General features: G+C 39.1%; 3 protein-coding genes and 1 pseudogene across 5 annotated transcripts; all 4 read right to left on the reverse strand.

Moving 5' to 3' along the window:
- Window positions 1-23352: 23352 nt before the first annotated feature.
- Window positions 23353-26495, reverse strand: CFL2 (cofilin 2). The gene is made up of 4 exons (XM_066342003.1): window positions 26124-26495; window positions 24748-25055; window positions 24550-24626; window positions 23353-24461 (listed from the first exon to the last, which is right to left on the reverse strand). Exons 1-4 carry the CDS (start codon window positions 26124-26126, stop codon window positions 24349-24351), a joined length of 501 nt encoding a protein of 166 aa, XP_066198100.1. The 5' UTR covers window positions 26127-26495; the 3' UTR covers window positions 23353-24348.
- Window positions 26496-111557: 85062 nt separating this feature from the next.
- On the reverse strand, window positions 111558-224872 carry BAZ1A (bromodomain adjacent to zinc finger domain 1A). 3 transcript variants are annotated; one of them, XM_066342000.1, is made up of 27 exons: window positions 224062-224872; window positions 223400-223565; window positions 209650-209928; window positions 186764-186907; window positions 183109-183210; window positions 180939-181026; window positions 176157-176291; window positions 173946-174045; window positions 172365-172531; window positions 170430-170525; window positions 169159-169297; window positions 167492-167638; window positions 161731-161826; window positions 161389-161613; window positions 160123-160288; window positions 159754-159867; window positions 156980-157104; window positions 153512-154108; window positions 150912-151075; window positions 150057-150211; window positions 148250-148398; window positions 140984-141231; window positions 140666-140892; window positions 138246-138715; window positions 115544-115686; window positions 113421-113508; window positions 111558-112554 (listed from the first exon to the last, which is right to left on the reverse strand). In XM_066342000.1, the coding sequence occupies exons 2-27, from the start codon at window positions 223510-223512 to the stop codon at window positions 112358-112360; spliced, it is 4674 nt and encodes a 1557-aa protein (XP_066198097.1). In that variant the 5' UTR covers window positions 223513-223565; window positions 224062-224872; the 3' UTR covers window positions 111558-112357. The 3 variants fall into 3 exon arrangements, with proteins under 3 accessions (XP_066198097.1, XP_066198096.1, XP_066198095.1); XM_066341999.1 differs by having other exon boundaries at window positions 224032-224870; XM_066341998.1 differs by lacking the exons at window positions 161731-161826; window positions 224062-224872 and having other exon boundaries at window positions 223400-223531.
- On the reverse strand, window positions 164274-164738 carry LOC136376595 (cytochrome b-c1 complex subunit 7 pseudogene; annotated as a pseudogene).
- A 55450-nt stretch (window positions 224873-280322) lies between the features above and the next one.
- On the reverse strand, window positions 280323-281494 carry LOC136377145 (histone acetyltransferase type B catalytic subunit-like). Its single transcript, XM_066343662.1, is given in 3 exon segments — window positions 280323-280944; window positions 280946-281283; window positions 281285-281494. Coding segments are annotated over 3 exon segments (1170 nt in total).
- Between the last annotated feature and the right edge of the window lie 6864 nt (window positions 281495-288358).

A 288358-nucleotide genomic window follows, 5' to 3' on the forward strand; every position in this document is an offset into this window, starting at 1 on the left:
AATCCAATGTTCTTGCATCAGCGTTCCTGAACTATTCAACTTGTTCTTTGAATCAGTCATTTAATGATTCAGAATTCCAGCAAATAAGACATGATTATTAGGTTTCTTAATCCTGAACACTGTTGCCTGAATCTGTATAAAGGGTAAAAGTAGATTTACAGTTGTATGTGAAACAATGAGCTTATTCTTATATTCTTATTAATTAATTATTGTATTATTTGTATCACAACCGTAAGCCTACTTTTGTCCACCCTTGTACATTGCCTGAACCAAAATTCAATGCTGATCTATTTTCTAATCAGCCTTTAATTAACCTGTAAAACACTGATGTGTTCTGAGGAACTTGGCAAGAGAGCAAAGCATGCTCTTTTCTACTGTTGATAAAATGTACAAAGTAGAATTATAAATGTCCTTATAAACACACAAGCATAACTAGAACTTCACCAGAAACAAAACAAAGTGTGCTTTAAATACAACAGAGTTCTTCTGGAATTGGTAAGAAAACTAATATTTGTCAAAGACCTAGCATAAATCAGGCACTTGAGAGGTGTTTCATAGACATGATCTTTTCATGCTCCTGTTATCATGCCTACATTACAGCAGAGGAAACAAAAGTTGCCTAACGACAACCAACTAGCTAGTGGCAGGGTGGAAACAAACCCAGATATTTCTGACTCTGTGCCTTTTTTTTTCAGGAGAGCTACCGTGATCTGTGTTCAGTTAGTTTGTGATGCTTTTTTTCTGGCACTTTCTGGGACTGCACTCCACAGTGAGATCCATTTTCAGTGATTCCTGCTTGTCCATATTTTGGAATTTGCCTGTTGCTTGCAATATGCCATCTGTTATTATGAAACTGCCCCAGAATAGGGTAATAGAAATTTAAAACAAACAAACAATAAAACAGAACTTTTTTGTAGGGGCTGAATGGTGGGAGAAGAAGGTTGGGCAAGGGCAGTGAAGGAAGGCTTTTGTTTTGTACTCTGTATTCTTCTGTAATGTTTGAATATTTTATGATCAGAACATATTGATGCATTATTTTTTCTTTATAGAGAAGGAAAAAAGAACCTTTTCAGAAACGTGAAAAATACAATGTAGAAAGAGCTATAATGCCGTATATGTTCTATTTTTATATTTATAGTAATTTGAAGATAAAGATCTCTTTTGAGAGAGGAAAAAAATGGGACCAAGGTTTCATTATACAGCTATTTTCTTCTCTTAGTCCTTCATACCCTACACTCAGAAACACAAACAAAAGCCTCTTATTCTTTCTCCTGATGGAACAACGATGACTAAGTGAATAAATCATGCAGTCACCAAAACTTCATTCCCAGTCATTTGACACCATTTAGGGAATACTATGTTGGAAATGTGCAGCTGTTCAAATCCCCACCAGCCCCCCCCCCCCCCCCGCCCAAGGATTAGATGATCTGAGGAACAGGAAAGAAGTAGTCAATACTACAGGCTCTAAATCAAACTATAGATGCTTCACTTGTACAGTTATGCCACTAATCTGATGGGGGAAATATGCTTTCCCTTTTCTTCTTCATAACTCCTGCACAGACTATTTTATAATAAATCGAAGAAAAGAAAGTTTAAAAGTTTTAGAGTAAAATTTACAAACTAGAACTTGTGAAATCCATTCACGGTCCTGTAAACAACTCTAAAGTAAGGTTTGTAGTGGTAAACTGAAGTACTATGGGGTTAATTTCTTAGACACCAGAAGAGTTTACTAATCTCTCCCAATGATTCAGTACCTGCTGAGAAGAGTTTATGCAGAGAAGCACGACACTGGGAACAGTGTTACGACATTCCCCCTCTGTTATTACACTACTCTGAAACCTTATTAAAACTGATGCATTGTAAAAGTTCTATTAATACTAGTTACTCTGGCATCAATTCCATTGTTAGGTGGTAAGAGCACCTCAAACCTCTTTTCAGTCTTTAGTAATCCAGACCCTGCATTTTCTTGTTCTTCGTACCTGAGTAATAAGAAATGCTTATGTGTTCATTGGTGCTTCATGGGTGGGACAAATTTTGTCTCACATATAGTGTATGTATATAGTATGCACATGGATATATATACACATATATGTGTGTTGTGTATATATATGCATTCATATATGCAAATATATGTATATATACATATATAATATCAATGTATGTACTTATTGGTCTTAAGAAACTGAGGACCTATATAACAGATTTTCCTTTTCCCTGACTTTCTGAATTTTCTTTTTTTTCCTTTTTTTTTGGTGACAGACAGAGACAGACAGAGAGAAGGACAGATAGGGACAGACAGGAGGGAGAGAGATGAGAAGTATCAATTCTTCCTTGCAGCTCCTTAGTTGTTTGTTCATTGACTGTTTTCTCATATGTACCTTGACTGGGTGTTGGGCAAATAAATTTGTAAAATGTGATTTTTATGCTCACTTTGTTAAAAATGGTGCTGCCAGGTGAAATGGCTAATTACCTTCCTGCTTGGGAAGGGGTTTTGTTATGCTAATGTGTGCTGGAGGAGGGGTTTTCGTACTGAAAAGTTTTAAGAAGAAGGAGAAAGGAGAGTAAGGAAGCTATTTTTTTTTGCAGAGAAGGCAGCCAAGATGGTAGGGTGCTGAAGGAGAAGAGAATTTGTGCAGAGAAAAGGAGATGGGGAACCAGAGGTAACTGAGCTGGTGGGGGCCTTTGATTCTAGGAAAACCCAGATGTGTCAGTAGCTTTGTGAGCACTGAATGAGTGGGTTTTGGAGCCCTGTGTGTTTTTACTTGCCTGCTGGGTGCAAGGCTAGAATAAAGGTATGGCCCATCAGTTTTTGGCTCCACAGTTTCTTTACCATCTTTCCAAATCTAATGAGAACCTGCATGTGAATGGCCATGATGGCAGCGGCGGTCCCTGGCCTTATAGGGGAGTTACAGCAGAGCGAGTGACCCCTGCTCAAGCCAGTGACTTTGGGCTTCAAGCCAATGACCATGGGGTCATGTCTATGATCTCATGCTCAAGCTGGTGAGCTTGTGCTCAAGTTGGCGACCTTGGGGTTTCAAACCTGGGTCTTCCATGTCCCAGTCTGATGCTCTATCCACTGTGCCACTGGACAAGGGTCTCTCTGATCTTTTATAACCATTCAGTTACTGGCTGACAGGCTAAATCTCCATAAACTTCCAAATATAATTATTTGTATAAGATCTATTTAACTAGCTTAGTGAATTTGCTGTAGTCATTGCTACTATATTATGTTCACTTATTTTTATTTTTATTTTTTAGTGAGAGGCAGGGAGACAGAGTGAGACTCTCTCATGCTTCCCAACTGGTATCCATCTGGCAAACCCCCTACCTATGGGGTGATCTGAGGCCATGCTTGCAACTTGGCCAACTTACTCAAACCAATCGAGCCATGGCTGTGGGAGGAAAAGTGAGAGAGAAAGAAAGAGAAGGGGAGGGGCAGGGGTTGGAGAAGCAGATGTTCTCCTACTGTGTGCTCTGACCGGCAATCAAACCCAGGACATCCACATGCCCGGCTGACGCTCTACCACTGAGCCAACTGGCCAGGGCCTTATTTAATATTTTACTTTATTCTCTTGGCTCTTAAGACTTCTTGGTGCTCTGGCTGGGTGGCTCAGTGAATAAAGCATCGACCTGGCATGCCAGAGGTCCTGTGTTTTGCCCCTGGTCAGGGTATATAGGAGAAGCAAAGAATGAGTGCACAACTAAATAAAACAATGAGTTAATACCCCCTTTTTTTCTAAAAAAAAAAAGACTTCTTGGTAAATATGCATTTTAAGAGACTATCTTAATTCATCTATTTAAGTTGCCTCTTGTTTTAATAGCATGGAAATTTATTATTTTACATAACAAGAAGTCCAAAGGTGTGTGTGGGGGGGGAGTTTTGCGGTTGGTTAAGTCAATGGCTCAATGTTGTCAAGGACACAGATTCTTTCCACTTGTTCCCTGACCATCCCAACTGAATTGGCTTTTTTTTTTTGCCCCAGCTTGTCCATTCACCGTATCCTCAGAAATTTCTTTTACTGAGGACACTTCTTGGATTCTGTCTCCAGGTTTACCTGAAGGAATTTTGCCTCAGGAGATCTGAGTTACAGGGCTTTGAACCTGTAGCTTAGCCCCCACTCTGCTTCTGAGAAAGTCACTTGATTGGACTACAGCTGTCATAACTCTGGGCCCCAGGATCCCTTTCCTGGCCTGGTCCTGAAAATTAATTTGCATCTGGAATAAAAACCACAAGCAGCACAGGCGCGGGCTCACCAGCTTGAGCGTGGGATCATAGACATGAGTCCATGGTCACTGGTTTGAGTCCAAAGGTCGCTGGCTTGAAGCCCGAAGTCGCTGGCTTGAGCAAGGGATCACTCGCTCTGCTGTAGCCCCCCAGCCAAGGCACATATGAGAAAGCAATAAATGAACAACTGAAGTGTCACAACCACAATGCTTCACATCTCTCTCCTTTCCTGTCTGTCCCTGTCTGTCTCCCTCTCTCAATTAAAAAAAAAAAAAGGAAAAAAAGACATATTGGTCTGTCACCTGGATATTTTATTAGTTTGACTTGAATATGCCCCAAACTGAATGCCCTGTTCCTTCCCTGCCCAGAGCTGTCATTGTGCAGATGCTGTTAACATTTTTTATTCTATTTAAATATGGTTTAAAGCTATGAACTGAAAAAGAATGGAATTATATTCAGTACAACCCACTTTTTTTTAAGTGCATGAGTCAGAAATGAAGATGACGAATTGTAGGTTTTAATTTGAAGCCCATTTAATTTTGAGGCCCATTAGTGTAAAGAAAAATTAAGAGGAAAATAATTAGCTTTAGCTCCAAAGAGAGAAGGGCTGAATTTCAGAGTGATTGGGTAAGACATGACAATTAAATACCATGTGTGATTTTTTTCTTTTTGAAGTCTGTATTTTTATAAACAACCTACAAACGATATTTTGAGGACATTGGGAATATTTGATTATGGACTAAGACTAATGCATTAATGTTATATTTACTGAGTGAGATACTTATTTTATGGTTATGTAGGAGGAATGTCCTTGTTGTTAGGAAATACACGCTGAAGTATTTTGGGATGAAGTGTCACAGTGTCTGTAATTAAATCTTAAAAGGCTCAACAACAAATAAAAAATAAAAGAACAGAAAAGGAGAAAACCAATGCACTTAAATTCAGTCAATAAATCTAAGTGAACAGCACATAATATCTATTGTACTACTTGCAACAGTACTGTATGTTTGAAATTTTTTGAAATAAAAAGTTGGGGGAAGCCATCACTCTTCTGATTCAAGGACTCTGTGTGTGTGTGTGTGTGTGTGTGTGTGTGTGTAGAGGGTATCATGGGTTAAGTTTATATTTAGATATTTTGGAAGTACAATCATTCAAGAAAGCAAATGTGATCATTGTCTATTTAAAACCATTAACAGTTTGAACTGTTCCAATGTGTGGAAGGGCTGCTTAGGCATGCTGCTTCCTGAACATGAGGTTGTGTCAATCCCCTCCCTGAAGGCCTCCACCTCTTGGCAGAAAGCCCTGTTCACTGGACATATGTCTTGTGAAGGACATGGGCTGCATGTCTCACTGAAGTAGCCGTGCTCAGATATAGGCACGGCGTGCTTCATTCTGTCCTGCGGGCTGACTTGCCATGGGAGGTGGGAAGTAATGCATTGATCCTGCCAGTTGTAAGGCTCTGTTCTAGGCTTCCACACACATCATTTCTTTGCATTTACACCAGTTCCTGGTGAGACAGGAACCATCATTTCCAGCTACAACTGAGAAAATGGAGCTCATGAGTGGTTAAGTTTTAGCTCAAAATCTTCAGGCTGGGTAGGTGGTGGAGCTGAGATTCAGACCATCGTTTTTTCACTTGAGAAAACCAAATGATTATTACAAAGTTGGTCTCCCTGACTCCACCCTGCCTCGACTGGAACATGATGCCTAATTCTTGGATAGCTTACAAAATCTTAACCTGATTGTGGAGAAACTGAGGTGTAAGTCTGTGCCGATTGAGTAGAGGGTTATCCAGGTTTCAGAGATGGCCACTATGTTGTTGACACGAGCCCAATCAGGTTGGCTAAATTATTTCCTGCTCGCAATCATGGTATTAACAGCTCTGAGGGACTCTGCTGCAGCTGCATTCAGTATGTAACTCTATTCAATGCTTACTTTCTCATCTCTCTGTGAGCTAGCAATCTTAGGGTTTTATTTTTGCTATTTAGAAGTGACTCAGTGATTAATTTCCTAGCATTCAATTTATCTTACTTCCTACAGTTGATCCTCCAGATCCTGTAGTCCTCCACATTTGCAAAATTCTGATGACTTTGTGTGTGTGTGTGTGTGTGTGTGTGTGTGTGTGTGTATGACAGAGCCAGAGAGAGGGACTGATAGGGACAGAAAGGGAGAAAGATGAGAAGCATCAATTCTTCATTTCAGCACCTTAGCTGTTCATTGACTGCTTTCTCATACGTACCTTGAAGGCGGGGAGGGACTACAGCAGAGCGAGTGACCCCTTGCTCAAGCCAGCGACCATAGGATCATGTCTATGATCCCTAGCTCAAGCCAGCGACCCCATGCTCAAGCGGGATGAGCCCACGCTCAAGCTGGCAACCTTGGGGTTTTGAACCTGGGTCCCCTGCATCCTAGTCTGATGCTCTATCCATTGTGCCACTGCCTGGTCAGGCTCAAAGTTCTGGTGATTAAATTCATTTTCTTTTCTTTTTGACAATATCACTGAAACTAGATGTAGGTTTAATCTTTATTTCTTCTTTCCCAAGGAAAAGTATTTTTTAAAAATTTAAAAGTGACATCTTTATCAGATCAAAATCTGGAACAAGTGCTGTTTATTAAGATGGCAGAAATTATGCTAAGTGATTTATGTGCATTGTATCATTTGCTTCTTGCAACAACCTTGTTGGTGGGTATTCTTCTGAGCCTTAGGGAAGGTTAGGTAATGTGCCCAAGTCACTGAGCTCCTAGGTGGCAAAGGTAGAGCTAGAGTTGGAAATGAAACTTAGACCTAGCTAACACCAAGGTCCATGTTCTTAATTATAGCTGCCTCCTACTTATAAAAACATACATGATTATTGTAAAAATATTTGGAAAATACATAAAGTCTGAAAAATAAATTCCCTCAAAATCCTGTCTACCAAAATAAATCATCAGTAACATTAGCATCAACCTTTTTCTTTACTATATATTAGTCCCCCTTATTCATGGGGGATATTTCAAGACCCCTAGTGGATGCCTGAAAGAGATTAACAACTAATAATGAAGGACAATTATAAAAATATACTGTAGTCAAGTTATGTGGATGTGGTTCTACTCTCTCAAAATATCAAAATGTACTGTACTCACCTTCTTCTTCTTGTGATGATGTACAATGATAAAATACCTACCTGATGAGGTAAAGTACGATGAGTTACGCAGGCATTGTGATGGAGCCTTAGATTACTATTAGGGTTACTTGAACACAAGCACTGCGATACCAGGAACAGTCTTTTGTCTAGATCTAGTCTTATACCCAGATGGCTACTAAGTGAGTGACAGGCTGGTAATGTATGCAGCATATATAGTGTGGCTTCACTGGATGAAGGGATGATGCATATCTGGGGCAGATGTAGTAGATTTAAGAGATTTCAAAACAACAGCATGCAATTTAAAATTTATAAATTGCTTATTTCTGGGATTTTCCATTTAATATTTTTGGACCAAGGTTGACCTTGTGTAACTAAAACCAAGGAAAGCAAAATCTTGGATTAAGGGGAAATACTATGTATCTTTTTCATGTGTATACACTATACACATTTGCCAATAAAGTTAAGTGGAAATCAGAAAACAAAACTACCTTGAATAACCCCTTTTTAAAAATATGTGGAAATGATAAGACTTCTACCCCACATTCATCATGGTTTTTAAATTTAATATTACATAATGAATGTTTTTCAGTATCATCAAATATTACTCAGAAACATGATTTTTATTTATTTTAGTTTTTTATTACATGTTGGGTGACATTGGTTGATAACATTATATAAGTTCCAAGTGTACAATTCTATGGTATAGCGCCTGTATGATGCAATGTGTGCCCCCCACCCAGTCTCCCTACATCACTATATGTCTCCCTTTACCCTCTTCATCCTCCCCCCCAAAACGATTTTTAAGTGGCTACATATTTCATTATGTTAATTTCCTATAATTTAACCTCTGTATTGGTTCTTTTTCTTCCTATTACAATAGTATTAAAATTTTTGTTCTTATGAATAATCAAATATGTATTAAACGCCTACTATGTGCCAACTACTGTTCTAGGCACAGGAGAGACAAGGGTGAGCAAAAGAGGCATGGTGCCATCCTTCAGGGCATTAGCAATCTAATGATGGAAACTAACCCACATTAATCCACTGATCATAAAATAAAATTGTAAACACATACTATGATGGAAAGGGAAGGCCCATGTTGTTGACAGAATACATCACCAGAGACCTGCCCTAGTCTGGGGGTCATGGAAGATCTCTTGGGAGTGTATGAGGCTTGAGATCTTAGTGAAATGTTGGAGCCAGATGAGCAATGAGACTGTATCAGAGTATTCTAGGCAGTGGAAACAGTGAATGCAAATGCCCTGTGAGGGGAAGGAGCATGAGGCACTGGATTAGCTGTAGCCCAGAAAGCAAGAGGGTGTAGGAGCTAGAGAGGTGGGGCTGGTAGCAAGAGGGTAGGAGTTGGGCCCTGCAAGCCTCATTGTTGATCATTATACTAAGTTGAAAAGAGACGGAAGGACTGTAAACAGGATGAGCTCTGAACTTGGGCAAGATTCTTCTACCCAGAGTGTGGAGGACAGGCTGGAGATGGGCCAAGACTAAGGAAACTGAACAGTGATCCCAGTGAGAAGTGATGGCAGCCTGGGCCGAGGGGCATGGAAAGAAGTGAACAAATCTGGGAGATATTTTAGAAGATAAGATTTGGAGGACTGGTGATGGATTGGTTCAGGGATAAAGAATGAGGTATCAGGATGTTGCCTAGTTTTTGACTTGCGGAACTGGAGGCATATTCCCTACATCAGGGATACCAGCAAGGAAGCAAGTTTGGAGGAGGGGTTACAATCAAGAAGTTGAGTTAGATGATCTTTATTTTTCTTTTGTAAAGAACCAATTTGTACAGTCTTGGTTTATTGAAAAACAAGTAAGAGTTGTTTAATTTCCACATTAAACAACAAAGAATTTCCTAAAATTCCATTATTAATTTCTAACATCACTGTGATCAGAAAACATGCTTTGCTTCATTCAATCTGATTCAAAATAGAAAAGCAAAGACAATTCTTTGTTTCCCCTTTAATCTTCCAGAACTTGGAAGATTGCTGCACATGGTGATGATAAATAGAAGGACCACAGTATCATCCCACAGATTAGTAAATTGGTCAAAGGAGAAATCACAACTTTGTAATGGCAGGGGTCAATCTTGGCCTCATTATCAGTGGGGGCAACCAAGTATGTGTGCATCTTATGTGATCCAATATGAAGGACACAGCACCACCTATGAAGTATTCTTACCAAATGTTTAACCTGAATCTAACCAACCTTTCAGATATAACTGCCAGCTCACAGGAACTAGAGGAACAAGGGAAATGACATCACAAGGAAACCATCGAAAAATACACAAAGCGGGACATTCTACAGAGTATACTGACTGAATTTCTCTAACTCAATGGCATTAAAAAAAAAGTGTGTTGGAGACTATTCTATATTACAAGATGACTTATGAATAAAACCAAATGTAATGTGTGGACTTTGTTGGACCATGGTTTGAACACACCAGCTGTAAAAAGACATTTTGGGGACAACTGGAGAAATTTTAATGTACATCAGTAGGTTATATTAAGAAATTGTTGCCTGACCAGGCTGTGGTGCAGTGGATAGAGCATCGGACTGGGATACAGAGGACCTAGGTTCAAAACCCTGAGGTCGCCGGCTTGAGTGTTGAATCATAGATATGACCCATGGTTGCTGCCTTGAGCAAGGGGTCACTTGCTCTGCTGTAGCCCCCTGGTCAAAGCACATATGAGAAAGCAGTCAATGAACAACTAAGGTGCTGCAATGAAGAATTGACGCTTCTCACCTCTCCCCCTTCCTGTCTGTCCCTCTCTGTCAAAAAAAAAAAAAAAAAAGAAGTTGTTGATTTTGTTAGGTGTAGTAATAGACTCTGTCTGATGCACAGCCAGGACTTGGAATCTCAAGTCCAGGTCCAGCGAGATGAGGCAGTAGCCTGGGGGGCACAAGACCCTACTCTTCACCTGTTTTATGTCATGGTCCAGGGAGAAACTGACCATTCCTGTTGGCATTTCTGGTAAAACTTCAGCTTTGGTCAGTTCTCTTCCACAACTCTTTTGTCGTATCTCCACACAAAATGTGAGGATGTGAAAAGGGCTGAATTACTAATTAAGATTTTTCTTTTTTTTTTAAATTTGAACTATTTGAAAAGCACTAGTTGAGAAAGGTTCCATTTTATTTATTTATTTATTTATTTTCCTTCAGAGAGAGGGATAGATAGGGACAGACAGACAGGAATAGAGAGAGATGAGAAGCATCAATCATCAGTTTTTCATTGTGACACCTTAGTTGTTCATTGATTGCTTTCTCATATGTGCCTTGACCAGGGGGCCACAGCAGACCGAGTAACCCCTTGCTCGAGCCAGTGACCATGGGTCCAAGCTGGTGAGCTTTGCTCAAACCAGATGAGCCCGCACTCAAGCTGGCAACCTCGGAGTTTCGAACCTGGGTCCTCCACATCCCAGTCTGACGCTCTATCCAGTGCCACCGCCTGATCAAGCTCAATAAAGCTGTTTTTAAAAAAGAAAAAAAAAGAATAACAAGTCTGTTGGATACAGTTTGTACCACTTTATTTATTTATTTAATTTTTCTTAAGTGAGAGGTGGGGAGGCAGAGAGAGAGTCTCCCACATGCACCTGATGGGGATCCACCTGGCAAGTCCACTAGGGGGTGATGCTCTGCCCACCTGGGGCCATTGCTTTGTTGCAATTTCAGCACCTGAGTCAGGGCCATGGTGACATCCTCTGCACCCCATCAAACCTACTCCAGTAGAGCCTTTGCTGCGGGAGAAGACAGAGATAGAGAAAAGGGAAGGGGTGGGGTAAAGCAGACTGTCAATTCTCCTGTGTGCCCGGACCAGGAATCAAATCTGGGACATCCACATGCCGGGTCCACGCTCTACCACTGAACCTACCTACCATCCAGGGCCTTATTTATTTTTATTTAATTTTTTAAATTTTTTTTTTTTTTTTTTTACAGAGACAGAGAGAGAGTCAGAGAGAGAGACAGATGGGGACAGACAGACAGGAACAAAGAGAGACTAGAAGCATCAACCACTAGTTTTTTGTTGCAACACCTTAGTTCAGGGGTCGGAAACCTTTTTGGCTGAGAGAGCCATGAACGCCACATATTTTAAAATTTAATTCTGTGAGAGCCATACAACGACCCGTATACGTTACGCATTATCCAGTAAAAATTTGGTGTTGTCCCGGAGGACAGCTGGGATTGGCTCCAGCCATCTGCAACTATGAACATGAGTGGTAGGAAATGAATTGGTTGTAATACATGAGAATGTTTTATATTTTTAACATTATTTTTATTAAAGATTTGTCCGTGAGCCAGATGCAGCCATCAAAAGAGCCACATTTGGCTCATGAGCCATAGGTTCCCGAACCCTGTCTTAAATTGTTCATTGATTGCTTTCTCATATGTACCTTGACTGTGGGGCTACAGCAGACCAAGTGACCCCTTGCTTAAACCAGTGACCTTGGGTCTAAGCTGGTGAGCTTTGCTCAAACCAGATGAGCCCACATTCAAGCTGGTGACCTCGGGGTCTCGAACCTGGGTTCTCCGCATCCCAATCCGACTCTCTATCCACTGTGCCACCGCCTGGCCAGGAGGCCTTATTTATTTTTAAGTAAGAGAGAGAGAGTGACAGAGAGACAAATAGGAATAGGAAGATGAGAAGCATCAACTCTTCGTAGTGGCACCTTAGTTGTTCATTGATTGCTTCTCATATATGCCTTGAACTGGGGGGCTCCAGCAGAGCGATTGACCCCTTGCTCAAGCCAGCAAACTTGGCTCAAGCCAGTGACCATGGTGTTTGTTTTTTTTGACCATGGGGTTTTGAACCTGGGTCCTCAGTATCCCAGGTCGACGTTTTATCCACTGCGCCACCACTTAGTCAAGTCAGATAAGTCCTGTTGAACATAATATAGACCAGCTTGGTTGTCATCCAAATCTCAGGGTACCTTATACCTGGCACAAGTGGCATACTAGTCATATAGCAGGGCTGTCATCAGGCCATGACAGATTGGAAATTATAGGTACCGTGCTTCACCACAGACGTTTGAAAAGCACTAATCTATACCATATGGACTCCACTTCATCTCTTGTTCAGTTTTTAAACCTTTTCTGGCGTCTGCTCTCCCTGCTTTGCTAAAAATGCCAATGGTCTCTGACCTCATGGCCAAGTTTGGTGGATTCTTTTGTCCTCATCATAAGCGTCATCTCTGTACCAGGTCACACCCCTTGCTTCTGTAACATTACAGAAGTGTGTTCCCTGACCTGCCCGACAACTCCCTTCTTTCTGTCTTGTTTTCATGCTTCTCTCCTTCAACCTGCGCCTTGGCCTGCTTTTCCTCTCATGCTACACTCCCATGGATTATTGGTGTTTCATGGCTTTTTTTTGACTTTTTAAAAAAAGATTTTATTTATTGATTTGAGAGAAAGAGGGGGAAAGCTGGGGAGGAGTGGGAAGCATCAACTCATAGTAGTTAGTTGCCTCTCACATGTGCCTGGACCCAGGAAGCCTGGGTTTTGATCCAGCAACCTCAGCATTCTCGGTCAATGCTTTATCCACTGTGCCACCACAGACCAGGATTATTGTTAACTTCTAAATTTCTATTTCCAGAGTTATAAACTCAATGGTACACTGATGTGTTTAAGAAATCTGTTTTAAGTTATAAAAGCAAGATAAACAGAATCGTCCTTTTCATTTACAATTTTCAAAATTATACATTTAGCTCCAGAAACCACTTTTATTCCAAATGAAAGTGAGCCCTATCCATTCAGTCTTTTACTTACAGGGACTTCTCAGGTAATTGCTATACTAGTTATTTCTTAACCTGGGATCTCTGGATGCCCAAGGGATCCATAGAAAAAAATTCAGGGAACCCATGAAAACTTGTATCTTTATTTTATTTAATTTTTAGATTTTATTTATTCATTTTTAGAGAGAGAGTAGTGAAAAGAGGAGGAGCAGGAAACATGAATTCCCATATGTACCTTAACCAGGCAAGCCCAGGATTTCAAACTAGTAACCTCAGCATTCTAGGTTGACATTTTATCCACTGCATCACCAGGTCAGGCTGAAAACTTAAATCTTTATTCTAATAAACCACTTGAAACCTACCAGTTCCTTTAAATATAAATATAGGCCATAAACCACCCAGTAGTATCAGTAGTATGTATGGGTTCGTCAGAGACATCACAGCCACATTCAAATTATTGTTGCTATTCAAAGGATCACTTATGGTCATCACTAGGTATTATGATAGTTATTACTCTGCCACTAGATATTGTTATGCAATGTGCTAAGGATACATAAAGTATCACAATTTTGATTGATAGGTAACTTGTATATTATTTATATGAAAACATTATTCTGAGAAGTAATCCACAGGCTTTATTATACTGCCAAAGGAATCCATGGCATAATGAAAGGTTAAAAACCCCTGCCTGAAGCTCTGGGCTCCATGACCATTACCCATGTGGAGCACAGAGCTCCCACAGTTACTTTGGCCCTGGTCTTTCTCCTAAATGATTTTATGGAAGTGTTGACTGAAAGGCCATTTTTGCCCTGATGTTAAGGAGATATGCTCAGTGAAGAAAGAGCCTGTTGGAACCTCATTTCAAATAATAATTCTGTATTTGAAGAGAAAATGTCTTGATTTTCAAAAAACATTTTTCTCTAAGTTGTTTAAAACTCTCTTCTAGGAAACCTTTTCTTTTGATCCTTCCTATTTCTTGTATTCCCATAGTACTTATTCAATTACATATCACTGAATATTTATCAGTTCACAGGTCTATTTTGTCTCACCAAGTGGATTATACAAGTGCCCTTGAGAAATTTATTTCTCAGTATGGTCAGAATACTGTTCTACAAATAAACACTCACTAAATGCTTCCTGATGAATGTCTTTCCAGAATAGTACATTTATTTACCATAAAAGCAATATTAAAAATTTATAAGATTAAGTAATGTTATTATAAGGTGGTATAAAAAAAAGGAATCTTTGATTCTGGATATTATTTGTAAAAGGAATTAAGACATTATGTTTATAAATAGCTTTTATTTACTAGTAGGAATTAAAATTTTTAACAAAAAGTGATCTTTCAGATGACCTGAAAATTCCATTTTCTATCAACCAGCAGAATGGCCAGACTTTCTCTAATGAGCAGATTATATGATGAAAAACACTGCAAAACTCCTTCTAAAATCTTTTTTTTTTTCAGAGTTAGGACAATTTCTCTTTATTAACTCCATTGATTTCATTCATTCACACACACTATTTCAAGAAAGTATGTGACTAGTGTATTAACTATATTTTGTTTTTTTCTGTATTCTTTTTTTTCTTCTTCTAAAATCTTTGATCCAGGAACTTAGCTATGGCTTATAGGTGGACAGACAAGAATTTTACAATAAAAGCTAACACACAGAATATATAATACAACTGTGATTTTTAAAACTATAGGATATTCCATTTCAAAGATGCTATAACTATGGTAGTTTTAAATTTCTTTTATCTATTGAAACCAGTTTATGAAAGTTACTGCAAACCAGGTTTGTAAATCTAACTTTAAATAATATATAGAACTGTGACTTTTTAGTCAATGATTTCATTTCAAAATGTTACCTTTACTAAAAATGTGGGGTTTTTTTCCTATCACACTTACAGATTTCCTGTTGCTTTTTCTGGGCCAATCCGATGCTTATGACTTCAAATGTCAATACTAAAAATATAGCTAACATTTTCCAAATAATGATTAAAACCTTACACTCTCTCATTTAATTATGAAATCAATCAAGTCCTGTCTATTCTCCTATACACCTCTCAAACACATTTGCTCCAAATGTACTTGACACTGCCTTAATCCAGGCCTCCTCTCCTGTCTCCAATTTCCTCACCCTCCCATGCATTCAACATGGTAAGATTTGTGGTTCAGAAAGATCATGCTGCTTGACCAGGTGGTGGCGTAGTGGATAGAGCATCAGCCTGCAGTGCTGAGGATGCAGGCTTGAAACACCGAGGTCGCAGCTTGAGTGCGGGCTCACCAGCTTGAGCATGGTATCACAGATGTGACCCCATGGTTGCTGGCTTGAGCCCAAAGTAGCTAGCTTGACCAAGAGGTCAATGGCTTGGCTGAAACCCCAGGTCAAGGCACATATGAGAAAGCAATCAATGAACAACTAAGGAGCCACAACTATGAGTTGATGCTTCTCATCTCTCTCTCTTCCTGTCTGTCCCTCTATCTCTCGCTTAAAAAAAAAAAATCATGCCATTCCTCTGTTTAAAACTCTGCTTTGGCTCCTCATCATGCCGTTTCCATGGTCGTCAGCATGGTCTCCATGGCCCTCAATGATCTGGGTCATACCCACCTCTCTCACCACGGCACTTCACACTAGATGAATTAGTTGTCACCAACTATTTGCAGGCCTCTGCACAACTCTTTTTTCTTTAGGACCATCCTTTCATACTGAGTTCTAGTTCTATCCTTCACAACCCAGTTCAAATATTATTTCTATAAGGCCTTCCTGAAGCCCATCCAACTCCAAAATTAATCACATTATCACATTGTATGGTAACTATTGTTTATATGCTTGCTTTTCTTATAGCACTGTAAACTTTATGAGACCAGGAAAGGCGCTTCATGTTTGCTGAACTGAACTGAATTTGATTTAATGACCCGAGTAATTGGGAAACAGAGGTAAGTTTTCAGTGATTCAGAGGCCAGGATGATCCATGTTTCTCCACAGTAAACATAAATCTTGCACGTCTTTAATCACAGGATTACCAGACCCTCTTGGAATAGCACACAAAACACGAACTCTTCTAGACTGAACATTTCTGGCTTACTGCAATATACATTATGTTAAAGGATGGTTTATTTAGTTTACACTGTGCACTAGGAATTAGCATACATTAACCCAGGGGTCCCCAAACTACAGCCCCCTGAGGCCATTTATCCGGCCCCGCAGCACTTCCAGAAGGGGCACCTCTTTCATTGGTGGTCAGTGAGAGGAGCACAGGATGCATCTACATCCTGTGCTCATGAAGTACTTACTATATGTGGCGGCACGCAAAGCGCGGCGTCGCTCACGTACAGTACTAGTTCCGGTACTTCCGGTGATGTGGAACGCATGCATCACGGCTCCGGAAGCGCGTCATATCACTTGTTATGGCTAGCAGTGACAAATATGGAACCGGACATTGACCATCTCATTAGCCAAAAGCAGGCCCATAGTTCCTATTGAAATACTGGTCAGTTTGTTGATTTAAATTTACTTGTTCTTTATTTTAAATATTGTATTTGTTCCCGTTGTTTTTTTACTTTAAAATAAGATATGTGCAGTGTGCATAGGGATTTGTTCATAGTTTTTTTTATAGTCCGGCCCTCCAACGGTCTGAGGGACAGTGAACTGGCCCCCTGTGTAAAAAGTTTGGGGACCCCTGCATTAACCTTTATCATACCCATACCAAGAAAAGTAGGGTCTTGAAACATTGGAAACTATTTTGTGAAATAATTCCTTTTGGGAACAGTAAAAATTATACCAGAATTGCCTATTATGAAATCCCAATAGAACAAAAGTAGGTGGTGTAAGAAATACAGGAAAATTTTGTTAAATATTTATGGTAGATGGCGCCAAGTCATTCAGCAAGCATTCAGGTGTGTAATTTTTAAGATCCAAATCTACTCCTCTGTGACTAGGTCCACAATAAAGTTCTCTGAGATGAAAAATGCTAGGGGATGTGCACAAACAATACAGGGGTGGGCAAAAGTAGGTTTATATTTGAGTAACATTCTTTTGAGTCAATAAAGCTATTGTAATAATCATAATCTGCATGTTTTTTTCCATATGAACAACTATAAACCTACTTTTACCCACCCCTGTATTTAAGAATAAAGTCTCTCTCCTCTTATCTGGATACACAAATAACTTAAAACTAGTTTTAACTACAGGAATCTCCCTAATAGTCATGAGAGTTTAACACATGTAATTTGTCTGCAGTATTTAAAGTTAGCTAATGATCTAACTTTCTTACTTGTTATTTTCTGTATTTTGCAAAGGTTTTACACTGAACAAGTTACTTTAGAAATAAAAAGTCATTTTAAAGAGTTACCCAGAAGAATATCAATCATATTCGCTTAGCCCCTATTTTTAGGGTTTATCTATGAGAATGTCACTAGATTTTCTTTGTTTCACCTAAGGCTCATTTTCTAGAATTCTATTCATTTATTTTACATATTGCCAAGAGAAAATCTGAATTAAATAAAATATCCAGCTTAGAAGGAAACAACATTTTTGTTGCAGTGGCAATGACACTGAATGACACTTCAAGTAATTCCAAAATTTTTTTCTATAGCCAGGATACAAGATATTACAGTCACCTGGTATTTCTTAGAACTGCTGTACTACGATAACTATAAAGCACTTTTTCTTTAGAGGGCAGATAACAAAACCAAAATAAGGAGGGAAGTAATGCTAAATCAATTTTGTAACAAACAATTTTTAAAAGTGTACACATTACTCAATATGTAACAGTATTAAAAACTGTAAATCAACAATATTTTCACTTTAAAAAATTAATTAAACCTTAAAAAAGTCAGTTACATTTTAAAATCTAAATACATTTCAAATTAGAAAAATGGATGATACCAGTTTTGTTATCTCTTCATCCCCTTCATATAATAAGACTTTTTAAAATGACAACTATTTAAAATTTCTACATATTCCTTTATAACAAAATCATCAATAAGTAGCAATGAATAAAAAAAGTGTCACTCTTGCCTGACAGGTGGTGGCACAGTGGACAGAGCACTGACCTGGGATGCTGAGGTGCCAGGTTTGAAACCCTGAGGTCGCCAGCTTGAGCGTGGGATCATAGACATGATCACATGGTCACTGGCTTGAGCAAGGGGTCACTGGCTGGGCTTGAGCCCCCTGGTCAAGGCACATATGAGAAAGCAATCAATGAACTAAGGTGCCGCAACAAAGAATTGTTCTTATCTCTTTCCCTTCCTGTCTCTCTGTCACTCTCTCTGTAAAAAATAAAAAAATAAAAGAATGTTACTCTTTTATTTGATCCATAGGTATTTTACAAAAAATGTATAAACCATAATTTAATCCTTATGTACAAGTCTTTTCTACTTATTTCATAAAGTCTACATCTCTTTCATATCTTATTTCTTATGTGGTATAGCAAAGTTTTATGATATCTAGAACATAATAAATACTCTGCTGTCATTTTTAACCAAACTGTGTCTAATTATACTAATTTGGGAACTGCCTTTCTTTTTATTTGGTGATTTAGTTTGCAGCTAATTAAACAAAAAAGGCCCATCAGCTCACAGGAACACATAGAAGGCTTTGGGCTCTATGCCCAGGAATTTTCTGATTCATTCAGTAACTTCTCAAAGGCAATACTTAAAATTCCACTATTAAAAATATGTAAAACAAGGAAAAAAGTGCTACAAAATAGCATCATTTACATAAGCGCTTTTTCATTTCTGTGAGAAATTTCTATATCTGAACAAAAATCTGTTCCAAAATTTTATTCAAATACATTACCAAAATGTTCTGTATACATAAATTAGCTGTCAGAAGTCAAAAATAGAAAATATTTATTTAGATTTATAAATATTTATATATAGTATTTATATCTCTAGTCAGGACTACTTCCAAGTTAATGTGTCTAGGGTATATGTAAAAAAAATCTAATTGGCTAAAAAGAAGTCAATTGGAATTTTACATTTTTAAAGATTACTTTGCTTATCTTTCAACAATTTAAAAAAGTTGATCAAGTATACACCTTTAAAAAAAAAGAATATACCTTTTAAAAATAAAGCATAAACCTTCTTTCTCTGAATAATGGAAACAAACTTCCTTATGTACCTTTAATGATACAGGAACAGTCAAAGGCAAATATGACTTATTTACTCATGATATTTTAAACACCTTGCTGAGATACAGTAACAGATCCTTGATCTACAGCTCAGCTGTCTTACATACCTTACTTATAAAAAAAATAAAGGCAAAGCCCAGGAAGTACACCAAAGTTCTTTAAACAGCCAAAAAAAAAGTTAGAAGGTTCACATCCTCAGGCATTTTGCTCTCAAGGTAACTTAACTCTGAGTCTATTCTCTTTCTTATACACAATTCTAAAAACTTGTTTTTCCAAATTCATGAGATGAAAAGCAACAATTATGAGAAGTATAGGCAAAACATGCTGATAACTGCAAAATGCAGTATCTGAGAGTTTACAAGTATGAAAGTCAAAAGAAAAGCTACAGAAAAAAGAAAAAAGGAAACTAAAGTTGACCCTTCTAAGGTTACTTAAGAGTAATCACGTACAGATTTCAGGAGACTCAAGTCAGCATGCAATACATTATATAATTAAAATTAATGATGACCTGGAGTCTTTCCTACAGTTCCTTCTGTTTAAGTATTACATTTTAATTTTAGCCTACTTCTTGATAGGGTGACCACATCTGGTTTTGGATTTAGCTCAGTGTAAGCCTATTGTTCTGGCATAATGATTACCAGCTTTCCCTTGCACTCTCAAAGTATCCTGGGTTGGGCTATTACCTTTAGGGTCATCCTACTGATTGTTTACTATGTACCAGGAACTATTTATTCTAGGTGCTTTTATTATCCTCACAATCCTATGAAATGGGTATAATTATTATACCCTTTTTATAGATGAACTAAGATTCTGAGAGGTTAAATGATTTTCCTAAGATCAATTACTAAGTGTTAAAGGCATATATGTGAACAATCCAGACATCTGATACAAAAATCCTAGTACTTAAACACAATCACACACAGTACTATCTCTCTTTAGAAAGATGGGAATTAAATAAGGGGAGGGAAATATCCAAGTTTTTATAGAAGGATTAAGAAATATAGAAAAAAGAAACCTTAGCTTTCTGAAAGATGTCTATACAGTCCACACGGTTTCCAAAATTCCATAAATTTATAATACTTTATTTCCTCTTTATTTTCCACCTCAAACCTATTTTGGGGAAAAAAGGTATCTGATTGGTTACATGTGAAAAAGCAAACTACACTAAAAAAACTAAGAGAAGTTATGAATATCAACTCACAACTTCATTCTGAAAAAGATGCTACATATCAATCATTCTTTAAATGGTGAGATTACAGTTACAAAAATAAATATTCAAAAACTTACAATATTTATTTTTAACATGGTTTATAAAAACAATTTAACTGTACATACTTACCTATTTTCACTTGTGACTTTGGTGTTTCACCTTCTACCCCAATTACTTATTTTTCCAAACATAATTCTCTCCCTAAAAGAAATGACCTTGTCTGATATATCAAAAAATGTCATTTAGAATGAACAGTTTAGATAAATCACTACATTTACACAGCATTTTCCGGTTTTGCAAATAGCATTTCCATATTTGATCCTTAGCAACCAGAATATCTTTTTTAATATTTTTAAATCTCAGTCATTTATTTTTTATTTATTCATTTTAGAGGTGTGTGAGAGAGAGAGAGAAAGAGAAAGAGAAAAAGAGAAAGGGGGGAGGAGCAGGAAGCATCAATTCCCACATATGCCTTGACTAGGCAAGCCCAGGGTTTCGAATTGGTGACCTCAGTGTTCCAGGTTGACGTTTTATCCACTGCGGCACCACCAGTTGGACCTCATTCTCTTATTAGGAAGAAACTGAAGCTCAGTTTCTTTGAGTAGTATGAACGTTCCTGTACGTCCTCATGCCTCCTGACCATCTAGAGTATGATTGATTTATTTTAAAAATGTGTAAGGCAACATTAAAAAAAGGCAAATGTATGTTCTTATTTCCATAAATTGGTTATCAAACAAACATGATTTTAAGATAAAACTGGAATTGGAATTAATTTCATTTTTTGAAAAATAAACAAAAAACAAAGACTCACTTCCAGGGGTTGGCAAGCATGAAAAAAACTCACTACTCAAAGGGTTAATTTACCCAACTGCTTTATGACAAGAAATTAAAGTGGAGGGATGACTCCCAATTCTACCACGGAAAGAAAGCAATTACTTAAACGCTTTAGAGCAAAAGAAAAGCCTCATATTCCTTATTGCCTGAGATAGAACAGCTATAAATTTATGCTGTCTGAAAAGCAATATTCACTAGAGCCTAACTGTACTTCTCTAGTAGCTTTATAGAAAAACAAATATTCATGTTTATTTTGCATCTCAAACTATTAACATTTGCAAGCAAAAACAGAACCTATAACAAGCAGAACTAGATTATTTTTTCAGAATGGCAAAGATAATGAAAGGTGTTACTAACCCCCTCTATGATTTACCACTGCTGAGATTATTCCTTAACAAGTAAACACTTTTAAAACAATTTTCTCCCAAAGCTCATTTGCCAGATTCCATAAATTAGCTGCTACAAAAGGATCTATATATGAAAAACTCCAAATTACTAAGAGACTTTTTTCCCTTTCTACTAAAAAGCATATTAAATACACAATGCTGGCTACATTATTATACATAATGATGGAAAACAACAGCTGATAGCCAGTTTGGGACAAATGCCAACTGTTCCCATTTGTCTGACAATATTAAAATTAATTGCTACAACACTCAGTTTTCAAAGAATATTGTTATCTCTAAATGAGAAAGTACACTCAACTAAAATCCTAAAAAGGACTCAAGATAATGGTGCCTGATTTGCAATATTAGTTTTAAAAATTTTAATGTTCTCATGTATAAGTAAACACATCTCAACAGCTTTATATATTTTCATATATTTTATTTTTTAACACTTATAATTTTGCAAGCTAGCAGTAAAATATTGTCCTCAATATTTTACTAATTAGCACCGTATACCTTTTAAAGCTAACTGGAACATCATTTAATTGTAAATGATTGTAAAATAAAATGATCACTTCAAATGCCAGTTTAGTCTCAAGTAAGATGTGAACCATTAATTTTATCATTATTTTTGGCTTTATGCACAAAAATGTACTTCAAAGATGAAATTAATAATAAAAGCAGTTCTATTAATTTAACAAATCAAAGTACCACTGTTGAAAGCAATATTTAATCTCTGAAATTATGTAATTAAAGAGGCATATAAGAAAGTTGAGAAATCAACTAAAGAAACTATAACTTAAGAGTTCCTTACTTTTTAGAAGAATGAGGAAAATTCCATGGTACAAATACCAGTTACAAATACGGTTTAGTATATGTATCTTCGTGCTTACTTAGGAGTTTGGCCTTACCAAAAAGCCATCAGAATGTTCAGGGTACAGGCACAGCTGGAGGCCTGAAATAAAATTGCTCAGTGCAAAAGATCCCAAGCCATTCATGTACTTTAAAATGGAAGCCTAGACATTTAACTCCTTTTTCAACTAAAAAATCTTTTGAAAATGTGAAAAAATATCTAATTATATTAAAATTACTTCCACACATTAAAGAAGGGGGATTTTTCATTTTTTGTTTTGTGATTAGAGCATTCTTCAGAGCTATGGGGTTAAGTTCTAAGTCATGACTGACTGCATACTAGCATGCCTGTTTTGCATACCAGTAGAATCCAGTCCAGTTTTGCCATTTGTGGATAACTATGACAAGATACAAAAGCATGTGTTTGCCATAAATAGCTCTGGCTAACAGCAAACTGCTCTCACTGAGTAGATCAAATTCTCTATAAGGAGAACAGTCTGAACCACAGCCAAATCCCTAAAGTTTAAAACTGCTCTATCAATCATTTCTTTGCATTTTGCAAAATATATTAATAGCAGCTGAAATGAAAGTTTGTAAATATTAGTAAACTTGTGAAGGACATTTTAGAAATTATTTTCATTATGATCAAATACACAGTAAATATGAATTAAAATGTAACTACCCTAATTTAACCAGAGAACAAATCAGGTGTGAATATTTATGTCAAAGTGCAAAAAAATAATTTCTAATTTCCATATTAACACATAATAAACTAATGCTTATAAAATATTACTGCTATAACATTTTATATTAGTTGGCTTTAGAATAGTGTATTTTTAAAACCAAATAAACCCGACTGGAAAATATCATGTATGAATATTGTACAAAAAAATTCTTAAATGACCAGTGCAGAGATTAATTATAGCTGTTTACCCTAGAAGTTATTTCATGTAACTTTGCAAAATGTCCAAGGAAAACAAGGCAACATTCTGTAATATGCCACAATTTTTATTGCAACGTGGCTATTTTTGTGAGGGTAGGGAGTTTGATCTCAAAAACAACGTTCCATTTAAGGCTCTTTTATACAGAAATTGCCATCATGACTGATAAAATATCTTTAGTGTTGCAAGACTTACATGGTAAACAAAACTACACTTACTCAGTAGTGTACACTCAAAGGAAAACAAGAAGGCATTAGTAACAACTACTTCTTTTAAGAAGATAGGCAGGTAACAGGAATGAACACTGAGGTACTAGGATAAGTTGATGACACCATTAATACAACTTAATTGGCATTCCTTTTGGGGGTAGGGAGTTAAACTCAATACAAAAAAGTGCTTTCAATGCATAGTGTTATATTCGTGCTGCCATGTCACAAAAATAGGCTTGCCAAGGCAGGTGAGGTGTATGAATGCTGGAGCCTCACAGAACTGCAATCAAATGCAACCATAAATAATACTGAATAAAGTTTACCATCTGACCAGTGGATAATACTTTCAAGGCATTCAATTAGCTTACCCTTTGCGGTATTCTAAGCTATTCACACTGACAATCACATTTATTGTAGTGCTTGCTGCAAAGGAGGTATAACCAGTTTTTTTGGCTAAAATATCATGGGAAGGCATTCCTTGGGTTCTATATCAAGGTAACAGTATTAAATAGTCTAATGGCAATTACTGATAGGCTGCTTATATGAACGATAGTTCACTCATTCATTTGTGTTGGAAGGACCCAGTGGGAAAAGGGAAAAGAAACAAAACAACCCAAAACCTAATACTATTCCAATTGACTAAGTTGGAGAAATGGAAGCTCCTTAAGATCCAGATGGCACTTGGCTGTCATTTTACAAGGGTTTTCCTTCAAGTGAAACTACTACATTGCCTCCCAATTTCTCTCCAAGTGTCGAACGGTCCTTTATGTCATCCAAACCATTTACTTGCCACTCATGCTTAATACCTAAAAAGAAAAAGAAAAAAATTATCCCATTACCTTATTATAATTAAGAAAGTGTAATTCCTCTGCACAAAATAATCAATGTTTGTACCTGTAAATTTCTTTTTAATGGCATCTTTAGAGCTAGCATAAATCATCTTGCTTTTTAATGGTGCACTTTCAGGAGCCCTACAGAAGAAAAAAAAACCAATTGTTGAATCCCACTTAAAAGAAAAACAAAAGCAAAACTGACTATGTTAATAATAATCCTTGCATTTTAAAAGTACTTTTTTCTTTTGTTTTTACACACCAGAATATAAATACTAGGTCTTCTTTCTTAGACTCTTTTGTTTCGTATGTGGCATCGTACAAAGCATATCGGCAATCATTCAGAGGTAGCAACTTCACAAAGGATGTGTAGGGGTCCTCTACAGTATCACCAATGTCACCCACCAAGATCTGCTTTGCTTCCTCTACAATTATTTGTCTTTTGTCATCACTTAAACAGAAGAGAACTGCTTTCTTTCTTTTTTTGATCTCTTCTTGTGTAGAAGATTTTCTTACTTTCATATCATTAAAAACTTTGATGACTTCATCATTCACTGTAACTCCAGAAGCCTAAAAATAATAAAAAAAACAGTAATTCAGAACAAGTGTTTTGGTTTTAACCAAAATTACTATTTGCATAATGAGGATTCACTTTATAGTCTCATCAAAAACTGCACCTTCCCATGCAAGCAGTCCAATCTGTCACATTTTAATTATTAGTATATGATACCCCCTAAGGATTCTAACTCATCTGGCCCCATTCATCCTTTTTGCAAGTGGTTTGCTGGCTGAAGTAAATGGAACTTAGAGGGAAATGAACAAATACAGGTTGTCCCATCCTGAAATGTTTCCTCTTTTCACTGGGTGATGTCAGAGCTTCAGGAGCAGCAGCAAAAATACCTTCTGTATTGTGTCAACTCTGTAGGCCTTAAAAAAACACTTTTGGATTTCAGTTAATGCGTCTACTATTTTTTTTCTTTAAAGTCATCCTAGTCGGTGTCGTTTCCTCATAAGGAAAGAGAATCAAGTGTGAACTCCAAACCGCCCACAGCTGCAACATAACTGCCTCACAGCGCAAATGCAGGCACCAAAACTAAGGATCTATTGTAAAAGCTTTTTTTCTCACCGCGAGAAAATATCTTAAGAAGACTTTTCCCACCTCCCTAATCTTCCCCCAAAGGTTTCTATTACAGGCTATCCAGACCCTCACCAAAAGCCCTCTACAAGGGCTTTACAGCACGTACCAATTTTAGATCGCGCGTATTCAGAAAAAATAGGCAGCTAAGGGCAAGCGCGACACGCGCGGGGTGAGCTCCGCAGACTCTCCTGCGTCGCCGATCGCCGCTCCCTGGGTCGCGGCGCCTCCGGCCGCCTCCCACCCGGCTTCGGCCCCGGGCCCCGACCCCCGACCCGCGCCAGGGCCCTTTTCGCCCTCAGGAATCCGAAGAGCCGCAGGGCCCGGCCTGACGGCGGGAAGGCAGGCCGGCCACCCCGAGACAGAGCAGCGGGGCCGCGCAGAAGCGCCCACCCTTAAAGCCAAAATCAGGTTAAAATGGCGGCCTCAGTCCCAGGCCCTGTAGGGCCGTTAGCGCGCCGCGCCCGGGCCGCCCGACCACCCGGCCGGCGCGATCGCCTTACCATAGTGCTCGCGGTTGTGGCTGCGGCGGCGGCTCGGACTCCGGCTCGGTGGCACTGGGAGAAGGAGGAGGGGCGGGCAAGCGGGCGCGGCAAGTGCGGGGCACGCCGGGAGCTGCAGCCCGAGAGGCGGCTGCTGCACAGGCGGCGGCGGCGGCGGCGGCGGCGGCGGCAGCGGCTACGACGACGACTCGGGGGGCTGCAGGCGGCCGGCTGGCGGTCACGTGCGCGCCCCGGACTGGCCCTTCCGCCTCCCGGCCCCTCCGCCGCCAGGCCCCGCCCGCGTCCTCGACTTGACCCTCGGCGCGCGCCCCACAGGCCCAGTTGACTACGCGGCAGTGGCCGGAGACCAGGATCCTGGGCTGAGACGCCTCAAGCGCGCGGGCACCACCGTCGGCCTTCCGGGGAAGGCGCCAGGCCCGCGGAGGGGCGTCTCCACGCTGCCTTCCGGGGGCGCTGCTCTCGGGTTGGCTGTGTGTGAGGGGAGCGCGCACCGAAATGTCTCTTTTATTCACCCGTGGTTTACACCGAAACGGGCTGGATTCCAACGTTCTGAATCATTTTGGAAAGCCCCGGTAGAGATGGTGTGAATTGTCAGATCTGCTTATGCTTACAACAATTAAATGCGATAAACACACTAGGGGGTTACCCAGTTGATTGAATTACTCCGGAAAAAAGCAAAATGATAAAGAGGTGGAAAGTCACTTTCCAAAGTCTGTGGTTGCAATAACAACGGGAAAAAACTGGTAGTAACATCCCTTGGCAATATCTGTTTATATATCAGACCTCATAGGAAATGGACTGTACTCTGCCAGGTTTTTCTTGATGAAGCCCCAGCTATGACAGCTGACATCAAATAAGTGGACCTAAGAGCAGAGATTTCTCCCTCTTCTTGGCAATCATAACCTCTTGCAGCAAAACTTGTATAACTGAGACAAGGATCTTCACTAACGTTTTTCATACTTAACAAGTATGCCATTTGTCATAGAAAAAATTGTCACTTTCTACTTTGAGGAAAATTTTCATAAAGATTTAAATTAACTTTAACCTGACCTGTGGTGGCACAATGGATAGATCAGGGGTCGGGAACCCTTTTGGCTGAGAGAACTATGAATGCCACATATTTTAAAATGTAATTCCGTGAGAGCCATACAATATGTATAACACTAAATAGAAGTAAATGTGTGCATTTTATGTAAGACCCACACTTTTAAAGTACAAAAAGTCTCTGAATTCTTTTTAATAACGTTGTTATGCTGTTGCTAACCAATGATGAATAAAGTACTTCTTACCATTAATGCGACTTCTGGTGCTGCATGGTTTTGCTGATGGCTTTGTAGTCTGGTTGATACATGGTGAGGTAAAGCTTCATGCAGGCATTGAGACTTTCATCTGTTCAACGTGATTGTAGGTAGGTCTTAACGTTTTTTAGATGTGAGAAAGACTGCTCACATGCATACGTAGAGCCCAACATTGTCAGTACAGCAATACTCACACGCTGCAGTGTGTGGTATGTGACCGGAAGCGCATTTCAAGTTTTGACAATCAGCTGGTACGCGGGTTGTTTTTTCATTTCTCCCACTTGTGTTTGCTTGCCAACTCTGCTGCTGTCATGCAAGTCTTTCCAAATCTTCATTCAGTGACTTGAACTTACTCACCCACATGTCTGAGGTCTTCAGGTCAGCAGCTTATAGCTCAAAATCTCTGACGGAGACACCGAGGTTGTAACTCAGGTCGGTGCTGTCTACTGCACACTCGTATGGATGGGTGATGAACTTAAAAAGATGAGCGCGCTCATGAAATTCTCCAAAATACGCTTTGAATGACTGCAGGAGATTAGGTGTGAAGCCCGCTAGCTGCTGGAGATCAAGATGTTGAGCAGGGTCACTAGCTGTGCATGCATCTTTAAACTCTCCCAGTTTTTCAAAGTGTAGTAAACGACCTGTTTCAATGTCGGCAATGAAGAGTTTCAGCTTGTTTTCAAATGCAAACACTGTTTGTTGAAGGGATAAGACTGTATTTCCGACGCCTTGCATTTTCACTTTGAGCTGGTTCAGATATTCAGTCATGTCCACGAGACAATAGAACTTCAGGACCACTCAGTGTTAGCTAACTCAGGATGCTCGACGTTTTTCATTTCAAGAAAAGTCCAGATTTCGCTCAGACAAGCCGCAAAACAGCTGAGCACCTTCCCTCTTGACAATCAACGCACATTGCTGTGCAGAAACAGACTAGGATAATTATTCCCAACTTCATCCAGCAGTGTTTTAAACTGGCAACCATTTAAAGCTCAGGCAACAATAAAGTTGACCACCCGAATGACCAGTGACATCAACTCACCAAGCTGCTCGCCACAAAGCACCTCCTGATGTAGAATGCAGTGAAAACATAGGATGGGTCTCTTTTCATGTTCACGAAGAAGTGCTACGAATCCTCTCTTTTTCCCCACCATGCACGGAGCAGCATCAGTACACACCAAAATAAGTTTATCCATCAGTAGATTTTTTTTTCTTTAGCGAACTCAGTGAAAGACTTGAATAAATCCTCCCCTCTTGTTATCTCTTTCATAGGCAAAACAGCAAGACTTTCCTCACATAGTGTGTCACCGACAGCATACCTTGCAATCATGCTGAACTGGGATAAATGGCTTGCGTCTGTTGACTCATCCAAAGCGAGAGAAAAGAATGGTGCTGCATTTATTTCCTTCACTTGTGTTGCCTTGATTTGATTTGCCATCATGATGGTACAATCGTGAACAGTTCTTGCTGACAGAGGCATGTCTTTTATTCATTTGATTATCTTGTCTTTATCCGAAAAGTCGTCAAAAGGTTTATTGGCAACATCAAGCATGAATATTTTGGCATACTTCCCATCTGTGAATGGCTTTCCGTTTCTCACAATTGCTAAAGCACCAGCAAAGCTAGCCAAATTCCAGTCACCTTGTTGGGTCCAAACACGGAGTTGCTGCTGACTAGCTTGCACTCTGCACAGTAGCTCTTGACATGCTTTCTTCCTGCTGTCCCCCGCTGGATACTTCGATGCAAATGTAGTATGGCGTGTGTCGAAGTGTCGCTTTATATTTGACCGTTTCATCGATGCAATTTTGTCATTGCATATTAGACACACTGTAGAACCTGCTCTCTCCACAAAGGCAAATTTCTCTGTCTATTCCTGCTGAAAAGTACGATACTCCTCATCTTTTTTTCTTTTAGCCATCTTCTTCTTCAAAAGGGTTTCTGCAATTAGCTTGCTGACTACTTGATTAAAAGGAGGGAAGTTTACTTCCTGACCTCACAAGGACCTGTGTACCTTACGCATTATCCAATAAAAATTTGGTGTTGTCCCAGAGGACTGCTGTGATTGGCTCCAGCCACCCGCCACCATGAACATGGGCGGTAGGAAATGAATGGATTGTAATACATGAGAATGTTTTATATTTTTAACATTATTTTTTTTAATTTAAGATTTGTCTGCAAGCCAGATGCAGCCATCAAAAGAGCCACATCTGGCTCGCGAGCCATAGGTTCCAGACCCCTGGGAAAGATTGTTGACCTGGAACATAGAGGTCCCAGGATCCAAACCCTGAGGTTCCAGGTTTGAGTGCAGGCTCACCAGCTTGAGTGCAGGCATGGTTGTGGGCTTGAGCATGGGATCATCCACAGAATCCTGTGGTCGCTGGCTTGAGCTTCCCCCGCCACCCCCCCCCCCGTCCCCCCTGTATCCAGGCATCTATCAGAAGCAAGCAATGAAGGACTAAAGTGCTGCAACTAGGAGTGGATGCTTCTCATCTCTCTTGTCCTTTTTGTCTCCCTTGCTCACTAAAAAACAAAAACTAAATTCTTTTTTTTTAAAACTAAATTCTTAATGAGTTTATAATGAAAAGTTATAAATGAAACACTTTAGTGTTATCTGTAATGAAAAAGATTTAATTGTATTTACTTAGGGCTGATTTATGCTACCTTTTCTCCTAAATGTTTACGATTTCTACCTTACTCTCTTCATTTGGAAAATGGCTAAAATTAATTTAAAACTCTGATTAATAGTTAAAATTATTTTGTAAAAAATACTTGCTCTAAAAAGAGAGAATTGTTATTGCTAAACACTGTTGGGAACAAAATAGTAAGTCCAGCTAAACTTTGAAGCAAACTAAGAAGTGCAGTGTGCTGGCAGTTTGGGTATTAATCTTGGCACTGTCCCATCTCTAACCTCCAAGGGCTTTCAACGCTGACAGACCTCAGGGGCTTCATCTGTAAAACAAGTTCTGATTAAATTATCTTTAGTCCTTCCCAGCTTTAAAATTAAATTTTGTAGTATATCAGTGTTTCTTAAGAAATGGTTTGTGGGAGATGACGTCAGAGTAATGGCGGGGTAGGAAGCGATACCCATAAATCTCCCCCAAAACTCAACAAGATCTTCAACCAGAAACAGAAAAACCTATCCTTGGAGCCTCCAGATGTTTCACAATACACCCGAAGGTATGATCGAGCGAAAAATTGGCTAAATATATAACCAAACCCCGAAGGAAATAGGGAGTAAGAAATGCTCTGCCTTCCTCACTACCTAAATAGGGCTTCTTTCACTGGAAACTGAGAATATAGAAACTAAGGCGGGCAAAGGGGGTGAATAGATCCAGGCCGTGGCACTAACAGCCGAACCAGGCTGTGGCACGGAGATCCAAGCCGAGGAAAAACTGTTCCTGTGACAACCCGGGCAATACAGCTAACACTCGCGCCAATCCCAGACAAAGAAAGACAAGCGGGGCAGCCATTTTACCCGATCTCCTGGTCGGCACGTGCAGATAGTGGGCGAGAGAATCCTTCCAAAGCCCCAGGAGTGTGCGCCCGTGTTGTCCCACAGAGAGGCAGAGTCAGAGGCATTTGTGTGGGCCAAAAGTGGAATCTCTGGGCCGCCCCAGCGCCCTGGGGGAGCCGCGTACGGGAAGGGAGCGAGAACTAATTCCAACTCTAGAACTTTTCCGTGCGGGAGGAGTTTCACTCAGAGGGTGAGGAGGATGGCCTGATATCCTGGTCGGCGCGCACGGAGAGTGGGCAAGAGACTCCTCCCAGCACCTGAGGAGTGGGAGCCTGTGTTATCCCACAGAGGGGCAGAGTCAGGGGCCTTTGTATGGGCTGAAAGCGGAATCTCAGGCCGCCCCAGCGCCTTGAAAAAGCCGCACACGGGGACGGAGCAAGAGCCAATTCCAACGCTGGAACTTTTCAGGGGGGGCGGGGGATTTTACTCAGAGGGCGAGACTTCTGGCCTGACATCCTGGTCTGCGCACACAGATAGTGAGTGAGAGTTTCCTCCAAGCGCCCCGGGAGTGGGTGCCCGCCCGTGTTACCGGACAGAGTGGCAGAGCCAGAGGTCTTTGAGTGGGCGGAAGCCCTGGCTGATTATGCTAGCAGCTCTGACTGACTGAGCCTTACCCAGAGCCCTGCACTGAGTGGGAATAGAGTGGGGAGTGGCCAGCTCTTTGAGCCTCTTACTATCCAGGCAGAGGCAGCAGCAACCCCGTGGCTGGATTATCAGGCTACTAATTGAGGAAGGAAAGACTAGGAGAGAGGCTCCAGGAACACGGACTCTCTCACTGTCAGAGCCTATAAATGCTAATGAGCCTCGACTGCCAACGTGACTAAAGCACAATACATGACATCGCCATAGAGACTTACCGACTGCAAACCTCTACCTGAGCGTGCCAAAGGGGCAGAACCCGGGGTACAGAGTCACCGACCAGGAAGAGGGAGAGAAAAGAAAAAGCAAAAAGATAACCTCTCAAAATCAAGAATAATCCGCAGACTTTATAACCTATCCCATTTTATTATATTTGTTCGTTTGTTTCTCTTATCTTCATCCTTGATTTTTTTTTTTCCTCCTCCAATTTGGTCCTTTAACTCTCTACCGGTCTTACTCTCTCCTCTCCTTGAACTACACTACCCATAAGTATTACATCTCCCATTATCTTTTCTTTCCTCTTCCTTTCTCTCTATGAGGGTTGCACTCCAAAACCCTTAACTCTCTCTCTCTCTCCTCTTTTTTCTTCTTTTAGTGGTTCCCTCTTTTTTTTTTCTCTCTCTCTCTCTTTCTTTTCTCCCTCTATATTAGTTTCTTCCTTTCTCCTTTACGTCTCCTCTCATTCAAACCTCAATAACAAACAAATTATCTTATCTGGGACTCAAACTTATGTTTGTGGCATTTTGGGGGTTTTTTACTTCACCTTTTTAACTCACTAGCAGTGCTCCCATCCCTGGCTCTCCATTTTATCAAGCTCTTGTTCCACTAAATACAATAGTAATTTTTTAATTTGTCCCCCCATTTTCCTGTTTCCCTATTATTCTTCTCACCATAACTCTTAGTCAACCAACACCTAAATGCAAATCATTTTATTCTTGATCCAAATTTTTTCATTATTTCCTTTTTGTGGGTCCATACCCCCCCTTTTTTTAAATTTTATTTTTATTTATTTATTTATTTTGCCCCTTTATTACTTTTCCCCAATTCAGGCCCTCCATTACAGGCATTGTTTGTTCTATTTAATACAATATAATTCACAGTTCACCACAAGATTTTCTCAAGAAAGAGGGGAGAGGAGAGGAGAGGAAAAAAGGAGGGGGGAATAATTTCTTTTTTTTAAATTTTAATTTAATTTTATTTTTCTTTATTTCATTATTAATTAAAAAAACCACTCTTTTCGATTTTTTATTTTTTTAACTTTTTATTCTTTATTAAATCTCATTAATACTATCAACAAAACCACCCTCAGATGCCATTAAGGAAGACAAAATCGAGTATCATGGATTTTGTCTTCAAAAGAAAGAGAGGTAACACAGATAGATGAGGAAAAATCTATGGAGAAAAAATTTAATATATTGGAAACCTTGGAGCTAAATGACAGAGAATTCAAGATAGAAATCCTAAAAATCCTCCGAGATATACAAGAAAACTCAGAAAGGCAATTTAGGGAGCTCAGAAAACAACTCAATGAACACAAAGAATATATGTCCAAGGAAACTGAAACTATAAAAACAAATCAAACAGAGATGAAAAACTCAATTCACGAGCTGAAAAACGAGGTAACAAGCTTAGCTAATAGAACAGGCCAGATAGAAGAGAGGATTAGTGAAATAGAAGACAAGCAACTTGAGGCACAACAGAGAGAAGAAGAAAGAGACTCAAAAATTAAAAAAAATGAGATAGCCCTACAAGAATTATCTGACTCCATCAGAAAGAATAACATAAGAATAATAGGTATATCAGAGGGAGAAGAGAGAGAAAATGAAATGGAGAACATACTCAAACAAATAATAGATGAGAACTTCCCAAGCCTGTGGAAAGAACTAAAGCCTCAAATTCATGAAGCAAACAGAACTCCGAGTTTTCTTAACCCCAACAAACCTACTCCAAGGCACATCATAATGAAATTGGCACAAACCAATGGCAAAGAAAAAATTCTCAAGGCAGCCAGGGAAAAGAAGAATACAACATATAAAGGAAAGCCCATTAGATTATCATCAGATTTCTCAGCAGAAACTCTACAAGCTAGAAGAGAGTGGACCCCAATATTTAAAGTCCTGAAAAAGAGGAACTTTCAGCCATGAATACTATACCCATCAAAGCTATCCTTCAAATATGAAGGAGAAATAAAAACATTCACAGATACAGAAAAGATGAGGGAATTTATCATCAGAAAAACCCCACTCCAGGAATTACTAAAGGGGGTTCTCCAATCAGATACAAAGAACAACAAAAAAAATAAAGCCACAAGTAAAAGCTCCAAGAAGAACACAATAAAACCAAATTTAAACTGTGACAACAACAAAAAGAAAGGGGGGGAGAGGATGTAGATTAACAGTAGCCAAGGACGATGGAGTGCAAAAGTACTCACAAAATAGTGCGCTACAATGAACAGGGTAGGAACCCTTTTCATTACTTAAAGGCAACCACCATTGAAAAAACCACCACAGAAGCACATGAGATAAAAAAGATAGCAACAGAGGAAAGATGTATGGAATACAACCAAATAAAAATAAAAGATAGAAAAACAAAAAAGAAGGATCAAACAAGACACAAAACTAACAGAAAGCAATCTATAAAATGGCAATAGGGAACTCACAAGTGTTAATAATTACACTAAATGTAAATGGATTAAACTCACCAATAAAAAGACACAGAGTAGCAGAATGGATTAAAAAGGAAAATCCAACTGTATGCTGCCTACAGGAAACTCATCTAAGTAACAAGGATAAAAACAAATTCAAAGTGAAAGGCTGGAAAACAATACTCCAAGCCAATAACATCCAAAAAAAAGCAGGCTTAGCATTACTCATATCTGATAATGCTGACTACAAGACAGCAAAAGTACTTAGAGACAAAAATGGCCATTTCATAATGGCTAAGGGGACACTGAATCAAGAAGACATAACAATTCTTAATATATATGCACCAAACCAAGGAGCACCAAAATATATAAGACAGCTACTTATTTACCTTAAAATAAAAACTGACAAAAATACAATCATACTTGGAGACCTCAATACACCACTGACGGCTCTAGATCGGTCATCCAAACAGAGAATCAACAAAGATATAGTGGCCTTAAACAAAACACTAGAGCACCTGGATATGATAGACATCTACAGGACATTTCATCCCAAAGTGACTGAGTATACATTTTTCTCCAGTGCACATGGATCATTCTCAAGAATCGACCATATATTGGGCCACAAAAACAACATCAGCAAATTCAGAAAAATCGAAGTCGTACCAAGCATATTTTCTCATCATAAAGCCTTGAAACTAGAATTCAACTGCAAGAAAGAGGAAAAAAATCCCACAAAAATGTGGAAACTAAACAACATACTTTTAAAAAATGAATGGGTCAAAGAAGAAATAAGTGCAGAGATCAAAAGATATATACAGACTAATGAAAATGACAATACGACATATCAGAATCTATGGGATGCAGCAAAAGCAGTGATAAGAGGGAAGTTCATATCACTTCAGGCATATATGAACAAACAAGAGAGAGCCCAAGTGAACCACTTAACTTCACACCTTAAGGAACTAGAAAAAGAAGAACAAAGACAACCCAAAACCAGCCGAAGAAAGGAGATAATAAAAATCAGGCCCTGGCCGGTTGGCTCAGCGGTGTAGCGTCGGCCTGGCGTGCGGGGGACCCGGGTTTGATTCCCGGCCAGGGCACATAGGAGAAGCGCCCATTTGCTTCTCCACACCCCCTCCCTCCTTCCTCTCTGTCTCTCTCTTCCCCTCCCGCAGCCAGGGCTCCATTGGAGCAAAGATGGCCCAGGCGCTGGGGATGGATCCTTGGCCTCTGCCCCAGGTGCTAGAGTGGCTCTGGTCACGGCAGAGCGACCCCCCCCCCCGGAGGAGCAGAGCATCGCCCCCTGGTGGGCAGAGCATCGCCCCTGGTGGGCGTGCCGGGTGGATCCCGGTCGGGCGCATGCAGGAGTCTGTCTGACTGTCTCTCCCCGTTTCCAGCTTCAGAAAAATACAAAAAAAAAAAAAAAATTAGAGCAGAAATAAATGAAATAGAGAACAGTAAAACTATAGAAAAAATTAATAGAACAAAGAGCTAGTCCTTTGAAAAGATCAACAAAATTGACAAACCCTTGGCAAGACTTACCAAGGAAAAAAGAGAAAGAACTCATATAAACAAAATCCAAAATGAAGGAGGAGAAATCACCACGGACACTGTAGATATACAAAGAATTATTGTAGAATACTATGAAAAACTTTATGCCACTAAATTCAACAATCTAGAAGAAATGGATAAATTCCTAGAACAATACAACCTTCCTAGACTGAGTCAAGAAGAAGCAGAAAGCCTAAACAGACCTATTAGTAGAGAAGAAATAGAAAAAACCATTAAAAACCTCCCCAAAAATAAAAGTCCAGGCCCTGACGGCTATACCAGCGAATTTTATCAAACATTCAAAGAAGACTTGATTCCTATTCTACTCAAAGTCTTCCAAAAAATTGAAGAAGAAGCAATACTTCCAAACACATTTTATGAGGCCAACATAACCCTCATACCAAAACCAGGCAAGGATGGCACAAAAAAAGAAAACTACAGACCAATATCTCTAATGAATACAGATGCTAAAATACTAAACAAAATACTAGCAAATTGAATACAACAACATATTAAAAAAATAATACATCATGATCAAGTGGGATTCATCCCAGAATCTCAAGGATGGTTCAACATACGTAAAACGGTTAACGTAATACACCATATCAACAAAACAAAGAACAAAAACCACATGATCTTATCAATAGACGCAGAAAAGGCATTCGATAAAATACAACACAATTTTATGTTTAAGACTCTCAACAAAATGGGTATAGAAGGAAAATATCTCAACATGATAAAGGCCATATATGATAAACCATCAGCTAACATCATATTAAATGGCACAAAACTGAAGGCTTTCCCCCTTAAATCAGGAACAAGACAGGGTTGTCCACTCTCTCCACTCTTATTTAATGTGGTACTAGAGGTTCTCGCCAGAGTAATCAGACAAGACAAAGAAATAAAAGGCATCCATATTGGAAAAGAAGAAGTAAAGGTATCACTTTTTGCAGATGATATGATCCTATACATCGAAAACCCCAAAGAATCCACAAAAAGACTACTAGAAACAATAAGCCAATACAGTAAGGTCGCAGGATACAAAATTAACATACAGAAGTCAATAGCCTTTCTATATGCCAACAATGAAACAACTGAGAACAAACTTAAAAGAATAATCCCCTTCACAATTGCAACAAAAAAAATAAAATACTTAGGAATAAACATAACAAAGAATGTAAAGGACTTATATAATGAAAACTATAAACCATTGTTAAGAGAAATCGAAAAAGATATAATGAGATGGAAGAATATTCCTTGTTCTTGGTTAGGAAGAATAAATATAATCAAGATGTCCATATTACCCAAAGCAATATACAAATTTAATGCAATTCCCATCAAAATTCCAATGACATTTTTTAAAGAAATAGAGCAAAAAATCATCAGATTTATATGGAACTATAAAAAACCCCGAATAGCCAAAGCAATCCTAAAGAAAAAGAATGAAGCTCGGGGCACAATACCTGACTTCAAACTATATTATAGGGCCACGACAATCAAAACAGCATGGTATTGGCAGAAAAGTAGACCCTCAGACCAATGGAACAGAATAGAAAGTCCAGAAATAAAACCACATATATATAGTCAAATAATTTTTGTTAAAGGGGCCAAGAACACACAATGGAGAAAAGAAAGCCTCTTCAATAAATGGTGCTGGGAAAACTGGAAAGCCACATACAAAAGAATGAAACTGGACTACAGTTTGTCCTCCTGTACTAAAATTAACTCAAAATGGATCAAAGATCTAAACATAAGACCTGAAACAATTAAGTACATAGAAGAAGACATAGGTACTAAACTCATGGACCTGGGTTTTAAAGAGCATTTTATGAATTTGACTCCAATGGCAAGAGAAGTGAAGGCAAAAATTAATGAATGGGATTACATCAGACTAAGAAGTTTTTGCTCAGCAAGAGAAACTGATAACAAAATAAACAGAAAGCCAACTAAATGGGAAGTGATATTTTCAAACAACAGCTCAGATAAGGGCCTAATATCCAAAATATACAAAGAACTCATAAAACTCAACAACAAACAAACAAACAATCCAATAAAAAAATGGGAAGAGGACATGAACAGACACTTCTCCCAGGAGGAAGTACAAATGGCCAACAGATATATGAAAAGATGCTCATCTTCTTTAGTTATTAGAGAAATGCAAATCAAAACTGCAACTCACACCTGTTAGATTAGCTATTATTAACAAGACAGGTAATAGCAAATGTTGGAGAGGCTGTGGAGAAAAAGGAACCCTAATCCACTGTTGGTGGGAATGTAAAGTAGTACAACCATTATGGAAGAAAGTATGGTGGTTCCTCAAAAAACTGAAAATAGCCCTGGCCAGTTGGCTCAGTGGTAGAGCGTCGGCCTGGCGCGCGGGGGACCTTGGTTCGATTCCCAGCCACGGCACACAGGAGAAGTGCCCATTTGCTTCTCCTCCCCCCCTCCTTCCTCTTTGTCTCTCTCTTCCCCTCCCACAGCCAACGCTCCATTGGAGCAAAGATGGCCTGGGCGCTGGGGATGGCTCCTTGGCCTCTGCCCCAGGTGCTAGAGTGGCTCTGGTCATGGCAGAGCGATGCCCCCGAGGGGCAGAGCATCGCCCCCTGGTGGGCAGAGCATCGCCCCTGGTGGGTGTGCCGGGTGGATCCCGGTCGGGCGCATGCGGGAGTCTGTCTGACTGTCTCTCTCCGTTTTCAGCTTCAGAAAAATACAAAAACAAACAAACAAACAAACAAAAAAACTGAAAATAGAACTACCTTATGACCCAGCAATCCCTCTACTGGGTATATACCCCAAAAACTCAGAAACATTGATACGTAAAGACACGTGCAGCCCCATGTTCATTGCAGCATTGTTCACAGTGGCCAGGATATGGAAACAACCAAAAAGCCCGTCAATAGATGACTGGATAAAGAAGATGTGGCACATATACACTATGGAATACTACTCAGCCATAAGAAATGATGACATCGGATCATTTACAGCAAAATGGTGGGATCTTGATAACATTATATGAAGTGAAATAAGTAAATCAGAAAAAAACAGGAACTGCATTATTCCATATGTAGGTGGGACATAAAAGTGAAACTAAGAGACATTGATAAGAGTGTGGTGGTTACGGGGGGAGGGGGGAAAGGGAGAGGGAAAGGGGGAGGGGGAGGGGCACAAAGAAAACTAGATAGAAGATGACAGAGGACAATCTGACTTTGGGTGATGGGTATGCAACATAATTGAAAGACAAGATGACCTGGACTTGTTATCTTTGAATATATGTATCCTGATTTATTGATGTAGCCCCATTAAAAAAATAAAATTATTAAAAAAAGAAAAAAGAAAAAAAATGGTTTGTACATGTTTTCAGGATTAAGTAAATATAAGAATGGAAAATCCTAATGAGTAGGACTTGTGTCCTAGTTTGCATGATAAATTCTTGCATCCAAAATTTAATATGATTTAAATGGAAACATGTTAGGTATTGCCTATGAAACCATAGACCTAGTTTTTATGCCCATAGCTTGTGTTTAATTAATTAATTAATTAATTAGGGCCTTGATCAGAAGGACTTGGGTCTCCCATGCATGGTGCAAAGGAGTGGGTCTTCCATACTGTTCATTTTCTTAATGGGAAGATTGACGTAGTTTAGAGACAAAAATTGAGAAGAAATTTCCCAATGCCTAAGCATGAATCCCAAGCAAGCAGATAATAATACTTTAACATTTAGCTGGTATCATATAGTTTATGAAACCTTTTACTTTCTTAACTCTTTAGGAATTCCAAGGAAATCATGGAGAATGGCATTCCAGGACTCCAATATCTACCTTGTGTGGATATCAGCAACTCTTCTTCCTATACTTTTCCTCTCAGAGTCTCCCTTCCTTCTGAGCCTTGAAATTTCCAGCAAAGAGATTCCACAGAGGCCAAAATCCTGGCAGAGACAGGGACACCTAGACTAGGTGTCAGAACCTCTCCCACCAAAGCTGGGGATTCCAAAGATGTTAGGCACTCCCAGCTGTGACATCAACCCCTCTCCAAACTTCTCTGTCTCTTTCAGAGTTCATCCTCTCATGTTCTAGGATTCTCGTCCTGAAGATATTCTTGTCTTTGCATATACTGTATCTTGTTGCCTTGGAATAACTTGTTTATGTCTTTTGCCACCCCACTATACTGTAAACTCCTTAATAATCTGAGCCCTACTCATCTTTGAATTGCTGGAACCTGGCCATAATAGGTGCTCAATAGATGATGAAGTAATACATTTAAGATGCTTTAGTGCTATAAAGCAGTGGTCCCCAACCTTTTTTGGGCCACGGACTGGTTTAATGTCAGAAAATATTTTCACGGACTGGCCTTTAGGGTGGGACGGATAAATGTATCACGTGACCGAGACAAGCGTCAAGAGTGAGTCTTAGATGGATGTAACAGAGGGAATCTGGTCATTTTTTAAAAATAAAACATTGTTCAGACTTAAATATAAATAAAACAGAAATAATGTAAGTTATTTATTCTTTCTCTGCGGACTGGTACCAAATGGCCCACGGACTGGTACCGGTCCATGGCCCAGGGGTTGGTGACCAGTGCTATAAAGAGAATAAAAGAAATCTGAAGATTATGAGGTCTTTCTACATATCCTTGCTCTTAGAATCTCAGGGTCAGTAGCAACTCCTCTTCATAACTGTTATTTTTAACACCTACCACCACTGATGTGGTAAAGGGACAGCATTTTCAAGCATTGCTGAATGAATTTTGGCCCCTGTGTAGTGGAAGGATCTGAATGTCAGGCATCATATATGTTAGTTTCCACTGGCTGCTATAACAAATCACCACAAATTAGTGGTTTAAACACAACACAGATTTATTGGCTTACAATTCTGGAGGCCAGAAGTCAGAAATTCTCCTTCTTTTTTTTTGTGTGTGTGTTTTTTTCTGAAGTTGGAAATGGGGAGGCCCAGCATGGCCACCAGGGGGCGATGCTCTGCCCATCTGGGGCGTTGCTCTATTGCAACCAGGGCCATTCTAGCACCTGAGGCAGAGGCCATAAAGCCATCCTCAGCGCCCGGGCCAACTTTGCTCCAATGGAGCCTTGGCTGCGGGAGGGGAAGAGAGACAGAGAGGAAGGAGAGGGGGAGGGGTGGGGAAGTAGATGGGCGCTTCTCCTGTGTGCCCTGGCCGGGAATCGAACCCAGAACTTCCGCACGCCAGGCCGACACTCTACCACTGAGCCAACCGGCCAGGGCCAGAAATTATTCTTATGGGACTAAAATCAGCACTTCATTGCTTTGAGAGGCTGTAGAGAAGATTCCTTTTCCTTGCCTTTTCTAGCTTCTGGTGGCTGTCCTGTTTCTTGATTTGTGGCTCTCACACAGCAATTGCCCCGCTTCCACCCCTGCTTCAGTCATCAGATCTCTCACTCTCTCCCCTCTGCCTCCCTCTTCCACTTCTAAGGACCACTGTGATTACTTGGGACCCAATGGATAATTTAGAATAATCTCCCATCTCAAAGTTATGTTGATCATGTGCAGTCCTTTTTGCTATATTCTGGGTTCTGGGTTTAGGACAGGGATATATTTTGGGGGCCATTATTTTTCCTACCACACCACATCTGTTCTCTTTAGCATTATCAAGCCCAAACAAACGGTTAACAGGTGGGACCCTGTGCAATCCACTGCTAGAACACACATCTAAACTATAATTTTCCTTTTGCTGGAGACAGGAATAGCAGGAAAAAAGAATCATTAGGAACTAAATGGTAGTAGCTTCAAAGAGGATGGGTCTGAATGGAATCTCAGGTCTGGCACAGTAGTGTCATGTACTTAACTGCTCTAAGGTTGTTTCCTCAGCTCTGGCACAGTGATATCATTTACTTAACTGCTCTAAGGTTGTTTCCTTGTGTGTAAAATGGGGATCACATTACTTCTTTCCTCTTGGGATTATGGTGAGGATCATGTGAGATAATGTATATAAAGCTCCTTCCAGCATAGGAACCGGAACGCTGGGGCTGTTGTTACCACCAGTGCAGAAAGAATGAAGTTGAAAGGATGATTTTATCCTCATAGGCAAATCACAAGCATCCACAGCCTCATTGGTGTTGATTTGTAAGACTCAGCTAAAGTTTGTTTACTTAAGATTCTTCAGAAACTCGGAAAAGTGAACACCTCCTATTGCATATTCTCCCAAGAAATAGTCTAGATGGAGTTTCTGTGGCCATGTAAAAGTTTAACATCATTTTTCAAGTCCTATTTGAAACAATAGACTTGGAAGATTATGCAGAAAAATTCTGTTTGAGCCCCCACTCCTTGTCAAGACCATCACTCTCAGCTCCCCTAGCCACTTCCTGACAAAGACCAATGTAAGTGTGAGAACACTCACAACTTCAAACTGTGCCTTTCTACTCATGTGCCCTCTGATACAGTACTCCCCTCCTACCCCACACCTGAGCTAAAACACTGGTCAGGTGGCAAGTCACATACTTTTCTAAATTCAAATTTGAACGTAGAACTAGAAAATAAACGTAACGGGAGATGTGTGTTAGAGTTTAATCTCTGTGACTCACTCTCTGAGCCACAAAACTCACATTAGGTCTTATATGTCTCATCTCTAGTTCATTCTCATTTAGGAACATGAGCTCACAAAAAAGGAATTTAGCAATCTATGTCACATGAAGAGGTAATGAGCTAGAGCAGGGGTAGTCAACCTTTTTATACCTATCACCCACTTTTGTATCTCTGATAGTAGTAAAATTTTCTAACCGCCCACCAGTTCCACAGTAATGGTGATTTATAAAGTAGGGAAGTAACTTTACTTATAAAATTTATAAAGCAGAGTTATGGCAAGTAAAAACATATAATAATAATTACCTACCAAGTACTTGAGGTCGGATTTTCGCTAAGTTTGGCAGAATAAGTCTTTATAAAACAACTTACTATAGTTAAATCTATCTTTTTATTTATACTTTGGTTGCTCTGCTACCGCCCACCATGAAAGCTGGAACGCCCACTAGTGGGCGGTAGGGACCAGGTTGACTACCTCTGAGCTAGAGGATAGCGGCAGTGAAATGCAGTAAGTAGTGAAATGTAGTTTAAAACAGTTTCAGATTCTTTTTTTTTTTTTCAAACTATACAAGAAAATTTATTTAGAAAGTCACAGAGGTAGAAGAAATGGGCTTTTGGAAACAAGTTACAGAGGCAAAAGGAGGGGAGCTTAGGAGACGAGAAATACTCCTTGAGAGAGAGGGGAAAAGAATGGGCTTGCTCCCTGGAGGGAGAGTTTTAAATTCCATATTTATAAATGCCGGTTTCAGTTTATTAACTCAGACACATTTATCAGATCCACTATCAGTTACTTTGATATTAATTCAATCATGATTAATAAGTAGCAACCAGTTACCCACATTATACAAACCATACAAAAACAACATCTGAGAAAAGCAACTTGCTAGTAATTTATTTAAGGTGAAAATCATTTGTTTAGCTTACTTTAGTATAAAAGCTGTATTTTTTTTGTTTTTGTTTTTGTTTTGTGACAGAGATAGAGACAGAGAGAGGGACAGATAGAGACAGACAGACAAGAAGGGAGAGAGATGAGAAGCATCAATTCTTCGTTGTTGCTCCTTAGTTGTTCATTGATTGCTTTCTCATATGTGCCTGGACTGGGGGCCTTCAGCAGGCTGAGTGAGTGACCCCTTGATCAAGCCAGCGACCTTGGGCTCAAGCTGGTAAGCCTTGCTCAAACCCAATGAGCCTGTGCTCAAGCTGGCGACCGCTGGGTTTTGAACCTGGGTTCGCAGCTTCCCAGTCCAACGCTCTATCCACTGCACCACCACCTGGTCAGGCTAAAAGCTGTAAGTTTTTAAAATCCTAGACCTAGACAGAAATTATACAAACATGAAAAATGTAATGTGAATCCCCCCCCCCAAAGTAACATGACAGCTACATGTCTTTTTAGAATTTTTTAATGTTTAATTTATTGTGTTGACATGGTTTCACGTGTTCCATTCAATTTAATACCCTCAGCTCTCTGCATAATGTTCCCGATGCCCAAATGCAAAGTCTCTTTCCATTCCCTTTTTATCCCTTCGCCCCTACCTCCATCCCTCCATTTCTTCTGGGACTTGCTACCCTATTGTCTTTATGTGTTATGTGTATATAATTTGGCTAATCCCTTCACCTTTTTTGATCCCGTCCCCACTTCTCCCTTCCTTCTGACAGTTGTCCATCTATTTCCTGTGACCCTGCCTCTGTTTCTGTTTTGTGCCTCAGTTTATTGTGTTCATTAGATTCCACATGTAAGTGAGATCATATGATATTTGTCTTTCTCTGCCTGGCTTATTTCACTTAGCATATTAATCTCCACGTCCATCCATGCTGTTGCAAAAGGTAAGATTTCCTTTCTTTTCATGGATGCATAGTATTGCATTATGTAAATGTACAGCAGCTTTTTTTATCCACTCGTCTACTGACAAACACTTGGGCTGTTTCCAGATCTTGGCTATTGCAAACAATGCTGCAATAAACATGGGGGTGCATATCCTCTTTTGAATCAGTGATTTGGGATTCTTAGGATATACAATATTACTAAAAGTGGGATAGCTGGGTCATAAGGCAGTTCCATTTTTAAGTTTTTGAGAAAACGTTCTCTACAGTGTTCTCCACAGTGGCTGCACGAGTCTGCATTCCCACCAGCAGTGCAGGAGGGCTCCGTTGTTTCCACATCCTCACCAGCATTTTTTGTTTGTTGATTTATTAATAAAAGCTATTCTTGTAGGTGTGAGGAGGTGGTATCTCATTGTGGTTTTAATTTGTATTTCTCTAATGATTAGTGACACTGAACATTTTTTCATATGCCTATTGGCCATCTGTATGTCCTCTTTATTTTATTATTTTTAAAAATTTTTATTATTGATTTCAGCCAGAGAACAAGGGGGAGAGAGAGAGAGAGACAGGACTATCAATCCATTCCTGTATGTGCCCTGACCAGGGATTGAACTGGCAACCTCTGCTCTTTAGGCCAATGCTCTAAGCAACTGAGCTATCTGGTGAGGGCATGTATGTCATCTTTAGAGAAGTGTCAATTCAGGTCCTTTGCCCATTTTTAAATTGGGTTGTTTGCCTTCCTGGTGTTGAGTTTTAGAAGTGCTTTATAAAGTTTAATTATTAACCTCTTATCAGATGTATCAGTGAATATGTTCTCCCATTGAGTGGGTTGTCTTTTTATTTTGTTCATATTGTCTTTTGCTGTGCAGAGCTTTTTAGTTTGATATAGTCTATTTGTTTATTTTGTCCTTTATTTCACTTGCCCATGAAGATATACTAGCAAAAATATTGCTATGAAAGATATCTGAGAGTCTATGGCCTATGTTTTCTTGCAAGATTTTTATGGTTTCATGACTTACATTTATGTCTTTTATCCATTTTGAGTTTGTTTTTGTGAATGGTGTAAATTGGCAGTCTAGTTTCATTTTTTTGCGTGTACATGTCCAATTTTCCCAACACCATTTATTAAAGAGACTGTCTTTACTCCATTGTATGCTCTTGTCTCCTTTGTCAAATATTAATTGACCATAAAGGCGTGGGTTTACTTCTGGGTTCTCTGTTCTGTTCCATTAATGTGATTGCCTGTTCTTGTGCCAGTACCAAGATTGTTGAGACTATTTGGGTTCTTTTTTGGTTCCAGATAAGTTTTTGAAATATTTGTTCTAGATTTATGAGTATGTCATAGGTATTTTTTGGGGAAATTGCATTGAATCTGTAGATTGTGAAAGCTCTAGGTTAATAGACATGAATAAGGGAACAAAAGAGATGAAAAGCACTCAAGAATGTGAGAGTTTATTCATTCCATTTATTCATATATTCCTTTATTTCATTTATTGAGCACTTCTGCTAGGAGCTGGGAATGCAAAGATGAAAATATCAGACTCTGTCTTACAGAAAACTAGTTTTGTGAAAATACAGCAAGGAAGCCAATATCTGTGGAATAATCTCATGAATATTACAAGGGCATATGAACAGGATGCCTTGGGAGCACAGAGGAGGGCCTCCAGCCCAGTCTGTAGTGAATTGGGTCTTAAGGATATGTGGGGGTTAATTTGGTAGATAGGAAAAGGGTAATCAAAGCATAGAGAGCAGTGTCAGCAGAGCACAAGAAACCCCAACTAGTCTGCTATAATTATAGCCTCTGGCCTGGGTAGGGAATGAAGATGAAGTGATAGGAGGGTCTAGCTCTAATGAACCTTGTATACAATCCTACACTCAGAATTTTATTCTGCAGGTAATGAGGTAGAACATAAAGATTTTTCAAATGTGTATTTTTAATAACAGCTTATATTGAGATCTTATTCACATACCAAAAAATTCACCCTTTCAAAGTGTACCATTTAATATTTTTAAAGATATTCACAATTGTGCAACCACTACCACTACCCAGTTTTAGAACATTTTATCACAGCCAAAAGAAAACCCTACATCCATCAGCAGTCACTCTACATTCCCTGTTTCCCTGGCAATGACTAATCTTTCATTTCTGTAGATTTCCCTGTTGTAGACATCTCATATGAATGGAATCATGTAATATGCAGTCTTTGTGACTGGCTTCTTTCATTTTGCATCACATTTTCAAGGTTTGTTGATATTGTCAGCACATCGTTCTTTTTTTATGGTCAGATAATATTCTGTTGCATGGATAGACCACATTTTTTTTTATCTAGTCATCAGCTGATGGGCATTTCAGTTGTTTGCACTTTTTGGCTATTGTGAATAATGCTATCATGAACATTCATGTACAAATTATTGTGTGAACATATATTTTAATTTCTTTGGGGTCTATACCTAAGAATGGAATTACTGGATTGTATGGTAACTTCATGTTTAACATATTGGAGAGCCGCCAAACTTTTACAAACTGGCCACACCATTTTATAATCTCATCCAAAATGTACAGGGTTCTAGTTTCTCTACATCCTTACCAACTATTGTTACTCTTATCTTTTTTATTTTGCCATCCTGTGAGTATAGAGTGGTATTTCATTCTGGTTTTGTATTGCATTTCCCTAAGGACCAATGATGTTGAGCATCTTTCTTGTGCTTATTGACCGTTTATATATCTTTTTTGGAGAAATGTCTATTAATATCCTTAGTCCGTTTTTTTCATTGGTTATTTGTCTTCTTATTAAGTTATAAAAGTTTTTTATATATTCTTTTTTTTTTCTTTTGTATTTTTCTGAAGCTGGAAACGGGGAGGCAGTCAGACAGACTCCCGCATGCGCCTGACCGGGATCCACCCGGCACGCCCACCAGGGGGCGATGCTCTGCCCATCCGGGGCGTCGCGACCAGAGCCACTCTAGCACCTGGGGCAGAGGCCAAGGAGCCATCCCCAGCGCCCGGGCCATCTTTTGCTCGAATGGAGCCTCGGCTGCGGGAGGGGAAGAGAGAGACAGAGAGGAAGGAGAGGGGGAGGGGTAGAGAAGCAGATGAGCGCCTCTCTTGTGTGCCCTGGCTGGGAATCGAACCCGGGACTTCCGCATGCCAGGCTGATGCTCTACCACTGAGCCAACCGGCCAGGGTGTATATTCTTGATATGAGTCCTTTATTAGATAGATGATTTCCAAAAACTTCTACCATCCTATAGATTTTCTTCTTCTTCTTCTTCTTCTTCTTCTTCTTCTTCTTCTTCTTCTTCTTGCAAGAGAGAGAAACAGAGTGGAGTAAAGGAGAGAGATGAGAGTCATCAACTTGTAGTTAGGACACTTTAGTTGTTCACTGATTGCTTCTCATAAGTGCCTTGACTAGGGGGCTCCACCCAAGCCTTGCTCAAGTTAGGGACCTTGGGTTTCAAGCCAGTGACCTTTGGGCTCAAGCCAATGGCCATGGGGTCATGTGGATGATCCCATGCTCAAGCTGGCGACCCTGCTTTTAAGCTGGTGAGCCTGCGCTCATGCTGGAGACTGGGTTTTGAACCTGGGACCTCAGTGTCCCAGGTAGATGCTCTGGTCAGGTTCTTTTATTTATTTTTAAAATAAATCATTTTTTTTTGCAATTTTTTTTTAATTAAATTTTTTTTTTTTACAGAGACAGAGAGAGAGAGTCAGAGAGGGATGGATAGGGACAGACAGGAACACAGAGAGATGAGAAGCATCAATCATTAGTTTTTCATTGCGACACCTTAGTTGTTCATTGATTGCTTTCTCATATGTGCCTTGACTATGGGCCTTCAGCAGACCGAGTAACCCCTTGCTTGAGCCAGTGACCTTGGGTCCAAGCTGGTGAGCTTTGCTCAAACCAGATGAGTCCGCATTCAAGCTGGGGACCTCAGGGTCTCGAACCTGGGTCCTCCGCATCCCAGTCCGATACTCTATCCACTGCACCACTGCCTGGTCAGGCTTTGCAATTTATTTTTTAAATTATTATTTTTTTAATTTTAGAGAAAGAGAGAGATAGGAAGGGAAAGAGAAAGAAACATTGATTTGTTGTTCCACTTATTTATGTATTCATTGGTGAAATCTTATATGTGTTCTGACCAGAGACCAAACTCACAACCTTGTTGTATCAGGATGACACTCTAACCCACGGGTCAGGAACCTATAGCTCGCGAGCCAAATGTAGCTCTTTTGATGGCTGCATCTGGCTCACAGACAAACCTTTAATAAAATATATAAAACATTCTCATGTATTACAATCCATTCATTTCCTACCACTCATGTTCATGGATGCGGGTGGCTGGAGCCAATCACAGCTGTCCTCCGGGACAACACCAAATTTTTATTGGATAATGCATAACGTACATGGGTCCTTGTGAGGTCAGGAAGTAAACTTCCCTCCTTTTAATCAAGTAGTCAGCTAGCTAATTGCAGAAACCCTTTTGACGAAGAAGATAGCTAAAAGAAAAAAAGATGAGTATTGTACTTTTCAGCAGAAATAGAGGAATTCGCCTTTGTGGAGAAAGCAGGTTTTGCAGTGTGTCTAATATGCAATGATAAAATTGCATCGATGAAACGGTCAAATATAAAGCGGCACTTTGACACACATCATACTACATTTGCATTGCAATATCCAGCGGGGGACAGCAGGAAGAAAGCATGTCAAGAGCTACTGTGCAGAGTGCAAGCTAGTCAGAAGCAACTCCATGTTTGGACCCAACAAGGTGACTGGAATTCAGCTAGCTTTGCTAGTGTTTTAGCAATTGTGAGAAACGAAAAGCCATTCACAGATGGGGAGTATGCCAAAATATTCATGCTTGATGTTGCCAATGAACATTTTGACGACTTTTCGGATACAGACAAGATAATCAAATGAATAAAAGACATGCCTCTGTCAGCAAGAACGGTTCACGATCATACCATCATGATGGCAAATCAAATCAAGGCAACACAAGTGAAGGACATAAATGCAGCACCATTCTTTTCCCTCGCTTTGGATGAGTCAACAGACGTAAGCCATTTATCCCAGTTCAACGTGATTGCAAGGAAAGTCTTGCTGTTTTGCCTATGAAAGAGATAACAAGAGGGGAGAATTTTTATTTTATTTTTATTTATTTATTCATTTTTAGAGAGGAGAGAGAGACAGAGAGAGAGAAGGGGGGAGGAGCTGGAAGCATCAACTCCCATATGTGCCTTGACCAGGCAAGCCCAGGGCTTTGAACCGGCAACCTCAGCGTTTCCAGGTTGACGCTTTACCCACTGCACCACCACAGGTCAGGCAAGAGGGGAGGATTTATTCAAGTCTTTCACTGAGTTGGCTAAAGAAAAAAATCTACCAATGAATAAACTTATTATTATTATTATTATTTGTATTTTTCTGAAGCTGGAAACGGGGAGAGACAGTCAGACAGACTCCCTCATGCGCCCGACCAGGATCCACCCGGCACGCCCACCAGGGGCGATGCTCTGCCCACCAGGAGGTGATGCTCTACCCCTCCGGGGCGTCGCTCTGCCACGACCAGAGCCACACTAGCGCCTGGGGCAGAGGCCAAGGAGCCATCCCCAGCACCCGGGCCATCTTTGCTCTAATGGAGCCTTGGCTGCAGGAGGGGAAGAGAGAGACAGAGAGGAAGGAGGGGGGGGGTGGAGAAGCAAATGGGCGCTTCTCCTATGTGCCCTGGCCGGGAATCGAACCCGGGTCCCCCGCACGCCAGGCCGACGCTCTACTGCTGAGCCAAACAGCCAGGGCCTGAATAAACTTATTTTGGTGTGTACTGATGCTGCTCCATGCACGGTAGGGAAAAACAGAGGATTCGTAGCACTTCTTCATGAACATGAAAAGAGACCCATCCTATGTTTTCACTGCATTCTACATCAGGAAGTGCTTTGTGCTCAGATGGTTGGCGAGCAGTCTGGTGAGGTGATGTTGCCGGTCATTCGGGTGGTCAACTTTATTGTTGCCCGAGCTTTAAATGGTTGCCAGTTTAAAACACTGCTGGATGAAGTTGGGAATAATTATCCTGGTCTGCTTCTGCACAGGAATGTGCGTCGGTTGTCAAGAGGGAAGGTGCTCAGCCATTTTGCGGCTTGTCTGAGAAAAATCCAGACTTTTCTTGAAATGAAAAACGTCGAGGATCCTGAGTTCGCTAACACTGAGTGGCTCCTGAAGTTCTACTATCTCGTGGACATGACTGAACATCTGAACCTGCTCAAAGTGAAAATGCAAGGCATTGGAAATACAGTCTTATCCCTTCAACAAGCAGTGCTTGCATTTGAAAACAAGCTGGAACTCTTCATTGCTGACATTGAAACAGGTCATTTACTACACTTTGAAAAACTGGGAGAGTTTAAAGATGCATGCACAGCTAGTGACCCTGCTCAACATCTTGATCTCCAACAGCTAGGGGGCTTCACACCTAATCTCCTGCAGTCATTCAAAATGTGCTTTAGAGAATTTAGTGAGTGCCCTCGTCTTTTTAAGTTCATCACCCATCCACACGAGTGTGTAGTGGACAGCACCGACCCGAGTTACATCCCTGGTGCCTCCGTCAGAGTTTTTGAGCTACAAGCTGCTGACCCCAAGGCCTCAGACATGTGAGTGAATAAGTTCAAGTAATTGAATGAAGATTTGGAAAGACTTGCATGACAGCAGCAGAGTTGGCGAGCAAACACAAGTGGGAGAAATGAAAAAACTTCATCCCGTGGACCAGCTGATTGCCAAAACTTGGAACACGCTTCCCGTCACATACCACACACTGCAGCGTGTGAGTATTGCTGTACTGACAATGTTTGGCTCTACGTATGCATGTGAGCAGTCTTTCTCACATCTAAAGAATGTTAAGACCAACCTACGATCATGTTGAACGGATGGAAGTCTCAACGCCTGCATGAAGCTTAACCTCACCACATATCAACCAGACTACAAAGCCATCAGCAAAACCATGCAGCACCAGAAGTCGCATTAATGGTAAGAAGTACTTTATTCATCATTGGTTAGCAACAGCATAACAAACATTATTAAAAAAAATTCAGAGACTTATTGTACTTTAAAAGTGTTGGTCTTGGGGCCCTGGACGGTTGGCTCAGTGGTAGAGTGTCGGCCTGGCGTGCAGGAGTCCTGGGTTTGATTCCCGGCCAGGGCACACAGGAGAAGCGCCCATCAGCTTCTCCACTCCTCCTCCTCCTCTCCTTCCTCTCTGTCTCTCTCTTCCCCTCCTGCAGCCAAGGCTCCATTGGAGCAAAGTTGTCCCGGGCGCTGAGGATGGCTCTGTGGCCTCTGCCTCAACACTAGAATGGCTCTGATTATGGCAGAGCGACGCCCCAGATGGGCAGAGCATTGCCCCCTGGTGGGCATGCGGGGTGAATCCCGGTCGGGTGCATGTGGGAGTCTGTCTGACTGCTTCCCGGTTTCCAACTTCAGAAAAAATACCAAAAAAAAAAAAAAAAAGTGTTAGTCTTACATAAAATGTACACATTTACTTGTATTTAGTATTATACATATTGTATGGCTCTCACAGAATTACATTTTAAAATATGCGGCATTCATGGTTCTCTCAGCCAAAAAGTTTCCCGACCTCTGCTCTAAGCAACTGAGCTACCTGACCAGCACCTGTCCTCACTTTTTTTTTTTAGTAAGAGAAAGAAAGGAAGAGAGAGAGAGAGAGAGAGAGAGAGAGAGAGAGAGAGAAGGACAGACAGGGACAGACAAGAAGGGAGCGAGATGAGAAGCATCAACTCATAGTTGTGGCACCTTAGTTGTTCATTGATTGCTTTCTCATATGTGCCTTGACCAGGGGGCTCCAGCAGAGCTCGTGACCCCTTGCTCAAGCCAGTGACCTTGGGCTCAGGCCAGCAACCTTGGGCTTTAAGTCAGTGACCTTTGGGCTCAAGCCAGCAACCTTGGAATTTAAGACAGCAACCTTTGGGCTCAAGCCAGCAAGCATGAGGTCATTTCTATGATCCCAAGCTCAAGCCAGCAACCCTATCTCAAGCCGATGAGCCCATGCTCAAGCTGGTGCCTTTGGGATTTTGAACCTGGATCCTCTGCGTTCCAGGCCAAAATTCTATCCATTGTGCCACCACTGGTCATGTTTCTTTTTATTTTTTTAATAAATGTCATCAGTATTATTTTTTTGCAATTTATTTTTATTGATTTTAGAGAGAGACAAAGAGATAGGAGGGGAAAGAGAAAGAAACATTGATTTGTTCTACTTATGTATGCACTCATTGGTGGAATCTTAAATTTTCTGTGACCAGGGATCAAACCTACATCCTTGTTGTACCAGGATGACACTCTACCAACTGAGCTAACTGGCTAGCACCTGTCTTCACTTTTTAATTTTTAGCTAGTGCAAGAGAGACAGAGGGACAGACAGGGATAGACAGACAGGAAGGGAGAGAAATGAGAAGCATCAACTTGTAGTTGTGGTACTTTAATTGTTTATTGATTGCTTTCTCATATGTGCCTTGATGGGGGTGGATGGGTTCCAGCCGAGCCTCTGACCCCTTGCTCAAGCCAGCCACCTTTGGGCTCAAGCCAGCGACCATGGGGTTATTTCTATGATTCCATGCTGAAGCCAGTGACCCCATCTCAAGCCGGATGAGTCCTCACTCAAGCTAGTGACCTCAGGATTTTGATCCTGGTCCTCAGAGTCCTAGGCCAATGCTCTGTTCACTGCTCCACTGCCTGGTCATGCTATATTTCAATTTTTTAAGGGACACAATGATGATGAAACACTGAAATTTAGACTTAAATTTCTTGTTAATCAAGGTGATGGGAAAAATCCTTGAGTTAAATAGCTCTAATTAGGCCCTGGCCGGTTGGCTCAGTGGTAGAGCGTCAGCCTGGTGTGTGGGAGTCCCGGGTTCGATTCCCGGCCAGGGCACACAGGAGAAGCGCCCATATGCTTCTTCACCCCTCCCCCTCTCCTTCCTCTCTGTCTCTCTCTTCCCCTCCCGCAGCCGAGGCTCCATTGGAGCAAGGTTTGCCCGGGCGCTGAGGATGGCTCTGTGGCTTCTGCCTCAGGCACTAGAATGGCTCTGATTATGGCAGAGCGACGCCCCAGATGGACAGAGCATCGCCCCCTGGTGGGCGTGCCAGGTGGATCCCGGTCGGGCGCATGCGGGAGTCTGTCTGACTGCCTCCCTGTTTCCAACTTCGGAAAAATACAATAAATAAATAAATAGCTCTAATTAGCTAATAAAAAACCCTATAAAATTTGTAATAAGAAACAGTTTTCTCCTGGAACTAAATCCCAAAAGAAATTTATTGAAATAATAAAATTAAAAATTGAGTATTATATGTGAGGAGTTTTGCATGTTTTTTTCTCATTTAACCCTTACAAAAGTAAATGTGATGCATATTGTGTCATCTTCATTATACAAATGAGGAAACTGAAGTTCACAGCAGTTATGTCGACTAAACACAACCAGGTTTGAACCCTGATATCTCTGAATTAAAAGCCTACATACACTATGCTGGTCATATCACACTGCCACACAGTGAACACTCGTGTATATTGTTTGACTAATTTTAGACAGTGGGTTCATCTTGTTTTTGTTTTCTTTTAGCGAGAAAGAGAGAAAGCGTGAGAGAGCGAGTGAGCAAGAGCGAGAGCGAGAGAGACAGGAAAGGAGAGAGAAATGAGAAGCATCATCTCTTAGTTGCAGCACTTTAGTTATTCATTGGTTAGCTTCTCATACATGACTTGACAGAGGGATGGGGGCTGCAGCCGAACCAGTGACCCCTTGCTCAAGCGAGCGACCTTGGGCTTCAAGCCAGCAACCTTTGGGCTCAAGGCAGTGACCTTTGGCCTCAAGCCAGCGACCATGTGATCATGTTGATGATCTCACGCTTGAGCCAGCGACCCTGCGCACAAGGTGGCGACCTGTACTCAAACTGTTGAGCCTGTGCTTAAGCCACATGAGCGCATGCTCAAACCAGCATCTGCGGGGTTTTGAACCTGGGACCTCAGCATCCCAGATTGACACTCTATCCACTGTGTCACCATCGGTCAGGCATCAGTGGGTTCTTTTATTTTCTTTTTTTATTATTAATTTTAATGGGGTGACATTGATAGATCAGAGTACATATGTTCAGAGAAAACATCTCCAGATAATTTTGACATTTGATTATGTTGCATACCCATCACCCAAAGTCAAATTGTCTTCCATCACCTTCTATCTGGTATTTTTGTGCCCCTCCCCTTTCCCCTCTTCTCCCCCCCCTTCCCGGTAAACACCAACCTCTTGTTCATGTCTCTGAGTCTCATTTTTATGTCCCACCAATGCATTGAATCATAGAGTTCTTAGTTTTTTCTGATTTACTTATTTCACTCAGTATAATGTTATCAAGGTCCATCCTTATTGTTGTAAATGATCTGATGTCATCATTTCTTATGGCTGAGTAGTATTCCATAGTATGTATGTAACAAAGCTTTTTATTTTTATTTATTTTATTATTTTTTTTAAATTTCTATTTATTCATTTTAGAGAGGAGAGAGAAAGGGAGAGAGAGAGAGACAGAGAGGGAGAGAGAGACAGAGAGAGAAGGTGGGGAGGAGCTGGAAACATCAACTCCCATATGTGCCTTGACCAGGCAAGTCCAGGGTTTCGAACCAGCGACCTCAGCATTTCCAGGTCGACGCTTTATCCACTGCGCCACCACAGGTAGGGCCGTAACAAAGCTTTTTAATCCACTCGTCCACAGACAGATACTTGGGCTGTTTCCAGAACTTTGCTATTGTGAACAATGCTGCCATAAAGATGGGGGTGCATTTTTCCTTTTGAAACAGTGCTATGGTGTTCTTGGGGGAATATTCCTAAAAGTGGGATAGCTGGGTCAAAAGGCAGTTCCATTTTTAAGCTTTTGAGGAATCTCCATACTGTTTTCCACAGTGGTTGCACCAGTCTGCATTCCCACCAGCAGTGCAGGAGGGTTCCCTTTTCTCCACATCCTCGTCAGCACTTATTATGTGTTGTTTTGTTGATGAGCACCATTCTGACTGGTGTGAGGTGATATCTCATTGTGGTTTTAAATTGCATTTCTCTAATGATTAGTGATATTGAGCATTTTTTCATATGCCTATTGGCCATCTGTATGTCCTCTTTGAAGAAGTGTCTATTCATTTCTTTTGCCCATTTTTTGATTGAATTGTTTGTCTTCCTGGTGTTGAGTTTTACAAGATCTTTATAAATTTTGGTTATTAACCCCTTATTAGATGTATTGTCGAATATGTTCTCCCATTGTGTAGTTTGTCTTTTTATTCTGTTCTTGTTGTCTTTAGCTGTGCAAAAGCTTTTTAGTTTGATATAGTCCTATTTGTTTATCCTGTCTTTTATTTCACTTCCCTGTGGAGATAAATCGGCAAATATATTGCTGCAATAGATGTTGGAGAGCTTACTGCCTATGTTTTCTTCTAAGATGCTATGGTTTCATGGCTTACATTTAAGTTTATTATCCATTTTGAGTTTATTTTTGTAAATGGTGTAAGGTGGTGGTCTGGTTTCATTTTTTACAGGTAGATGTCCAATTTTCCCAACACCATTTGTTAAAGAGGCTGTCTTTACTCCATTGTATGCTCTTACAACCTTTGTCAAATATCAATTGTCCATAAAAGTGTGGGTTTATTTCTGGGTTGTCTGTTCTGTTCCATTGATCTATATGCCTGTTCTTATGCCAGTACCAGGCTGTTTTGAGTACAATGGCCTTGTAGTATAACTTGATATCAGGAAGTGTGATACCTCCCACTTTATTCTTCCTTTTCAAGATTGCTGAGGCTATTTGTGTTCTCTTTTGGTTCCGTATAAATTTTTGGAATATGTGTTCTATGTCTTTAAAGTAAGTCATTGGTATTTTAATTGGTACTGCATTGAATTTATAGATTGCTTTGGGTAATATAGACATTTTAATGATGTTTATTCTTCCTAACCATGAGCACAGTATATGCTTCCACTTGTTTGTATCTTCCTTGATTTTTTTTTATCAATGTTTTATAATTTTCCAAATACAAGTCTTTAACCTCCTTGGTTAAATTTACTCCTACGTACTTTATTTTTTTGGTTGCAATGAGGAAGGGGATTGTTTCCTTAATTTCTCTTTCTGACTGTTCATTGTTGGTGTATCAAAATTCCTCTGATTTCTGAATATTAATTTTATATCCTACCACTTTGCTGAATTCATTTATCAGGTCCAGTAGTTTTTTGACTAGGACTTTAGGGATTTCTATATACAATATCATATCATCTGTAAATAATGATAGTTTTACTTCTTCTTTTCCAATTTGGATGCCTTTTATTTCTTTTTTTCTTTCTTTCTTTTTTTTTTTGTCTGATAGCTGTGGCAAGGACTTCCAGAACTATGTTGAATAAGAGTGGTGAAAGGGGGCACCCCTGCCTTCTTCCTGATCTTAAGGGGATTTCTTTTAATTTTTGCCCATTGAGTATGATGTTGGCTGTGGTTTTGTCATAGATGGCCTTTATCATGTTGAGCTATGTTCCCTGTATTCCCACTTTGATGAGAGTTTTTATCATGAATGGGTGGTGGAATTTATCAAATGCTTTTTCTGCATCTATTGAAATTATCATGTGGTTTTTCTCCTTCCTTTTGTTTATGTGATGAATCACATTGATTGATTTGCAAATATTGTACCAGCCTTGCCTCCCAAGAATAAATCCCACTTGATCATGATGTATGAATTTTTTCATATATTGCTGGATCTGGTTTGCTAATATTTTGTTGAGGATTTTAGCATCTAAATTCATCAGGGATATTGGTCTATAATTTTCTTTCTTTGTGTTGCCTTTGCCTGGTTTTGGAATCAGAATTATGCTCGCCTCATAAAAGGAGCTTGGAAGTCTTCCTTCCTCTTGAATTTTTTGAAACAGCTTGAGAAGGATAGGAGTTAGTTCTTCTTTGAATATTTGGTAGAATTCTCTTGTGAAGCCATCAGGCCCAGGACTTTTCTTTTTTGGGAGTTTTTTGATAACTGTTTCTATCTCATTTGTTGTAATTGGTCTGTTTAGGTATTCTGATTCTTCCAGATTGATTTTTGGAAGATTATATATTTCAAGGAATTTGTCCATTTCATATATAGTTGTCTAGTTTTTTGGCATACAGTTCTTCATAGTATTTTCTTGCAATTCTTTGTATTTTTTGTTGTGTCAGTTATTTCTCCACTCTAATAATAATTTTATTTATTTGAGTCCTCTCTCTTTTTTTCTTGGTGAGTCTGGTTAAAGATTCATTCGTTGTTTACCTTTTCAAAGAACCAGCTCCTGGTTTCATTGATCCTCTGTATTGTTTCTTTAGCCTCTATGTCATTTATTTCTGCTCTGATATTTATTATTTCCTTCCTTCTACTACCTCTGGGCTTTACTTGCTGTTCTTTTTCTAGTTCTTTTAGATGCAGGGTCAAGTGTTCATTTGAGCTTTTTCTAGCTTTCTAAGGTATGCCTGTAATGCTATGAACTTCTGTCTCAGGACTGCTTTTGCTGTGTCCCATAAATTTTGAATGAGTCAGAGTAATGGCAGGGTAGGAAGTGATACCAATAAACCTCCCCCAAAACTCAACAAGATCTTCAACCAGAAACAGAAAAACCCATCCTTGGAGCCTCCAGATGTTTCGCAATACACCTGAAGTTATGATCGAGCGAAAAATTGGCTAAATATATAACCAAACCCTGAAGGAAATAGGGAGTAAGAAATGCTCCGCCTTCCTCACTAACCTAAATAGGGCGGCTTTCACTGGAAACTGAGAATATAGAAACTAAGGCGGGCAAAGGGGGTGAATAGATCCAGGCCGCGGCACAAACGGCCGAACCAGGCTGTGGCACGGAGATCCAAGCTGAGGAAAAACTGTTCCTGTGGCAACCCGGGCAATACAGCTAACATTCGCACCAAACCCAGACAAAGAAAGACAAGCGGGGCAGCCATTTTACCCGATCTCCTGGTCGGCCCACGCAGATAGTGGGCGAGAGATTCCTTCCAAAGCCCCGGGAGTGTGCGCCCGTGTTGTCCCACAGAGAGGCAGAGTCAGAGGCATTTGTGTGGGCCGAAAGCCTCCGGGCCGCCCCAGCGCCCTGGGAAAGCCGCGCACGCGGAGGGAGCGAGAACTAATTCCAACGCTGGAACTTTTCCGTACGGGTGGGGGTTTCACTCAGAGGGTGAGGCCGCTGGTCTGATATCTTGGTCTGTGCGTGCAGATAGTGAGCGAGAGATTCCTCCGAGTGCCTCGGCAGTGCCTGCCCGTGTTATCCCACAGAGGGGCAGAGTCAGGGGCCTTTGTGTGGGCCAAAAAGCGGAATCTCAGGTCGCCCCAGCGCCCTGAGGGAGCCACGCACAGGAAGGGAGCGAGAGCCAATTCCAACGCTGGAACTTTTCAGTGCGGGCGGGGGGTTTCACTCAGAGGGCGAGACTTCCGGCCTGACATCCTGGTCTGCGCGCACGGAGAGTGGGCAAGAGACTCCTCCCAGCACCTCAGGAGTGAGAGCCTGTGTTATCCCACACAGGGGCAGAGTCAGGGGCCTTTGTGTGGGCTGAAAACGGAATCTCAGGCTACCCCAGTGCCTTGAAAAAGTCGCACACGGGGACGGAGCGAGACCCAATTCCAACGCTGGAACTTTTCAGTGCGGGCGGGGTGTTTCACTCAGAGGGCGAGACTTCTGGCCTGACATCCTGGTCTGCGCACGCAGATAGTGAGCAAGAGTTTCCTCCAAGCGCCCCGGGAGTGGGTGCCCACCTGTGTTACCAGACAGAGTGGCAGAGCCAGAGGTCTTTGAGTGGGCAGAAGCCCCGCCTGATTATGCTAGTAGCTCTGACTGACTGAGCCTTACCCAGAGCCCTGCACTGAGTGGGAATAGAGTGGGAAGTTGCCAGCTCTTTGAGCCTCTTACTATCCAGGCAGAGGCAGCAGCAACCCCATAGCTGGATTATCAGGCTACTTATTGAGGAAGGAAAGACTAGGAGAGAGACTCCAAAAACACAGACTCTCTCACTGTCAGAGCCTATAAATGCTAATGAGCCTCGACTGCCAACGAGACTGAAGCACAATACATGACATCGCCATAGAGACTTATCAACTGCAAACCTCTACCTGAGCATGCCAAAGGGGCAGAACCCGGGGTACAGAGTCACCAACCAGGAAGAGGGAGAGAAAGAAAAAGCAAGAAGATAACCTCTCAAAATCAAGAATAATCCACAGACTTTATAACCTATCCCATTTTATTATATTTGTTCGTTTGTTTCTCTTATCTTCATCCTTGATTTTTTTTTTTCCTCCTCCAATTTGGTCCTTTAACTCTCTACCGGTCTTACTCTCTCCTCTCCTTGAACTACACTACCCATAAGTGTTACATCTCCCATTATCTTTTCTTTCCTCTTCCTTTCTCTCTATGAGGGTTGAACTCCAAAACCCTTAACTCTCTCTCTCTCTCTCTCCTCTTGTTTCTTTTTTCTTCTTTTAGTGGTTCCCTCTTTTTTTCTCTCTCTCTCTTTCTTTTCTCCCTCTATATTAGTTTCTTCCTTTCTCCTTTACGTCTCCTCTCATTCAAACCTCAATAACAAACAAATTATCTTATCTGGGACTCAAACTTATGTTTGTGGCATTTTGGGGGGTTTTTACTTCACCTTTTTAACTCACTAGCAGTGCTCCCATCCCTGGCTTTCCATTTTATCAAGCTTTTGTTCCACTAAATACACTAGTAATTTTTTAATTTGTCCCCCCATTTTCCTGTTTCCCTCTTATTCCTGTCATCATAACTCTTAGTCAACCAACACCTAAACGCAAATCATTTTATTCTTGATCCAAATTTTTTCATTATTTCCTTTTTGTGGGTCCATACCCCCCTCTTTTTTTATTTTTTATTTTATTTTTTAAATTTATTTATTTTTCTTGCCCCTTTATTACGTTTCCCCAATTCAGGCCCTCCATTACAGGCATTGTTTGTTCTATTTAATACAATATAATTCACAGTTCACCACAAGATTTTCTCAAGAAAGAGGGGAGAGGAGAGGAGAGGAAAAAAGGAGGGGGGGAAATAATTTCCTTTTTTTAAAATTTTTATTTTATTTTATTTTTCTTTATTTCATTATTAATTTAAAAAAAACAACTTTTTTTGATTTTTTATTTTTTTAACTTTTTATTCTTTATTAAATCTCATTAATACTATCAACAAAACCACCCTCAGATGCCATTAAGGAAGAGAAAATCGAGTATCATGGATACAAAAGAAAGAGAGGTAACACAGATAGATGAGGAAAAATCTATAAAGAAAAAATTTAATATATTGGAAATCTTGAAGCTAAATGACAGAGAATTCAAGATAGAAATCCTAAAAATATTCATATTCAGAGATATACAAGAAAACACAGAAAGGCAATTTAGGGAGCTCGGAAAACACCTCAATGAACACAAAGAATATATGTACAAGGAAATTGAAACTATAAAAACAAATCAAACAGAAATGAAAAACTCAATTCACGAGCTGAAAAACGAGGTAACAAGCTTAGCTAATAGAACAGGCCAGATAGAAGAGAGGATTAGTGAAATAGAAGACAAGCAACTTGAGGCACAACAGAGAAAAGAAGAAAGAGACTCAAAAATTTAAAAAAATGAGATAGCCCTACAAGAATTATCTGACTCCATCAGAAAGAATAACATAAGAATAATAGGTATATCAGAGGGAGAAGAGAGAGAAAATGGAATGGAGAACATACTCAAACAAATAATAGATGAGAACTTCCCAAGCCTGTGGAAAGAACTAAAGCCTCAAATTCATGAAGCAAACAGAACTCTGAGTTTTCTTAACCCCAACAAACCTACTCCAAGGCACATCATAATGAAATTGGCACAAACCAATGGCAAAGAAAAAATTCTCAAGGCAGCCAGGGAAAAGAATACAACATATAAAGGAAGGCCCATTAGATTATCATCAGATTTCTCAGCAGAAACTCTACAAGCTAGAAGAGAGTGGACCCCAATATTTAAAGTCCTGAAAGAGAGGAACTTTCAGCCACGAATACTATACCCATCAAAGCTATCCTTCAAATATGAACGAGAAATAAAAACATTCACAGATACAGAAAAGATGAGGGAATTTATCATCAGAAAACTCCCACTCCAGGAATTACTAAAGGGGGTTCTCCAATCAGATACAAAGAACAACAAAAAAAATAAAGCCACAAGTAAAAGCTCCAAGAAGAACACAATAAAACCAAATTTAAACTGTGACAACAACAAAAAGAAAGGGGGGGAGAGGATGGAGATTAACAGTAGCCAAGGACGATGGAGTGCAAAAGTACTCACAAAATAGTGCGCTACAATGAACAGGGTAGGAACCCTTTTCATTACTTAAAAGTAACCACCATTGAAAAAACCACCACAGAAGCACATGAGATAAAAAAGATAGCAACAGGGGACAGATGTATGGAATACAACCAAATAAAAATAAATGATAGAAAAACAAAAGAGAAGAATCAAACAAGACACAAAACTAACAGAAAGCAATCTATAAAATGGCAATAGGGAACTCACAAGTGTCAATAATTACACTAAATGTAAACAGATTAAACTCACCAATAAAAAGACACAGAGTAGCAGAATGGATTAAAAAGGAAAATCCAACTGTATGCTGCCTACAGGAAACTCATCTAAGTAACAAGGATAAAAACAAATTCAAGGTAAAAGGCTGGAAAACAATACTCCAAGCCAATAACATCCAAAAAAAAGCAGGTTTAGCAATACTCATATCTGATAATGCTGACTACAAGACAGCAAAAGTACTCAGAGACAAAAATGGCCATTTCATAATGGCTAAGAGGACACTGAATCAAGAAGACATAACAATTCTTAATATATATGCACCAAACCAAGGAGCACCAAAATATATAAGACAGCTACTTATTGACCTTAAAACAAAAACTGACAAAAATACAATCATACTTGGAGACCTCAATACACCACTGACGGCTCTAGATCGGTCATCCAAACAGAGAATCAACAAAGATATAGTGGCCTTAAACAAAACACTAGAGCACCTGGATATGATAGACATCTACAGGACATTTCATCCCAAAGTGACTGAGTATACATTTTTCTCCAGTGCACATGGATCATTCTCAAGAATCGACCATATATTGGGCCACAAAAACAACATCAGCAAATTCAGAAAAATCGAAGTTGCACCAAGCATGTTTTCTGATCATAAAGCCTTGAAACTAGAATTCAACTGCAAGAAAGAGGAAAAAAATCCCACAAAAATGTGGAAACTAAACAACATACTTTTAAAAAATGAATGGGTCAAAGAAGAAATAAGTGCAGAGATCAAAAGATATATACAGACTAATGAAAATGACAATACGACATATCAGAATCTATGGGATGCAACAAAAGCAGTGATAAGAGGGAAGTTCATATCACTTCAGGCATATATGAACAAATAAGAGAGAGCCCAAGTGAACCACTTAACTTCACACCTTAAGGAACTAGAAAAAGAAGAACAAAGACAACCCAAAACCAGCCGAGGAAAGGAGATAATAAAAATCAGAGCAGAAATAAATGAAATAGAGAACAGTAAAACTATAGAAAAAATTAATAGAACAAAGAGCTGGTTCTTTGAAAAGATCAACAAAATTGACAAACACTTGGCAAGACTTACCAAGGAAAAAAGAGAAAGAACTCATATAAACAAAATCCAAAATGAAAGAGGTGAAATCACCACGGACACCGTAGATATACAAAGAATTATTGTAGAATACTATGAAAAACTTTATGCCACTAAATTCAACAATCTAGAAGAAATGGATAAATTCCTAGAACAATACAACCTTCCTAGACTGAGTCAAGAAGAAGCAGAAAGCCTAAACAGACCTATTAGTAGAGAAGAAATAGAAAAAACCATTAAAAACCTCCCCAAAAATAAAAGTCCAGGCCCTGACGGCTATACCAGCGAATTTTATCAAACATTCAAAGAAGACTTGGTTCCTATTCTACTCAAAGTCTTCCAAAAAATTGAAGAAGAAGCAATACTTCCAAACACATTTTATGAGGCCAACATAACCCTCATACCAAAACCAGGCAAGGATGGCACAAAAAAAGAAAACTACAGACCAATACCTCTAATGAATACAGATGCTAAAATACTAAACAAAATACTAGCAAATTGAATACAACAACATATTAAAAAAAATAATACATCCTGATCAAGTGGGATTCATCCCAGATCTCAAGGATGGTTGAACATACGTAAAACGGTTAACGTAATACACCATATCAACAAAACAAAGAACAAAAACCACATGATCTTATCAATAGATGCAGAAAAGGCTTTCGATAAAATACAACACAATTTTATGTGTAAGACTCTCAACAAAATGGGTATAGAAGGAAAATATCTCAACATGATAAAGGCCATATATGATAAACCATCAGCTAACTTCATATTAAATGGCACAAAACTGAAGGCTTTCCCCCTTAAATCAGGAACAAGACAGGGTTGTCCACTCTCTCCACTCTTATTTAATGTGGTACTAGAGGTTCTAGCTAGATCCATCAGACAAGACAAAGAAATAAAAGGCATACATATCGGAAAAGAAGTAAAGGTATCACTTTTTGCAGATGATATGATCCTATACATTGAAAACCCCAAAGAATCCACAAAAAGACTACTAGAAACAATAAGCTAATACAGTAAGGTCGCAGGATATAAAATTATCATACAGAAGTCAATAGCCTTTCTATATGCCAACAATGAAACAACTGAGAATGAACTTAAAAGAATAATCCCCTTCACAATTGCAACAACAAAAAAATAAAATACTTAGGAATAAACATAACAAAGAATGTAAAGGACTTATATAATGAAAACTATAAACCATTGTTAAGAGAAATCAAAAAAGATATAATGAGATGGAAGAGTATTCCTTGTTCTTTGCTAGGAAGAATAAATATAATCAAGATGTCCATATTACCCAAAGCAATATACAAATTTAATGCAATTCCCATCAAAATTCCAATGACATTTTTTAAAGAAATAGAGCAAAAAATCATCAGATTTATATGGAACTATAAAAAACCCCGAATAGCCAAAGCAATTCTAAAGAAAAAGAATGAAGCTGGGGGCACAATACCTGACTTCAAACTATATTATAGGGCCACGACAATCAAAACAGCATGGTATTGGCAGAAAAGTAGACCCTCAGACCAATGGAACAGAATAGAAAGTCCAGAAATAAAATCACATATATATAGTCAAATAATTTTTGTTAAAGGGGCCAAGAACACACAATGGAGAAAAGAAAGCCTCTTCAATAAATGGTGCTGGGAAAACTGGAAAGCCACATGCAAAAGAATGAAACTGAACTACAGTTTGTCCTCCTGTACTAAAATTAACTCAAAATGGATCAAAGATCTAAACATAAGACCTGAAACAATTAAGTACATAGAAGAAGACATAGGTACTAAACTCATGGACCTGGGTTTTAAAGAGCATTTTATGAATTTGACTCCAATGGCAAGAGAAGTGAAGGCAAAAATTAATGAATGGGACTACATCAGACTAAGAAGTTTTTGCTCAACAAGAGAAACTGATAACAAAATAAACAGAAAGCCAACTAAATGGGAAATGATATTTTCAAACAACAGCTCAGATAAGGGCCTAATATCCAAAATATACAAAGAACTCATAAAACTCAACAACAAACAAACAAAACAATCCAATAAAAAAATGGGAAGAGGACATGAACAGACACTTCTCCCAGGAGGAAGTACAAATGGCCAACAGATATATGAAAAGATGCTCATCTTCTTTAGTTACTAGAGAAATGCAAATCAAAACTGCAATGAGATACCACCTCACACCTGTTAGATTAGCTATTATTAACAAGACAGGTAATAGCAAATGTTGGAGAGGCTGTGGAGGAAAAGGAACCCTCATACACTGTTGGTGGGAATGTAAAGTAGTACAACTATTATGGAAGAAAGTATGGTGGTTCCTCAAAAAACTGAAAATAGAACTTCCTTATGACCCAGCAATCCCTCTACTGGGTATATACCCCAAAAACTCAGAAGCATTGATACGGAAAGACACATGCAGCCCCATGTTCATTGCAGCATTGTTCACAGTGGCCAGGACATGGACACAACCAAAAAGCCCATCAATAGATGACTGGATAAAGAAGATGTGGCACATATACACTATGGAATACTACTCAGCCATAAGAAATGATGACATCAGATCATTTACAGCAAAATGGTGGGATCTTGATAACATTATACGAAGTGAAATAAGTAAATCAGAAAAAAACAGGAACTGCATTATTCCATATGTAGGTGGGACATAAAAGTGAAACTAAGAGACATTGATAAGAGTGTGGTGGTTACGGGGGAAGGGGGGAAAGGGAGAGGGAAAGGGGGAGGGGGAGGGGCACAAAGAAAACTATATAGAAGGTGACAGAGGACAATCTGACTTTGGGTGATGGTTATGCAACATAATTGCAAGACAAGATAACCTGGACTTGTTGATCTTTGAATATATGTATCCTGATTTATTGATGTCGCCCCATTAAAAAAATAAAATTATTAAAAAAAAATTTTTGAATGCATGTATCCTCATTATCGTTCGTTTCTATAAATTTTTTTATTTCTTCTTTGATCTCATTGTTAACCCATTCATTATTTAATAACATGCTATTTAGTTTCCAAGTGTTTGAGTATTTTTCAGTTTTTCTGTTGTGGTTGATTTCTAGTTTCATGCCATTGTGATTAGAGAAAGTGCTCGATATGATTGCAATCTTCATAAATTTGTTGAGGCCGCTTTTGTGCCCTAACATGTGGTCTATCCTAGAGAATGTATCATGAGCACTTGAGAAAAATGTATATTCTGCAGCTTTTGGGTGAAAGGTTCTGAAGATATCTATTAAATTGAGTTGATCTAGTGTGTCCTTTAAGTCTGCTGTTTCTTTGTTAATTTTCTTTCTTGAGGATCTATCTAGTGATGTTAGTGGGGTATTGAAGTCCCTTACTATTATTGTATTGCTGTTGATCTCGCCCTTTAAATCCATCAAAGTCTGCTTTATATATTTAGGTGCTCCTCTATTAGGTGTGTAGATATTTATAATGGTTATACCTTCCTTTTGGATTGCTCCCTTTATCATTATGTAGTGACCTTCTTCATTTCTTACTATAGTCTTTGTTTTAAAGTCCATTTTGTCTGATATAAGTATTGCTTCCCCAGCTTTTTTTGCATTTTCATTTGCATGAAATATTTTTTTTTATCCTTTTATCTTCAATCTATGTGCATCTTTTGTTTTAAGTTGTGTCTGTTGTAGACTGCATATGTATGGGTCCTGTTTTCTTATCCACGCAGCTACCCTATGTCTTTTGATTGGATCATTTAATCCATTTACATTTAAGGTTATTATTGATATGTAGTTTTTTATTTCCATTTTATTCGTTAAAGCTATATTCTTCTTTTTTTTTTAACTTTTTAAAATTAAATTTAATGCAGTGACATTGATAAATCAGGGTACATATGTTGAGAGAAAATATCTCTAGATTATTTTCACATTTGATTGTGCTGTATACCCCTCCCCCAAAGTTAAATTGTCTTCTGTCACATTCTATCTGGTTTTCTTTGTGCCCCTCCCCTCCCCCAACCCCTCTCCCCTTCTTCACCCCATCCCCCCTCCCCCAACCTCCCACTCCCCATCCCTGATGCCATCACATTCTTGTTCATGTCTCTGAGTCTCATTTTTATGTCCCTTCTATGTATGGATTCATCTTAGTTTTTTTTCTGATTTACTTATTTCACTCCGTATAATGTTGTCAGGGTCCATCCATGTTATTGTAAATGATCCAATGTCATCATTTCTTATGGCTGAGTAGTATTCCATAGTATATATGTACCAAAGCTTTTTAATCCACTTGTCCTCTGACAGACACTTGGGCTGTTTCCAGATGTTCGCTATTGTGAACAATGCTGCTACAAACATGGGGGTGCATTTCTCCTTTTGGAGCCGTTCTATGGTGTCCTTGGGGTATATTCCTAAAAGTGGGATAGCTGGGTCAAAAGGCAGTTCGATTTTCAGTTTTTTGAGGAATCTCCATACTGTTTTCCACAGTGGCTGCACCAGTCTGCATTCCCACCAGCAGTGCAGGAGGGTTCCCTTTTCTCCACATCCTCGTCAGCACTTATTCTGTGTTGTTTTGTTGATAAGCGCCATTCTGACTGATGTGAGCTGATATCTCATTGTGGTTTTAATTTGCATTTCTCTAATGATTAGTGATGTTGGGCATGTTTTCATATGTCTATTGGCCATCTGTATGTCCTCTTTGGAGAAGTGTCTATTCATCTCTTTTGCCCATTTTTGGGTTGGATTGTTTGTCCTCCTGGTGTTGAGTTTTACAAGTTCTTTATAAATTTTGGTTATTAACCCCTTATCAGACATATTGTCAAATATGTTTTCCCATTGTGTAGTTTGTCTTTTTATTCTGTTCTTGTTGTCTTTAGCTGTGCAAAAGCTTTTTAGTTTGATATAGTCCCATTTGTTTATCCTGTCTTTTATTTCACTTCCCTGTGGAGATAAATCAGAAAATATATTTCTCCGAGAGATGTCCGAGAGCTTACTGCCTATGTTTTCTTCTAAGATGCTTATGGTTTCACGGCCTACATTTAAGTCTTTTATCCATTTTGAGTTTATTTTTATGAGTGGTGTAAGCTGGTGATCTAGTTTCATATTTTTGCAGGTAGCTGTCCAATTTTCCCAACACCATTTGTTAAAAAGGCTGTCTTTACTCCATTGTATTTCCTTACCTCCTTTGTCAAATATCAGTTGTCCATAGAACTGTGGGTTTATTTCTGGGTTGTCTGTTCTGTTCCATTGATCTATATGCCTGTTCTTATGCCAGTACCAGGCTGTTTTGAGTACAACGGCCTTGTAGTATAACTTGATATCAGGAAGTGTGATACCTCCCACTTTATTCTTCTTTTTTAAGATTGCTGAGGCTATTCATGTTCTCTTTTGTTTCCATATAAATTTTTGGAATATGTGGTCTATATCTTTGAAGTATGTCATTGATATTTTAATTGGTATTGCATTGAATTTATAGATTGCTTTGGGTAATATAGACATTTTAATGATGTTTATTCTTCCTAACCATGAGCACAGTATATGCTTCCACTTGTTTGTATCTTCCTTGATTTCTTTTATCAATGCTTTGTAATTTTCCGAGTAAAAGTCTTTAGTTTCCTTGGTTAAGTTTATTCCTAGGTACTTTATTTTTTTGGTTGTAATTGTGAAGGGGATTGTTTCCTTAATTTCTCTTTCTGACTGTTCATTGTTGGTGTATAAAAATGCCTCTGATTTCTGAGTATTGATTTTATATCCTGCCACTTTGCTAAATTCATTTATCAGGTCCAGTAGCTTTTTGACTGAGACTTTAGGATTTTCTATATACAATATCATATCATCTGCAAATAATGATAGTTTACTTCTTCTTTTCCAACTTGAATGCCTTTTATTTCTTCTTCTTGTCTGATTGCTCTGGCTAGGACTTCCAAGACCATGTTAAATAAGAGTGGTGAAAGGGGGCACCCCTGCCTCGTTCCTGATCTTAAGGGGATTGCTTTTAATTTTTGCCCATTGAGTATGACGTTGGCTGTGGGTTTCTCATAGATGGCTTTTATCATGTTGAGGTATGTTCCCTGTATTCCCACTTTGCTGAGAGTTTTGATCATGAATGGGTGCTGGATTTTATCAAATGCTTTTTCTGCATCTATTGAAATTACCATATGGTTTTTCTCCTTCTTTTTGTTTATGTGATGAATCACATTGATTGATTTATGAATATTGTACCAGCCTTGCCTCCCCAGAATAAATCCCACTTGATCATGGTGTATGATTTTTTCCATATATTGTTGGATCCGGTTTGCTAATATTTTGTTGAGGATTTTAGCATCTATATTCATCAGAGATATTGGCCTATAATTTTCTTTCTTTGTGTTGTCTTTGCCTGGTTTTGGAATCAGAATTATGCTCGCCTCATAAAAGGAGCTTGGAAGTATTCTTTCCTCTTGAATTTTTTGAAATAGTTTGAGAAGGAGAGGAGTTAGTTCTTCTTTGAATATTTGGTCGAATTCTGTTGTGAAGCCATCAGGCCCCGGACTTTTCTTTGTTCGGAGTTTTTTGATAACTGTTTCAATCTCATTTGTTGTAATTGGTCTGTTTAGGTATTCTGATTCTTCCAGATTGATTTTTGGAAGATTGTATGTTTCAAGGAATTTGTCCATTTCATTTAGGTTGTCTAGTTTTTTGGCATACAGTTCTTCATAGTATTTTCTTACAATATTTTGTATTTCTGTTGTGTCAGTTGTTATTTCTCCTCTCTCATTTCTAATTTTATTTATTTGTGTCCTCTCTCTCTTTTTCTTGGTGAGTCTGGTTAAAGGTTCATCAATCTTGTTTACCTTTTCCAAGAACCAGCTCCTAGTTTCATTGATCCTCTGTATTGTTTCTTTAGCCTCTATGTCATTTATTTCTGCTCTGATCTTTATTATTTCCTTCCTTCTACTACATTTGGGCTTTACTTGCTGTTATTTTTCTAATTCTTTTAGATGCAGGGTTAAGTTGTTTATTTGAGCTTTTTCTAGCTTCTGAAAGTGTGCCTGTAGTGCTATGAACTTCCCTCTCAGCACTGCTTTCACTGTGTCCCATAAATTTTGAGTTGTTGTATGCTCATTGTCATTCGTTTCTAGGAATGTTTTTATTTCTTCTTTGATCTCATTCTTAATCCATTCATTATTTAACACCCTGCTGTTTAGTTTCCATGTGTTTGAGAATTTTTTAGCTTTTCTGCTGTGATTCATTTCTAGTTTTATGCCGTTGTGATCAGAGAAAGTGCTTGATATGATTTCAGTCTTCTTAAATTTGTTGAGAGCACTTTTGTGCCCTAACATGTGGTCTATCGTAGAGAATGTACCATGAGCACTTGAAAAGAGTGTATATTCTGCTGCTTTAGGGTGAAAGGTTCTGAAGATATCTATTAAATCGAGTTGATCTAGTGTTTCCAATAAGTCTGCTGTTTCTTTGTTAATTTAATTTCTTGAGGATCTATCTAGTGATGTTAGTGGGGTATTAAAATCCCCTACTATTATAGTATTGCTGTTGATCTCGCCCTTTAAATCCATCAAAGTCTGTTTTATATATTTGGGTGCTCCTATATTAGGTGCATATATATTTATAATAGTTTTATCTTCCTGTTGGATTACTCCCTTTATCATTATGTAGTGGCGTTCTTTATCTCTTACTATAGTCTTTGTTTTAAAGTCCAATTTGTCTGATATAAGTATTGCTACCCCAGCTTTTTTTTCATTTCCGTTTGCATGAAATGTTTTTTTCCATCCTTTTACCTTCAATCTATGTGTGTCTTTTGTTCTAAGGTGTGTCTCTTGTAGACAACATATGTATGGGTCCTGTTTTCTTATCCACGCAGCTACCCTATGTCTTTTGATTGGATCATTTAATCCATTTACATTTAAGGTTATTATTGATATGTAGTTGTTTATTGCCATTTTCTTCTCTAAAGGTGTATTCCTTTTTTTGCTATATTCTTTTCCCACTTTGATCTGTTTACAACAGGCCCTTTAACATTTCCTGCAGCATTGGTTTGGTTGTAATGAATTCCTTGAGTTGTTTTTTGTCTGGGAAGCTTTTTATTTCTCCTTTGATTTTAAACGATAGCCTTGCTGGATAAAGTAGTCTTGGTTGTAGGTTCTTGTTCTGCATTACTTTGAATATTTCTTGCCATTCCCTTCTGGCCTCAAGTGTTTTTGTTGAGAAGTCGGATGTCATCGTTATGGGGGCTCCTTTGTAGGTGATAACTTTTTTTTCTCTTGCAGCTTTTAATATTTTCTCTTTATCGCTTAGCTTTGGTATTTTAATTATGATGTGTCTTGGTGTAGGTTTCTTTGGGTTTCCCTTTAATGGAGTCCTCTGTGCTTCTTGGACTTGTGAGAGTTTCTCTTGCATTAATTTAGGGAAATTTTCAGCTATGACATGATTGAACAACATCTCTATTCCTTGTTCCTTTTCTTCTTCTTCAGGAACCCCTATGATGCGGATGTTATTTCTCTTCATGTTGTCACAGAGGTCTCTAAGAGTTTCCTCTGACTTTTTGAGTCTCTTTTCTCTTTTCTTCTCTGCTTTCATGCCTTCATTCCAGTTGTCCTCTAACTCGCTGATTCAATCCTCTGCTCTATCTATCCTGTTTTTAATTCCTTCCATTGTGGTCTTTATTTCTGATATTGTATTTGTCATCTCCGACTGATTCATTTTTATACTTGCTATTTCTTTATTTAGGTGTTCATAGTGACCATCCATTGTTGTTCTAAGATCCCTAAGCATCCTTACAATCATTATTTTGAACTCTGCATCTGGAAGTTTGATTATTTCCATATCACTCAGTTCATCTCCTGAAGGTTTCATTTGGATTGCACTTTTTTGTCTTCTCATTTTTGGTGTTGTGTTTGTAGAGTTGGTTGAGTCTAGGCTTGGTGTTGTCTGCCTCCAGTTTTCAGTTGTGTTATTTCTAGTTCTTCTTGGGTTGGTATCAGCTATTATTTGTAATCTACTTTCGGATTTGGGCAGCTTTGAAGTCTTGATTTGTTTGTTTTCTTAACAGGTGATAGTCTTGTTAACTGATCTCAGCAGGGGGCTTCCTTGAAACTGTATTCAGGAATGCTGTGGGTGTAACCTGAGACTCTGAAGGTCTCTTCCACCAACTAATCTCACTGGGGGCAGGGTTTTTCTCAGCTTCAGTAGGGGGAGGTGTATCTCAGATCTCCATGGAGACCTGAGTTACTGCCCCTCCTCCCCACTTCTTGTTTTCAGCTGTGTCTTGTTGCGCTGATTGGAGCTGGATAGATGTCAGGAGATCTCTGATCCGGAAGCACTTCAGCTCTGTTTTGTGAAAGGTTCAGTCCCTCCCCCAGCTATGGCCGCCTCCAGCATGAGTGAGTCAGCTTTTTTATTTCGTTTCCTGCATTCCTTAGCCCCTCACAGTCTGTCCCTCTCCCTGTCCTTTCCACTTGGGAGATAAGCTGGTCTTTTCAACCCTCCTCGCTCCCTGGTCGCCAGGTAAGTGGCTGTGAGCAGTAGTTTCTGCTCTTTTTCCTATGTGAGATCCCCTTTGGGCTCTCAGCCTCACCTCCCCCCTCCATTCCTGTAAGCAGAGGGGATTCAGGCACTCCTTACCAGGATTATTGTGGCTTCCTCTTTGCTCCTTGGTTTTTGAGAGCTGTTCTTGCAGTTCAGAGTTGGTTTTTCATGCTGATTTTTCCTAAATTGATTTGTATTCCAGTTTGTTGGTGAGAGCTGGTTGTCTGTGCTTCCGCCTACTCCGCTGCCATCTTGGACCTCTGTATTCTTCTTTTGCCATATTCTTTTTCCCCTTTGATCTGTTTACAACAGGCCCGTAAGCATTTCTTGCAGCATTGATTTGGTTGTAGTGAATTCCTTGAACGTTTTTGTTTCATTTTTTTTTGGCTGGGAAGCTTTTTATTTCTCCTTCAATTTTAATCAATAGCCTTGCTGGATAAAATAGTTTTGGTTGTAGGCTCTTGTTCTGCATTACTTTGAATATTTCTTGCCATCCCCTTCTGGCCTCAAGTGTTTCTGTTGAAAAATAGAATGTCATCTTTATGGGGGCTCCTTTGTAGGTGATACCTTTTTTTCTCAAGCAGCTTTTAATACTTTTTCTTTATCACTAAGCTTTTTTTTTTTTTGTTTGTTTGTTTTGTTTTGTTTTTTTTACAGAGACAGAGTCAGAGAAAAGGATAGACAGGGACAGACAGACAGGAATGGAGATATGAGAAGCATCAATCATTAGTTTTTTGTTGCACATTGCGACACCTTAGTTGTTCATTGATTGCTTTCTCATATGTGCCTTGACCGCGGGCCTTCAGCAAACCAAGTAACCCCTTGCTCGAGCCAGTGACCTTGGGTCCAAGCTGGTGAGCTTTTGCTCAAACCAGATGAGCCTGCTCTCAAGCTGGCAACCTTGGGGTCTTGAACCTGGGTCCTTAGTATTCCAGTCCGATGCTCTATTTACTGCGCCACCGCCTGGTCAGGCGCTTTGGTGTTTTAATTATGATGTGTCTTGGTGTAGATTTCTTTGTGTTTCTCTTTAGTGGAGTTCTTTGTTCTTCTTAAACTTGTGAGACTTTCTTAGATTAATTTAGGGAAGTTTTTAGCAATAATATAATTGAACAAAGTCTCTATCCCTTGTTGTTTCTCTTCTTCTCCAGGAATCCCTATGATGCGGATGTTATTTCTCTTCATGTTGTCACAGAGCTCTCTTCGAGTTACCTCAGATTTTTTGAGTCTCTTTTCCTTTTTTTGCTCTGCTTCCATGCCTTCATTTATCTTGTCCTCTAAGTTGCTGATTCTATCCTTAGCTTCTCCATCCTGCTTTTAATTCCTTTCATTGTGGTCTTCATTTCTGATATTGTATTCGTCCTTTCTGACTGATTCTTTTTTATTATTTCAATGTTCTTTTTTATATTTGCTATTTCTTTATTTAGGTGTTCTTTTTTTAAAAAATATTTTTTTATTTTATTTATTCATTTTAGAGAGGAGAGAGAGAGACAGAGAGGGAGAGAGAGAGGAGAGAGAGACAGAGAGAGAAGGTGGGGAGGAGCTAGAAGCATCAACTCCCATATGTGCCTTGACCGGCAAGCCCAGGGTTTTGAACCGGCAACCTCAGCATTTCCAGGTCGACACTTTACCCACTGCGCCACCACAGGTCAGGCTATTTAGGTGTTCTTAATGACCATCTATTGCTTTTCTAAGATCTTTGAGCATCCTAACAATCATTATTTTAAACTCTGCATCTGGTAATTTGGTTATATTTGACTCATTCAGGTCCTTTTCTGGGGATTTCTCTTGATTCATTTTTGTTGCATTTCTCTGCCTTTGCATTTTTCTGTGTATAAGAAGGGTGTGGCCACTGGAGTCCAATGGGTGTGGCCTCTGTGTTCCCTAGGTGTGGTTGTCTGCAGGCCCATTACCTCCTCTGCTGCTGCTGCCTATGGCATTTTGGTATGGGAGTTACCAGTGACAGCCTACTGGGGCTATCGCTTTGGTTTCTGCCTCTCCTCCATGGGAGGGGCTGTGATCACATGCCCAGGTTTATAAGTTTTTGCAGCCTCAGCCTTCATTCCGCCCCCACAGGTGGGGTTAGGTGGTGCAGGCAGGGGTGAGCACCTTTGCTTAGCTGCGGGTCTCCACCTGTTTCTAAGCTCTTTCTTTGTTACTGGGGGAGGAGCCTGCTTGCGGGTTCGCTGAAAGCTTCACCTCTGCCTGCTGGGCAGGGCTGCATGCTTGTGCTCAGTTGTGGGAGTCCACCTGTTCTGGGCTTTGCCCCACCCCCACAGGAGGAGCCAGTTCATGTGCACCCACGCGCCCTTGCTTAGCAGCAGGTTTCTGCCCCTTCTGGAGCTTCCGCCCTTCTCCCGCAGGTGGGACTGCAGGCAGGCCCACAGCTGGGCCTGACCACTTTCTTGCTTCCCCTCCACCCCCGCCAGGCAAGACTGAGCTCACAGCCAGGCCTCAATAGTGGCCGGCCGGCTTCTGCCCTTGTGCGTCCCACTGCTGCTCACCCTCTGGCGAACCCTCAGCTGTGTGGGTGGGGGGCTGCAGCTCAGACCATAACACTCAATACTGTAGTCCTGAAAGTTCCCTCCTTCTAAGCCACTCTGCTCTGAGTGCCGCAGTAGAGCTTGTTTGGCTGGTGTCCTGCTTCCCTTTGCTGGTATTGCTGTTTCCAGGGGAAATATTCATTTCAGATTTGGGGAGTGACTTGTCCCAGGGGTTAGGGTGGCTGTCCCTCAAAGTGTTTCTCTCTGTGCCTCACACTGTCTTCTCACTGCTCCGGTCCACTCCTCTCTTCTGTCCCCCAGAGCCCCGGGTGGGTGGTTGTGAGAGAGGTTTTCTGTGCAGTCCCTTTAAGAAGAATCCTAGGTCTGATAAATCTGTCTCTTTCTCACAAACAGTATCCTGACTTGTTTCCAGCTTCATATTGTCCATATGCCTCTTCTAGGCTCTGGGGCTATAGGCTGGGACTTTGTTCCTGGGGCTCAGGACCCTCCCTTCTCTGCTAAGCTCACTTCCCGCCACGTGAGTCTCTCCTGGCTGCCATTCGCTCTGGGGAGCTGGGTAGCCCTCTCTGCATTTCTGCTTTTTCTACCAGTCTCAGTGTGGCTTCTTCAGTGTTCTTTGGTTAAAGAGTCCTCTTAGTTTAGCCCAAAGCTGGTTTTTACAGATGATGGTTCTTAAAATTAAGTTGTAATCCACTGTGGTTCTGGGAGGTGGAAATTGGTACATCTGCCTACTCCATCACCATCTTGCCACTCCATTTCGGGTTCTCTTTCATTGGGGTTTTATCTACAATATTTTGCAGTCTGGGCTGAGGCATAGTCCATCCAGAATAGTTTTGAATTTGTTTTTGTTAGATATAGCCAGTATGACTAGTCCCCAAGGGCTTCTTTTCCTAGAATCTTGAGGTAGAAGCATATATTATTGATTTGAGATATTTCCTCTTTTCTAATGGACACATTTAGTGCTATAAATTTTCCTCTCAGTTCTGTTTTAGCTATATCCCACAAACTGATACGTTTTTTTGTTTTTACTTCATTTTCATTTTTTTCAGTGCACTTTCCCCCCCTCTTGATACTTTTAAGATGTTATTGACTTAAGAAACTCAATTTGGGAAATTATCCTGAATTGTGTAGGTGGGTATTATCTAATCAGATGGTCTTAAATTGAGAGAATCTTTCTCAGTAGTGGTCAGAGGAAGATGTGATGATGTGATTATTGAGAAATGGCACAGAGAAATGTAACACTTGTAGCTTTAAAGATGGAGGCAGGGGGCCATGAGCCAAGGAATGTGGGTGAGTTCTGGAAGCTGGAAAGAGCACAGAAATGGATTCTTCCTTAGAGCCTCTAGAAAGGAAAGCAACAATCCAGAAACTTTATTTTAGCCCAGTGAGACTCATGTCAGAATTCTAACCTACAACTAATAAATTTGCATTTTCTAAGCTGCTAAGTTTCTGGTAATTTGTTACATCAGCAATAGGAAACAAGCATACCAAAACTTTTATTTTTTTCATTTCTTTCAATTGTGTTTATAATTGCTCACTGAAGCATTTATATAATGGCTGCTTTAAAATCTTTGTCAAATAATTCTAACATGTCATCTGGGAATTGATATCTTTTTTTTTTAAACATTTTTTAGATTTCATGTGTTTTTTTTTTATTTGTTTGTTTGTTTTACATAGGCAGAGATAGACAGGGACAGACAGGAACGGAGAGAGATGAGAAGCATCAATCATTAGTTTTTCATTGCGCGTTGCGACTTCTTAGTTGTTCATTGATTGCTTTCTCATATGTGCCTTGACCGCAGGCCTTCAGCAGACTGAGTAACCCCTTGCTGGAGCCAGTGACCTTGGGTCCAAGCTGGTGAGCTTTTTGTTCAAGCCAGATGAGCCCGTGCTCAATCTGGCAACCTCGGGTCTCGAACCTGCGTCCTTCCACATCCCAGTCCGACGCTCTATCCACTGTGCCACCATCTGGTCAGGCGGGAATTGATATCTTATTTTTTCATTTAGTTTGAGATCTTTCTGATTCTTTGAGTAATTTTTTGACTGAAACATGGACACTTTTGTATTATATTATGAAACTCTAGATATTATTTAAACTTTATGTATTAGCTGGCTTTCTCTGACCCCACTTACCTGGGAAGTAGGGCCACTAGCTTGTAACTGCCAGATGCAGGTAGAAGCCCGTTTCCCACTCAGCTGTTGTTGACACCAGAAAGGGGTGTTCTTCATAACTGCTGGACAGTGATGAATCCTCATTGCCTGCCAGTAGGGATGAAAGACATACTCCCTACTTTGTCTTCTCTGACACCATTCTGTGGGGATGTTGGCACACCTTATTTTTATACTTATGAAGATAGAAGTCTAGGCTCCCCATTTAGTTTTTGCCAGTGTGAGTGTTGGTAAGACTAGTTTTATTTTGTGGTATTTGTCTGCTGCAGAGAAGTTATGTATAAATTTTTTTTCTTGCTAGGCAGCTTGTTTCCTGGTACTTTGGCTAGAGAAAATTTTTGTTGTGGCTTTCTTTTTTGTTTGTGCCATTTGGAATTTCTGGTTGCCAGCTTATTCAGCACTGTTTAAATATACGAGCCCAAAAGAAAACCTAGGGAATTCAACACTATGTCTTTCTTTGGATCCTAAGGTCCCTAGTCAGTCAGCCTTCTCTCCACCTCTCAGCTTTTAGTTTTTCCTTTTTAAAAACATGTTTATTGTTCTTTTTTTTCTCCTTTGGTTTTCTATACCTTTCAGTCGTAAGTTCACTCTATGTGTAATGTCCCGGGATTTTAGTTATAATGAGTGGGAGGATAGGGAAAAGGATGCTTACTATGTCATCACAAAGGTGGAAGTATTTCCCTAAGGATCACTTTTTAAAAAAATGTATTGATTGATTGAGGAGAGATGGAGAGAGAGAGAAAGAAACATCAATTTGTTCTTCTACCAGCCATGCATTTATTGGTTGATCTCTGCATGTGCTCTGACTGGAGATTGAACCTATAACCTTGGCATGTTGGGATGATCCTCTAACCCAGTGGTCCCCAACCCCCAGGCTGTAGACTGGTACCAGTCCATGGGCCATTTGGTACTGGTCCACAGAGAAAGAATAAATAACTTACATTATTTCCATTTTATTTATATTTAAGTCTGAACGATGTTTTATTTTTTAAAAATGACCAAATTCTCTCTGTTACATCTGTCTAAGACTCACTCTTGATGCTTGTCTCATAAGTTCAACAATTATATTTAAAAATACCGCAGTTTTTATGCCGGTTGCATAATTTTATTTTGTGCATTTATCCGTCCCACACTAAAGGCCGGCCCGTGAAAATATTTTCTGACATTAAACCAGTTTGTGGCCCAAAAAGTGTTGGAGACCACTGCTCTAACCAACTGAGTTACCTGGCCAGGACCACTATCACTTTTTAAAGTTGGTTTTTCTACTTGTATATTTTGGACCACATATCGGCAAATTTTCCACCCTACTACTTTAGTTAGCATTTCTGGGAAAGAATTGGTATATGATTTGATATCATGCTGCAAACAATAGAAAACTGAACAAACTCTATCAACAAACTTTTCATACATTGGACAATAGGCAGTGTAGATCTCTGCAAGATCTACCTATTGTTAGTTAGAGTAATCCTCCTAAATAACAAAACTAAGCAATTCAATTTTTTTCTTTTTTTAAATTGATTTGAGAGAGAGACAGAGAGGAAGGGAGAGTCAGAGAAACATCAAATTTATTGTTCCACCCATTTATGCATTCATTAGTTGTTCTTGTATGTGCCCTGCCAGGGATCAAACCCTTAGACCTTGGCATGTTGGGGCAACACTCTAACCAACTGAGCTATCTGGAAGGGGTGCAACTCAATTTCTTATGTATAAATTTCCTTTCCTTGTTACCTATAATGCAATTAGCTTGGCCTGCAGAGTCTGATACCATTCTGTGTGCCTCATCTGTCACTTCTTACCATACCATCTCTGTACTGGATCCTGTCACACTGGACTTTGTTGTTTCTAAGATATTAGAACCGTTCTAAGACTTCATGCCTTTTCACTTGCTGTACCTTCCACCTGAAATGTCTTTCATCCAGCATTCTACCAGGAGGAAACAGAAAACCTAAAAACTTATTTTAAAAAAACTCACCCAGAACAGTGTTGCCATTGGGCATGATTAAAAGTTCTGAAAGTGGAGAGTTGCAGTAGCTTCATGACAGTGTAAATGTTCTTAATGCCACTGAATCATATATTTAAATATAGTTAAAATGGAGGGTGACAAGATGGCAATGGAATAGGTGGATGTACCAACTTCCACCTCCCAGAACCAAAGTGGATTACAACTTAATTTTAAGAACCATCATCTGTAAAAACCAGCTTTGGGCTAAACTAAGAGGACTTTTTAACCAAAGAACACTGAAGAAGCCACACTGAGACTGGTAGGAAAAGCAGAAATGTAGAGAGGGCTGCCCAGCTCACCGGAGCGAATGGCAGCCTGGAGAGACTCAAGTGGCAGGAAGTGAGTTTAGCAGAGAGAGGAGGGTCCTGAGCCCCAGGAACAAAGCCCCAGACTGCAGCCTCAGAGCCTAGAAGAGGTGTATGGACAGTATTTTGCTGGAAACAAGTCAGGATACTATTTGTGAGAAAGAGACAGATTTCTCAGATCTAAGATTCTTCTTAAAGGGACAGCACAGAAAACCTCTCTCACAACCACTCACCTGGTGCTCTGGGGATGGGGAGAGAGGAGAGGACCAGAGCAGTGGGAAGACAGTGTAATCTAGGAGGCACAGAGAGAAACACTTTGAGGGACAGCCACCCTAACCCCTGGGACAAGTCACTCCCCAAATCTGAAGTGAATATTCCCCCTGGAAACAGCAATATCAGCAAAAGAAAGCAGGACACAGCCAAACAAGCTCTCCCATGGTACTTAGAGCAGAGTCGCTTAGAAGGAGGGAACTTTCAGGACTACAGTATTGAGTGTTATGGTCTGAGCTGCAGCACCCCTACCCATACGGCTGAGGGCTCACTCGAGGGTGGGCGGCAGTGTGTAGCAGAAGTGCGGTTCTGTTGGCAAGGGCAGAAGCTGGCTGGCCACAACTGAGGCCCAGGTGTTACCTCAGTCCTGCCTGGCTGGAGAGGAGGGGATTCGCGAAAGTGGTCAAGCCCAGTTGCGGGCCATCTGCAATCCAGCCTGCAGGGGAAGGGCAGGAGCCCTGGAGGGGTGGATACCCACCCTTGAGCAAGGGTGCCAGAGCGCAGCCTCACCCCACCTGCTGAACCAAGGCTTGTGGCCTGACGTGCAAGCTGGCTCCACCCGCAGTAGTGGAGAGAAAGCCCAGAACAGGCCCTGGCTGGTTGGCTCAGTGGTAGAGCATTGGCCTGGCATGCAGAGGTCCCGGGTTCGATTCCCAGCCAGGGCACACAGGAGAGGCACCCATCTGCCTCTCCATCCCTCCCCCTCTCCTTCCTCTCTGTCTCTCTCTTCCCCTCCCACAGCGAGGCTCCATTGGAGCAAGGATGGCCTGGGCACTGAGCATGGTTCCTTGGCCTCTGCCCCAGGCGCTAGAGTGGCTCTGGTCACGGCAGACTGACGCCCCGGAGGGGCAGAGCATTGCCCCCTGGTAGGCAGAGCATCGCCCCCTGGTGGGCGTGCCAGGTGGATCCCAGTCGGGCACATGCGGGAGTCTGTCTGACTGTCTCTCCCCGTTTCCAGCTTCAGAAAAATACAAAAAAAAAAAAAAAAAAAAAGAAAGCCCAGAACAGGCAGAGTCCCATGACTGAGCATGGACACGCAGCCCCACCTGGCCTGTGGAGCCAAGGCTTGCAGCCGTCCCGCCAGTTGGCTCCTCCTGCAGGGGTGGGGCAAAATCCCAGAATCAGGCGGAGACCCACAGCTGAGCAAAAGTGCTCACCCCTTCTCTCAGGGCCGAGCATAACCCCACCCACAAGGGTGGGGTGAAGGTCGAGGCCACAGAGGCTTGTACACTGAGTATGTGATCACAGCCACTTCCGTGAAGGAGAGGCAGAAACCACAGCAATATCCCCAGTGAGCTGGCACCAGCAAAGCCTATACCGGCATGCACTAGGCAGCAGCAGCAGAGGGGGTGGTGGGCCTGCAGACAGACCATAACTAGGGAAAACAGAGGCCACACCCAGTGGACTCCAATGACCAAAATATTCTTTTACAGAGACAAAATGAGAAGGCAGAGAAATGCAACAAAAATGAATCAAGAGATATCCCCCAAAAGGGACCTGGATGAGCCAGATATAACCAAATTACCAGATTCAGAGTTTAAAATAACGGTTGTTAGGATGCTCAAAGATCTTAGAAAAACAATAGATGGTCATTACGAACACCTAAATAAAGAGATAGCAAATATAAAAAAGGACATTGAAATAATTAAAAAGAATCAGTCAGAAAGAACAAATACAATATCAGAAATGAAGAACACAATAGAAACAATTAAAAGCAGGATGGATGAAGCTGAGAATTGAATCAGTGAGTTATAGAACAAGAAAAATGAAGGCACAGAAGTGGAGCAGAAAAAAGAGACTCAAAAAGTCTGAGGAAACTCTAAGAGAGCTCTGGGACAACATGAAGAGAAATAACATCTGCATCATAGGGATTCCTGAAGAAGAAGAGAAAGAAGAAGGGATAGAGACTTTGTTCAAACATATCATAGCTGATAACTTCCCTAAATTAAGGCAGGAAAATGTCTTACAAGTTCAAGAAGCACAGAAAACTCCATTAAAGAGAAACCCAAAGAAATCTACACCAAGACACATCATAATTAAAGTACCAAAGCTAAGTGATAAAGAGAAAATATTAAAAGCTGCTAGAGAAAAAAAGACTATCACCTACAAAGGAGCCCCCATAAGGATGACTTCCGACTTCTCAACAGAAACACTTGAGGCCAGAAAGGAATGGCAAGAAATATTCAAAGTAATGCAGAACAAGAGCCTACAACCAAGACTACTTTATCCAGCAAGGCTATCATTTAAAATTGAAGGAGAAATAAAAAGCTTTTCAGACAAAAAAAAACTCAAGGAATTCACTACAACTAAACCAATGCTGCAAGAAATGCTTACGGGCCTGTTGTAAACAGATCAAAGGGGAAAAAGAATATGGCAAAAGAAGAATACAGCTTCAAAGAATAAAATGGCAATAGTGGGACATAAAAGCGAGACTAAGAGACATGGACAGGAGTGTGGTGGTTACGGGGGGTGGGGGAGGGGTACAAAGAAAACTGGTTAGAGGGTGACGGAGGATGATTTCTCTTTGGGTGATGGGTATGCAACAGAACTAAATGACAAGATAATCTGGAAAAGTTTTCTTTGAATATATGTACCCTGATTTATTGATGTCACCCCATTAAAATAAAAATTTATTTATAAAAAAAATAAAATGGCAATAAACAACTACATATCAATAATAACCTTAAATGTAAATGGATTAAATGACCCAATCAAAAGACATAGGGTAGCTGTGTGGATAAGAAAACAGGACCCATACATACGCAGTCTACAACAGACACACTTTAAAACAAAAGATGCACATAGACTGAAGATAAAAAGATGGAAAAAATATTTCACACAAATGGAAATGTAAACAAAGCTGGGGTAGCAATACTTATATCAGACAAAATGGACTTTAAAACAAAGGCTATAGTAAGAAATGAAGAAGGTCACTACATAATGATAAAGGGAGCAATCCAACAGGAAGATATAACCGTTATAAATATTATATCTACACACCTAATATAGGAGCACTTAAATATATAAAGCAGACTTTGATGGATTTAAAGGGCGAGATCAACAGCAATACAATAATAGTAAGGGACTTCAATACCCCACTAACATCACTAGATAGATCCTCAAGAAAGAAAATTAACAAAGAAACAGCAGACTTAAAGGACACACTAGATCAACTCAATTTAATAGATATCTTCAGAACCTTTCACCCTAAAGCTGCAGAATATACATTTTTCTCAAGTGCTCATGATACATTCTCTAGGATAGACCACATGTTAGGGCACAAAAGCAGCCTCAACAAATTTATGTAGATTGCAATCATATCGAGCACTTTCTCTAATCACAATGGCATGAAACTAGAAATCAACCACAACAGCAAAACTGAAAAATACTCACACTTGGAAACTAAATAGCATGTTATTAAATAATGAATGGGTTAACAATGAGATCAAAGAAGAAATAAAAAAATTTATAGAAACGAACGATAATGAGGATACATCCATTCAAAATTTATGGGACACAGCAAAAGCAGTCCTGAGACAGAAGTTCATAGCATTACAGGCATACCTTAGAAAGCTAGAAAAAGCTCAAATAAACACTTGACCCTGCATCTAAAAGAACTAGAAAAAGAACAGCAAGTAAAGCCCAGAGGTAGTAGAAGGAAGGAAATAATAAAGATCAGAGCAGAAATAAATGACATAGAGGCTAAAGAAACAATACAGAGGATCAATGAAACCAGGAGCTGGTTCTTTGAAAAGGTAAACAATGAATGAATCTTTAACCAGACTCCCCAAGAAAAAAAGAGAGAGGACTCAAATAAATAAAATTATTATTAGAGTGGAGAAATAACTGACACAACAAAAAATACAAAGAGTTGCAAGAAAATACTATGAAGAACTGTATGCCAAAAAACTAGACAACTATATATGAAATGGACAAATTCCTTGAAATATATAATCTTCCAAAAATCAATCTGGAAGAATCAGAATACCTAAACAGACCAATTACAACAAATGAGATAGAAACAGTTATCCAAAAACTCCCAAAAAAGAAAAGTCCTGGGCCTGATGGCTTCACAAGAGAATTCTACCAAATATTCAAAGAAGAACTAACTCCTATCCTTCTCAAGCTGTTTCAAAAAATTCAAGAGGAAGGAAGACTTCCAAGCTCCTTTTATGAGGCGAGCATAATTCTGATTCCAAAACCAGGCAAAGGCAACACAAAGAAAGAAAATTATAGACCAATATCCCTGATGAATTTAGATGCTAAAATCCTCAACAAAATATTAGCAAACCAGATCCAGCAATATATGAAAAAATTCATACATCATGATCAAGTGGGATTTATTCTTGGGAGGCAAGGCTGGTACAATATTTGCAAATCAATCAATGTGATTCATCACATAAACAAAAGGAAGGAGAAAAACCACATGATAATTTCAATAGATGCAGAAAAAGCATTTGATAAATTCCACCACCCATTCATGATCAAAACTCTCAGCAAAGTGGGAATACAGGGAACATAGCTCAACATGATAAAGGCCATCTATGACAAAACCACAGCCAACATCATACTCAATGGGCAAAAATTAAAAGAAATCCCCTTAAGATCAGGAAGAAGGCAGGGGTGCCCCCTTTCACCACTCTTATTCAACATAGTTCTGGAAGTCCTTGCCATAGCTATCAGACAAAAAAAAAAAGAAAGAAAGAAAAAAAGAAATAAAAGGCATCCAAATTGGAAAAGAAGAAGTAAAACTATCATTATTTACAGATGATATGATATTGTATATAGAAAACCCTAAAGTCCTAGTCAAAAAACTACTGGACCTGATAAATGTTCTAATTTCTTTTTTTATTTTTTCATTTTAGAGAGGAAAGGGCGAGAGAGAGAGAGGAGAGACAGAGAGAGAGAAGGGGGGGAGGAGCTGGAAGCATCAACTCCCATATGTGCCTTGACCAGGCAAGCCCAGGGTTTTGAACCGGCGACCTCAGCATTTCCAGGTCGACGCTTTTATCCACTGCACCACCACAGGTCAGGCATGGTCCTGATAAATGAATTCAGCAAGGTGGCAGGATATAAAATTAATATTCAGAAATCAGAGGAATTTTGATACACCAACAATGAACTGTCAGAAAGAGAAATTAAGGAAACAATCCCCTTCCTCATTGCAACCAAAAAAATAAAGTACCTAGGAGTAAATTTAACCAAGGAGGTTAAAGACTTGTATTTGGAAAATTATAAAACACTGATAAAAAAAATCAAGGAAGATACAAACAAGTGGAAGCATATACTGTGCTCATGATTAGGAAGAATAAACATCATTAAAATGTCTATATTACCCAAAGCAATCTATAAATTCAATGCAGTACCGATTAAAATACCAATGACTTACTTCAAAGACGTAGAACACATATTCCAAAAATTTATACGGAACCAAAAGAGAACACAAATAGCCTCAGCAATCTTGAAAAGGAAGAATAAAGTGGGAGGTATCACACTTCCTGATATCAAGTTATACTACAAGGCCATTGTACTCAAAACAGCCTGGTACTGGCATAAGAACAGGCATATAGATCAATGGAACAGAACAGACAACCCAGAAATAAACCCACACTTTTATGGACAATTGATATTTGACAAAGGTTGTAAGAGCATACAATGGAGTAAAGACAGCCTCTTTAACAAATGGTGGTTGGGAAAATTTGACAGCTACCTGCAAAAAAATGAAACCAGACCACCACCTTACACCATTCACAAAAATAAACTCAAAATGGATAAAAGACTTAAACGTAAGCTGTAAAATCATAAGCATCTTAGAAGAAAACATAGGCAGTAAGCTCTCTGACATCTCCCACATCAATATATTTGCTAATTTATCTCCACGGGCAAGTGAAATAAAAGACAGGATAAACAAATGGGACTTTATCAAACTAAAAAGCTTTTGCACAGCTAAAGACAATAAGAACAGAATAAAAAGACAAACTACACAATGGGAGAACATTTTTGACAATACATCTGTTAAGGGGTTAATAACCAATATTTATAACAAACTGTAAAACTCAATACCAGGAAGACAAACAATCCAATCAAAAAATAGGTGAATGAGGCCCTGGCCAGGTGGCTCAGTGGTAGAATGTTGGCCTGGCATGCAGGAATCCTGGGTTTGATTCCCGGCCAGGGCACACAGGAGAAGGGCCCATCTGCTTCTCCACCCCTCCCCCTCTCCTTCCTCTCTGTCTCTCTTTTCCCCTCCCGCAGCAAAGGCTCCATTGGAGCAAAGTTGGCCCGGGTGCTGAGGACGGCTCCGTGGCCTCTGCCTCAGGTGCTAGAATGGCTCTGGTTGCAACAGAGCATCGCCCCAGATTGACAGAGCATCGCCCCCTGTTGGGCATGCCGGATTGATCCCAGTCGGGCGCATGCGGGAGTCTGTCTGACTGCTTCCCCATTTCCAACTTCAGAAAAATAAAAAAAAAAATGGGCGAAAGAAATGAATAGACACTTCTCCAAAGAGGACATACAGATGGCCAATAAGCATATGAAAACATGTTCAACATCACTAATCATTAGAAAAATGCAAATTAAAACCACAATGAGATATCACCTCACACCAGTCAGAATGGCGCTCATCAACAAAACAACACAGAATAAGTGCTGGCGAGGATGTGGAGAAAAGGGAACCCTTCTGCACTGCTGGTGGGAATGCAGACTGCTGCAGCCACAGTGGAAAACAGTATGGAGATTTCTCTAAAAATTAAAAATCAAACTGCCTTTTGACCCAGCTATCCCACTTTTAGGAATATACCCCAAGAACACCATAGCACTGTTTCAAAAGAAGAAATGCGCCCCCATGTTTATGGCAGCATTGTTCACAATAGCGAAGATCTGGAAACAGCCCAAGTGTCCATCAGTGGATGAGTGGATGAGCTTTGGTACATATATACTATGGAATTCTACTCAGCCATATGAAATGATGACATTGGATCATTTACAACAACATGGATGGACATTGATAACATTATACTGAGCGAAATAAGTAAATCAGAATAAACTAAGAACTATATGATTCCATATATAGGTGGGACATAAGAATGAGACTCAGAGACATGGACGAGAGTGTGGTGGTTACGGGGTGGGGGGGAGGAGAGGGAGGGTGTTGGGGGAGGGGAGGGGCACAAAGAAAACCAGTTAGAAGGTGATGGAAGACAATTTGACTTTGGGTGATGGCAATGCAGCATAATCAAATATCAAAATAACCTGGAGATGTTCTCTCTGAACATATATATCCTGATTTATCAATGTCACCCCAGTAAAATTAATTTAAAAAAAAGAAAAGAAAAAAATCGTTAAAAGGGAAAGTTTCATGTTGTGTATATTTTACCAAAATGCATTTTAAATGGTACCACAAGAAGCTAAGGCTGGAAAATACTGATTGATTGGTTGATTTTGTGAGAGATTGGAAGGGAGAGAGAGAAGTGAGAGAGATTGAGAAGCATCAACTTGTAGTTGCATCACTTTCATTGTTCATTGATCTCTTCTCATTCGTGCCTGGACTGGTGGACTGCAGCCGAGTCAGTGACCTCTTGCTCAAGCTAGCTACCTTGGGTTAAAGCCAGTGATCATGGGGTTATGTCTGTGATCCCACATTCAAACTGGAGACCCCATGCTCAAGCTGGTGACTTTGGGGTTTTGAACCTGGGACCTCAGCATTCCAGGTCTATGCTCTATCTACCATGCCACCAGCAGTCAGGCAAGGCAGGAAAATATTTAAAATTAAATGCCTAGGCCCTGGCTGGGTTGTTCTGTGGATAAAATGTTGACCTGGCTCACCAGAGGTTGCAGGTTCCATCCCTCCCCCATGATTGGGGCGTGTATGGGAAGGAGTCAATGAGTACACAACCAAATGGAACAACTAAGTGGAACAATGAGTTGATGCTTCTCTCTTTTTCTCTCAAAATCAATGGAATAAAAAACAAATTAAATGTGGCCCTGGCCTGTTGGCTTAGTGGTAGCTCAGTGGTAGAGTGCTGGCCCAGTACATGGATGTCCTGGTTTTGAGTCCCAGTCAGGACACACAGAAGTATCCATCTGTTTCTCCACCACTCCCTCTCTTGCTTCTCTCTCTTCCCCTCCTGCAGCCATGGCTCGATTGGTGTGAGTTGGCCCTGGGTGCTGAGGATGGTTCCATGGCCTCCATCTCAGTTGCTAAGAAGAGCTTGGTTGCTGAGCAACAGAGCAAGTTCCCAGATGGGCAGAGCATTGCCCCCTAGTGGGCTTGCCTGATGGATCCTGGTCAGGGCACATGCAGGAGTCTGTCTCTGACTCCCCTCCTCTCACTGAATTAAAAAACAAACAGACAAAACAAATTAAATGCCTATTAGCTGTAGAAATACTACACTGTCTCATTATTGATTTTTAAAAATTTGTTACTCTTCTGACCACTAAATCATTATCTAGTAACAGAAATAGTTGTCATATACATAAAAGTGATTGCTAATATGATATTTTTGTATTTAGTCAAAATATTCCAAGGAAATTATAACTTTTTATAAGCTGTCATCAGATAACTGGTTAAATAAATGCAATACTGGGATTTCTGAGAGAAGGGTTTCAAATGATGTGAGTCCCAGGTACTCGATAGTACAAAAATGAATATATGGTAAGTATCCACAATGTATTGTGCTAAGTAGAAAATGCTGCAGTATTTTGTACAACATGGTCCCATTTTTGCTAAAGAAAATAATCTAAAAAATTATAAACTACATTTATTTTGTTTAATTTATTTATTATTTTCTCTTTTTTGGACAATGACCATTAATTTTTATGACTATAAGTTAAATTTTCATTTTACTGAGGGAAAAGTATTAAATATATTTCTAATACTCACCAAGTCAAAGGCTTAAATCACAACCTTAAATTTTAAAGATATGTTCATCAATACTCTGAATATATTTTCCCAAATTTCCTTGATAGGAAGGGTTGTTAGCTCCCAAGATAAAACTTCTATTGAGAAAAGAATGAATAGAAAGATTAAAGGATTGCTCGATCATTTGCATACTCTTAAGCTACTTATATTCTGCTGTTCCTGTATATTTATTCTACTCTATAGATTTGCTTTGATATCATAACACTGCAAGCTCTTGAACAGTGAATAAAAAGGCCAGTGTGAAATAGTAAACTTAATCTTCCTGGTATTGTTAGTGAAATTAACCTAAATACTCTGCCTATTTTTTTTAAACAGTGTTCCCATGTGTGTGAAACTCACCAAACCTCCTATTCTCTCAAGAAATAGCCTAAATTTTAAAATATTTTAATACAGTGGAGAAAAAGCAACAAGTGAGATAATGAACTGTTCAGAAGAACAGCTACTTTCAAAGATTGGCATAGGTGTTAAATTTCTGCTTCTCATGTGTTTCTGGTTAAGATGGTGGAGTAGGGAAATGCAGGACTCACATCCTCCCACAACCACATCAAAATTATGACTGAACTACAAAACAATCATCATTGAGAACCACCTGAAATCTAGTTGAACAGAAGTCTTATAACTAAGAATATAAAGAAAAAGCTATGTCGACACTGATGGAGGGGTAGAGACATGGAATGGTCTGGTCCCACACTCCCAGGAGGGATATCTTGGCTGCAAAGTTTCCTTAGGGAGTGAGGAACTTTTACACCCACACCAGTCACCCCAGCCAAGAATTCCAGTGCCAGGAAAAGAAGTTCCATAACTTCTGGCTGTAAAAACCGGTGGTGATTATGGCTGAGTGAAACAAAGCTGTTGGAGTCCCAGGCATTCCTTTTAAAGGGCCCATGCATACATTTCCTCACTGACTGACTCTGAGATTCAGTGCTGGGACAGCAGCTTGAAAGATACAAGGGAAATACGGGAGGAACTCAATTTCCAGTGAGAGATAGAGGGGCAGCTTTCTCCCAGACAGAAGTGCTGGCAGAGGGCATTATTCCTTTGCTGAGCCCACCCCACAGTGAGCTGGCAGGTAGGTGCCATATCTGTGAGTCTCTATCAACCTGGTTCACACTGTTTGCCCTTCCCTGGTGATTCTGAGACTCTGCTCCACCCAACTTGTGGGCCCACCTAAGCCATTTCCAGTGGCTTTTCAATACAAATGGCCATTCTGAGGACTTCCCTAAAATCTCTCAAAGGGTCACAAAACCCAACAAGCAGCATCTGACATCAGAGTGCCCTGTGTCTCTTGCTAAGTGGACCCAGGCCTAGCACTAGTAGCAGCCAGCCTGGTTCACACCTTGGCCTCTCCCTAGCACAGGTAGCAGCCATCTTCAGATCACTCTGTAGTTCATGCCAGATGGACCTGGGCAGGGCACAGGCAGCAGCTGACCTTTTCCTGCACAAAGCCCTAGAGCTAAGCACACCAGCTGAACAGCTTCAGACCACACAACAGCACCACCTAACCACCTCCTTAGCAACATATTCAAGGGACAGACTCATTTGGACATCACATGAGTCCTGCTCAGTGGGTTTGGCCTCTCACAGCAGATTCTTCACTGTGATCACAGCCAGTCTTCAAAACCAGTCAGATTGGGGGTAAATCTCTCCACTGATGTGCCAACAGTGTTCAAGGCTCAACTACAACAGAAGGGTACACATAGCCCCCATTGGAGCACTTGGAGCACCTAGCTTGGGTGAACAGGGAGGTTGTACAACCAGGCCCAACAGGGCACCTACTCCATAAGGCCAGTTTATCAAGACTGGGAGACATCTAAGTAATATTGTATACAGAAACAAACAGAGGGAGGCAGCCAAAATGAGACAAAGAAACATCTCTCAAATGTAAGAACCGAACAAAACTCCAGAGAAAAGAGCTAAACAAAATGGAGACAAGCAATCTACCAGATTCAGAGTTCAAAACACTGGTTATAAAGATGCTCAGTGAACTTAAAAGAAGAGTAGATGAACTTAGTAGAACTTCAACAAAAAGATAGGAAACATAAATGTGGAGATAGAAAACAAAGAACCAGACAGAAATGAAGACTGCAGTAACAAGAATAAAGAACATGACAGAGAATCAACAGTAGAGTAAATAAAACAGAGGATCTGATCAGCAATTTTGAAGATAAGAAAGCAGAAAACCCAATCAGAACAGCAAAAAGAAAAAAAGAATTAAAAAAATGAGGACAGTGGAAGAAGACTCTGGGATAATTTCAAGCATAACAACATTTGCATCATGGGGTTGCCAAAGAAGAGAAGACAGAGCAAGAAATTGAAAACCTATTTGAAAAAAAGACAAAATACTTCCCTAAGGTGAAAGAAGTATGTAGACCAGGGGTCGGAAACCTATGGCTTGCGAGCCAGGTGTGGCTCTTTTGATGGCTGCATCTGGCTCACAAAGAAATCTTTAATAAAAAAATAATAACATTGAAAATATAAAACATTCTCATGTATTACAATCCATTCATTTCCTACCGCTCATGTTCATGATTGTGGGTGGCTGGAGCCAATCACAGCTGCCCTCTGGGACAACACCAAATTTTTATTGGATAATGCGTAAGGTACACGGGTCCTGGTGAGGTCAGCAAGTAAACTTCCCTCCTTTAATCAAGTAGTCAGCTAGCTAATTACAGAAACCCTTTTGATAAAGAAGATGGCTAAAAGAAGAAAAGATGAGGAGTATCATACTTTTCAGCAGGAATGCACACAGGAATTTGCCTTTGTGGAGAGAGTAGGTTCTGCAGTGTGTCTAATATGCAATGATAAAATTGCATCAATGAAATGGTTAAATAAAAAGCAGCACTTTAGCCCTGGCCGATTGGCTCAGCGGTAGAGTGTCGGCCTGGCGTGCAGGAATCCCAGGTTCGATTCCCAGCCAGGGCACACAGGAGAAGCGCCCATCTGCTTCTCCACCCCTCCCCCTCTCCTTCCTCTCTGTCTCTCTCTTCCCTTCCCACAGCCAAGGCTTCATTGGAGCAAAGTTTGCCTGGGCGCTGAGTATGGCTCTGTGGCCTCTGCCTCAGGCACTAGAATGGCTCTGGTTGCAACAGAGCAACACCCCAGATGGGCAGAGCATCACCCCCTGGTGGGCATGCTGGGTGGATCCCAGTCGGGCTCATGCGGGAGTCTGTCTGATTGCCTCCCCATTTCGAACTTCAGAAGAATACAAAAAAAAAAAAGCGGCACTTCGACACACACCATACTACATTTGCATTGCAATATCCAGCAGGGGACAGCAGGAAGAAAGCATATCAAGAGCTACTGTGCAGAGTGCAAGCTAGTCAGCAGCAACTCCGTGTTTGGACTCAACAAGGTGACTGGAATTCGGCTAGCTTTGCTGGTGCTTTGGCAATTGTGAGAAACAGAAAGCCATTCACAGATGGATAGTATGCCAAAACATTCATGCTTGATGTTGTCAATAAACTTTTTGACGACTTTTCGGATAAAGACAAGATAATCAAATGAATAAAAGACATGCCTCTGCCGGCAAGAACTGTTCACAATCGTACCATCATGATGGCAAATCAAATCAAGGCAACACAAGTGAAGGACATAAATGCAGCACCATTCTTTTCTCTCGCTTTGGATGAGTCAACAGACATAAGCTATTTATCCTAGTTCAGCGTGATTGCAAGGTATGCTGTCGGTGACACACTATGTGAGGAAAGTCTTGCTGTTTTGCCTATGAAAGACAACAAGAGGGGAGGATTTATTCAAGTCTTTCACTGAGTTCGCTAAAGAAAAAAAAATCTACTGATGGATAAACTTATTTTGGTGTGTACTGATGCTGCTCTGTGCATGATGGGGAAAAACAGAAGATTCATAGCGCTTCTTTGTGAACATGAAAAGAGACCCATCCTAAGTTTTCACTGCATCCTACATCAGGAGGTGCTTTGTGCTCAGATGTGTGGCGAGCAGCTTGGTGAGGTGATGTCACTGGTCATTTGGGTGGTCAACTTTATTGTTGCCCAAGCTTTAAATGATTACCAGTTTAAAACACTGCTGGATGAAGTTGGGAATAATTATCCTGGTCTGCTTCTGCACAGCAATGTGTGTTGGTTGTCAAGAGGGAAGGTGCTCAGCCGTTTCGTGGCTTGTCTGAACGAAATCCAGACTTAATAAAAAACGTCAAGCATCCTGAGTTAGCTAACACTGAGTAGCTCCTGAAGTTCTACTATCTCGTGGATATGACTAAATATCTGAACCAGCTCAATGTGAAAATGCAAGGTGTTGTAAATTCAGTCTTATACCTTCAACAGTGTTTGCATTTGAAAACAAGCTGGAAATCTTCATTGCCGACATTGAAACAGGTCATTTACTACACTTTGAAAACTGGGAGAGTTTAAAGATGCATGCACAGCAAGTGACCCTGCTCAACATCTTGATCTCCAGCAGCTAGTGGGCTTCACATCTAATCTCCTGCAGTCATTCAAAGCGCGTTTTGGAGAATTTAGTGAATGCACTCATCTTTTTAAGTTCATCACCCATCCACACGAGTGTGCAGTGGACAGCGCTGACCTGAGTTACATCCTCAGTGTCTCCGTCAGAGATTTTGAGCTACAAGCTGCTGACCTGAAGGCCTCAGACATGTGGGTGAATACGTTCAAGTCACTGAATGAAGATTTGGAAAGACTTGCACAACAACAGCAAGCAGAGTTGGCAAGCAAACACAAGTGGGAGAAATGAAAAAACTTCAACCCGCGGACCAGCTGATTGTGAAAACTTGGAACGCCCTTCCCATCACATATCACACACTGCAGTGTGTGAGTATTGCTGTACTGACAATGTTTGGCTCTACATATACATGTGAGCAGTCTTTCTCACATCTAAAGAATGTTAAGATCCACCTACAATCACGTTGAATGGATGGGAGTCTTAATGCCTGCATGAAGCTTAACCTCACCACGTATCAACCAGACTACAAAACCATCAGCAAAAACATGCAGCACCAGAAGTCGCATTAATAGTAAGAAGTACTTTATTTATCATTGGTTAGTAACAGCATAACAACATTATTAAAAAGAATTCAGAGACTTATTGTACTTTAAAAGTGTTGGTCTTACATAAAATGCACACATTTACTTGTATTTAGTGTTAAACATATTGTACACTCTCACGGAATTACATTTTAAAATATGTGGCGTTCATGGCTCTCTCGGCCAAAAACGTTCCTGACCCCTGCTCCAGACCCATCGATTTTCTGAGGGACACAATCTCCTCCAATGCTCCTACCTCAGTCTCGGTCTCTGGTTCGAATTCTTTGAAGTCGCCGTCTGCAACAACATCAGCCCATAATTTTTTCCATGCTGAGTTCAAGGTTCTTCTTGTAACCTCTTGCCATGACAAGTCAATAATGCGTGAACATATTATGATGTTGTAGTGATCTTTCCAAAACTCTCAAAGGATTAGATTTGTATTCTCAGTCACCTCAAAGCAGCGGCAGAACAAGTGCTTTGTGTAAAGCTTTTTAAAGTTGGAAATGACCTGGTGATCCATAGGTTGCAAGATTGAAGTTGCATTGGGTGGAAAGTAGAGGACTTTCACAAATTTGAACTCATCAAGAATGTTATCTTCAAGACCAGGTGGGTGGGCTTGAGCATTTTCAAGGATTAGTAATGCTTTCATTGGGAGTTTATTTTCTTGAAGATATTTCTTCACTGCAGGACCAAGGATGAGATTTACCCATTCAACAAAAAACTGCTGTGTAACCCATGCCCTAGCATTGGAGCGCCACATAACCTGCAGTTTTTCTTTAAGAATCTTGTGAGTCTTAAAGGCTTGAGGATTTTTGGAATGATACACTAGCAGTCGCTTTACTTTATAGTCACCGCTAGCATTTGCACACAGTGCAAGGGTCAGAGGGTCCTTCATTGGTTTGTGGCTTGGCAGCTGCTTCTCCTCTGTGGTGATGAAAGTCCTCCGGGGCATTTTTTCCCAAAACAATCCTGTTTCATCACAGTTGAATGGTTGTTGGGGAATGTAGCCTTCCTTTGCGATAAGCACAGCAAAACGTGCGATGTACTCCTCAGCTGCCTTAATGTCAGCACTCACAGCTCCACCATGCCTCACCACCAAGTGGATGCCAGATCTCTTCTTGAAATTTTCAAACCAGCTATGACTTGCCTCTTCTGCTGCCTCTCTTGAGGTTGATGGTTCTCTCTTCTTCAAGTCGCTGTAAATAATATGTGCCTTTTCGCATATTGCAGTCTCTGTCACTGTATCTCCTGCCAGCTCTTTCTCTTTCACCCACACCTGCAGAAGCTTCTCCACTTCTTCATGGATATTTGTCCTTAATTGGGACAGAATTGTAGTTCCTTTTGCTGGATTTGTGCTTTTGATGGCATCCTTTTGTTTAAGGGTGGTACAAATTGTAGATGTATTAGTGGTCGTACAGCCTTGCCAGTTTAATCACTCATACACCACGCTCATGTTTTTCTATTATTTCTTGCTTTACTTCTATCGACATCATTCTCTTCTTCTCACCACTGTGCTTTACACTCACTTTCTTAGGCCCCATGATAGAACACAAAAAAAGTTAGTAAAAAAATGCAAAAATGATGCAAGTATGAGTGCGGTGCATGGTATTCAACTTGATTCTGTAGGTAACGTGAGAAAGAACGAGATGCTGGTGGTGTGCTGCCAATGCTGGACCTGTGCACCAATGTGCCAACTAGTGGCAGTTACCAGAATCATGACTTGGATCTCGGAATTTCGCTAGGATCTTGAACAAAAATATGGACAGAGTTGCAGCTCGTATCTTAAAAAAAAAAATATGTTGTGTAATTGAAAGATAAAAAGTTACAAAAATATAAACATGTTTTTTCAAATGCTTAAATAATAAGGTCCCTATAGCTAATATTAATTGGACCTATAACCATATATACATGGGAAATAAATTCAAAGTTTAGAAGACAGCAGCTTTTCCAGTACTCATGTAGACTACAGTACATATCCTGAGCACATGCCTAAAGAGTATGAGGATAGAGATCTTCAGAAACTACAAATAAAAGAGGAAAAGAACCATGTGCTGACAATATCGCTCCAAAAAATTTGACGTAGGCCAGTGTTTCTCAACGCTGGTTTGAGGACCAGTCCAGCAGAAATTTCATACTTGTCCATGAAAAAACCACCCTGATGTTGTATAAAGATTACAGACCCAGTGATCTTAGTCAAATTCATCTATGCTCAGGGTGATTTCTGCCTTAGCCAGTCCCCAAATAATTCTCTTCTTACCAGTCCCCAAGTGTGAAAAGGTTGAAAATCACTGATGTGGACTATTATCTGACACAAATACATGTCAATATACCTTTTCCCATATACAGTTCCCCCTTTGTCCTCCTCTTTCATTGTGCACAAAGATAAATCTACATATTTTTCATCTTCCTGGAGGTACCAAATAAATATGTATTTTCCAATGGCTTTAGGCAACCCCTGTGTTTTGGTCGTTCAACCCCCGCCGGGGTCGTGACCCACAGGTTGAGAACCGCTGCTTTATAACCTATCCCATTTTATTATATTTGTTTGTTTGTTTCTCTTATCTTCTTGTCTTGATTATTTTCTTCCTTTTCCAATTTGGTCGTTTAATTCTCTGCCAGTCTTACTCTCTCCTCTCCTTGAAATACACTACTCATAAGTGTTACATCTCTCATTATCTTTCCTTTCCTCTTCCTTTCTCTCTATGAGGGTTGCACTCCAAAACCCTTAACTCTCTCTCTCTCCCTCCTTTTGTTCTTTTTTCTTTTTACTTCTTTTTGTGTTTTCCTATTTCTTTTTTTCTCCCTCTATATTAGTTTCTTCTTTTCTCTTTTACTTTTCCTCTCATTCAATCCTCAATCATGAACAAATTATTTTTTGGGGACTCAAATTTTTCTTTGTGGTGCTTCGGAGGTTTTTTACTTCGCGTTTTTAATTCACTAGTAGTGCTTCCAACCCTGGCTCTCCATTTTATCTAGTTTTTGCTCCACTAAATACAATAGTAATTTTCTAATTTTTTTTCCCATTTTTCCTGTATCCCTCTTATTCCTCTCATTATATCTCTTAGTTAACCATCACCTAAAAGCAACTCATTTTATTCTTGACCCAAATTTTTTCCTTTTTTGCATTTTGTGGGTCCATACCCCCCTTTTTTGCACCTTTATCACTTCTTCCCAATGCTGGCCCTCCAATATAGGTAGCTTTTGTTCTATTTAGCACAATATAATTCACAGGTCACTACAAGATTTTCTCAAGAAAGAGGGGAGAGGAGTGTAAAAAAAGGGAAATAATTTATTTTATTTTATTTTTTATTTTTTAAGTTTTATTCTTTATTAATTCTCATTAGTACTATCAACAAAACCATCCTCAGATGCCATTAAGGAAAAGGAAATCGAATATCATGGATACAAAAGACAGAGAGGTAGCACAAATAGATGAGAAAAAAGTCTATGGAGAAAAAATTTAATATATTGAAAACCTTGGAGCTAGAGAATTTAAAATAGAAATCCTAAAAATACTCAGAGATATACAAGAAAACACAGAAAGGCAATTTAGGGAGCTCAGAAAACAACTCAATGAACACAAAGAATATATTACCAAGAAAATCGAAACTATAAAAACAAATCAAACAGAGATGAAAAACTCAATTCACCAGCTGAAAAATGAAGTAACAAGCTTAGCTAATAGAACAGGCCAGATAGCAGGTAGGATTAGTGACATAGAAGACAAGTAACTTGAGGCACAACAGAGAGAAGAAAGAGACTCAAAAATTTTAAAAAATGAGAAAGCCCTACAGGAATTGTCTGACTCCATCAAAAAGAATAACATAAGAATAATAGGTATATCAGAGGGAGAAGAGAGAGAAAATTGAATGGAGAACATATTCAAACAAATAATAGATGAGAACTTCCCAAGCCTGTGGAAAGAACTAAAGCCTCAAATTCAAGAAGCAAACAGAACACCGAGTTATCTTAACCCTAACAAACCTACTCCAAGGCACATCATAATGAAAATGGCATAAACCAATGACAAAGAAAAAATTCTCAAGGCAGCCAGGGAAAAAAGAATACAACATATACAGGAAGGACCATTAGATTATCATTGGATTACTCAACAGAAACTCTACAAGATAGAAGAGAATGCACCCCAATATTTAAAGTCCTGAAAGAGAGGAACTTCCAGTCAAGAATACTATACCCATCAAAGCTATCCTTCAAATACGAAGGAGAAATAAAAACATTGACAGATATAGAAATGATGAGGAAATTTGTCATCAGAAAACCCCCACTCCAGAAATTACTAAAGGGGGTTTTCCAACCAGATACAAAAAACAAAACAAAACAAAACCACAAGTAAAAGCTCCACCAAGAAAACAATAAAACCAAATTAAAACTGTGAAAACAAAAACAAACTAAAAAAGGAGGAGAGGAGGGAAATTAACAGTAGTAAAGGACGATGGAGTACAGAAGTACTCACAAGATAGTGCATTACAATGAACAGGGTAGGAACCCTTTTCATTACTTAATGGTAACCACTCTTGAAAAAACCACCACAGAACCACATGATTTAAAAAAGATAGCAACAGAGGAAAGAAGTATAGAATACAACCAAACAAAAACAAAGGATAGAAAAACAAAAGAGAAGAATCAAACAAGACACAAAACTAACAGAAAGCAATGCATAAACTGGCAATAGAGAACCCACAAATATCAATAATTACACTACATGTAAACGAATTAAACACCAATAAAAAGAATGGATTAAAGCAGAATGGATTAAAAAAATCCAACTGTATGCTGCCTACAAGAAACTCATCTAAGCAACAAGGATAAAAACAAATTCAAAGTGAAAGGATGGAAAACAATACTCCAAAGAAATAACATCCAAAAAAAAGCAGGTGTAGGCCCTGGCTGGTTGGCTTAGTGGTAGAGCGTCATTCTGGCGTGCGGGGGACCCGGGTTTGATTCCCGGCCAGGGCACATGGGAGAAGCGCCCATTTGCTTCTCCACCCCCACCCCCTCCTTCCTCTCTGTCTCTCTCTTCCCCTCCCGCAGCCAAGGCTCCATTGGAGCAAAGATGGCCCGGGCGCTGGGGATGGCTCCTTGGCCTCTTCCCCAGGCACTAGAGTGGCTCTGGTCGCGACAGAGCGATGCCCCGGAGGGGCAGAGCATCGCCCCCTGGTGGGAAGAGCATCGCCCCTGGTGGGCATGCCGGGTGGATCCCGGTCGGGCGCATGTGAGAGTCAGTCTGACTGTCTCTCCCCGTTTCCAGCTTCAGAGATAAAAAATAAAAAAATTAAAGAAAGAGAAAAAAAAAGCAGGTGTAGCAATACTCATATCTGATAATGCTGACTACAAGACAGCAAAAGTACTCAGAGACAAAAATGGTCATTTCATAATGATTAAGGGGATGCTGAATCAAGAAGACATAACAATCCTTAATATATATGCACCAAACCAAGGAGCACCAAAATATATAAGACAGCTACTTATTGACCTTAAAACAAAAACTGACAGGCCCTGGCCAGTTGGCTCAGTGGTAGAGCATCGGCCTGGTGTGCGGAAGTCCCAGGTTCGATTCCCAGCAAGGGCACACAGGAGAGGCGCCCATCTGCTCCTCCACCTCTTCCCCTCTCCTTCCTCTCTATCTCTCTCTTCTCTTCCTGCAGCCGAGGCTCCATTGGAGCAAAAGATGGCCCAGGCGCTGGGGATGGCTCCTTGGCCTCTGCCCCAGGCGCTAGAGTGGCTATGGTCATGATGGAGCGACACCCCGGATGGGCAGAGCATCGCCCCCTGGTGGGTGTGCCGGGTGGATCCCAGTCGGGCGCATGTGGGAGTCTGTCTGACTGCCTCCCAGTTTCCAGCTTCAGAAAAATACAAAAAAAAAAACCCCAAAAAACAACAACAAAAAAATCAAACCAAAAACTGACAAAAATACAATCATACTTGGAGACCTCAACACACCGCTGACGGCTCTAGATCGTTCATCCAAACAGAGAATCAATAAAGATATATTGGCCTTAAAGAAAACATTAGAACACCTGGATATGATAGACATCTACAGGATATTTCATCCCAAAGTGACAGAGTATACATTTTTCTCCATTGTACATGGATCATTCTCAAGAACTGACCATATGTTGGGCCACAAAAATAACATCAGCAAATTCAGAAAAATCAAAGTTGTACCAAGCATATTTTCTGATCATAAAGCCTTGAAACTAGAATTCAATTTCAAAAAAGAGGTGAAAACCCCAAAAAATGTGGAAACTAAACAACATATTTTTAAAAAATGAATGGCTCAAAGAAGAAATAAGCCCAGAGATTAAAAGATATATACAGACAAATGAAAATGACAATACAACATATCAGAATCTATGGGATGCAGCAAGAGCAGTGATAAGAGGGAAGTTCATATCACTTCAAGCCTTTATCAACAAACAGGAGAGAGCCCAAGTGAACCACTTAACTTCACATCTTAAGGAACAGGTAAAAGAAGAACAAAGACAACCCAAAACCAGCCAAAGAAAGGAGATAATAAAAATCAAAGCAGAAATAAATGAAATAGAGAACAGAAACCTATAGAAAAAATTAATAGAACAAGGAGCTGGTTCTTTGAAAATATCAACAAAATTGACAAACCCTTGGCAAAACTTACCAAGGAAAAAAGAGAAAGGACTCATATAAACAAAATCCAAAATGAAAGAGGAGAAATCACTACGGATATCATAAATATACAAAGAATTATTGTAGAATACTATGAAAAACTTTATGCCACTAAATTCAACAATCTAGAAGAAATGGATAAATTTCTAGAACAATACAACATCCCTAGACTGATTCAAGAAGGAGCAGAAAGCCTAAACAGTCCAATTAGTAGGGAAGAAATAGAAAAAACTATTAAAAACCTCCCCAAAAATAAAAGTCCAGGTCCAGACGGTTATACTAGTGAATTCTATCAAACATTCAAAGAAGACTTGGTTCCTATTCTACTCAAAGTCTTCCAAAAAATTGAAGAAGAAGCAATACTTCCAAACACATTTTATGAGGCCAACATAACCCTCATACTAAAACCGGGCCAGGACAGCACAAAAAAAGAAAACTACAGGCCAATATCTCTAATGAATACAGATGCTAAAATACTAAACAAAATATTAGAAAATCGAATACAACAACATATTGAAAAAAAATACATCCTGATCAAGTGGGATTCATCCCAGAATCTCAAGGATGGTTCAACATATGTAAAACGGTTAACGTAATACACCATATCAACAAAACAAAGAACAAAAACCACATGATCTTATCAAGAGATGCAGAAAGGGCATTCGATAAAATACAACACAATTTTATGTTTAAGACTCTCAACAAAATGGGTATAGAAGGAAAATATCTCAACATGATAAAGGCCATATATGATAAACCATCAGCTAACATCATATTAAATGGCACAAAACTGAAGGCTTTCCCCCTTAAATCAGGAATAAGACAGGGTTGTCCACTCTCTCCACTCTTATTTAATGTGGTACTAGAGGTTCTCGCCAGAGCCATCAGACAAGACAAAGAAATAAAAGGCATCCATATTGGAAAAGAAGAAGTAAAGGTATCACTTTTTGCAGATGACATGATCCTATACATCGAAAACCCCAAAGAATCTACTACAAAAAGACTACTAGAAACAATAAGCCAATACAGTAAGGTCGCAGGATACAAAATTAACATACAAAAGTCCATAGCCTTTCTATATGCCAACAATGAAACATTTGAGAACAAACTCAAAAAAATAATCCCCTTCACGATTGCAACAACAACAAAAAATAGCTAGGAATAAACATAACAAAGAATGTAAAGGACCTATATAATGAAAATCTACAAAGCATTGTTAAGGGAAATTGAAAAAGATACAATGAGATAGATGGAAGAATATTTCTTGTTCTTAAATAGGAAGAATAAATATAATCAAGATGGCCATATTACCCAAAGCAATATACAAATTTAATGCAATTCCCATCAAAATTACAATGACATTTTTTAAAGCAATAGAGCAAAAAAATCATCAGATTTATATGGAACTATAAAAAACCCCGAATAGCCAAAGCAATCCTAAAGAAAAAGAATGAAGCTGGAGGCATTACAACACCTGACTTCAAATTACAGGTCCACGACAATCAAAACAGCAGGTATTGGCAGAAAAATAGACACTCAGACCAATGGAACAGAATAGAAAGTCCAGAAATAAAACCACATATATATGGTCAAATAATTTTTGTTAAAGGGGCCAACAACACACAATGGAAAAAAGAAAGCCTCTTCAACAAATGGTGCTGGGAAAGCTGGAAAGCTACATGCAAAGGAATGAAACTTGACTACAGTTTGTCCCCTTATGCTAAAATTAATTCAAAATGGATCAAAGACCTAAATATAAGACCTGAAACAGTAAAGTACATAGAAGAAGACATAGGTTCTAAACTCATGGACCTTGGTTTTAAAGAGCATTTTGTGAATTTGACTCCAAAGGCAAGGGAAGTGAAGAAAATGATAAATGAATGGGACTACATCAGACTAAGAAGTTTTTGCTCAGCAAGAGAAACTGACAACAAAATAAACAGACAGCCAACTAAATGGGAAATGATATTTTCAAACAACAGCTCAGATAAGGGCTTAATATCCAAAATATACAAAGAACTCATAAAACTCAACAACAAACAATCCAATAAAAAAAATGGGAAGAGGACATGAACCGACACTTCTCTCAGGAAGAAATACAAATGGCCAACAGATATATGAAAAGATGCTCATCTTCATTAGTTATTAGAGAAATGCAAATCAAAACTGCAATGAGATACCACCTCACACCTGTTAGATTAGCTATTATTAACAAGACAGGTAATAGCAAATCCTGGAGAGGCTGTGGAGAAAAAGGAACCCTCATTCACTGTTGGTGGGAATGTAAAGTAGTAAAACCATTATGGAAGAAAGTATGGTGGTTCCTCAAAAAACTGAAAATAGAACTACCTTATGACCCAGCAATCCCTTTACTGGGTATATACCCCCAAAACTCAGAAACATTGATACGTAAAGACACATGCAGCCCCATGTTCATTGCAGCGTTGTTCATAGTGGCCAAGACATGGAAACAACCAAAAAGCCCTTCAATAGAAGACTGGATAAAGAAGATGTGGCAAATTCTAAAGGTACAAAGAAAAAAAAAAAAAAAGATGTGGCACATATACACTATGGAATACTACTCAGCCATAAGAAATGATGACATCGGATCATTTACAACAAAATGGTGGGATCTTGATAACATTATACAAAGTGAAATAAGTAAATCAGAAAAAAACAAGAACTGCATTATTCCATACGTATGAGGGACATGAAAACGAGACTAAGAGACATTGACAAGAGTGTGGTGGTTACGGGGGGAGAGGGGGAGGGAGAGGGGAAGGGGGAGGGGGAGGGGCACAAAGAAAACTAGATAGAAGGTGACGGAGGACAATCTGACTTTGGGTGATGGGTATGCAACATAATTGATCGACTAGATAACCTGGACATGTTTTCTTTGAGTATATGTACCCTGATTTATTGATGTCACCCTAGTAAAACTAATAAAAAATAATATTAATCATTAATTTACTTTAAAATATTTTAGAATTTCCTCCTGAATATTTAAATAGTAAGTAAATTTATCTAAGAAATTTGGCTACTGGCATATGAAATGATTACAAATTTACCAAAATTTATAGATATGAACACACTCATGCAAAGAAGCCAGAGAATTTGATAATCTCAAAGTATCTGACAATGAAATGAAAGTAAAGAGGGCTAACTTCTCAGGTAAATAAACCTAGTTAAAAGAAGAGAGTATGCTCAGGCTTTTATATGCAAGAAGAGAGGGCCAGTTCTCTTTCCTCTTCCTAAAATGCTTTCGAGAGGATACCTGCCAATGAAGCCTAAAAAGGAACAGCTACTCCTGCAAAACTGAGGCCCTTGTATGTCTTCCACAACTAATAGATAGCACTTTTATTTTTTTATTTAAAATTTTTTTTTATTAATTTTATTTTATTGTGTTAACATGGATTCAAGTGTCCCACTCAATATAACACCCTCACCCCTCACCTCTGTGTTGCCCATTACACTCTATTTTTCCCCCTCCCCCTAAATCCCTATCCCTTTCCAAGATTTGCTGTCCTGTTATCTGTTATCTATGTGTTATGTACATATAATTTCACTAATCCCTTCACCTTCTCTGATCCTATCCCCTCATCCCCCTTCCTTCTGCCAGCTGTCACTCTGCTCCCTGTGACCCCACCTCTGCCTCTATTCCATTCATCAGTTCACTGTGTTCATTAGATTCCACATATAAGCGAGATCATATGATATTTGTCTTTATTTCACTTAGCATAATCATCTCCAGGTCCATCCATGCCATCACAAAAGGTAAGATTTCCTTCTTTTTATGGTCCCATAGTATTCCATTGTGTATATGTACCACTGCTTTTTAATCTACTCATTCACTCACGGACACGGGCTGTTTCCAGATCTTGGCTATTGTAAACAATGCTGCAATAAACATGGAAATGCATATCTTCTTTTGAGTCAGTGATTTGGTATTCTTAGGATATATTCCTGAAAGTGGGATGGCTGGGTCAAAAGGCAGTTCCATTTTTAATTTTTAAGGAAACTCCATAATGTTTTCCACAGTGGCTGCACGAGTCTGCATTCCCACCAGCAGTGCAGGAGGGTTCCCTTTTCTCCACACCCTCGCCAGCACTTATTCCAACACCATTTATTATAGAGACTGTCTTTACTCCACTGTATGCTCTTACCTTCTCTGTCAAATATCAATTGACCATAAAGGTGTGGGTTTATTTCTGGGATCTCTGTTCTGTTCCATTGGTCTGTGCACTTGTTCTTATTCCAGTACCAAGCTTTTTTGATTATTATGTCTTTGTGGTATAACTTGATATCAGGAAGTGTGATACTTCCCACTTTATTCTTCATTTTCAAGATTGCTAAGGCTCTTTGTGTTTTTGGTTCCATATAAATTTTTGAAATATTTGTTCTATATCTTTGAAGTATGCCATTGGTATATTTTTGGTGACAGAAAGAGAGAGACAGAGAGAGGAATAAGGACAGACAGACAGGAAAGGAGAGAGATGAGAAGCATCAATTCTTTACTGCGGCACATTAGTTGTTCATTGATTGTTTTCTCATATGTGCCTTGACTAGGGGCTACAGCAGAGCGAGTGACCCCTTGCTCAAGCCAGCGACCTTGGGCTCCAGCAGGTTAACCTTGCTCAAACCAGATGAGCCCTCACTCAAGTTGGCAACCTCGGTGTTTTGAACCTGGGTCCTCTGTGTTCCAGTCTGATTCTCTATCAACTGCGCCACTGCCTGGTCAGGTCATTGGTATTTTAATAGGAATTGCATTGAACCTATAGATTGCTTTGGGTAATCTAGACATTTTAATGATGTTTATTCTTGTTATCCATGAACACAGTATATGCTTCCACTTGTTTCTATTTTCCTAGATTTCTTTTTTCAATGTCTTAAAATTTTTACCTCCTTGGTTAAATTTACTCCTAGGTCCTTCCTTCCTTCCTTCCTTCCTTCCTTCCTTCCTTCCTTCCTTCCTTCCTTCCTTCCTTCCTTCCTTCCTTCCTTCCTTCCCTCCCTCCCTCCCTCCCTCCCTCCCTCCCTCCCTCCCTCCCTCCCTCCCTCCCTCCCTCCCTCCCTCCCTCCCTCCCTTCCTCCCTCCCTCATTTCCTTCCTTCCTTCCCTTTTCTTCCCTCCCTCCCTTCTTGTTTCAATAACAAAGGGGATTGTTTCTTTAATATCACTTCAGACAGTTTATTGTTGGTGTATAAATTTGCCACTGATTTCTGAGTAATAATTTTATATCCTGCCACCTTGCCAAATTTATCAGGTCTAGTAGTTTTTTGACTGAGACTTTAGGGTTTTCTATGTACAGTATCATGCCATCAGCAAATAATAATAGTTTTATTTCTTCTTTTCCAATTTGGATGCCTTTTATTTCTTTTTCTCGTCTGATTGCTGTGGCTAGGACTTCCAGAACTATGTTGAATAAGAGTAGTGAAAGGGGAGCACCCCTGCCTTGTTCCTGATCTTAAGGGGATTGCTTTTCATTTTTTCCCATTGAGTATGATGTTGGCTGTGGGCCTGTCATAGATGGCCTTTATCATGTTGAGGTATGTTCCCTGTATTCCCACTTTGCTGAGAGTTTTGATCATGAATGGGTGCTGGATTTTATCAAATGCTTTTTCTGCATCTATTGATATAATCATGTGATTTTTCTCCTTCCTTTTGTTTATTTGATGAATCATATTGATTGATTTGCAAATACTGTACCAGCCTTGCCTCCCCAGAATAAATCCTACTTGAACATGATGTATGATTTTTTTATGTATTGCTTGATCCAGTTTGCTAATTTTTTTTTTTTTTTTACAATTTTAGTATCTATCGATATGTTTATCAAGGATATTGGCCTATAGTTTTCTTTCTTTGTAGTGTTTTCGCCTGGTTTTGAAATGAGGATAATGCTTGCCTCATAAAAACAGCTCGGAAGTCTTCCTCTTGAATTTTTTGAAATAGCTTGAAAAGGATAGGTGTTAGTTCTCTTTGAGTGTTTGGTAAAATTTGCCTGTGAAGCCATCCAGTCCAGGACTTTTGTTTGCTGGTAGTTTTTTGATAACTGTTTCAATTTAATTTGTTGTAATAGGTTTAGGCTTTCTGATTCTTCCAGATTGAGTTTTGAAAGATTGTATGTTTCTAAAAGTTTATCCATTTCACCTAGGTTGTCCAATTTTTTGGCATATAGGTCTTCATTGTATTTTCTTACAATCCTTTGTATTTTTGCAGTGTCAGTTGTTACTTCTCCACTTACATTTCTAATTTTATTTGAGTCTTCTCTTTTTTTTTCTTGATGAGTTTGGTTAAAGGTTCGTCAATCTTGTTTACCTTTTCAAAGAACCAGCTCTTGGTTTTATTGATATTTTGTACTGTTTTTTCAGCCTCTATTTCATTTATTTCCACTCTGATCTTTATTATTTCATTACTTCTACTTCCTCTGGGCTTTATTTATTGTTCTTTTTCTAGTGTTGGTTTTTTTTTAGATTCAGGGTTATTTGAGCTTTTTCTTGCTTCTTAATGTATGCCTGTAATACTATGAACTTTCCTCTCACAACTGCTTTTGCTGTGTCCCATAAATTTTGAGTTTTTGTATGTTTTCAAAAAACTTTTATTTCTTTCTTGATCTCGTTGTTAACCCATTTGTTATTTAATAACATGCTCTTTAGCCTCCAAGTGTTTGAAAGTTTTTCAGTTTTCTATTGTAGTTGATTTCTAGTTTCATGCCATTGTGATCAGAGATGTTTGATATAATTTCAATCTTCTTAAATTTATTGAAACTTGTTTTGTGTTCTAACATGTGGTCTATCCTAGATAATGGACCATGAGTACTTGAAAATAATGTATATCCTGCTGCTTTGGGGTGAAAGGTTCTGAGATATCAATTAAATCCAGTTGATCTAGTGTGTCATTGAAGGCTGCTGTTTCTTTGTTTATTTTCTGTCAGGGGGATCTATCCATTGATGTTAGTAGGGTATTAACATCCCCTACTATTATAGTATTGCTGTTGATCTCACCTTTTATGTCCATCAAAATCTGCTTTATATATTTAGGTGCTCTTTATTAGGTACATAAATATTTACAATGGTTATATCCTCCTGTTGGATTTCTCCCTATATCATTATGTAGTGACCTTTTTTATCCCTTACTATAGCCTTTGTTTTAATGGCTATTTTGTCAGATATGAGTATTGCTACCTGAGTTTTTTTTTCATTTACATTTGCATGAAATAGTTTTTACCATCTCTTCACTTTCAGTATATGTGTGTCTTTTGTTCTGAGGTGGGTCTCTTGTAGACAGCATATGTACAGGTCCCGTTTTCTCATGCAGTTACCCTATGTCTTTAAAAAAATTTTTTTTAAAGATTTATTCATTTTAGAGAGAGAAGACAGAAAGAGATAAAGGAGGAGTAAAAAGCATCAACTCCCATATGTGCCTTGACCAGGCAAGCCTGAGGTTTTGAACCGGCGACCTCAGTGTTCCAGCTTGATGCTTTACCCACTGCGCCACCACAGATCAGGCCTTATGTCTTTTGATTGGAGCATTTAATCCATTTACATTTAAGGTTATTATTGATATGTACTTATTTATTGCCATTTTATTCTTTAAATCTACAATCCTCTTTTTCTTGATTTCTTTTTTTTTCCTTTCCTCTTTTTACAGCAGGTATCCTTACATTTTTTGCATTACTGGTTTGGTTGTAATTAAAATCTTGAGGCTTTTTTTTTTTTTCTGGGAAGCTTTTTATTTCTCCAATTTTAAATGATAGCCTTGCTGGATAAAGAAGTCTTGGTTGTAGGTTCTTGTTTTGCGTCACTTTAAGTGTTTCTTGCCAATTCCTTCTGGCCTTAAGTGTTTCTGTTGAGAAGTCAGATGTCATCCTTATGGGGGCTTCTCTGTAGGTAATTAACTGCTTTTCTCTTGCAGCTTTTAGTATTCTTTGTCTCTTAACTTTGGCATTTTAATTATGATGTGTCTTGGTGAAGGCTTCCTTTGGTTTCTCTTTAATGGGACTCTTTGGGATTCTTGAACTTGTGTGACTTTTTCCCTCATCAATTTAGGGAAAATTTCAGCTATGATTTCTTCAAACAGGTTCTCTATCCCTTGTTCATTCTCTTCTCCTTCAGGAACCTTTATGATGCGGATGTTTCTTTTCATGTTCTCACAGAGGTCTCTTAGAGTTTCCTCAGTCTTTTTGCGCCTCTTTTCATTTTGCTGCTCTATTTCTGTGTTTATGTTTATCTTGTCTTCTAAATCACTGATTCAGTCCTCTGCTTCATTGAGCCTGCTGTTGATTCTTTCTAATGCTGTCTTCATTTCTGATATTGTATTTGTCATTTCTGACTGGTTCTTTTTTATGATTTCAATGTCCTTTCTGATGCTTGCTATCTCTTTATTTAGGTGCTCATTATGTCCATGCATTGTTGCTCTAAGATCCTTGAGCATCCTAAAAATCATTTTAAACTCTGCATCTGGTAGTTTGGTTACTTCTATTTCATTTAGTTCTTTTTCTGGAGATTTCTCTTGATTCATTTGGGTCACATTTCTTTGTCTGCCCTTTTTGCCTGTGTATTAGGTAGTGTTGTCTGACTTTGAAATTCTTGTGATGTCTTTATGAGGAAGATCGGCTCGGTGGTAGTAACCTCCAGGCCACCTGTTTTCCTTGTTCTCAGAATGCATCTTGAGGGTACTATTTTCCTTCCTGTTTGAGTATTGAATGCAGTTGGCCCTTTCATGGGTATGGTTATTTCTTCAGGCTGGCTGGCTCTAAGGGTCAACCTTGATCATGTATATTATACACTGTGCAATGTCTGTCCTGTGGGTGTATTTATTCTCCAGTGTCTGGTACCTGGTAGACTCCTCCTTTGGGTGTGCTGCTTGTGTAGCTAGCTGGACCTAGGGTTGGTGCTATCTACCACCCACTACCAGTTGTGTTGGTTTTGGATCTGCTTGGGTTGGCAACAGCTGTTGTTTGTAACCCAATGTGGGCTACCTGTCTGCAGCTACTGTACTTTTCCCTGTTTGTGTCTTTGTTTTCTGTGCCTGAGTAGTGTGAAAAGGGCCAACCTGTGTATAAAGATCAGCTTCTTCCTGCATAGAGATGACAGCAGCTTCATAAAAGCCACAAGCTCTGAAAGATTTGCCTCCACTTTTCAGCTGCTCCACCTCTTCTTGCAGCTGCCTGGTCTTCCCACAGAGTCTTCTGTAGAAAGACAGTTGTGTGGGCTCAGACTGCCCTCACTCAACCAACCTCTCTACAGGTTGAAAGCTTGTTGGGTCAGGGAAGCTGAGGTTGGGAATTCAACGTTAGGGGGACCCCCTACTTCAGGGTTCTCTTGGTCAGGAGCTCAGTATGGGGAATGTGGCCCCTAATCCTTCAGCCACTGCTGGTTACTCAAATTTTATTTCTTCCCAAAAAGGTGAGCAGCAGGTTCAGATCAAGTGGGGCTGACGTCCCCCTCTGCAGAAGTTCTTACAGCTGGTGAGAGCCTGGTCTCAGGGAGAAAGAGTTTTCTCCTGGCCTGGGGATGACTGTGTCCCCCTCCCCTGAAAGTTGCTAAGCCCCTCAACTAGATCCAACAATAGGCTCACGTGGACCCATACATTAAATATCCATGCTCCAAGCCTCTCTCCCTTCCCCCTGTGGAATCTAGCCCAGCTGGGTAGGATATCCAGCACCCAGGCCGCTGACTGTGAAGCTCCACCCTATCCAATGCACATGAGTCACTGTGCTGGTGCTGTTCACAGAGAGTGGAACTTGCTTCATCTGGGCCAGGTGTGAGGAGACTTTCCTTAGGATACCCCACTACAAGGGTTGTTAAGTCCTGATCTGATGCTCTCTGGCAGCTGGCCACTGGATGTACCAGCCTTGGGCCTCCCTGGCAGAAACCCGGCACAGAACAGTGTCACTGCCCGTGACACCTTCAGCAACCTTCTTGGAACTACAAGCAATCCAGAGTTTTTGGCTGCCTCTGCTGGGCCCAGGTGCTCATGGAAATACCAAGCTGCACATCTAGGCTGGCTTTTACCCACACTGGGCCTGGGGAAAGGTCCATTTAAAAGGCCAAGGTTCCCTGAGTCCTGCCTCCTGCAGCCTGTCTGCTGGATGCTTGTTGGGCTCGACCAGTGAAAAAACCTCTGGTAGAGTCTAGAGCCTGTGGCAATTCAGGGATCAGGAAAGGTGGTGGGTGTGGCTCTAGCCCTTGGCCCCAGGTGTCAGTCTCTCCAGACTTTTTTCATAGACCTCAATAGGGTGTGGCCCCAGGAGTCCAGTGGGTGTGGTCTTTGAGACCCAGAGGTGTAGTCTGCCTGCAGTCCAGACAGTTTCTATTGAGTCTCCCATGAGGTGGAAGCACAAGTCCTAGTCTCAGGAGCATGTGGGGGAAAGCTCCAGCCTCAACGCCAGAAAATTGAGTCACTGACACGCCCCCTGCTTCTTGGCTTCTCAGCATGACCCAACCTTCATGACAGGCAGGAGAGACTCCCAAAGGAAGAGCTGTTGCTTTCCCCCAGGGATGCTGCTCAGAGGGGACTGTTCCAACCAAGAAAGATGGCAACTGCAGTATTAGAGAATGACTCAGTACAGGGGTTTCGGTGGCTGTCCCCACAGTGTCTCTCCATGGGCCTCCAACTTTACACTTTCCTCATGCAACTCTAGCCTTCTCAGTTCTCCCCTACCAGAGCCCTGGGTAAATGGCTGTGAATGAGGTTTTCTGCATGGGCCCTTTAAGATGGAGCCTGCGTCTCCAAGAACTTCATCTCATTCTGGCAGACAGAAACCTGGCTCTTTTCACTGCCAACTGCTGTGTGAGTGCCTCTTCTGGCTCTGCAGCTCTAGGCTGGGGATCTGGGCCTGAGCACCCACACCTCTCAGGGCGACCTCACAGGGAGAGTCCCTCCAAACCCTCAGCCACTATTTGCTCCTGGGAGTGGGCAGCCCTTTCCATGTCTCTGCTCTTCCTACCAGTCTTGGTGTGGCTTCTTCTGTGATCCTTGGTTATAGATTACTCTTTGTTTAGTCCAAAGTTGGTTTTTGAAGATGATTGTTCTTAAATTAAATTGTAATCCAATTTGGTCTTGGGAGGTGGTAATTGGAATGTCTGCCTACCCCATCGCCATCTTGGAATCCCCATCACTTTTACTTTTAAAAAATTTCCAGAGTGGTGTTTCTTAACTAAGTGGGCATATTCCAAACTTACTTTCCTCCTTTTAATGAGAACTCCTGCCATAGAATATTTACTGATACTGATGGGAGCTATCTTACTCCTCAAGGGCTGGGGCAGAAAAGCTGCAAACCACTGTTATAAAAATTCAAGTACAATAAAATACCGGTGCTTACGGTTTGCATATATCTTGTGTAGAAGTCCAATTATGATTTGTAAAAATTCCAGAAATTCAGAATACTTGAAAAATATGTATCACTTTATTTGTACACTTAAAAAGTTGTACATAGAAACTTGTAAAACAGTTCTGTAAAACTGGAAGAACTGTCAGGGAAAAAGGAGGGTGTTACCTTTTATTATAGACTGATCATTAAAGAAGTTAAGAGAAATAAAAACAATAAAATGTTTAAAAAATTAAAGAACATTTTCCAGGTACAAATTTTATAAATACAAAACAAATTCACAAATTACTTTGAATGCTAAATAAATATCTAGTTAATAAACTCAGACTTAATACCTCTTTAGCCAGCACTGGTACAGCACTTTTAAGAACAAAAAATTGGATTCATTCATGTGTAGTGTTGAAAGAATGCGCCCATTAAAAAATTCTTAGACATATACATTTTTTTCTAAAATGTGCTATTACAGAAGACTTATCTGTGTAGATAAAATCTCCCTTAATATCACATGTCTAAGCAAAGTCATCAATGATAAAATAAATCTTAGGTGAAAAAATATTTTCCAAGATATTGGGACACATGAATGATCTCAAAATGTACAAAACCTCTGTAAACCAGTACTGTACCCAATACATCTACCAAACTTATTAGATACTGAACAAAACTGTAGCAAAGGAAATCTTTCCTACATTCTCCTGAGTGCTTCATATTAAAATTGAGAATATAGTGCAGGCCACACTTCAAAGTGGTCAATCAGTTGTTATTGCTTTATACATATATGTCTGCTTTATAGCATGATTTAATGTTCCATTTCATGAACAATTTGTTTTCCTCAAATATGTCCTTTCGAAGGACAGAATTAGATTCGTGACTTTTTGGCAGCCGGTGGTGTGCTGACTTGCTCCACGTTTCCAGGTGTCATGTGAAGCCCAAGTTTTTGAGCCTGGATATGAAAAAATGCTTGCAGCCTCATTCCAGCTTTTGCTTCACTTGTGTTACGAGGGTTGTACTCAAAGCAGTTTGAAAACATTAACTCAATATCATCAATAAACTCAGCTAGAAAGGAAAAAATGATATTAGAATGAAAGTAAATATATAAATAAAATTTTGCTTGCATCATATCTAGAAATGTCATTAAAAAACAAAAGTATACTTTTTTCTTTAGAAATTGAAGACTGAAATAGGTAGCAGAACTGAGGCTTAAAACTATTTAACTATAAACACTTATAAATTGTGGCCCTGGCTGGTTGGCTCAGTGGTAGAGCATTGGCCTGGTGTGCAGGAGTCCTGGGTTCAATTCCCGGCCAGGGCTCACAGGAGAAGCACCCATCTGCTTCTCCACCCTTCCCCCTCTCCTTCCTCTCTGTCTCTCTCTTCCCCTTCCACAGCCAAGGCTCGACTGGAGCAAAGTTTGCCCGGGCGCTGAGGATGGCTCTGTGGCCTCTGCATCAGGTGCTAGAATGGCTCTGATTGCGGCAGAGCGACGCCCCAAGATGGGCAGAACATCGCCCCCTGGTGGGCATGCCAGGTGTATCCCAGTCGGGTGCATGCGGGAGTCTGTCTGACTGCCTCCCCGTTTCCAGCTTTGGAAAAATACAAAAAAACAAAAACAAAACAAAACAAAACAACACTTATAAATTGTTTTACTGAAACTATGAAGTTATGTAATTAGGCCTAATTGCATAATTTCAATAAATAACTTCTATTAAGATCAGATTCTATAAAATATGTTGAACTCATTCAACTCCCATCTATCTTTCATACCCATATACATGGATAAGCATTTTAGGGACCTGTTGAGAGGTCATCTACACAATTACATTGAATATACATCATATAAGTAAAAAGAAAAACAGCCTCTACCTCATTAAAAAGACTTTACCTTTTTAAACAAAAATATCGAGAAAAATATAATTACTCACATGCTAATTTATATTCACATTTGTTCACCTTTTCACGAATTATATTTAAGGCAATGGGCTTTTTGATGATGTCATAATAGTCTGGGACCTGTAAAATAATAATTCAAATATCGTCTCTCCTATATAAAATGTATCAGAGACAAGTGGTCAAATACATGAAGGTTCTGCACTGAAAAGCAACTGCATATTAACCTCTAAATACTATTATTCTATTAAAACCACATGACAGATTTCAGTTATTTAATGCTATAGAAAGAAGCCTATTTATACTATAAGAAGTCTTAACAATTTGTGAAAAGAAAAAGATTTTGGTTTTGTGTGTTGTCTCTCTCTATATATATTATGTGGATACATATATGTATCTATAAAAATTTCTTTAATGAACATTACTGCATTTGTAATAAAGAATAAAAATGTATACGACAAAACTCAATTCAGCACAGGAACTACTCCGGAAAAATGAGTTAAGAGTCAAATTGTGATTTAATTTTTATAAGATGCTATTCAATGTTCATTAATCTTTTACATTCTTGCTCTAGAAATCTCAAAGTAAACTTCTGATGATGTCACTTTTTCATTCAGAAACCTTCACTTAACATTGTCACAAGTGAGACACTTTATAATCTGGTTGTATCCATCTAGTCTGCTCCATTCAATCTACCCATCATTACCCCTATTCTCATTTCTGGGTCTTCGGCTTATTGTCCACTCTTCTTGAAATTCCTTTATTCCAGTTCTCATGTTGAAATTCCATTTTACTTCAATGACCATACTAAATAGTTCTTCAATAAATCTGTTATTCCCTTCCTTTGAAATGCTCAAATCTCATTTTCTTCTCTATTTCTGAAAGACTATTATATAACTTCTATTGTAGTACTATATAACACTGTCCAATCTCTGCTATAGCATATCACATTCTGCCCTATTTATATATACACAGTTGGCCCTTGAGTAATGTGAGGTTAGGGGTGCTGACCCACCATGCAGTAAAAAATATATGTATAACTTTTGACTCCCCTCAAATTTAACTGCTAATAGCCTACTATTGAATAAAAACCTTACCAATAATGTAACCAGTCAATTAACATATATTATATGTATTATATACTGTATTTTTACAATAAAGTTAAGCTAGAGAATAGAGAACATTATCATGAAAATCATAAGGATAATACATTTAAAATACTGTGTGCATTTATCAACACTGTAATTTTATGTCAGCTGTTTATGAGAGGACTCACCTGCCAGTATCAATACTGTCTTATATGATAAAAAAACACTGTAGATATTATACATATTACTAACACTAGACATCAAATATGAAGAAAATGGATAAGAAATTCATATTGATTTACAGGTATAATGATTCATATATTGATAATAAAGATGTAGCAATATGATTGCTTTATGATAGCCTAGTGTAATCAGTATGATTGCTTCGTGGTAGTGGGGAAATTTCCAAAGAATTGTTCAATATATATATTGAAAACAACCCACATATAAGTGGACTTGTGTAGTTCAAATCTGTACTGTTCAAGGATCAAATGTATAAATAACTGCAGTACCATCTCTAATCCTTTAGTTAGCTGAGGTCGTATCTGTTATTTAAGAGTACTTATTTTTCAAATCAATGTCTCTCAAACTGTAGTCTTTGGATTAGCAACATCAGCATCATCTGGGGATTTGTCAGTAATGCAAATGGTTGGGCAGCATCCCAGGCCTAGTGAATCAAGAACTCGGGAAAGGCCCAATAACCTGTGTTTTAACAAGTCCTCCAGCTGATTCAGATATCTGCTGAAGTTTGAGAACCACTGTTTTACAGAATAGAAATACCAATAATGGTTCTCAGTTGAATTAATGCTATTCATATTCATTACCTTGAATAAAAACATTGAGGCTATTTTAACACACTGTCATCATTTATAAGAATTAATTACAGAATTAAGGGACTGAGGACAGTATGCTGTCTAACTCCTTTTTTTTTCAATATAGAGACTCATTTTTCAAGTGTTTTTGAAAAAAAGTACATAGTGATTAAACAGTGTTTGGATCATCTCAAAACTAACATGCAGATTAGATCAAGTACTATACAGAAATACACTTATAAAGTCTATAAATATTACCTGAATTTTAGAAACAAGTTTCAAAAAAGGCCAGCTGTCATCATGCCGTACCAATTCCACAACAAGTTGTTCAAAAGCAGATAGTTCATGAACTCTTCCCTGTCGGCCTGAACTTCTTCGATTCAGTGTCATAGGTGATGATTCTAAATAAATAAATGAATTAATTTTAGGTGATTACAAAGCAAAATATTTGATCACTGCAAGCTAAACAGGGCATATAAATACAAATTAAATTCAAACAAAACTGATACTCTATACACTGAGATGTTTAAGTTACATTTGGAGATATGAAAATCTGGACCAAATATTCATTATTTCCTTTTCAATCTTAAAAATTTCCAATTGTATTAAACATTCATTGGGAACAGATTGTAAAACAAGTGTAATACAAAAGCAAATTATGGGATACACATTTGTACATTTTTTACTTTTATTAAAAGTGTGTTTCAACCACAATAAAATAACATAAGCAGTTCTCATTTCCTGAAGCACATCAATAGAAAAGTTATCTCTTCAGATCTAGAAACTAGCCCTCTCTGTAAATTACCTTGTATAATAGAAAAATAATTCTCAATGATGAAGTAAAAGATTATTCTTATAAATCTTAGTTTTATATGGAGAGTTTTCTTAAAACAAGATGCTTTCTCATCAAATCTAAAGTATATAATGGAATATAAGGTATATGAAATAGCAGAAAAGGGTAGTATTATCCACATGAGTTTGAGTGTTTAAATTCTCTGCTTAAATGTAAATCCAGGCCTTGGCCAGTTGGTTCAGCGGTAGAGCGTCAGACAGGTGTGTGGAAATCCTGGGTTCGATTCCTGGTCAGGGCACACAGAAGAAGCAACCATCTGCTTCTCCACCTTTTCCTCTCTATCTTTTCTCTCTTCCCCTCCTGCAAACAAAGCTCGAGTGGTTTGAGTGAGTTGGCCCCTGGCACTGAGCATGGCTCCCTGGCCTCAACTGAGGTGCTAAAAATGGCTTGGTTGCCAAGCAACAGAGCAACAGCCCCAGATGGGCAGAGTATCTCCTCCTAGTGGGCTTGCCTGTGGATCCTGGTCAGGGTGCATGTGGGAGTCTATTTCTCTGCCTCCCTGCTTCTCACTTAATATTGAAAAAAGAAAATGTAAATCCACATATTTTCCCCCTTTGTCTTTAGAAACAGGTTAGTGATTTCACAAATCAATAGCAAAATATTTTTTCAGCAGAATGTTTTTAAATAAAAATGTTTAAGGTATATTAATTTGGAGTTCAGATTCAGGGAAGAGCAAAACAGGTAAGAAAAGTTAAAATTAGATCTTGGTGCAAAGTTACCTGATATCTCCCCCCAATAAACTAGACAATATGGCGACTACATAAAAAGACTAATAATATCCCATTCTGTCACCAATAAATTCTTTACTCCTGTCATTGTTTGAATAATGCAATACAACCTATCTGCAATTCTTCACAGGACAGCATTTTAAAAAAATGACTTGAGAAAGAGAGAGTGAAGGAGGAGAGAAATAAGAAACATCAACCAGTAGGTGCATCACTTTAGTTGTTCACTGATTGACCCTCGTGTGTGCCTTGCTCTGAAGGCTCAAGCCAAGCCAATGACCCCTTGCTCAAGCCAGTGATTTTGGCTGACGTTGATGATCCTATGCTCAAGGTGGTGAACCCACACTCAAGCTGGCAAGCCTGTGCTTAAGCCGATGAACCTGTGCTCAAACTGGTGACTTCAGTGTCCCAGGTTGACATTCTATCCATTGTGCCATCACTGGTCTCACTTCATTTTTTGGAAATAAAGTTTTATCACTGCTGACATTAAAGAAAAAAGGATTACAGATCTAAATGGATAAAGAAATTATTGTATGGATAAAGATAACTATAGATTATTTCAAGATGGCAGTGGAGTAGGCAGATGAAGACTCCCAGCACATACCACCAAACAGGATTACAAATTAATTTAGAAACAATCATTGTGAAAAACCAACTTTGGACTAAAAGAACAGGTCTCAAAAACCAAGGAGCAAAGAAGAATCTACACCAATCCTGCTAGGGAGTGTGGGGGTGTGGTGGGGGCACCCTTGTTCCCAGGAGCAAGGGGAGGCTGAGGCTGAGGGTCCAGAAGGGCTCTCATTACAAGAAGAGAGACCCTGAGAGATGGGGGCCCTCAGTCTCAGAACCGGAGACCCAGCCTAGAAATCCAGGGACTGGAGGAGACAGATGGAAAGCATTGAGAGGGGAGAAGCGCAAAGTTCTGTGTGTAGGAAGCAGCAGCGGTGCTTAAAAGGTACAGAGCAGAAAATATCACTCACAGCCACTTGCCTGGAGCCCCGGGGGCAAGGAGGGCTGAGAGAACTGGCTTGTCTTCCACAAGGAAAGTGACGAGAGCAAGACAGATGGTGACGGGCAGAGGAATGCCGGGGATGACCTGAGAAGCTGACTCATCCAGTGCAGAGATGGCCATAGCTGGGGAACGGGTTGATCCCTCCACACAGCACAAGCCTAAGTGGTTCCGGGTAACCCACCTCCAGAAAGTTCTCCAGCTCCAATCAGCACAAAAGACACAGCCAAAAGTAGGAAGTGGGGTGGAGGGGCAGTAACTCAGGTCTCCAGGGAGATCTGAGATACACTTCCACCTACTGAAGCCAGAACATGCCCTGCCCCTGGAGAGTAGCTGGCAGAAACTGCCTTCAGATTCTCAGAGGTCACACCCACCATGTTCCTGGATACAGTTTCAAATAAGCCCTCAGCTGAGATCAGTAAACAAGCCTACCCCTGAGTTAAGTAAACTGAAAACAAACAAATCAAGACTTCAAAGCGGCTCTACTAGGTAAGGAGACCACAACTGGAACAAGCCTGCAAGCCACACACAGAAACAATGGGAAGACAGAGAAACTTAAGTCATATGAATCAACAAGACAAAACCACAGAAAAAGATCTGGATGAAATAGAAGTAATCAAATTACAGGATGCAGAGTATAAAATAATGACTGTTAGGATGCTTAAGAATCTCAAAGCTACAATGGATGGTCTTAATGAATACCTCAATAAAGAAATTGTAAGAATCAAAAAGGACACGGAAATCATAAAAAAGAACCAGACAGAAATGACAAACACAATATCAGAAATGAAGACTACACTAGAAGTAACTAAAAGCAGGCTAGATGAAGCAGAGGATTGAATCAGCGACTTAGAGGACAAGATAAGTGAAAGCATGGAAGCAGAACATCAAAAAGAAAAGAGGACCAAAAAGTCTGAGGAAACTCTAAGAGAGCTCTGTGACAACATGAAGAGAAACATTATCCGCATTACAGGGGTTCCTGAAGGAGAAGAGAAAAAACAAAGAATAGAGAACCTGACTGAAGAAATAATAGCTGAAAATTTCCCTAAATTGATGTAGGAAAGTCACACAGGTTCAAGCAGCAGAGAAAACCCCATTAAAAAAGAACCCAAAGAGACCCACACCAAGACACATTATAATCAAAATACCGAAGCTAAGAGATAAAGTATACTAAATAAAAGCTCTAAGAGAAAAATAGTCAATCACCTACAAAGAAACCCCCATAAGGATGACATCCGACTTTTCAACAGAAACACTTGAGGCCAGAAGGGAATGACAAAAAATATTCAAAGAAATGCAGAACAAGAACCTATAACCAAACTTCTTTATCCAGCAAGGCTATCATTTAAAATTGAAGAAGTGGCCTGACCTGTGGTGGCGCAGTGGATAAAGTGTCGACCTGGAAATGCTGAGGTCACCGGTTTGAAACCCTGGGCTTGCCTGGTCAAGGCACATATGGGAGTTGATGCTTCCAGCTCCTCCCCCCGTCTCTCTCTCCTCTCTTTCTCTGTCTCTCTCTCTCTCCTCTCTAAAGTGAAATAAAAAAAAATAAAATTGAAGAAGAAATAAAAAGCTTCCCAGACAAAAAAACAAAACAAAAAAACAAAACAAAACAAAAAAACAAACAATACAAGAAATTCATCACAACCAAACCAATGCTGCATGAAATCTTAAGGAGCCTGGTGTAGACAGAACAAAGCCGGAAAAAGAAATCTAGTAAAAAAAGAAATGTAGAGTTGAAGAAAAAATATGGCAATAAACAACTACATATCAATAATAACCTTAAATGTAAATGGATTAAATGCTCCAATCAAAAGACATAGGGTAGCTGAATGGATAAGAAAACAGAACCCGTACATGCTGTCTACAAGAGACCTACCTCAAAACAAAAGATACACAGACTGAAAGTAAAAGGATGGAAAAAAAAATATTTCATGCAAATGGAAATGAAAAAAAAGCAGGGGTAGCAATCCTTATATCTGACAAAATAGATTTTAAAACAAAGACCATAGTAAGAAATAAAGAAGGTCACTACATAATGAAAAAGGGAGCAATACAACAGGAAGAGATAACTATACATATTATAAATATCTATACAACTAATAATGGAGCAACTAAATATATAAAGCAGACTTTGATGGATTTAAAGGGCAAGATCAACAGCAATACTATAATAGTAGGGGATTTCAATACCCCACTAACATCATTGGATAGATCCTTAAGAAAAAAGTTAACAAAGAAACAGCAGTTAAAACACACTAACTAGATCAACTGAATTTAATAGATATCTTCAGAGCCTTTCACCCTAAAGCAGCAGAATATACATTCTTTTCAAGTGTGCATGGTACATTCTCTAGGATAGACCACATATTAGGGCATAAAACGAGTCTCAACAAATTTAAGAAGATTGAAATCATATCAAGCATCTTCTCTGATTATAGTGGCATCAAACTAGAAATCAACTACAATAAAAAAACTGAAAAACATTCAACACTTGGAGGCTAAAGAGCATGTTATTAAATAACAAATGATTAACAACGAGATGAAGGAAGAAATAAAAATTATCTTGAAACAAATGAAAATGAGCATACAACAAAATCTGTGGGACAGAGCAAAAGCAGTCCTGAGAGGGAAGTTCATAGCATTACAGGCATACCTAAAGAAGATAGAAAAAGCTCAAATGAACAACTTAACCCTGCAACTAAAAGAACTAGAAAAAGAACAACAAGTAAAGCCCAGAGAAGTAGAAAGAAGGAAATAATAAAGATCAGAACAGAAATAAATGAAATAGAGACTAAAAAAATATATAGAGAGAGGATAAATGAAACTAGGATCTGTTCTTTGAAAAGGAAAATAAGATCAATGAACCTTCAACCAGACTCAACAAGAAAAAAAGAGAGAGGACTCAAATAAATAAAATTAGAAATGAGAGTCGAGAAATAACTGACACAACAGAAATACAAAGGATTGCAAGAAAATACTATGAAGATCTGTATGCCAAAAAATTAGACAACCTAGGTAAAATGGAAAAATTCCTTGAAAAAAACATTCTTTCAAAAATCAATCTGGAAAAAAAAGAAAAAAAAATCAATCTGGAAGAATCAGAAAACCTAAACAGACTGATCACAACAAATGAGATCGAAACAGTTATCAAAAACTCCCAACAAACAAAATCCCTGGGCCAGATGGCTTTGCAGGCGAATTCTACCAAACATTCAAAGAAGAACTAACACCTACCCTTTTCAAGCTATTTCAAAAAATTCAAGAGGAGGGAAAACTTCCAAGCTCCTTTTATGAGGAGAGAGTAATTCTGATTCCAAAACCAGGAAAAGACAACACAAAGAAAAAAAACTGGTGACGTCTGAGAAATTTCAACAAGTTCATCAACCAGAGACAGAAAAATCTATCCTTGGAGCATATGGAAGTTTCACAGACTGAAGGCAAAGGTAGGGTGAAGCAAAATATTGACTAAATATATAATCATACCTGACGGAAATAAGTCGGACAAAGAAACACTCTGCCTTCCTCGCTAATCTGAGCAAAGGCTGCTTTCACTTGGAACTGAGAATCAGGGGTGGCTAAGGGTGTGGAGGAGGCTAGGTTGCTGCACGTACATTCGTTCAAGCCGAGGAAAGAGTGCCTGTGGTGAATCAGCCCACATGAGCAGCCGTCTGCACGCTGTGCCACTACAATCGCCAGCGCGTGTCGCCATGAGCAACCCGGCCTCCTGCGTGCACCGTGAGCAACTGCCCATGCCACGAGCAGCAGCTGTCAGCGGCACGCACGGAGTGTGCCAAAGCAAACTTCCCTATGCCCAAGCTTCTCTGGGCGGGTGTGGCACCTCACCCAGCCATTCAAGCTAACAATCAAGCATCGGGGGAGGGGTGCACTGGCAGCTTGCAGTCCTTTCTGGAGCAATTTGGCAGATCCAATCACTGAAATTAGCTTAACCCACAGGCTACTCACCTCCCAACTGACCTACGTGGCTCTAATTGACAAGATCTCTCTCAGTTCAGCAATCCAAGACAAGAGGCATGATATTTTTTAGTGCCTCTTGCTAAAGGGGTGGGGGCAACTTCTGATTGGCAGAGCTTTCATACTCAGGGATATATGCTAAAAAGAGGGACTTGGCAGATGTTAAGAACTCCTGTACTGCAGGCAGCGACTAGGGCATCTTCTTCCCGGCCAAAACAGACTACAAACTGCGGAAAGCCTGGGGAGAGTGGTCCCAGAGTGCTAGGTGTGCTGAATAGGCCTGGAGGCTCACAGAAAGTCACCTTGAGAGCAATTGGCTCCCAGCCCTGCCTGATTATGCTGGTGGCTCTGACTGCCAGAGCCTTACCCAGAGCCCTGCATTCAGTGGGGATAGAGTGGTGATTTGCCAGCTCTTTGAGCCTCTTACTCCCCAGGCAGAGGCAGCAGGAGCCTCACAGCTAGATCATCAGGCTGCTAATACAGGAAGGAGAGACTAGGAGAGAGGCTCTGGGAAAACGGACTCTCTCATTGTCGGAGCCTGCAAACGCTAACAAGCCTTGACTACCAACGAGACTGAAGCCAAATATATGACATTGCTGTAGAGCAGGGGTCCCCAAACTTTTTACACAGGGGGCCAGTTCACTGTCCCTCAGACCGTTGGAGGGCTGGACTATAAAAAAAGCTATGAACAAATTCCTATGCACACTGCACATATCTTATTTTAAAATAAAAAAACAAAATGGGAACAAATACAATATTTAAAATAAAGAACAAGTAAATTTAAATCAACAAACTGACCAATATTTCAATGGGAACTATGCTCCTCTCACTGACCACCAATGAAAGAGGTACCCTTCCAGAAGTGCGGTGGGGGCAGGATAAATGGCCTAAGGGGGCCGCATGTGGCCCACGGGCCATAGTTTGGGGACCCCTGCCATAGAGTCTCATCAACTGCAAATCCCTACCTAAGCGTGCCACAGGGGCAGAGCCTGGGGTACACAGTCACCGACCAGGAAAAGGGAGAGGAAAGAAAAAGGAAGAAGAAGATAACCTTTCAAAATCAAGAAAAATCCAAAGACTTTATAATTTGTTCCACTATTTTTTTGTTTCTTTCATCTTCTTGCCTTTATTATTATTATTTCTATTTCCTCCACATTGGTCCTTTTATTCTCTGCCTGTCTTACTCTTTCCTTTTCTTGAACTACACTAGCCATAAGTGTTACATTTTATTTTTCTTCTTCCTTACTCTCCATGAGGGCTACACTCCAAAACCTTTAACTCTCTTTTTTCTTTTTCTTCCTTTCCTTTTCCCCTTTTTCTTATTTCTCCCTTTCTATTAGTTTCTTCTTTTCTCCTTTTACTTTTCCTCTCATTCAACCCTCAATCACGAACAAATTATAATTTGGGACTCAAGTGTTTTTTTGTGGCATTTTGGGTGCTTTTTACTTCGCTTTTTAACTCATTAGCATTCCTCCCAACCCAGGATCTCCATTCTATTCAGTCGTTGCTCCACTTAATAGTTTTTCTTTTCTTTTTTTTTCTTTTTCCTGTTTTCCTCTTATCCCTCTCATTATATCTCTTAGTCAACCATCACTTACAAGAAAATCACTTTATACTTGACCCAAATTTTTTCCTTTTTTGCATTTTGTGGGTCCCTTTCTTCCTTTTTTACCCCTTGAAAACTTCCCCCCAACTCAGGCCCTCCATTATAGGCAGTTTATGTTCCATTTAGTATAATATAATTCACAGTTCATCAGGATATTTTCCTAAGGAGGAGGGGAGAAGAGGGGAAGAAAAGAAAGAAAAGGGGAGGGAAATAATAAATTATTATTGGGGTTTTTTTTCCAAATTAAAAAAATTTTTTATTCTTTATTAATTCTCATTAGTGCTATCAACAAGACCACCCTCAGATGCCATTAAGAAAAAGGAAATCGCCCTGGCCGGTTGGCTCAGCAGTAGAGCGTCGGCCTAGCGTGCGGAGGACCTGGGTTCGATTCCCGGCCAGGGCACACAGGAGAAGCGCCCATTTCCTTCTCCACCCCTCCACCGTGCCTTCCTCTCTGTCTCTCTCTTCCCCTCCCGCAACCAAGGCTCCATTGGAGCAAAGATGGCCCGGGTGCTGGGGATGGCTCCTTGGCCTCTGCCCCAGACGCTAGAGTGGCTCTGGTTGCAACATGGCGACGCCCAGGAAGGGCAGAGCATTGCCCCCTGGTGGGCAGAGCATCGCCCCATGGTGGGCGTGCCGGGTGGATCCCGGTCGGGCGCATGCGGGAGTCTGTCTAACTGTCTCTCCCTGTTTCCAGCTTCAGAAAAATGCAAAAAAAAAAAAAAAAAAAAAAAAAGAAAAAGGAAATCAAATATCATGGATACAAAAGATAGAGAAGTAACACAGATAGATGTGGAAAAATCTACGGAGAAAAAATTTAATATACTGGAAACCTTGGAGCTAAATGACAGAGAATTTAAAATAGAAATCCTAAAAATACTCAGAGATATACAAGAAAACACAGAAAGGCAATTTAGGGAGCTCAGAAAACAACTCAATGAACACAAAGAATACATTACCAAGGAAATTGAAACTATAAAAACAAATCAAACAGAGATGAAAAACTCAATTCACGAGCTGAAAAATGAGGTAACAAGCTTAGCTAATAGAACAGGCCAGATAGAAGAGAGGATTAGTGACATAGAAGACAAGTAACTTGAGGCACAACAGAGAGAAGAAAGAGACTCAAAAATTTTAAAAAATGAGAAAGCCCTACAGGAATTGTCTGACTCCATCAAAAAGAATAACATAAGAAAAATAGGTATATCAGAGGGAGAAGAGAGAGAAAATGGAGTGGAGAATATATTCAAACAAATAATAGACGAGAACTTCCCAAACCTGTGGAAAGAACTAAAGCCTCAAATTCAAGAAGCAAACAGAACACTGAGTTTTCTTAACCACAACAAACCTATTCCAAGGCAAATAATGAAAATGGCACAAACCAACAACAAAGAAAAAATTCTCAAGGCAGCCAGGGAAAAGAAGAATACAACATATAAAGGAAGGCCTATTAGATTATCATCAGATATTTCAGCAGAACCTCTACAAGGTAGAAGAGAGTGGACCCCAATATTTAAATTTCTAAAAGAGAGGAACTTTCAGCCAAGAATACTATATCCATCAAAGCTAGCCTTCAAGTACGAAGGAGAAATAAAAACGTTCACAAATACAGAAAAGATGAGGGAATTTATCTCAGAAAACCCCCACTCTAGAAAATACTAAAGGGGGTTTTTCAACCAGATTCAAAGAACAAAACAAAACAAAACCACAAGTAAAAGCTCCACCAATGAAGGAAACCACTGGCGGTACATTTCTCAATTAGTGGAACTACAATGTTTCTGTACTTGCAACATTGAGAAAATCCTATCTTGCCACGGTCAAATCGATTAGTTTCTAACTTGAAGTTTAAGGACTGACAGTGTTCACATGTAATATTCATGTCACCAGAGGAATGCTCAAAAATTAAAGTTTCTCCATTTGAAACTGTTTTAATCCTTTTTGCGTTTCGGTCAGCATTACTCTGTCGTTTTTTTACATTTCTCTCCTGCCTTTGTTCAAGGGACTCATTTTGTCGAGACAGGCTTTTTTGTCTTGCATCTGAGGCAAGCTTTGTTTCTCTATGCTCATCAGTCTCATTTTGCCGAGAAAGACGCATTTGCTCTGTGACTGAAGCAAGCCTTGTCTTTCTCTGCTCAGTGGTTTCTTTTTGTCGAGAAAGCCATTTTTGTGCAGCTTTAGCTCCTTTTCTCTCCTCTTCAGTGCTGTATTTTCTAGGAGGCATTCTTAAAAGAAATTATGTTAAGACGTAGTTTTAATGTAAAACAGATGATTGCCAATGCAAACAAATGTTCACCTTCCACCTGACACTCTCAATTTGCGTTCAGCCTTAAATTGTTTCAAAAGCAGATGATTGCCAATGCAAACAAATGTTCACCTTCCCCCTGACCCGCTCAATTTGAGTTCAGCCATGGAAACTTCACCCCATTGGCTAGTACAGTTATGCAAACAACCAATAAGCTATCGGCGACAGACACTTAAGCCGCATATAATAAAGATGATCATCTTCATTAGTTATTAGAGAAATGCAAATCAAAACTGCAATGAGATACCACCTCACACCTGTTAGATTAGCTATTATTAACAAGACAGGTAATAGCAAATGCTGGAGAGGCTGTGGAGAAAAAGAAACCCTCATTCACTGTTGGTGGGAATGTAAAGTAGTACAACCATTATGGAAGAAAGTATGGTGGTTCCTCAAAAAACTGAAAATAGAACTACCTTATGACCCAGCAATCCCTCTACTGGGTATATACCTTCAAAACTCAGAAACATTGATATGTAAAGACACATGTAGCCCCATGTTCGTTGCAGCATTGTTCATAGTGGCCCAGACATGGAAACAACCAAAAATCTCTTCTAATAGAAGACTGGTTAAAGAAGATGTGGCACATATACACTATGGAATACTACTCAGCCATAAGAAATGATGACATCGGATCATTTACAACAAAATGGTGGGATCTTGATAACATTATACAGAGTGAAATAAGTAAATCAGAAAAAAACAAGAACTACATGATTCCACACATTGGTGTGACATAAAAACGAGACGAAGAGACATGGACAAGAATTGGTGGTTACTGGGGTTGGGGGGGAGGGGAGTGTGGGAGGGAAGAAGGGAGAGGGGAAGGGGGAGGGGCACAAAGAAAACTAGATAGAAGGTGACGGAGGACAATCTGACTTTGGGTGATGGGTATGCAACATAATTGAATGACAAGATAACCTGAACATGTTTTCTTTGAATATATGTACCCTGATTTATTGATGTCATCCCATTAACATTAATAAAAATTTATTTTTAAAAAAAGGAAAAAAACTATATGCCAATATCCCTGATGAACTTAGATGCTAAAATTCTCAACAAAATATTAGTAAACTGGATCCAGTAATACATAAAAAAAGCATACATCATGATCAAGTAGAATTTATTTTTGGGAGGCAAGGCTGGTACAACATTTGCAAAGCAATCAATGTTATTCATCACATAAACAAAAGGAAGGAGAAAAACCACATGATAATATCAATAAATGCAGAAAAAGCATTTGATAAAATCCAGCACCTATTAAAGATCAAAACTCTCAGCAAAGTGGGAATATAGGGAACATACCTCAACATGATAAAGGCATCTTTGACAGACCTACAGCCAACAACATACTCAATGGGCAAAAGTTAAAATCAATCCCCTTAAAATCAGGAACAAGGCAGGGGTACCCCCTTTTACCACTCTTATTCAACATAGTTCTGGAAATCCTAGCCATAGCAATCAGAGAAGAAGGTGAAATAAAAGGCATCCAAATTGGAAAAGAAGTAAAATTATCATTATTTGCTGATGATATGATACTGTACATAGAAAACCCTGAAGTCACAGTCAAAAAACTACTGGACCTGATAAATTCAGCAAGGTGGCAGCTTATAAAATTAATACTCAGAAATCAGAGGCATTTTTATACACCCACAATGATCTGTCTGAAAGAGAAATTAAGAAAATAATCACTGGCCCTGGCTGGTTGGCTCAGTGGTAGAGCGTCGGCCTGGCGTGCAGAAGTCCCGGGTTCGATTCCTGGCCAGGGCACACAGGAGAAGCGCTCATCTACTTCTCCACCCCTTCCCCTCTCCTTCCTCTCTGTCTCTCTCTTCCCCTCCCGCAGCCAAGGCTCCATTGGAGCAAAGATGGCCCGGGCGCTGGGGATGGCTCCTTGGCCTCTGCCCCAGGTGCTAGAGTGGCTCTGGTCGCAACAGAGCGACGCCCCGGAGGGGCAGAGCATCACCCCCTGGTGGGCGTGCCAAGTGGATCCCGGTCGGGCACATGCGGGAGTCTGTCTGACTGTCTCTCCCCGTTTCTAGCTTCAGAAAAATACAAAAAAAAAAAAAGTAAAAAAAAGAAAAAGAAAATAATCCCTGCCTGACCAGGAGGTGGCGCGCAGTGGATAGAGCATTGGACTGGGATGCAGAGGACCCAAGTTCGAGAACCCGAGGTCACCAGCTAGGGCACAGACTCATTTGGTTTGAGCAAAAGCTCACTAGCTTGGGCCCAAGGTCACTGGCTCGAACAAGGGGTTACTCGGTCTGCTGTAGCCCCACAGTCAAGGCACATAGGAGAAAGCAATCAAGCAATGCAAAACTAATGATTGATGCTTCTCATCTCTCTCCATTCCTGTCTGTCTGTCCCTGTCTATCCCTCTGTCTCTTAAAGAAAAAAATTTAAAAAAAGAAAGCAATCCCCTTCACTATTGCAACAAAAAAAATAAAGTATCTAGGAGTAAATTTAACCAAGGAGGTTAAAGACATACTCGGAAAATTATAAAACATTGATAAAAAAAATCAAGGAAGATACAAACAAGTGGAAGCATATACCATGTTCATGGTTAGGAAGAATAAACATCATTAAAATTTCCATATTACCCAAAGCAATTTATAAATTCAATGCAATTCCTATTATACTACCAATGACATACTTCAAAAATATAGAACACATATTCCAAAAATTCATATGGAACCAAAAAAGAACATGAATAGCCTCAGCAATCTTGAAAAAGAATAAAGTTGGTAGTATCACACTTTCCTGATGTCAAGTTATACTACGAGGCCATTTTACTCAAAACAGCTTGGTACTGGCATAAGAACAGATATATAGATCAATGGAACAGAACAGACAACCCAGAAATAAACCTGTACCTTTATGGACAATTGATATTTGACTAGGGTGGTAATAGCATTCAATGGAGTAAAGATGGTCTCTTTAACAAATGGTGTTGGGAAAATAGGACAGCTACTTGCAAAAAGATAAAACTATACCACCAACTTCCACTATTCACAAATATAAACTCAAAATGGATAAAAGACTGAAATGTAAGTCATGAAACCATAAGCATCCTAGAGAAAAACATAGGCAATAAGCTCTCGGACATCACTCACAGCAATATATGCTGCTATATCTCCACGGGCAAGGGAAATAAAGGACAGGTTAAACAAATGGGATTATAAAAAACTAGAAAGCTTTTGCACAGCTAAAGATAACATGAACAAAATACAAAGGCAAACCACACAATGGAGAACATATTCGACAATATGTCTGATAAGGGGTTAATAACCAAAATTTATAAAGAACTTGTAAAACTCAATACCAGGAAGACAAACAATCCAATCAAAAAATGGGAAAAAGAAATGAATAGACACTTCTCCAAAGAGGACATACAGATGGCCAATAGGCATATGAAAAAATGCTCAACAGCACTAATCATTAGAGAAATTCAAATTAAAACCATAATGAAATACCACCTCACACCAGTCAGAATGGCGCTCATTAACAAAGCAACACATAATAAGTGCTGGCAAGGATGTGGAGAAAAGGGAACCCTCCTGCACTGCTGGTAGGAATGCAGACTGGTGCAGCCACTATGAAAAACATTATGGAGATTCCTCAAAAAATTAAAAATGGAACTGCGTTTTGACCCAGCTATCCCACTTTTAGGAATATATCCCAAGAATACTATATCAATAATTCAAAAGGAGAAATGCACCCCCATGTTCACTGCAGCATTGTTTACAATGGCCAAGATCTGGAAACATCCCAAGTGTCCGTGAGTGGATGAGTGGATTAAAAAGCAGTGGTAGTGACGTCAGAGAAATGGCACCATGAGTGCTCCCGATACCTCTCCCTGAAACTTCAACAAATTCAACAACTAGAGACAGAAAAACAATCTCAGGAACATCTGAAACACACATACATCAAACAAAGGTACGGTTGGGTGAAAAGGTGGCTGAATATATAATCCACTCTGAAGGAAATAAGATGGAGAATGGAGTATTCCGCTTTCCTCACTGACCTGAGCAAGGGCTGCTTTCACTTGGAACTGAGAGAAAGCGAGGGATGGGGGTGCGGAAAAAGGTGGGCTAGGGCAGAGACGTTCAAGCCAAGGAGAGAGTGTGCCCTCAGATCAGCTCACGTGGAGCTAATGCCAGCGGCAGACCATGGCAGAGGTGGATGAGCAGTTTCCTTGTTTACTCCCAGTATCCCGGTCAGCGAGCGCGAGCAGTATGTGAGTGGATCCACCTGGTGCTTTGGGCGTGGGTGCCCGTGTTCCCAGATGGAGGGGATGGGTTGGAGACTGTCAGTAGTGACCCTCTGAGTGGGCTGTGACCAGAGTTTCTGAATAATCCCGGCTTCCCAAACAACAGCGTGCAGGAAGTGCACGAAAGCTGGCTTCCCTACACCTGGACTTGTCTGGGCTCCGGGAAAATGGACTCTCCCATTGTTGGAGCCTGCAAACGCTAACAAGCCCTGCCTACCGACAGGACTGAGGCCTAGTTTATGTCATCACCATAGCGACATAACAGCAAATCTCTGCCTCAGTGCCACAGGGCAGAACCTGGGTACAGCGCCACCGGCCAAAAAGAGAGAGAAGAAAAAAAAAGGAAGAAGATAACGTCTCAAAACCAGAAAAAATCCAGTCTTTATAACTTTTTCCATTTTTTTTCTTGTATTTTTTATCTTTTTTTTTCCTTCCACCTTGGTCATTTTATCCTCTTTCCATTCTATTCTTTTCTTTTCATTTTAAACATTATTACCCACAGGTGTTAGATTTTCCATTTTTTTTTCTATGAATGTTACATTCCAAAAAACAATTTTTTTCTCTCTCTCTTTCTTTTTGTTTCTTTTTTTCCCTTTCAGTTTTTCTTTCATTTGAATCTCACCCACAAACAAATTATTTTATTCTGGATTCAAATTTTTTCTTTGTGGCATTTTGTGCACTTTTTACTTCACTTTATATCTCTTTAGCATTACCCCCAACACTGGCTCTCCATTCTATAGCTTTTGTGCCACTTAATACAATAGAATTTTCATTTTTCACTGTATTTTTTTCTTTTTCTTTTCTCTTACACTATTTCTCTCATTTGACCAACATTTACAAACAAATTATTTTATTCTTGATCCAAATTTATTCCTTGTGGCATTTTTTGGGTTTTTGCCTTGCTTTTTGCCTCTTTGTCACTCCCCCCCAACCCAGGCCCTCCATTCTACATATTTTTGTTCCACTTCGCACAATAGAATTTTCAGTTTTTCATTGCATTTTCTCAAAAACAATTTTTTAATCAACTCTTATTAGTGTTATTAACAATACCACTCTCAAATGCCATTAAAGAAAAAGAAATCGAATATCAAGGATACAAAAGACAGTGATGTAGCTCAGATAGATGAGAAAAAATCTATAGAAAAAAATTTCAATAGCTTAGAAACCTTGAAATTAAATGACAGAGAATTTAAAATTGAAGTCCTAGAAAGACTCAGGGATATACAAGAAAGCACAGAAAGGCAATTTAGGGAGCTCAAACAATTCAATGAACAGAAAGAATACTTCACCAAGGAAATTGGAACTATGAAAACGAATCAAACAGAGATGAAAAACTCAATTCATGAACTGAAAAATGAGGTAACAAGCTTAGCCAATAGAATAGGCCAGATAGAGGAGAGAATTAGTGACATAGAAGACAGGCAACTAGAGGTATTACAGAGAGAAGAGGAGAGAGACTCATGAATTAAAAAAAATGAGATAGCCCTACAGGAATTAGTCTGACTCCATCAGAAAGAATAACATAAAAAAAATGGGTATATCAGAGGGAGAAGAGAGAGAAAATAGAATGGAGAACATATTCAAACAAATAATAGACGAGAACTTCCCAAGCCTGCGGAAAGAACTAAAGCCTCGAATTCTAGAAGCAAACAGAACACTGAGTTATCTTAACCCTAACAAACCTACTCCAAGGCACATCATAATGAAATTGGCACAAAACAATGACAAAGAAAAAAATCTCAAAGCAGCCAGGGAAAAGAAGAATGAAACATATAAAGGAAATTCCATTAGATTGTCAACAGATTTCTTAGCAGAAACTATACAAGCTAGAAGAGAGTGGACCCCAATATTTAAATTTCTGAAAGAGAGGAACTTCCAGCCAAGAATACTATACCCATCAAAGCTATCCTTCAAATACAAAGGAGAAATAAAAACATTCACAGATACAGAAAAGATGAGGGAATTTATCACCAGAAAACACCCACTTCAGGAAATACTAAAGGGGGTTTTTCAACCAGACACAAAGAACAAAACAAAACAAAACTACAACTAAAAGCTTCATCAAGATCACAATAAAAACAAGATTAATTTGTGACAAAGAAACAAAAAAGGGGAGAGGACAAAAATTAGCAGTAGCAAAGGAGGATGGAGTGCAGCAGCACTCATGAGATAATGTACTACAATGAACATGATATGTTTACTTTTCATTACTTAATGGTAACCACCCCTAAAAAACCCAACACAGAAGTACATGGCTTGAAAAAAGAAGTAACAGAGAAAAGAAGTATGAATTACAACAAAACAAAAACAAATGACAGAAAAATAAAAGAGAAGAACCAGACAAGATACAAAACTATCAGAAAGCAATATATAAAATGGCAATAGGAAACCCTCAAATGTCAATAATTACACTAAATGCAAGTGGATTGAACTCACCAAAAGACACAGAATAGTAGAATGGATTAAAAAAGAAAATCTAACTATATGCTGCCTACAAGAAACACATCTAAAGGGATAAAAACAAAGGATAAAAATAAATTCAAAATGAAAGGCTGGAAAACAATACTCCAAGCAAATAACATAAAAAAAAGCAGGTATAGCAGTACTCATATTTAACAATGCTGACTACAAGACAGCAAAGGTTATTAGAGACAAAAATGGTCATTTCATAATGATAAAGGGGACACTGAATCAAGAAGACATAACACTTCTTAATATATATGCACCAAACCAAGGAGCACCAAAATATATAAGACAGCTACTGACTGACCTAAAAACAAAAACTGATAAAAATACAATCATACTTAGAGACCTCAATACACCGCTGATGGCTCTAGATCATTCATCCAAACAGAAAATCAATAAAGAAAATATTGGCCTTAAATGAAACACTAGAACAATTGGACATGATAGACATCTACAAGACATTTCATCACAAAGTGCCAGAGTATACATTTTTCTCTAGTGTACATGGAACATTCTCAATAATTGACCATATGTTGGGCCACAAAAATAACATCAACAAATTCAGAAAGATTGAAATTATACCAAGTATATTTTTTATCATAAAGCCTTGAAACTAGAATTCAACTGCAAAAAAGAGGTAAGCAAACCCACAAAAATGTGGAAACTAAACAACATACTTTTAAAAAATGAGTGGGTTAAAGAAGAAATGAGCACAGAGACAAAAAAAAATACATACAGGCAAACGAAAATAACAATACTACATATCAGAATCACTGGGATGCAGCAAAAGCAGTAATAAGAGGGAAGTTCATATCACTACAGGCCTATATGAACAAACAAGAGAGAGCCCAAGTAAACCACTTAACTTCTCATCTTAAGGAACTAGAAAAAGAAGAACAAAGACAACCCAGAACCAGCAGAAGAAAGGAAATAATAAAAATCAGAGCAGAAATACACAAAATAGAGAACAGAAAAACTATAGAAAAAAATTAATAAAACAAGGAGCTGGTTCTTTGTAAAGATCAACAAAATTGACAAACCATAACAAGACTCACCAAGGAAAAAAGAGAAAGGATTCATATAAACAAAATTCAAAATGAAAGAGGAGAAATCACCACAGATATAGATATACAAAGAATTATTGTAGAGTAGTATGAAAAACTATATGCCACCAAATTTAACAATATAGAAGAAATGGATAAATTCCTAGAACAATACAATCTTCATAGACTGAGTCATGAAGAAGCAGAAAGCCTAAACAGACCCATAAGCAGGGAGGAAATAGAAACAACTATTAAAAACCTCCCCAAAAATAAAATTCCAGGGCCAGACAGCTATACTAGTGAATTCTATTAAACATTCAAAGAAGACTTGGTTCCTTTTCTACTCAAAGTCTTCCAAAAAATTGAAGAAGAAGCAATACTGCCAAACACATTTTATGTGGCCAACATAACCCTCATACCAAAACCTGGCAAGGACTACACAAAAAAAGAAAACTACAGACCAATATCTCTAATGAATACAGATGCTAAAATACTAAACAAAATACTAGCAAATCGAATACAACAACATATTAAAAAAATAATTCATCATGATCAAATGGGATTCATCCCAGAATCACAAGGATGGTTCAACAGTAAAACGGTTAACGTAATACACCATATTAACAAAACAAAGAAAAACCATATGATCTTATCAGTAGATGCAGAAAAGGCATTTGATAAAATAGAATATCATTTTATGTTTAAAACACTTAACAAAATGGGTATAGAAGGAAAATAACTCAACATAATAATGGCCATCTATGATAAACTATCAGCTAACATCATTATTAAAAGGCATAAAACTGACGACTTTCCCCCTAAAATCAGGAACAAGACAAGGTTCACTTTCTCCACTCTTATTCAACGTAGTGCTGGAAGTTCTAGCCAGAGCAATCAGACAAGAGAAAGGAATAAAAGGCATTCATATTGGGAAAGAAGAAGTAAAGGTTTCACTTTTTGCAGATGTTATGATCCTGTACATTGAAAACCCCAAAGACTCCACAGAAAGAGTACTAGAAACAATAAACCAATACAGTAATGTTGCAGGATCAAAATTAATATACAAAAATCCATTGCCTTCCTATATGCCAACAATGAAACATCAGAAAACAAGCTCAAAAAACAATCCCCTTCTTGGTTGCAACAAAAAAAATAAATTACCTAGGAATAAACATACTAAAGAATGTAAAGGACCTATATAATGAAAACTACAAAGCATTATTAAGGGAAATCGAAAAAGATAAGAAATGGAAAAGTATTCCTTGTTCTTGGATAGGAAGAATAAATATAGTCAAAATGACTATATTACCCAAAGCTATATACAAATTTAATGCAATTCCCATCAAAATTCCAATGTCATTTTTTAAAGAAATGGAACAAAAAATCATCAGGTTTATATGGAACTATCAAAAACCCCAAGTAGCCAGAGCAATCCTAAGGAAAAAGAACGAAGCTGGGAGCATTACAATACTTGACTTAAAATTTTATTATAGAGCCATGACAATCAAAACAGCATGGTATTGGCAGAAAAATAGACACTCAGACCAATGGAAGAGAATAGAAAGCCCAGAAATAAAACCACATGTATATGGTCAAATAATTTTTTTTTAATTTTTTTTACAGAGATAGAGAGTGAGTCAGAGAGAGGGATAGACAGGGACAGACAGACAGGAACGGAGAGAGATGAGAAGCATCAATCATTAGTTTTTCATTGCACGTTGCAACACCTTAGTTGTTCATTGATTGCTTTCTCATGTGCCTTGACCGCGGGGCCTTCAGCAGACTAAGTAACCCCTTGCTGGAGCCAGCGACCTTGGGTTCAAGCTGGTGACCTCGGGGTCTCGAACCTGGGTATTCCGCATCCCAGTCCAACACTCTATCCACTGCGCCACCGCCTGGTCAGGTGGTCAAATAATTTTTGATAAAGGGGCCAACAACACACAATGGAGAAAGAAAGCCTCTTCACAGATGGTGTTGGGAAAGCCACATGCAAAAGAATGAAACTCGACTACAGTTTATCCCCTTATACTAAAATTAATTCAAAATGGATCAAAGACCTAAATATAAGACATAAGACCTGAAACAATAAATTACATAGAATAAAACATAGGTACTAAATTCATGGACCTTGGTTACAAAGAGCACTTTATGAATTTGACTCCAAAGGCAAGGGAAATGAAGGCAAAGATAAATGAATGGGACTACATCAGACTTAGAAGCTTTTGAACAGCAAGAGAAACTGACAACAGAACAGACAGGCAACTAAATGGGAGATGATATTTTCAAACAACAGCTCAGATAAGGGCCTAATATCCAAAATATACAAAGAACTCATAAAACTCAACAACAAACAATCCAATAAAAAAATGGGAAGAGGACATGAACCGACACTTCTCCCAGGAAGAAATACAAATGGCCAACAGATATATGAAAAGATGCTCATCTTCATTAGTTATTAGAGAAATGCAAATCAAAACTACAATGAGATTCCACCTCACACCTGTTAGATTAGCTATTATCAACAAGACAGGTAATAACAAATGTTGGAGAGGATGTGGAGAAAAAGGAACTCTAATCCACTGTTGGTAGTAATGTAAAGTAGAAAAACCATTATGGAAGAAAGTACGGTGGTTCCTCAAAAAATTAAAAATAAAACTACCATATGACCCAGCAATCCCTCTACTGGGAATATACCCCCATAACTCAAAAACATTGGTACGTAAAGACACATGCAGCCCCATGTTCATTGCAGCATTGTTCACAGTGGCCAAGACATGAAAACAACCAAAAAGCCCTTCAATAGATGATTAGATAAAGAAGATGTGGCACATATATACTATGGAATACTACTCAGCCATAAGAAATGATGACATCGGATCATTTACAGCAAAATGGTGGGATCTTGATAACATTATACGAAGTGAAATAAGTAAATCAGAAAAAAACAGGAACTGCATTATTCCATACGTAGGTGGGACATAAAAGTGAAACTAAGAGACATTGATAAGAGTGTGGTGGTTACGGAGGGAGGGGGGAGAGGGAGAGGGAAAGGGGGAGGGGGAGGGGCACAAAGAAAACTAGATAGAAGGTGACAGAGGACAATCTGACTTTGGGTGATGGGTATGCAACATAATTGAATGACAAGATAACTTGGACTTGTTATCTTTGAATATATGTATCCTGATTTATTGATGTCACCCCATTAAAAAATAAAATTATTAAAAAAAATGAATAAATAAAAATTAAAAAAAAAAGAAATGATGACATCGGATCATTTACAACAACATGGATGGACTATGATAACATGATAACATTATACTGAGTGAAATAAGTAAATCAGAAAAAAGTAAAAACTATATGATTCAATACATAGGTGGGACATAAAAATGAGACTCAGAGACATGGACAAGAATGTGAATGGTAAGGGGGGGGGGGCGGAGGAAGGGGAGGGGCACAAAGAAAACCAGATAGAAGGTGATGGAAGACTATATGACTTTGGGTGATGGGTATGCAACATAATCAAATATCAAAACAACCTGGAGATGTTTTCTCTGAACCTATGTACCCTGATTGATTAATGTCACCTCATTAAAATTAATTAAAAAAAAAAAGGTAGTGGTGCATATACACAATAGAATACTATGGGGCCATAAAAAAGAAGGAAATCTTGCGTTCTGCAACAACATGGATGGACCTGGAAACTATTATGTTAAGTGAAATAACCCAGGCAGAGAAAGAAAAATATCATATGACCTCACTCATTTGAGGAATCCGACAAAGAATATCAATTGAGTAACAAAATAGAGAGAGAGGTGGAATCAAAGGATCCAGAAGGAAAGCAGACAGAGGGAAAGGGGATGATGACAGGATGATAAGATTGGATGAGAGCAGAAAAGCAAATCCTAGAGGGAAGGGGGGAGGGCATTACAGGGAGGGGGACAAGGATGATGTAGTAGGGAACAGGGGGGAGGGGAGGATGTATTCGGAGGGACACTGGAATCTATGTAAACACAATAAATTAAAATAAAATAAAATTTTAAAAAAGATAACTATAAACAACAATATCAGAATTAGATTATGATCACCCCCTAACAATATTACTGCCCTCAACTTTTTACTGCCACAAATTTGGTATATCAGATGAGAACCTTATCAAATAACCTAAAGCAGCTTGTCTAGATGATAATGAGTATGTGTGTTTTAAAGTGGAAAAGGGAGAAGAGAGCCCTGGCCGGATAGCTCGTTTGGTTAGATTACAGCATCTTCCTGAATTGCAGAGGTGCTGGCTTGATCCCCGGTCAGGGCACATATAAGAGCAGCTGGATGTTCCTGTCTCTCCCTTGCTCTCTCTCTAAAATCAATAAAATAATCATTGAAAAGGTGGAAGAGAAGAAAATGTGTTATAATGCAGCATACTGAGACTGTTCAAGTATTGGCAAAGTCTCTGCATTAAAAACAGAACACAGTTTGCAAATTTCTCACAACTACCCTGCTATCCTAGTAGAAATACTAGTATTGTAATATAGTTTGCCTTTATTTCCCAAATAGCTTCCCCTACAATGAATATTATGCTTCAGGTCAAGTTTTCCTTAAAAATTTTGTATATCTTAATGACAGCCTTTTAAAAATGATCCAAAATATCTCAACATTTAATCTCTCCAAATAATTCAATTTTCTTAGGTAGGATAGTTTAGGTCAGACTTCTTCATACCTGTAGACTGTCTTTTCTTGCCTCTTCTTTTGGATTCACTATCTTGGAGGGAAAGTTTTGAAGCAACATTTAGAGATCTTGACTTCTCACTTGACTTTGTGGTGATGACTCTGAAATTAGGAAAGGTGGGACTATTTTCTGGTGTATTATTAGCACTTCTCCTGCCTCTGCGTTTTCTACGAGGACTAAGTAGTTCCACAAATACATCTGCTTGCAATGGGCCATGACTCTGGCGAGTAGGACGACTGGCAATTCTTAAAGATTTAGTTTCTGTTGGAGGAGCAGATCTTATCTTTCTTAGGCTTCTACTAGTAGTTCTAGAAGAAACAGTTGTTTTGGGTGTACTCTGCTGACTCCTTGAAGAATATCTTCTAGGATCTTGTTGTTGGCCACATCTTGAAAAAGAAGAGTTAAATCTCCCTCTTGTTTTGATTGGCAGTCTAACCTGTGGTCTTCCTCGTTTTGGTGGGCTATAAGTATTGTTAGAAAACACAATTATTGTACAGAACAATGATGAGTATACAATTACTTCTATTCCCCTTGTTCTAGTACTTAGCCAATGGGTTCTATACGTATTACTTTTCTATACACTGAGACTTATCCTATAGCCAATTCTTTATACTTAGAGCTAACAAAATTTCTATGGAAATCTAAAATGTGCTTCCATATATTTCCTTGTAATATAAAGAGAATTTTTATTATTTTTTTAGTAACTCCAGAACATCACTATAAAAATCAAATTCTAAGTAAAATCTATAGAACCAGTAAACAGACTTAATCATATTAAAAATTTAGAGTGATAAACTAATCTTAAAATGCAAATCTTTTGTCTCATTATCACTATTCATTACCATTGATACTGAGGTAACCTACAGTTTTGGCAAATAGCTGCCACTAAGGTAGCCTTAAACCTGTTGTTCCTGAATACCAAGCCAAGAACCTCTTTGCCATCTTTTGAGTCTACTGAAACTAGATTCAATCTTTTAACTGCCTTTATGTTGTAAACAAAGATGAAATAATCTCTTTAAGCCTTCATTTATTTATCTCTACATATACCTAGACTTCCAGTTTACCTAAAATATTTCCAAGAATTTTCTAGCCTGACCAGACGGTGGTGCAGTGGTTATAGCGTCGGACTGGGATGCTGAGTATCCAGGTTCAAAACCCTGAGGTCGCTGACTTGAGCAAGGGGTCACTCGCTCTGCTGTAGCTCCCTCCATCAAGGCACATATGAAAAAGCAATCACTGAACAACTAAGGTGCTGCAATGAAGAACTGATGCTTCTCATCTCTCTCCCTTTCTGTTTGTCTATCTCTGTCCCTCTCTCTGTCTCAAAAAAAAAAAAAAAGAATTTTCCAGATTCTTCACCATCTTTGTGCTTAACATAAATATAGCCCTTATAAGCTACAGGGACTATGGCTCCTGCTAGTTGGAGCTATTAAGAAACCACTTGTTTAAAATTGATGGGGTAGGTCTCCCTAGACAATAGCCTATTTTAAAAAAAGATTTTATTTATTGATTTTTAGAGACAGGATGGAGAGAGAGTAAGGGAAAGAGAGGAGTGGGAAGCATCAACTCATAGTAGTTGCTTCCCATATGTGCCTTGATGGGGCAAGTGCAGGGATTCAAACCAGTAATCTCAGTATACCAGGTCAATGCTTTAACTACTATGCCACCACAGGTCAGGCAGACAGTGGCCTTTTTGTACTTTGTTAGTTCTAGGTTGCTCTTGCTTCACATTCACTTTCCTGATTACACCTGAGTGGTGTTCAAATGTTAAAACTCCCCCGGGGGAGAGGTGTTTAGGGACAAATAAGAAGAGACTGCCCAATTGCTGGCGTAGTAGGAATGACTGGGGCCTAAGCCGACTGACTAGGCCTGGGTGATATACTGTGCTAAGTTGCAGAATACTTGGTTATATGACAGTATAGAACTTGTTTCTGGGTGCTGATGTGATAGGAATATAAAAATATAATGTGCTTCCTGGCATCTCTCTCTCTCTGTAGACTGCTAAGGTCACCAAACCTTACACCTAGGTATAACTCTTTGGAAAAGTTAACAGAGGCATTGGAAAGGTGCATCCATCTTTATCTTATGAATATCCTCTGGCTTGTTCATTTGCTGCTTTAGGAATACAATGAAGTAAAATTAATTTTGATGTAGGTCTGATTGGTATTCCTGTCCAAACTTGAACTCACACTTAACTTTATGATTTGGCTAAGTTCACACAGCTATACTCCCTTGAGAAAAATTCAAATGTTTATAATACATAATGCAAGGGTAACGTTAAGCTACTACATTATATACTAGTTTTAAAAAAAGATGGACTCTAACCACTCCATTTGTATTGGAGTAGTCAAGAGATTGTCTAGTTAAGATAAGACTCACAAACCCTCATTTTATTGTATGTTAGCATTTACCTGACTATTTCTTCTTCTTGAGAGTCATCTTCATCTTGCTCTATCTCATACTCTTCCTCCTCACTTTGATCCTCTTCATCATCATCACTAACTTCATCATCCTCACCTTCCATACTGTCTTCCAACTCTTCATCACTTTCCAAGGATGGTCTCTGTCTAGAGGAGAGTCTTCTAGAACGTTGCTTTGGCCGACACTCTGGACAAAACCAATCTCCTTCAGGTACAGTCTGACAAATCACATAAATGTTCATTAATCATCTGTCATTCAAAATCTTAATGTCTCAATTCTAATCTAAGGATCAGAAGAAGAAAAAATACCTTAAGCTTTGGTCGAACACAGTAGGTATGATGACCCCGATCACAGCCATCACAAAGTACCATGTTTTCAGCATCGCCTTTCTTTCGGCAGATCTTACAACGAGCATTCAGTATAGATTTAGACCATACCACACTACGATCCAAGGTGGAGAGGTGAAGAAAAACCTGGGATAGACTAGCAGAAGAAAGAAGAGACTCTCTCCAGCGGTCCAGGACTGTTTTATAAGAACGCCCACTGTCACTGGCATCTTAAATGAAAAAGGAAAGTGGTTAAAATTTCTAGGCCAGTGGTTGGCAAACTCAACAGAGCCAAATATCAACAGAGCCAAATATCAACAGTACAACGATTGAAATTTCTTTTGAGAGCCAAATTTTTTACACTTAAACTATATAGGCAGGTACACTATTATTAACTTAATTAGGGTACTCCTAAGCTGGCCACACTCAAGGCCAAAGGTCCAAAAAGCCAAACGTGGCTCGTGAGCCACAGTTTGCCGACCACTGTTCTAGGCGAACCCTAGATGTCTCCTAGAACTATTCTCTTGGTAGTTTAAACAGATAAATTTTATAGTTCTCTTGTAATACTTAACAAAAATATCATGTTGATATTAAAAACAAGAACCTCATGTTAAAGAAAACATTTTCTGAGCCACATCTTGCTTATGTTAAATCTGTACATCAAATGCCTGGGGATTACAACAGTAAAAAAAAAAAAAAAAAAACAGCTTAGGCAGTGTGGTCTCAATCTAATCTTTTTAATAAATCTTGATATAATTTAGAAAACTGGCTAAATATGGTTACGAGTCAGCTATGATTCATTTGAATCAAGCATGTTACCTCTTCAGTTTCAGATAAAAGACTGCTTTCAGTTAAATATCAATCATGTATGAGGTTTCTTTTGAAGCTAATAAAATGTTCTGAAAATATGTATAGTAGTGAATGGCTATTCAACTGTGAACACACTAAAAACCACTGAATTGTATACTTTAAAGGGAGGAATTTTATATATGTGAATTATATCTCAATATAGCTGTTATTAAAAATATCAATTAAGTAAAAATGGCAACTATATTATCTTCTATCTCTAAGAAAATGTTATTTTTAAAGCAAGGTAAATAAAAAATATTAATACCCCCTAAAATGAACTTTCAGCACCAATATTTATATAGAAATATTTGAAACCTTCTGTCATTAACAATATCGTCCCTGGGCTAAAATATTTAAGAGTCATTCTTTTTTTTTTTTTTTTTGTATTTTTCTGAAGCTGGAAACGGGGAGAGACAGTCAGACAGACTCCCGCATGTGCCCAACCAGGATCCACCCGGCACGCCCACCAGGGGCGACGCTCTGCCCACCAGGGGGCGATGCTCTGCCCCTCCGGGGCGTCACTCTGCCGCGACCAGAGCCACTCTAGCGCCTGGGGCAGAGGCCAAGGAGCCATTCCCAGCGCCCGGGCCATCCTTGCTCCAATGGAGCCTTGGCTGCGGGAGGGGAAGAGAGAGACAGAGAGGAAGGAGGGGGTGAGGGTGGAGAAGCAAATGGGCGCTTCTCCTGTGTGCCCTGGCCGGGAATCGAACCCGGGACTTCTGCAAGCCAGGCCGATGCTCTACCGCTGAGCCAACCGGCCAGGGCTAGAGTCATTCTACTAGACACCATTAATCTAGGTAGTCTGTCATTTTGTAAATAGCATGTGATTTCATCTTTAATTAAATTTTAACATTACCACCACCTTAGTTTTCCTAAGAACTATTTATATTTAATTATGAAAGGCCTACCATATCATGTCAAAATTCTGCAAGGTATGTAAGACTCCATGCATAGTTTGGTCCTATCATGCCATATTTCCTATTATTATCCTCAAATAAAACATCTTGGGTGGTAGCATAATGGTTAAGAGAATGTGAACTCTAGTCAATCTGCCTTGAGGTAAGTACTAGCTCCCCTATGTGAGCCTGGGCAACTTATTTAACTTCTCCCTCTATGCCTCAGAGTCTTCAACAGTCATACGTGAATAGTATCTAACTCAGACAGCTGTTGGAAAGATTAAATGACAAAATACACGTATGACATGTAAACTGACTGGCACAGAGTAAATGCTATTATTATTATCATTCCTGCATTACACTGTTCCTCCCATGTGCAGCACTTTGGAAATTGCTCGTCTGGACCTTGGTGTTGGGTAGAAAGAAGAAGTAAAGATATCCTAGGAATATATAACTATAAGTAGAGCCTTGAACAGGTTTAAGATCTGAAAAGCCATAAGCTAAGATCTTATAGTGGTCCAGGGTTGGTAGTGAATGGTAGAATCAAGTATAAATCTTTGCAAAGTCTCTGAAGAAATATCCATAGATCAAGTTCTGACGAATGAGTTAGTAGACAAAACCCACAAAGCACATGTGGAAACAAAACACTATAAGCAAAAGCCAGCAGACTCTGACCCATAAAGACTTGAGATACTAGAATTACAAACAATATAAAACAACTTTGTTTTAAGAAATGATCACTTGAAAATATGAGTAAATAAACAGTTTGTAAAAGCATTAGAATGTCTAAAAATAATAGAGATTAATCATTTAATGGGAGAGGGAAAAAATGGATGGTTCAAATGGCTCCTCAGACAAAGTTAAAGAGAAATATTAACAAAGTGGGAAATAAATATAATACACTCCGTTTAACTTATTTCCACCCTCTCATTTTGTACTTTCTGTTTATCTTGTTATTTATTTTTTAATTAAAAAAATTTTTTTTAAGTGAGAGGAGGGGAGATAGACAGACTTCTACATGCACACTGCCTGGCAACCCCCATCTCGGGCTGATGCTCAAATCAACCAAGCTGTCCTCAGTGCCTGGGGCTGACGCTCAGTCCAACTAAGCCACTGGCTGCGGGAGGAGAAGAGGCAGAGAAAGGGGAGTGCGAGGGGAAGAGAAGCAAATGGTCACTTTTCCTGTGTGCCCTAACTGGGCATTGAATCCAGGACTTCCACACACTGGGCCAATGCTCTAAGGGCTGAGTCAACTGGCCAGGGACTAACTTGGTTTTTTATATAAGGCTGCCTGAAAAGTTCTGGCCTGAGTGGGACCTCCAAGAAAGGAGACAATAAGAACTGCTAATTCAAAGATCTTAAATCTTTCTGGATAAATCAGAGGCCAATGTCAGAGTGGGGAAAAAAGACAAATTATGAAGAACTTTTGGAACCTTGAGAATCAGTCTGAATGGTTCTTAACTCAAAGGTTGATGAAACACAAAATGGGTTTTGATGAAAGAGGTGTTTTAAAAAAATCAAACCAGTGGTAGCTTATAGTCTAATTTTTATTTCACCTACTCCTATCTACTTTAAAATATTCTAAATATAAGGACCCAGGTTTGAAGCCCTGAGGGCGCCGGCTTGAGCGTGGGCTCATCTGGCAAAAAAATATATTAAAAAAATATATATTCTAAATATAAAATAAATATATATTGATGCCTACATTTTCCTACTTTAATATAATATTTAAATAAAAAAAACAGTATTTACTACTGATTCCATTTTCCTGTTAATTTAAAAAAATATATTAAACCTTGCTTCTTCAGATTATACAATGCTCACAGGTAGAAATGTCTTTTCTCTTTTCTCTTCCATTATACTAGCACAGATAAACTCAAGAAATTACTAAATGAAAGAATTTTACTAATATAAACTATTGGTAGAGTCATATCAAATACTACACTGGGAGGTTTAATACTGTTGATGGCCACTGTATTGCACACTGTGACCATGCCATGTGGGCTTCTCTAGGAGATCAAACAAGAACTCCTAACCTGGAAATCTCCCTATGCTAGGAAAAAAAAAAGCCATGAGTAAATATGGTATGCAAAAATAAATAAACACGCATTCTATAGTTCTTCAATCTTTTCATTACTGTCAAAGTAAACTAAGATTCATCAATGTTAACTTTTTATATACAGACTTAAAGAGTTTGAATTAGCTGAAGTGTAAAATGTAGAAAGGAAAATGTTAGGAAAATGATATTATACCCTTCCAAAATATCACATCCAAGGTTTTCCTTCAAAAGCTAAATATGCAAATCAGTATTCAGCTATATAGAAAGTAAAATCATAATTCTTTAAAAAGACAAAATTCTTTTAAGTTAAAAATTTACCATCTCTCACACTAGATTGATCTTCCTCTCTCTTTTTCTTGTCCTTTTTTTTTCTATCTCCCTTTTGATCTTTATCAATTTCTGTGTTACCTAATTTCAAATTGATAAAGTTAGTTTGAGGATGTTTCATAGCTTAAGGGTTTAACCATAAGTATGATTTTACAAATAGCAAAATCGTTAACCTAAATGATTTTCACAAATTTTACCTAAAATAATTAATTGAAATGATTATCTTCCCAAGTTATAAAAAAAAGCATAGTTTTATCAATGTGATTAATCTCTAGAATAAAATGGACGTATTAGGGAAGGTAGAACATAAGTAGAATTTTTATTTCTTACTTGCTTCCTCAAGAAACTGAAATAACCTCTGAAGCTCAACTGGGAAAATACCCACTGCAGTTAATTTGCTATGCTGAAAAGTTATCAAGAATGGAGAATTTTTATATTCTATCCAAACATTCAGAAAGTGGAACCACATCTTCTGTCTCAGATTAATGATATTCTAGATTACCTCGCTCCAAATATTCAGACAATCTTAAAACACCCAGTGGCACCTCAATCTCCTCCTGTCCCATTCAAAACAGACTCCTCAAAGTCTTATACATAAAGAGCTACAGATATCAATTTTACTATTAATTTTTTTATGGGGCAGTAATGGTAACATCCATATTATAAATGATTAACATCCGACTTTGACCAACATGTGCCACCAATGTAGTAAGTAAGGTAAGTTGATCTTTTCTTATTTTAAAATTCCAAATTAAAAACATTAAAAAATATATTTTTCAGGATGAAATGACTGTTCTAACATGCTATGTACAAACCAGCATAAGAACACTGGAGCTCTCATATACCTACCAGATATAAGTTGCAACATCTCCCAATATTAACTTTTTTTCCTTTGTCTAGATAGTTAATAAGATTTTCTGATGAAAATACAGACACACTAAACATTTAATTTGATTTTTTCCCCTTGAATTTATAAACAACTTTAACTGATTGCCATTTCAGAAGTATAAAAATCAGTAGAATTGTGTTTTATCCCTTACCCCTTTTGGAATCATAGGATTAATGAGTAGTAATATCTTACATTTATAAGAGCTACATAATTTACAAATAACATTTAATTGAAATTTTAATTGAATTAATTGCAGCTTTAATTGCAGCTTCAACATATGGTTGTAAGAAATAATACAGAGAGACCCTTGTACATGTAATTTAATTTAGACAGAAAATATTGAGGAATATTGAAGACTGGGAGATAGGAGTGATATAGTAAATACTAACTATGATACAGATTTGTGAGCTGTGATCATACATATTTAATTTCTTACTAATGCTACTTTCAATGTATAAAGTGAGTTATTAAGCTCATAGTGGAATTATCAATTTATAAAAAATATGAATAGGCTTATTAAAACAATGAGATATTAGCCAGAAGCTCTTCAACTTAAAAAGGGACACTTCACAAATATAGTCACATTCTAAAATGCTGATAGCACATCTACTTTTAAAACTTTGTTCTTACTATTCAACGGGTACCCTGTTTCCCTGAAAATAAGACCTAGTGCAATTTTTTTTCAGGCTTAGAAATATAAGGCCTCCCTTGAAAATAAGACGTAGCATGTCTTTAGGAGCAAAAATTAATATAAGACACTGTCTTATTTTCGGGGAAACAGGGTAGATTGTTGTACATGGAAATAGAGTCACAAGAGATTCTTGACGGAATTCAGAGTTCGGCTGGTTATGCTGATGTTTGTGATGACATGACTACAGTATGTAATAAATGTTGATTTTTTTTGTTCAACAATAAATGTGAATTCTTGCTCATGGAAAAATAAGACATCCCTTGAAAATAAGACCTAGAGCATCTTTAGGAGCAAAAAATAATATAAGACACTGTCTTATTTTTGGGGAAACACAATAATATTCGAATAATTTTTAAAGGATTTTAGTCTATTCAAATTGCTCTTTCAATATGAGACCAAAAAGATATGGTTTAAAAAATTGTTTCTTCTAGTACCCTATTATTGAAATATAAACTATCTTGATCTGATAAATTATAAATTAATTCAACATATCAGAGAGACCACAGGGAAAGAGGGTGACATGAAAATAGATTTGGAACTTGAAACACGTATTTTCCTAAAGACATAATGATTATGTTCCTTGATTAGTCCCTAAAAGCATATTAATTTCATAAATTACTGAAACATGATCTAGATAGTATTTCTATCATCCTAACCATAAATTATAGAAAATTTCCTCATTTTTGTTCCCTGTAACACTTGGTAATTTTTCTTTTTTTTTTGAACAGAGAGAGAGACAGAAAGAGGAACAGATAGGGACAGACAGGAAGGGAGAGAGATGAGAAGCATCAATTCTTCATTACAGCTCCATAGTTGTTCAGTAACTGCTTTCTCATAGTGCCCTGACGGAGGGTGGGGGGAGGTGGGAGCGGCTACAGTAGAGCACGTGGGCTCAACCCAGCGACCATGGGTCATATCTATGATCCCATGTTCAGGCCAGCGACCATGCACTCAAACTGGTGAGCCCATGCTCAAGCTGGATGAGCCCTCAATCAAGCCGGTGACCTTGGGGTTTTGAAACTGGGTCCTCCGCATCCCAGTCTGATGCTCTATCCACTGCACCACCGCCTGGTCAGGCTTGGTATTTCTGATTTAACACTTTTTATACAGTGTTTATGTTAGTGACCCAAATTATTAAACCACATCCTCAATGGTGGGCATTTAAGTAGCTTCTTTGGGATTCTGTTTTAAATAATGACAAAATTTTTTTTACAATCTTTGATTATTCAGGGTCTGGCCAGTCACAGGTTTTGGTAATCTTTTGATGATGGTTTCACAAAAGAAGATACTGATAGAAATAGTTAAAAAGACAGTTATTAAAATGAGTGAATGACTAGAATCGATTTTAAAAAACAGTATTTAATTATTATTTAAAAAATAAATCTCACTTGAAAAAACTTATAAAGTTAAAATATAATCTCAAATTTTTCAAATCATACAATCAATTTTATGTCAGCCAATAAAGTTCTATTAATTAAAGGAAAATTTCAATATCATTTAAAATATAACTAATATTTTGAATTAAAAAGCTACTCACCAAGTGGAGCTTTGAGGAAACGCCGCTCGATGCCCTGCTCTATTTGAAAGAGTGCCATGGCCAGATGGTGAACCACGTTGCTCACTGATTGTGGTGTGCTTGAATTAGTGGAGACAGTACTTGAAGCTTCTGTTTTTATGCCCCAAAGTCTATTATTAAAACAATGAAGAGTTTGTGGTAGTTAAAAGCACTATTAAGTGAGAGTCGAGTCCACTAATTCATCCAAATGCTAACTTATATCTGTGTAAGAAAGTTTCCTCAATCACAAGGACTCTCAGATAGTAGGAAAGAGAGATTACATATGAATCAAAAGCTAAACTGCTTATCAAGTTATTTAAGGAGGTCAGAAGGACAAATATTTGGAGGGTGAGACATATTTGAATGTGGATGAAACAAGGCATGGGGGGAAGGTTTAGAGAGGTGACACTGTGATAGGCCTTAAAGGGTAAGTGTCTCAGGCAGCTTATCTCTATTTTTCTTGCTTCAACTTTTACTGGATAGAAAGACACTTGGAGCTGCCTCCTAACCAGTTCCTGAGCCTCCAGTTTTACTTGCTTTGCAATAAAATCTTCATGCTGCAGCTAAAATGGTCACTTAAAAGGAAAATCCATTCAGTCAAAGCCTTTCATTTATCGTCTTCCCTCCCAATATCAAATCTTCCCCACGTTTAGGTCTCAGGTTTAGAGTCACTCCTCTAGCATTTCCTTTGGTATTTTACATGTTCTATCTAGACGAGCAGCCTCTTATGAACTACATTTGCAATTGGTATTTACTTCTACCAGAACTCTCACCCTGTTCTATTAGTGCTAGCTTAATGTCTCTCTACCAATTCCTTCCAGACAATAAACTCCTTATGGGCAGATACTATCCAAATTAACTCCAAAAAAGTAAAAGTGTCTATCTATAGATATAGAGATACAGGTTCTGATTAATAGTTTAAACAATATTTAAGTCTACAATAATTTACTAAATTTTCCTACAGGAAAGAAAAATGGATAGTATAAAGTTATTTTCTGAAATTAATAAAAGCTTAAGTTCAAAGACTTTTTTTGGAGAGAGAGAGAGGAAGGGAAAAGGAGGGGGAAAGAGGGAGAGACAGAGGGAGAGATGGAAGGAGAGATGAAGGGAGAGAGGGAGGGAGAAAAGGAAGGAGAGAGAGAGAAGCATCAATTTAATGTTCCATTTAGTTGTGCCACTGATTACTTCTCATATGTGCCCTGACCAGGGCTTGAACTGGTGTCCTCAGGATCAAGCTGGCAATGCCAGGCTCAAGTCTGTGACCCTGGGCTGGAACCAGTGGCCTTGGCGATCTGGGTTAACACTCTATCCACTATGCCACCAGCCAGGGTTCAGAGATCTTTTTGAAGCTTGAGAAATTATCATTATCTTAAAAAGTTGTCTTTTAGCTATATTAGTACAGAGTGGTATAAGAGAGATCCTGAGGTCAAAGCAGAATCATTTAAGTGGTTATAAGTATTACCATTTTTTCTTTTTTAGATAATGTAGGGAGAGAGAAAGAGAAAGAAAACGAGAAAGAGAAAGAGAAAAAGGGGGGAGAAGCAGGAAGCATCAACTCATAGTGGTTGATTTCCATATGTGCTTTGACCAGGCAAGCCCATGGTTTCAAACCGGCAACCTCAGCATTCTAGGTCAATGCTTTATCCACTGCGCCACCACAGGTCAGGCCTCACAGTAAGATTTTAAAACAATTTTTTTTTTGAAGAAAAAGAAACATTAACATTAGAAAATACCTGATTATTAGAGTGGTAAGGAAAAGTGAGGGTTACTTTAAAAAAAATCTCCATACCTGTCTTTTACTATGGCCTTTGCTTGCTCATCCATTTCCATCTCTTCCACATTTTCATTCACAGTTTTAATTATCCCATTTTCTTTGTTTTCTTCACTTAACAGCTCATACCGTCCATTTTCTAGTGCTGATCTCCAGATGTGTCGATCTGTAACCTGTAACAAAACCCAAATTACTAACCCTAGAAATTGGCTAAAGAGTATGAGGTTCAATCTACAGATGAAAAAGTTATGAATATTCTAGAACAGATTGTGAATCAAAAGGGGATCTAAAAATAAGATTGCTAAGTGGTCAAAATGGAGTTCATATCATTCATAGACGGAAACTTTAGAACCTTACTCTATGTAGGGAAATCATAATCAATTCTAAGATTGGTCACCTGAGAGGAGCAAAAAAGTGATAGATAATAGCAAAGCAATGAACAGAACACACGTATCAAGCATGAATTACTTACAGATTTTAAAAAGGTAACAAAGAAACCAATAAACAAACCAGACTCAGCAGAGCAGGCAGGAGCTGGTCAAGGAAGAAGAAAATATCCTTACACATTTCAACATCTTGGATGAAAATATCATAAAACAGGTATTTTAAAAATAGTAAAAAGTAATATTAAAAAGGTCAATTGTGTTCACTAAATTCTGCTTAAGAAAGCAGATAGTCATATAGCATATTTAAGAAAGATTTATATCCATACATAAACATTTTGATACAGGGAAATAATAAGCTTTTATTAAAAAATATATCACTCACTGGTATTTATTCAAAACACACATGAGTTGCCTATATTGATGAAATTAACAAACATGACCAAAATTCTGGTACTCAGATAAGCTAAAAATGGGAACAGGTACAAACCTTTATTGTTCCTAATGTTCCTTGGTAGATTCTGTCTTCAATATCCAAAAGAAAATCTCTCAGCCTCAATTCAAGCTGCCTCTCTGCAGACATCTGAGATGGATCATATGTATTGGAAACTCTTCCCCGAGTATACGTAGGTTTGCTATCAGGTTGAGGTTTGTCTGCAATAGTTATCCAATACCTTTATTATGATTTCCTTATTAACCCTTTGAGTAGCGAGTTTTTTTTAATGCTCACTGACCCCTGGGAGTGAGATTTTTTTCAAAAAATGAAATTAGTTCCGTTATAGTTTTATTAACTTAAAATTACGTTTGATTGCCTGACCAGGCAGTGGCACAGTGGATAGAGCACTGGACTGGGACATGGAAGACCCAGGTTCGAAACCCCAAGGTTGCAGGCTTGAGCGCAGGCTCATCTTGTGTGAGCAAGGCTCATCAGCTTGAGCCCAGGGTTGCTGGCTTGAGCAAGGGGTCACTCGGTCTGTGTAGTCCCCCGTCAAGGCACGTATGAGAAAGCAATCAGTGAACAACTAAGGAGCCACTATGAAAAATTGATGCTTCTCATCTCTCTCCCTTCCTGTCTGTCTCTCCCTGTCTCTCTTTCTCTCTGTCTCGCTGTGTCTCTCACACACACACACACACACACACACACAAAATCATGTTTGTTTGATAACCAATTTATGGAAAAAAAGAATATACATTTGACTTTTTTAATGTTGTCTTACACATTTTTAAAATAAAAATTTTTATATAATCATACTCTGGATGGTCAGGAGGCACGAGAACGTACATGAACATTTGTACTACTCCAAGGGTTAAAAAATACAATCACCTCATATGACTGTTCTGATCATGAGATAATATAGAAATCCAAACACAGTAAAACTCCAAATGCAATAAAAAAAAGGGAGGGGGAGAAAATGTTTGCACATCATATATCTGAAAAGGGACTTGTATCTAAAATATATAAAGAATGCTTACAATAAAAACAAATAACCCAATTAAAAATGAGTGAAGGATCTGAACAGACTTTTCTTAAAGAAAGATATACAAATGGCCAATAACACCATGAAAAAACGCTCTATATCCTTACTCACTGGGGAAGTGAAAACAAAGTACCACTTCACACCTCTAGGACGGCTAGAATCAAAAAGTCAGATAATAACAAGTGTTGCCAAGGATGTGGAGAAATCTTAACCCTCATACACTGTTGTTTGGCAGTTCCTGAAACGATTAAAGAGAATTACCATATAGTCCAGTAATTTCACTCTTAGGCATATGCCCAAGAGAAATGAAAACATGTTGCAGAAAAACTTGTATGATGCCTGACATGTGGTGGATAGAGTGTCAACCTGGGACATTGAGGTCCCAGGTTTGAAATCTCAAGGTCGCTGGCTTGAGTGGAGGCTGGCCTGGCTTGAGCACAGGGTTGCCAGTTTGAAGGCCAAGGTCACTGACTTGAGCAAGGGGTCACTGACTTGGCTTGAAATCCCCGATCAAGGCACATAGGAGAAGTGATCAATGAATAACTAAAGTGCTGCAACTATGAGTTGATGCTTCTCATCTCTTTCCCTTCCTGTCTTTCTCTCTCTCAAAAAAACAAATAAACAACCCCCCCCCAGAAAACCTTGTATGTGTTTATAGTAGCATTATTCAAAATAGTCAAAAGAGGTAAACAATAGAAATGTCCATCAACTAACATATGGTTAAATAAAATGTGTACAATGGAACATTTGACCATAGAAAGGAATGAAGTTCTAATACAGGCAACAACTTAGATGAATCTGGAAAACAGGCTAAGTGAAAGCAGTCAGTCACAAAAGACCGTACATTATATAACATCATTCATATAAAATGTTCAGACAGGAATATTTATTGAGACAAAATAGATTGTGGTTGCTTAGGTCTATGGAGTGGTAGCTAAAGGATATGGTGTCTATGAGGTGATGAAAATTTCTAAAATGACTGTGTGATGGTTGTACATACCGGTGAATATACTAAAACACAACTGAATTGTACGGTGTATGAATTAAATCTAATAAAGCCATTAAAAAATGAAGCATGAGCCACAGTTTTTAATTCTGAAGAGAACTAAGGTAGTGATTATAATATATCCCCAAATTTAAGAGTTCTTTACCTAGAGAATTTATTTAGTAACAAAAACTTATACCTAAAAATGCCTATCTGTCACCAATGGACCGGCCATCGAACAAGAAATGTTGCTACTTGATCTGCTCTTGCAGCTAGTCTCCAAGTGATGGACCCTCAGCCAAAATCCTTAGTGAGTGACTTCACTCACTATTAGATCTCTAAAACTGATGGTAACCTCAGTGCTTTGGGTACTAAGAACCTACGAATAAAGGAATGAGATCAGGAAGACTTCCCACATTGCTAGATGTGTCCCTTATAATACAAATGGAACCCAGTGGAATCTAGAGAACTTTGTTTCCCTAAATGGCAAACTTTCTCTAACTTTCAAGCTGACAGCATAGTCCAAATGAAAGATCAAGTATTTTAATATAGCTCTAATAGTTTGAAAAATGTTTAATCCTGTACCAGAGAGAAAAATAAAGGCAATAGCTTTAATTGAAAACTTACCTGAAAAATGAAATTTCTCTTCATTAAAATGGGCTAGCTGTGCACATATTCTGCTTTTCTCTTGTAACAAAGTTTCTTTTAAGGCACTTTCTCTATGTCCTCTAGAATTAAGAGCATCGATAAGCTGGTCCAGCTGTTCACAAGAACTGTAAAAGCACCACCGATTTGGCTTATGCACTGGTTTTGGCAGCTGCACAGAATCATCACAGGGACCTTGGTCATTGATGGAGGTAGATTCAGACATCAAAGACTCTCCAGTTTTAGTGGATACCTGAGCATTTTGAGACTGTACATTATTTTGAAATGATGAAGGTCTAGGCAACAGCATGTCTTCAGTGAGACCAGAGTAATCCTCTTCAATAAACAATCCAGGAATAGAAGGGAAAATCCAGTACCGCCTATACAAGCGGTCACGTCCCAAGGGAAAGATATTGGTGCATGCTATGGCATTTTGGATTTTTTCTAAGAGCTCTTTCTCTTTTCGTTGGTGTTCCAGTTTTAAAGCTTCTTCCTCATCGGGAATAAGAAGCTCGCTTGTTAAACAGTTGATCTCTTCTTGCCTTGTAAATTCTTTAAATCCATTTTGTCCCCTTTTCCCTAGTGAAACATTTAATCAGTCATATTTTAAAATTTCATTAGAAAAATACGATATAAGGCTATACCAAGTTACTATATGTGATGGAGTGAAATGTATGCCCCCAAATTCATAGGTCAAAATCTTAAACCCTAATGTGACTGTATTTGGAAACAGGTCCTTTAAAGAAGTAATTAAGGTTAAATGAGGTCATAAGGGTGGGGGCCTGTAAGGACTAGTGTCATTAGAGCAAGAGAAAGAGAGACCAGAGCATTCCTCCCCTCTCTCTCTCTACTGTGGGTGTAAAGGAAAGACTGTGTGAAGACATAGCAAAAAAGTGCTATCCTATAAGCTGAGGAAAGAAACCTCACTATAAATCAACCCGGCTGGCACCTTTATCTTGGACTTCCAGCCGCCTAGTCTGTGGTATTTTGTTATGGCAGCACTATGTTAATAAGAAATTGGTACACAAATATAAAAGGGACACACAAAAGCCTGTGATTTCTATCCTGGAGAGTGTGGCAGAATCTGTCATTCTGCAACATATATTCAGTCCTTCCTTTTAAGTCAGGAGTAAGCAAGCTAATTCTAAAAATGGCTAGCTAGTAAATATTTTAAGCTTTATGGGTCATATGGTTTCTGTCACAACTACTCAACTCTGCCACGATAGCATGAAAGCAGCCATAGACAACATATAAATGAACAAGCATGGCTGTGTTCAGTAAAACTTATGTATGATCACTGAAACCTGAATTTCATATAATTTTCACTTGTCAAAAATTGTTCTTTTAAAAAAAATTTTTCCCAACTATTTGAAATTGTAGAAACCACTTTTAGCTTATGGGTTATAAGAAAACAGGGGGCAGGCCATATTTGGCCAATGAGCAGTTTACTAACTGCTGCTTTAAAGAAACTTTTAGTTAGGTACCTAGAAATCCCCAAGGGCAACATTTCCCAGACCCTCTTACCCCGGTAGGCACAGCTACATGAGAAACTTCTGATAAAAGAGATGGGAACGAAAGCATTATATATAACTTCAGAGTTGTGCCTCCCTTTCATCTTTCTTTCTTCCTACTAGCTAAAATGGAGACATGATAATAAATTGTTTGGAACATGAGGATGGAAACACCAAGACAGAAAGAGCCTGAATTCCTAGTGACCAGCCTGGTATTTATGATGTGGAGAATTAAATTCCTCTCTTATTTCAGTCACTGCCAAATTGCTTAAATGGTTGGGGAGTGTTTTTTCTTTGTGTGTGTGTGTGTGTGTATGTGGTTTTTTGTTTTGTTTTGTTTGTTTTGCTTGAAAGAGTTTGTATAAGATTGGAAAATTGGCAGATTTTACCTATAAAGTTGTTGAGGTACAATGAATGTTCTTTGTAGGAAGATTTTTAATACTAATTCAAGATCTTTAATAGTTTAGAATGTTCACATTTTTATTTTTTTCATGAATCCATTTTTATAATTTACATTTTTCTAGGATTTGCCTCCATTCTCAACTTTATTGCCATAAACTTATATATATAAAATCAATTTCAAAAAACATTTGTCTAGTTTGTATCTTTTTCAAAAAACAAAATTTTGGCCTTGTTGTTCTCCTCTATTATAGTTTTATTTTCTTTTAATTTCCACTCGTATGTATTGTTTCCTTGTATTTGTGGAGGGATTATTCTATTTTATATTTCTAAGTTCAACATGTAGTATTGATAAGTTTAAAATACTTTCTAGTTTCCATTAGGGTTTCTCCTTTGACCCACTGCTTGGAAGTATGTTTTAAAACTCTTATCATATGAGGTTTATTTGTTTCTAGATAAACTGCATTGCAACCAGAGAACATAACCTCCACGATACAGCAGATTTTCTGTCTGTAACAACCACTTAGAAAATAATGGAGAAAAAAAAATAGCATCCAAATTACAGGAACAGAAAAAACTTAAGGATCTCCTTCAACAGTTATCAAATAAAGATAGTTAAAGACCCTCAGAAGTACTTCGTATCAATAGGTTTCCCTCTGACCCAGGAATTTGTGGAATCATTTAGAGGCAGCAGACACTTCCATTCTCAGAAATATGACAACCAATTACCAGCATTACTAAACTTTGTATCTCTAGTATCTAATAGGCATTCAATGAATGTTGAATAGGTACATTAAAGAAAAAATTTCTATTTGGCCTAATATAATGTAGTAAATACAAAAACTCAACAAAACTCACTGAAAATCAAAAATAGAAGTTATGAGAACCCACCTATTTAAGAGATAGGTATATTGTCTCTCTTTCCTAAAGTATAAATGACGTATAAATAAAGAAGTATTCATAAATATACCAATGTAATTTCATAACACTGTGTTATAACAAATGGTCACAGCTATGAATTAGGCATTTAAAAAAAGCATACCTTGACTCACAAATGGAAGTACTCTAATAAATATTTCAGAATAGCTGAATTAATAAAACACCTTATCAATTAAAAACAAGTAGCAGGCCCTGGCCAGTTTGCTCAGTGGTAGAGCGTCGGCCTGGCATGCGGAAGTCCCGGGTTCGATTCCCGGCCAGGGCACATAGGAGAGGCGCCCATCTGCTTCTCCACCCCTCCCCCTCTCCTTCCTCTCTGTCTCTCTCTTCCCCTCCTGCAGCTGAGGCTCCATTGGAGCAAAAGATGGCCCGGGCACTGGGGATGGCTCCATGGCCTCTGCCCCAGGCGCTGGAATGGCTCTGGTTGCAACAGAATGATGCACCAGATGGGCAGAGCATTGCCCCCTGGTGGACGTGCCGGATGGATCCCGGTCGGGAACATGCGAGAGTCTGTCTGACTGCCTCCCCATTTCCAGCTTCAGAAAGATACAAACAAAACAAAAAAACAAGTAAGCATGTCCTTAAGGAATTTCTTTATTACCCCTTCTGCCTCTTTTATGTGATCTTGGGTCATCTTCATCTTCGGTGACCATATCTTGATCTAGTTCCTTTTGCTCTATTTCTTTACTCTCAGTGCTAGTATCAAAATCTTCCCTTTCTTCCTCCCTTTAGGATAAAAACAAAGATTATATTAATGAATAAATCTATAATTCCATTCATAAAATATTTATTGCCTGCCTATTAAGTGCCAGGCATTATACTTAGGAAGTAGTGAACAAGATAATACAGAGTTATAGTTTTGCAGAGAAAATAGAAACTATTGTGAAATTAAAATATATAGTAAGTACTAAAAAAGGAGAAGTTCAAGGTGTTATAGAAGTACTTCAAAGAGAACCAAATCTAGTCTCAGGGATCAAGGAAGGCTTGCTTGAGGAAGTAACATTTAAACTAAAGAGACTAGAGAGAATGGGGAGGGAGAAGCCTCCATTTCTAGTAGAGGTGATACTACAGGAAAAGAGCATATAATTTTGAGAATGTAAAGTAAAAAGAAGTAATCCAGGATATGGGTGAGAAAGAGGCAGAGCTAGATTATACTGGGCCTTGCAAGAATTATTCAAAAAGCAATGGTTAGAAAAAAAGAGAAAAAGCAATAATATAAAAAACGAAAGAGTTTAGTAAAGGGAAATGATCTATGAGAAAGCACTTTGGCTGCTACGAGGAAAATTATCTGGCAGTGAAAGCAGATGAGGGGAGACCAGTAAAGTGGCCACTATAACAGTCCAGGCAGTTGGCTGGGATGAGATGGTGGCTCAGAGTAGAAAGAGGATAAGTAGACAAATAGTGGAGAAGAAAGGTAGACAAATTTCAGATATAAGTAGGCAGAATGAACACCATGTGAATGTTGCATCTAATCCATTATACTGTCCAAGTTAAAGCTAAAATTGTATGAAACTTGAAACAAATTCTACCATTTATGTTCTACGTACAAAGTGAAGTTTGTAAACTCCAATGTTTTCAGAAGCTAGCAAGATAATGTAAATGAGTAAGGCTAGATGAGTATAAAAAAAGTGAAGCGAGATCTATAACATGTTTATTTTCTTTTTAAAAAAACTGAGATTTGCCTGACCAGGCAGTGGCGCAGTGGATAGAGCATTGGGCTAGGATGCAGAGGACCCAGGTTCAAAACTCCAAGATCTCTGGCTTGAGCTTGGGCGGGCTCACCAGCTTGAGTGCAGCGTTGCTGGTTTGAGCATGGGATCATAGACATGACCCCATGGTCGCTGGCTTGAGCAAGGTGTCACTGGCTTGGCTAGAACCTACCGGTCAAGGCATGTATGAGAAAGCTTAATCAATGAACAACTAAAAGTGACACAACTACGAGCTGATGCTTCTTGTCTCTCTCCCTTCCTGTCTCTGCCTCTCTCATGGAAAAAAAATACTGTTGCTATAAACCTTCATGTTTACATATTTGGGTAAATGTATGTTCTTAATTCTCTTGGGTATATACCTACAAGTGGAATTTCTGGGTCATATAGTATCATATAGTTTGTCTGAGGTACTGTCAAACTTATTAAAAGCAGCTGTACCATTTCATGTCTCCACCATCAATCTATGAGAGTTCTAGTTTTTCCCACTTTCTCACCAACACTTGTTATTGTCTCTCATCATCGTGAATGTGAAGTGGTATCTCATTGTGATTTTGATGTGCATTTCCCTAATAACTAATGAAGTTGAGTATCTTTTCGAATGCTTCTTATTTATTTTCTTTGGAGAAATGCCTATTAAAATCCTTTGCCCGGTTTTTAATTGGGTTGTCTTTTTATTGTTGAGTTGTATGAGTTTTTTAACTATTCTGGACATTAGACCATTATCAAATATAAGATTTGCAAATATTATTTCCCTTCCATTGGGTTGTCTTTTTACTTTCTTGACAGTGTTCTTAAAAGCAAAAATGTTTTTAATTTTGATGAAATCTAATAATCTATTTTTTCCTTTGTTTGCTTATACTTAAGGTGTCATATCTATTAATTTTATTAAGGCATCTAAATTCAACTGTTGGTGGCCATATACAATATAGCTATTTCAAGTTTGATCTATGATATTCAGACTTAAAAGGGTATTTGTACACATAAGTATAATCAGAAGTCAGTATACTAATTTTAGAATACTTTTTAGAACATTCCTTTGCAGATTTTGTTTAAAAAATTATTCTTTCTGCTAAATTTGAATATGGTTTGGCATCTACAATATAGAAAAATCCCCATCTGTCTTCATAGCCAATCTTCATCCCAAATATTTTGAAATGCAATAAAATACTTAGGCAGTCACTGAATTACTTATGGTGCTTCATCCTTTTTTTATATCTTCTACCAAAACCTCCAACCTCATCTCTCTTCCTCAGCAGGCTCTGAGGAGCTCTGTGAAACATAGTGCACAACCGTGATCAGGGTGGTGGTGGAGGAGGGATACACTATTAATGCTAGAAATATATCACTGGTTAAAAGTATCCTATTAAAAGTTTTCTGAGAAATTATCATTAATAACATTAATCCCATGAGAAAATGAGTTTTAGATTCCATAGAAATATTTTTAAAAACATAACACATGTATACTTGATAGACAGTATATAGACTACACACACACACACACACACACACGCACACACGCACACACTATGTAACTTTCATAGGCTCACATAATTATTACACCTAAAGAAAACTAGTGTTCTAAAAATTCTGAAAGCATTTTAAATTTTAAGGTGCTGGTTTTTATTCTTTATGAAAAGCAAGATGAACAGTGTAACTCAAACCATACCCATTAGATATATCTGCAGTTGAATTTCTTTGCTCATCTTCCTTCAATTTTTCTTGTTTCTCTTTCATTTTTTGTTCTTGTTCCTTAAGTTTTTCTGCCTTCCTTTTACGAATTCTGAAAGTTAAAACAAAAAATTAGTCTATCTGATGGTTTTAAGTTTTAGCATCTTGCCTTTCATCATTAAATTACGGCAAATGCTTCAAATGTTATCACAAAACCATAATGTAGCAATCCATTCATAACCTCTTAATAAAGCCAGTAAACATCAGTGTGAGCCAATGTCACATTGCAGCCTAATGTGAAATATGATTCTACATGCAAAGAAATCAACAGCTTTCATTAGCACAACTGACTATAACTGTCTTTTACCTAGCAGCTGCTTCTTCCCTCTCTTTTCGATGTTGTTCTGCTTTTAGCTCCCGGAACTCCTGCTTTGCCTGTCGTAATATATCAACATAATCTTCAATAAAATCCCTAGTAGAAACTAGGGTCAGTAGTTTCCCACAGAGTGCGTGAAGTATCTTCATTTTCTCTCCTGTCAAAAATTGGTAAAAATGTCTGTATTATTATTTAAAGATTTTATTTATTTATTTTAGAGAGGAAAGGGAGGTAGGAGCAGGAAGCATTAACTCCCATATATGTGCCTTGACCAGGCAAGCCCAGGGTTTTAAACCGGTGATCTCAGCATTCTAGGTTAACGCTTTATCCACTGCGCCGCCACAAATCAGGCAAAACTTCTGTATTATTGATGAAAAATAACGGAATTGTATTTGAAATTTTTAAATTTGTGGCTCAATGTGAACATGCCTAAGAATAGGGGAATGTCTCTTAAGCTCATACATGCCAATGGCATGTCTTCAGAGAAAAGCAACTTTGAGTCCAATTCAACGGTTATGTGATATGTAAGGCATTCCAAATATAATGACTACCTTATATACTAATTAAATGGATATAATTTTAACTAAAAAGAATTAATTTTCAAGTTTTAATTTATAGGCTCACATATAAAGTTCAAATCAAAACTAAATTATAACCACATGATTAAAAAAATGGCAATAAGCAAATTGCTATTCTGAAAAGACGGCTCAAAAACACTAGTATAAATTATAAAAACTACATGAATGTTAGGAATTAACGTCCTCTACTTTTATTTTATCTTTTTTTCCTCTTAACCATATCAAATTAAACTCCCTATATTTGTATATTAAACTTTTTATTTAAAAAAGGAAATGAAAATAACTTTATCTTAACTTTTATACTGTTTCTCATACTTCAAACATTTATTCAAGCAAACACTAGAATTTAGCATCTACAACTTAAACTTCTGATAGACTAATAAAAATGAAAGCTAATTCTCACTTGTCCTTTTAAACTTAGTAGATTCAAACACACACACACAAACTTAATAGATTCATAAATAATTAAAGCTAATATGAACAATACTAGCAGTTTCAATTTAGGTCACTATGGGTATAATAACACTTTTTTTTTTCCTTTTAGACTGCTTTCTCTCTTTCTCTTTTACAACTGCTTATCATCTAAAATTTCTCATCAGCTACCTAGTGTCCTGGGTGTAAGAGGGATAAGAAGGGAGAAAGTGGAAAGGTTATACAAATTCCAACTTGCAAAGTTTACCTGGTGACAAATCATACACCGATGTGCTTGACAGTTTCTTCACGAGGCTGGGACTGCTTAAACGAAGCTCCATACAGGCATCATCTGTAGCATCAAATCCTCCTCGTTTCTGATACCTGTACTTTGCGTTTGCTGATGTTACATCAGCACCTGAAGCTAAGATGTGCAGTCTGAGGATTTCAGAAAGAGTGCAGCTATCAAGATCCAAACTTTTCAAACTGCAGCCTATAGTTAAAAATGAAAATAGTCAGTTAGAATATAAACCATAAATCCTTAGCAATGCAAAATGTACCTTTATAAAATTAAAAATAAAAAGCCAATTAAAAAAAAGCCCACACATACCCTGGTGCAACTGCGGCCACGCAGCTGCCAAAGATGCAACTGCAGACAGTGCAGATTTTGTGGGGTCTGCATCTTCATCCAAAGCCTCTGTTAAATCTTTAAGGAAATAAATACTTTACTCTAGTGCAAATCAAAGCTTGAATATTTGGGAACAATGCCCTTTTACAATGACGAAAGAAACAGCAAACAGCTTAATATCCACCAACCTCAAAAAAACCAACATGAGGTACAGTACATGCATCATTTACATTCTGCCTAGTCTCCACCTAAAACTATACCTTCTGCAACACGCACCACACATTAATATTTTCCTTACTTAACATAGAGAAGACAGCTTCTAAGTTACCAACAAGATGTACACACACCTTCCAAAAAATGGCAAAATACACTTTAAAATTAAAAACAAATCTTGCTCAATATAACTTTTAGAAACGTCTACTATGAAAATCAGAATCTACTTGAAGATATCCAATATTTTATAAATATTTTAAGATGGAATCATAACAAAGTATAGGTTGTAACCATCACAAAACCAGCATATAAAAAGAGCTAAAAGAACTTAAAGCTGCCTGACGAGGCAGTGGCACAGTGGATAGAGCATCGAACTGGGATGCGGAGGACCCAGGTTCAAGACCCCGAGGTTACCAGCTTGAGTGCGGGCTCATCTGGTTTGAGCAAAAGCTCACCAGCTTGGACCCAAGGTCGCTGGCTTGAGCAAGGGGTTACAAGGTCTACTGAAGGCCCATGGTCAAGGCACATATGAGAAAGCAATCGATGAACAACTAAGGTGTCGCAACGAAAAACTGATGATCAATGCTTCTCATCTCTCTTTGTTCCTGTCTGTCTGTCCCTATCTGTCCCTCTCTCTGACTCTCTCGCTGTCTCTGAAAAAAAAATAAATAACTTAAAGCCAACAATGCTCTCTTATCCATTGATTTACCCTGTATATTTCAATTTTGTTTTTATTTTGAAAACTCTCTGATCCAAGAAACAATAGGAAGATTTTCCTGTATTTTCAAAGTAATGGCTTTAGCTTTTGAAAAACAGTGCTTAGCCTACAAATAGGACTAAAGAGCAAATCTACAAGCACAGATGTATTTAAAGCAATAGTATATATAATTATTTCTAATTATAATATATAGATGATAAAAAAATTGGAGTGTCCACTATGAAAAACGTTACGCTTATAAAACATCTGTTATGTCACTATATACAGTAGACACAGCTGCAGACTGCGTCAGATAATATATATTCTAGCCTTAGATCTGCCAGTCCCTAGTTCCTCGGTATGTAGCCTTTAGACAAGTCACTCAATCTTAAAGGGGTGAGTCTAGATCAGCAGTTTTTAAATTCTTCAAATATTTCTTGGAAACCCGATAAAAAAGGGATAAAAGATCCCTTGGTTAAACTGGGGTATGGAGATAACAAACCTATCCATTCATCTTTCCAACTCTCCTGAAGAGGCATCAAGGAACTTGAAGGACTCCATGAATTAGAGTTTGAAAATTCACTGGGCTAAACTGGTTCTGTGGTTCATTCAACTTCTACTATCCGAAGTTCACAATCTCGCAAAATGAGTCTTAGAGAACGTAACTGCTGTCCTTTACTATAAGAAAAAGGCAGCTCTGGGATCCTGTCTCATTACAATCATTGACAATTTCATGGCACATAGGCATAAACCGTATACACAGAATAAATTATCTGACTAAATTTTACATATATGCAGAAGTTTTTCCTACCAGGCTATAAATCTAGTCCAAAGAGACATTATACTCTTCCTCATGAGGGACCTAAAACTTTCTCAATTTTATTTTAAATACAAAGAAAAACAAAATTAATAGGCACTCTAAAATTGGCAACAGTCCTAGATGTAGAGTTGTAAAAGTGTACTGGCCCTTTCTTTTGCAGCAATCACTATGTTCAACCTATTTTATCTATAGTAAGTTATAATTTCCCAGGACAAAGGCTATGAAGACCTTAGGAGATGAGTAACCGACAAAATAACAGTTAAAATATGTATTACTTAATTTATCTACCAAATGGTACTCTCCAGAAAGTGTAAATATCACTCTAGGATTTGTTTAGAGATGGTCACTTGTATACATCATATCAAGAGAATATAGAGTTGAACTGTGTGTGTTATGACTATCTAAAAGAAACTTTTATTATCACAGTAATCTAGAATTATGTACATAAAATTCCAACACTAATCAATGACATCTCAGCAAATATACAAAACTACACTCTATAAGAAGGATGCTCTTATCCCTATACTTTGAAGGACTTTAAGTTTATGTGATGTAAAACTAAAGTGAGGAATAGATATTTTTAATATAAGATTTTAAAAACTGCTGGTAAAATCTCCAAGATTTGATATAACAACAGAGAGACCAAACAAGAAATTAGATCTTCTTGAAGACAGATAATTTTATGGGCAATGCTAAGGAAATAAATATTCAAAACTTCAAATTCTTTGCCATTATAGCATAGTTATTATGAGGCTCTACACCAGACTGCCCGAGTTTCTATCCCATCACTTTTTTAAAAAAATTATAATAGACATTTATTTAAAGTATCTGCAACTCAGATGTTCTAAATTATACATTTCATGCTTAAACATCATTAAAATACTAAGGACTGATGCATCCACAGATTTTGATTACATGATTATCTCTTTGCCCAGTCTTCTCTTTTTTTTCTTTCTCGAATAACCTCTTTCAGATATGGTTCAAGGTAGAATTTATCCTCATATTTTGTCCACTGCTCTTTAGGCAAGATCTGTTGCCTCATGGACAGGTCCAGTGCTCTCTTAATGCGAAACACCCTGTCATTATAGACATTCTCTGGAAGCCTTTTTATGGCTTCTGCTACATCATCATTCACATGTAATGTATCATCTCACATTAACCCCAATTTATTGAATCCTGCAGCATTATAATACCATTTTCAAATACCCTCCAGCCACTGGCTTGATGCTGCAACAGCAGGCCTGCTCGCCATTTTGACCCAGGACTCTATCCCATCACTTTTTTATTAACTGTGTGTCTTTGGGCAAGTTAATTAAACTCCTTCAGTCTAAGTTTCTTTATACGTAAAAGGCAGATGTCTGACCAGGTGATGGAGCAGTGGATAGAGCGTCAGACTGGGATGCAGAGGGCACAGGTTTGAAACACTGAGGTCGCCAGCTTGAGCACAGGCTCATCTGGCTTGAGTGCAGGACCGCTGGCTAGAGTGTGAGATCATAGACATGACCGCATGGTCTCCAGCTTGAAGCTCAAGGTCGCTGGCTTGAGCAAGGGGTCACTCGCTCTGCTGGAGCCCCTCGGTCAAGGCACATATGAAAAAGCAATCAATGAACAACTAAGGAGCCACAACAAAGAATTGATACTTCTCATTCTCTCCCTTCCTGTCTGTCTGCCCTATCTGTCCCTCTCTCTGTCTCACACACACACACACACAAAATAAAAGACAGAAAATAATCATATCTACCTCACAAAGGTGATAAGAGGATTAAGTGAAATAATGCATATATAATGTCTTAAATCACTTATTAGCTATATGATATTCAGTAAATAACCTCACTGAACCTCAGTTTTCTCATCACTTAGATAAATTAATACTTTTCCCTTTTGTCCTATTTCCTCCTTTCTAGAAATAGCAGGAGAACACCTTACTATTAAGACCAGCTAAAGGGACAGTTAAGAGAATATTCAATCCCATCTGACTATTCAATTGCTTTAGGAAAATTACGGAAAAGCTTTTATTTTTGCTGAGATGGGAAGACATACAAGAAATACCTAGGGGAACAATCTAGGGCCCTTACGGAAACTGACATAACTATGTAAAATGTGGCCAATAATAAAAAAGTGAGAAAAAAGTAAAAAATTCCAAAGTGTGTTTTCCCAACATTAAATAAATATTTTCAAAAGGAGCATTAAAGCCTTTATTTAATGGTCAATACTCACTCAGAGACCTTACATTTATATTTATAGATAGTTCCATAAAGGAGTAGAGCTATAAAAACTACAGATCAAACAAAACATGAATACAAAATAGAATGACAATACAAATACTAAGAGTCACATATATTTTTCCTTTACACTAGCTGATTTTTCAATACAATTTTCTTGCCACCCATTTTTTGTCATCGGGACTTCCAAAACTACAATTTTCACCTACTTCAAGTCCTGAATTAAATATAGTTTTATGTCTTGTATTAAGACATAATTAAGAACTTGATCAATAACCCTGTGATGTTATTGGTTATTAAGACAACATCATGGCTACAATAAATATGTATTACATTATCTGCAGATAATCTATCTTTAGTGCTGGAACTTGTTATCTTAGATAATTTTTAGACGTTTTAAAAATGGATTTACCCTTCTATCTTCCCTTTAGTAGAATCTCATTTAATTAACTAAGTTACCTGTGATGACAATGAGGACCACATTGCTAAATACGGCCTTGATAGGGGATCTCTGGCAATTAGTACTAAAGCTAGGGAATATATTCTGCTTGAACTCAGACTGTAAAATCAAAAGGCAACCAACACACTGGATGGATACTCCTTATCATCCTTTTGCTCCAAGAATCAAGCATAGAGGAAAATGAGCTCGAATTATCTAAGGCCAACAATACTAATTTTTTTTTTTTGAGACAGAGACACGAGAGAGGGACAGATAGGGACAGACAGACAGGAAGGGAGAGAGATAAGAAACATCAATTCTTTGTTATGGGTCTTTAGTTGTTCATTGATTGTTTTCTCTTATGTGCCTTGACCAAGGGGCTCTAGCAGAGCGAGTGACCCCTTGCTCAAGCCAGCGACCTTGAGCTTCAAGCCAGAGACCATAGGGTCATATCTGTGATCCCACGCTCAAGCCAGTGACCCCATGCTCAAGCTGGTGAGCCCGTGCTCAAGCGAGATGAGCCCGTGCTCAAGCCTGTGATCTCAGGATTTCGAACCTGGGTTCTCCGCGTCCCTGTCTGACTGATGCTCTATCCATTGCACTACTAACTGGTCAAGCCCAATAGTTATTTATTATTGTGAATTTTTGTGCAATACACTTAAGTATTGTTTAATAAAAGCTTCTGATTCTAAATTCCATAAGTGGAAAAGCTCACAAAGTTTCATTTAGGAAGCCAAATCACTCTCTTAATATAAAGACTTAACAATTCCTCTGATTGAGGTAAAGTATAAACAAAACACTGTTTTAAAAATAAAATGGTTTACCCAAAAATTATTTCTGCATTAATATGTACGACACACTGACTCTAGATATTTAAGTACATAGAATTTAAAGAGCAAAATTTCCAGTTCAAACTGAACAAAATAAAAAATTAAATTTTACTTAACTTTAATTTAAAAACTGCCAGATATAAAATAAAATCAACAGTATTTTCAATTTAAAATATTAATAACAATAATTAAAATATTTCCTTTGGGGAGGCAAAAACTCTGCTAAAAATCAATGATTTTTTTTTTCATTGTCAATGAAATCTGTAATGCTACCACATCTTAGGAGAAATCTAAAGTAAGATAAGTTGGGGAGGAAATATTTTTAAGGTCATCAGAAACAGGATACATTAAAACAAAGTTTTTAGAAAAAAACTGATAACATGTTCCAAGTGTAAGACTCAAGAATTTGGTAACTTGAACAATTATATTTTCTAACTGTAAAGCAAGTTAATTTTAAAATAACCTTCCAAAATGAGTGTCACTACAAAGCCACTACCAATCAATAGTAGTATGAGTTCTGACCTTTGGTGTCAGCATCAGTTATTTGCTCTTTGGCTACTTCCTCTTCTTCTTCAGCTATCGCCTGGAAGATGGCAGTCAGGAAGAAAAAAAGCAATTCACATAGTGGGCCTTCACTGTCATTTCCTACAAGAGCTTCCTCTAACACTTCTGTGAATAAAACGTTTGAAATGAATTTAAAGTTCTGTTCATGTAGTGTAAAAACAACTCCAATGGAATAATAAACATGTCAATCAACAATAGCCTGTGTAACTATTTTTTTAAGTGCCCATTTATCAAAGTAGAGCCAAGTATCATCTAAGGCAAACTCCAAAAACAATTATAATGATTATAATAAATCCCCAAAAATTCATAAGCCAAAATCACTGCATTTAGAAAGCCAAATTAGACTCAGTAGATCAATACAATATTTCACCTAAGTTTAAATTTGAGGTACAAATTAAGGCATTTTAAAAATTATGATTTTATTCTAATTTGAATAACATTGTAAAGATTGGTTATTGTTGCCCTACTGTTGTTCTTCAGAGCTATGTAGGATATTACTTTTACCAAATAGTGCATAGAAATAATCATCAGCATTAGGTGTAATCCTAATATTGCATCCAAGTCACAAATATTTCTTATCTAATTCATCTTATCTAAACCAGCATTGTTTAGACCCTTTTGACTTGTAAGGCACAATGATTCATACCTCACCTAGCTCATAAAGAGAAACTGAAGGAATGTAAAAGCCCTCCTGAAGAATGCACTCTTATTAAAATAAGAGTGGCACCTTGGCTGGGTGCCACTGTAGATACAGCATTGACTTGACGCACCGGGGCCAGGGTTTGATACCAAGGCAGGGTAGGTGCAAGAAGCAATCAATGAGTACAAAATTAAATGGAACTAAGAGAAACAAGTTGATGCTTCTCTCACTTACTTCTCCTCATTCTCTCCCTTCCTCCCTTTCTCTCTCAAATCAATAAAAAAATCAGAAAAAAAAAAAATAAGAGTGGCATTATAATTCTGTTTTTGAGGGTCTTCACTTGGAGGGTCTTAGGAAATTATTTTACTATTTGACAGATAAAGATCCAAAATGGGATCCAAAGCTCTCCTCATACTAATAGTTCTTAAAAATGATGTTTACATAAAATAAAAGTATGTAAGTAGAAAAGCAAAAGAGAATCACAAATTAAAGGTAGGTATCAACTTGTTTCCGAATACAGCTGATGTCACTTCCTTCCCCCCTGCACTTACTTACCAGGCCAACCTCAAGGAGCAGAGTATTTTCTTTCACTCCCTTGAATCCCAGCAGGCCTGAACAATGGAATATGGCACAAATAAGGCCTGCCAGTTCCAGTTCTAGCCTTTAGGTAGGTTGGCATTTTCTGTTTCCTGCCTCTTGGAGCCCTCAGCTGCCACATAAGAACTATAGGCTACTCTAATGGAGTGGGATGCCATGTGGAGGAGCACCAAGGCACCGGGCATGTGTGTGAAGAAGCCATCTTGAACACGTAGCCAGGTAAGCCTACAGATGACCCAAGTCCAGCCACTATCTGAGAGTAACCACATGAGACCCAAGAGAGGACTACAGAGCTAGGTCCAGTGACTCCACAGAACTCTGAGAAATATTAATTTGTTCTTTTAAGGTACTAATTTTAGGGTGACCTATAACACAGCAATATACTTACCTAAGGTTACTCCCTCAGGAAATTCATCTTGAAGATCAAAAAGTTCCCCAAATGCATTAAGGAACTCCAAAACCATCAGAGCATCACCGAAGATTTCAGGAGGTAGTCTAGTTTTCACTGGAGTTGGTTCTGGAAGTTCCTGCAAGATTAAACAATTTATCTAACTACTTGATGTATAGGAACTTGTAAAAGGGAGATATATTCTTTACCTAATATGAATTATTTCACTAGTGGCTCTCAATGTTGAATGTTTACCAAAATCACCTTTAGAACTTTTAAGCCCTGGCCGGTTGGCTCAGCGGTAGAGCGTCGGCCTGGCGTGTGGGGGACCCGGGTTCGATTCCCAGCCAGGGCACATAGGAGAGGCACCCATTTGCTTCTCCACCCCCCCCCTCCTTCCTCTCTGTCTCTCTCTTCCCCTCCTGCAGCCAAGGCTCCATTGGAGCAAAGATGGCCCGGGCGCTGGGGATGGCTCCTTGGCCTCTGCCCCAGGCGCTAGAGTGGCTCTGGTCGCAGCAGAGCGACGCCCCGGAGGGGCAGAGCATCACCCTCTGGTGGGCAGAGTGTCGCCCCTGGTGGGCGTGCCGGGTGGATCCCGGTCGGGCGCATGCGGGAGTCTGTCTGACTGTCTCTCCCCATTTCCAGCTTCAGACAAATACAAAAACAAACAAACAAACAAACAACAAAAAAAACTTTTAAAATTACAGATGTCCTGGCTTTATTTCAACTTGACCAAACCATAGTCTCTAAGGACTTTTTCATCAAATTAAGAACATAACTTAGGCTGAAGAGTATATTTCTGGCTATATGTCCTAGCAGAGAGGGACTTTTAACCTAGATTCTGAGGTCAAGACAGTGTGCCAATATTATCTTCAATGTGGGGTCTCCTTGGGATATGGAACAGAATTAACTCACCATATACTGACTTAGAAATACTTTCTTATAATTTGAGCTGAACGAGTTTGGTTTGAATATGCGGATCATTTCTGGAGACTCTACCTAGCAACCAAGCTAAATGCATGCCTGGCCCCAGTGGTTATTGAACTATCAAGGATAATGTAAACAATCAATTATTTCTGCAGAATAAAAACCATTATCAAAGTTTGTTAGGAAATGCTACTCTGAAACTCTAAATATAGCATTTGCTTAATTGGCTATTTCCTCTCAGTTAAATATGAAGAAGTCACTATTAAATAAAAAGATTTCATCAGCAAAGCCATATGGGGCACATAGAACATGAGTGTGTGAAACATCACATAACAAACTTATACCTTAAGATCATCACATTCCATATCTTCTCTAGGTTTACTCCACTGTTTTAAGTGTTCCATATATTTTCGCTTTTCTTCACGTAATTTCTCTCTTTCCTAAAACAACAGGTTAATAAAAATTCTTATGAGAAATTTATAAGGCAGCATCAGCTTCACCCAGGAACTTGTAAGAAATATAAATTCTTGGGTCCTAACCCAGATCTCCTGAATCAGGAACTCCGCAGTTGAGACCCAACAACTGATGAGTACCTAAAATAAAACCTCCCCTTACATTTGCAACACACTTGTTTTCAAGATTCATTTAAACCTGTCTGACAGCCTAGAGACACACAGAGGGAGCAGTTAGGTAAAAACAATATTAGAATACACTTGGTGAGCTTCTCTTTCTTTTTAATCCAGGCCATTTCTCTTGCTCACTTGGTCTTCTGAAACTCTTACTTCTTGGTTCTGGTTATTTGAAACTGCAAGATAAATATTGACCCTAAAATTCTCTAATAAAGCAGAGTACAAATAAAATACTTTACTATAATTTTTTCCAATAAATGTTTAATATATGTTAATATTCTTCCTTTAAAATTGAGGAACATCAAAGGTAAACAGATGTGCACCTGTCAAATTTTCAACATAAAATGACTGGATGGTTACAGAACTTATTAACTGTGCCATGAACAGTCTGCTGAGTAAGTCACCCCCCTCCCCTCTCCAGCATAATTCTTATAGGATATAATAGGATGGGTATTCTCATTCACTGTTGCTAACAGGTAAATAAGCACAACATGGTTGGTGAACAAATATCCATGTACATGTATAGAAAGTTTAAAAAATGCTCTTACTCTTTGATCTAGTATTCTACATCTACAAATTTATACAGGGACATATCAAAAAAGCAGAATATTTCTTCACAAGTTTGAAGAGAGTATCACTACTTTTGGGCAAAAAAATTATAAAGCACTTAGCTATATCTAACTATTTAGCAGTCACTAAAAATTCTACCTTACTTAATTTAATAACATGAAGAAATGTTTATAATGTTAAACAAAAAAGTATACAAAATTATAAATGCTGGATCCCTTAAGGTCCAGAATAAATATTAGAAATAAATGAAAGTACTAACAGTGCTATCTCTAAATCTTACCATTTAGATTACATGTAGTTTTTTTGTTTTCTACCATTTGTAATGAATATATACAGGGTGGGGCAAAAGTAGGTCTACAGTTGTGAGTATACAAAACACAATTTATTCTTGTATCATTATTTATTAATTATTGCATTACTTTCCATACAAATAACCATAATCGTACTTTTGTCCCACCCTGTATCAGCCACTCCCACCCCCAGCACAATGGCTTCTTTGAAATAATTCATAAAACTTCAGGCAATTTTAATAAGCACTAAGCATAACATAACCATCTAAGGCTACTTCTGAATACCTTAGAAGAACCAATGAAAGCGACTGTCTTTGGAAAAAAAAAACTGTTATAGAATTCTCTAAGAAATATATACCACTAAAGATTATACTAAAGATTTACTGAAATGTTCTTATTATCACTGATACTTTATTCTTCAAGGAGAATAACAACTCTGTAATAATTCTTGTTAGTCATAAATTTTATTGTATTTTTCTTACTATGTATTTTACTTTTAAAGGTTTTACACATATTACTTTCCCTAAATTTGTAAGTCTAAATCATAAAAAAAATTAACTTTAGAATTACACTTTAAAAGGAGCTTTGAAGTGTAAAGGCATGTTGAACCTTAAATAACTTTTCAAAGCAAAAGGGAGATAAATCAATACTGTTTATCATTGCTCTGTGCAAACTATAAATGTGAATGAAAATAGTAAAAGCACTTGAAAATTCACCATGAATTTAAATGTGTGAAGCACTATGTACTGTATGTATGTAGAGAGAACAGCTAATATATTTAAAAGGATACCTTTTCCCTTTCTATTTTAAGCCTTTCCTTTTCTTCTTTCTTCTTCAGTCTCTCTTCCTCAACAATTTTCTTCAATTCTTCCTTCTTTTTCTCTTTATCCTCCTTTTCTTTTTTCTTTGCTTCTAGGGCATCTGCCTTTTCTCTTTTTAATTTAGCCTTTTCAAAAGCTGTGGAGAAGGTCAACGTTAGAATTGTACACAGAAAGAAAGCAACACATTTAGTAATGTAACAAAAGAATCCTGATATAATTTAAGGTTAAATGAGATCAGCAGAGATTCATAGGGGTTGTAAATTCCTGGAGGAAGCCAGCAGGTGATTAAAATCAGAAAAGCAACTAGGCTGGGTTGAAGACAAGCTACCAGAGTGGGGCAAACACTAACCTGCCTTAAAGTCCCACTACTCTAAGTGTGGCCCTAAGATCAGCAGCCAGGTTATCACCTTAGAAATGCAGACTCTCCTCTCCCACCCAGACCTCCAAATTTAGAATTTTCATTTTTAATAATATCCCTAGTGATTCATATGCACTTAAGTTTGGGAAGCCATGTTTTATAAGGGTTTGTGAATCAAAAAAAAGGTCCAAAATAGTTTGTAAGCTCTAGAAATTTCAACTTGTGCTTAATTTAGCATTAGGTCAGTTTAACGTGGGATATGCTATACCTTGAAATAGTTTTAAGAGATAAGCAGAGGTCTCATTTATCATAAAAATCAATAGATACATAAAGGAAAAAACTGATTTATGCTTTTTTTCTTTTTTTGACAGAGACAGAGTCAGAGAGAGGGACAGATAGGGACAGTCCGACAGGAAGAGAGCGATGAGAAGCATCAATTCTTCGTTGCAGCACCTTAGTTGTTCATTGATTGCTTTCTCATGTGTGCCTTGATTGGGGTGGAGCTATAGCAGAGCGAGTGACCCCTTGCTCAAGCCAGCAACAATGGAGTTATGTTTATGATCCCATGCCCAAGCCAGTGATCTTGTGCTCAAGCTGGATGAGCCCGTATTCATGCCGGCAACCTCCGGGTTTTGAACCTGGGTCCTCTGCATCCCAGTCGGATGCTCTATCCACTGCACCACCACCTGGTCAGGCTGATTTATGCTTTTTTAATAAATCCAGAAATATGCCATTTTAGAAACATCCCAACCTGGGCACAGAGAAATATTCTTTCCTGTATCTAAACAGTTTTTTTTGTATTTTTCTGAAGCTGGAAACGGGGAGAGACAGTCAGACAGACTCCCGCATGCGCCCAACCGGGATCTACCAGGCACGCCCACCAGGGGGCAATGCTCTGCCCCTCTGGGGCATCGCCCTGTCACGACCAGAGCCACTCTAGCGCCTGGGGCAGAGGCCAAGGAGCCATCCCCAGCGCCCAGGCCATCTTTGCTCCAATGGAGCCTCGCTGCGGGAGGGGAAGAGAGAGACAGAGAGGAAGGAGAGGGGGAAGGGTGGAGAAGCAGATGGGCGCTTCTCCTGTGTGCCCTGGCCGGGAATCGAACCCGGGACCCCTGCACGCCAGGCCGACGCTCTACCACTGAGCCAGCTGGCCAGGGTCTAAACAGTTTTTGAAGAGAATGTTAACACTCACCCAGTGACTTCATTTCTTCTTGTTTCAAAAGTTTGTCTCTTTCTTTAATAGCTTTATTCCTATAACTTGCAATAGTCCGTTTATTAGCAATGCTGTCCTCCTAAAAAACAAACCATGAAACTAAGGTTGCAGAACCACAACTTTTACAAACTGATGGTCTATATTCTTCTTACGGTAAGAATAAAAAACAAAAAACTTATTAGCCCTTCTCCATTATACTTATTTTATACTAAAATGAGGCTTTATTCTAGAGTTTAACAGAAATTTAAAAAAATATTAACATTTATAGTTAATAACATGTAAATTTCAGGCATAGAGCAATATAATTCGTTATCTGTGTTCTCCATTGTGTGCTCACCACTCAAAGTCTAGTTTCCTTTTGCTACCATGTCTTTGACCCCCTTAACCCAATTTGACCTTTTCCCATCCCCTTCCCTTCTAGCAACCACCATTCTGTTGTCTGTTACCTATAATTTTTTGTTAGTTAACCTGTTACTTTTCGCTTTATGTTCCACATAAGTAAAAGCATACAGTTTTGTCCTTTTCTGTCTGATTTATAACCAAACTTTTAATAACTATAATCATAACATACAGAATATTACTTAATTTTATAGTTATACAAATTAGTACAAAAACTTTCCAGAGCCTGATTGGTGATGGTGCAATGAATAGAGCATTGACCTGGGACGCTGGGGACCCAGGTTCAAAATCCCAAGGTTGCTGGCTAGAGCGCGGGCTCATCTGGCTTGAGCGCCGGCTCACAAGCTTGAGCACGGGGTCATTGGCTTGAGTGTGGGATCACAGACATGACTCCAAGGTAGCTAGCTTGAGCCCAAGGTCACTGGCTTGACCAAGGGGTCACGGGATCGGCTGGAGCACCATTGTCAAGGTGTGTATAAGAAACAATCAATGGCCTGACCAGGTGGTGGCACAGTGGATGGAGCGTCGGACTGGGATGCGGAAGACCCAGGTTCGAGACCCCGAGGTCGCCAGCTTGAGCGCAGGCTCATCTGGTTTGAGCAAAAGCTCACCAGCTTGAGCCCAAGGTCGCTGGCTCAAGCAAGGGGTTACTTGGTCTGCTGGAGGCCCGCGGTCAAGGCACGTATGAGAAAGCAATCAATGAACAACAAAGGTGTTGCAACGCGCAAGGAAAAACTAATGATTGATGCTTCTCATCTCTCCGTTCCTGTCTGTCTATCCCTGTCTATCCCTCTCTCTGATTCTCTCTCTCTGTCTCTGTAAAGAAAAAAGAAAAAAAGAAACAATCAATGAACAACTAAAGTGACATAACTACGAGTTGATGCTTCTCATCTGTCTCCCTTCCTGTCTGTCTCTTGCAAAAAAAAAAAAAAAAAAAAAGGAAAAAGCGTTCCAGAAAAAATCACTGCTAACTTATAAAGAGAAGCTTAAAAACATTAAAGCATTAAATAAACAACAACAAAAAAATCATTATAAACTAGATGGTGTAGACATCAAATATGTAAGAAGCAAAGACATGTCAGAAACATTCTGGGGCCAATGTTAAACAATGTCAAAAGTTTATTTCTACTTTATTTTTTGTGAAAATAATCTCTCTAACTTGCTTATTTTATTCCCTCTATTTCATTCTAGTTTATATTTTAGTAACTGCTTCTACGCTTGCTTCCACTGTGCTATAAATCCCTGTGCTATGAGAGCCATGTCTAATTCACACTTGAAGCTTCTTCAAGCCTCACTGCTGAGCAGTTATCACCATTTTTGTGTGTGTGTGAAGAAATGTGTTCCTTCCTACAGGTTATGGAGGTGGGGGAGCCAAATATTACTCTATTTTTGTGTGTGTGAGTGACTAAGAGAGAGAGAGACAGAGAGAGGAACAGATAGAAACAGACAGGAAGGGAGAGAGATGAAAAGCATCAATTCTTCGTTGCAACTCCTTAGTTGTTCATTGATTGCTTTCTCATATGTGCCTTGACCAGGGGGCTCCAGCAGAGCCAGTGACCCCTTGCTCAGGCCAGTGACCTTGGGCTCAAGCCAGTGACCTTCGGGCTCAAGCCAACAACCATGGGGTCATGTCTATGATCCCTGCTCAAGCCAGTGACCTCGGGGTTTTGAACCTGGGTCCTCTGCATCCCAGTCTAATGCTCTATCAACTGTGCCAGGGCCTGGTCAGGATACTCTTGATTTTGAATAGTTTAAGAACTACAAGGTCATTTTTATCTATTCTCTACTTACCTGACTAATAGATACTTGTTTGGGAGGTCTCCCTCTTCTCCTGTTAGCAGGACTAAAGATAAAGGTGGGTGGATCATCAGGAAAAAAGTAAGAAAAATCTTGGTCTGCTATTTTGTAAGTTGAAAGAGTTGATGCCTTCATAAAAAAAAAAGATAAGATATAATAATAACATTAACAAAACATATATAGATATGCTCTAATATGTCAGTTATATGACATGTTAGATCAGGTCCAAAACATTAGATTTTCTTGTGCTATTATACAGTAATATATATTTTTGTTAGTTTACTTGATTCTTTTAAAAACTATATAATTAGCTTTACCAGAAAGAAAACCAGAATTGAAATAAACCACTCAAGAATGTTTCAACAGTTTCTTGAATTCTAAAACTATTTCAAAATTACATTTATACAAGAATCCTTTTTTATTTGCTTTGCTTTTGACTAATTTTGCATGAGATTTTTTATGTAAATAAATAATCCATTGTATTAACTAATAAATTTTTCTTAATACTTTCCTAACTGCTGAATATTTTTAGGTCCCCCTCACTCTCAGTTTGAGGTGATAACAAATATTTTTGTGTATCAAATTATAAAGTGGATCTGGATAAAAGCAGACATACTGACAAATTTCTATGAAGTTTCAACTCAGAATATAAGTTCAAGGAAATCAACCTCATATTTATGAGAAGTGGTTCTAGAATAACTGTTAAATCCAAAGAATTCCTCTCCTTTTACTTTGTATTCAGAACTTGTTCACCTTTTATCCATGTACAACTCTAGATTATTTTTTTATTAGCAATTCTAAATATTAACTTTTGTCTAACAGACAATATCATCATTCTTTGAAGAAAACATGCACCATTTACAGAAATATCTTTCAGGAAATGTGTAAGAAAGTAATGATACAAAATTTAAAATCATTAATGAAATGGGATTACTTCTACTACAAACATAATTTTCTATATATTTCTATTTTAACACCTAAAATTAAATTAGTTCTGGCCATAACAAATCAAGAATCTATTAAGATTTTATAAATTCCATTAAGATGGTTATCTACTATCCCACATAGCCCCTGAATATATAGAATTTCCCTTTAAGTGTAAATAAAGTACATGAGTGGTTTCTTTTCAAATACATATACTCAAAAAAATCAAAATAGGCTTTAATACTTTACTAGCTAAGGTTCCTTAATCACACACACATATCACACAACAAACATAAATACCCACATCTTTGTGTACTTGTAGGTCCTTCTAACAACAGTCTACATTCACCACACTGGGTATCAAACTTTGTTGCTTTATGGAGGGTGTGTGTGTGTGTGTGTGTGTGTTGGCATGTCCTTGCACCAGATATCTGTTAACAATCTTTCATTATACTCTAAGAAAAAAATGTTTAAGATCACCTTAATTTTCATTTATTTATTAAGTTAAGTTGAACTTCCTTCTATGTTTACTGAGTATTAATTTTCCTTGGTGAATAACTGTCGATGTCCTTCAACACTTTTTCCAGTTAGGTTGTTTTTGTTCATTGATGTGTAAGAGGTCTTGGTAAATTAGAGAAATTGGCTATTTATAATACATATATATTGCTATTCATACATATATATTCACTGACTGCCTATCAAGTGCCACTTAACATAAGTATCAAAATTGTTAACTTCTTGTAAGCAACATTTTATATGACTATCTGAAATTTAATGCTATCAATAAAGCATAATTTAAGCATTCTCCTTATCAAAACCAATACATAAATATGCTCACATTTAAAACAATTATTTCTTTCAGATGATTTTATCTTATGCTTTCAAATTTTTATATTTTATCCACTGTGAATTTTGATCATGTCTAGTCTATTTTCCTACTGAAGTGTTTATGTTGTCCTAATTCAGTGGTTCTCAACCTTTCTAATGCCGTGACCCCACAATACAGTTCCTCATGTTGCGGTAACCCCAAACCAAAAAATAATTTTAGTGGCTACTTCAGAACTGTAATTTTGCTACAGTTATGATTCGGAATGTAAATACCTGATATGCATTATGTATTCTCATTGCTACAAATCAAACATAATTTAAACATAGTGATTAATCACAAAAACAATATTTAATTATATATTGAGAAATATTTATTACTAACGGACCTCCTTACCTAGTGTATTGGGGCTACCATTCGATAAATAGCTGCTTAACTAGTGGATCTGTTTTTTCCAGATTAGTGGCAAGTTTTCAATATAGAACAGTGTGAACTACGTCATAGGATACACTGCAGTTTCTGCACAGCATGGTATCTTTCAGGGCTCTTTCACACTATAAAGCAGTGGTTTCAGCGGTGGAATCCACATCTCATTTACTTCAATGGGAGACCCATGGATTCCGCAGAAGAGAGATCCCCTGTACGGCAGAAATGCAGTTCCGACACATTTCTTCCTCTCCTATTCAAGTCAATGGGAGGCCGCAGCAGATTCCGCTCAAATTATCTTATGCTTTCAAATTTTTATATTTTATCAACTGTGAATTTTGATCATGTCTAGTCTATTTTCCTACTGAAGTTTCCTATAGATGCTCTATATTTGAGCGGAATCTGCTGCGGCCTCCCATTGACTTGAATAGGAGAGGAAGAAATGTGTCGGAAACTGTCATTTCTCCGCCTCTTATTGAAATCAAAAGGAGGCTGCGGCAGATTGTGTGGTAACCCGAGATTCTCGGGAGCTCTCTTCCACAAAATTCGCCGCACTCCCAATGAAATCAATAGGAGGCGGATTCAATACCAGAAACTGCTGATTTCAGCAGTTTCCTCATTCAGAATATGGGGAAATAGTGGGAGATATGGGAGATAATTATACATTGGGGAACAGTGTGAACTACATCTTATAGTGGTCTCTTATAGTATAAGACTGATGTAGTTCACACTGTGTAAATGTATGGTGCTTTGTGTAAGTGTAAGCTGCTTTGTGTACTGTGTAATGATTACACACAAAGCACCTTACACTTACACAGTATTGTGTGTATGGTGTGTGTACTGCTTTTACATTATTAACCTTTTTTACACTAGCAGGCTGTCTCACAGGCTATCTTGGCTCTCCGCCTCTTGCCTCTCCACCTCCTAGGCTTCTGTGCTCTGGTGCTTGCTGCACCCGCCAACTGATGACCTCAGCAAGCGCTGGACACACGTAATACGCTGCTATGGACTGTGGAGCGTATTACGCTTCCCCCGCCCCTCAGGCCCCGGAGGGATGATGCAATCACATCTGCGCATGACCGCAGGCATTCAGTTTGGAATGCACGTCCATAACGGCGTGCATTCAAGCTGAATAGCACTGCTGCAGACGGTAGCACGGCTTCTCAGCGGCTAAAGCCATTGGAAATATGTATTTTCCGATGGCTTTAGGAGACCCCTGTGTTTTGGTAGTTCGACCCCTGCCGGGGTCGTGACCCACAGGTTGAGAACCGCTTGATTTGAGCTCCTCATTATAGTCAATGAAAGTATTTTTTCTCTGGCACTTGAAATCTATGAAATCATTTATGACATTTTAAACCTGAATGTTTATACTGTCAAGCAAATCTATCTCATCGTTGGTATTTCTTTCTTTCCTTTTTTTTAAATGCAGTGTGAGGAGGGGAGGCAGAGACAGATTCACGCATGCACCCCAATGAGGATCCACCTGGCAAGCACCCTAGGGGGTGATGCTCTGCCCATCTGGGGCCCTTGCTCTGTTGCAACCAGAGCCATTTTTTAGCACTTGAGGTGGAGGCCATGGAACCATCCTCAGCACCCAGGGCCAACTTCCTCTAATCGAGCCTTGTGGGAGGGGTGGAGAAGCAGTTTGGCCTGTGTGCCCTGACCGGGAATCAAACCTGAGATATCTACATGCCGGGCCGACGCTCTACCACGGAACCAACAGGCTAGGTCTTGGAATTTCTTTTTTATTGCTTCTTGTAAGTACTTCAGCACGCATAAAGTAAAATGTTTAATTTTTTTTTCTTTTTAGTTAAAACTAATTTTATTCTTCCAAATAGTTAACCAAATGTCCCAGTTTTATTTAATAATCTATCTTGGTCTCTAGAGATTTAAAATGCTACTATTCACATAGAGTAAACTCATATATTTTTTTCATTTCTTTTCTTTTTATGTACATTTACATATAATAAAATGCATCAATCTTAAGTATACAATAGCTAATTTCTGACACATATATACATCTCATCCATTCTATTGCTTTTTTACTTAGATTTAGCAATTCACCCAATGTATGTGAGTTATATAGTTCTCATTTTTAAGACTAAGTTGTACCATTTAATTTTTTACTTAGTGTATATAATGTGAGGTTTCTAAATTTGATTTTTTTCCCCTTTTAGTGATTATGAATAAAATATGATCTATTTGCTTATTAGTATTGGTCTCTGGTGTTCTTTTTATATGTGTTGTTTTTTCTAGTAGGAACTATTTTAGAATACTCTTTGGATCTATTTTTGTGAGCCAGAACCACACTATTAGGAAATTATAGTAGCCCCACCCACAACCTTTTTTCTCACCTAGTTAATCTTCTTTACCAGGAAAAAAAAGTAGTAGTACCTATGCCACCTAGTAGTTCCAGAAATTTCAAAAATAGTATTTAATCCAATAACTATAAAGAAAATAACTAAAAATTGGCCTGAGATAAAAAGAGAGTTATTTTCAACCAACTTTGAAATAACATTTCTGCAATGTTATAAGTTTATACGGCTACTCATTTCTCCCTTTTTCTTCTTTCTAACAAATAATTTCACTGTTCTAATTACCTTAATTTTAATGACTCCATCTTGTTGTTCACAGTGTTGCTTTAGAAAAAGCTTTAGTCTATCGCGAGAAAATAGGTGTTTTCTCCGACTAAAGAGGGAAAGTAAGAAAGAGCAAAGTGTTAGTATTAAACAATTCAATCTGAACCCCATAATCTCTATAAATCCACAGCCTTAATTTCAATCCTAATAAGAGAACATTTCATTTTCTAATAGTATTTATGTAAGCGTAACAAGAAATTTTATACAGATGTATTTAGGTAGAATGTTATAAGATATACTTGACTGGATCTATTATAAAAGTCCAGTATAAATAGTATATACTGGTATGCATTTATTGCTTAGGAACAACTTGGAAATCAAATAAACCTCAAGGAAAATATACTACAGAGAATAAACCATATCTTATAAAATTAGATGATCATTTCTATAAGTTATCACCATTAAAATGCTTTAAAAAATTAAAATCTGTAGGTTACCAGTTATCATATAACAGTAAGTAAATCAACATACAAACAGATATTGTGAACATAGTTGAACATGAGTTTTGTCAAATTCTAAAGTATTTTGTATTTAAACTTCACATGGTAACCAACAAATTCATGGGATTAAAATGAAAGAGAATTAGAATTCTTAAGATTCTAAGAATATACTATTTTTGATGCTCCCTTGCTCCCAAATTAAAAAAGAGTAACCACAACAGTAATAAACAACACACAAGTATTTCTGTCAAGTTTTTAGAAGGTAAATGTTTTAATTAAGTCAATGTGTTTCTTAGAAAAAGCTACATTAAAAGTTTCTATGAATAAATAAACTATAAAAAAGTTTTTTAAGTAGAGGCTCTCCCAAAAAAATCATCACGTTTCTTTGAACACATGAGTATATATGGGGCAACGGGGATGAGAGAATAAGTAAAAACATTTTACATCAAACAAAATGCAAGATTAGCTTCTACATGGCAAGTTGATAGTTGGTTGATAATTTCAACTTACTTTCAGATGACTAAGAGCCTAACCTCAACAGCGAACAATAGGGATTTCCCCAAAATATATCTATGTACAGTGCTGGTTCTTTCAAATATTAAATACTCATTACCTCTCTCTTTTGATTAGGTCTCAAAAGGAATTTTTAAAGATTCTCAATTTTGGCCCTGGCCAGTGGGCTCAGTGGATAAAGCATCAGCCTGGCGTGTGGATGTCCTGGGTTCAATCCCCAGTCAGGGCACACAGGAGAAGCGACCATCTGCTCCTCTTCCCCTCCCTTTCCTCCTTCTCTCCCTCTTCCCCTTCTGCAGCCAGTGGCTTGATTGGTTCAAGCATCTGCCCCAGACACGGGTTGTCTGGTGGATCCTGATTGGGTCACATGTGAGAGTCTATCTCTTCTCCTCTCCCTTAAAAAAAAAAAACACTCAATTTTTATTATTTAACTTGCTTAAATAATGAGAAGAGACTGGTCAGATGTTTGTGTCTAATGAATAAACTATTACAAATGTGACTGACATATCTGTAAACACCATCACATTTCTCAGCTTTGAAAATTTAGTTCTCTTATGAGAAGTACTTCATATATAGGATCCTCCATAATTTCTTAAAAATTTCTTTTTTTAAGTTTTATTTATTGATTTTAGAGAGAGAAGAAGGGAGAGAGGGAGAAAGAGAGAGAGAAAGAGACAGAAACATTGATGTGTTCCTGTATGTGCCCTGACCAGGGATTGAACTGGCAACCTCTGTGCTTTAGGACAAAACTCTAACCAAATGAACTATCTGGCCAGGGTGATCCTTCATAATTTCTTAGATGTAAAGACTGTTTGGGACTAGTTACTAATCTAAAGAAAGGGTTCATGGTGTCAATTAAGATTTACTTTATCAGACTATGAGCATATAAATGTACATTTATTTATTTAAAAATTAAAAAAAATTCCCCATTGATTCAGAGAGAGAAAGGGAAAGAGAGACAGAAGCATCCACTCATGTAGCACTTAGTTATTCCATTTAGTTGTGCACTCACTGATTGCTTCTCCTATGACCTCAGTGCTTTACTGAATGACCTGGCCAGGGCCAATGTACATTTATTTTAAAAAAGGAACCAACGACTTGCAACATTCATCAAATCTTCTTAACCTAACATAATTATACTATTTTAAAACCAACATAGAGAAGATACTGAATTTTACCTGATTTGTGTGGCTTTAACAATAGCACACTCACACAATTCTTTTTTAGTGGGTTGCACCTTGTACTTGAACAATAAGGGATCAATTGCATCTCTCTTCTTCCTAAAAAAGAGCAAAGAAAAGATACAAATCAGTTCATAATTCTTTTGGAAATGTGAGATTTTAAATGAAAGTCTAGTTTCTTAGAACACATGATAACAGAATCTAATGTATTTTTATTTTAACTAAGATTTGATGTTACTGATATCCATCACCATTCTATTAGCCAAAATAGTACAAAGGACTATTTTATGTTTGTTAGGTACTCTAATTACTCATCTGATATATTTTCCTTGGGTGAAGAGAATAACTAGAGATGAATAAGCACAGAATTACTAGGTTAGGTTAAATCTGTAAACAAACAAAAGCTCTTATATTATTGCTTTTAAACTTTCTTCTTCATAGCTTTATAATCCAAGAGCAAATGTGGAGATAATGTACTTTACCCTGTTTTAAGAATTGGCAAAGAAGTTACACATTTAAAACCCCCATTCCCACCAACTTCTTATTTTTTCTTCCCTTTGAAAGTGCATTCATTCATTCATTCATTCATTCTGTTATAAATTTCAACATGCTACAATATAGATGCATCTTAAAATATTATACTAAGTGGAATAAGCCAGACACAAAAAATCAAATATTATATAATTCCACTTACATTAAATATGTAGAATAGGTAAATTCATAGAGACAGAAACCAGATTAGAGGTTACTAGGGGGCAGGGGGAAAAGAAAATGAGGGATTATTACTAAATGGGTATAGAGTTTCTGCTTACGGTGATGAAAAAGTTTTGAAAATAGTGGTGATAGTTGTACAATACTGTGAATGTTATTAATACCACTATATTACACACTTAAAATGGTTAAAATAGCAAGTGATTATGTTATACTTGTTCTCTCTCTCTCTCTCTCTCTTTGCCTCTGCCTCACCCTTTCTCCTACAAAGTGCTGGTGGTCTCTCTGGGTACCTAAGCTTAATTCCAAATATGCTGCTTTAGTTTATCTTGTAAATATTATGAACTACTGATACTAGGCAAATTTTCTAACTCTGACCTTCTATTTCTCCTCAGCAATGTAAGAATATGACCATCTACCTTCAAAGAATGGGTCTGAGGAATAAGTAAGACAGCATGTGTGGGTGCTGCTACACAGTTTAACTCATGGAAAATGCCCAGTAAAGAACTGTTTCCTTCCCTTCCCTTCAACCCACCTACTAAAACATAATAAAATTCAGATATGTCTTGTTGGCAGGTAACAACCTAGAAGTAAATCATTTAAGTTAGGGTATTAATAGAAATAACTCAACAAAGTAAAGTTCCAAAGATGACTGTTTCACCCTTCCTGGTATCTCAGGATACAACAGTAGCAATCTATAAACAATGAGGCATTTTATGATGCTGATGTATAGTTAAAATTCAGATTCTTTCAGAATCATAAAAGGTTAAAAAATATCTATGGATAAAGTAATAGAGCAGCTTACTCACTTTTCTGGCCAAATTTAATTAAACTTTGTGATGAGCTTGTTATAATGGGACTTACCAAAAGAAGTACTCCTCTAAATGCTACATATAAAACATATTTCTTTTTTCATTTTTCTTCTTCTGTTTTTTTTTGTTTTTTGTTTTTTAAATTGAGAGTCAGGGAGGCAGAGAGACAGACTACCACATGTGCCCTGACTGGGATCCACCCAGCAACCCCTGTCTGGGACTGATGTTCTGACCATCTGGGGCTGCTGCTCTGTTGCTCCGCTACTGAGCCATTTTAGTGCCTATGGCGAGGCCATAACGCCATCCTCAGAGCCCGGGGTCAACTTGCTTGAACCATTCAAACCATGAGCAGATAGATGGTTGCTTCTCCTGTGTGCCCTGACCAGAAATTGAACCTGGGACCTCTACACGCTAGGCCAACGCTCTACCACTGAGCCAACTGGCCAGAACCATAAAACATATTTCAATTTACCATATTTAAATATCAATTTAAAAATACCTTTCACATACAAAATCTATATTTAACCTTTTAAAACTAATCTAATATATATGTGTATATATATATATATATATATATATATATATATATATATATATAAAACTCTAAGGTTTACAATCTGCTCTAGTCCAAAAAACCACATAAACTACTCTCAGAGTTACTAAAGGACATACATTAATTACCACAATACATACTAATTTTGCATGCCAAATTATAAGTGACCTATTAATTTCTTTTTTGCTTAATAGTAACAACTCAAGAAAAAAAATGAGATGTATCAAAAGACTTATTATACCGGACCATATTATGTTTCACCCAAAAATCATTTTTTCTGTCTGGCAATATGCTAGATGATCTCCTGCAAAGCCAATTAACCTCAGGTTCTTGCTAAGTAAAAATAACAATACTCTCCTAGCACTGACAATCATGCAAATAGAGCACTTAGCACAGTGCCAGGATATAGTAAATGTTCAAATGCCTGCCACCATAGATATAAGAGTTCCAGTCAGACAAAATGAGAACTTGAATTACAGCATTCTGAGGGACAGAACTTAATAGTTACTAGTATTTCAGGAGCAAAGGAGTTAAAGGAAGAATTTAAGAATAGCCTCAGGTTTCTTATTTGAGTATGGTACTATTCACTGAAAATAGGGAAGAAAATAAAAGATACAGCAGTTGGAGAAAGTTTTTTTCTTTTGGAGAGAGAGAGAGAGAAAGAGACAGAGAGAGAGAGAGGAGAAACATCAGCTCATAGTTGTGGTACTTCAGTTGTTCATTGATTGCTTTCTCTTATGTGCCTTGACTGGGGGGCTCTAGACGAGCCAGTGACCTCTTGCTCAGGTCAGTGACCTTGGGCTCAAGCCAGCGACCATGGGATCATACTGATTAACCTATATTCAAGCCAGACGAGCCCACACTCAAGTCAGTGACCTCAGGGTTTTGAACCTGGGACCTCAGCATCCTAGGTCAAAGCTCTAGCCACCGTACCATCACTGGTCAGGCGAGAAAGCATTTCTAAGTCTGAGATTCCAAAAAGGTAGAGAGGGAACAAAATGGAACAGTGAAGAATATGTTATTGTGGAAAAGAAAGGAGGGAGCCAAGATAAAACATGTAAACAGATTCTTAATCAGTTGAGGACTGAGATGAGATTTAAATTTACCTGCAGGGAGGGAGTGCTAATCTATACTTCCTATGAAGCAATAAAATGTCCCCTAATATTTGTGAGCATGTATAGATGTATGTGTGATTTTTCTCCAAGAGCACTCAGCTGACTCAGGCTGTCATCTGACTGAATGTCAGAAAGTTACATAATTTCTTTACCATATGTACCATAAAGTACAGAATGAATTTTTCCCAAGTAAACAAGTGGAATGTATAAATGAATGAGATGATCTGCAATGACTCTTGGGCTGCTAACTGGAGTTAACTAGGTAACTAGGTAAGTTTCAGTTTTACAAATGCCAACATGTGTTGTGGAACTAAATAAATTGTTTAGCTGAATATATACCACAGTATGTAGTATGCCCCAGTATGACTGGAAAGGAAGAAAGGAGGGATCAAAGAAAAAATATTCCAATGGAATATCATTAGTCAATCTGATACTCATTTTAAAAATTAATAATCACTTACCCATTTTGAAAAGAACTGTTTTGTGTTTCTGAATCATCACTATCACTGATAATAATAGTTTCTTCATCTATACTGCTGACATGTCCATTAGCAAAACCATTTTGATGGGATGGAGGAAGGACTTCCAAAATCCTACACTGTAATCTGAAAGAAAATGATACATTTAAAAATGTAAATCACTTGATATTTCATAATCAAACATTTCAAAACAATTTAATTATTGGGAAATGAAAAGCTATTTTGTTTTATAAAACTATGGCTGACTGATGTAACCAATTTTATAAAAAAGAAAATCTGTAACATTCAATTTAAAACAAAGATGGGCTATAATTTAAAATAACACAAAACTAATTTAAAGGCCACAATTTATCAAGATTCCTGGCAATTATATTCTTAACTAAAGTTACTATTTAGAAAATCAAATTCTGGCAGAATATCTCATTTTACAGGTTAGGACATACAGTTTTTCAAAGCCTCCAATATTTTAGTTATGAAATTTTCCTGACCATAACCTTTTCATGCTCACTGTAACTTTTGTTGTGATTTCTAATCTCTGGAAAGTTTCCTATTACCCCAATATTGGCTTCCTTCACCTCTGCCTACTCTATTTAGGTTTTATGTGTTGCGGCTTCAGACTCATTCACCACAATTGAAATATTCCTCAATCCCATTTTACTGTGCCAATTTTAAACTGAAATAATTAAAATGTGCTATATCCACACAATGCAATATTATTCAGCAAAAAAAAAAAAGGACACAAAGTACAGATAGCATGCAGTATGGATAAATCTTGAGAGCATTATGGTAAGTGAAAGAACCCAGGCGTAAACGCCACATAGTATATGATTCCATTTACATGAAAAACCAGAGCAGGCAAATACACAGACAGAAAGTAGATGAGTGGTTTCCAGGAACTTGGAGGACTGGGGGGAGAGGTAAGAGATGAGAGCAAAGGGCAGTGCTTGCTAATGGGCATGAGCTTTCTCTTTGGGATATAGAAAACGTTCTAAAATTGGTTTTTAACGATGGTTGTATGTAACTCTATGATTATATTAAAAACCACTTTTTAATTATTCATTTTGAGGGGGGGGGAGCAGGAAGCATCAACTCTCATTATGTGCCTTGACGGGGCAAACCCAGGGTTTTGAACCAGTGACCTCAGTGTTCCAGATCGACGCTTTATCCACTGCACCACCTCAGGTCAGCCAACTGTACATTTTCAATGGGTCAATTTTATGGTATGTGGAATATATCTCCAGTTGTTAAATGCAGTCACAAGTAAAAGCAGGATGTAATAGGGAGGAAGGGAAGGGAGCAAGAGAATGTGTGCATTACTGGAATTATAGCTATGGCACATTTGTAACTCTTAGGCAATCCAGGTGCAGGTTTTATTAACTAAGAATATCTGAAGCACATATATACTACCAATGGATAAATCCCTATTCTCTAGAGAAAATGTAGCTCAAGAATAGAAAATTTGCTGTCATTCATTTGGACATTCCATGCTATAAACAAGCTTTGATATATCGTGGACCTTCATAAGACAGCCTGTCCATTCACCAGCCACATTCTCTTGGGAATTTCATTCTTCCCATACCTCCCACCTTCTCCCACAGAGCTACCAACAGAGCTGTCATATTCCCACGAGACCCTGGCCAGAGTTAGTTGATCCTGGGTCGGCACCTTTTGCTGAGTCAGTACATCTTTTCTAAGATTTTAAAATCTGGAATCTAGGAAGTAAAAATCAGTTCCTCTCCCAACATAGAATCTATAAAACATAAAATTCTGGTACTACTGGCAGCATGTTTCCTGCCACATGGAGTGGGCCTTGTGCAGAGAGAGAAGATAAAGCTGCAAGGAAAAGGGAGGTGAGATGGCACAGGTGCCTCTACTCGGTCTTATTCCTGTTCTGCCTCAGGCTTAGGTGCACTTTGCCATCTCGGGTTTGGCTGGCTAATCTTTCCTTTGATTCAATAAATTGATAATTTACCGTTTTGCATGTTTTTTGTTTTCCCAAATGAATTTTTGTTACAGCCAAAATATCAGAATCATACAATTCCAGAAAAACAAACAACATAATTAGAGTTGGTTCATTTTGGGAAACTGGTGGGTTTTAATAAGATAATAGCACTTATCTTCATTAGTGTACATTTTAGATATGCTTATATTCTTCTTTAGGAGGATACCTTTGGTATTCCCTACAAAATTTAACATTGTTGCCAGACACTGAGAAAATCAGAACCATGGGTTTCCTGCTAGAAACTCTCCACTATACCCAAAAAGAAGAAAGATTATGTGAATGAATTCAAAGCACACAAAATATCTTCTTCCTTCACTCATTTCCCCTCACTCTGAAACTTACACAGGTTAAATTAAAAGTATCATATATGGCTCCTTTACAATTTGCTCTTAAAAAAGAATTCAGAAAAAAGAGAGCACTCAAATTACTAACATCAAGATTGAAAATGTGGCCTTTATTAGTGAATTTACAGATATAAAAAATGATTATAAGAAAATACTATAGACAATTAATTATATGCTGATAAATTGGAAAACTAGGTGAAATGGACAAATTCTTAGAAACATACAAACTATCAAAATTGACTCATGAAGAAACAGTAATCTAAAGAGATCTGTAACTAGCAAGTAGATCAAATCAGTAATATAAAACCTCCCAACAACAAAAAAAGCCCAGGACCATATGGTTTCACTGGTGAAATCTACCAAGTATTTAAAGAATCAATACCAATTCTTCTTAAAATCTTCCAAAATATAGAAAAGAACTCTTCTTAATTCATTCTGTAAGACCAGAATTACCCTGATTCACGAATCAGACATGTAAAGAACTCTTATAAATCAACCAAAAACAAACAATCCAATTCAAAAATGGGCAAGGCCCTGGCCAGTTGGCTCAGTGGATAGAGTGTGGGCCTGGTATATGGACTTTGTGGGTTCAATCCCCAGTCAGGGCACACAAGAGAAGTGACCATCTGCTTCTCGCCACCTCCCTCTCCCTATTCTCTCTCTTCCCCTCCCATAGCCAGTAACCGAATGGTTGGTGCTGAGAATAGCTCGGTTTATTTGAACATCAGCCCCAAATGGAGTTGCCAGGTAGATCCTGGTCAGGGCACATGCGGGATTCTGTCTATCTCCCCTCTTCTTACATTAAAAAAACAAAACAGCCCTGGCCAGTTGGCTCAGTGGTAGAGCATCGGCCTGGTGTGCAGGAGTCCCAGGTTCGATTCCCAGCCAGGGCACACAGGAGAAGCACCCATCTGCTTCTCCACCCCTCCCCCTCTCCTTCCTTTCTGTCTCTCTCTTCCCCTCCCGCAGCCAAGGCTCCATTGGAGCAAAGTTGGCCCGGTCGCTGAGGATGGCTCCATGGCCTCTGCCTCAGGCGCTAAAATGGCTCTAGTTGCAACAGAGCAATGCCCCAGATGAGCAGAGCGTCGCCCCCTGGTGGGCGTGCCGGGTGGATCCTGGTCAGGCGCATGCGGGAGTCTGTCTGACTGCCTCCCCATTTCCAACTTCAGAAAAATACAAAAAAAATTTTTTTTTAACAAAACAAAACAAAAACAAAAAACCAAAACAACAAACAAACAAAACCTGGGGAGAAACCTGAACCGACATTTCTCCTAAAAAGATACAAACAATGCCTGGCCTGTGGTGGTGCAGTGGATAGAGTATTGACCTGGAATGCTGAGGTTACTGGTTCGGAACTCTGGGTTTGCCCAGTCAAGGCACATATGACAAGCAAGCAATGAACAACTAAAGTGAAGCAACTATGAGTTGATACTTCTCACTCTCCCTTCCTCTCTCTGTAAAGTCGATGAATAAAATCTTAAAAAAAAAAAATAATAAGATGCAGGCGCTGGCTGGTTGGCTCAGTGGTAGGGTATCAACCTGGCATGTGGAAGTCCTGGGTTCAATTCCTGGTCAGGGTTCATAGGAGAGGTGACCATCTACTTCTCCCCCTCCTCCTTTTTTCTCTCTCTCTCTTCCCCTCCTGAAGCCATGACTCAACTGATTCGAGCACAATGGCCTGGAGCTGAGGATGGCTTAACAAGCCTCCACCTCAGGTGGTAAAAATAGCTCAATTGTCAGCATGGTCCCAGATGGGCAGAACATCGGCCCCAAATGGAGGTTGCTGGGTGGATCCCAGTAGGGGCACATGGGGGAGTCTGTCTCTGTATTTCCCCTACTCTCAAAAAAAAAAATACAAATGACAATAAATACATGAAAAGATGTTCAGGGTTTTTAGTCATAGGGGAATGCAAAATCAAAACTGCAATGAGATACCACTTCACACCCGCTAATGTGGCTATTATTTTTTAAAAAAAGAAAAATGAGCCCTGGCCGGTTGGCTCAGGTAGAGCGTTGGCCTGGCGTGCAGGAGTCCCAGGTTTGATTCCCGGCCAGGGCACACAGGAGAAGCGCCTATCTGCTTCTCCACCCCTCCCCCTCTCCTTCCTCTCTGTCTCTCTCTTCCCCTCCCGCAGCCAAGACTCCATTGGAGCAAAGTAGACCCGGGCGCTGAGGATGGCTCTATGGCCTCTGCCTCAGGCGCTAGAATGGCTCTGGTTGCAATAGAACGATGCCCCAGATGGGCAGAGCATCATCCCCTGGTGGGCACGCTGGGTGGATCCCGGTCAGGGTGGATCCTGGTTGGGCGCATGCGGGAGTCTGTCTGACTGCCTCCCCATTTCCAACTTTAGAAAAATAAAAATAAAAATAAATTTTAAAAAATAAAAAAAAATAAAAATGATGAATGTTGGCACGGAAGTAGAGAAACTGTAAGAAGCCTCGTGTGCTGCTCATTGGGATGTAAAATGGTGCAATACTATGGAAAACAATATGGCGGTCCCTAAAAAGATTATACATAGAATTATCATGATCTGGTTTCTATACCTAAAAGAACTAAAAACAGGAACTCAACAGATACTTGTATATCAATGTTCATAACAACATTATTCACAATAGCTAAGGGTGAACAACTCAAGTGTCTATCAACAGATATATAGATAAACAAAATGCAGTATACACACATACCATGGAATATTATTCAGCAATAAACGGCTAACAGATATTACAACATGGATGAACCCTGAAAACATGCTCAGTGAAACAAGCCAACACACAAGAACAAATATAGTATGAATCCACTTACCTGAAATATCTATACTAGGCAAATTCATAGAGACAGAAAGTAGAATAAAGGTTACCACATGCTGAATGAAGGAGAAGTGGGGTGTTATTGCTTAATGGGTACAGAGTTTCTGTTTGGGATGATGAAAAAGTTCTAGAAATAGTAGTGATGTTCATACAACACTGTGAACGTACTTAATGTCACTGAATTGTACACTGAAAAATAGTTACAATGGTAAATTTTACGTTGTTTATTTTCCCACAATTTAGAAAAACAAAAACATTTTTTGTTCTAAAATGAAGTTTAAGAAAGCTCAGTTAACAAGCCTATATTGATAGCAAACGGAAATGGTGTCAAAAGAACTGAAGGTTGACTTTCAGTACAAGCTGGCAGAACTAAACCAGTGTTTCTAAAGAGGAACAACTACAGGAAATCATACCAAAACTTATTAGGTAATTATGTAGTCTAATGATAAAAAGGTTCTGTAATTTAGTGACAAGAACTGCACAAAAATATGCAAGGAATCAAATGGACCTACTTTTGAAGTACCTGGGTATCACACTTAGGGTTTATATTGCTCAGGGTTCCAGGAGGTGAAGAAGAAAGCTTTTCTTCTTCTTTTTTTAAACTTAAGTGAGAAGTACGGGAGATAGACTCCTGCATGCACCCCAAATGGGACCCATGGGGAGACCCCATCGGGGGCTGATGCGCCGCCCCATCTGGGGCTGATGTTGCAACTGAACTATTTCTGGTGCCTGAGGAGGAGGCTCCATGGAGCCACTCCCAGTACCCTAGACAAACATGCTGGAAACAATTAAGTAACTGCTGTGGGAGGGGAAGAGAGAGAGAGAGAAAGAGAGAGAGAGAGAGAAAGAAAGAAAGAAGGGAGAGGGGGAGGGCAGAGATGCATATGGTTGCTTCCCCTGGGAATTCAATGCCCTGAGTGGGAACTGAACCCTGGACTTCTACATGCCGGGTCGACGCTTTACCACTGAGCAACTGGCCAATGCTGAAGAAAGTTTTTCAATGAAACTTTGACAAGGTTCTTCAAGTTAGAAAAAGAGATTGGGCCCAAGTGAGTCCCCTAAGTGGTGATGGCTGTCACAAAGGAAAAACAAAGTAAATGGGTCTACTCCGGTGCTGGTATGGTTGATGTGGTATCAAAAATTGTTTGACAGTCCACTGAAGGGATGTCCACATCAGTGATACCCACAGATCTATAATAACTTAAGAACTAACTTATTTAAAACCAACAGAAAATTAACAGATAGAAATGCAATTTCCTGTCAGAGGAATAAAGAAGCCCATATAGCATAAAGGGCATTGCCTAGAATGTAGTAAATGTTCTTATATATAAATTATACTAGTTATTATCACTGCTACTGTTAACTTTGTACCACACCCAAACCATAGCTGTCATTTCTGTTAATCTAATCAGGGCTAGGCCTCTCACAGGTGTTTAGCTGAACTTCAGTTAACTACATGAGATATCAACATCTTTGAATAGATGTCCAAAGAGACTTAGACTATGTTTTTCAAATCCACTTGCTGTAATTTCTTGGTTCTAGGGCAGTGGTCGCGACCCACAGGTTGAGAACCGCTGTTCTAGGGAGTCCAAAGATTAGAGGTTACAAGAGAATCATAAAATAAGACCTAGCTAGCCTGACTGGGCGGTGGTGCAGTGGATAGAGCGTTGGATTGGGAGGTGGAGGATCCAGGTTCAAGACGCCTAGGTGGCCAGCTTGAGCGCGGGCTCATCTGGTTTGACCAAGGCTCAGCAGCTTGAGCCCAAGGTCACTGGCTTGAGCAAGGTGTCACTCGGTCTGCTGTAGCCCCATGGTCAAGGTACATATGAGAAAGCAATCAATGCACAACTAAGGTGCCACAATGAAGAAGGATGCTTCTCATCTCTCTCCGTTCTTGTCTGTCTGTCCCTACCTATCCCTCTCTCTGACTCTCTCTCTCTCTCTGTGTCTCCATAAAAAATAAAATAAAATAAAGAAAAAAGACCTAGCTAGTAGGTCTTTGAGAGTACAGAAACTCTAAATTGAAGGTATGCTCCATTATTTGAGTATAGAATGGAGGCTAACCATTATTAGAGTTCCTGTGTGACGATAAGTTTGTAAATAATACATATTTCTCTCCTCGTATCAACTCTGCAAGTTACACATTTTTCAGAAGATGAAATCAAGGGTGAGGGAAGTTATATCATTTGCTCATGGTCACACAACCAGTAATGGCACAGCCAAAACGTTAACTGTTTGCCTCTGAAGCCCATGTACTTTCCATTCTTCCACTCCATTACTGGACTGAAGGAAGAGCAACAACGCTATACTGACCCAAGGGTGTTTCAGAGCTTTAAGTCTAGGCAATCGAGAAGCTCCTAAAGTGCTAATTACTTAAACACATTTTAGAGTAAAATCAAATCTGTGGAACAGCAGCAAGCACAGAACAAAGACAGAGTGGAAGTTAGCTACAAATCTGTAACAGTGACAAGCAAAATAAGAAAATAGCCCTTTATGAGAATATTCTGGAATGATATATACCTCTTCCCTAAAAAGCTGTTTCTGTTTTAACAATCATTTATCTTAATAGTCATAGTTCAATTTTATCTCAATATACAAAATCATTAAAGCAACAGGAAATTATAAAACATTCGAGAATTGAAATATATGCAGAATTTTTACAAGGCATTATTAAGGTTGAAGATAAACAGGTAACAGCGAAAGGAAAGAAGACTAGAAGCCTGGGAGACATACTTGCAGAAGGACTCCCTCTCTGTTCAGTCTCTAACTATGGAGTATGTGGCATCTATGGCACACTGTCCACCTGCGTTGCCTCAGAACATTTTATTTTCTTGAATGTTTATTTTAAAATGCTGTGCTTAGATGATTACTTTGGTTTTATAGGTAGAAATAGAGTAAACCTGCTTAATTTGAATTTTAGAGTTTAAAAAACTCAAACCAAAGGAGGTTATGTGCTACCTCATTTTAAGTAGAGGAAACTAGACTAGTCAATAAGTCTGCTACTTCACCCCAGACTGTGAATTTTGTTGATTACTTTTGAATAGGGAAGAGGAAGTCAGAAAGCTTTAGCTTGTAACGCCTCACTTTTTAGACAAACTGATCAGAGTAGCTCAAAGATTTCATTTTGAAATGTTTCAAGATTCTTTATGGGCCCTGGCTGGTTGGCTCGGTGGTAGAGTGCTAACCTGGCATGTGGAAGTGCTGGGTTCAATCCCTGGTCAGGCACACAGGAGAAGTGACCATCAGCTTCTCCTCCCCTCCTTCTCCCCCTTATCTCTTCTCACTCTCTCTCTTCCCCTCCTCTATTGATTCTAGCATGTTGGCCCCAGGCCCTGAGGATAGCTTCCTGCAGCCTCCACTTCAGGCACTGAAATAGCTCAGTTATGGCCATCAGCCCCAGATGAACAGAGCATCAGCCCCAGATGGGGGTTGCCAGGTGGATTCCAGTGGGAACATGTGGGAGTCTGTCTCACTATCTCCCTTCCTCTCACTTAAAAAAAATTAAAAAAATAAAATAAAGACTCTTTATGGACCAGAGAACCAAGTCTTATAATTTTTCTACAATTGGCATTTCACTTATTATAAGCCTTAAATATCACAAGATAACAAAAATTATTAGATTCTTACTAAAGAGTAAATCTACTTATTAAAAGATACATAGTACAAATAAAAATCTTGGGAAAGAACATACTATCAATAGATATGACATATGGATTAAATTCTTCATATTTCTAATTTTCAAACACCTAGGTATTATCAGCATGCTGTTTAAACTATTTAATATTCAAAATTATCTTAAAGCTACATGAGTTAGTTTGGTTGAAGTATCAATCAAATTAATTAAAGCTTTAACAAAATACTTTAAAATTCCAACTAGTGTATTCAGATTACTATGCAAGCAAAATGTGGGCTCAGCTTTATGTTGGCCTGATATACTGATGCCAACATGTAAGAAGCTATGATAACCTTGTGAGGAGGCAAGACCAATGCATGAAGATTAAGCATCAAGTAACCTTTTGTTTTCAGCACCATAGTACTAATTTAGAACACTTAAATAGGCCTCAATGTGAAAGATGGATAAAGGAAGAGGAGTGGGCTTCTTGCTTCTTCCTGCTATCCTGAACAAAGATAAGAACAGTCACAGCCTTGGGATGATAGAGCAGAAAACAAGAAAAAGCCTGGGTTTCTGATGATTTTGAAGACCCACATATGCAGTCCTACACTACAACTCTGTACTTAATTTTACATGAGAGAGAAATTTCTATTTTGTTTATGCCACTAAAATTTTTCTATTATGTGCACTAAGTCAAATTCTGGCTAATAAGAAAAAACAATATGCAATTCATTAGTTCTACAGGCTATTTTTATTAAACACTAATCACTTTTTGAATATTTTCCTATGTTAAGCTTATTTTGAATCAGTACAGTCTTCTTCAGTTCAGCCAATAAAAATTGAATAAGCTTTATTCAACTTGAAAGTTATTTTATTGACAATACAGACTTCAAGTCATATTTGTTTCAAGAAACTGAAAATCAAAAGAAAGAAAATAAATTTAACAACCTATGATTTGTGGCTGTGGCTGTAAAGGAGCAGCATAAGGAATACTTATGATGAAATGTGTATCATGATAGTATAATATCAAAGTCCTGGCTGTGATAAAGAACTACAAGTTTTCAAAAACAGTAGTATTATTGGGGGAAATTCTGTAAATATTAGTACATGAGACTGGCAAACTGAAATAGGTTCACTTGTTGGAGATCACTGAAGTATAGATTGGTCCTCTAATCAGAAGGATAACCAGAGAGCTCTGTGTAATGCAAAAATTATTGGAAAAAGAGTTCCATTCTTCAGTTTGTTTCCATCTCAACTATAAACATTATAAAAATTCATCTTAAAATCCCTACTTTTCATTAAAGAAGTTCAATATACTGGTGTTCTCTTACAACCTGTTAGATGACTTCTACACATCAAAATACAGTGCATAAAAATAAGAATTTGCCAAGAAATGATTACATATACAATTAACAAATCAAGATTTGTAGGGCACAAGAAAGGTGTCCCAGGATGATCTCCCAATTTATATTATTATAATCCTTATTTATAATAATAAATAGTAAATAAGGATTCCAAATTATAACTGTTAAACTTGCAATGACAATCAAGGAGTCAATTAGTCTGTAAGTATAGGTCTCTGGTACATACAACACAATATCTATCTAAAGATGGTTCCACTCTAACTTAGAATTCCCAAAAGAAGATAAAACTAAAACTCCCAGCTGTCTCAAATAGCCTCCTATTATTTTTTTTTGTATGTTTCTGAAGCTGGAAACGGGGAGAGACAGTCAGACAGACCCCCACATGCGCCCTACCGGGATCCACCCGGCACGCCCACCAGGGGGCGACGCTCTGCCCACCAGGAGGCGATGCTCTGCCCCTCTGGGGCATAGCTCTGTCGCGACCAGAGCCACTCTAGCGCCTGGGGCAGAGGCCAAGGAGCCATCCCCAGTGCCTGGGCCATCTTTGCTCCAATGGAGCCTCGGCTGCGGGAGGGGAAGAGAGAGACAGAGAGGAAGGAGAGGGGGAGGGGTGGAGAAGCAGATGGGCGCTTCTCCTGTGTGCCCTGGCCGGGAATCGAACCTGGGACTTCTGCACGCCAGGCCGACGCTCTACCACTGAGCCAACCGTCCAGGGCAATTTTATTTTTTTAATGGGGCGACATCAATAAATCAGGATACATATATTCAAAGATAACAAGTCCAGGTCATCTTGTCTTTCAATTATGTTGCATACCCATCACCCAAAGTCAGATTGTCCTCTGTCATCTTCTATCTAGTTTTCTTTGTGCCCCTCCCCCTCCCCTTTCTCTTTCCCTCTCCCTCCTCCCCCTGTAACCACCACACTCTTATCAATGTCTCTTAGTTTCACTTTTATGTCCCACCTATGTATGGAATAATGCAGTTCCTGGTTTTTTCTGATTTACTTATTTCACTTCGTATAATGTTATCAAGATCCCACCATTTTGCTGTAAATGATCCGATGTCATCATTTCTTATGGCTGAGTAGTATTCCATAGTGTATATGTGCCACATCTTCTTTATCCAGTCATCTATTGACAGGCTTTTTGGTTGTGTCCATGTCCTGGCCACTGTGAACAATGCTGCAATGAACATGGGGCTGCATGTGTCTTTACGGATCAATGTTTCTGAGTTTTGGGGGTATATACCCAGTAGAGGGATTGCTGGGTCATAAGGTAGTTCTATTTTCAGTTTTTTGAAGAACCACCACACTTTCTTCCATAATGGTTGTACTACTTTACATTCCCACCAACAGTGGATTAGGGTTCCTTTTTCTCCACAGCCTCTCCAACATTTGCTATTACCTGTCTTGTTAATAATAGCTAATCTAACAGGAGTGAGGTGGTATCTCATTGCAGTTTTGATTTGCATTTCTCTAATAACTAAAGAAAATGAGCATCTTTTCATATATCTGTTGGCCATTTGTATTTCTTCCTGGGAGAAGTGTCTATTCATTGTCCTCTTCCCGTTTTTTTATTGGATTGTTTTATTTGTTTGTTGTTGAGTTTTATGAGTTCTTTGTATATTTTGGATATTAGGCCCTTATCTGAGCTGTTGTTTGAAAATATCATTTCCCATTTAGTTGGCTGTCTGTTTATTTTGTTATCAGTTTCTCTTGTTGAGCAAAAACTTCTTAGTCTGATGTAGTCCCATTCATTAATTTTTGCCTTCACTTCTCTTGCCTTTGGAGTCAAATTCATAAAATGCTCTTTAAAACCCAGGTCCATGAGTTTAGTACCTATGTCTTCTTCTATGTACTTAATTGTTTCAGGTCTTATGTTTAGATCTTTGATCCAATTTGAGTTAATTTTAGTACAGGGGGACAAACTGTAGTCCAGTTTCATTCTTTTGCATGTGGCTTTCCAGTTTTCCCAGCACCATTTATTGAAGAGGCTTTCTTTTCTCCATTTTGTGTTGTTGGCCCCTTTATCAAAAATTATTTGACTATATATATGTGGTTTTATTTCTGGACTTTCTATTCTGTTCCATTGGTCTGAGTGTCTATTTTTCTGCCAATACCATGCTGTTTTGATTGTCGTGGACCTATAATTTGAAGTCAGGTGTTGTAATGCCTCCAGCTTCATTCTTTTTCTTTAGGATTGCTTTGGCTATTTGGGGTTTTTTATAGTTCCATATAAATCTGATGATTTTTTTGCTCTATTGCTTTAAAAAATGTCATTGGAATTTTGATGGGAATTGCATTAAATTTGTATATTGCTTTAGGTAATATGGCCATCTTGATTATATTTATTCTTCCTAAGAACAAGAACAAGGAATATTCTTCCATCTCATTATATCTTTTTCGATTTCCCTTAACAATGGTTTATAGTTTTCATTATATAAGTCCTTTACATTCTTTGTTATGTTTATTCCTAAGTATTTTATTTTTTTTGTTGCAATCGTGAAGGGGATTATTCTTTTGAGTTCGTTCTCAAATGTTTAATTCTTGGCATATAGAAAGGCTATTGACTTCTGTATGTTAATTTTGTATCCTGCAACCTTACTGTATTGGCTTATTGTTTCTAGTAGTCTTTTTGTGGATTCTTTGGGGTTTTCGATGTATAGGATCATATCATCTGCAAAAAGTGATACCTTTACTTCTTCTTTTCCGATATGGATGCCTTTTATTTCTTTGTCTTGTCTGATTGCTCTGGCTAGAACCTCTAGTACCACATTAAATAAGAGTGGAGAGAGTGGACAACCCTGTCTTGTTCCTGATTTAAGGGGGAAAGCCTTCAGTTTTGTGCCATTTAATATGATGATAGCTGATGGTTTATCATATATGGCCTTTATCATGTTGAGATATTTTCCTTCTATACTCATTTTGTTGAGAGTCTTAAACATAAAATTGTGTTGTATTTTATCAAAAACCTTTTCTGCGTCTATTGATAAGATCATGTGGTTTTTGTTCTTTGTTTTGTTGATATGGTGTATTACGTTAACCATTTTACGTATGTTGAACCATCCTTGAGATTCAGGGATGAATCCCACTTGATCATGCTGTATTATTTTTTTAATATGTTGTTGTATTCGATTTGCTAGTATTTTGTTTAGTATTTTAGCATCTGTATTCATTAGAGATATTGGTCTGTAGTTTTCTTTTTTTGTGCCATCTTTGCCTGGTTTTGGTATGAGGGTTATGTTGGCCTCATAAAATGTGTTTGTAAGTATTGCTTCTTCTTCAATTTTTTGGAAGACTTTCAGTAGAATAGGAACCAAGTCTTCTTTGAATGTTTGATAAAATTCGCTGGTATAGCCGTCAGGGCCTGGACTTTTATTTTTGGGGAGGTTTTTAATGGTTTTTTCTATTTCTTCTCTACTAATAGGTCTGTTTAGGCTTTCTGCTTCTTCCTGACTCAGTCTGGGAAGGTTGTATTGTTCTAGGAATTTATCCATTTCTTCTAGGTTGTTGAATTTAGTGGCATAAAGTTTTTCATAGTATTCTACAATAATTCTTTGTATATCTATGGTGCCCGTGGTGATTTCTCCTCTTTCATTTTAGATTTTGTTTATATGAGTTCTTTCTCTTTTGCCTCCTATTTTTTTGTTTCTAATAAAATGTCTGGCCTGTGGTGGCGCAGAAGATAAAGTGTTGGCCTGTTTCTAATAAAAACTTTATCATTGCCATATCAGGGTCATGAGGCACTAAAAATTAAAAACAACAATTTGGGGATGATTCTTAGTACCTTCCATGGCTGAGAACCAGGAATTTGGACCTTAAAAGGTCAGTAGAGTTAAGCTGGCCAATGAAAAGCCTTTCTCAAAAAAATATATAATAAATTTATGTTGATAAAAATTCTACAGTAGCCTGACCTGTGGTGGCACAGTGGATAAAGCGTTGACCTGGAAATGCTAAGGTCGCCGGTTCGAAACCCTGGGCTTGCCTGGTCAAGGCACATGTGGGAGTTGATGCTGCCAGCTCCTCCCCCCTTTTCTCTCTCTGTCTCTCTCTCCTCTCTGTCTCTCCTCTCTAAAATGAATAAATAAATAAAAAAATTCTACAGTTGATCATAGCCAAAAGGCCAAGAAGTGATGTGTGTTGATAAAAATTCTATACTATCTTTGCACCTAAATAGGAAGGCTTCTTTTGTGCTAATTTATATTTTTCTCTGCCTTTACATTTCTAGTCAAATAACTCTTTTCTAAAAATTTCTCTTTGATTAATCCCACCTGGATCCAGTCATCGACATCCAAGCATGTACGTTTAAGTCAAAATAACTATTTTTCTTCATTTATATCTTTTGTTCCTACTATCTTCTCAATATATTTATTATTTCTCTTTATCCTAAATATTTATGCATTTTAATTGATTATGATTCACTAATACCATTTAGGCTAGTAATATATAAAAAAGAGCCAAAGATAAAAAATCCATTTTCTCATTTCCAATTCTAGTATATATTAAGTGCCTACTCTCTGTATGATAGGTTTTTATGTTAAATTTCTCTTGCTTCATTAGACCAAAGTGCTTAAAGCATTCTGCCAATGCAACACAACCACAGGGAATATACTTCAATAGTTCAACTGTTAAGAGCTCTAGTTGACTGGTCACTATTTGATGCCAAGATCAATATCAGTTTGTGAGATTTAAAAAGTGTCTATAATCTTGCCTGACCAGGTGGTAGAGCAGTAGATAGCATGTTGGACTGGGACGCAGAAAACCCAAATTCGAAACTGAGGTCACTAGCTTGAGGGCAGGCTCATCTGGCTTGAGCACAGGTTCACCAGCTTGAGCGCAGGGTCGCTGGCTTGAGCAACGGGTCACTTGCTCTGCTGGAGCAGGCCCCCCCTCTCTGGGTCAAGGCATATATGAGAAAGCAATCACTGAACAACTAAGGTGCCACAATGAAGAATTGATGCTTCTCATCTCTCTCCCTTCCTGTCTGTCTGTTCCTATCTGTCTCTTTCTCTGTCTCTCTCTCTCTGCCTCTGTTAAAAATAAATAAATAGCCTGACCAGGCGGTGGCGCAGTGAATAGAGCGTTGGACTGGGATGCGGAGGATCCAGGTTCGAGACCCTGAGGTCGCCAGCTTGAGCGCGGGCTCATCTGGCTTGAGCAACAAGCTCACTAGCTTGGACCCAAGGATGCTGGCTCCAGCAAGGGGTTTTTCGGTCTGCTGTAGCCCCACAGTCAAGGCACATATGAGAGAGCAATCAATGAACTACTAAGGTGTTGCAATGAAAAACTAATGATTGATGCTTCTCATCTCTCTCCATTCCTTTCTGTCTGTCCCTATTTATCCCTCTCTCTGTCTCTGTAAAAAATAAATAAATAAATAAATAAATAAAATAAAAAATAATAAAAAGTATCTATAATCTTTATTTCACAAAGCACTTCTAAAAACAATTTTGAACAGTGGTCTCTCAACCTTCTTGACTAGGTAATATTTTTATAAATTATAAATCTCAATGGTATTGGGAATAAAATTTGGGGAAACCTAGCTACAAATGAAACTCTTTGGTGTAAATCCAATTCCACTATTTTACTGATTTAACCTACATGGGGAAAAGGTTTGTCAGTCAAAATTAAAGATTATTTGGGAGAAAATAAAATTTATTCTTTTCAAAGAGACTATTCACACAGGATAGCAAAAGGAATAACTTCCTCCAATCTCAGAAAAAAGCAATATTACAAGTAAGCTTTTTAGGATCCAACAGTTTATCAGTTCATGCAAAACCAATTAGAAATGGTACACATCTAAATGTTGTGATACAGGGAGACATCCAAACCATTACTAAGTGAAAAAATGGTTTTCTGTGGTTTTTTTTTAATTTAGTGTAGTATAGAAAAAAGAGAACTATGTACTAATTTTTTGACATTTATCTCTGAAGAGAGGACTTGAGAAATGCACTCTAGACTTTCATCTTTTGTACTTTTCTGATTACATATGAATCTAAAAAGCAGATATTTTAAAAATTATAAACTTGTTTTAACAAGCAGAGCATATAATGCTTTTTTAAATGTAAAGACTTTGTTTTATAGAGCAGTTCTAGGTTTATAGCAAAATTGAAAGGAAGATATAGAGATTTCCCATATACTCCCAGCCCCACACAGGCACAGCCTCTCCAACTATCAACATCCTCCACCAGGGTGGAACATTTATTACAACTGATGAACCCACATGAATACATTATCCTTACCCAAAGTCCATCATTTACATTACAGTTCACTCTTGGTGTTGTATTCTATGGATTCGGACAAATGTATAATGACATGTATCCATCATTATAGTACCATACAGAGTATTTTCACTGCGCTAAACATCTTCTGTGCTCCACCAATTCACCTCTACCAAACCCCAACCACGGCAGCCACTGATCTTTTTACTATTTCCATAGTTTTGCCTTTTCTAGAATGTCATAGCTGAAATCATAACATATATATATATATATATATATATATATATATATATATATATATATATACACACACACATACATACACACACACACACATACACACACACACACCCATTTCGGTTTGGCTTCTTTACTTAATAATATACATTTAAGATTCTTCCATGTCTTTTCATGGTTTGATAGATTTTTCTTTTTCATTTTCTTTCTTTCTTTCTTTCTTTTTTTGACAGAGACAGAGAGTCAGAGAGAGGGACAGATAGAGACAGACAGGGAAAGAGATGAGAATCATCAATTCTTTGCTGTAGCACTTTAGTTGTTCACCGACTGCTTTAGCCATTGTAACAGGGGGCTACAGCAGAGTAAGTGACCCCTTGCTCAAGCCAGCAACTTTGGGCTCAAGCCAGCGACCTTGGCCTTCAAGCCAGCAACCCTAAGCTCAAGCTGGGTGAGCCCATGCTCAAGCCGAATGAGCCTGCACTCAAGCCGGCAACATCAGGGTTTCGAACCTCGGTCTTCCACACCCCAGTCTGACGCTTTGTCCACTATGCCACTGCCTGTCAGGCGATAACTCATTTCTTTTGAACATGGAATAAATCCATTGTCTAGATATACCACAGTTTACTTATCCATTTACTTACTAAAGGACATCTTGGTAGCTTCTGTTTTGACAGTTATTAATAAAGCTGCTATAAACATTTGTATTCAGGTTTTGTGTATACTTAAGTTTCCAACTCCTATAGGTAAATACCAAGGAGTATATAACCTTTTTGAAAAATTTGGGTCACCTATCAATATCATGAAAATTAAAATGAAAGCTGTAAATTGAAAGCATAGTTTCAATTCTGCAATGTCTTCTAATGCTACTCAAGTATATACTGAGCCAGGCCAGTATACTTTGTTGTTAATGTTTATTCCATCTCCTGCTTTGCTATCTGGTGTCCCTTCTTGCCGCTGCCAGAATACCGACTTTTAGGAGTACCTTCTCACACCTGTTGCTTTAAATCTCAATGAACTCTTTCAGCTCTCCAAATATCTTGACTATGCTTGTAAAATGTCTGAAAACAAGTTGTCCAAAGCTCACTTTAATTTTAAAAAATTTACTAAATACACATATTTTGACTCAATTTTTCAGATTCTCTCAAACTATAGTCCTATCTTTAGAATGAATAACTCAACAATTCAAAATGTTTATTTGTTGTGCAATTTCTACCTCCTTTCCCTGATCTAATTCTCCAGTTGCAGGATGGACAAGAGAAGATCAGTTTATCATGCAAGCATTTGAGTCCTCTAGACTATAGCAACAACCTCCTAGCCCTTCATTAAGCAATGATTACTAGGTTTGCCAAAAAGAAATGATAAAGTGAAATGAAATTAAGATGACTTACAATCAGCTTTTGTAGTGTTTTTTAGAAGACCATTTACAAATGTGGGACAGATGTCTTCAAAAACAATTATGTCTTTCTAAGACACTGAAATCATTAACTATGGGGTTTTCTTACAGTTTCAACAGGGAAATTTGATTCCAAGTAACAGGGGCTTAGGCAACTATTGGAGTCCCACATCACTACCGGCTCTCTCAAAACAAAAAGTGAAACAAAACAAAACAAAACTAAACAACCCCAGATGCATGACCCTCAATAAACATATTCAAATACTAACAAGATAATTACATCAAATACAATATTATATAATATAGCTTTAAAAAATTCACATTTATTATATCATTTCATCCTGTGAGATAATTTAACAGATGGAAAAGACTAAAGCTTAAAGAGTTTAAATTACTTGCTCAGAGCCATACAGGCTAATTATAAAGGGCAGACTCCAAACCCAAGGAGACAGTGATACATTGCAAGAAATGATTTTGAAATGATTTAGCAAGTGGGCCATACCTGAATTTATATCCTACTACTGACTATCTGTAAAGCTGGAACAGAAGCTCCACATCTATTTTGTTCACTGCTATATCTCCAATGTCTATAACAGAGCTAATAAATAGCAGGAGATCGGTAAATACAGGTTGAATGATCACAAAAATTATTTAACTTTTTTGGAACTGTTTCTTCATCTGTAAATGAAATATAAGTTTTTGCCTTATATCTGCTGATATATTGTCTACACAAAACATCTGGTAGGTATTTAGGAATTACCATATTTCCCCATGTATAAGATGCACACTTTTTCAAAAATTTTGGGGTCTAAAAATTGGGTGCGTCTTATAGAGTGGTTGTAGATTTTTTACTTGCATTTCCCACTTTTTCACACAGATGAGGAGTTGTATGAATTTTATGATGAATAAAACTTGAGTTCAATAACTTTATGTAATACATTTTTTTCCCCAAATTTCCAGCCCCAAAATTAAGGTGCATCTTATACATGAGAGCGTCTTATATGTGGGGAAGTATGGTAATAGACCTGACTCCCGGTTTAGTGTTCTTTTCACAAGACCACTCATTTTCTCACTTCTCCTATAGGCTCTAAGGAAGTAGCAGAGAACTAATGTCAGCATGATTGCCAGGCATGCGGGGTGGTAATCAGGATGGGGAAGGTGGCTCAGTCACATAGTTCTCTTTACTACCTCTGTCATAGCAATGACAAAGGACCTTCTAGAAGCTTATTTTAAAACAGAAAGTCTTGGTGGAGAGTGAAACACCTAGTCTTTACTTGTAAGACACAAAAAGAAAGTGGGAAGGGGTACCTAAGGTCAAGAAACAATAAGAAAAGAATAGTGAGGTGAGAAGATACAGAGTACCTATGCTGACTAATTCAACCCCTATCCTACTTCTATGTAACACAGCATATTCTTTCTAGTAAACCTAATTCTAATGGATGAAGCAATCTTTTTTTTTTTTTTTTTTTTTTGTATTTTTCTGAAGTTGGAAACGGGGAGGCAGTCAGACAGACTCCTGCATGCGCCCAACCAGGATCCATCTGGCACGCCCACCAGGGGGCGATGCTCTGCCCATCTAGGGCGGCGCTCTGTTGCAACCAGAACCATTCTAGCACCTGAGGCAGAGGCCATGGAGCCATCCCCAGCGCCTGGGCCATCTTTGCTCCAACGGAGCCTTGGCTGCGGGAGGGGAAGAGAGAGACAGAGAGGAAGGAGAGGGGGAGGGGTGAAGAAGCAGATGGGCGCTTCTCCTGTGTTCCCTGGCCGGGAATCGAACCCGGGACTTCCGCATGCCAGGCCGACGCTCTACCACTGAGCCAACTGGCCAGGGCCGGATGAAGCAATCTTTAGGATCACTGATAAGTACTACCAACAGAGATAGAAACAAATGGAAGATGTTATTGACAAGTAGAAACAAAAGTTAAAAGCAAAGGGAGATGGTGCTGCAAGTAGTATTTCCCCCTCACAAAGATTAATAATGGCCATTGAGGTAGCTCAGTGGATAGACTGTATTTCCGGCATTCAGAAGTCACAGGTTTGATCCTTGGTCACGGCACATATGAGAAGCAACCAATGAGTGAACAACTGAATAGAACAACTATTCGATGCTTCCCTCTCTCTCTCTTTCTCCCCTTTCCTCTCAATTCAATGGGGGAGGGGGGTGGTCAATGTGTATTATGAAAACCAAGCCTTAAAAGTTTGCAGAAAAATACCAATTTTCTATACTTGACAATTTAAAGCCTTCTTAAGCTAGAAGAGGTATGTTTCCTGGTGAATAATAAAATTGTAACTCCCAGATTTCTTATTTCTACAATTACCCTAATTTACCATTGTTAACAGCTACAACTACCTAAAGTCCATTGTTAGAGTACAACAACAAAAACTGCAAAATACAATGAACCACTACATTTCTAGATGTAAGCTATTCCCAATGATCTGTAAATCAGAGAACACTTTTGGCATAAGTCAAATAAAAACAAGAACTATAAAGAGAAAAAAAACTGTCCTGGTCCCCAAACATGACCCTATTACTCCTTTTGGTAACACAGCAAAACACAGAAATCTGTTTTCTAAATATATCACCAAAAACCATAAGACATACAATACTTCAAACAGTATTTATAATTTGATCTCTTTTTAAAAGGGTATGTATGTTGTTGGTGGGATTACTGGTGACAAGTTAATCTCGCCCTTGCAAATAAAGATACATTTTTTCCCAGAAGTCAGTAGACATAAAAAAAATTTCAATTTTTACCATTTACTGCTTCTACAATTAATAAAAAACTTATCCAATTATTCATCAAAATCAAATCCAAACAACTTTAGATCTTAATATAAACATCTCTTGGCTTTTGAAAATTCATGGACAGTAGAATCTAATAAGCAAAGAGGATTATTAATATTTTCAGATATTAGTCTGAAATTACATGTAAAGTCATGTTGATTGCCAAAATAAAATAAAGAACATCATTAAGTAACTTTTGACTAAGTTTAAAATTCAAAAAGAAAAAAAAACACCCAAGCATTCAGGTCAATAAAAGGGAGAAAAAAAACAGACCAAAAAAACATTTTGCAGTCACTACCCTTAAAATAAAGAAGGTGGCCCTGGCCGGTTGGCTCAGTGGTAGAGTATCGGCCTGGTGTGCGGGAGTCCCGAGTTCGATTCCCGACCAGGGCACACAGGAGAAGCGCCCATCTGCTTCTCCACCACTCCCCCTCTCCTTCCTCTCTGTCTCTCTCTTCCCCTCCCACAGCCTAGGCTCCATAGGAGCAAAGTTTGCCCGGGCCCTGAGGATGGGTCTGTGGCCTCTGCCTCAGGCGCTAGAATGGCTCTGATTGCAGCAGAGTGACGCCCCAGATGGGCAGAATATCGTCACCCCCTGGTGGGCATGCCAGGTGGATCCCGGTCTGGCACATGCGGGACTCTGTCTGACTGCCTCCCCGTTTCCAACTTCAGAAAAAAAAACCACAAAACAAACAAAAGAAGGCTATAAAAAGTTTTAATGCAAATAAAGTTATTATGATAAATATCAGTGACTAGTCAGTCACAAATATTTAAGACTTTAGGAAAGCACTGATAATTTTTAATTTAGTGCACAGAGAATGTCACTTTAAATTTTTATGTACAAAAAAAAATCCACTTCTTTTTTCTTGAAGGCCTGTTTAAAGAGAACTTAGTGGAGTAAATAAAACTCAGTCTTTATCAAAGGAATCGCTAAAAGCAGTAAGAAAAATAAGGCGTATTTAAACTATCAGGTAACATAATGAGAACACAGTAGATATGTTTATCTAAGGTTTTTTTAGTCTTAAATAAAAATGAAACTTCCGCCTGACCAGGTGGTGGCGCAGTGGATAGAGCATCGGACTGGGATGTGGAGGACCCAGGTTCGAGACCCCGAGGTCACCAGCTTGAGCACGGGCTCATCTGGTTTGAGCAAAAGCTCACCAGCTTGGACCCAAGGTCGCTGGTTCCAGCAAGGGGTTACTGGGTCTGCTGAAGGCCCGCGGTCAAGGTACATATGAGAGAGCAATCAGTGAACAACTAAGAAGTCGCAACGCGCAACGAAAAACTAATGATTGATGCTTCTCATCTCTCTCCGTTTCTGTCTGTCCCTAATCTATCTCTGCCTCTGTAAAAAAATAAAAAAATAAATAAAAATAAAACTTCCATATAATGGAACTTATTACACAGTAAATAAGACAAGGAAAGTGATGTATGAAGCAAAGGACTGACCTTGAAGATATTTCAAGTGAAAAAGGTACAGCAGACAATATGTTACCTTTTGGACTAAAGGGGGTGGGAGATTTTGTGCGTAAGTGTGTGCATGTACATAGTTTTGATGGTCTAGACCAGTGGTAGTCAACCTGGTCCCTCCCGCCCACTAGTGGGCGTTCCAGCTTTCATGGTGGGCAGTAGCAGAACCACCAAAGTATAAATAAAAAGATAGATTTAACTATAGTAAGTTGTTTTATAAAGATTTATTCTGCCAAACTTGGCGAAAATCCGACATAAAGTACTTGGTAAGTAATTATTATTATATGCTTTAACTTGCTGTAACTCTGCTTTATAAATTTTATAAAGTAAAGTTACTTCCCTACTTTATAAATCACCATTACTATGGAACCGGTGGGTAGTTAGAAAATTTTACTACTAACAGAGATACAAAAGTGGACAGTAGGTATAAAAAGGTTGACTATCCCTGGTCTATACAAAAATTAGCTTTAGAAAAATATATAAGAAACTTCTAACACTAGGGCTCTGCAGGGAGGGTAACAGGGTAGCCAGAGGATAGTAAATGGGAAGCTTTCATTTCAGCTTTTTGTGTATTTTGATTTTTGAGCAATGGGGAGGCACGCATATCAAAAGAAGAAATTAAAAGTACTTTACCTTGCACCATTGTTCCTTATGACTTCCACAGTTTCTTCAACAAAATATCGATCCTTGACATATGCAAAAATTTCATCACAAATTTCATGTAAGCGTGAGCGATGGGTAAGGTTGGTCAAGTATAAAACTGGAATAATTAGTGGCTCTGGAAAACTCTGTAGATTCTGTCTTGCTTTTTTTTCTGACTCAAGTGCTTCCTGATAGGTCAGTCCAGGTCTACCCGTCACAGCACAACTCCACACAAGACTGTTGCACAGAATGGTTCGTTCAAAAAAATCACTGATTAAAAAACAAGAATAAAAATCAATTATCTATCATTTCGCAAATTTTACATTAAAAGTTGATAAGTCACTATGTCTCGAATGCAAAAATTTACATGGAATCATAGAACTCAAACAAGGGTCTAGTAAATGGTCAACTTACACATAATACAAATGTAAGAAAAAGTAATTTAAAATACTTTGCAATTTAAAACTATATTCAGTCAAAACTAGACTTCGATTTCCACCAGTTATAGAACTGAAAGAGCAAATGAAAATAAACTCAATCTTTCCTTTTCATTTTAAGTTTCAAGCTTCTTATTCCAAAGTAGTCAATACACCTGAAGTCAATTCAAGTACTATAAATTTTATTCATTTATATTTAACTATGAATTTTAAAAGGCTTTAACATAATAGCGAAACACTGGGAAATCTAAGTATGTAACAACAAGAGAAAGGTTAAGTAAATTATAGTACTTCATATGATGAAAAATCATTAGTCATTACACAGTATAAGGGAGTTTTTAAATAACATGTTAATAGGAAATATTGGGTTTTTATATATAATAATATGGTCTCATTTGTGTTGAAATAGAAGAAAAAGAAAAGAAAGGAAGAAAGAAAAAGAAAGAGAACCCAAAGGAGAAGAAAGAATTCTGGAATATTATACAAAAAGCAAGATAACAGCTCTAGAGTGAGGATGGGACTGGATGACCATTCTACTCAACCCTTTCTTGCACTATTGCAATTTTTTAATATGGGCATTTCTTTTAAAAAATTCTGGCTCTGGCCAGTTGCTCAGTTGGCTAGAGCATCGCCTGACATGCTGAGGCTGTGGATTCGATCCACAGGGTGCAAGAATCAACCAATGACAGCATGAATAAGTAGAACAATAAACTGATGTTTCACTCTCTCTCAAAAAAAATTTTATCCTGTCACTTTTTATTTTTATTTTTAAAAATTTATTTAGTGAGCCCTGGCCAGTTGGCTCAGCGGTAGAGCATCGGCCTGGCGTGCGGGGGACCCGGATTCGATTCCCGGCCAGGGCACATAGGAGAAGCGCCCATTTGCTTCTCCATCCCCCCCCCCTCCTTCCTCTCTGTCTCTCTCTTCCCCTCCCGCAGCCGAGGCTCCATTGGAGCAAAGATGGCCCGGGTGCTGGGGATGGCTCTTTGGCCTCTGCCCCAGGTGCTAGAGTGGCTCTGGTCGCCGCAGAGCGACACCCCAGAGGGGCAGAGCATTGCCCCCTGGTGAGCAGAGCGTCGCCCCCTGGTGGGCGTGCCGGGTGGATCCAGGTTGGGCGCATGCGGGAGTCTGTCTGACTGTCTCTCCCCATTTCCAGCTTCAGAAAAATACAAAAAAAAAAAAAAAATTATTTAGTGATTTTAGCCAGAGAGGAAGGGGGGGAGCGAGAGAGAGAGAGAGAGAGAAAGAGACATCAATCTGTTCCTGTATGTGCCCTGACCGGGGATCAAACTGCAACCTCTGTGCTTCAGCCCAATGCTCTAACCCAGTGGTTCCCAACCCCGGGGCTACGGACCGGTACCAGTTTGTGGGCCATCTGGTATCAGTCCACAGAGAAAGAATAAATAACTTACATTATTTCCGTTTTATTTATATTTAAATCTGAATGATGTTTTATTTTTAAAAAATGACCAGATTCCCTCTGTTACATCTGTCTAAGACTCACTCTTGACGCTTGTCTCGGTCACGTGATACATTTATCCATCCCACCCTAAAGGCTGGTCTGTGAAAATATTTTCTGACATTAAACCGGTCCATGGCCCAAAAAAGGTTGGGGACCACTGCTCTAACCAACCAAGCTATCCAGCCAGGGCTCTCCTGTCACATTTTAAATGCAAGCAATCTATCATTTGGAAAGATTTCTCAGGTATACTAACTAGAAAAAACTCAAATCATTGAATAACACAATCCCATATACATTAACTATAACAAAAATGTGTGTATATATACAAATACTGTAAACAGATGCTCCATGTGGAGAAAGGAAGAAACCAGGAAGGAAGGAAAAGGAAAATTTATTATTCTAAATATTTCTACATTGTTTGAATTTTTATGAGCATGTGCTTGTATTATTTTTATAATAAATATATTTTGAAAAAGATATATATATCTTTATATATATATATATATATATATATGCAAAAGGGTTAACGATGGTTGCCTGTAAATGGTAAGATATGCATATTTACCCCCTCTATACTCTGGTCTACTTTGTAATAACTATATGTAATCAATATAATTCACTGTTCTCTAACTTCTTCTCCTTACTGAAATCTCTCTCTCCTCCCATCATTCTAAATTATTAAAACTGTTATATGTTCACATCCTGGTTAATATATCTGTTTAGGTAATCCCTGTAGTAGTCTGATCTCCAAAGATTCGGCGTAATTCCATTAAGATAGTTTCATTTATTTATCTGTCTGTAGAACAGCAACAAAAAATGAAATCTATGGAAATAAAGTAAGAGTAACTAATCATACTTTAACATAAATGAGACCTAAAGAGATAGGATACAGGAGCCAAGTTACATTAACTCTAATTCAGTACAAAGAAGATTCTTTTGAAGCATGTACCCTTTAGTAGAGGAAATAATGAATGTATATCATTAAAATACAAAGTAAGAGTGATTGTCTTTATAAGACAGAGCATATATCCTTTGGGAATTCAGAGGAAGGGAAGGACGAGAAGCAAGCAAAAAGATCAAGAAATACTAGAACTTGAAGGAAGTGGCACTAAAGAGTTAGAGCTGTAAAGGAAACACTGAGTTGAAGAAGGAAATGGCAGAGAGAAAAAAGGAATATAATCTGGCTCCTATAAGCAAGAAAATCTATGTCAGATAAACAACTTATTAGCAGCCATGGAGAGGCAGCAGACATATCCAACAGGTGGTTATCAATGGTGCAGAATAAAATGAATGGATGAATCTTGAAAGAGGTCTTATTTGTTTTAGTACTTAAAATTGCAGTTCATTGGACTTTATAGATTTAAAACTTTATTTTTAATATTTTTAAAAATTTATTTTAGAGAGAGAATAAGGAAGGGGAGAAGAGAAGGGAAGGGGAGGTGAGAGGGAGAAAGAGCTCAATTTGTTGTTCTATTTATTTATGCATTAATTGTTTGATTCTTGTACGTGCCCTGACTGGAGACTGAATCTGCAACCTTGGCATATGGGGATGATGTGCTAAGTAAATGAGCTACCATGCATAGGGCTAAGACTTAGCTTCCCAAGCCAACACATAGTTAGCACATAATATAGTACGTGAGGTATACTTCTAATAATTTAAACTAACGTACTATTTAAGGACAACAAACTTTAAATCTAGATACCTTACACATAACTAGTCTCTAAATCAGTGATAAAAAAAAAACAAAACAAGGCCCTGGCCGGTTGGCTCAGCGGTAGAGCATCGGCCTGGCGTGCGGGGGACCCGGGTTCGATTTCCGGCCAGGGCACATAGGAGAAGCGCCCATTTGCTTCTCCACCCCCCACCCCCTCCTTCCTCTCTGTCTCTCTCTTCCCCTCCCGCAGCCAAGGCTCCATTGGAGCAAAGATGGCCCGGGCGCTGGGGATGGCTCCTTGGCCTCTGCCCCAGGCGCTAGAGTGGCTCTGGTCTCGGCAGAGCGACGCCCCGGAGGGTGTGCCGGGTGGGCAGAGCGTCGCCCCTGGTGGGCGTGCCGGGTGGATCCCGGTTGGGCGCATGCGGGAGTCTGTCTGACTTTCTCTCCCCGTCTTCAGAAAAATACAAAAAAAAACAAAAAAAAAAAAAACCCAAAAACAGAACCCTAACTACAAGTAAAATTTTTTAGTGGCCACATTTAAAAATTTTAAGAGACACTAATGAAATTAATTTTATATTTTCTTTAACCCAATATAACCCCAAATAGTCTCATTTCAATATGTAATCAATACTGAATTATTTTACATTTTGGGAGCACAGGGTCTTTGAAATCTAGAATGTATTGTACTTACACTTATGGCACATCTTTATTCTGACATATTTCAAGTTCTTACGAACCTCTGAGCCAAGTAATGGGACCTGCGCTGCACAGCACAGTTCTAGCCACAGCACGTCAGTATTGGAGGCCTGAGGTATTTGGTATATACTAATTATTTGGTGCCAATGCAGGACCAGACTTTATTTACACTGAGCTGCACTAAATACTCTTTGCATTTGTTAACATGGTCCAAACTAAGGAGAGCAATAACAAAAGTGCCAAAAGTCTCTACTAAATGTGTTACCAGGTGGAAAAATTGGATAGTTAGTAACTACCAGTGATGTACAGCTGCCTTTCTACACCAGGTTTCCACCACCTCCTGCAGAGTGTTTGTACTGTTTGTTTTCTTTGTGTCTATCTACTCTACCAAGTTGTTACATTATAGCCCTGCTGTGCACAAAGATCTATCCTGGGAGGAGGGAGGCAAGAGGAAAAAAGCCCAAGGGCTATTTTTTCTATTCATCACCTCCTACCAGCATGACCAGATCTCTAACATCACATACCTTCGCTTTCCCTCACTTCTGTAATTCTGCCCTTCACCCCTCATCATATACAATCAAATATGTATTGTCAATACTACTAAATACTAAACTCCAGGGGATAGGTTACAGCACCTGTTCAATTTCTATAATATAAAATAAAACTTTTATAAGAAGCACATTTTACTACTGTGAGCAAACATTTACAAAATACAAAATACTGTTTGATATGAATATACATTAAGGCAATATGAACTGTCTCCAATTTATTATTACATTCTTTCAACAATCCTCTTTACTACAGACTGGCATAGTACTGGCCCAGAGGCCAAATCCAGCCTTCTGCCCGTTTTTTCAGTTTTACTGGAACACAACCACACCCATACCTTTAGGTATTGTCTGTGACTGATATCTCCCATAATCTGAGAGTTGAGTAGGTGTAACAGATACCCTATGGCCTATAAAGCCTACAATATTGATTATATGGCCCTTTAGGAAAAGTTTGATAACCTGTGCTTGTTACCATTATTTCAAGGAAATATTGCTTCCGATTTACCAGGTCAACTGATGGTAAGTACACACTTCTAATATATAATCAACCAACTCTCTGGGGAACAAACTCAGGAACAAAGGGCAACAAAATTATTAACTTGCTGGGTATTTGAAAAACTAAAAACCCAGATGAATAAGATTAAGAATGAAGTGACAAAAACCAAATACAATTCAGAAAAGATAAATGCAGAGTGTATGCTATGTAAGGGCCAAAACTTAACAGACAAGATAACAAAGATCCAGCACAATACTGCAGAAAAGATCTAAGGGACATAAACTCCACTGGTCACAAAATAATTAGTATAATTGAGCAATGCATCATAGGATAAAAACTAACATAGTTCCTGACTTAAACAGCACATGGTGCCTGACCATGCAGTGGCACAGTGGATAGAGCGTTGACCTGGGACGCTGACATCCCAGGTTCAAAACCCTGAGGTTGCTGGCTTGAGCGTGGGACCATAGACATGACCCTATGATCTCTGAGCTCAAAGGTCACTGGCTTGAGCAAGGGGTCATTGGCTTGGCTGGAGCCCCCCCCCCCCCCATTAAGGCACGGATGAGAAAACAATCAGTGAACTAAAGTGACACAACTACAAGTTGATGCGTCTCATCTCTCTTTCTTCCTGTCCCTGTCTCACACAAACAAACAAAAAAAGCATGTGTATATAGCAAGAAATGGAAAGTATGGCTTCTAAACTTAGAAAAGTAGTAATTGCTGGAGAACAGCAGCATTATTCTATCAATTTCCTTCACTGACAGGGTTACAAAAACAGACCAGGTGATCATAGGCATGACAGGTTTCACCTGCCTTATGTTACACAGTCTAGAGAAATACAAGCTGGATGAAAATTACATTTATTACATTTATTATAAACGGTCAGGGGGAAGGTTTGACTAATTAAAAATATAAAGTTTAGTTTTTAAAAAACTAATGAAATATTACTTTTGCACTTTATTTAGTAATATCAGACAGATTTAAAAATGACAACATACGAAGCAATCTCCTAATATCTGCAGATGACAGTAAGGTGAGGAAAAGCAATAAAGATTTTTTAAATTTAGAGACTAAACCTTAAGTAGAAATCAAGAAGTGAAAATTTATACTAAGTTATCAAATGTCCTAGCTTAACAATAATAAATGTGAACAAAGCAAATTTCAAGCAAACTGCAAATTCACATTTCTCTGCCTTTTTATATTGTTTTTTCTGCTTAAAAAGCATTCTTTTCTTTAGAGCATTCTTTGCCTAGATTGCCCTTTTTCCTCATTCTGTGTCTTGACAATTCTCTCAGGACCCAACTCGGATGTTATCTCCAATTTGGGGGTTTCCTCAACTCATAGCAGTTCCCAGCTCAATTTTCTATGCTCCAATCACACTGACTCCATAGCACATGTGATTTATGCCATTGTATTGCAGACATACATTCATTTCTCATTACAAGGACAAATTACCTCAGCATCTCCAAAAACTTTCCAAAGTATAATGTCAAGAATAAACAAATGTACTCTTACTGGCAGTCACTTATTTCTGTATATTTAGACAGAGAAGGTACACATATGAATGGAAAGGAGAAAGGAAAGTGTCTGAAAATCTGCTTTCCAACCTGTAGAATGTGAATCTGTGGAAGTTACACAACCTTATCGAACCTGGTTCCCCTTCTGTAAAATGAGACTAACAGCTTTCATGAACAATCAATAGAAAATTAAATAAGATATAATACTATCCCCAGCATACTATGTGCGCACTCAGTAAATACTGTCAATTTCTTATTGTACAGGTACCATATCTGCAGAGAGATCCTAGAAGAATACACAGGAGAATAACCAATATGGTAAGGAAACAGTGTCAGAGAAACACATAAAAGACTTCAGAATCTTTGAAGAGAAAGTTTGGCACTGGAAAGGAGGATAGGAAGACAGGATTAATTGCAGAGGAACTATTAGGGAATATACAAAAATCCAATCTGGATGATCTAAGTATAAAATCCTGTCAACTGCTTAGTGGTAGACTGTTTGCAAAGAGGGTTGAAGGTGGCCTGACCAGGCGGTGGCACAGTGGATAGAGCGTCAGACTGGGATGCAGAGGACCCAGGTTTGAGACCCCGAGGTCGCCAGCTTGAGCGTGGGCTCATCTGGTTTGAGCAAAAGCCCACCAGCTTTAACCCAAGGTCGCTGGCTCCAGCAAGTGGTTAGTTGGTCTGCTGAAGGCCCGCAGTCAAGGCACATATGAGAAAGCAGTCAATGAACAACTAAGGTGCCGCAACAAAGAACTGATGCTTCTCATCTCTCTCCCTTCCTGCCTGTCTGTCCCTATCTGTACCTCTCTCCGTCTCTGTCACAAAAAAAACACCAAACCCCAGGTTAGCTTTCTGAGGGTGAAAGATCACATGATGAGAAAAACTATCCCAGTTTATTATCATCATCAATGCACAATTAGGTTGCTCCCATATCTTAATTTTTATTTATTTATTTACTTATTTATTTTACAGAGACAGAGAGAGAGAGTCAGAGAGAGGGACAGATAGGGACAGACAGGAACAGAGAGATGAGAAGCATCAATTATTAGTTTTTTGTTGCGACACCTTAGTTGCTCATTGATTGCCCTCTTATATGTTCCTTGACCGTGGGCCTTCAGCAGACCGAGTAACCCCTTGCTTGAGCCAGCGACCTTGGGTCCAAGCTGATGAGCTTTGCTCAAACCAGAAGAGCCCGCGCTCAAGCTGGGGACCTCGGGGTCTCAAACCTGTGTCCTTCCACATCCCAGTCCGATGCTCTACCCACTGCGCCACTGCCTGGTCAGGCTGCTCCCATATCTTGGTTACTGTAAATAATACTGCAATGAACACGGAATGCATACATCCTTTCAAATTAATATTTTTCTTTTTGGCATAAATACCCAGAAGTGGAATTGCTGGATCATATGATAATTCTATTTTTTAACTTTTTTTAAAAAACTTTTTTTCTTTTCTTTTTTCTTTACAGAGACAGAGAGAGAGTCAGAGAGAGGAATAGACAGGGACAGACAGGAACGGAGTGATGAGAAGCATCAATCATTAGTTTTTCGTTGCACATTGCAACACCTTGGTTGTTCATTGATTGCTTTCTCATATGTGCCTTGACTGCGGGCCTTCAGCAGACCGAGTAACCCCTTGCTGGAGCCAGCGACCTTGGGTCCAAGCTGGTGAGCTTGTGCTCAAACCAGATGAGCCTGTGCTTAAGCTGCCAACCTTGGGGTCTCGAACCTGGGTCCTTGGCATCCCAGTCCGTTGCTCTACCCACTGCACCACTGCCTGGTCAGGCTATTTTTTAATTTTTTTGAGGAGCCTCCATACTGTTGTTCATAGTACCAGTTGACATGCCCACTAGCAGTGCACAAGGGTTCTCTTTTCTCTACAACCTCACCAACACTTGTTATTTCTTGTCTTTTTGAAAATAGCTATTGTAACAGGTGTTAGGTGATAATTATCATTGTTCTGATTTGCATTTCCTTGATGATTAAATGATGTAGAGCATTTCTTCATGGACCTGTTGGCCATCTGTATGTCTTCTTTGGAAAAATGTCTACTCAGGTCTTCTGCCCATTTTTAAATCAGATTGTATATATTTTTTTCTATTGAGTTGTAAGAGTTCTGTATATGTTTCGTATATTAACCACTATCAGATAATGTGATTTGCAAATATTTTCTCCGATTTAATAAGTTGCCTTTTCATTTTGTTGGTTTCCTTTGCTATGCAGAAGCATTTTAGTTTGATGTAATTGCATTGTTTATTCTTGCGTTTGTTATTTTTGCTTTTGATGTCAGATTTAAAAAATCATCACCAAGACTGATGTCAAGGAGCTCACCACCTATGTTTTCTTCTAGGAGTTTTATGGTTTCAGTTCTTACATTCAAATCTTGAATCCACTTTGAATTAAATTTTCTGTATATTGTAAAATAGTAGTCCAATTTCATTCTTTTATGCTCTGGCTGAGTAACTCAGATGGTTAGCGCACTGTCCCAATATGCCAAGGCCCCAGTCAGAGCACATACAAGAGTCAACCAATGCCTGACCAGATGGTGGCGCAGTGGATAGAGCGTTGGACTGGGATGTGGAAGGACCCAGGTTTGAGATCCTGAGGTTGCCAGCTTGAGCGCGGGCTCATCTAGTTTGAACAAAGCTCACCAGCTTGGACCCAAGGTCGCTGGCTTGAGCAAAGGGTTACTCAGTTTGCTGAAGGCCCACGGTCAAGGCACATATGAGAAAGCAATCAATGAACAACTAAGGTGTCGCAACGCGCAACGAAAAACTAATGATTGATGCTGCTCATCTCTGCATCCCTGTCTGTCTGTCCCTGTCTATCCCTCTCTCTGACTCTCTCTCTGTCTCTGTAAAAAAAAAAAAAAGTCAACCAATGAATGCATAAATAAACAGAACAACAAATCAATGTTTCTGTCTCTCTCCCTTCTTCTCTTTCTAAAATCAATCAATCAATCAAAGAAAGTCTTTTGCATTTTAGATTATGCATTTGTCTAAGGTTAATGTGCAAATTTTAACAAGTATTCTTTTTTTCTTTTCTTTTCATTTTTCTGAAGCTGGAAACAGGGAGAGACAGTCAGACAGACTCCCACATGCGCCCGACCGGGATCCACCCAGCACGCCCACCATGGGGCGACACTCTGCCCACCAGGGGGCGATGCTCTGCCCATCCTGGGCGTCGCCATGTTGCGACCAGAGCCACTCTAGCGCCTGAGGCAGAGGCCACAGAGCCATCCCCAGCGCCCGGGCCATCTTTGCTCCAATGGAGCCTTGGCTGCGGGAGGGGAAGAGAGAGACAGAGAGGAAAGCGCGGCGGAGGGGTGGAGAAGCAAATGGGCGCTTCTCCTGTGTGCCCTGGCCGGGAATCGAACCCAGGTCCTCCGCACGCTAGGCCGACGCTCTACCGCTGAGCCAACCGGCCAGGGCGACAAGTATTCTTAGAGAAAGCAGGTCAAACAAGAGTTAGCAATTAGTTCAAGAGCATGTAGTTCAAACAAACAATATAAAGGAATTTCTCCCTGGCCAGATAGCTCAGTTGGTTAGCACATCATTTTAATAAGCAAAGGTTGAAGGTTCCATCCCCAGTCAGGGCACATACAGAAACTGACTGTGATTCTGTCTCTCTCTCTCTCTCTCTCTCTCCCTTTTTCTCTAAAAATCAATAAATAATTTTTTTTTTAATTTAAAGGAGTTTGTTTTACATAATCACTAATAATCCATCCTGTCTGAAAGAATTTAGGATACAAGAAAAGAGAAAATGTCAGGCAACAACTACAAGGCACTACAGTACAATAATAGCAGATGTTATACCAGATAAAACAGAGGGGTTGATCACTGCTGACTAGAAGGACAAAGGAGGAAGTGTTAGACTATAATACCAAATAAGATAAAGAAAGAAAACTATTTGGCAATTAAAAGGTCACTAGAAATCTCTAGTAACCAGACTTAGAGGCAAAAGTTACTTTGGATTGCATTGGGAAGTGACGTGAACAAGACTGGAGGGGTGGAAAATCTTTGAGACAGAAGTAGAAAAAGTTATATTCAAGAAATCAAAACCCTGGGCAAAGAGGTGAGCCTAGTGGTCCTCAGACAAATATAAAAGAAATTAAAGATAATGCCTTAAAGGAAGATTCAAACATTCACAAAAACCAATTGGTGATTTAATGAATGAGTGAAAACAGGTTTCCTTCATAGTTTCTCCAAGACTTGTGCCAAGGGTCAAATTACAATACTGTAGACCATCATACACTACCCACCATAAATATAGTTTTTGAAAAGATCTCTTTGTAATAATCTAAGAGATAGATAAAGTAATCGGAAATTTAACACAATTAAATTTTACCAGTTTTGGCAATTCAAAGTCTTAACAATTAATAATACACCAGTAGCTCTGCTTTGTTCAGGGTAAATGATTAAATATCTTTGCTCCCAAGAAAATTGCATCTCCTAAATAGCTAGTAATTTCACAAAACCCAAAAACATCAGCACAGAGGAAACAACAAAAAACTAGTTTTTTTTAAAAAAATTTAATGTCATAAGGCTACAAAGGACACAATTCCTTAATAGTAGTGGAAGGTAGTAGATTTGGAATACATACATACCCTAAATCTCTTCCTTTATTTCAGCATTTCAGAATTCTCTATGTAAGTCATCAAGAACCACAGAGAATGAAAAGTGTCATTAAAAAAAGATAATATCTGCCTGACCTGTGGTGGCCCAGTGGATAAAGCATCGACCTAGAAATGCTGAGGTCGCCGGTTCGAAACCCTGGGCTTGCCTGGTCAAGGCACATATGGGAGTTGATGCTTCCTGCTCCTCCCCCTTCTCTCTCTCTGTTTCTCTCTCCCTCTCCCTCTCTCTCTCCTTTCTAAAATGAATAAATAAAATAAAAATAAATATTTAAAAAAAAAAAAAAAAGATAATATCGCCTGACCAGGTGGTGGCGCAGTGGATAGAGCATGGGACTGGGATGTGGAGGACCCAAGTTCAAGACCCCGAGGTTGCCAGCTTGAGCGCGGGCTCATTTGGTTTGAGCAAAGCTCACCAGCTTGGACCCAAAGTCCAAGGGGTCACTGGGTCTGCTGTAGCCTCCCAGTCAAGGCACATATGAGAAAGCTGATGTTTCTCATCTCTCTCCCTTCCTGTCTGTCTGTCCCTATCTATCCCTCTCTCTGACTCTCTCTCTGTCTTTGCCACACACACACACACACACACACACACGACAATGTCCATGTTCAAGCTCCCTGATAAAGTGAGAAGATCCTCTTTAAAAGATTGCTCATATCAAAAGAGAGAACAGGTTGAAATCTAAGCCCCTTTCCTTTTTGTTGGCACTCCTATGTACAATGTTTTTAAATTCAGAATTATTACCAAGGATCTTACTTAAAGAAATAAGGCATCATCCTTGTCAAGTTACCTAATCCAAATTCTCTTAAGTAGTTACAAGTAACAAAACAAGTCTGTACAGGAGCAGAGTAAGATGTGTACTTTGATTTAAAAGTACTGTCTGCTGAAAAGCTTCTCTAGATCTAACATATAGTATTTATGTGTAATTCCAGTGAAGCTGAAGGAAAAAAAAAAAGCTTTCTTAAAAGCTCAAAGGAACTGACTTTTCTAACTTCATTACCTATTCATTTTTCAGACAGGTGCAGTGCGACTAAAGCCCTCCCCGGATCAAGCTCCCACTCAGAAAAGGTGCGTCCTACACACAATTTATTTGGTTACTGTAACACTTGGTTTCTAAGCCACAAAGGATTCCTTCTGAGTGGAGAGGATAAAGCATAAGAAAAGGAAGAATCGGGCTGTTTTAGGGATTGATCAATTCAGGTTCTCACTTGAACTGAGTTCTTCTCTAAAAACACCTCCTTGTTTGGTTTAACAGGACAAGGGATCTTTTGGGATAAACCAGGCGAAGGACTGAAAATTTAGGGGCTGAAACTACACGTGCGGCAGCTCCTGTTTCTTAGCAAAACAATAGCGAGTGGCACATGTCAGGCAACCCACATGCGCAAGGTTTTAAAGAAGAGACTGGCTGGAGTTGAACTTGTTTTAACCCCCTCCCTCAACCCCTTCGCAGCCCTCTGGACAGAGCCAAAGTGAAAACCTGGGGCTCCCAGGGCCCTACTCTCTACTCCTCCTCTTCCCCCCGCCCAGCCCTAACTTCTTCTTCACCCGGTCTCCCGGGGGCGGAGGCGCTGAGTCTCCCGGGACCGGGAATTAGTCACCGAGAAGAGGCGGTGACAGAGCGCACGGCTCGCGTCGCACACTCCGAGGCCTAGCCGCACCGGACCGGAGGCCGCTGGCGGGCGGTCTTGTCCCAGTCCCCACGGCCTCCGGCGCGCCCCCTCCTTCCCCGACTCTCAACTCCGCTCCCTACCCTACCCTATGCCCTACCCTAGCCTATCCTAAGCACCTCCGTGTCAGGCTCCACTCCAGTCCGCGGAAACGACGCCCAGCCGGCCGTTTCCTGCCCCCGGGGGCGGGATTCCCTCTCCGGGCCGGGGGACCGCAGCCCCGTGCCACTGACCCGAGCGGGGATCCCCTCGGCTGCCGGGCGGGGATCCCGGAACTGGCCCCGGAGTGCGCGTGTGGCCGCGGCGGGGAGGGGCAAGGCGGGGAGTTTCCGCCACCGCCAGCCGGTAGCAGCCGCGGCTAGCAACAGACTTCACGGTCACTCGGGGACCCCAGCCTCCTCGGCTCCCGCCCGCTCCCCACACCGCGCCGGGCCGGGCCGCCCCGGGGGGCGCCTACGAAGTCACCGGCTGGGTTAGGGGCCCAGAGGAGCGTGGGCCCGCGGCCACCAGGAACTTTGAGGTCGCCCCGCCAGAAGCCTAGGGCGAGGAAAGGGAGAGAGACAAAAGAACGCCGGGGGGAGCCCTCCTCTCCGCTGCCTCGCACCCCCGCGCCAGCGCGGTCCTTACTCGTAGTGGCGGAAGATCTCGTTGGTGACTTTACAGTAGAAAACTTCCTCGTCGGGCCGCAGATCCGCGGGCGGCTTCTGTCTCACAAACGGCTTTCGGTGTAGCAGCGGCATCTCCCGTCCGCCGCGGGCTCACCCCGACGCTGGCCGCCGCGTCGCCCGCTTCCCTATCAGAATTGGAGGGAAAGGAAAGCCGGTAAGGTGGGGAGCGCTCGGCGGCGTCATGGGCCGGTCCACGCGCCGGGGAAGCTCGACTGCCTTTTGTGTGACTGACGAGCCGCGGCTGCCACCCGAGCCCAGGTCGCGCCTGTCGCTGCCCGGGTCTTGAGCAAGCGGAGCTGCTGCCTCTGCGCTCCCCGCGCGCCCCACCTCCGCACGCCGGTTTGCCGGCTCACAATGGGCGGCCGCCCCGCCGCAGGCGGGCGGTGCTGGAGCGGCGGTCCCCTCCCCCCGCGCCGGCTCCTAGCCGCCGCCGAGGGCTCACAACGTGCTCGGCGCGTCACCGGCCGGCCGGACGCCGCCGGGGGGCTGGCTGCTGGGGGACCCCGGCGCCCCTCCGCTTTGTTTCCCGGCTCGCCTCCGCTTCCCGGCCAGCGCCAGCTGGCTCCCGGGCGACCGCACGGAGCCCCTCACCTGCGAGCACGCCGACTGCCACTTCTTTACCTTCTCAACTACCCAGACTGCGAAGGGAGGCTCTGTCTTCCTGGGGGGTCGCCTCTCGCCGGCCCCGCCGCGACGCCGGCCGCCGCGTCTCTAGCTGGCACGGCCTGGCTCCGCGCGGGGGATCGCGTCCCACCGCCACTTCCCCGCCTCTCCGAGCTCTTGGGAAGTTTCTGATCTACTTTCGGCTAAGAAGGAGGAAGAGCTGTTGGGAGGAGCTTTTCACTTCTCGCTTCTACCTTTTTATTGGCTACTCGATGACTTTTACAGCTTGTCACTGATACAGGAAGAGACGGCGGAAAGCCTGGGAGAGCTACGTTATTAATTAATGGAGCAACCCCTTGTGAAGAATCAGAAGCACCCTCCATGTTTGAGATTAACAGCCCAAAGATCTAGGGAAGGCGCTCGGGTTTCATAAACTCATGGCTAACAAAGTAAAGCCTTCGACGTCAAGTCTGTCACCAGTACTTGTTACACGATGGAAAAAGGATTACAATTAAGATCTAACTTGTATTTTAAATACGAGATGAGGAATAAGTAATAAAAAGTATTTTGATATTTTCTTCAAAATTAGAATTCTCATGTGTAAAACAAAATTTTGCTTGTGTAAACGTCTATCTTGAAAATGAAATACCTTGCTTGACTGCAGTTCTCTTTAATAGAGATGGCAATTCAAAGATTTAGCAGAGGAAAAGGCCAAAAAAGTATGTTAGAAAATGTCATCATGCCAATTGGACCCCCAAATAATTAAAACTAAAAAAATACACCTTTAAAAAGTAATATCTAGAATGTGCCGTTAAAATGTTTTGCAAATGATCAATATTTGATTTCACTCAGAATTTTAAAGATTATGGGTTTACTAGTGAAATTTCCCCAAAAGCAACTTTTCCATAGCTATAATTTTCATTTGTGAAATGAATTTTATTTTTTATTTTCTTTTTTTTTACTTGTGAAATGAATTTTAATGCACATAACACGTGACTTTTGAATTAAAAAAATTTTTCAAAACTACAAATAACTGCAAGTGTTAGCCAGCTTTGTTTTGAATGGTCTTTTTGATACTGCCATTGACAGTTGTTTATTTGCAGACTAACATGAGCATGTAAAAGATAAGTTTGAAGAACAGTTATTCAACAAAGGATGTAACATTACCAAGACTATGAAATGGTCATTGTTATATAAACAATATGGGACCATCTCTGTATCTTCTAATGAAGTGCACGTGAACTTTGGAGCTGAAAATGTAAGGAATCTATCTAAATCTCAAGAGTTACCATTTTTAACTTTTTTCAAGAGTCCCCAAAGGTAGACTCAAAAGAAGGAGGACGCCCTGGCCAGTTGGCTCAGTGGTAGAGCGTCAGCCTGGCGTGCAGGAGTCCCGGGTTCGATTCCCGGCCAGGGCACACAGGAGAAGCACCCATCTGCTTCTCCACCCCTCCCCTCTCCTTCCTCTCTGCCTCTCTCTTCCCCTCCCGCAGCGAGGCTCCATTGGAGCAAAGTTGCCCGGGCGCTGAGGATGGCTCTATGGCCTCTGCCTCAGGCACTAGAATGGCTCTGGATGCAACAGAACAACGCCCCAGATGGGCAAAGCATCGCCCCCTGGTGGGCATGCAGGGTGGATCCCCGTCAGGCGCATGTGGGAGTCTGTCTGACTGCCTCCCCGTTTCCAACTTCAGAAAAATACAAAAAATAAATTAATTAATTAAAAAAAAAAGAAGGGGGACAAGGAGGATGGATAATTTTCAACCACTATTAAAACATTCTCACAGTTCAAAATCCCAGCTTATCTATTAAGCTAAAACCATGAAATTTTCTCTGAATATATTGTACTTATATATCTTAGGTCTCAACTACATATTTGATAAGCTGTTAATTTTGTTAAACCCATGATAAAAAATGATGTTTATTTTATTTTATTAAATACAAAATTTTAAACAATTGGATTTTTATGCTAATGAAATTGAAATTTTATTCTAGTTCATCAAAATACTCTCATATTCAATTTCCCTACTACTATACTCAAATTTGAATACTATCATAATTCAATTCTGAGTCACATATTTAAGATTTATTTGAATTATTTGTGATATTTAATAAATGATGTACGTGGTTCATTGTTGATGCAGAATCATGTAAGTTTAGTAAATTATAACATATTAGAAAAACTTAGTTTTGAAGTGTTTATAATACTTGACCAAATTGATAGCATACCTAAGCTACCTCAGAATAACACTTCTCTTTAAGTTATCCTACACATTTACTACTAAAATCTTACCTAATACATTGTTTTTTATTTTGGTATCATAATTACTTCCTTGCTTTATGAATTACTACTTCTAGGCTTTTAAGAATGACAAGCTCCTTGCTCTGTTCTGAAAGTAAAGGACACTGTTGTGAAAGTGGACTTTGTAACAGGACAGTGTAAAAAAGTTTGAGATATTATAGCACAAACTATAAAAGGTACAGTATCACAAAAAAAGAGAAGAAATAAAACTGAAATAAGTTTTAACAAATTAATTCAATTAAACATATGCTAGGCTCCCCTTATGTGCCAAGATACTGTACTAGCTCATGTAAGGAATAAATGTATTCTGGCCTCAAAAAATGTACACTCTCATAAGGAAGAGATCATGTAAAGACAACGAATACAGGAATTGGGTGAGACCTAATGATCATGAGTAATAGAATGCAAAAAGAAATGTAGAAAGGATTAAAAAAATATACAGAAGGGGAGCCCGGAATTGGTCCTAAATGATACAGGGCATGATTTGAAGAGCAACAGAAAGCTCATGTTCCAACATATCCTGGCCAGTCTTAAGATGCAACCCTCACCCTCCATTAGCCCTCTAAATGAAGAGACACCTTTGGCCCCTGATTAATTGTAAAATGTATATATGCTAGTTAGGCAGGACATGTATTAATCTAGTATCATCAAGACAGTTTAATATTTGAGACAGTCTACTGCCATACATAGCTAAAGACAAAACAAGACTAGGAAATATATATTTTTAAAGCTTGAGCTAGAATACTTTTCCTGTGTACTATTGACTGAGTAAGCAAGACTTTACTTGGGGGACTTGGTGAGACAGCTGAAAGAAACCTTTATGAACTCTTAATTTTCTCATTTTGCAGCTGAGGAAACAAGCTCAGGAACTTGAATGCTGGTCTCCTGACTCCTTGTCCAGTTTCTCTAGACCATGTTGCTCTTCCTCTGGATTCAGTAATGTCTACTTTTCTTATATATCCTACTCACACTGTATCTATAAATGAGCTAAATACCATTCCAAATCCTTCCTAAACTGCTAAAATATATAAGGGGATAAGATATACTACTCATAATCAGAAATAATTAATTTTTTTAATTAATTGTTTTTATTTATTTTTTAAAATATTTTATTTATTGATTTTTAGAGAGAGAGGAGTGAGAGAGAGAGAGAGAGAGAGAGAGAGAGAAGGAGGAGGAGGAGTAGGAAGCATCAACTCCCATATGTGCCTTGACCAAGAAAGCCCAAGGTTTCGAACCAGCAACCTCAGTGTTCCAGGTCGACGCTTTATCCCACTGCGCCACCACAGGTCAGGCAGAAATAATTAATTTTTGAGAATTATCCAGGAAAGCAATAGGGGTAGTAAGAATCTTAAATTCTTCAGTTAACACATCTAACAAATACAAACACTTCATGTCCTTACCTCTAAGTAGCAGTTATAAAAGTATTCGTTAAGTATTTAGAGTAAAACTGCCTTAAGCTCTTCTGAAAAAGATTTTGTACACACACACGCGCACGCGCACAGAATATCTTCAACTTTGTAAGTTTCTTAATATCTCTGATACCTGTCTCAACTCTTCTATGTTCTCTTTTTCATATCTCCCTAATTCATGGCATTTTACTATAAAAGAATTCTATAGCCCTGGCCGGTTGGCTCAGCGGTAGAGCGTCGGCCTAGCGTGCGGAGGACCCGGGTTCGATTCCCGGCCAGGGCACACAGGAGAAGCGCCCATTTGCTTCTCCACCCCTCCGCCACGCTTTCCTCTCTGTCTCTCTCTTCCCCTCCCGCAGCCAAGGCTCCATTGGAGCAAAGATGGCCCGGGCGCTGGGGGTGGCTCTGTGGCCTCTGCCTCAGGCGCTAGAGTGGCTCTGGTCGCAATATGGCGACGCCCAGGATGGGCAGAGCATCGCCCCCTGGTGGGCAGAGCGTCGCCCCTGGTGGGCGTGCCGGGTGAATCCCGGTCGGGCGCATGCGGGAGTCTGTCTGACTGTCTCTCCCTGTTTCCAGCTTCAGAAAAATGATAAAAAAATAAAAATAAATAAAAAGAATTCTATATATTATTGTTGGTGTTTTTTTATTTTAGAAACAATGTATATGTTTCCCTTCATACCTGAAAATCACTGGCCTAGTGTTCCGATAATGATACTAGATCTTAGCTACCCATAAAAATCACCAAAGGGGTTTTTGAAAAGTACTAATGTCTGGGCCATACCCTTGACCAATTAAAACAGTCTCTGGGGCAGGAAACCAGGCATTTGGAAGTTAAAATTCAACTCAGGTGATTCTAACATACTGCCATGGTTGAGAACTGCTATGCTTAGAGGAGATTGGATTATTAATGCTGAAGTGTTAGCAAATTTGGAATGCTTTTTAAAATTCAAACTTTTGTGACTAAAGTTATGAATTATGGGGTGGTAGTAGGGTTTGAAAGAACAGTCTATTGTCATCATCATTATTACAGTAATATTTTACATTTAATGAATACTCCCAGCCTATGAAGCATTATGCTAAGGGCTTTAAATGAGTCATCTCATGCAATTCTCACAACAAAGTAAGTATTATTTATTATTTTCATTTTACAGATGAAGCCATTGAGGCTCAGAGAGGTTAATTAGGTAGCATGCCAAGGTCATACAGCCCAGAAGCAGAAAGCTCAAATTATCAACTTCAGAGTCCAAGATCCTTATTACTATTATTTATTTCCATGGGATGATGTGCTAATATAGCTCAGATATAAGCTGAAACAGGGAACTTTATCCTATGCACTAAACAATTTAGAATTTGTAATGCTTATGTTTGTTCAACAACAACAATAATAAAAAAAAAACAAAGAATGTTTGTTAATCATAAAAGTACTACAGGAAACCATGAAGAATTTAAATAATCATCTTAGAGTTGCTAAAAGTCTAAGTATAACACAGTCTACAAATTTGGAAGAGAAATATCAAACTAGGGAAAAATTATTTGAAATTCACTGACAAAGGGCTAATTTCCCTAATATATAAATAATGTCCACCCTGGGCAGTTGGCTCAGTGGTAGAGCACCGGACCGGTGTGTGGATATCTTGCATTTAATTCCTGGTCTGAGCATACAGGAGAAGCGACCATCTGCTTCTAAACCCCTCCTCCTCTCCAATCTCTCTCTCTCTCTCTCTCTCTCTCTCTCTCTTCCCCTACCACAGCCATGGCTCAATTGGTTAGAGCACATCAGCCCTTGTGCTGAGGACCTCTGCCTCAGGTGCTAAAAATAGCTCAGTTGTGAATATGGCCCCAGATGGGCAAAGCATTGGTCTAGACAGAGTTGCTGGGTGGATTCCAGTCGGAGCACATTCAGGAGTTTGTCTCTCTATCTCCGCTCCTCTCACTTGGAAAAAGAAAACAAATCCTGGTTCTTATTATATAATAAATCACAATAACCCAAGAGAAAAAGAAAAAGAAATACAAATGGCTTTCAAAACATATTAAAAGATTCTTAACCTCACTCACAATAAGAGAAATACAAACTAAAACTACAGTGAGATGACATTTTTCATCCTTCAGATTTACAAAGATCATCATCACACTATATGTTGCCTAAGTCTGGAGAAACAGGCACAACCTATACAAAGGACAAATTGACAATATTCATCCAAAATTTACAAATGCACACAGAAGTTCAATCTCTAGAAAATATCTTACAAATATATTTGAATATAAGACTCTTTACTTTGAAATAGCATAATTTAAAAAGTAATGGAAATGTTCATAATTAAGTAAATTATGTATGTCAATACAGTGAAATAGTATGAAGACATAAAACAGAATGAGGAGCCCTGGGCTGTAGACTCAGCGGTAGAGCATTGGCCTGATGGGTGGAAGTCCCGGGTTTGATTCCCTGTCAAAGGTGTCCTGTGTCTAGGGCACACAGGAGAAGCGCTCATCTGCTTCTCCATCCTTCCCCCTCTCCTTCCTCTCTATCATAAAATGCATCTGAAAGGTTATACAGGAAATAACACACTGGTTATCTCTGGGAAGAGTTGCTAGGGGACAGGGATGAAAGGGATACTTTTCATTGTGGAAGGATGAATAAAAATTTTTAAGATACAGAGGAGATTAGACAGTAAAGAGGTAGGTCAGGACAAATAGCTGATGTAATAAAGTCATTCACTTCACAACTGGGGATAAGTTTAGAACTGCCAATAAACACAGACTGTAAAAAAAAGTCTGTGTTAAATATTTTACAGGGCCCTGGCCAGTTGGCTCAGTGTATTAGAGCATCAGCCTGGCATGCAGACATCCCGGGTTCGATCCCTGGTCAGGGCACACAAGAGAAGAAACCATCTGCTTCTCTTCCCCTCCCTCTCCCCCTTCTCTCCCTTTTCTCCTCCCATAGCCCCGGGTGCTGAGGATAGCTCAGTTGATTTGAGCATTGGCCCCAGACAGAGGTTGCCTGGTGGATCCTGGTCCAGGAGCATATGGGAGTCTATCTCACTATCTCCCCTACTTTCACTTTAAATTTTTTTTTTTTTTAGTAACTTAGCATAGTGCCTTTTCCATGTCAGGAGTTCAATACATATTTGTTGGATAGCTGAATGGTTAGATAGGTATATAAAATAGAAATGTAATTTGATCACAGTGAAATAAATAGAGTTCAGATGGTTATTTTCACCTTTTTTTTTTTAAGGAAACAATCAGGATTTTTTTTAATTTATTTTTTATTTTTTACAGAGACAGAGAGAGAGTCAGAGAGAGAGATAGATAGTGACAGACAGACAGGAATGGAGAGATGAGAAGCATCAATCATTAGTTTTTCGTTCCGCATTGCGGCACCTTAGTTGTTCATTGATTGCCCCCTCATATGTGCCTTGACCACAGGCCTTCAGCAGACCGAGTAACCCCTTGCTTGAGTCAGTGACCCTGGGTCCAAGCTGATGAGCTTTTTTTTTTTTTTTTTTTTTTTTTTCTCAAACCAGATGAGCCCACGCTCAAGCTGGAAGCTGGCGACCTCGGGGTCTCGAACCTGAGTCCTCGGCATCCCAGTCCAATGCTCCATCCACTGGGCCACCACCTGGTCAGGTCAATCAGGATTTTTAAAATTTTTTTATTGATTGATTTCTTTTAAGATGAGAGGAGGGGAGATAGTGAGGCAGGCTCCTGCATGCATCCCAACTGGGATCCACCTGGCAACCCCATGTGAGGCCAAATCTTGAGTACCCAGCTATTTTTAGAACCTGAGGCTGTCACTGTCCAAAAGAGCTATCCTCAGTGCCCCCCGCCACGCTTGAACCAATTGAGCCACTGGCTGCAGGAGAGGAAGAGAGAGTGAAGAGGAAGAGGGTGGGGAAGAGAAGCAGATAGTCCCTTCACCTAAGTGCCCTGACTGGGAATCAAACCTGGGATGTCCATACGCCAAGCCTATGCTCTATCCACTGAGCCACTAGCCAGGGCCTATTTATTTATTTTAGCAAAAGAAGAAGAGAAAGAAAGAGACGGGAACATCAATCTGTTCCTGTATGTGCCATGACTGGGATTGAACTGGCAACCTCTGAGCTTTGGGAAGATGTTCTACCCAACCTAGCTATCCAGCCCAGGCTACTTTCATCTTAACATGAAAACAGAATTTAGCTTACACATTTCTGAAAAATTCTCTATATTGTTTATGTTAATGATTAGTGATATACCAATTTACAGAACAAATCTTAGTAATGTTTAAATAGATGTATTATTGTTTTTAGAAATCTTTTTTTAAAATTAATTAATTAATTTTTTTACAGAGACAGAGTCAGCGAGAGGGATAGATAGGGACAGACAGGAACGGAGAGAGATGAGAAGCATCAATCATTAGTTTTTCGTTGCGACACCTTAGTTGTTCATTGATTGCATTCCTATATGTGCCTTGACGGTGGGGCTACATCAGACCGAGTAACCCCTTGCCTGAGCCAGCGACCTTGGGTCCAAGCTGGTGAGCCCTGCTCAAACCAGATGAGCCCGCGCTCAAGGCGGCGACCTCGGGGTCTCAAACCTGGGTCTTCTGCATCCCAGTCCAACGCTCCATCTACTGCGCCACCGCCCAGTCAGGCGATGTATTATTGTTTTAAAAAACAAGGCATATAGGCCCTGGCCGGTTGGCTCAGTGGTAGAGCATCGGCCTGGCGTGCGGGGGACCCAGGTTCGATTCCCGGCCAGGGCACATAGGAGAAGCGCCCATTTGCTTCTCCACCCCCCCCCTCCTTCCTCTCTGTCTCTCTCTTCCCCTCCCGCAGCCAAGGCTCCATTGGAGCAAAGATGGCCCAGGTGCTGGGGTTGGCTCCTTGGCCTCTGCCCCAAGCGCTAGAGTGGCTCTGGTCGCGACAGAGCGACACCCCGGAGGGGCAGAACATCGCCCCCTGGTGGGCAGAGCGTCGCCCCTGGTGGGCGTGCCGGGTGGATCCCGGTTGGGCGCATGCGGGAGTCTGTCTGACTGTCTCTCCCGGTTTCCAGCTTCGGAAAAAATTTAAAAAAAATTAAAAAAATAAAAAAAAACAAGGCATATAAAGAACAAGTGGAAGATTTTAAAATGTAAATCACAGGGTACTTTTTCTTATTTTATCAACATAAAACTAAATTTTAAGTTTTAGTGTAGTAAAATAGCCATCAGATAAAAGTTGTACTAATATTTGCCATCTCAGTTACTTAATAAATTTTGTTAATACTGGAGTATAAAATAGAATTCCTCTTTTATTTTCCCTTTACAGTTCTATCAGATATCATTTTATCTTGTTTGTTTGTTTATTTTGGTTGCTCTGACTGGGATCCAACTCACAACCTTTTTTTTTTCAAACTATAAGAGAAAGTTAATTTAGAAAGTCACAAAGCTGGAATAAGTAAGCTGTAGAAGAAATGGGGTCAGGAAACAAGTTATTGAGATAAAAGAAGGGCCTTTGGAGTTTAGAAGTAAGAAAGGTAAAGGTACAGTGCCTTGGGGAAGAAAGGGGGGAGGAGAAAGGTGCCGGGCATGCTGAAGAGGGAGCCCCATCTCACCGTCAGCCTTAGCATATCAGACTGACGCTCCAACCAAGTGAGCCACCCATCTGGAGCCCATTTGAAATATTAGTATATAATTTTTTAAATCTTTAAAAAATATTTACTATAATGCCTGGAATATAGTAGACACTCAAACCCTATTATAAAAAAGTACCATGTCAGTTCATTTTTCTTATATTTTTATATTTAATTTTTAATAATTAGGCTTTTTTTTTTTTTCATTACCAAGTTTGACACCAATAGCTAGCTCCATATTGCAATGCATGCTTTCATAGACTAGCTGGCAATTATGGATGAAGAGATAGAATTAAGGCAGTTGAAATTCAGAACCCAGTTCTGGACATATTGCTGCTAAATTCTAATCTAAGAGTTCCTAGTGAAACATTCTAATGCTGCAGGTGTCTATAAAATAAAACATTTAGGGTTTTCTCTATTTCTGTTGCTATCAGCATACCCAGAAACCAGGTTTCATGCTATTACCCTATTTTCTCTAGTCCAAATGTTTAGGTCAAAACACCCATCTCTTATTTTCTTACACAATTAAAATTTATCTTTTCAACTAAAAAATGGATTAATTTCTCTCTAAGCAACCAGTAAACTGTTTCTCAATAACTTCTTAGCATTTAAACACTGCATACCTGGCATCTATGAACCAGTTTACCTACAAAAACGAGCATCTTGTCTATTTCAAGTTAAACCAAATCTTCCAATACTAAACACCTTCCTTTTTCACATTTCAAACTTCCTTCTTAAAATAAAGACCTTAACCTCAGTTCCAGTGTGGTAGGCAGAACAATAGCCCCCAAAGCTGTCCTTCCTCAGTCTTATTCTCAGAACCTGTGATATAATATCTTGTATGGCAAAGGAACTTGCAGATGTAATTAAGGTTAAGGGCCGTGAGATGGGGAGATTTGCCTGGATTATCCCTTGTTGGCCCAATCTAATCACTTGAGTCCTTAAAAGTGGAGAACCTTTCCTGGTATGGTCAGAGATAGATGGGATGACTGAAGCAAAGTTGGAGAGAAATGAGAGGTTGCTGGGTTGGAATGGAGCAACCAAGGAATGTGGAGGTCTCTAGAAAAAAGCTGGAAGAGACCAGGGAACGGATTCTTCCCTAGAGGCCTCCAGAAAAGAACATAATCTTGTCTACACCTTTATTTTTGCCCAGTGAGACCTGTGTTGGACTTCTGACTAACCACTACATATCTGGTCCTTTGTTAGAGCAGCAACAGATAATTAATACATCCAGTTCCCAGTCAGAACATATTTTTTAATCTTCAACTGATTTTCATGGCAATAGTGAAAGATACCTTTGAACCTTAGTTGAATGATTTCGCTCTTTCAAGCTGTTAGCGACTCCTACTTCTAGAATTTTTGTCATAATTTATCCAGCTGCTACCCCTTCAAGTTGCAAAAATTCATCTGGTCATTTCAGAATGCATCATTACCTTAACCACATACAACCATAACATATGTACAGTCAAAATTAGCATGTATATGTGAGATGATTATAAATGGACAAAGACCCCCTTCTGTCATTAGAGTCTATCTCCTCAGACCTCCTTAGGGATCTTGCTCCATCAGTCAATTTCCTTCTATCTAATATTAAGCTCCTTTACCACTGAGATCTCTGCCCTTGGGCTATAGTCTGGTGCAAATCTCTTTCATTATGGGGATAAAATTAAGGCATCTTGTTGCTACCTCTTTATTTCTCAACCTTCCTATACTCCCCTAAAACTGCTTTCGATTTTGTCTCCCTAATGCTAACTCCAATAGACTCTCACCAGGGAAGAGTCTACCTTATTCACTCTGCTCCTTGACATCTTCTTCTACCTTAGCCTCTATGGCACACTCTCCCCTGGTTCTCCTCCTCCCCTCTGTGCTGTCCTGAGTCTCCTTGGCATCACCTCTTTCTCTATAATCTATTCCCTAAACCTTGTGGTTTCCCAGCTTTCTTCCATCCATTCTCTTCTCTTGTCACTCCTCAGGGAAGCCTTCTCTAAATCAGCATCTCCTGCCTAGTTAACTGCACCCATTCTCACTGGAATGTGAGCTCCTCCAGGGTCTTCTTGTTTCCTTAGGGACTCTACCGCAGCTCCTTCAAGATTTTTGAGATGAAGAATGACTCATTAAACAGACATTTTATAAAGATTAATCTGGGTGTGGTATGTAAGACTGACTGGATTGGGTAGAGCCTGGAGGCAGGCAAATCAGTTGAGTTGAGAAGACATAGAAGTACAAGTATGGAATAACAACTACCTATATTGCCTTGGCAATGGGAAGGAAGAAAAGCCAGGAAAATAGCAGTGGAAGTACAGACATACCTCACTGTATGTGCCTCACTTTATTGAACTTCACAGTTGTTGCATTTTTTTACAAACTGAAGGCAAGATGCCTCACCAGCAAAGAGATTACAACTCACTTTATTGTGATACTTGTTTTATTAATTGAATCCACAGTATCTCCTAGGTACACCTGTAGGTGACCGAACTTGATGACACATTAAGGAATGGAAAGGTAACATCAGAGATGACTCAAAAGTTTCAGACCTGGCCCTGGCTGGTTGGCTCAGTGGTGGAGCGTTGGCCTGGTGTGCGGGAGTCCTGGGTTCGATTCCCGGCCAGGGCACACAGGAGAAGCACCCATCTGCTTCTCCACCCCTCCCCCTCTCCTTCCTCTCTGTCTCTCTCTTCCCCTCCCGCAGCCAGGGCTCCATTGGAGCAGAGTTGGCCCGGGCGCTGAGGCTGGCTCTGTGGCCTCTGCCTCAGGTGCTGGAATGGCTCTGGTTGCAACAGAGCGATGCCTCAGATGGGCGGAGCATCGCCCCCTGGTGGGTGTGCTGGGTGGATCCCTGTGGGATGCATGAGGGAGTCTGTCTGACTGCCTCCCCATTTCCAACTTTGGAAAAATACAAAAAAAAAAAAGAGTTTCAGACCTGGAAGACTAGAAAGGTAATACATCATTAAAAGAAATGGAGTGATCAGGTATAGAGATAGGTTAGGGAAAAAGCCTAAGCATTCAGTTTTAGATAGGGAACATCAAAGCAGAGATTCCATACAGGCATTTGTAAGACTGGGCTCTGAATCAAAAGAGAAATCAGAATTGGGGCTATAAATTAAGGAACTGTTTCCCAAAATAAGATAACAGACGGCACTAAAGTTGATGCATATACAGTGGGTAATTAATGTTTGCTAAATAAATAAATCCCCTGATGTTCTTTCCCTTATTCAAGTACCCAGGGCCAGCTCCAGGATGCCCAAGACACCAGCACTCCAGAACACTTCTCTGTACCACCATGAGTAACCCCTAACATTTGCTTTTCTGTCGCTTCTGCCTGGTTGATCATTGCAAAAATACTACAAAAACATGCTCTCTACTTTTAGGGTCCTCACAGACATGCTAAACCCCTTTTTACATCTTCTCATGTTGACATATTGAGCGCCCTTACAACAGGTTTTCTAAACATCTTTTCATTTTTCCCAAGCTTCCAACCTCATCTTCCTTTCTTATCTTTATTTTGCTCTCAACAGTCACTTTGCCTCTTAATTTATTTACAAAATCTGGACCATTCAACATGGCTTCTGTTCTCAATCCAAATTTTCTTTTATTCTCTCCCCTTCCTTTTTTCCTTCCCTATTGGCTTCTCCTTCCTAAGGCTTTATCTGTGCCTTTGATCACATTTCTTTCAACCGCCCAAGACCTTACTTCATGATGTCCTTGTCTAATATCTCCCCACTTCAGTTTTCTTTTCTTTTGTCCTACTAACATATGCAAGCGGGCCTCAGCCTTAAAAAAAGTCTTTTTTCCCTCACTTTGATTCCCTTAGAGCTACCATCTTACTATTCTTATTCTGTTACTAACGCATGTAAACTTTGCAACTATATGTAATCTTGATAGTGGTTTGAATTCTCCCTAGGGAAGTTTTGTGTTACGTGTCCTATATGTTTGTATCAGAGTCCACAATGTAAGTTTCTTTAGGACAGAAATCATATCATAACTCAATCATAAAATGTTTTCAGCTATGACTAATCGAGAAATAGTTGTGAGATTTGGTATGTTGACTTCTGAGAAATAATAAATAGTATACTACTATTTTGCTTTTATCTGTTTCCAAGGAGTTTGTTTCTTTGTTTGTTTTTCTGAGAGAGAAACAGGAACATTGAGCTGCTCCTGTATGTGCCCTGACCAGGGAATTGAACTGGCAACCTTCACGCTCCAGAACAACACTCCAACCGACCGAGCTATCCAGCCAGGGCTGTTTCCGAGGAGTAAAACGAGTAAATGCACTTAGAGTTGTTATGTGATGGTTATCTCTTAATCATAAGGCAGGATTTTTCTGATGTCTGTAACAATAGCAATTATACTCATTTTAGGCTGTAAGCAAGATTCTTGGGCAATCCCTACAGCAATAAATATAGATATTAACATGGGAAATGAGCAGTCAAGTGTTGTTTTTTGTTTTGGGGTTTTGTTTTTTTTTAAGTGAGAAGTAAGGAGGCAGACTCCGCATGCTCCTGACTGGGGTCCACCGAGCAAGCCCACTGGGGTAATGCTTCGTGCATTAGGGGCCATGGAGCCATCCTCAGTGCCTCGGGCCAAATTTCTGAGTCATTGGAGCCTTAGCTACAGGAGGGGAAGAGAGTGAGAGAGAGAGAAAGGAGGGTGATGGGGCAAAAGCAAATGGTCACTTCTCCTGTGTGCCCTGACTGGGAATCAAACCCGGGACTTCCACATGCTGGGCCGGTGCTCTACTGCTGAGCCAACCAGCCAGGGTTGAGCAATCAAGTTTTAAACTTAGAGGACATTATGAGAATACTAATTTTGTTTATTATTAATTTAGATGTAATCAATTTTACTTTTTGTTTTTTTGAGAGAGAGAGGCAGGAACATTGAACTGTTCCTGTATGTGTTCTAACCTGGGATTCAAACCCAGCAGCCTCCACGCTCCAGGATGACACTCCAAACAACTGAGCTATCTGGAAGGGTTTAATTTTATTGATTTTTAGAAAGACAGAAAGAGGGAAGGGGGAAGGGAAGCATTTGTTGTTCCACTCAATCGTGCATTTTTTGGTTGCTTCCCATGTGTGCCCTGACTAAGGATCAAACCCACAACCTTGTTGTTTCGGGACGACGTTCTTAACCAACTGAACAACTGGCCAGGGCTCCCAGGGCTCAATTTTACTTTATCAAAGTTATTACTTTATTTCTTAGAAAAAATTTTTTTTAAGATTTTATTTATTCAATTTTCAGAGAGGAGAGAGAGAGAGAGAGAGAGAGAGAGAGAGAAAGGGGAGGAGCAGGAAGCATCAACTCCCATATGTGCCTTGACCAGGCAGGCCCAGGGTATCAAACAGGCAACCTCAGTGTTCCAAGTCGACGCTTTATCCCACTGCACCACCACAGGTCAGGCTATTTCTTAGAAATTTTTAGTGGGAAAATTGACAGTACTTTCCCCTCTGTATTCTACATCCTTCTATTTTAAAAAAGCTACCTTTTAACCCTGTTCCACTATAGCTACCTTCCTAATTGTTGATGAAGTTAGAGGAAAATGCCAGAATGGGATGCAAAGTCTTTGGCACTAAGGAGTCAAGAATGAAATATTTAAAAGCAAGTTAATTTGTACAACTAACTTTTAGAAAAATAAACTTATTTTTATAATTTTATAACAATAAAAAAATGTATTTTATGTTATTCTAACAAAATTCAGTTCCCACAACTAGAAAGCTCCTGAAAAATATTTAAGAATATTGTGATTTACAGTAATACAAGTTTATTCCTTACAGTTAATTATAAAAATTCAATTAAGAAATCATTTAGAGCCTGACCAGGTAGCAGCACAGTAGACAGAGTATCAGCCTGGGAAGTTGAGGACCCAAGTTTGAAACCTCAAGGTTTCTGGCTTGAACACAGGCTCATCCAGCTTAAGTGTGCGCTCACCAGCTTGAGCATGGGGTTACTTGCTTGAGTGTGGCATCATAGAGATGACTTCATGGTCACTGGCCTGAGCCCAAGATCGCTGGTTTGAGCAAGGGGTCACTGGTTTAGCTGGAGGCCCCTGGTCAAGGCACATATGAGAAAGCAATCAATGAACAACAAAGGTGCCGCAAAGAAGCATTGATGCTTCTCGTCTCTCTCCCTTCTTATCTGCCCTTCTCTCTCTCTCTCTCTCTCTCCCTCCCTCTCTCTCTCTCTCTCATATACTCTTGTTAAAACAACAACAACAAAAAAACAAAACCAGAAATCATTTAGAGTGCGCTCTTCCTCCCAGGAGCCTGTGCCTTTACCTCCCCCACCCCTGCCTCTCCCCACAGCATGCATCTTCTAAACTCTAAGGGTCCCCACTAGACTCCCAGCAAAGGAGCAATGGGCAGTGGCAGCTCCTCCAAGCTCACCTCCTGAACTTGTCTTCAAGATCCCCTTTTCTCTGACTTCTCTGAACCAAAGCAGCTAGCTCCTAGGTATAAAGCACTTTCCCAGGTACTGAGATTAATATTTAAGTATAAGAAAGTCTCCTGACCAGGAGGTGGCGCAGTGGATAGAGGGTCGAACTGGGATGCGGACGACCCAGGTTTGAGACCCCGAGGTCGCCAGTCTGAGCACAGGCTTATCTGGTTTGAGCAAAATCTCACCAGCTTGGACCCAGGTCGCTGGCTCGAGCAAGGGGTTACTCTGTCTGCTGAAGGCCCGTGGTCAAGGCACATATGAGAAAGCAATCAATGAACAACTAAGGTGTCACAACGAAAAACTGATGATTGATGCTTCTCATCTCTCTCCGTTCTTGTCTGTCTGTCCCTATCTATCCCTCTCTCTGACTCTGTCTCTGTCCCTGTAAAAAATAAATAAATAAAAAATTATATATATATATGAAAGTCATAATGGCTCAGATTAAAGGTCTATGTTACAAATATGTATAGAAATACATTCTATATTATTATTTTCGTTTTATAGATAGTAAGACTAAGGTTTAGAGAAGTAAAGAAATTAAGTTCCCACAGTATACAAATAGAAGAATTAGGATTCAAATTCAGATTGATTAGATTCAATAAATATTTCTATTCATTCAACAAATATTTCTGAATGCTTTCTATATGCCAGATACTGTTCTAGAGGCTTGGCTTACATCAGGGAAGAAAACAGAAGATCCCTGCACTCTTGGTGCTTGTATTTATTTGCTGACAACTCCCCTGTCTTCTCCCCTGCTACCTATTAGCACAAATAAAGCAACATTTACTTTCCCAAGATTAACCCTTCTACCTAGATTGTCTTTATCACAAGTCTCCTTTGAAATATGGCTTAATCAATTATTGCCTCTTCCACTTCCATCCATCTACATTAAATATACACAAGTCTCAACCTGAAAAATGCCTCTACATGTCCTTATTTCCATTCCTTTTTCTTGCTGTACACCATACTCTAAATTCCACAACACTCATTCTCTCTAATCTTGTTTTCCTTCCAAAGCTTGCTTGCAGTGCTCATGCCTCTCAATTTCTCTACATTAACCATGCTGACCACTCCTGAAAACTCCTGCCTTGACTGATGAGAACTCACCTTATCTTGGCTTTAAAAGAATGGTGTCTATATCCATAAGTATTTTTTTTATAATTGTATCCAAGCCAATTGTATTCAAGACATGTATTCAAGCCAATTTTTTGTTGTTTTTGCTCTTCGCTAGCAATTCTTTTTTCTTTAGTCATTTTTTTAAGAAATGTTTCATTTATTTATTTTTTTAATTTTATTTTTTATTTATTTTATTTTTTACAGAGACAGAGAGTGAGTCAGAGAGAGGGATAGACAGGGATGAAGAGAGATGAGAAGCATCAATCATTAGTTTTTCATTGCGCGTTGCAACACCTTAGTTGTTCATTGATTGCTTTCTCATATGTGCCTTGACTGCTGGCCTTCAGCAGACCGAGTAACCCCTTGCTGGAGCCAGCGGCCTTGGGTCCAAGCTGGTGAGCTTTTGCTCAAACCAGATGAGCCCTCGTTCAAGCTGGAGACCTCGAGGTCTTGAACCTGGGTCCTCTGCATCCCAGTTCGACGCTCTATCCACTGCACCACCGCCTGGTCAGGCTCCATAAGTATTTTTAAGAAGAAGGAATAGGAACCTTTGCTTGTGAATATTGTTATCAAAATGAGATTTTTTTTTTTTTTTTTTTTTTTGCATTTTTCTGAAGCTGGAAACAGGGAGAGACAGTCAGACAGACTCCCGCATGCGCCCGACCGGGATCCACCCGGCACGCCCACCAGGGGGCGATGCTCTGCCCATCCTGGGCGTCGCCATGTTGCGACCAGAGCCACTCTAGCGCCTGAGGCAGAGGCCACAGAGCCATCCCCAGCGCCCGGGCCATCTTTGCTCCAATGGAGCCTTGGCTGCGGGAGGGGAAGAGAGAGACAGAGAGGAAGGCGCGGCGGAGGGGTGGAGAAGCAAATGGGCGCTTCTCCTGTGTGCCCTGGCCGGGAATCGAACCCGGGTCCTCCGCACGCTAGGCCGACGCTCTACCACTGAGCCAACCGGCCAGGGCAAAATGAGATGTTTAAGTAAAAAAATTGGCTAATTTTTTTGAAGTGATCTAGAGGATTTCTTCTTTTCATGTTTTTAAGACTTTTCTAATACAAACAAGATGATGCATATTCATATTCATTGTGTCATGCATTTTACTGGAAAATAGAGATACAAGTTAGTATGAAGTCAGACATAATTTCTATTACTCATAAGGTGACTCAGAACTACTTCTGACTGAAGATACACTCTTAGAAGCAGATACAAGAATTTAAAAAACATCGATTTGGAGTAATTTAATGTTAGAACAAAAAGTGTCACATAAATCAAGTGTATTCCAGCCCAGTAATAACAGTGTTTATTATAGTGCTTCTAAATCATTAAGAAAATATAAAATTATATTCAATATACTATTCAGAAGTCTAAGAATATGTATACTGTACACACACACATACATACATAATAACTTTTTGTATTGTAGAATACATAGAACAGTGCACAAAATACACATACAGCTCAATGAATTATCGCACAAAATAATTAGCCAGGTAAAGAAAGAGAACATAGCCTAAACCCCAATGTTTATGAGATTCATCTATGTTGTTACACATAGTTGTAGTTTATTCATTTTTGTTACCATGTGGTACTCTATCATATGCATTCACCATAATATATCCATTCTTCTGTTGATGAACACTGGGTTGTTTGCAGTTTTATCTATGAATATTCTTCTGCATGTCTATTGGACATGTGAATGTGTAGATAGGAATGGAATTGTTGGGTCATAGGAAATGCAAAATTTTAGCATTAATAGATACAAATTGTCTTCCAAGTGGTTATATAAATTATGTAAGTTCTATTGACTGCATATCCTCATTAATACTTGTTACTGTCTTTTAGCCTCTGTGGTAGGTATGTGGTTATATCTCACTGTAGCTTAAATTTGCATTTTTCTGATTGCTAATGAGGTTAATTACCTTTTTAGATGTTTATTTTCCATTTACATTTTTCTTTGGTGATATCCTTTTTACATTTCAAAAGATTTTGATATTAAGTGGTTCAAGTAAACAGAATAAGTTTTGTTAGGTAGAACAGTCATTGCAGCTCTTTAATATGATAATGGGCTTCTTGAGCAAAGCAAGAAAAGACCATAAGTTTCTTTGTGTGACAGCTTAGAGTCGTTTCAAGGGACTGAGCTTAAGGACAGCAAATGTAAGGAAAATACTATTTTATCAACAGGCTTTAGAGAAATCTGTCTGTTTCAAAGTTTAATGTGTAGATTCTGTGATGTCTACAATAACAGGGAGGCTGAAGAAGCCTTGCTCTGTCACATTCCTTCCTAGGCCTCAGGGGGGAGAGGACATTCGCTCAGAGAATGGACTTCAGTCAGGTTCTAGTGGCTTCCTGTAGCAGAAGAGAGTCTCATAACCAGAAAATATTTTAGACAGAGACTGTAAGCCTGACTAGTTCTCCCCCACGGGCTAAAAGCAAAGCTGCCGTGGGGGCTGGGACAAGAGGGCCAGCTAACCACTGGGTGATCATATGTGAGAAATTCACAAATATAGAAGAGTTTCATTTCCCTTCCTGTCAGATTATTAAAGTTTTTGGTAAATTCTGTTCTTTCAAATAAGAAGAATGAATCCCTTATTTGCCAGACATCCCTACAATAGTTAAGGATAATACATCATGCTAGAGAATCAATAGGCTGTTGCATAAAGCAAATGCCTGCGTGAGACTGGTTTTTTTGTTTTGTTTTTTACAAGGACAGATAAAGAATCAGAGAGAGGGTTAGACAGGGACCGATAGACAGGAATGGAAAGAAATGAGAAGCATCAATCATCAGTTTTTCGTTGTGAGACCTTAGTTGTTCATTGATTGCTTTCTCATATGTGCCTTGACCGCGGGCCTTCAGCAGACTGAGTAACCCCTTGCTCGAGCCAGCGACCTCGGGTCCAAGCTGGTGAGCTTTTGCTCAAACCAGATGAGCCTGCGCTCAAGCTGGCGACCTTAGGGTCTCGAACCTGGGTCCTCTGCATCCCAGTCCAACGTGCTATCCACTGAGCCACTGCCTGGTCAGTAATGAGACTGGTTTTTAAATTTCCTTTTGGCACATAAACTTTGGGAAACAAAGTTTCCTCATCTATGAAGAGTGGAGATAGATTTTAGGTTTGTAAATATTTCTATGTGAATTTTATCAAAACTTTGAGACATACATACATTATACTCAATAATGTCTAGTCTAGTCTAGAAAATAGAATGCTATGGAAAGTTTTATTATTTATTTTACAAAGTTAGCATAACCCTAAGAACAAAATCTGAGGCACATAATGCACACAGAAAAAGAAAACCACAAAGTAATATCATTTATGAAAACTGATGCAAAAAGAATCCCAAATATAGTATTAGCCATCAAATCTAGTAACATATGAACAGAATAACACACCCTAGCCAAAAAGGGATTATTTTGAGAATGTACGAACGGTTCAACATTAGTTCAACAAATAAATTTCCATACATTAATGGATCAAAAGAGTAAAAATCCAAGATCACTTTGAGAGGGAACAAAAGAGAACCTTTAAAAAAAATGTAAATGCAGACACAATAAATCATAAATAACAAATTTCAAACTAACATTAAAACTTTAATTACATTTTCATCAAAACTGGAAACGATAAAGAAATCCTCACTGTTGCTATTATTCATATCTGTTCAGGAAGCTAGCTAATAAAACAAGAAAAAGAAATAAGTATGATAAAAAATATTAGAGAAATTTATAATTATGCGTAGATGATCTAATTGGAAAACCAAGAGGCAACTAAAAAGAAAAACTATTACTACTAATAAGACAGGTTCAGAAAGATGTTTGATTACAAGATAACTTTCCTATACAGTAGCAGTAACCACTTGGAAAATATATGAAAAGAGCCCATGTTGACTGAATCTGGCCATTGTTTTTTGTTTTTTTTTTTGTATTTTTCTGAAGTTGGAAAGAGGAGGCAGTCAGACAGACTCCTGCATGCGCCCGACCAGGATCCACCCGACACGCCCACCAGGGGGCGATACTCTGCCCATTCAGGGCATCGCTCTGTTGCGACCAGAGACATTCTAGCGCCTGAGGCAGGGGCCATGGAGCCATCCTCAGCGCCCGGGCCAACTTTGCTCCAATGGAGCCTTGGCTGCAGGAGGGGAAGAGAGAGACAGAGAGGAAGGAGAGGGGGAGGGGTGGAGAAGCAGATGGGCGCTTCTCCTGTGTGCCCTGGCCAGGAATCGAACCTGGGACTCCTGCACACCAGGCCGGCACTCTACCACTGAGCCAACCGGCCAGGGCCTGAATCTGGCCATTGTAATATGGGAGAAAGTGCCACTTTTAAAGCAGAGGAAAAAAGCTCTCAAGCATATATCTACTCCTCTTTTCCGATCAACTAAATGAAAATATTCCAAAGACCCAGAAATGATGGAGCCACAGATGGAGTCAAGATAAAAGAAGCGTAAGCCCTTGAACCACAGTTTAGAAGAGAATTGCTCCAGGAAGCTGCCCACTCACAAACACTTATATTGGCATGTTGCATGAGCAGGAAGCAAGTTTATTTCTTACAAGGAAGACATTTTGGGGTTGTTTATAACAACAATAGACAATCAGATAAATACATTTACTATATGTCAAATATTAGGCAAGGCAAGTCATTTAGTTCTCACAACTTCATTTTCAGATGAGAAAATACAAATTTAATGGTTTGCCTAAGGTCTCATAGCTACTGGAATGGTGGAGCCACTTGATTTTGGAGCCTTAGTGCTTTACCACTAGCCTATACTGGCTCACCAGAACAAGAACATTTTTGGGAAAAAGTAATGAAGAGAACCTTACATAACTATAAACAAAAAAATATTGTAAATCTATAAAAATAAAAAAGAATAAACAAGGGAGGTGGACCCATAAATCAACAGAATAGCCGCAGATAACCCCAAATAGTATGCCCAAATAATTTTAAATAAATTTTTAAACTTTATTTATTGATTTTAGAGAGAGGATAGAGAAAGAGAGAAAGGCAGGCAGCATTAACTTATACTAGTTGCTTTTCATACATGCCTTCACCAGGCAAGCCTGGAGTTTTGACTGGTAACCTCAGCATTCCTGGTCAACGCTTTATCCACTGCACCACCACAGGTCAGGCCCAAATGATTTTTGACAATGATGCAAAGGCAAGTAATGAAGGAAGGGTAGCCTTTTCAATAAATGGTGCAGGCAAAATAAATAAGTAAACCCCAACCTAAAATTCACACTTCCTACAAAAATTAACTCAAATGAATCACAGTCTTAAATATAAAATATAAACACTGTAAATTTTTAGAAAAAGAAGAAAATTTAGGGGACTTAAGGCTAGGCAAAGAGTTCTTAGTCTTAACACCAAAAATTATGATCCATAACACCCAAGACCCTGTTAAGAGGATGAAAGGACAAGCTATGGAAAGGGAAAAAATATTTGCAAACTAATATCCACCAACAAAAGAATTCTCAAAATTCAACAGTTAACACACAATCCAATTAGAAAATGGGCAGAAGACATAAACAGACATTTCACTGAAGAGGATGGAATAACAAATAAGCACATGAAAAGATGTTCAATATCATTAGCTATTGGGGAAATGCAAATTAAAAACACACATCTATCAGGTACACACCTATCAGGATAGTTAAATAATAAATAACACCACCAAATGCCAATAAGAAAGCAGAGAAAGAAATCATTCATACAATGCTGAAGGGATTATAAAAGGTACAGTTGCTGGAAAATAGTGTCCTTTAGTGAATCAATGAACTAATTTTATTTTATTTTTTTATTACTGGTTTGTGTTGTCTTGCTCTTAAAGTAAATTAACTCAGTTCCACTTTAAGAAAAAGTAAGACAGGCCCTGGCTGGGTAACTCAGTTGGTTAGAACATCATCCCTATAAGCCAAGGTTGCAGATTTGGTCCCTGGTCAGGGCACAAACAAGAATCAACCAATGAATATTTAAATAACTGACCTGACCAGGCGGTGGCGCAGTGGATAGAGTGTTGGACTGGGATGCAGAACGACCCAGGTTCAAGACCCCGAGGTCGCCAGCTTGAGCGTAGGCTCATCTGGCTTGAGCAAATGGCTCTAGCAGGGGATTACTCGGTCTGCTGAAGGCCCACGGTCAAGGCACATATGAGAAAGCAATCAATGAACAACTAAGGTGTCGCAACAAAAAACTGATGATTGATGCTTCTCATCTCTCTCCTGTCTGTCCATATCTATCTCTCTCACTGATTCTCTCTCTGTCCCTATAAAAAAAAAATAATAAAAAAAAAAATTTAAATAACTGGAACACAAATAAATGTTTCTCTCTTTCTCTAAAATAAATAAATAAACTTTTAAAAATATTGAAAAGAGAAGTGGAGAATAGACAGATAAATCAATGGAACCAAAGAGAAAAGCATATAACTAGTTGCAGCATGGGTAAGATTTTAGAATAAGAAAGGTAGAATTTTGGACCTGACCTGTGGTGATGCAGTGGATAAAGTGTCAACCTGAACGCTGAGGTCACCAGTTCAAAACCTTGCACTTGTCTGGTCAAGGCACATATGGGAGTTGATGCTTCCTGCTCCTCCCCCCTTCCTTTCTCTCCTCTCTCTCTCTCTCTCCCTCCTCTCTGAAATGTATTTTTTTAAAAGGTAGAATTTTGAATCAGTGGGGGAAGATTGATTAAAATGGTATTGGGTCAATGGGGCAAACTACTTGGGAAAAAGATCATTTATATCTCTATCTTATGTCTAACTTCAAAATAAGTTTCACATGAAATACATACTCTATGAAAAAGAAAACATAAAAGTGTAAGCCCTATTATTCTGACTTAAAATTATACTCTTAGGAGAAAATGTTTTATTATAGAACCTTACTGTGGAGGAAGACTGGCTGATACTATAGGTAGCAATAAAATGGAAAAGACTGATAAACTGAACTGCATAAAGATAAAATCTTTTTTAACCTAAAAAATAAAATTAAAAAGCATGAGAAACTTACAGAAATATTTGTAATTATTATGACAGGTAAATGTTTAGTATTCTCAATAGATACAGAGGCCTTATAGAGAAGATGAAAGAACCCAATAGAAAAATGGACAAAGGACATTAAGCTCCTTACAAAAGGAAAACTACAAATGACTGAACATTTATGGAAAGATGTTGTCTCATTAGAAATTAGGGATATGCACACCATTTTTTTTCACACTAATTTTTTTATTTATCTATCTTCAAGGTATAAAATTTATCCACTTTTAAACTATAACTACAGCCCTGGCCGGTTGACTCAATGGTAGAGCGTCAGCCTGGTGTGCAGGAGTCCCAGGTTCGATTCCCGGCCAGGGCACACAGGAGAGGCGCCCATCTGCTTCTCCACCCCTCCCCCTCTCCTTCCTCTCTGTCTCTCTCTTCCCCTCCCGCAGCCAAGGCTACATTGGAGCAAAGTTTGCCCAGGAGCTGGGGATGGCTCTGTGGCCTCTGCCTCAGGCACTAGAATGGCTCTGATTGGGGCAGAGCAACGCCCCAAGATGGGCAGAGCATCGCCCCCTGGTGGGCATGCTGAGTGGATCCCGGTCGGCGCATGCGGGAGTCTGTCTGACTGCCTCCCCGTTTCCAACTTCGGAAAAATACAAAGAAAAAAAAACCCCAAAAAACAAAACAAAACAGAAAAAAAACTATAACTACATATATTCCCCATAAGTTTTGGGTTCCATGGACAAAGATTTATCTATAAGGATATTCATCAAGCTTGACTTGTGGTGGTGCAGTGGATAAAGCTTCAACCTGGAACGCTGAAGTCACTGGTTAGATATGAGAAGCAGCTACTATGCTACAAGTTGCTGCTTCCTGCTCCATCCCACCCTAGCTCTAAAAAAAAAAAAAGAAAAGAAAAGAAAAAAAAATTCATCAAAGCTTTATTATATTAGTAAAAAAAAAAAATCAAAAGAAAATGAACACGATTCAAATGTTTAGTAAAAAGAGATTAAGTAAATTAATAAATAAATTTAAACTGTATTACCATTTGAATACAAATTGAGTACTGTATTACCATTTGAAATGATGTTGTAAGAGTGTATTTTATTCCAATGGAAAAATATTCATATATGTTACAAATAAGAAATAATGCTACAAAATAGTATGCATGATGTGTTTCAAAGATATATAAAAATTTCAACACTAGCCAGTATTTATTTCTGGATTGCAGGGTAATTGATGTTTTTTATTTTTATTTAAAAAATTTTTTTGCTGTTTTGAATTTTATGTAATGGGCATATATTGTTTTTATAATAAGAATAAAAGTAAGTTAGCTGGGCTTTGTCTTTATTGCTGCAACTCTTAATTTTTATGAGAACTGGAAGATAACACATCACTGAAAACTTTATGGCAGGCTTGGGGGAAAATGGTGTTTACACTACGTGATAAAATAGTTCATCTTTGGCAATATATTTGCACATTAAAAATACAAAGTGCTCCTAACCAGGTGGTGGCACAGTGGGTAGAGTGCCAGACTGGGACGCAGAGGACCCAGGTTCGAAACTCCGAAGTTGCCAGCTTGAGCATGGGATCATCCGGCTTGAGCATGGGCTTACCAGGTTGCGTGTGGGGCCGCTGGCTTGAGCGTGGGATCATAGACGTGAACCTGTGATTGCTGGCTTCAGCCCAAAGGTCACTGGCTTGAAACCCAGGGTTGCTGGCTTGAGCCCTAAGTCGCTGGCTTGAGCAAGGGGTCACTCATTCTGTTGTAGCCCCCCCACCCCCCAGTCAAGGCACATATGAGAAAGCAATCACTGAACAACTAAGGAGACACAACGAAGAATTGATGCTTTTCATCTTTCTCCCTTCCTGTTTGTCTGTCCCTATTTGTCCCTCTCTCTGTCTCTTTCTTTGTTTCTGTCACAAACAAAAAAAGAAAAAATACAAAATGCAAGTGTGAATACCCTCAATGCAACACAATCCAGTCAGTCCTTAAAGTTTGGTGCATTGCACCTGCCTCCACACTGCCTTGTTTTAGGTAATGCAACCACAACTGAGCATCACTCTCTTTCTATCTTACAGTTCTCTCTGATGACACTGGCAATTTCACACACAAAAAAATACAAGAAAAATAGCTTTTGAAAAATTATTGCTATAGTAAATTAATTTGACTGTTATGCCTATTGGCTAGCAAGGATCAGATGATCCTAATAATAAATTTGTCTTCTAACTGCTTGTTTTGAATGAAAAATTTAATTGTTACCTTTCAGAGAAAGTGCTAAACACGTTGGCCTATAAAGTAAGGCACTTAATATTATTCTCCCTTCCCCTTAAACAGTATTTATATTTATAATAAGGCTGTTTCCTTTTTACTCCTTTTTTAAAATTTATTGATCAATTTTAGAGAAACAGAGGAAGGGAGAGAGAGAGAGAAAAAGAGAGAGAGAGAGAGAGAGAAGCATTCATTTGTTGTTCCACTTATTTGTGCGTTGATTGGTCACTTCCCATACATGCCCCAACCCAGGAAGAAACCGACAACCTTTGTGTTTCCAGCCAACGCTCTGACTGTGCTAACTGGCCAGGGTCATAAAGAGAGTCTTTTTACGTAGCAGCAAAATCCAAGTGGTCAATGTTTTTATTCACCCTCTTAGCAAGACTGGGACTGATCACGTCTTATCTCTACAACCTGAGAGAACTCTTTTCTACTTTTAGGCTCTGATGTTCACTTTACTTTTAAAAAATTCTGGATGATGCTTGACCTGTGGTGGCACAGTGGATAAAGGGTGGACCAGGAACACTGAGGTTGCTGGTTTGAAACCCTGGGCTTGCCTGGTCAGGGTACATATGACAAGCAATCAATGAACAACTAAAAAATGCTGGGTGAGCACCCAGTGTAACAGGATCTAGGCCCAACTCTATAAACTGTCAAAGTTATAGCTCCACTCACGCATTTTTACCTTTATTCCTATGCTTTTTCTGTTCTTCTCAAGTTCATGTCGGCCTTCTGACCTAACTCACTAAAAACGCTCACTCTGAGACCTGTAAGCCACAGCAGCAACAACACTGAAAAAACACTTTTCTAGGAAGGTCCTTGGGTCATTTGGTGACTAGAGCCCTCTCACTTCAAAAGTAAGATTCTCTGGGCCTTGCTCTCTATGGAGTATTTAGTCTCTGTCTTTTGTAGGATTTAGCTCCCCCCTTACAAAAGCATAATCTCTCTTCGAACAAAGTAGCAATTTTTTTTTTTGTGCTTCCTTATTTTTATTTTTTGTATTTTTCTGAAGTTGGAAACGGGGAGGCAGTCAGAGAGACTCCGCATGCGCCCAACCGGGATCCACCCGGCATGGCCACCAGGGGGTGATGCTCTGCCCATCTGGGGCGTTGCTCTGTTGCGACCAGAGCCATTCTAGCACCTGAGGCAGAGGCCATGGAGCCATCCTCAGCGCCCGGGCCAACTTTGCTCCAATGGAGCCTTGGCTGCTGGAGGAGAAGAGAGAGACAGAGAGGAAGGAGAGGGGGAGGGGTGGAGAAGCAGATGGGTGCTTCTCCTGTGTGCCCTGGCCAGGAATCTAACCTGGGATTCCTGCACGCCAGGCCGGTGCTCTACCACTGAGCAAACCGGCCAGGGCCCAAAGTAGCAAATTTAATTTGGCATGAACATTGCTCTTTTGGCTTCTGAATAGCTTCAGTCATAAAAATGGCCTATAGTAACATATTAGCATATAACTTTCTATACATGTCTTTAAAGATAGCCTAAAATTTAATTCTTCATAATATTCGGATTCACAACTAAGTAGGGTCCTGTATCTTCTACAGCCCACCACGATTGCATGCCTGGACCTTGAGAAAAATATCCCAATGTTAAGATTCCCAAGAGGTAATCAACACATAAGGTTCTCTGCAACTTGCATTTGTCTGTTTCTTGCATTATCTGAGACCAGTTTAAAGTTTGAATTAAAGTAGCAGATCTAATAAGAAGCAAATTTTGAACTGCAGCATTTTGTGTTTTTGTTTGTCTTTTAATTTTATGAACACATTCCAAAGTTGTTGCAACCAGTCTGTTCAAGAAGAAAAGATCATTAGTGTGTCTCAATAGTTTGAGAAAACAAACTGCAATAAGGAGGCTCAGTTTCCAAAGTGGGCAGGACCCAGGAAAAATATAAGGGGTCTGAAGTTGCTGTCAAATTATATTTTGTACAAGTCAGATATAATTATATAAACTAAGTCATTGTTTTGCAAGTACAGATTAAGAATACACATTAGGAAAAAAAGAATACATATTAGACAAAGCACATGTCTTCTTAAGGAATCACTTCCTGCACTCCCAGCCCCCAAATGCCCATAATCCTAAACACTTCTTTCTTGGTGCCCTTTTCTCCCTACTTAATTCCTATAACACTCGTACCCATTTCTTTATATGTTAATAATCCTGGGAAGGGGGTGGGCAGAAACAGTGCCTTCCACTAAAGCAATACCTGACACATTATACTCCTTTATGTAATATATACTGAACAAATGAATGAATTGAATGAGTGAATGAATGAATGGATTGTATTTTTTCAATCTCTCGTGTATAAATTTATAGAGATTTGAAATAGAGTTTATTCTTTCTAGAATCATGAACAAGTTTGAAATAAATATGTTTTAAAAGTGGGATGGGCCTGACCAGTGGTGGCGCAGTGGGTAGAACATTGACCTGGAACACTGCAGTCCCAGGTTTGAAACCCTAAGGTTGCTGGCTTGAGCATGGGCTCATCCAGCTAGAGCAGGAGTAGTCAACCTTTTTATACCTATTGCCCACTTTTGTATCTCTGTTAGTAGTAAATTTTTCTAACTGCCCACCGGTTCCACAGTAATGGTGATTTATAAAGTAGGGAAGTAACTTTATAAAATTTATAAAGCAGATTTACAGCAAGTTAAAGCATATAATAATAATTACTTATCAAGTACTTTATGTCGGATTTTCACTGTTTGGCAGAATAAATCTTTATAAAACAATTTATTATAGTTAAATCTATCTTTTTATTTATACTTTGGTGGTTCTGCTACCGCCCACCATGAAAGCTGGAACACCCACTAATAGGCAGTAGGGACCAGGTTGACTACCACTGAGCTAGAGTGTGGGGTCGCCAGCTTGAGTGTGTGATCATCAACATGATCCCATGGTCGCTGGCTTGAGCAAAAGGTCATTGGCTCAACTGGAGCCCTCCCAGTGAAGGCACATATGAGAAACAATCAACAAACAACTAACGTGCTACAGCTATCAACTACAAGTTGATGCTTCTCATCTCTCCCCCTTCTTGCCTCTCTCTCACTCTCTAAAAAAAGAAAGAAAGAAAGAAAGAAAGAGAAAGAAAGAAAGAAGGAAAAAAGAAAGAAAGAAAGAAAGAAAAGTGGGATATAAAGAACACCAATAGAAGCCAGAAGATTTGGTCTCTGCAATTAACTCTACTTACTGAACATCTGGGGGTGGTGGGGACTCAGTTTTCTTAGTGGTGGGTTAACATATCTATAAAATAAGAAGTTTAAATTAATGTTTGCCATAGAAACATAATGTTCATAGAGTTCTGTAAGGTCCCTCATTATTACATAGCAACGAAATGTACCTATGTGCTTCAGAAAAATTGATATTTTCAAAAAATATTTTGGGAGGCCCAATGTATAGCAGACATATACTAGAGGTGGTTATTTTTGGGTGAAAGTGAATTATTTTTAATATTTTAGATTCATCTTAAACTTGTTCAAACATAATGTTTCACATCTTTCTAAAGGAGCTCTATTTTTAAATTTAAGAGTTTTCATGATTATTTTAAACTCCTATGTATTTCTCTGTGGCTTTTGCCATTAGTGTCTGTGTGTGTGTGTGTGTGTGTTTTCCCATTGATTTGAGAGAGCCGGAGAGAGGAAGGGAGAAAAAGAGAGAGAGGAAGAAAGAGAAGCATCTACTCATTATTTTACTTAGTTGCTCTATAGTTATGTACTCATTGATTGTTTCTTGCATGTGCCCTGACTGGGACAAACCTGTGACCTCTGGTGTGCCAGGTGGATGCTTTATCCACTGAGTACCCTACCAGGGTGCCATTATTGTTACTTAAATGTTTAAACTTTATTTTAAATATGTAAGAGAGCATATAAACTAGGAACTGATCCATATATCAAGTGGGTAGATCACAGGATTTAATTAGCAGAGGTATGAATTTTAATATCTGTAAAGGTTTTTACCATGCAGGGATGAAAGATATTTAAGAGTAGTGCATCACTATCAACAGTGCAATCATAATGTGCACACACAAATTTAAAAACACATTTACAGCCTGACCTGTCGTTGCACAGTGGATAAGGCATCGACCTGGAATGCTGAGTTCGCCAGTTCAAATCCCTGGGCTTGCCTGGTCAAGGCACATACAGAAAGCAACTACTACAAGTTGATGCTTCTGACTTCTCTCCCCCCCCCCTCCACCTTTCTTTCTCTCTCTTCTCTCTTTAAAGATCAATAAATAAATTTTTTTAAAAACATTTAAAAAAATACATCTACAATACCATTTCAAACTTTGTAAGAAGACATGCAAATGTGCCATATCATGGCTACCACCAACACTAAAAATAATGTAGTTTTTTACTAATACATTTTCTTAATGTTTATTTTATTAATTTTAGAGAGCGAAGAAGGGAGAGAGAAAGACAGGAACATGGATCTGCTCCTGTATGTGCCCTGACCAGGGATTGAACCAGGAACCTCTGCACTTCAGGATGATGCTCTGACCAACTGAGGTATCTGGCCAGGGCTACTAATGCCTTTTTTTTTTTTTTTTTTACAGGGACAGAGAGAGAGTCAGAGAGAGGGATAGATAAGGACAGAAAGATAGGAACGGAGAGAGATGAGAAGCATCAATTATCAGTTTTTCCTTGCAACACCTTAATTGTTCATTGATTGCTTTCTCATATGTGCCTTGACCACGGGCCTTCAGTAGACCAAATAACCCCTTGCTCAAGTCAGCGACCTTGGGTCCAAGCTGGTGAGCTTTTTGCTCAAGCCAGATGAGCCTGCACTCAAGCTGGCAACCTCGGGGTCTCGAATCTGGGTCCTTCCGCATCCCAGTCCGATGCTCTATCCACTGCGCCACCGCCTGGTCAGGCTAATGCTTTTTATAGTCAGGTGTTTTTAGCTAAAATGTTTCAACTTTGTTAACAGAACTTTTTCTTCAGCTATATTTTAAGAGGGTTTTGTTTTGTTTTATTGTTGTGGTGGTTAATATAATTAGCCCCCAAATTGCTTTATCTCTAAAGCATGACTATATTTCATGGTAATCCTCTTTCTCTTTTGAAATTGGTTGATTTTAGAAAGAGAAGAAGGGAGAAAGAGAGAGAAAAATCAATTTGTTGTTCCACTTGTGCATTCATTGGCTGATTCTTGTGCCCTAACCAGGGATTGAATCTGCAACCTTGGCCTATCAGGAAGATGACAATGTTTTAACCATCTGAACTACCCTGCCAGGGCCACTTCATTCTCTATTAATTCCCATCATTCACTCCATAAAAAAATTCTATTTTTTTTTCTTTTAGATATCACTTAAATCAGATTAATTTCCCTATCACCATCCCTACTGGCATCCAAATCCAAACCAATCATCTCTTACATGAAATAGTACCATAGCGTCTCAATAGCTACTCTTCTCTCTAGAAGTTAGCTCTTCATACAACAGTTTTTTAAAAATAAGACCTAATTATGCCACTTTTAACTTTAAAACCTTCTATGTCTTCCCATTGTTTTTAAAGGCCAAAATCTTTAGCACAGCCTTCAAAACCCAGGACACTCTGGTTCCTCATCTATTCTTCAGGTTCATCTCATAACACACTCCTCTGGCTTTCTTCTTTAGCCATGTTCACCTTCTTTCAACCCTTGGTACTCCTGATTTTCCCTGGTGTTTACTATGTCAGGAATATTCTTCTCACTCCTTTTGGCAAGTTACTTGTACTCATCCTAGAAGCTCATCTGTCTCTTCCTTCTGGAAACCTAGTACAACTTCCTTGACTAAATTAAATCTGTTTTTTGTTTGTTTGTTTGTTTTTAAGTGAGAGGAGAGGAAATAGAGAGACAGACTCCCACATGCATTACGACCAGGATCCATCCAGCAACCACTGTCTAGGGCTGGTGCTCCAATCAACCGAGTGATCCTCAGCACTGGGGGCCAACATTCGAACCAATCAAGCCACTGGCTGCAAGAGGGGAAGAGAGAGAGAGAGAGAGAGAGAGAGAGAGAGAGAGAGAGAAGGGGCAGAGAAAGGAGAAGAGAAGCAGATGGTTGCTTCTCATGTGTGCCCTGACCAGTGATCCAGGATGTTCGCTAGCTGGGCCGACACTATATTCAACCTGCCAGGGCCTTAAATTTGCTTTTTATAACCTCTCATAGCACCATGTATCTCTTTTTTATAGCCCTTATCACAAGTACAGTTTTACATTTATTTGTGCAATTACTTGATTATTTTGCCTCTCCCACTAGGTTGCATACTCACTCCAGGAGGGCACAGACTGTATTAGCTCACCATTGGATCCCTAGCTACTAAAACAGTCCCTAGCAGATAGATGCTCAATAAATGTTTGTTAATTCTGTTCTAGTCATGCTTCATCTGAATTTACCATGAACACTAAAATAATAAATAAATATTTGAAAGAGCAAAAATCATAAAAAATGGAATACTTTTCAGAAATTATTAAATGATTAAATCTGATATAGGAAATTACATGAGATCAAAGGATTTATGTAATAAATATTTTCACCAGTAACATTTTTACTAGCATGTATTAATGTCATTTTTGAATGGTTACTATGAAATATAAAAATAACAGCTGGCATTTATTGAACGTTTACTATACGCCAATGCTGTGTTAAGTGCTATATATGCATTATCTCAAATTCAATTCTTGTAATATTGTGGTAGGTATTATTAAACTTATTTTACTCATGAGAAAATTAAGGTTAAATTGACTTGCTCAAAGTCATACAACTATTATGTGACAGAGACAGTATAGCCAATAGTCAACCCAGATATGTCTGACTCCTGAATCCCTTCCCATCCTTTCTTAATCGCAACTATCTGTGTGCTAAGAGATACTAAGACATCATAGGCTTTGACGTTAGGGAAGCTCTGAGTTTGAGGCCTAGCTCTGGCACAGAGCAGCTATTTGATCTTAGACAAGTTGTATAACCACCTTACTCTCATCCCTAAACGTCAGCTTCTGTAAGTATAAAATAGAAATAATAGCACCTGTCTTATGGGGTTGCTGTAATAATTAGGTATTCGATATATAAAGTGCTTGACACATAGTAGATATGCAACAGATCACTTTTTATTGTTGTTTTATATGATGTCCTTTTTTTTTAAAGTAACTCATATTTGGCAACATTGTGTTTTAGATTGCACATGATAGTCCTCATTGCTATGATTCAGAAACACTGTCACCAAAGATATATTTGTCAGAGCACAAGTCCTATTTTTTCAGTTTAGAAAATAGGATTATTATACTCAAATATCATTTAGCCAAGTGCCAAGCCTATAAAAGATACCTAATAAATCCCTGTCAAATAACTGAATGATTATTATACAGCAAATGTCTGAAGAATTCACAGGTAAACAGAGAAATCTACTTAAAATGGATTAGAAAGAATAAGTTTATAAATTACCTCTGATTTATATCTTTGATTTATTAAATTCTGAAAATATAGGCTCAGTTACCTTTTACAATTTATGCAATAATGGGAAAGCAACACCATTGTCTGCACATTTAAATCTATAGATACTGTTATGATTCACTATTCATACAAGCAAAATAAATGAGTAAATATGTTTGTTAAAATGATGTACAATATTTAATCATGCTGATGTGAAAATTAAAAAAAATTTTAAACCACTTTTAGGAATATATTCTAAGAATACCAAATCACTGATTCGAAAGAAGATATGCACCCCCATGTTTATTACAACATTGTTTACAATAGCCAAGATCTGGAAACAACCCAAGTGTCTGTCAGTGGATGAGTGGATTAAAAAGCAGTGGTACATATACACAATGAAATACTATGCAGCCGTGAAAAAGAAAGGAAATCCTACCTTTTGTGATGGCATGGATGGACCTGGAGATTATTATGCTAAGTGAAATAAGCCAGGCAGAGAAAGACAAATACCATATGATCTCACTTATATCTAATGAACAAAGTGAACTGAAAAATGGAATAGAGGCAGAGGCAGGGTCACAGGGAGCAGAGGGACAGCTGTCAGATGGAAAGAGGAGGAGGGGAGGGGATCAGAGAAGGTGAAGGGATTAGTGAAATTATATACACATAACATATAGATACAGATAACAGGACAGCAAATCTCAGAGGGAAAGGGAGAGGGAGTTAGGGGGAGGGGGCAATAAGGGAGTAATGGATACATGGGTGTGGGGGTTGAGGGTGTTATATTGAGTGGGACACTTGAATCTATGTTAACATAATAAATTAAAATTAATAAAAATTTTATAAAATAAAAAAGTTTTTTTAATTAATTGAAAAAAATAGGTATGATGCAAACTGCCCACAAAAGTATTTAAAATTAAACTATCTAGATGATGGTAAAATATACAAGGATCTTTCCCCAATTCTAAAACCTTACAAAGAAACTCAAATTAGATACTGTAGTTTAACAATAGAGCCTCTGAGATCTGCAACTGAAACAGTACTTGGCATTATATACTGTGCTTGAAATTAAAAATTACAACTCAGTTTATATCAACCAGTAGTACTGAATTTATTTATTTATTTATTTTTATAGAGACAGAGAAAGGGATAGATAGGGACAGACAGACAGGAGCAAGAGAGATGAGAAGCATCAATCATCAGTTTTTCGTTGTGACACCTTAGTTGTTCATTGATTGCTTTCTCATATGTGCCTTGACCGCAGGCCTTCAGCAGACCAAGTAACCCCTTGCTCGAGCCAGCAACCTTGGGTCTAAGCTAGTGAGCTTTGCTCAAACCAGATAAGCCCGCGCTCAAGCTGGCGACCTCGGGGTCTCAAACATGGGTCCTCTGCATCCCAGTCTGACGCTCTATCCACTGCGCCACCGCCTGGTCAGGCAGGAGTACTGATTTAGAACTTATAATTAGCACTGATGTAAAGTGCCAGTAGTTTTTCTTATTTTATTTTGACTTGCTGATTAGAGAAAATTTTCACACACACACAAATTAAATTCTACAGCAAATTCATTTTGAGTGCTTAACACTTTCAAAGTTTTATCCATCTTTATTTAATATTTATATGAATAACATTTTACACACTTTTTAAATTATAAATATATAATGCTATATTTATTCTTGTGTAAATTAAAAAATGGTAATATTGTAGAAAATCACAGACTATGACCTTAAATATCCAAACTATTTTTTAGTTATTTTATATTTAAATGTAATGAATAAATCATTAATTTCCATGACATTTCTATGAAATATTATCACATTTTATTCCTATTTTATAAATGATTAATTTAAGGATACATAAAAGATATCCAGTAGCAAGAAAGCTAGCAAAAAGATGAGTTTCTGATGTGTGATTTTTGGAAGTAGTCTCCTAATTCTCACTTCAATTCTGGATATTAAAAAAGAAATCCCACCTTGGAGGCACAGTTAATTCTAATCAATATCCTCTTAGTAAAGAACTACTTTATATTTAAACAATATTGTCTTTTCAAATGTCAATACTTGTCAGTACTTGCCAATTAATCTGATTAGGAACAAGACGACTTTTGGAAATAAGCTAATTAGTCTGTTGCCCAGGTGGGATTTGAAAGCCACAGGGAGAGGCCTGTCTTCAACTTTTCCCCAAATTCCCATGGCAGCTGTTAGTTTGGATGTTACCACTTACCAACCTGTGTAAGACTTGTAGGAAACAGGAGCTCACTGCAGAAAGGGAAGGAAAGGACAACTGCCAGGCTAATGAATCTAAAGTGGAAAGAAGGACACAACACCCTAGAACAGCAATTTTCAACCCGTGTGCCACTTGTGTGATGTAAGAAATTTTAGAACAGTCAAACTCTGACTATTTAGTTCAGGGGCACTGACCTCTTTACCCTTAGATTGTCAAATGAAAAAAAATGACAACAGCAAACACAACAACAGCCATCGGTGTGAATGAATCAAAATTATATCTATTTTTTTGGTCAGATCAACAATATATATATATATATATATATTTTTTTTTTTTTTTGGTGTGCTGAAGAATTTTAGTAATTAGTTTGTGTGTGCCATGAGATGAAAAAGGTTGAAAATTGCTGCCCTAGAAAAATGTAGAATGCAGAAAGATACCACAGAAAAGGAGATAAAGGATTCATTTAAAAAATTTATCCTATTTCACAATTTTTCAAATAATCTAGAGTATTTAATTTATATAGCTGATTCTAAACAATATTCAAACAAAATAGATCTTAAATACTAAATGCAGTTACAGATAACAAAACTTCTAAGTAGCTAAGAAATATTTGATTACCTTTTTTTGGTGCTGGAAAAAAATTATGGGCTGAATTTCATATTGTTTGGAATGTATTCTATTTATTCTACTGGTTTTTTCCTTCTAGCAGTTAAAAACCAGTAACCCACAGGAAAACAGTGGTATAATCTCAACATTCTATTAACGTTGATCAGAATCAGTAGCTGAGCCAATACTGAAGTGCTAAGGTCATTTATTGTCATTTATAGTGAAGTAAAGATATGTGTGTTTTCTTTTTTTTTATTTTATTTTTTTATTTTTTTACAGAGACAGAGAGAGTCAGAGAGAGGGATAGATAGGGACAGACAGACAGGAACGGAGAGAGATGAGAAGCATCAATCATTAGTTTTTCGTTGTGACACCTTAGTTGTTCATTGATTGCTTTCTCATATGTGCCTTGACCGTGGGCCTTCAGCAGAACAAGTAACCCCTTGCTCGAGCCAGCGACTTTGGGTCCAAGCTGGTGAGCTTTCTGCTCAAGCCAGATGAGCCCGTGCTCAAGCTGGCAACCTCGGGGTCTCGAACCTGGGTCCTCCACATCCCAGTCCGACGCTCTATTCACTGCGCCACTGCTTGGTCAGGCTGTTTTCTTTATTTTTTTATTAGAGAAATGAGATTACTAGTGTTTAAGTTACTAGAGAAAAACATTTTTATCTTTCTTAGTTATTCTCTGTACACAATTCTGATATATGAGCTATAATATGGTGTTGAGTTCAAAACCTGAGAATGTAATCTAAGATAAAATATTTGGGAGAGGATATCTGTCCATATTTATTCATGTTTTAAATTTGTGCAGGGCTGCCAATGGCAGAAAAGAAAGCATATATTCTAATTGGCCCTATGGGCAGCGCTGAGTCCAGGAGCCTCTCCTCAAACTGGGGAGCAGAAGGGCTACAGAAGGACCACCCACCTACTTCAGGGTTTTCTTCTTTGTTTGTTTTGTTTTGATATGTCTCTGAAGAAAAGCAGAATATTTTATTTTTAAAAAAAAGCCTGACCAGGCAGTGGCATAGTGGATAGAGTGTTGGACTGGGACGCAGAGAACACAAGGTCGAAACCCCAAGGTTGCTGGCTTGAGTGCAGGCTCATCCGGCTTGAGCATGGGGGTCACTGGCTTGAGTGTGGGATCATAGACATGACCCCATGGTCACTGGCTTGAGCCCAAAGGTCATAGGCCTGAAGCTCAAAGTTGCTGGCTTGAGCCCAAGGTCTCTGGCTTGAGCAAGGGGTCACTCGCTCTGCTGTAGCAGAGTGTCCCCCTGTAAAGGGACATATGAGAAAGCAATCAATGAACAATGAAGGTTCCACAACAAAGAATTGATACTTCTCATCTCTCTCCCTTCCGGTCTGTCTGTCCCTATCTGCCCTTCTCTCTGTCTCTCTCTGTCTCTGTCACACACACACACACAAATACAAAAAGATAAAACCAAACCATCACCACAGACACATAGTAGAGATGGAATTAAGAAGAGATAAAATTGCTTAGTTAGCAGCTTCCAGATATCATTTCAAGTCTGAGTCTTCACTAGCCCTTTGAGCACTTGAAGGAAGGTGGGCAGGCAAGCTTTACCCAACAGTGGAGCAGAGAATAAAAGTGGAAAAGAGAGCAGCTTGCATGCTATCCCTCACTTATGCTCTGAAGTCAGGCAGGCTGGGGTTTGAATCCTGTCCCTGGCACTTTCTAGCTACAACTACACAATATGTGTGAATGTTTCCTAATCCTGTGCCTATTTCTTGATCTGTGAAGGGAGTTCATAGTAGTTTCTCCCTCGGAGGGTTGTTTTGAGGCTCAAATAACGTAGGTGCTGGGCATGAGGTAAATATGCAGCTGTCATTATTAATTCCCTACTGTTCTGAAGTTGCAAAAGACTGATTTTGAGGCAGATCATAAAATATCAGTGACCTGTCAATAAATATTTGTTGAACCATCTGCCTTTAGCATTCTAACTGTATGCCCAACATTTTAAATCTCTATTTTGATAATTATTTTTCTTTACTTTTCATCTGCAGACTCTCCTTGGAAGTCTGTGTGAGGAAATACTTAAAAAAATATGTACTCATTGCTTGAGGAAATGGTATGATTTTAGTAGATGAAGAAAAAGCATTTGGGCTACTATATTATTTCCATCTTCCAAGCAAAAAGAAATACTTGCAAGCTGGGGAAAACATCAAAATACTACTTGTATTTTGGCAACTAGTCTTTGGCCCCTCCAAGATAAAACCAAATATTATCTACATCCCTGGGACAAGCTTTAAAATATGAAAATCCATTAATATCATATTAAAAATTCAGAACTTTGCCTCGGCCAGGTAGCTCAGTTGGTTAGAGCATCATCCCAATATGCCAAGGTTGCAGGTTTGATCCCTGGTCAGGAAACATACAGAAATCAATCAACGAATGCATAAATAAGTAGAATAACAAATCAATGTTTTGCTCTCTCTCTCTCCTTTCCTCTCTCTTTAATATCAATGAATAAAAACATTTTTGAAAGCTACTTTCACATACAGAATTTTATCTACTTCATCCAATTTATTTCATTCACACAAGAGTGTGAATTGGTTGGAGACATACATATCATCACTGCTAATGGAGAGTAAATTCCTTAATTATTCAACTTTGTTCAAGTTCAGTATATTATGGTGTTTCATTTATGTATGTTAAATGAACAAACATAAAGGTAGACTAGATGCCCGCAAGAAAAAATAAGGACTATTCACTCACGTCAACAGAGTTCAAGACTTCAGGTCTCCTGAAAATTATACCTTTAGATGCTCAAAGAGTTTGCTCATTGATTGCAGAGTCAGTGTTAGTAATCTCTGAGAAATAAGGGGTAGGGTTAAGCAGGTTTCTGGAAAACTGTAAACTGATAACTTACTGAATTTTTAATAATATATATTCCAATAATTACAAGGAAGGAGTTTGATTCGGATATCCAGCAACAGCCTACATATAACAGTTCATTGAACATTGGCTTATGAGCATTAATGGAAGTACATAGTGATCCTTAGAAGCCAACATGTGTTCTTTCAGAATGTCATTCAAAATAAATCCCCTTTCCTCTTTTGCTAAGGTTACTGGGTTGATATATTAGGAGAATTCTATAGACTACCTTGACTAATCACCATGGCTGAACAAGGAGATGAGTTGACCATTGTGATAGCTGTTTATGAGTATGGAATTTTAACTGTACAAGGAATTAAAATATCTTAAACCAAAGCTGGAACTATTAGGTACAAATCAAATTATATCAGGTTTATGAATAATAATAAAGCTGTAGGACAGAAATACAGACAGGAAACAATCTGTGGCTTCTTATTAGAGTAAGCAGACAAGCCAGAAAACTTTATGGGGTGTTCGAACAGAAAGATGAAGAGGTAATTATCAGGAAGCAAGAGTTATTTATCTAGAAAACCAAAGAAATGGTGAGAGGAAAAAGCCAAGCCAGGCAGGTGCAACAGCTAAGAAGTCCTGGGATGCATGTTGGATTATGGCTGTTTTCCAGTGACACCCCATCAGCTAGATGATAAAGTTTTTGGTTTTTAAAAAACCGGGATCCTGACAATGGTAAGCTGTAAACTGTATTTCTAGAGCACCATTTTTCAATTCTGGCTGCAATTAGGGGTTTTTAAATTAGCAGTGCCAAGGGTCCCAACCCTCAATCAATCTCAAGGGATGCAGCCCAGTCCTCAGCAATTTAAAAAAAAAAAAATCTTTATTTATTTTAGAGAGAAACAGCTGGGGGAAGGAACAGGAAGCATTTGCTTCTTGTATGTGCCTTGACCGGGGAAACCCAGGGTTTCAAACTGGCAACTTCAGCATGCCAGGTTGATGCTTTGTCCACTGCACCACCACAGTCAGGCCCTCACTATGTTTTAAAAGCTCCTCCAGGTGAATTTAATAAGCAATGATGATTACTATCCTGGAGGGGAATCTCTATTATACACTGCCCTCAAATTCTTAATGTGCATCCAAGTAACTTGGGGGATCTTGTTAAAATGTATATTTTAAATTAATAAGTCTGGCTTCAGGCCCAAGATTCAAAATTTATAACAAGCTCCATATATAGTTAGTCTATAGACAATACTTCAAGTAATTAAGCTCTAAGACAATGCTACAGGATTCTAACTCTAGCTCTTTTATGTTGAAAATTTTATATTAGTTTAATGTCTATGGGCATGGTAATTAAAATGATTACATGAAAAAAAGAGATAGCAAATTATTTATTTCAGAATTAAGATTCAGAAATATTTTCTGAGATGCTTCTCAAGGAACAACTAAAGTAAAGCAACTATAAGTTGATGCTTCTCATCTCTCTCCCTTTATCTCTTTCTTTTCCTAAAAATAATATATATATATATATATATATTCAGAGGCTGAAATAAACAAGGTGAAATTTATTCTTTAACAGGGACCATTTAAAATCTATCATCCAAGGCTCTGGCCGGTTGGCTCAGTGGTAGAGCGTCAGCCTGGTGTGCAGGAGTCCCAGGTTCGATTCCCGGCCAGGGCACACAGGAGAAGTGCCCGTCTGCTTCTCCACCCATCTCCGTCTCCTTCCTCTCTGTCTCTCTCTTCCCCTCCCCGCAGCCAAGGCTCCATTGGAGCAGAGAAGGCCTGGGCGCTAGGGATGGTTCCGTGGCCTCTGCCTCAGGCGCTAGAGTGGCTCTGGTCGCAACAGAGCGACGCACCCTGGTGGGCATGCCGGGTGGATCCCGGTGGGGCGCATGCTGGAGTCTAACTGCCTCCCCATTTCCAACTTCAGAAAAATACAAAAAAAAAAAAAAAGAAAAAAGAAAAAAAAAAGAAATAAAATCTATCATCCAAGCTAAGATAACTCTAAAAATAAGGAGATATTAAATTATATTATAAAGCAATAATAATTTTAAACAGTTTGGTAATGACCTATGAATAGAGTAAATTGAATAGTAAGTAGATAAATGCATTTTAAAAAATTTATTGATCTGAGAGAGAGAGAAGCAGTGATTTGTTGTTCCACTTAGTTGTGCATTCATTAATTGGTGCCCTGACCAGGGATCAAATCTGTAACCTTGGCATATCGACAAGACACTTTAACCAACAGAGCTACCCAGCTAGGGCCTAAATACATTTTAAAACCAAATAATTTGGATGTGATGACTGCTATTTAAAATAGGAAAAGATTATTCAATTAATCAGATTGAAACAAAAGAAAAAATAGCCATCTAGAAAAAAATCCATATTTCAGAACTTTTCCTAGGATAAATTTCACATGGATCAAGGATTTGAATGTAAAAAACAAAACCATGAAAGTATTTTTGATTCTGCTAATGTCTGAGTGGGGAAACCCTTCCTTAAGATAATGCAGAGCCAAAAAGCCTTACGAAATTGATAAGTTGACCAGAAAAAAAAATCTTCACATGGGAAGTCAAAAGGCTAAGAACAAGTTTGGGAGAGATATTCATCGCTCATAGCATAGACAAAGAATGAATTTTTCTAAATTAAAGGGTTCCTACAAAAGAATAATACAATAATAGAAAGACCCATAACCCCCCCCCCCCGAAGAAAGATGGGGAAATATGTGATCAAACTGTTCAAAGAAAATTAACTTTGTTCATTTTCTCTCTTCATCATGGTCCATAACTTCAGCCTCTCTGTTCAGAATATATCTAACTTATCTAACTTCCTCAAATTCAACTATATATATATATATATAAAATTTCACTTCCCCCAATCAGTGTCTTTCTTCCTATTTATAGTTATCTGTGTTCTAGAATTCATCCTACCCATTTCTGCTCCCTTAATCTATCATTTATCATCCTCCCTATCAACATATTCAGCTACTCCTTCTCAACTAGACATTTTTTTAATGAATTTTTATTAATGGTAATGGGATGACATTAATAAATCAGGGTACATATATTCAAAGAAAACATGTCTAGGTTATTTTGTAATTAGATTATGTTGCATACCCCTCGCCCAAAGTCAGATTGTCCTTCGCCATCCTCTATCTAGTTCTCTGTGCCCCTCCCCCTCCCCCTAACTCTCTCCCCCTGTCCTCCCTCCCCTCACCCCTGGTAACCACCACACTCTTGTCCATGTCTCTTAGTCTCATTTTTATGTTCCATCAATGTATGGAATCATGTAGTTCTTGTTTTTTTCTGATTTACTTATTTCACTCCTTATAATGTTATCAAGATCCCACCATTTTGCTGTAAATGATCTGATGTCATCATTTCTTATGGCTGAGTAGTATTCCATAGTGTATATGTGCCACATCTTCTTTATCCAGTCTTCTATTGAAGGGCTTTTTGGTTGTTTCCATGTCCTGGCCACTGTGAACAGTGCTGCAATGAACATGGGGCTACATGTGTCTTCATGTATCAATGTTTCTGAGGTTTTGGGGTATATACCCAGTAGAGGGATTGCTGGGTCATAAGGTAGTTCTATTTGCAGTTTTTTGAGGAACGACCATACTTTCCTCCATAATGGTTGTACTACTTTACAGTCCCACCAACAATGAATGAGGGTTCCTTTTTCTCCACAGCCTCTCCGACATTTGCTATTACCCGTCTTGTTGATAATAGCTAATCTAACAGGTGTGAGGTGGTATCTCATTGTAGTTTTTTTTTTTTTTTTTTTTTCATTTTTCTGAAGCTGGAAACAGGGAGAGACAGTCAGACAGACTCCCGCATGCACCCGACCGGGATCCACCCGGCACGCCCACCAGGGGCGGTGCTCTGCCCCCCAGGGGGCGATGCTCTGCCCATCCTGGGCGTCGCCATACTGCGACCAGAGCCACTCTAGCGCCTGAGGCAGAGGCCACAGAGCCATGCCCAGCGCCCGGGCCATCTTTGCTCCAATGGAGCCTTGGCTGCGGGAGGGGAAGAGAGAGACAGAGAGGAAAGCGCGGCGGAGGGGTGGAGAAGCAAATGGGCGCTTCTCCTATGTGCCCTGGCCGGGAATCGAACCCGGGTCCTCCTCACGCTAGGCCGACGCTCTACCGCTGAGCCAACCGGCCAGGGCCTTCTCATTGTAGTTTTGATTTGCATTTCCCTAATAACTAATGAGGCTGAGCATCTTTTCATATATCTGTTGGCCATTTGTATCTCTTCCTGGGAGAAGTGTCTATTCATGTCCTCTTCCCATTTTTTTATTGGATTGTTTGTTTGTTTGTTGTTGAGTTTTATGAGTTCTTTGTAAATTTTGGATATTAGGCCCTTATCTGAGCTGTTGTTTGAAAATATCATTTCCCATTTAGTTGGCTGTCTGTTTATTTTTATATCAGTTTCTCTTGCTGAGCAAAAACTTTTTATTCTGATGTAGTCCCATTCATTTATCTTTGCCTTTACTTCTCTTGCCATTGGAGTCAAGTTCATAAAATGTTCTTTAAAACCCAGGTCCATGAGTTTAGTACCTATGTCTTCTTCTATGTACTTTATTGTTTCAGGTCTTATATTTAGGTCTTTGATCCATTTTGAATTAATTTTAGTACACGGGGACAGGCTGTAGTCGAGTTTCATTCTTTTGCATGTGGCTTTCCAGTTTTCCCAACACCATTTGTTGAAGAGGCTTTCTTTTCTCCATTGTGTGTTGTTGGCCCCTTTATCAAAGATTATTTGACCATATATATGTGGTTTTATTTCTGGGCTTTCTATTCTGTTCCATTGGTCTGAGTGTCTATTTTTCTGCCAATACCATGCTGTTTTGATTATCGTGGCCCTATAATATAGTTTAAAGTCAGGTATTGTAATGCCCCCAGCTTCATTCTTTTTCCTTAGGATTGTTTTGGCTATTCGGGGTTTTTTATAGTTCCATATAAATCTGATGATTTTTTGTTCCATTTCTTTAAAAAATCTCATAGGGATTTTGATGGGAATTGCATTAAATTTGTATATTACTTTGGGTAATATGGCCATTTTGATTATATTTATTCTTCCTATCCAAGAACAAGGAATATTTTTCCATCTCATTGTATCTTTTTCGATTTCCCTTAACAATGCTTTGTAATTTTCATTATATAGGTCCTTTACATTCTTTGTTATGTTTATTCCTAGGTATTTTATTTTTTTTGTTGCAATCGTGAAGGGGATTATTTTTTTGAGTTCGTTTTCTAATATTTCATTGTTGGCATAGAGAAAGGCTATGGACTTCTGTATGTTAATTTTGTATCCTGCGACCTTACTGTATTGGTTTATTGTTTCTAATAATTTTTTTGTGGAGTCCTTCGGGTTTTCGATGTATAGGATCATATCATCAGCAAAAAGTGATACCTTTACTTCTTCTTTCCGATATGGATGCCTTTTATTTCTTTGTCTTGTCTGATTGCTCTGGCCAGAACTTCTAGCACCACGTTAAATAAGAGTGGAGAGAGTGGACAACCCTGTCTTGTTCCTGATTTAAGGTAGAAAGTCCTCAGTTTTATGCCGTTTAAAATGATGTTGGCTGATGGTTTATCATATATGGCCTTTATCATGTTGAGATATTTTCCTTCTATACCCATTTTGTTGAGAGTCTTAAACATAAAATTGTGTTGTATTTTATCAAAAGCCTTTTCTGCATCTATTGATAAGATCATGTGGTTTTTGTTCTTTGTTTTGTTGATATGGTGTATTATGTTAACCGTTTTGCGTATGTTGAACCATCCTTGAGATTCTGGGATGAATCCCACTTGATCATGATGTATTATTTTTTTAATATGTTGTTGTATTCGGTTTGCCAGTATTTTGTTTAGAATTTTAGCATCTGTATTCATTAGAGATATTGGTCTGTAGTTTTCTTTCTTTGTGCCATCCTTGCCAGGTTTTGGTATGAGGGTTATGTTGGCCTCATAAAATGTGTTTGGAAGTATTGCTTCTTCTTCAATTTTTTGGAAGACTTTGAGTAGAATAGGAACCAAGTCTTCTTTGAATGTTTGATAGAATTCACTAGTATAACCGTCTGGGCCTGGACTTTTATTTTGGGGGAGGTTTTTAATAGTTTTTTCTATTTCCTCCCTGCTGATTGGTCTGTTTAGGCTTTCTGCTTCTTCATGACTCAGTCTAGGAAGGTTGTATTGTTCTAGGAATTTATCCATTTCTTCTAGATTGTTGTATTTGGTGGCATATAATTTTTCATAGTATTCTACAATAATTCTTTGTATATCTATGATGTCTGTGGTGATCTCTCCTCTTTCATTTTGGATTTTATTTATTTGAGTCCTGTGCCTTTTTTCCTTGGTGAGTCTTGCCAAGGGTTTGTCAATTTTGTTGATCTTTTCAAAGAACCAGCTCCTGGTTTTATTAATTTTTTCTATAGTTTTTCTGTTCTCTATTTCATTTATTTCTGCTCTGATTTTTATTATCTCCTTTCTTCGGCTGGTTTTGGGTTGTCTTTGTTCTTCTTTTTCTAGTTCCTTAAGGTGTGAAGTTAAGTGGTTTACTTGGGCTCTCTCTTGTTTGTTCATATAGGCCTGAAGTGATATGAACTTTCCTCTTATTACTGCTTTTGCTGCATCCCAGAGATTCTGATATGTCGTATTTTCATTTTCATTTGTCTGTATATATCTTTTGATCTCTGCGCTTATTTCTCCTTTGACCCATTCATTTTTTAGAAGTATGTTGTTTAGTTTCCACATTTTTGTGGGTTTTTCCCCCTCTTTTTTGCAGTTGAATTCTAGTTTCAAGGCTTTATGATCAGAAAATATGCTTGGTACAATTTCAATTTTTCTAAATTTGCTGATATTGTCTTTGTGGCCCAACATATGGTCAATTCTTGAGAATGTTCCATGTACACTAGAGAAAAATGTATACTCTGTCGCTTTGGGATGAAGTGTCCTGTAGATGTCTATCATATCCAGGTGTTCTAGTATTTCGTTTAAGGCCACTATCTCTTTATTGATTCTCTGTTTGGATGACCGATCTAGAGCCGTCAGCGGAGTATTGAGGTCTCCAAGTATGATTGTATTTTTGTTAGTTTTTGTTTAAGGTCAATAAGTAGCTGTCTTATATATTTTGGTGCTCCTTGGTTTGGTGCATATATATTAAGGATTGTTATGTCTTCTTGATTCAGTGTCCCCTTAATCATTATGAAATGACCATTTTTGTCTCTGAGTACTTTTTCTGTCTTGTAGTCAGCATTATCAGATATGAGTATTGCTACACCTGCTTTTTTTTGGGTGTTGTTTGCTTGGAGTATTGTTTTCCAGCCTTTCACTTTGAATTTATTTTTATCCTTGTTGCTTAGATGTGTTTTTTGTAGGCAGCATATAGTTGGATTTTCTTTTTTAATCCATTCTGCTACTCTGTGTCTTTTTATTGGTAAGTTTAATCCATTTACATTTAGTGTAATTATTGACACTTGTGGGTTCCCTACTGCCATTTTATAAATTGCTTTCTGTTAGTTTTGTATCTAGTTTGATTCTTCTCTTTTGTTTTTCTATCATTTGTTTTTGTTTGTTTGTGTTCCATACTTCTTTCCTCTGTTGCTACCTTTTTTAAGTCAAGTGTTTTTGTGGTGGTTTTTTCTAGGGTAGTTACCATTAAGTAATGAAAAGGGTACCTACCATATTCATTGTAGTACCCTATCTTATAAGTATTTCTGCACTTCATCGTCCTTTGCTACTGTTAATCTCCATCCTCTCCCCCCTTTTTTTTCTTTGTTGTCACAGTTTAACTTTGGTTTTATTGTGTTCTTGGTGGAGCTGTTACTTGTGGTGTTGTTTTCTTTTGTTCTTTGAATCTGGTTGGAAAACCCCCTTTAGTATTTCCTGGAGTGGGGGCTTTCTGTTGATAAATTCTCTCATCTTTTCTGAATTTGTGAATGTTTTTATATCTCCTTCATACTTGAAGGATAGCTTTGATGGGTATAGTATTCGTGGCTGAAAGTTCCTCTTTCAGGGCTTTAAATATTGGGGTCCACTCTCTTCTAGCTTGTAGAGTTTCTGCTGAGAAATCTGATGATAATCTAATAGGCCTTCCTTTATATGTTGTACTCTTCTTTTCCCTGGCTGCCTTGAGAATTTTTTCTTTGTCATTGGTTTGTGTCATCTTCATTATGATATGCCTTGGAGTGGGTTTGTTGGGGTTAAGAAAACTCGGTGTTCTGTTTGCTTCTTGAATTTGAGGCTTTAGTTCTTTCCACAGGCTTGGGAAGTTCTCGTCTATTATTTGTTTGAGTACATTCTCCATTCCATTTTCTTTCTCTTCTCCCTCTGATATACCTATTATTCTTATGTTATTCTTTCTGATGGAGTCAGACAATTCCTGTAGGGCTTTCTCGTTTTTTATTATTTTTGAGTCTCTTTCTTCTTCTCTCTGTTGTGCCTCAAGTTGTTTGTCTTCTATTTCACTAATCCTATCTTCAATCTGGGCTGTTCTGCTAGCTAAGCTTGTTACCTCGTTTTTCATCTCGTGAATTGAGTTTTTCATTTCTGTTTGATTTGTTTTTATAGTTTCAATTTCCTTGGTAATATATTCTTTGTGTTCATTGAGTTTTTTTCTGATCTCCCTATATTGCCTTTCTGTGTTTTCTTGTATATCTCTGAGTATTTTTAAGATTTCTATTTTAAATTCTCTGTCATTTAGCTCCAAGGCTTCCAATATGTTAAGTCTTTTCTCCATAGATTTTTCCACATCTATTTGTGTTACCTCTCTTTCTTTTGTATCCATAATATTCGATTTCCTCTTTCTTATTGGCATCTGAGGGTGGTCTTGTTGATAGCACTAATTAGAATTAATAAAGAGTAAAAAGTAAAAAAAAAATAAAATAAAATAAAAGGTAAAACACCCCACAAAAAAAAACAGTAATAATTTATTATTTCCCCCTTTTTTTCTTTCTTCTCTTTCCCTCCTCTCCCCTCCTCAGGGAAATATCATGCCTATAATGGAGGGCCTGATTTGGGGTGAAGAGTTCAAGGGGCAAAAAAAGGGGAGTAGGGACCTACTAAATGCAAAAAAAAAAAAAAAAAAAAAGGAAGAAAATCTTAGACAAGCATAAGATGATTTGCTTGTGAGTGATGGTCAACTAAGAGATATAATGAGAGGGATAAGAGGGAACCAGAAAAAAGGACAAAAAAAAGAATAATAAAGAAGAAAAAAATAAAAATGATAAGTAAAAATCTGTTGTATTAAGTGGAGCGAAGACTAAATACAATGGAGACCTTGGGTTGGGAGAACCCAAAATGCCACAAAAATAAACAAACAAGAAAAAAACAAAAACAAAAGCGAAAAAGAAAAATAAAGCCAAAAAAAGCCTTGAGTCCCAAATTAACTAATTTGTTCGTGATTGAGGATTAAATGGGATGAAAGTAAAACAAGAAAAGAAAAAACGAATAGAAAGGAAAAAATAAGAATAAGAGAAAAACGAAGGAAGAAATAAAAAAGGAAGAGAAAAAAAACAAGATAAAGCAAAACAAAATAAAACTTTTGGAGAGAGTGAGAGTTAAGTGTTTTGGAGTATAACCTTAAAGGAGGGTGAGGATGAAGAAGAGAAATAAAATGTAACACTTATGGGTAGTGTAGTTCAAGAAAAGGGAAGCATAAGATGGGCAGAGAATAGAAGGACCGAGGTGGAGGAAATAAAGGCAATAAGATAGAAGAAACAAACAACAACAACAACAACAACAACAAAAAATTAGTGGAACAAGTTGTAAAGTCTGTGGATTTTTCTTGATTTTGAGATGTTAACTTCTTCCTTTTTCTTTTCTCTCCCTCTTCCTGGTTGGTGACTCTACCCCAGGCTCTGCCCCTGTGTCACACTTAGGTAGGGATTTGCAGTTGATGGGATTCTATGGCAATGTCATATAATTGGCTTTAGTCTTGCTGGTAGTCAAGGCTTGTTGGCGTTTGCAGGGTCCAACGATGAGAGAGTTTGCTTTCCTGGATTCTCTCTCCTAGTCCCCCCTTCCTGAATTAGCAGCCTGGTATCCAGCTATAAGGCTGCAACTGCTTCTGCCTGGGGAGTAAGAGGCTCAAAGAGCTGGGAAATCCCCACTCTATCCCCACTCAGTGCAAGGCTTTGGGAAAGGCTCTGGCAGTCAGGGCCTCCAGTGTAATCAGGCGGGGGTGGGAGTCAATTGTTGTCAAGGTGACTATTCAGCGCCTAGCATTCAGTTGGACCTCTCAACCCAGGCTTTCCACACTTTGTAGCCTGTTTCGGCTGGGAAGAAGAGGCACTAGTCTCTGCTTGCAACTAGTGTAGTATAGATCTTATTATCTGCCAAGTCCTTCTTGTTAGCGTTTATCCCTGAATATGGAGGCTCTATCAATCAGAAGTTGCCCCCGCCCCTTTAGCGGGAGGCACTAAAAAATATCACGCCTCTTGTCTTGGGTCGCTGAACTGAGAGAGATCTTATCAATTAGAACCGAGGGTGCGCAGATTTCATGGGTTAAGCTAATTTCAGTGATTGGGTCGCAGCTGTGCTCCCGAAGGTATTTCAGGCTGCCTGCGCGCGCCCCTCCCCCAACGCTTGATTGTTAGCTTGAATGGCTGGGTGAGGTGCCCCACCCACGGAGAGAATCTCCCAAGTAGGGAATACCGCCCTGGGGCCTCTCCCGCTCCCCCCGCTGCTGGCGGCTGGGGCGCACCGGGCGCAGGATGATGGGGCACCCTGGGTGTGCGGGCCAGCAGGGCGCTCTGGGCACATGGAATGCCCAGGGTACACGTGCGAATGGGGTGCTCCGGGCACCGGTGGCTGGCGACTCTCACTCGCAGTGCGCGGGCCGCTGGGAACGTTAGCGGTGCTCGCTCTGTAACCGAACCGGGCGCGCGCCTGCGGCTGCTCGTGGCGGCTGCTCGCGGCGGCTGCTCGCGGCTCCCGAGTGTGGGCTGACTCACCACAGGCACACTTCCTCGCGGCTTGAATGAACGTCCCTGCGGTAGCTTCTTCCACACCCTCGTCTCTCAGATTCAAATGATAATAGTCCTTTCGCTTTCAGTTTTTGTGGAACTCCGGAATGCTCCGAGGATAAATTTTCCTGTTTCTAGTTGATAAATTTGTTGTGATTTTGGGGAGATCTGTCGGAGGCACTGCTCACGGCGCCATTTCCGTGACGTCTCAACTAGACCTTTTCATTAGCATTTTAACCTACTTAGGCTTCTCTCATCATAAAAAAGCAAAACAAAAAATGGTCATTGACCTTTCATCTCTCTCAGCTATTGTACTTGTTCTCTTCTCATCAAACCTCCTTGAAAGAGTTGGCTATGCTCACTATACACATCTTCTCTCACTAATTTTTTTGGTCCACTGCAATCTGTCTTTGACCATCAACTTTTTAAAAACTACTCTTGCCAAGACACTAATGCCATCCTGGTCTCAAAAATCCAATAAACACTTTTAAAAAATAATATAATTAACATACTAGAAAAATCATCATTTTAAAGTATACAATCAGTGGTTTTTGGAGTATTCACAAGGTTGTGAAATCATTAACCCAATCTAATTCCAGAATATTTTCATTATCACCCATAGCTATTAGACACCTGCCATTTCCTTTTCCCCTCTGCCCTGGCAATCATTAATCTACTTTCTGTTTCTATGAGTTTGCCTATCCTGGACATTCACTGTGGCTGAAATCATACAATTTTTGTGAATAAATTCAGAAGCCATAGGTTTATAAACATAATTTGTACATTTCTCAAATGTCCAATACCTCTATTTTAAATTTTTAATCTATCTGAACAACACATCTGTACTCTCATTCTTCTTTTTGTGTTTTATAAAAAGAAAAATCTATAATCTGAAATACTCTTGCAGCTGTTATATACCTTTTCTTGAAAACATACAAAAATTGTTGACTACTTATATGTAGACATGCTGGTATTGAGAGCCTAAATCTAAAAATAACCTATTTAGAAAGAGCCCATAATTTGCTTATGGTTCTAGGGCTCTGTAAGATTTAATTTCAGTGTTCATACTTGACAAAGTGACCATAGTAGGAACAGCACAATACTGTGATTACATATATGAACGCTGGAGTCATACAGCCTGTGTTTAAGTCCCAGGTGTGTAACTTATATAAGTTATTTAATCTAATTGATTCTAATTTCCTCAACTGTACATGTTTACCAGTAAATAAGTAGAAGACACTAAAGGTGGGGGGTAGTTTATACAAGTAAGTTCTTCATTTAATGTTGTCAATAGGTTCTGTGACTTTAAATGAAATGATGTATAACAAAACCAATTTTCCCATCAGCTAATTGATATAAACAAGAGTTAAGTTACTATGGCATCTTATCAACGTTATAATAAAACGGAGTTTCTTGAGGACTTAATGTATTTGAATCTGATAGCAGTACCAGAAATCTTAGTCATGACTAGAAACTTAAACTGTTGGTAAAAACTGTAACTCAGTCTCTAGTTACTAATGATTTGTGTGTCTTGGGGTGATATATCATTGGGGTTGTCCTTAAATTCTGAAAAACCCCAGGACAGAATAATTTTAGTGACTTCAAACAACCCAGTTTGGTTCTGTTACTCATTATGTTTATGCTAAATGGAATCCCCTGGTAGCATACACTTTCTGAAATGGACCAGGACTCTTCTGAGAATCTACAATGTCTCTACCTTTTGGTACAAGGAGCCCCTACTTCCGGTCCCTTGAGTTAGATCCACCAGGCCTCTCCCAATCCTCCTCTAAACCGTCAGAACAGCCCAAGACGCTGAAAAATTGCCTGATAGTTTGTCATTAGTTTAAAACTAGGTTGAGCTACATATGTCAGCTACTTTCCACTAATGTCTGAGTGGGACTAAAATGCAGGAAATTATTCTTTTCTCTTTTTAATTATATAGGTTTCAGGTGCACAATTCTACAATACATCTGTATTTTGTATTGTGAGTTCACCACCCCAAGTCAAGTCTCCTTCCATCTCCATTTATCTCCCTTTTACCCTCTTCTACCTCCCCTCAACCCCTTTCTCTCTTGTAACCATTGTACTGTTGTCTGTATCTATGAGGTTTTTTATTTTTATTTTTTGCTTAATCCCATCACCTTTTCACCTGGTCCTGCAATCCCCTCCCTTCTGACAACTGTCAGTCTGTTTTCTATGACTGTTTCTATTTTGTTTGTTAGTTTATATTGTTTATTAAATTCCACATATAAGTGAAATCATATGGTACTCGGCTTTCTCTGACTGGGTTATTTCACTTAACATAATGCTTTCTAGGTCCATCCATGCTGTTGCAAAAGGTAAGATTTTCTTCTTTTATACAGCTGAGTAGTATTCATTGAGGAAACTGTTCCTATAGTTAAAAATTCCTTGGCCCTGGCCGGTTTGCTCAGTGGTAGAGCGTCGGCCTGGCATGCAGGAGTCCCAAGTTCGATTCCTGGCCAGGGCAAACAGGAGAGGCGCCCATCTGCTTCTCCACCCGTCCCCCTCTCCTTCCTCTCTGTCTCTCTCTTCCTCTCCTGCAGCCAAGGCTCCATTGGAACAAAGATGGCCCGGGCACTGAGGATGGCTCTATGGCCTCTGCCTCAGGTGCTAGAATGGCTCTGTATGCAACAGAGCAACACCCCAGATGGGCAGAGCATTGCCCCCTGGTGGGCATGCCGGGTGGGTCCGGGTCGGGCTCATGCAGGAGTCTGTCTGACTGCCTCCCTGTTTCCAACTTCAGAAAAAATACAAAAAAAAAAAAATTCCTTGATTATTTCTCATATCATCATCTTGTGTTAGGCATATATAAATATATTTCACTATGTCTTTCTGCCCTTCTTTACTGTGGTTACTTTTTGTTTAAAAATATATTTATAACAACAATACTTGCAAGTATAGGACCCATGATTTTATTGGATAAAATCTCCCATCTTACCTGGGTTGGAGAAACATTTTTACATCCAGTATGTTGATGAAGAAACAATGATTAAGAATAATTAGTAACTTATTCAAGGTCATATAATTTGTTGGTAGGTGAGTTGTTTTTAGAATTCGGCTATATTTTTTTTTTTATATATAATTTTATTTTTTTAATGGGGTGACATCAATAAATCAGGATACATATATTCAAAGATAACAAGTCCAGGTTATCTTGTTCAATTATGTTGCATACCCACCACCCAAAGTCAGATTGTCCTCTGTCACCTTCTATCTTGTTTTCTTTGTGCCCCTCCCCACCCCCTATCCCTCTCCCATTCCCCCCTCCCCCCCGTAACCACCACACTCTTATAAATGTCTCTTAGTTTCACTATTATGTCCCACCTACGTATGGAATAATACAGTTCCTGTTTTTTTCTGATTTACTTATTTCGCTTCGTATCATGTTATCAAGATCCCACCATTTTGCTGTAAATGTTCCGATGTCATCATTTCTTATGGCTGAGTAGTATTCCATAGTGTATATGTGCCACATCTTCTTTATCCAGTCATCTATTGATGGGCTTTTTGGTTGTTTCCATGTCCTGGCCACTGTGAACAATGCTGCAATAAACATGGGGCTGCATGTGTCTTTACGTATCAATGTTTCTGAGTTTTTGGGATATATACCCAGTAGAGGGATTGCTGGGTCATAAGGTAGTTCTATTTTCAGTTTTTTGAGGAACCACCATACTTTCTTCCATAATGGTTGTACTACTTTACATTCCCACCAACAGTGTATGAGGGTTCCTTTTTCTCCACAGCCTCTCCAACATTTGCTGTTACCTGACTTGCTAATAACAGCTAATCGAACAGGTGTGAGGTGGTATCTCATTTCGGCTATATTTTTGATACTACATACTATATTTTTTCATTCGCTATAAGGACAGTGAGACTTTGAGAAAATACTCTTAGTATTACTATCCTTGGTATGTTTTATATGTTGTGTGCTAGAAAAAGGGATTTAATAAACTTCATTTTTAAAATGTAAAATGTACATTCAACAAAGGAAAAATAGCCATAATTTTTTTTTTTTTTTTTGTATTTTTCTGAAGCTGGAAACGGGGAGAGACAGTCAGACAGACTCCCGCATGCGCCCGACCGGGATCCACCCGGCACACCCACCAGGGGCAACGCTCTGCCCACCAGGGGGCGATGTTCTGCCCCTCCGGGCGTCGCTCTGCCGCAACCAGAGCCACTCTAGCGCCTGGGGCAGAGGCCAAGGAGCCATCCCCAGCGCCCGGGCCATCTTTGCTCCAATGGAGCCTTGGCTGCGGGAGGGGAAGAGAGAGACAGAGAGGAAGGAGGGGGGGTGTGGAGAAGCAAGTGGGCGCTTCTCCTATGTGCCCTGGCCGGGAATCGAACCCGGGTCCCCCGCACGCCAGGCTGATGCTCTACCGCTGAGCCAACCGGCCAGAGCCAATAACCATAATTTTTAAATTACTGTACTTTCCAAAACAATAATAGTGATGATATATTTTAATACATTGGGGCACTGGTTTTAATATGTCTTTACAGTCTTATTTAGTATTTACTAAGCAAATTTCCTTTTGCAAAGCATGATGATAGTTTTGTGTAGAATTCTTGTTCAGTGTCAACACTCTAAATGAACCGCAGTGTATGTCAGTACTCACCAGGAACAAGTAATCCAGTTTGATAATTCTTAAAACATTTAAAGCTATTCCACAAGGAGAGGGGCAGGGAAGGTGATTAGCACATCCATAAACAATCTGGCACTGGGGCACTTCTGACCCTGGGAGCAGCAATTAAGTGACTTAGTGGTCATGTGGCTGAGAGGCATGGCCAGCAGGACTCTGTTAGTCATGAATCTCCAGGTTAGAAGGATGTTATTTGCAGCATCACTAACATTTGTTTTCCACTTCCTCTTATAAAAACGAAGGCACAGTATACTGAAGAAAGAAAGCAAAGAAGCCTAATACCCTGGCAAATCAGTCAGAAGAAAAATCTTTTTTTTTTTTAATATACTACAACTAAGTAAACATTTATTATACTACTTTTTTTTTTGCATTTTTCTGAAGCTGGAAACAGGGAGAGACAGTCAGACAGACTCCCGCATGCGCCCGACCGGGATCCACCCAGCACGCCCACCATGGGGCGACACTCTGCCCACCAGGGGGGATGCTCTGCCCATCCTGGGTGTCGCCATGTTGCGACCAGAGCCACTCTAGCGCCTGAGGCAGAGGCCACAGAGCCATCCCCAGTGCCCGGGCCATCTCTGCTCCAATGGAGCCTCGCTGCGGGAGGGGGAGAGAGAGACAGAGAAGAAGGCGCGGCGGAGGGGTGGAGAAGCAAATGGGCGCTTCTCCTGTGTGCCCTGGCCGGGAATCGAACCTGGGTCCTCCGCATGCTAGGCCAATGCTCTACCGCTGAGCCAACCGGCCAGGGCTTATTATACTACTTTTTAAGGGAAACAACTGCAATAGTGTTTCAGAAGCTACACCTTTTTTTAAATGTAATATGTCTCATAGACTCTAAACAGTATTTTAAAATATACAATCTCTCCAAAAGAAAATATTCAACTAAAGATAAGATAGATAACTTTTAATGTAAGTAAATGTTACAAAATTTTAAAATTAATCATATTTTTCACAACACAATGTACAGAAATTTGCAATTTCCTGTACAGAGCAGTATAACCTTTACTCTTGAGCAAGGCGTTCAATGACACGTCGGTAATCTTCCACAAGTTTCTGAAAGCTTTCTTTCAGCTGTTCATGTTGATGCTTATTTCTATTTGGTTCATCTGATTTGTCAGTTCTTCTGGTCTGAGACATTTTCTCATTTTTGCAAGATCTCTCAGCTTTTTCTTTTTTTTTTTTTTTTTGTATTTTTCTGAAGCTGGAAACTGGGAGGCAGTCAGACAGACTCCCGCATGCACCCGACCGGGATCCACCCGGCAGGCCCACCATGGGGCGACGCTCTGTCGCGACCAGAGCCACTCTAGCGCCTGGGGCAGAGGCCAAGGAACCATCCCCATTGCCCTGGCCATCTTTTGCTCCAATGTAGCCTCGGCTGTGGGAGGGGAAGAGAGAGACAGAGAGGAAGGAGAAGGGGAGGGGTGGAGAAGCAGATGGGCACCTCTCCTGTGTGCCTTGGCCGGGAATCGAACCTGGGACTTCCGCACGCCAGGCCGACGCTCTACCACTGAGCCAACCGGCCAGGGCCTCTCTGCTTTTTCTTATATGGGCTAATTAGTCTTCTTTTAATATCCAATCTATAGCTTCTGTATTGTTCAGCATCACTCATGTCAGTTACTAGTAGTCGAAGAATTTCATAAACCCATCTAGCATGTTGCTTATTTATTTTAAACTTTTGCTGTACCTCTATTGCCTCTTCATTAAATCCTTGCATTAATTTCTCCCGGGAAAAACAGGGCAAATCTTGACAAAGCTTCATAAGTACAAAGTCTCTTAATTTCACGTAGATTTTAGATGGATCTTCCGCTGTAATATCAAGAACAGAAGGAAATTCAATATAATATCTATGAACTGTTTCAAGAAGTTGAGCACCATGGCCTTGACCTTGAAATGGAGTTAGTATCAGCATCTGACTTACACGTGGCCGGGTTTTGTCTGAGTATACATAGTAATTATAGACTGTCATGTAGCCTACAGTCGCAAAGAGCGTAGCTCCATCCTTATTATACTTCTCAAATACTAGAAAATAGTGCCATCTTTCATCATCCACGTCAATAAAGCTGGCAGTTTCAATAAACCACATCAAAAAGGTCTGAAGCCTTTCATGATATTCTCGAAAGCCTTGTCATGTCAGCCTTGTATATCTGAAAGGCAAAGTTTTCTCCTCCTGTTGGACTTGGAACAGAGTATGTATGGAGTAAGGTTCCAAATGGCTTAAAATCAACTTCTTTTTCCAGCAAAGAAAGAAAATCATTTGTGTTTGTGCAAAATCCAGGTGGGATGATTTGTCTAATTTTGCCCTCGACATCATCTGCCTCTACACAGTCAAAGTTCTCATCAACTTTCGATGCATATTCAACACAGAACATTGTTGATAGGCTACCAGCAATATAATATAACAGTATCTTCAGACCTTTGTAACCAAAAGCAATTTCATCATCCCCAAAGAGTTGATGGGTATAATTCAGGAAAGAAAGTTCTAATGTCATTCTCAAGATCTTCAGGAAAGCGAACTAATTTTAGTTCAATTGCTGTGTTGGTGTTACATTTGTACTCTGCCAGTTTCTTCTCCACTGCACTTTTGTACTCAACCAGAAATTTCTCCATAGCACCAAACCCGCCATTTCCGAGCTGCGTGCACCCGCAGCCGAGGAAGGACGAATCAACCTGCATGCTCCCTCTCTCTAAATATTTTTAAGAGACAGGCGAGAGGTAGGAAGGCAGTGACAGACTCCCGCATGCACCCCAACCAGGATCCACCCAGCAAGCCCCCTACAGGGTGATGCTCTGCCCATCTCGGACCACTGCTCTGTTGCTCAGCAACTAAGCTATTTTAGCACCTGAAGTGAGGCCATGGAGCCATCCTCAGGGCCTGGGGCCAAATTGCTCCAACCATTTGAGCCATGGCTGTGGGAGGGGAGGGGAGAGAGTGAGAAAGAAGGGGAAGGGGGGGCTGGAGAAGCAGATGGTCATTTCTCGATGCTCCACCCCTGAGCCAACTGGCCAGGGCAAGAATCATATTTAATGTAGACAAAATACGCATTGTCTACACACACACACACACACACACTCACACACGTGTTACTTAACTAAATTCATATTTATATCTGGTGTCCTCATGCTGTGGTGGCTTATCAATGCACTCTAGCAAAAACCATGAAGATCACAACAGCTTTCAATAATAAAGCTAAGAATTTATGCTTCTTATGCTTAAAAGAATGTTTTTTGAGAGAGAGACAGTAACATCAAGCTTTTAAGGTTGAATAATGTTTTATTGAATGTATATATCATATTTTGTTTATCTATTCATCAGTTGATTAACATTTAAATCATTTCCACCTTTTGGCTATTGTGAACAATACTACTATGAAAATTGGTGTGTAAGTATCTGTTTAAGTTTTGTTTTCAATTCTTCTACTCAGAAGTAGAATTGTGGTAATTCTATTTATTTATTTTTTTTTAGGAACCACCATATTTTTTTCCAGTATGCATCAATTTATATTCCCATTAGCCAGCATAAGGATTTCAATTTCTCCACAACACTTTTTCTTTCTCTTCCTTCATCTCACCCTCCCTTCCTCCCTCCCTCCTTCCCTCCTTTCCTTCCTTCCTTCCTTCCTTCCTTCCTTCCTTCCTTCCTTCCTTCCTTCCTTCCTTCCTCCCTTCCTTCTCTCCCTCCTTCCCTCCTTCCTCTCTCTCTCTCTCTCTTTCTTTCTTTCTTTCTTTCTTTCTTTCTTTCTTTCTTTTAGTCATTCTAATGGGTGTGTAGTATCTCATTGGTTTGCATTTCTTTAATGATTAATGATGTTGGGTGTTTTTTTAAGTGCTTCTTAGCCATTTATACATTTTTTTGAGAAATCTTTATTCAAATCCTTTCCCTTTTTAAAAAATATTTTATTTATTTATTTTTAGAGAGAGGGGAGAGAGAGAGAGAAGGGGGAGGAGTAGGAAGCATCAACTCCCATATGTGCCTTGACCAGGCAAGCCCAAGGTCTCGAACCGGCAACCTCAGTGTTCCAAGTCGATGCTCTATCCACTGCGCCACCACAGGTCAGGCTCCTTTCCCCTTTTTAAAAAAAATTAATTGTGGTTTTTGTTTTTGTTGTTATTGAGTTATAGTTCTTCATATGTTCTGGATATCAATCCCTTACTGGATATATGATTTGCAAATATTTTCTTTCTGTAGATTGTCTTTTATCTTGATGGTGCTCTTTAATGTACAAAAGATTTTAATTTTGATAAAATCCAATTTATCTACTTTTTTCTTCTATAACTTGTGCTCTTGGTGTCAATCAAAGACAACCTTGCCAAGTCCAAAGTCATAAAGATTTCCCTCTATGTTTTCTCCCAAGACTTTTCTAGTTCTAGCTCTTACATTTGGGGTTTTGACCCATTTTGAGTAAATTTTTGTTTATGGTGTAAATTAAAGGCCCAATTTCATTCTTTTGAAGGCTTCAAGTAGGACAAGGCTCACGATTGTATTTATTTTTCTCATGTATAGTGTTAGGATTTTAATAGCTAGCTACATCCTATATTTTCTTTAAAAAACTATTAGAGCCCTGGCCGGGTGGCTCAATTTGTTAGAGCATCATCCCCATACACCAAGGTTGTAGGTTCAATTCTTGGTCAGGGCACATACAAGAATCAACCAATGAATGCATAAATAAGTGGAACAACAAACCTATGTTTCTCTCTTTCTGTCAAATCAATAATTAAAAAATAAAAAAAACTATTAGATATTACTATATTGTTAAGAAGATGACTACACTTTGGGCAATTTAAGACACTATTGGTTGACTTAATGCAATAAGACAGTTCTTTATTGATTGTATTTAGAGTGTAGGCTCTGGAGTCAGACTGCCTGTATTAGAATTACAGCTCTAATGTTTATTGAAGGAATAATCCTGGACAAGCTGGTCAACCTCCTTTGCCTCAGTTTCTTTTATAATATGCAGATAAATAGATTCCGAACTTTATAAGGCTGTTGTAAAAATTAAAGAGATAATACAAGTAAAGTGCTTAGAACAGTGATGGCATATAGCAAATGCTAATAAAAATCAGATTTTAAAGAAAGAATATGGTTATGGAAAGCTCTTGACCATCAACCCAAAAGGAAATTCTAGTCTCCAGGTAGCTTTTGTTTGCATAGAAGATTTAACCCAAGGATAGTGGGACTTTAATTCCTGCCCTGGTAAGGCATATATTTTTGTCTCGTAAATCCTGGCTCACTTTAGTCCTGACTTGATGTCAACAACCTCGCTGGCATGCCAGTGACTAATTCTGAGCATACCACAACTCCTTTCTGGTCCCTCCTCCCTGTTCCACATCGGCAACTTGCCCCACCTGTTCCTCAGGGCTTTCAGGAACGCACAGCCCCAGTAACCTTCTACTGCCTTCCCCTTTCACCCAGTCTAGTAGGCCAGCATTCCAACTCTGCGCTAGCTCCAAAAATCATCTTTGGTGGTTTGGGCAAGTAGCTATTAAAAAGAGTTGAAATTTAATGAGAAAAGAGCTTTACATATAAGTGTTTGTGCTTCTCTAATCTTATTGAATATTATGCCCAACATATGCCCTTAATAATTAGATAAGCCACACTTTAAGACTTTTAAGACTATTATTTTTTCAAAAACAATTTTATTTTTTTTTTGAAATATTAATTTTAACCCTGGACAGTGGATTCAGTGGTAGAGCGTCAGACTGGACTGTGGATGTCCTATGTTCGATTTGGTCAGGGCACACAAGAGAAGCGACCACCTGCTCCTCCGTCTCTCTTCCTCCCCCTTCTCTCTACCTCTCTTCCCCTCCCACAGTTATGGCTTGATTGGTTCAAGTGTATGGGCCTTGAGAACTGAGGATGGCTCTGTGGAGTCTCTGCCTCAAGCGCTAAAAGTAGCTCGGTTGCAAGCATGGTCTCAGACAGGGGTTGCCAGGTGGATTCCAGTTGGGGTGCATCCAGGAGTCTGTCTCTGTATTTCCCATTCTCTCAACTTGGAAAAGAAAAAGAAATATTAATTTTATTTTGTAGTTGTAAGGCCAGGAGCCATGGCTGTCACTATCAAAGCAGCCGCCTGGCCCATGCAGGTTCCCATTGGATTCGGGCAGATGGTAAAGAAACGGCGGAGTCGGAGGATGGTGGGCCATCCTATTTATTGGTGTCTCACCAAGACAGGCAAACCACAAAAGAAGACAAGGGAAAAGCAGAAAACCAGCTTTTCCCATGAAGGGCAAGGGATCAGGGAAGCCCCTGCAATCGTGATAGCAGGAACTGTGTGAGCCAGCTCCTGGTCTGTCCCACTTTATAGTGTAGAAAACCAAAATCCCTTAATCCAATATACAAACAAGGAAGTCTCCGATACAAAGTCACCCATCCAAGGCATAATTGGATTCCTCATGAGAGTGCACCACCCAGATCATACAATCAGTCAAGGGTGTGGGGAAAAGCTTAGTCCTAAAACCAAACCTTAGGCTACAACAACCTGGCCTGCTTATAGCCTGTCCCCCACACCCAATATAAGTCACAAGCGAGCAAACATATATATCATATTTACAAACTTATTTGACCAACAGTAGTTAAAAAATTTGGATTCAGACTAATTGCTAAAGCTTGTCTAGATATTAAGTGGCAGATACAGAATTGAATTCAGAACTTTTGTTCTTGGCTCTGTGATCTTTTGAAGGCAAGAAGAATTTTGTGAAGAAATTATCTGTAATGTTTCCAAGATTTTCTCTTTTTCTATGACTTCCAGTATTTTTCTTTTTTTTTTTCTTTTTTTTTTTTTTTCCATTTTTCTGAAGCTGGAAACAGGGAGAGACAGTCAGACAGACTCCCGCATGCACCCAACCGGGATCCACCCGGCAGGCCCACCATGGGGCGACGCTCTGCCCACCAGGGGGCGATGCTCCGCCCATCCTGGGCTTCACCATGTTGCGACCAGAGCCACTCTAGCGCCTGAGGCAGAGGCCACAGAGCCACCATCCCCAGCGCCCGGGCCATCTCTGCTCCAATGGAGCCCTGGCTGCAGGAGGGGAAGAGAGAGACAGAGAGGAAAGCACGGCGGAGGGGTGGAGAAGCAAATGGGCGCTTCTCCTGTGTGCCCTGGCCGGGAATCGAACCTGGGTCCTCCGCACGCTAGGCCGACGCTCTACCGCTGAGCCAACCGGCCAGGGCATTTTTCTTATTCTATATCTGTCAGTGGGTCTCTCTCTCTCTCTTTTTTTTTCCTTCTTTTTCTAAGTGAGAGGAGGGGACATAGAGAGACAGATTCCTGCATGCATCCTGACTGGAATCTACCTGGCAACCCCATCTGGGGCCAATGCTCTACCTATCTGGGGCCATGCCCACAACCGAACTATTTTTAGTGCCTGAGGCAGAGGCTCCACCAAGCTATCCTCAGTGCCTGGGGCCCATGCTAGAACCAATCAAGCTATAACTGTGGGAGGGGAAGAGAGAGAGAAAAAGAGAAAGAAGGGGAGGGGGAGGAAAAGCATATGGTTGCTTCTTCTGTGTGCCCTGACTGGGAATCAAACCCAGGACATTCATTCCAGTCTACCTGAACCATTGCCAGCTAGAAGCAGCAGTCATTGGAACTTGGACATGAGCTGCAAAGTATAGAATGGTGACAACAATCCCAGTGCCATGCGGACTTTTCCTGTGTGGACTTTTCCTGGACTCCTGCTCCCTGTGACAGCTCCTAACAGATGAACTGTGGTTGGGTTGCATTTTTCAGGGATTTGGCATGGTGATGGGGCCAATTTGGACTTGGTGAACATGTTAAGCACATTACTCTTTTATGGATTCTTGCTGTATTGGCCAAGAGTTTGCTTAAAGGCTTTTAATCACTGTAAAAAAAAATAGAAGACTGGATAAAGAAGATGGGGCACATATACACCATTGTATACTATTCAGCTAGAAGAAATGATGATATCGGATCACTTACAGCAAAATGGTGGAACCTTGATAACATTATGCGGAGTGAAATAGGCGAATCAGAAAAAAACAAGAACTGCAGGATTCCATACATTGGTGGGACATAAAAGCGAGACTAAGAGACATGGACAGGAGTGTGGTGGTTACAGGGGGTGGGGGGAGGGAAGGGGGGAGAGGGGGAAGGGGAGGGGGAGGGGTACAAAGAAAACTGGATAGAGGGTGACGGAGGAGGACAATCTCTCTTTGGGTGATGGGTATGCAACAGAACTAAATGACAAGATAACCTGGAAATGTTTTCTTTGAATATATGTACCCTGATTTATTGATGTCACCTCATTAAAATAAAAATTTATTTATAAAAAAAATTAATTAAAAAAAATTTTATTTATAAAAAAACAAACAAAAAAATCCCAGGACATTCACACTCCAGGCTGATGCTCTACCACTGAGCAACTAGCCAGGGCCTAGTAGGTCTCTATATTTTTCTTATATGGAATTGTTGAGCTTCCTAGATGTGTGGGTTATAATTTTTCACTAAATCTGGGGATTTTTCAGCAATGATTTCTTTGAGTTTTTTCCCCTTTGCTTTGTCCTTTCCTTCTGGTGGTCCCATTACACATATGTAGTGTTCTTAATGGTACCTCACGTTTTTCTGAGGCTCCCTTCTCTTCCTTGGCTTGCATATCTGTAGTAATTATTATTATTATTATTATTATTTTACAGAGACAGAGAGAGAGTCAGAGAGAGGGATAGATAGGGACAGACAGACAGGAATGGAGAGAGATGAAAAGCATCAATCATCAGTTTTTTGTTGTTAAACCTTAGTTGTTCATTGATAGCTTTCTCATATGTGCCTTGACCGCGGGCCTTCAGCAGACTGAGTAACCCCTTGCTCGGGTCAGTGACTTTGGGTCCAAGCTAGTGAGCTTTGCTCAAACCAGGTGCTCAAAGCCCGCACTCAAGCTGACAACCTCAGGGTCTCGAACCTGGGTCCTCCGCATCCCAGTCCAACGCTCTATCCACTGCGCCACTGCCTGGTCAGGCTGTAGTAATTATTTTTAAAGTTCATTTGTTCTTTTTTCAACCAGTTAAAATTTACTATTAACCTCTCTAGTGAATTTTTTTATTTCAGTTTTTATAAATTTCAATACCATAATTTCTATTTGTGTTTTTAAATAATTCTCTCTTTGTTGATATTCTCTGTTTGATGCAACATTGTCAACATACCTTCCTTTACTTCCTGAATCATGTTTTCTTATAGTTCTGGTAATATATTTATAATGATCACTTTCAAGTTTTTTTTCTGATAGATCTGGCACCTTTGGTCTCTCTCACAAGCAGTTTCTATTTGTTAGTGACTGACTAAATTATTTTGGTGATATCTGCCCCAGCCCCCACCACACAGGGTTCCTTCTCTGATGTAGTTCTTCAGAAATGGGTATGCCAACAGTCACCTTGGAAAGAAAGAAGCATTGGGAACAATCTCTTTGACTATTATTTTTAATAAATCAACAGATTAAAAATTACTAGGTTATGTACTAATCTATATCCTCTTATCCAAATAAAAAAATAGTGATCCCACACAGCCATAAACCAGGCACCACCATCCA

The sequence above is a fragment of the Saccopteryx leptura genome, chromosome 6, assembly GCF_036850995.1.
Source record: "Saccopteryx leptura isolate mSacLep1 chromosome 6, mSacLep1_pri_phased_curated, whole genome shotgun sequence".
Classification (NCBI taxonomy): Eukaryota; Metazoa; Chordata; class Mammalia; order Chiroptera; family Emballonuridae; genus Saccopteryx; species Saccopteryx leptura.

Bases quoted from the DNA above. Each gene is read 5' to 3' on its own strand.
- CFL2 (XM_066342003.1), bottom strand. The intron at 24,627-24,747 runs GTGTGTAAAAAC...TTTCTTCTGTAG, and splicing joins GACCTAGTATTTATATTCTG to GGCTCCTGAAAGTGCACCAT. The intron at 24,462-24,549 runs GTACAAACATTG...TTTTCTTTTTAG, and splicing joins CATTAAAAAGAAATTTACAG to GTATTAAGCATGAGTGGCAA.
- BAZ1A (XM_066342000.1), bottom strand. From the start codon at position 223,512: ATGCCGCTGCTACACCGAAAGCCGTTTGTGAGACAGAAGCCGCCCGCG. The intron at 183,211-186,763 runs GTAAGTGATTAT...GCTCTTTTTTAG, and splicing joins AACAGTTCTTTTCAAAATGG to GAAGAAGAGAGATGCAATTG. The intron at 161,827-167,491 runs GTCAGAACTCAT...ATTTCCTTAAAG, and splicing joins AACTGATGCTGACACCAAAG to ATTTAACAGAGGCTTTGGAT.